The 257023-nt window shown below is 46.4% G+C and overlaps 4 protein-coding genes across 5 annotated transcripts; 2 read left to right on the forward strand and 2 right to left on the reverse strand.

Moving 5' to 3' along the window:
* Positions 1-34937: 34937 nt before the first annotated feature.
* On the forward strand, positions 34938-46894 carry TLR5 (toll like receptor 5; the record flags this gene model as incomplete). Its single annotated transcript, XM_081114352.1, is given in 6 exon segments — positions 34938-34966; positions 35312-37739; positions 37743-38504; positions 42731-42966; positions 43095-43454; positions 45424-46894. Coding segments are annotated over 3 exon segments (2619 nt in total). The 3' UTR covers positions 37905-38504; positions 42731-42966; positions 43095-43454; positions 45424-46894.
* A 22672-nt stretch (positions 46895-69566) lies between these two features.
* Positions 69567-187991, reverse strand: DISP1 (dispatched RND transporter family member 1). Its single transcript, XM_081114370.1, has 10 exons — positions 187884-187991; positions 155569-155633; positions 154071-154133; positions 111454-111979; positions 94811-94840; positions 88200-88323; positions 87231-87358; positions 86795-86892; positions 83773-83870; positions 69567-75446 (listed from the first exon to the last, which is right to left on the reverse strand). The coding sequence occupies exons 3-10, from the start codon at positions 154114-154116 to the stop codon at positions 71859-71861; spliced, it is 4638 nt and encodes a 1545-aa protein (XP_080970496.1). The 5' UTR covers positions 154117-154133; positions 155569-155633; positions 187884-187991; the 3' UTR covers positions 69567-71858.
* Positions 187992-208195: 20204 nt separating this feature from the next.
* On the reverse strand, positions 208196-226467 carry BROX (BRO1 domain and CAAX motif containing). 2 transcript variants are annotated; one of them, XM_081114593.1, is made up of 12 exons: positions 226357-226467; positions 224386-224492; positions 223949-224045; positions 220380-220475; positions 219091-219163; positions 217807-217912; positions 216647-216736; positions 215060-215145; positions 213901-213982; positions 213464-213614; positions 211853-212012; positions 208196-210408 (listed from the first exon to the last, which is right to left on the reverse strand). In XM_081114593.1, the coding sequence occupies exons 1-12, from the start codon at positions 226455-226457 to the stop codon at positions 210325-210327; spliced, it is 1233 nt and encodes a 410-aa protein (XP_080970719.1). In that variant the 5' UTR covers positions 226458-226467; the 3' UTR covers positions 208196-210324. The 2 variants fall into 2 exon arrangements, with proteins under 2 accessions (XP_080970719.1, XP_080970720.1); XM_081114594.1 differs by lacking the exon at positions 220380-220475.
* A 3863-nt stretch (positions 226468-230330) lies between these two features.
* AIDA (axin interactor, dorsalization associated) lies at positions 230331-255140 on the forward strand. Its single transcript, XM_081114530.1, has 10 exons — positions 230331-230525; positions 237230-237299; positions 242209-242262; positions 242707-242761; positions 246990-247053; positions 247212-247318; positions 248171-248293; positions 250537-250659; positions 252833-252950; positions 253078-255140. The coding sequence occupies exons 1-10, from the start codon at positions 230416-230418 to the stop codon at positions 253172-253174; spliced, it is 921 nt and encodes a 306-aa protein (XP_080970656.1). The 5' UTR covers positions 230331-230415; the 3' UTR covers positions 253175-255140.
* Positions 255141-257023: the final 1883 nt, after the last annotated feature.

The raw sequence follows: 257023 nt of genomic DNA on the forward strand, positions 1-257023 counted from the left end.
AGGTACGTGCCCTTGACCGGAATCGAACCCGGGACCCTTCAGTCCGCAGGCCGACGCTCTATCCACGGAGCCACACCGGCCAGGGCTGATTCCATGTGTTTAAATTGAAGGCTGCGGTTTGCTGGCGTGGGACCTTCAGAGCCATTCCAACCTGATTACAGTCGTCTCCGCAGCTGGCTCCCCGCAGCCTGCCGCCCGTTCCTGCGGAAGGATGGTTCATGGGCCACACCTGCTGGTCCGATGCTCCCTCCCCCCACGCCGCGTGCTGCTGGGCAGCACCCCACTCCCCCCGAGTCTGGCCCGGGCCCCTGTGTATTCCCCGCAGAGGCAGCGAAATCGCTGGGGAGAGCCTGGGCTTTGCAATGGGCGACACCTGGCTTCAAGCCTGCCTGGACCACTCACTGGTGTGTCTTAGATGAGTAATTGCCCTCCGTGGGCCTCCGTCTCCTGCAGAAACTGGAGCGAAGCCCCCTCTGTCCTCCTCCCGGGCTGTGGTGAGGATGACAGCCACGTGGGTCAGCGCACACAGCAGGCACTTGGTAAGTGGCCGCTGGTCTCCTGGGGGCCAGTGCGAGGGAGGCTGTGGGTGGCTGATGGACTTGGATGTGCGTCCCCAGGCACTTTGACCTGCCTTGGCCCCTGCCCCCCCTCCCCCCAGGTTGTGGGCAGGCTTGCGTGGGGCTGCCCCAAGGAGATGGACTACAGTGCGCTCTGCCTGGTCCCCTCCGCCCCCTTCCCAGGAGCCCTGTCCTGGCTTCTGCAGGCCAAGCTGTCCGGGCTAGAGGGACAGTGTCCCCCTCTGCTCTGGCCTCTGCCCTGCTCCCGGCACAGCCTCTGGGAATGCCACAGCGGCTCGGCTCAGGGAGGGCAGCCCACCTCAGAGCGTCCCAGGGACCCCGAAGGACTCAGGTCACCCCACGGGCGGCCCTGGAGAGGAGCACTAACCCGCTTCCCTCGTTTTATTGCCTATTTTAGATTTAAGGCATGAAAGTTAATGCCCGTGTGTTTCCGAGGCGATAAAGAGGACGGTCGGCGGTCAAGGTGCCTGGTCTGGCAGAACGGGCCCGGGAGAGCCACCGCTGCTCAGGGAGGTGGATGGGGTGTGTGCAGCGCTGCGCACGGCGGCATCAAATCATTAAATCATAAAACTTAACGCAGGGCCTGGGGCGTGGAGGCTGTTATGTGTAACGGCCGCTGTTATGTGTAACGGCCTGGCAGGCAGCATACCTGCCTCCACACTGGGCAGAACCAGGCCCTGGGGACCCCGAGGCTGTGGGAGTGGCCCCAATACCAATCCACCTGCTGCTCAGCAGCTGCGGAGCTGCGTCTGGGCTCAGGGCCCTCAGGGGATCAAGCAACTCAGCAGCCTCTGCCTCCCCAGCCTGGCTGGGCCGGGGATCGAGCCGCCCCGGGAGCCAGCCAGGCTGGATGGGGGGCCTGGCAGCCTGAGTGCCAGCCAGCAGCGGCTGCTTCCGCCCCGTGTGGGGCCCCCCTGCCGCTTGCAGAACCGGCCTTACAGCTACCGGCCTGGGACACTCCCAGCTTCCAGGCCCCCTCGAAATGTGGAAATGTGGCTGCCTTTCCTGCCCCTTTCAGCTTGCTCCCAGGCCTGACTGTTGTCTGTGTGAAAGCGATTGGGCCCCATCACTTGAAGTGCATGGATGTCTGCCCAGGGACTGGACACAGCCGAAGGGACACAAACCACCAGGCAGTGGTGGCGGGGGGGGGGGGGGGCGGGGTGCAGGTGACAATGAAGCACAGAAATAGGGGGTGCTCTTCTCCTGTTTTGGGGTCACAGTATCTCATTAGGGAGGGCTTGGCCCAGTCAAAATTCTTTTCTTGTTAAACACATCCTTAGACATCTTCGTTTGTTGCTACTATGAATGGGCTGTTTTTTTCCATTTCCCTTCCCAAAACATTTATTGCCATCATAAATCAAAACTTTATTTATCCACCTATCTTACTAAATTCGCTTACTAATTTTAATATTGTTTTATGAAAATCAACTAGGTTTTCTAGGTGCACGCTCGATAATCTGTAAATAAAGATATTTTCCTTTCTTTCTGGTACTTACTCCGCTCAATTCCTTCTCCTGGCTCACGCTCTTAGTTAAAGCTGCAAAGTCATGTGATCGACGGTGAAGACAGCAGCGCTCTGTCTTGCCCCTGATTTAATAGAAACGACTTCGGCATTTTCCCGCTTAGTAAAATGTTTGATCTTGGTCCTTAGTAAATAGTCTTTATCCTGCTTAAGTCATTTCTGTCCACACTCGACAGGTTCTTAGAGGAAACTGGTAATGTGTACCTTTCAGATACATGATAGAACGACCTAATAGCTATGAAACTGGCTACATAAATGGCGAAGCATAAATCCTACTTCTATTTTCTCTGCAACAGTACGAAGCTCATAAATTCTTTGTGGTTAGAAAATTTAAAACAATAGGAAACTCGGGGTCATTTCGGAATCGCCTAACTCCGCCACCTCACGGAGAGAACCCCACAACCAGGCTGTGCAGTCCACGTTTTATTTTATTTATTATTGTTGTTTAAGATCTCTTGTTTTTATCCTATCTCGGTTATTCACACTGTATTCCATTTCTAGAGCTGCGGTAACAAGTTACCACAAACTGGGTGGTTTAAAGCAACAGAAATGGACTCTCCGGCAGTTCTGGGGTCCAAAGTCAAGGTGGCCTCCCCAAGCATTTTATTTTATTTACTAGAGGCCCGGTGCACGAATTCATGCACGGGTGGGGTCCCTCGGCCTGGGTGGCAATCGGGCCAATCGGGGCGTCTTGCCTAGTCTTGACAGGGGCCGGCCGGCTTGGGGGAGGGACTGGGGGAGGTTGGCTGGCCACAGGAGGTTGGCTGTGGGAGCACACTGACCACCAGGCCTGCTGTGTTGAGCATCTGCCCCCTGGTGGTCAGTGCCCATCATAACTACCAGCCGGTCATCCAGTCATAATGGTTGCTTAGGCTTTTATATATATATGTATAGATATATAGATTTTATTTTTAAAATATGTTTTTAAAAATTTCTTATTCCTCTACCTCTCTCCTGCCTGCTGTCAGGAGTGACAGCTCTTGCCTCTCCACCCACCCACTCACCCAGCTCCCTAACAAACATTCACTCAGCAAACATGTGCTGGACTTCGCTCTGGACACAGAAGGCAGAACAGGGTGGGCCCACCCCCACCCCCACCCCCACCCCCACCCCCACCCTCTCTCTACAGCAGCGGTTCTCAACCTGTGGGTCGCGACCCCTTTGGCAGTCGAACGACCCTTTCACAGGGGTCACCTAAGACCATCCTGCATATCAGATATTTACATGACGATTCAAAACAGGAGCAACATGACAGTGATGAAGTAGCAACGAAAATAATGTTATGGTTGGGTCACCACATGAGGAACTGTATTTAAAGGGCCAGAAGGTTGAGAACCACTGGCCTAGAGGAATGTCCCAGACTCAGAACCAGGATGTACAAACCTGGGGGAAGGACCCAGAGGGAATTTACCTGCTGCCTTTGAACTCTTTGCCAGCTACTACGCTTGAGGTGGAGCTTAGGTCACGGGTTCGAGACTTGCCCGCATCCTTCTCTGGACTTGCTCTCACCTACTCGGTCCCGCTCTGAGGGATGCTCTCAGGTGCGGTCCCTCCACGGACCTACCTGGTGCTTAACGGCTCAGCATCTGAGTCTGTGGTGCCTGCTGCGTTTCTGAAGGGGAAACCACAGCTCACAGGCTTTCTGTTTCCGTCCGCCAGGAGACAAATCCACGCAGACGCTGCCTCGCGCGCGCTCACGGGGAAAGCCGCATTGGTATGCGCCCTGCGACGCCCAGGCCGGCTCTGAGCCGTGATTTGCATTTCTCCTTGCAGAGCTATTATCTGAGGAGGTTGCAGCTCGCTGTCTGTGGCGGGTTCGCGCTTGGCATTATATCAGCGGACGCCGGCAGGACCTGTACAGTTCAGGGAGATTTCAAGGAGTCGGCAGGATGGCTTTCCGTAATTCCGTGACACTGGCTCCTGCAGAAAGGATGACTGAACTGAACAGCAAGCCTTTCTCCAGGACGAGAACCCCAGGAGAGAGGACGAAAACCCTCAGCCCTGGGCTTTGGAGAAAATTAGCATCTGTAGGAGGGACAGGGGAGGACAGTGCCCGTCAAAGGTTATCTGCAAGTTGGTGAGACTCTTCCCCCGGTTCCAGGAGGGGGACATGTAAATATTTCACCAAGCGATGGGAGGCAGTGAGCAAGAGGACGGGACCAGTTCTGGCCTGACAGTCACCCAGAGAAAGAGACGGGCTCGGTCTGAGTCGTGATAAAAGCGTCCAGGCCCGTGTGGCTTCCCCACGTGGCTGCGGTGGCCACTGGTTTGGTTTATGAACTTAACTCAGCTGATGCCACCTGTCAAGGTGACCCTGAGAGCTCTCGGAGAAACGCAGGCTGTGGAGTTCTCTTTGCTTCATCCCTCTGTGCTGTCCCGGCTTAGCCACCAAGGATTTGAGGAGAACTGGGGGCTGTGTGGGCGAGGGTGTGTGTATCTGGTAACGGATGTTCTTGGGCCGAATGTGCCCAGAAGATGCCAATCTGCACACGGACTTGCTCCCCCACAGACACCTTGTTCTCTATGTCTCCCTTTGCCCTATGGCGAGTCTTATATCGCCAACCAGACTGTACGTTCCTTAGAGACCGGACAGCATCTCAGACTTTCAACAGTGTCTAGTTCCTGGCTCCGTGCCGGTTCCATAAATGCTACATAAACTTGAGGATGGCTTGTAGTAAGTATTAGTCTGCGTGGGCTGCTATAACAAAATCCCAAACGCTCTTCCTCTTCTTCTAAAGCCACAAACCGGTTGTGAGGACCCTCCCGCCCCCCAGCCTTGTGACCTCATCTACTCTTCATCATCTCCTGAAGGCCCCATCTCCCAACAACATCACATTGAGGGGCCGGACTTCAATGTGGAGTTTGGGGGTGACACATGAAGTCCATAGCATTATAGTTATTGCTCTGGTCAGCTGCAGACCAGGGAGGCTGAGGGGGGAGGGAAGGGGAGAGGCCTGTGAAGGTCTAACTGAGATGCTTCGACACAGAAGGGGACTTTGAAGGAGGTGGACATCGAAGAAACAGCCACAGAGCAGAGCGAGAGAAGGAAATGCTTGAAAGGAAAGGCATCCATCCCCAATAGAGTGCTCTACCCAGAACATTCCGTAAGTTGTCTCCCTGCCTCAGGGACACACTCTGGGGGAGCAGATTTGCAGCACATCTTCTGGGCGTCCTGAGGCCGATCAGTGAGGGGCGACGGGCTCCACAGAGAGGCCTGTCCGTCTCCCCACGCATCTGGCTTAGTCGTTCCTGATGCCCCTTCTTTGGGACCAGCACGCCCCATCATGCTTCCACTCCACTCCTGGCGGGGTGGGGGTGGGGGTGGGAGGGCGAGTGAGGGGGGCGCAGGATGTGACATTTTAAAGGTCTCTCCACTCGGAGTAGTTGATGTTACCCCTTGAGCATGAGGGTAGAGGTGGCCTGGCCAGGAGATTGTGGGAGCGTGTAAATCTCTCTGTAGGAGAGAAAAACCAGTGTGATTCAGTTTAAACAGGGAAGGAGGACAGAAATAGACATGGATTTCATGGGCTTCTCTCTCTCTTCTTCTCTGTCTCTCTGTCACACACCCACTCACGCCCTCTCACACACTCACACACACTCTCACATACACACACACATGCACACATAAGCATACACACATGCTTGGTCCAACACTCTCACAGACACACACACTTACATGCACACACATGCTCTCACACACACACACACACACTGACACACTCTTACACACTCACATACACACACACTCACATGCACTCACACACACACACGCACTTAGACTAGCTCACACACATTCACACACACTCACACACACATACACATACACACTCACACACACACTCTCACATATATACACACACTCACACACACACACACTCAGACACGCACACCCCAGGGCATCTTGCTCCTCTCGGGGCCCCCCTGCTTCCCCGTGTTATCCTCCACCCACCTCTCCAGCTAATCCCCCTCGGGCACCCCCTCCCCTCACTGGCGCTTTAGCTCCTCGGGGCCCTGCCCGCTCTGCGTTTAATTTCCCAGCCTGTCACGGTGCACGATTTCCAGGCGGAGGGAGCACAGAGTTCTTTAGAGGCTCCCGCCACCCTCCTCTCCAGCCCTCCCGGGGCTGCCAGGCTCCCGGGGACCCGCCATGCACACCGCACAGGGAGGGTGGCGTCCTTCCTGGCCCGCGGGCCGCGATGCCGCACCTGCTCTAGGTGACACAGGAAGGGCAGGTTCTCCGAGGGGTGACCGTGACCGGGGAGCAGCAAGGGCGGGCTGTTCTGTCCTATTGTTTGTAGGAGTCATTTCTATGCGTGGCCATTTGGAAAAGAATACCGGTTCGAGCAGGACTTGGCCGGCGCCCTGCCCGATGTCTGCGTTCCCGTTTTATTCTCGGGTTTCCTTGCGAGCCTTCAGGACGCAGTGGCCTGAGCACCGCTCTCCTCTCTCCCACCTCCCGATTTCTTGTTCTCGGACCCTCAGAACACAAGACGGGAGGTTGCGGAGTCGCGTGGCGTTCAAGTCCAGCCCTGTGTCCTGCCGGCCAGCTGTTTCCCCCTCCGCCCGCTCCGTTGCACAGCAGGCTCAGGGCGGTCCCTGCCTCCGGTGGCCGCCTGGGTCCGTACAGCTCAGCCGGGGCCCTGAGTGCTGGCCGTGGGCAGTAGTGTATCTTGGAAAGCAAGGTTCCGATGGCAGGACGAGGCCTCCTAGCATCATGGGGCGCCCAGGACCCCACTCCTTCAACAGGGGAATGGATACCTGTGGCCAACACGGACCCTAATGCTCGAGGCCTGGCCTTTGTGATTCGAGGGCTGAATGGTGGGGGGAGGTGGGCAGGGGGTGTTAGGTGGGGGAATAAAGTTGCTGCTTAATGGCCAGTATTTTTAGGAAATAGAATAGAACAGAATGGAATAGAATAGGATAGAATAGAATGGAGCAGAATAGGACATTTCAGAGTGCACTGCACATAATAAGAGGAGATACTGTTCCGTGTAACTTGTGTTGAGTGTGTGTGTGTGTGTGTATTGTTCATGCGTGCATGTGTGTGCATGCATTTACACGTATGTGTGTGCGCTGAATACTGATGTGAAATGCATTTTCTGGCTGGGTTACTGTCAGGGAAAGTTTGAGGAGCACTCCATCGGGGGTTGAAATGTGTACTGATCGCTGACTATGTCAGAGCAAATACACTTTTTTGCAACCACCCCCATGACCCCACACCGGGGAGCAGCAGATCCCCCTCCATCGCTTCCGTCCGGGGCAACGATATAAAACAAATTCCGAAAAATCTGCTTTCATGACGCGGCAACTCCTCCCAGCGCTGAACCCGAAACCCCCGTGGCTCCTAACCGGCCGCCTCTCCAGCGAATCTTCTGCAACTGCTCCTGCCAGACCGTCCCCCTGGGGCTCCTTCCACCTGCCCAGGAGGCGAGCGCCCGCTTCTCTGTGCCCCAGGCCCTGCCCACATGTCACTTCCCTCCAAGGCTGTCCTCACTCGCAGACCACGGTGATGCCACCTTCCGGGGACGTCCCCACGGGGATCCCCGGTCACATGCTGTCCGGGGCCAGTTGCTGAATTGCTGCCTTAGAAACCACACTTCCCCCAACCCTCCCCCCCTCTAGACAACACCCCCCTCCCTCAGCACAGAGCTTTGGCGACTCACGTTGTGTCATGTGTATCAGTAGCGTGCTCCTTTCTCTAACCGCTGAGTTCTAGTCCACGGTGCCTGCCACTGTCTGTTTATCCACCTGTAATGAGTTTGCCAAATTGCAAAGTCTGCGGGAACGACCCTGCCCCCCACCCCCCACCCCAGGGCTGCCCTCGCTTCAGATAAGCTGGCGACACATTCGGGAGCCTCCACCACCAGCCTTGGGTGCAGTGATTTGCTAGAACAGCCCACAGACCTCGGGGAAGGGCTGTAGTTAGAACTGCATTTGATTATAACAGAAAGATACACAGTAGAGCCATTCAAAGGTCCTGCCACATAGGGGGGATCTGGGAGGGTTTCAGATATGAAGTTTGCATGTCCTCGGGGAGGTGGTACCCTCCTGGTACTGGTGTGTGTGTGTGTGTGTGTGTGTGTGAGAGAGAGAGAGAGAGAGAGAGAGAGAGAGAGAGAGAGAGAATATGCATGGAGTATTGCCAACCCAGGAACTCACTCAGACTGTAGAGTCCAGCGTTTTTATTGGGGCTTGATCATATACTGAACCCTGGATGACCTCCAGGCTCTAGCCCTTCCCTGAGGCTGGTGCCTCTCAGAGACCAAATGTAAATCACATTGTCAGACTGTTGGGTGGCCAAGCCCCCAAGCAAACAAAGACAAGCCTACAAGCCTGGCCAGCGTGGCTCAGTGGTTGAGCATCGAACTATAAACCAGGAAGTCACGGTTCAATTTCTGGTCAGGGCACGTGCCCGGGTTGCAGGTTCGATCCCAGGTAGGAGCACGTAGGAGGCAACCGACCAATGATTCTCTCATCATCTCTCGCTCCCTCTCTTTGTTATGGGGGGGGGGGGGTATATATCTTTTCGAACCATGTTTTCATTTTCTTCAGATAAATACCAGAAGTGGAATTGCTGGCTCAGATGGTAGCTCTGTTTTTAACTTCTTGAGGGACTTTCATGCTGTGACCCATCGTGGCTGCACCAATTCACATTGGCCCCAAGAGTTCACATCCTCGTGGCTGCACCAATTCACATTGGCCCCAAGAGTTCACATCCTCGCCGACACTTGTTATTTGTTGATTCTTCGATAACAGCCGTTCTGCCAGGTGTGCGGCGAGATTGCCTTGTGCTTCTTATTTGCGTTTCCTTGATCATGACCGATGTTGAGCACCGTTTCGTACGTGTGTTACAGGCCATTCATTATCTTAATATTGACAACCGTCTGATAAGGTACGTATTATTCTTTCTGTTTACAGATAAGACACCGAGCTTTGGAGAGATTGACAACTCAGCCCAGGCAACCAAGCACCTGTACATTGCACACCACTGTCTTGAGCTGCCCCGCCAGCATGGTGCTTGGCTCATAAAAGCATAAAAAATATTTATTGGCCAAAATGAATGAATGTCCCTGTTCCAATATACACTCTGATTATCTTTGCTTGGACAATAGCAGTAGCCTCCTAACTGGGCTTGTTTCCTTTTTTTAAAAAAAAAAAATATCTTATGGATTTCAGAGAGGAAGGGAGAGGGAGAGAGAGAGAGAAACATCAATGAGGAGAGAGAATCATGGATGAGCTGCCTCCTGCACGCCCCACACTGGGGATCGAGCCCGCAACCCGGGCATGTGCCCTGACCGGGAGTCGAACCGTGACCTCTTGAATAATAGATCGATGCTCAACCACTGAGCCATGCTATCCTTTACCCCCTTCAGTCTATACACGCCTGTTAGGGTTATACGTCTAATACACAGATACAAAGGTGAGATGTCACTCCATTTGCTTACCACCATCCACTGGGTCCCCAACCCCCATGGGCAGCCAGAGCAAAGTGTATGTGGATGGTCCCCTGAGGTCTGGCCCCCCCACCCTGGCGTACAACCCACATTCCATTTACACCAAACCAGCGGAAGATCCCCCCATGAGCTCCCTTCCTTCTCCCCTCAGTTCTTCTGCCAGGAATGTCCTTCCTCTGTCCCTGGAGCTGATAAAGTGACCATTATCTTTTCACCTGACTCTTGGGCGTCATCAAGTCCCGGATACAAGGGCTTCCGGGCAGCGGGACGTACGCGTGTTCTTGGAGCCCTTGTTGCATTATAACCATTTGTTTACATGCCCGCCTTCCCCTGCGGGCAGTGATCCTGGCGGACGAATTGTATCCAGATCTGTCACTTGAGCAAGAACACAGGGTCTCGGGGTGAAGCTTAACTGTGCGGTTGTTGAACGCATGGTTCGTTTTTAAAAGTCCCTGTTAAACCCCGGGATCTGTACTTCCCTGAATCTTGTTTTGGTCGTTTGCCCTTTTAAAGGAACACAGTCACTAATGATGATGCTACAAGTTTATGTTGAATTGTCATTTTTTCCTTTGAAATGAAGGCTGCTAACATCACTCATTCATTCAATCAGTCCCCAACCAATATTTATTGGGGGACACTGTTCAGATACTAGATTAGAAGTGGTGTACGGACCGGACACAACATCACTTCTCGTGAAACCGAAGTCTGGACTCTGGACTCTATCCTCAGCGGGTAGGGGAGCCCCTGACACAAACAGGGCAGTGACACAAACCCCTAAACCGACCCTGCCTGGGGACGCCTGGTCGTGCCCCAAGGCTGTGTGCGCTGCTTCGGGTTTTAATGGACAAAATGCAAGATACAGCCCCTGGGCCCTGCCCGGCAAAGACGGCGTCCGCAGCCCCCCCTGCCACACCGGAGAGAGGCAACGGAAGCTCCTTTTAAGGGCCGCAGGTCGGGGACGCCCTAAGCCATCCTGGCCATTCAGGTTGAAACTGGCATGTCCCCAGTGACCTCATCTGTTGACAGCCAGGGCCAGGTCGACAGGACCTGTGGGCCCGTCCAGGTCTGACATGAGTCTCTGGAGCCAAGTGGCTGGAACCCGTAACCACAGGCAGATGCAGCCCTGGGAGAGGGGGTGGGAAGTCCCTGGGAGCCCAGGACAGCCCCTGGCAGGTCCCTCCCTTGCCTGCAGGTTCCCAGGGCTCTGGCTTAGAGATACTCAAGCCCCCGCTGGTCTCGCAGGGCCCACCGGCTCGGGTAGGGTAATAGGTGCCATGGACCAAGTTACCCTCGTGTACGCTCTGGGTCCCACTGACAAAAGGGGGGACCCCCGGTCTGCCCCCAACAAAGTGCAGTTTAGGGTCAGGTTCTGGCTGCAGAGGCTTCCAGGTCTCAGCGCCCCTTGGGTGCTGGGTGCCCTTAGCAACCCTTGCCCTTTGCAACCCTTCTCCTCCACCCCGCACAGTGGGTTTGGCATTGAGCGGGAGGCGGCGTCATCCCTGGGCATGGGGTCCTTGGAGACCTACTTGAGGCAATGGTCACTCGCACTGCAAGCGGCCAGCGAGGCGGGGGGGCCCAGAACACGAGAGGTGGGGAGCCCAGGAGACCCTAGGATGAGATCTGTGCGCTGTAACCAAGTGCCAGGCTTTGCTTAACGTCTCTTTCCCACCTGGCCTGGTCCTACCGCCAGCATCGCTGCCCGTAGGGTGAGTGTGAGGGCAGCCTGTTCTGTGATGACACCTCTCAGAGGCAGGTTCCTGGGGGTGGGGAGTGTTCCCCATTTGCACCCCTACTCCAGGCCCCTTCTTTCCCCCCCTCCACCCCCACCCAGTATTACTCAAGGCAGCGCCATGTCTTTGGGTTTCAGCCAAGGAGCCACTACACGGCTTCCTCACGGTCGCCTCTCTGACCCTTTGTCTGCTGCATCCCTGGGAGCCAGGTTGCTGTCCTGTGACACGTCCCCTTTCCTGCAAACCCCCTGCAAACCCCATGGGCGGGCGACTTGGGGCAAAGGAGAAAAGAGAAGGCGGGGCAGAAGGAACAGCCTGTCTCCTCCTGGGTTCTCCCGCCAATCTCCGGGTTTCTTCCTCAAATATCCCAGGCGCTGGCCGGAACCGGACACTCAGGTCTCCAAATGCCGCTCGTTGGTGCAGCTGAAGGAGCGCCGCCCCGGACACGGGGCCAAGTCCCTCCTCTGCCAGCTTCTGGCTGCGCCTCGGGACAGGTACTCCGGGTCCTGGGCCCGGGCACCCTCTGCAAGGGGGGAGGGGTTGGGGGGGTTAGGGGGGAGGAAGGGCAGGGGCGATCTGGCCTGGACACCTCCGTGTGCCCCTCTCGTGGCCGTGCCCCCCGCACCCGCCCCCAGCCTCCTGCCCCCGAAACCCAGAGGGACCCTTGGCCCCGCAGCCGCAGGGCCTCCGGGGCGCGTCCCAGGCGCCCCGAGTGGGAGCAGGGGGTCGCCCCAGGTCCCCCAGAGCGGGAACCGGCTACCTGGACGGCGGGGCGGGGAGGGGCGGGGCGAGGGGCGGGGCCTGGCCGGGTGGGCGGGGCTGGCGGCTATTTCCCCGCGGGGACCGACTGCGCCGCGGGCACCACGGGGACCGGCGAGCGGAGGCTGGGGCTGCGGCGGGGAGACCTCCCGGAGGTGAGCGCCCCGCAGCGCAGGCGGACGGGCGGGGCCTGGAGTCGGGGGGGGCCGGGCTGCCTGGGTCAGGTGTCCCTTTCCTTCTTGGGGCGTCTTGGGCTCTTTCAAGCCCCCAGCCCCGCATGGGGCGTCCCATGTCTGGACTGCGCTCTGCCCCGCCCCCGGGGGCCCCTTGGCAGTGTTGGGGGCCCCTAGGAGGTGTTGGGGAGTTTCTTGGCGGTGTTGGGGGCCCCTAGGCGGTGTTGGGGAGTTTCTTGGCAGTGTTGGGGGCCCCTAGGCGGTGTTGGGGAGTTTCTTGGCGGTGTTGGGGGCCCCTTGGCAGCGTTGGGGGACTCTAGGAGATGTTGGGGAGTTTATTGGCGGTGTTGGGGGCCCCTAGGCGGTTTTGGGGGTCCCTAGGCAGTGTTGGGGAGTCCCTTGGTGGGGAGGGGAAAGCGGGAAGAATGTGGAGACCTTCTTTCTGCCCCAGCGGCCGGACACCAGACAGCTCAGCTGTGGAAATCGCTCGCTTTCCCACCTGGGAACCTCCCATCAGACTTTCTCCTCTTCACCTGGGAGGGGCAGGTGGGTTCACTCTCTTCCCTGGGAGTGGGCGACAGGGCCCCAGCTGGGCCAGGGGAACCCCAAAGACCCCCAAAGTGCGGGGCTGTTCAGCGAAGGCCTTGGACCCCCCCACCCCTGGCACAGGTAGAGCAGCGGCAGAGGTTCCAGGTCACGGGTCCTCAAACTTTTTAAACAGGGGGCCAGTTCACTGTCCCTCAGACCGTTGGAGGGCCGGACTAGAGTTTAAAAAAAACCTATGAACAAATTCCTATGCACACTGCACATACCTTATTTTGAAGTAAAAAAACAAAACGGGAACAAATACAATATTTGTATTTGCATGTGGCCCGCGGGCCGTAGTTTGAGGACCCTGCTCCAGGTAAACAGGGTTGGCCTCTGTCCTTAAAAAAATAAAAAATCCGTGGCAGGACCCAGGGACGTCACTTTCAAAGGGCGAGGGTGGGCTTGGCTGGTGGTCTTGGGGTGAGGGCCAGTCCCACGAGGCTGCTGAGGCCACGGGGGAACGTGGATAGGGGGCTCTCTCCTTGTGAGGGGAGTAGCAGTCCCCTAAGGTGGGGACACCCATTTCCAGCACGTGACCCCCACAGCGGCTCCAGCCCAGTGTCGTCAGGCAGACGCCGTGGCTGAGCCGTGACCCGGTCAGGGCCATGCCCTGTTGGACGCTGAGTGCCTCTGGGCCGCCTTCCTCTCGCTCGGGGCCTGGGAGAGGGCATTCGTGGTGACCTGGGGTTGTTTGGGTCAGCTGCCTGGGAGCCGCCGGGCCCTAGCCAGTCCTGTGGCCTGATCACTTATCCCTACATGTCCTCGGCCAGCCCGAGCCCTGGGAGGGGGCCCACGGTCTCTTGGTCTCTCTGACTGCGTCTGCCTCACCCTTGTGCACAGAACCCAGGGGCCCGAAGCCACCCAGGGTCCGAGGAAGCCAAACCCTGGGTGGTGGGGGTTGTGGGGTTGTGGGGAGGGCCCAGGCCGAGGTCACAACCAGGCGCATTTGAACAATCAGTGTGGCCAGTCCGGGCACTGGGCCTGCCTGGCACCCCCATCCTGAGCGATGTCACGGGGTCATCCCCTCGGGCGGGCGTGACCGCTCTGAGCAAAGCAGCGGCTTTGAGGTTGCAGAGCTGCCAGGCTTTGTTTGTTTCGGAGGAACTTGGGTCCAGCTTCCAGAGCTGCCTCGCTGACTCTGCGCAGGGAAGTTGTGTCGAAATCAAAACCGGCCTGTTTGTGTGTCTCTGCCTGCTGCGGACTCCGCGAGCAAGAAACCCCGGGGTGCGTGTGAACTGAATCCCGGTGTGTCTGTTTCGTGTTAGTTTTTGTGGAAAAGAATGCAGAGGGCAGATCCACATCTGGGGTCAGGCCTCAAACTTCTGGGGTCCCCGCGCTGGGTATGCAGCCCCCACAGAGCCTAGGCCGGGTGTGCTCGGCTGCAGGGGACCAGCTCCAGTGGGAGGCACTGTCCCTGCCCTCCAGAAACTTCCAGGTTTAGGCGGGGAGACAGACCCGGCGCCGGTGAAACCGGTGAGCGCCATGAAGTGGGGAAGTCTGTGGTATCACCTGCTGTGAGAAGCAGACAGCTGGCCGGGCTGGAGAGAGGGCCCAGAGCTGCTAGCCTAAGAGGCGTTTAACACCACAGGCAGGCTGTAACCGGTTTGGCTCAGTGGATAGAGCGTCGGCCTGCAGACTGAAGGGTCCCGGGTTCGATTCTGGAAGTGGTTCTCAACCGGTAGGTTGCGACCCCTTTGGCAGTCAAACGACCCTTTCCCAGGGGTCGCCTAAGACCATCCTGCAGATCAGATATTTACATGACAATTCATCACAGTAGCAACATGACAGTGATGAAGGAGCAACGAAAATAATTTTATGGTTGGGTCACCACATGAGGAGCTGTATTTAAAGGGCCAGAAGGTTGAGAACCACTGGATTCCAGTCAAGGGCATGTACATTGGTTGCGGGCACATCCCTAATAGGAAGTGTGCAGGAGGCGGCTGATCGATGTTTCTCTCTCATCGATGTTTCGAACTCTCTACCTCTCTCCCTTCCTCTCTGTAAAAAATCAATAATATATAAATATACAAAAAAACCATAGGCAGGGACAGGGTCCGGCCCCGGAAGGAAGCCTGGGGCTCATAGGAAGCTCTGCTCCCAAAAAGCAGGGGACTCGCCACCTTCCAGAGACAGCCCCGCCTTCCTGCCTCCCCTCCTGCTCTGTCTCCTGTCACTCATGTCCCCTGCCACCCTGGCAGGTCTTTTTTTTTTTTTTTTTTTTTTATATATATATTTTATTGATTTTTCACAGAGAGGAAGGGAGAGAAATAGAGAGAGTTAGAAACATCGATGAGAGAGAAACATCGATCAGCTGCCTCCTGCACATCCCCCACCGGGGATGTGCCCGCAACCCAGGTACATGCCCCTGACCGGAATCGAACCCGGGACCTCTCAGTCCGCAGGCTGACGCTCTATCCACTGAGCCAAACCGGCCTCGGCCCTGGCAGGTCTTTTTTGCACGCCTCTCTGCACACCCTCTCCCGTGCTGGGATGCTGTTGGGGAACCCTCTACCTTTGTTATTGTTGTTCATCCTCACCTGAGGATACTTTTCCCGTTGACTGATGGAAGGGAGGGCTGGAGACAGAGAGAGAAACATCAATGTGGACACATCGATTGGTTGCCTCCCTCACCCTCTCCTACCGAGCCTGCAACCGAGGTACATGCCCTTGACTAGAATCGAACCTGGGACCCTTTATCCGAGGCTCGCCTAGGGCTCCTCTACCTTTAAATTTTTTTTTCTTACTAATTGAATTGATTGGGGTGACATTGGTCCATAGGAACATAGGCGTCAGGTGTGGGTTTCTGTGCTACAAGATCTGTATATTGCACCACGTGCCCACCACCCAAAGGCAAACCTTCTCCTGTCGCCATAGCTTAGGACCCCCTTCTCCCCACACCCCCTTCCCTGTGACAACCACCACACTGCTGTTTGTGTTCACAAGTTTCAGTTGTATATCCCATGTATGAGTGAAACCATAAGGTTCTTAGGTATTTCTTACTTATTTCATTTTGCATAATGGCGCTATTTCATCCTTTCTCATGGCCGAATAGTGTTCCACTGTGATATGCACCACACCTTCCGTATCCCGTCCTCTATGGAGGGGCACTTAGGCTGTTTCCATGTCTTGGTCACCGTGAATAATGCTGCAGTGAACCTAGGGGCGCATATGTCTTTGTGAACAATACATGATTTCGAGTTTTTCGGGTATCTACCCAGGAGTGGGGTTGTTGGGTCGTATGGTAGCTCTGTTTTTAATTTTGCGAGGAATCGCCAGCCTGCTTTGCATAGTGGTTGTACCGTCTGCATTCCCACCGGCAGGGAGTGAGGGTTCCTTTTTCCCACAGCCTCTCCAACACTTGTTGTTGCTTGTCTTGTGGATAATGGCCGCTCTAACAGGTGTGAGGTGGTATCTCATTGTGGTTTTAATTTGCATTTCCCTGATTGCCAGTGGGGTTGAATATCTTTCCATATATCTATTGGCTGTTCCTATGTCTTCTTGGGAGAGGTGCATTTTCAGGTCCTCTCCCATTTTTTGATTGGATTGTTTGGCGTTGAGTTTTATTAGTTTTTTTAAATATATTTTGGAAATGAAACGTTTATCGGAGCTACTGTTTGCAAATATCATCTCCCATCTGGTTGGCTGCCTGTTTTGTTGTCCTTTTCTTTTGCTGTGCAGAAACTTTTTAGTTTGATATAGTCCCATTCATTTATTTTTGCCTTTTTAAAAAGTATATTTTTATTGATTTCAGAGAGGAAGGGAGAGGGATAGGTAGATAGAAACATCAATGATGAGAGAGAATCATTGATCAGCTGCCTCTTGCATGCTCCCTCCTGGGGATCGAGCCCACAACCTGTGCATGTACCCTTGATGGAATCGAACCCGGGACCCTTCAGTCCACAGGCCAAGGCTCTATCCACTGAGCCAAACCAGCCAGGGCTAATTTTGCCTTTATTTCCCTTGCCTTTGGGGTCAAGTTCATAAAATGTTCTCTACGACCCAGGTCCAAATGTTTGGCACCTATATTTTCTTCTATGTAACTTATTGTTTTGGGTCTTATGTCTAGGCCTTTGACCCATTTTGAATTAATTTTTGTACATGGGGACAAACTACACTGACCGGCCAGATTATTATGACCGGTCAGACTATTATGACCACCCATCAGTACTTCGTTGGGCCACCTTTTGCCTTCAATAAGAAGAATCGCCGCAGTATTGAAGGCAACAGGTGGCCCAACGAAGTACTGATGGGGTGATCATAATAGTCTGGCCCATCATAATAATCTGGCCGGTCAGTGTATAATCCAGCTTCTTTCCTTTGCATGTGGCTTTTAGTTTTCCCAGCACCGTTTATTGAAGAGACTATCTTTACTCGAGTGTGCATTTCTGGCTCCTTTGTAGAAAATTATCTGTCCATATATGTGTGGTTTTATAGCTCGATCTATTCTGTTCCATTGATCTGTGTATCTGTTTCTCTGCCAATACCATGCTGTTTTGATTATCGTAGCTCTGTAGTATAATTTGAAGTCAGGTAGCGTGATACCTCCAGCTTCATTCTTTTTTCTCAGAATTGCTTTGGCTATTCGGGGTCTTTTGTGGTCCCATACAAATCTGATGAATTCTCTTTCTTTAAAAAGTGGCATTGGGGATTGCATTAAATCTGTATATTGCTTTGGGTAATATGGCCATTTTATGTTGATTCTTCCAATCCATGAACACGTTATATTTTTCCATTTTGTTGTGTCTTTTTCAATCTCTTTTAATAATGCTTTGTAATTTTCAGTATATAGGTCTTTCACATTCTTTGTTAGGTTTTTTCCTAGTTATTTTATTCTTTTGGTTGCTATTGCAAAAGGAATTGTTCTTTCCATTTCTTTTTCTGAAGTTTTGTTGTTAGTATACAGGATGGTGATGGATTTTTGCATATTGATTTTGTATCCTGCAACTTAACTGTATTTGTTTATTGTTTCTAATAGATGGGTTTTGTTTTATAGAGTCTTTAGGGTTTTCTATGTACAGAATCATGTTGTCTGCAAAAAATGACAGTTTGACTTCTCCTTTCCTATTTGGATGCCTTTTATTTCTTTCTCTTGCCTTGTTGCTCTGGCTAGGACTTCCAGCACTATGTTGAATAAGAGTGGTGAGAGTGGACCTAACGGTTTGGCTTAATAGATAGAGTGTCGGCCTACGGACTGAAAGGTCCCAGGTTCGATTCCCGTCAAGGGCATGTACCTTGGGGATGTGGTGGGCACATCCCCAGTAGGGAGTGTGCAGGAGGCAGCTGATCTCTCTCATCGATGTTTCTAACTCTTTATCCCTCTCCCTTCCTCTCTGTAAAAAAAAATCAATAAAAAATATTTTTTTAAAAAAGGAGTGGTGAGAGTGGACATCCTTGTCTTGTGCCTGATCTTAGGGGAAAAGCTTTCAGTTTTTCGCCATTGAGTATGGTATCAGCTAAGGGTTTATCATATATGGCCTTTATTATCTTGAGGTACTTTTTTTTCTTCGTCATTTTTGTAAAATTACAAAGCATAATTAAGATCCCCTGGTGTGGGGATTTTTGTGTGTGGTTGCTATTTTATTGAGTGTTTTAATCATAAATGGATGCTGTATCTTATCAAATGCTTTTTCTAGGTATAAGATAAACATGATTATATTTAAGATCATATGTGTTTATCCTTTCTTCTGTTAATGTGGTGTATTACGTTGATTGATTTGCGAATGTGGCAACCCTGGAGTGAATCCCATTTGATCGTGATGTATTATTTTTTGGATATGCTGTTGTACTCTAGCTGCTAGTATTTTGTTTAGGATTTTTGCATATGTATTCATCAGGGATACTGGTCTGCAGTTTTCTTTCTTGTGTTAACTTTGCCAGGTTTTGGTATCAGGGTTATATTGGCCTCGTAGAATGTGTTAGAAAGTATTGCCTCTTCTTTGATTTTTTGGGAGAGTTTGAAAAGGATAGGTTTCAATTCTTCTTTGAACGTTTGGTAGAATTCACTGGGGTGAAGCCATCTAGTTCTGAACTTTTGTTTTTGGGGAGATTTTTGATGATTGTTTCAGTTTCCTCACAGCTGATCGGTCTATTTAGATGTTCCAATTCTTCATGATTTAGTCTTATGAAGATAACCTATTTCTGGGAACTGAGCCATTTCTTCTAGGTCCGTGGTCGGCAAACTGCGGCTCATGAGCCACATGCGGCTCTTTGGCCCCTGGAGTGTGGCTCTTCCACAAAATAACAACTTCTGTGCATGGGCCACGAAGTTTCAATCGCACTGTACGTGCGCGCCCGCACTTGGTATTTTGTGGTATTTTGTGGTATTTTGTGGAAGAGCCACACTCAAGGGGCCAAAGAGCCGCATGTGGCTCGAGAGCCACAGTTTGCCGACCACTGGTCTAGGTGATTGAAGATGGTGGCATATAGTCTTTCATAATATGCTAGTACGATCCTTTGTAGATCTGTGATGTCTGAGGTGACGTCTCCTCTCATTTCTGATTTTGTTTACATGGGTCTGTTCCCTTTTTTCTTAGTGAGTCTAGCCAGGGGTTTGTCCATTTTATTAATCTTTTCAAAGAACCAGCTCTTTGTTTTATTGATTTTTTTTTTTGGTATAGTTTTTTTTCTTCTCTCTTTCATTTAATTCTGCTCTGTTCATTATTTCCTTTCTCCTGCTGACTTTGGGTTTTTCTTTTTCTAGTACTTTAAGATGTGCTGTTAGGTTGTTTACCTGGGGTTTCTCTTATTTCTTGAGATAGGCCTGTCATGACATACACGTCCCTCGTATTACTGCTTTCGCTGCATCCCAGAGGTTTTGCTATGTTGTATTAACATTCTCGTTTGTCTCCATATATCTTTTGACCTCATTTTTTATTTCTTCTTTGAAACAGTCATTTTTTTAGTACCATGTGGTTTAATCTCCTCGTTTTGTGGGTTTCTTTATTTCCTTTTCTAACTTCAAGGCAGCGTGATCAGAAATATGCTTGGTATCATGTCAATCGTTTTGAATTTGTTGATACTCGTTTGTGACCCAACATATGGTCTGTCCTTGAGAATGTCCCATGTGCGCTGGAGGAAAATGTATAATCTGATGTTCTGGGATGAAATATTCTGTAAATGTCAATTTTGTCCATTTGGTCTAGTGTTTCATTTAAGCCGATATTTCTTGATTGATTTTCTGTTTGGTTGATCTGTCTAGAGCTGTCAATGGAGCATTAAGGTCTCCAGCTATGATTGTGTTTTGATCTGTTTCTCCCTTTAGTTCTGTGAGTAGTTGTTTTATATATTTCGGTGCTCCCTGATGGGGGACAAATATATTAAGAAGGGTTATGTTTTCTTGATGTCGTTCCCTTTATCATTATGAAATGTCCATCTTTGTCTCTTGTTATCTTTGTTGCCATGAAATCTATTTTGTCAGCTATAAGTATGGCTACTCCTGCTTTTCTGTGGATGTTATTTGCTTGGAGAATCGTTTTCCACCCTTTTACTTTGAATCGACCTTTATCTTTGCGGCTTAGACATGTCTCTTGTAGGCAGCATATGGCTGGGTTTTTGTTTGTTTGTTTTTTAATTGATTTCAGAGAGGAAGGGAGAGGGAGAGAGAGATAGATACATCAGTGATGAGAGAGAATCATGGATCAGCTGCCTCCTGCACGCCCCACACTGGGGATCAAGCCCGCAACCCGGGCATGTGCCCTGACCGAGAATCAAACCCTGACCTCCTGGCTCAGAGGTCAATGGTCAATCACTGAGCCACACCAGCCGGGCTGGTTTTGTTTTCTGATCTACTCTGTTGCTCTGGGCCCATTTGCTGGCGAATTCAGATCATTTACCCTTGGGTAATTATTGGTGTATGAGGATTTCCTACAGCCGTTTTGTCTGTTGCTTTCTGGTAGCTCTGTGCCTCCACTGGCTCTTTTCCTTTAAGCTTCTGTCTGCTGGTTTTTTTTGTTCAGTGGTATTCCATACTTCCTTCCTCTGTGCCCTCTTTTTTTAAGCTATGTGCCCTGGTGTGGGGATTTTTGTGTGTGGTTGCCATGAGGCTTATAAAAATGAAGTTGCAGCCCTAACCGGTTTGGCTCAGTGGATAGAGCGTCGGCCTGCAGACTGAAGGGTCCCAGGTTCGATTCCGGTCAAGGGCATGTACCTTGGCTGCGGGCACATCCCCAGTAGGAGATGTGCAGGAGGCAGCTGATCGATGTTTCTCTCTCATCGATGTTTCTAACTCTCTAACCCTCTCCCTTCCTCTCTGTAAAAAAAATCAATGAAATATATTTAAAAAATGAAGTTGCATATACACCATAGTTTTTCCCCTTTTGAGTGCATCCGATCTTCATCTCCCTTTGCCAGTTCAGACCTTCGCCCCTTCCCTTTGTATGTTTTTTTTTAATTTTTTTTAATTTTTATTTTTTATGGCTTAAAGTATTACAAAGGGTATTACATATGTCTCCTTTTTCCCCCTGCCCTTGACAGTCCCCTGGCCTCCCCTACCCCCCAGTGTCTTATGTCCATTGGTTATGCTTATATGCATGCATACAAGTCCTTTGGTTGATCTCTTACCCCCCTCCCTCCTGCCCCCCAACCCTCCCCGGCCTTCCCGCTGCAGTTTGACAATCTGTTTGAGGCAGCTCTGCCTCTGTATCTATTATTGTTCCTAAGTTTATAATGGTCTCTATTATCCATGAATGAGTGAGATCATGTGGTATTTTTCCTTCATTGACTGGCTTATTTCACTTAGCATAATGCTCTCCAGTTCCATCCATGCCGTTGCAAATGGTAGGAGTTCCTTCTTTTTTACAGCAGCATAGTATTCCATCGTGTAGATGTACCACAGTTTTCTAATCCATTCATCTACTGATGGGCACTTAGGCTGTTTCCAGATCTTAGCTATGGTCCCTTGTATGTTTTTGTTGCTGCAAATTCTCCTCACCTACTTGGCGCCGCGGGCATGGGTGACGTGTTGTTCTTGGGAATGTAAGATTAGACAGTTGGGTCGAGCTAAACCCCGAGGCCTTGAGGAGTCTGAGTCTAACGCAGTGGCAGTACTCAGACCCTTAGCGGCCCCCACTGCCCTCAGGACGGGACCCAGGGTACCCTCTCCGGCCTCAGCTCCCACCCGCTCCCGCCTTGACCTCACACTCCTGCCTTCTGAGCCATTGAGCCTCAGCTCCTCCTCTCCCCTGGCCATGCCGTGGCGCAGCCCCTGCCAGGCGTGCCCGCTGCCAGCTCTAGTTTATTCCTGATGCTCCGGGCTCGGTGTCTGCCCCGGGTGCGGAGGTGCCCTGGGCTGGCTGTGTGTCCACGTCTGCTCCACAGCCTGGTGCACGTCCTCCAGCAGCGTCACACACCCCCACCCCCCACCCGTGGGTGCCTCCCTGCTCAGGACTGAGCTCTCCGAAGGCGGTGCTTGGCTGTTTCCTTACAAAGCCCCTTGGCTAACATCTCCCTGAGAGAGTCCCCAGTATACACATATCCGACGGACGCTGCAGCCAGGGTAAGGAAAACGGGAAAGGAAAGACAGCTCTGGAGGCGTTCGGAACGGAGACACACAGGACTTGGCCGTTAGTTGCAGAAGGAGAGGCAAGAAGAAGGGAGGCGGGTGGAGGTGACCTGGGTCCCTGGCGAGGGAGGGTCCGCTCCCGCCTGGCGTGCAAAACTTTTCTGTTTTTTCAGAAGATTTCCCAAATTCAAAATATTATTAAGTCACGATGGGGCTCATTGAATCTGAAGTTATAAAGGGACACCCAGATAAGGGTGCCCTTTAACCGGCCGAAATACCCACATACTTTGAGTACCCGTGAGGTCAGGGCTCGAAGGAGATTTGGGGAGCAGAGCAGGGAGGTCCCACTTGTGAAAGCAAGCGTGTCCACTGAGGGAAGAAGCATAAGCCAAGATCAAGGTCCTGGGGAGAACAGACAAGCTATGGGGGAGGGGTGGGAGCGGGAGAAGGAAAGGAACTGGTGGAAAACACAGCCAGAAAGCTAGGAAGAAAATCAGGGACCCCAGGGGAAGAGAGATTCCGAGAAGAACTGGGCGGCCAGCCCTGGCCGGGTGGCTCGGTTGGTGGGAGCATCACCCTGTGCACCAAAATGGTTTAGGGTTTTTTTGTTTGTTTGTTTTGTTTTTTAAATATATTTTATTGATTTTTTTTTACAGAGAGGAAGGGAGAGGGATAGAGAGTTAGAAAGATCGATGAGAGAGAAACATTGATCAGCTGCCTCCTGCACGGCCCCTACTGGAAATGTGCCCGCAACCAAGGTACATGCCCTTGACCTGAATCGAACCTGGGACCCCTCAGTCCGCAGGCCGACGCTCTATCCACTGAGCCAAACCGGTCAGGGCAAGGTTTAGGGTTTGATCCCTGCTCGGCACGTATGGAAAGCAACCGATCGGTGTTTCTCTCTCACATTGATGCTTCTCTCTTTCCTCCCTTCCTCCCTCTCTAAACAATCAATAAAAACATATCCTTGGATGAGATTTTTTTAAAAATATATATAGAGAGTGAAAGCTGTCCGTGCTAAAAAGAGAAGGGGAGGTGCAGACAAGAATAGACTAGAAGGAGGCGACCTTCAAGAGGGTCGCTCCCCTGGGAAAGCAGATATCACGGGGTCAGAAAGAGGCTAGTGAATGGACAGGGGGAACCTCGGGTGGAATCTTTCAGCGTCAGGTCCGAGGAATGTGGCCACGAAAGAAAGGATAGCCTGTCTCAGCAGGAAGTGGGAGTGATCGTGGACGTGTCAAGGGAAGACCACAGAGATCTGCCCACGTGGAAGGGAGAGAAGGAGCCCATGGGTGCTGAGGAACTTGGATGAGTCCCCCTCTCTCCACATTTGACTGTGTTTCATGTCAACTTCCCTCCCCTCGCTCCCCTCCCCCGCAAATGTCCCAGAGGACTTTGACTTTGGGTAACCGCCAACATCATGGAGTTGCTAAATGCAACGCTAGGATGTCGCAATGCCGAGAGGATTGGCTCTCAGCTCTCTGGCCCGAGCTTGACTCAGACACCCGCAAACTTGACTTTTCCTTCCCACGGCGGCTGGCCAGGCCTTTCCTCCTTTGCTGCGCACAGGTTAATACCAGCAAACACGCCAGTAGCATTGACTCTGAGCCAGTCGCTGTTCTGAATGCCTGTGAGTGAGTGTTGTTCTTAGTCTCATTTATTCAGATGACAAAAGGCAAGTTCCAGGTAGATGAATGGGCCTGTTCCTGTCGCTACCGCAAGATTCACAGTCCCGGCCCTGCTTACAGCATGGCTTGTCCAAGGCCACCAAGCCAGTGATCTCTCTGGACCCAGTTCCACTGGGGGCTAGACTGGCTCTCACGGTCAGTAAGCAATCAAATAGTCAACAAGTAACCTGCTACGTGCAAAGAAAGCATTGCAAGGGACCCCAAAAATATGAGCTGTGTGTCTCAACTCATTCAATCTTCAGAACCCCTCCGTTTTGCAGACAGGGAAACCAGGGCAGCATTTGAGCTCAAACTGCCGTAATCAAGGCAGGAATTAGCCCTTTCAGCCCTTGAGTGGTCTGAGCTCCTCCTCACCCTGGTCAGAGACATAACTGGTTCTGGAGACACATGCTCCCCAACTTAGGATTTTTTTAAAATATATATTTTATTGATTTTTTTACAGAAGCAAGGGAGACGGATAGAGAGTTAGAAACATCGATGAGAGAGAAACATCGATCAGCTGCCTCCTGCACACCCCCCACTGGGGATGTGCCCACAACCAAGGTACATGCCCTTGACTGGAATGGAACCTGGGCCCCTTCAGTCCGCAGGCCGACGCTCTATCCACTGAGCCAAACCGGTCAGGGCCTGAGTTGGGATTTCTTGACTTTACGCTGGTGCAGACAGCTGTTCTGTCTTTCACTTCCGGTACAGTGGTCAATGAATGACAACAGGCAGTCAGGACTTTATTACAACAGGGGCTTTGTGTTAGGTGGTGTTGCCCAACTGTGGGCTGCTTAAGTGTTCTGAGCACCGTTCAGGTGGGCGGGGCTGAGCGATGGTGTTTGCTAGGTTGGGTGCATTAAATGCATGTTCGGCTTACGGTGGGCTTGTTGATGGGTTTGTTGTAGGCGGCGGGAAGGGCACCAGTGGTCTGACCGGTGGGGCAGCAACCTCCTCAATACTTGGGTTCTGGGTAGGACAGAACTCAGAGCGAGACCCAACCTATAAGAGAACATTTATTGGGTAAAAATTGCAGAGGTAGAGAAAGGAATTCCTAAAAGCAGTGGGCTTAGGAAACAAGCTATATAGAGGTAAAGGCAGGCCCTTGGAGCTTTGGGAGTGAGGAAGCCAATGGTAAGTGCCTGGGGGGGCAGAAAGGGGGGCGGGAGGAGGGAAAGGCATGGGTGTGCTCCCTGGAGGGAGAGGCACTGGGTCCTCTGTCCTAAGGGTGTTTTTTTTTTTTAATTATATATATTGATTTCAGAGAGGAAGGGAGAGGGAGATAGAAACATTAATGATGAAAGAGAATCATTGACCGGCTGCATGCTCCACACTGGGAATTGAGCCCGCAACCCAAGCATGTGCCCTTGACTGGAATCAAACCCAGGACCCTTCAGTCCACAGGCCAACACCCTATCCACTGAGCCACACCAGCTAGGGCTGCCCTGGCGTTTTAAGGGCAGAGATTTTAGGGGAGGTCCCAGGAAAGCGCTTAGTAGAACAGTCAGCGGCTTTCCAGGTGTGTCCATCAAGGCTGTGGTCTCCTCTGATTGGCCGGCACCAGGGGGTGGTCGTTACTCCCTGCAGCTGCTCCTGACGTCAGGTCAGCCGGGGCTGGTTTTGTTGCTTCTCTGGGCCTGGAGCTGAACCACAACTGAGGCCCACACGTTACCCAACGTGCAAATGAAAGGGTAGAGCTATGCATCTCCAACCAGCTCAGGTGTGCAAGAAATCCCACCTCTCCCTTTCTTGTCTCGCTATCAACATTAGTTTGAAGCCTCTGGCAGGACTAGAAACCACTGCGGTACCACCCTTTGGTGTCCCTTGTGGGTGTTATGCATTGTCAGGACCTGGGGCAGAGCAGGGGGGGGGGGGGGAGGGGGCGGGGTAGATGTTGCTCACCAGGCTGGTCTGCGCGTTGCCAGTCAGCACACCCTTGCCCCACTCCCTGCCCCTCCTGCTTCCTCACGCAGCCAAACTCTGAGGTCGTGCCAAAGTCCTATCCTCCTGGGGCCCATAGCCCTGCTTTCACTTCCTGTTTCTTCGAGCCTCTGGGCTGTCCCTCCACCCCTCCCTTCCTCCCTGCATCTCCTGGAAAGCTCTGAGTCCTTGATCTAAGCCCAAGTTGTGAAAGGCAAAGCCAGGAGAGCCCACAAACTCATTCTGGGTGTAGTCCTGCCTCGTACCTGGCCGGGGGCAGTACATGGGGAGAAGGGAAACGGGGGAGGAAGATTTCTACCCACAAAGTATTATTTGCCCCCAAAGCAATCCCCTCTGAGAGTAAATCCTTGGGGGGGTTGTGAGGGGGAGGTGGGCGTAGAGGTAGATGTGCTACCTAAGGCCCGGGTATAGATGGATCCGTTTTATTGATTCGTTTTATTGGTACATTCATCGTATGACTTCGCACTAGATATTTTCACCATCTTCTCTGACAGACTTGCACATTTGCCAAGAGGGAGGGTGACGAGTGTGCTCCTAGGACAGCGGTTCTCAACCTGTGGGTCGCAACCCCTTTGGCGGTCGACTGACCCTTTCACAGGGGTCGCCTAAGACCATCCTGCATATCAGATATTTTCATGATGATTCATCACAGTAGCAACATGACAGCTATGAGGTAGCAACGAAAATAATGTTATGGTTGGGGGTCACAACATGAGCAACTGTATTTAAAGGGCCAGAAGGTTGAGAACCACTGTCCCAGGAGGAGTGTGCCCGGGTCTGACTGCCGTCACACGCTCAGCAAGTCTCATTAGACTTTACAGGTCCACCCGGCTCACCCGTGCCATTGCACACACGCAGACACAGGACAAGGGACCAGCCTTGTCAGGGCACCCAGATGATGGCGGAGGGGCTGGGGCCCAGGTTTCCCCCTCCCAGCCCAGTGTTTTTTCTTTTTTTAAAATATATTTTTATTGATTTCAGAGAGGAAGGGAGAGAGAGAGGGAGAGAGAAAGGGAGAGAGAGGGAGAGAGAGAGGGAGAGAGAGAGGGGGGAGGAAGAGAAACATCAATGTTGAGAGAGAATCATTGATCGGCTGCCTCCTGCATGTCTCCTACTAGGGATCGAGCCTGTAACCCGGGCATGTGCCCTGACCGGGAATTGAACCCTGACCTCCTGGTTCATAGGTCGATGCTCTACCACTGAGCCACGCCGGCCAGGCCCAACCCAATGCGTTTGCCAGGATCCCAGGCATCCTGGCAGTTATACCCACAGAAAGTCAGAGCCAAGTCTCTGGCTGACTCCACCCCCCTCAGAATGGGGCTCAGCCACCCGGGCAGCCTGCCCAGGGCAGATTCCACGCTCCAGTAACCTCCCTGGGGGCCCGGAACCTGGGCACAGGGCAGGACTGGTGCTTCCAGCAGGGGTGTGGCCCCAGCCCTCCCTGGCCTTGCGCATGGCGCAGCCAATGGGATCATCTTTCCTCCTCTGCACCCAGCAGGCACGGAGACCCTGGGCCATTCCTGCTGGCCTGTGCCCTCTCTGCCTCCTCCGCCCCCACCAGCCTGTGTCTCCACAGCTGCAGAGCAGGCTTGATTTTATACCCTCCCCCTCCCCACCCAGGTTCCTCTTGGTGCCTTCAGGCTCCAGATCCCTGCCAGGAAGGTTCTCAAGTGTTTGCTAATCTCTTCTCCCATTTCCATCCTCTCTGTATGACAGATCACAGTTTAATAAGGTTTTTCTTCCCAGTCCCTCCACCCACCCAACTGCCTCCACTTTGCGTCACAATCCAAATGATTCCTGCTGCTCTTAGCAGACTGTCCCTGTCGTTACTTTCAGGGATGCAATCTGGGACCCCCAGCTCCTGGCTGCTCTTCTCCGACCCTGCAGCTGCCCATCTTTCCTGGCAATTTGCTTTGCCCGTCCACGTGCCAGCGTTCACCGAGTTGCATTCGGGAAGGCTAGCAGAGCAAGAGGTGTTAATTCTCTAATTGTGAATATTGGTGCCTGAACCCAAAGACAGGTCGAGATGTGCAATTCCTTGGTGAGCTATTTTTCACCAAGGACTTTAAAAAATATATTTTTTTCAAATACATTTTTATTGATTTCAGAGAGGAACAGAGAGGGGGAGAGAGTTAGAAACATCAATGATGAGAGAGAATCATTGATGGGCTGCCTCCTGCACACCCCCCATTGGGGATCAAGCCCGCAACCTGGGCATGTGCCCTGACCGGGAATCGAACTGTGACCTCCTGGTTCGTAGGTCGATGCTCAACCACTGAGCCACGCCGGCCGGGCCCCGGGATTTTAAGTATGGCGTGCTAGTTGTGTGTTTTCAGTCCTCGCCCGGATGGAGTTCTGTCTTTGCATCAGGTGCTTTGAAACCGCATGCTCACAAAGCGTTCATTTGGGTTTTCAGCGGCCTGTCTTGAGACCATCATTGTCTCTGGCTGCTGTTCTTGGTGCGTGTGGTTCTGGGGGACACCCTCCTGCAGGTACTGGAGACCATCGGGGTTGCTTGCACAGAATTTCCCAGGGGTGCCGACCAGAGGAGCACCAGCTGCCCGCCGTGTGCCAAGCAATTCCATGTCCGTCCCTCGAGGTTCCCCTTCAGTGGTTTCTAAAAGGTAGACGTTCCGGGTGAGGTGCCATTGCCTAGATCCGTGGTCGGCAAACTGCGGCTCGCGAGCCACATGCGGCTCTTTGGCCCCTGGAGTGTGGCTCTTCCTAAGCCTTAGGAGGACCCTAATTAAGTTAATAACAGTGTACCTACCTATATAGTTTAAGTTTAAAAAATTTGGCTCTCAAAAGAAATTTCAATTGTCGTACTGTTGGTATTTGGCTCTGTTGACTAATGAGTTTGCCGACCACTGGCCTAGATGTCTGTCTACTTAACACATGGACGGATCATGAGAATTCTCGTGTTTTCTGTTCTAAGGCTTGTTCATGAGACTTCTTTAAAAAGCTACTAGCTTGTAAGAACATGTGGTAACTAACTTCAAAATGCCATGGGTATTTAATTTTAAAGCGTGCCTTCAACATTTATGTAAAACGTTTTTTGTCCTCATTCCATAGAAACTTACCTGCCCCCGGGTAAAGCTGGCACTGGAACTACTGGTCCGCAATGCATTAAGCGAGCAAGACGTAACGGAGGCTTATGTGTCAGTGACCGAGTGTCTGGCTCGGGCACCGAGTGTCCTCAGATGCCCCCGGTGATGCTTCCTGGGGGCAGTAAGAACAGTTACGGTTGTTCAGGTGAGTAGACGGTGCTGGCAGAGGGCACGCACACGCTCAAGGTCACGCGTCTGTTACCTTGTGGAGCCGGAGTCTGAAGCCAGCTACAAACTCAGTTGTCATTTTGATCCTTTAAAAATATCAAAATTGTGCAACAGACAGAGCCCAGGGTGCACGGGGCGGGGGTGGCTACATCCTAAGGCACATGCCCAGGAAGAGACAAGGATGCCCTGGTTTGAAATTCCGGGGTGATGCTCTCTCCCGGGCTCCTGAGGAGTGGGCGGCCTGCCGGGTGCACGCCACAGGGCAGCAAGCAGGACCAACTTCCGCTTAGAGCAGCTTTTTAAAAATATATGTATTTTTATTAATTTCAGAGAGGAAGGGAGAGGGAGAAAGATAGAAACATCACCCTAGCTGGTTTGGCTCAGTGGATAGAGTGTCAGCCTGCTGACTGAAGGGTCCCAGGTTTGATTCCGGTCAAGGGCACATGCCCGGGTTTCGGGCTTGATCCCCAGGAGGGGGTGTGCAGGAGGCAGCCAATCAATGATTCTCTCATTATTGATGTTTCTCTCTCTCTCTCGCTCTTCCTCTCCCTTCCTCTCTGAAATCAACAAAAATATATTTTAAAAGATATATATATATATATGATGAGAGAGAATCATTGATCGGCTACCTCCTGCACACCCCACACTGGGGGATCAAGCCCAGATACCCAGGCATGTGCCCTTGACCAGAATCGAACAGGGGAACCTTCATTCCGCAAGCTGATGCTCTATCCACTGAGCCAAACCAGCTAGGGCTGAGAGCAGCTCTTGACCTCCATTCCCTGAAGCTCAGACTCTTCCTGCGGGCTCCTCCCCTCCTTTGGTACGCCCCCTGCTGGTCTTCAGGAGAAGCGCCTGTCCTGGAATGAGAGAAATCGCACCCAAGCGCTGAATTGGGGGTGACTGTCTTGGTAAAGGCCCACTTCTCAGAAGTGATCGTTGCGCAGCTTGGGCGTGCTGCACCCCAGGAGAACGGGGCACCCCGAGTAGTGAGCAGGGCCTGCCAAGAACAGTCCCTAAGTCCTTACCATCAAAGTGTAGTCAGGGAGCCAGCGGCCTCAGTACCACCTGGAGGCTCGTTCGAGATGCACAATTCAGCGCTCTCTCCAGGTACATCGGACGCAGAGCACCTCTGAGGCTCTGGATCTGGTTCACGCTGGATTCGATTTCTCTGAAAGATCAAAGGTGACAACTGAGTGTGCAGGTGGATGCAAGTGCTGGCTCCACAGTTTAATAGGTGCATGGCCCTACGCAAATGCTTGGCCTCTCTGAGCACCAGTGGAATTTTCTGTAAAATAATGAAAGCACTAGACGCCTATTCAACGTTTAGGATCCTTCTGGCCCTAAATCTGAGACCTCGTAATTTCCCAGTGACCCCAAACCCAGCCATAATTTACTCGGCCATACCGCTTAGAGCAGCGGTTCTCAACCTTCTGGCCCTTTAAATACAGTTCCTCATGCTGTGACCCAACCATAACATTATTTTCGTGGCTACTTCATCACTGTCATGTTGCTCCTGTGATGAATCGTCATGTCAATATCTGATCTGCAGGATGGTCTTAGGCGACCCCTGTGAAAGGGTCGTTCGACCGCCAAAGGGGTCGCGACCCACAGGTTGAGAACCGCTGGCTTAGAGAATGTCCCCCTCTCATGGCGATCTTAGCTGGTTTTCCCTAGAAATCTGCACGTTCCCTGCTCACCGGAGACCATGGATCACCCTCGCCCTTGTGCTTGCGTTCCCAGAAACCACATGTCCACAGAGGTGGTCACGAACCGGACGTCTAGGCCCAAGGAGACACTTCCTCACCACCACGGTGGTGTGACAAACGGGTTGCATTGCCAACATGTAGGGCCTCCCTCGCTGGGGCCACGGGGGAGAGAGCTGCCCCTCAGACCCGCTGGCTTAGATGCCCACTTTCTGAGGCAGAGCTGGACCTGGGGTCCCTTCAGCTCCGAGGTGCCACCTGCCCCGCTTGGCAAAATGGCCTTGATCTTTGCCCCTTAAAGTTCCGCTCCGTAAGAGACACACCTAAGGTTTTGAATTCTTCTGCACAGAAAACTGTGTGGCATAGGAAAACACCTACGTCTTGTTTTCTGTTTCATCCTCTTAATTGGATTTCCTGTTTCTCCCTACGCAATCAAAAGGCCCGTGTCCCAGTTCCCGGAAAAACACTGGCCACCATCGCCACTGTACAGAGTTGCTACCGTCTCAGGATCGGGAGTCCTTAAGCCACCAGGGACCGAGGATGGAGGAGACCCTATCCGCAGCGCCTGGTGTCAGGACTGGGAGGTAAGTACCCCTGAAGAAAATACATCTAATTCAAAGCATTAGTGGGGAGAGAAGCACAGCTTCCCGTTATAAAACAGGTCACGGGGATGTCAAGTGCAGCATAGAGAATATAGTCAATAAAACTATAATAGCTGTGTACAGTGACAGATGGCTACGAGGTTGATTATGGTGATTGTGGTGATCAGGTGGTAGGTAAGTAAATGTTGAGTCACTGTGTTGTACACCTGAAACTAAGATATGTCACCTATAGTTAAAAATGATATATTAAAAAAAAATTTTTTTTTATTGATTTTACAGAGAGGAAGAGAGAGAGAGATAGTTAGAAACATCAATGAGAAACATCGATCAGCTGCCTCCTGCACACCCCCTACTGGGGATGTGCCCACAACCAAGGTACATGCCCTTGACCGGAATCGAACCTGGGACCTTTCAGTCCGCAGGCTGACGCTCTATCCACTGAGCCAAACCGGTTACGGCTAAAAATAAAAGTTAAACGCCCAGCTGGCGTGGCTCAGTGGTTGAATGTCAACCAATGAACGAGGAGGTCACGGTTCGATTCCCAGTCAGGGCACAGGCCCGGGTTGCAGGCTCGATCCCCAGTGTAGGGTGTGCAAGAGGCAGCTGATCCATGATTCTCTCTCATCAAGGGTGTTTCTATCTCTCTCCCCCTCTGTTCCTCCGTGAAATCAATAAAATATAAAGATAAGTAGAATGATAACGGAAACGATTAATGGGAAAAATAGGAGTGGGGTGCTTAAGTTGTGTGACCTTCAGGGTCCTTGTCCTCAAGAAATTTACCGTCTGGGGCAGGGGGTGAGGCCTCATATAGTGAAAATGCTATCCTGGGGCTGTAAACTGAATATCAAGGGAGAGAGACCAAGCGTGCTGTGGGCATGAGAACTATTCCATGGTGGAGCTGGCCCCGGGGAAGGTCAGTTGGCATCGGAGAGCAGATGAGACAGATAGAAACGCTGGAGTCTCAGCCTGCGCAGAGACATGGGATGGAGGCCAGGTTCCAGGAAAGCCAGCTCTTCCTTCCCAGGGCAAGGCTGCGGGCACAGCCAGGAAGGCGGGTTGGCCGGACGTTGGCCGCCACCTCCCAGGAGCCGAGATCCCTCTACAGCCTCGCGGCCCAGCTGCCAAGGCCGGTCCTCCCGGGGAGCCAGGGCTGGTATTCTTTGTTAAGGATCAGAAGTGTTGAATTAGCACAGGAGCAGCCCTGGCCCTGGCCAGAGGGACTGGCAGGCTCACCGTGGTGCCCAACAGCAGAGGTGCCCGGTTCCTGTGGAGACACCGCGGCCCATAACTCACCCAAGCTCCACGCGTGGCGACGCTGTCCAGGCAGTTAAGTCCGGAAAGGGAACGGCACTGCTCATGGCTGGGATTAGCGCTAAATGAATGCGATTCATTTCAGCTCCGATGAAAGCAATGCTGACCCCTCTCCCCCTGGTCTCGTTATCTTGATGGGCAGCGTGGGCAGGAGTATGGAGGCTGCATTGACGGCTGCTCTATATATTTTTAGTGATTTCAGAGAGGAAGGGAGAGGGAGAGAAAGACAAACATCCATGATGAGAGAGAATCATGGATCGGCTGCCTCTTGCACAACCCACATTTGGGATCGAGCCCGCAGCCCAGGATGTGCCCCGACCGGGAACCGAACCGTGTCCTCCTGGTTCATAGATCGACGTTCAGTCACTGAGCCACACCGGCCTGGGTAAAAGGCACCATTTTACGTGTACAGTTTAGCGGCGTTACGTACTCCTTTCTGCCTGATACCATCACCTCCTCCCTCCACTCTGCACTGTAGACCCCTAATGCCCACTTCCGCAGCGGCCTGCAGGGATTTTCAAGGTAAAGGGATGTTTTCTGCAGTGTTTATGTACTTTTTAAAAATTATTATTGTTTAAAGCAGCGGTCACCAACCTTTCAGACCTCACGGACCACCAGTTGCCGACGGACCACCAGTTGGCAACCGCTGGCGTAAAGTAGTACATGAGTCTCCTTTCCCCCCATCAACCCCTCCCCGGCCACTCCCACCCCCAGGACAAGCCCCCACCGCCCCAGTGTCTGTGTCCATTGGTCATGCTAATATGTATGCATACAAGCCCTTTGGTTGATCTCTTACACCTTCTCCCTCCCCCCTACCCCCCACCCCCCGCCTTCCCTCTGAGGTTTGACAGTCCATTTGGTGTTTCTCTGTCTCTGGATCTGTTTTTGTTCATCAGTTTATGTTGATAATTATATCCCACAAGATCATGTGGTATTTATCTTTCTTTGGCTTATTTCGTTTAGCATAATGCTCTCCAGGCCCATCCATGCTGTTGCAAATGGTAAAAGTTCCTTTTTTTTTTTTTTTTTTTTTACAGCAGCGTAGTATTCCATTGTGTAGATGTGCCATAGTTTTCTAATCCACTCATCTGCTGATGGGCACTTAGGCTGTATCCAGATCTTAGCTATGGTGAATTGTGCTGCTATGAACATAGGGGTGCACATATCCTTTCTGATGGGTGTTTCTGATTTCTTGAGAAATAGTCCTAGAAGTGGGATCACTGGGTCCAATGGAAGTTCCATTTTTAACTTTTTGAGGAAACTCCATACTGTTCTCCACAGTGGCTGCATCAGTCTGCATTCCCACCAGCAGTGCACGAGGGTTCCTTTTTCTCTGCATCCTCGCCTGTACTTGCTGTTGTTGATTTATTGGCGATTGTTTATGTGCTCTTAACCATGGGACATGTATAAGAGGTGCTGCCGCTGTCATCAGCTTGCTTTATGGGCCACTGGTGACCTTTTTGAGTGTTGTCTCTAGCTGCTTACCCCCCAGGAGCCTGGGGACTTATTGTAAGTTCGCATCGCATGGTGATAATTTAGGAAGGAATCCGTATGTCACCTGATGGCAGAACTAACAGCATCGGTAACTGTTCATGCTGCTTCATCGTCGTCGTTTAAATACATGGTTTGGGGCCCTGGCCGGTTTGGCTCAGCAGATAGGGCTCTCTCTCATCTCTTGTTACCACAAATTCAAGGTCAAGCCACCGAGTTGAGCGTCTGCACTTGGGGGCCAGCGCGGAGCCATCTGTAAATAAGGTAGTGAAACCAGAACGCGTTATGTTATTCTCAGCCGGCGTGCTCGCTCCCGGGCGTCTGTAGGGATTTTCCTGGCTGGTTACCCGAGATGAGGATCCATTCTGACGCTTGGGTTTCAAACAGTAGCTGCAAAACTGCCAGCGACTTGGGGGCCAACTTAGTTTCTTTCCCGCAAATAGTATCAGAACATGTGTATCTGACAGTCACTTAAAACCCTCCCTTGGGAAATCAACGTTTCTGTTCTCTTCCCTTCTAGAACGGAGGCCAGCAAACGATGGCACGTGGACTGCAGAGCCTAAACAAAGAGTTTCCCAAGCCCTGTTGCAGAGTATAAAACACGGCGGTGGTTCCGTATCAACGAAGCGTTAATCGACATGAGGTTGGAAGGGGCCGGCTTCAGGAGGTCAGTGAACCCCCTGGCACTGGGTACAAAACTTGATCGGTGATGCAAAGGTGCCTTTTTGGAAGGCGAGGAATCGGAGCCGTCATCAGCCGCTCGCGGGGGTCCATGACCTCAAAGCAGGGAAGCCGCCGGGGGGTGTAGGAAACGCAATACGAGAGATAGACAGACGGCGAGAACAGTGCTATACGCACCTGAAAATACCATCCACCGCCGCGTCCAGGGAGCCAGAGGGTCAAAGGGTCTAAGAGCAGCAGGCGCATGACATTAGGGCTCAACTTCTAAAGACCCGTGTGCAATGCCTCGAGCTTAGAGAGCTGTGTTTCCATTCTCCCTTCCTCTCCATAGGATCATGGGAAGCCACCTTGACCTTCTCTTGGGAGTGGTGCTCCTGGCCAGCCCTGCGCTTGGGATGTCTCCCTGCTCCTCGGACGGCCGCATCGCCTTGTATCGTTTCTGTAACCTCACCCGGGTCCCCCAGATCCCCAGCACCACTCGGCGCCTCCTGCTAAGCTTCAACTATATCCAGACCGTCACAGCCGAGTCCTTCCCCTTCCTGGAGCGGCTGGAGCTGCTGGAGCTTGGGACTCAGTTTACCTCCTTCACCGTTGACCAAGAAGCCTTCAGGAACCTGCCCAATCTCAGGATCTTGGACTTGGGCAGAAGTACGATAGGCTTCTTGCATCCGGATGCCTTTCAAGGGCTGCCCCGTCTGTTTGAACTCCGGCTCTTCTACTGTGGTCTTTCCGATGCTGTGTTAAAAGATGGTTATTTCAGAAACTTGCCGTCTTTGAATCGCCTGGACCTGTCCAAGAATGAGATCCATAGCCTCTCCCTTCACCCTTCGTTCCAGGAATTAAATTCCTTGAAGTCCATTGACTTCTCCCTCAACGACATACCCATCGTATGTGAGCCTGACCTCCAGCCCCTCCAAGGGAAAGAATTCTCCTTTGTAGGGCTTGCTGCCAATAACCTGTACTTCAGGGTCTCCGTGGACTGGGGGAAGTGCGGGAACCCGTTCAGAAACATGGTCCTAGACACCCTAGATGTTTCTAAGAATGGCTGGACCGTGGACATCATCAGAAACTTCACCAGCGCCATCAACGGCACCCAGATCCTCTCTTTGGTTCTTGCCCGTCACGTTATGGGTCCTGGGTTTGGCTTCCAAAACATCAAAGATCCTGACCGGCACACCTTCGCGGGCCTGGCCCGAAGTTCACTGAGACGCCTGGACCTTTCCCACGGCTCCATCTTCTCCCTGGGTTTCCGCCTCTTTGAGGCCCTCCAGGAGTTGAGGGTCCTGAACGTTTCCCACAACAAGATAAACACGATTGCACAGGAGGCGTTTTATGGGCTCGACAACCTCCAAGTTCTCAATATGTCCTTTAACCTTCTGGGGGAACTGTACAATCCCAACTTCTATGGGCTACCTAACGTCGCCTATATCGATCTGCAAAAGAATCACATTGGGATCATTCAGGACGAGACGTTCCGATCCCTGCAGAGACTGCAGACCCTGGACCTGCGTGATAACGCGCTGAAAACGATTCACTTCATCCCAAGCATCCCTACCCTCTTCTTGGGTGGCAACAAACTGGCGACGTTGCCAAACACCAGATTCACAGCCAACTTCGTCCAGTTGTCAGAGAACAGGCTGGAAAGGGTGGATGAGCTCTACTCCCTTTTCCAGATCCCTCACCTCCAGGTTCTCCTTTTAAATCAAAACCGCCTTTCCTTGTGTGCCTCATCACCGTCCCCTGGCCTTTCCGGGAACCTCAGCTTAGAGCAGCTTTTCCTCGGAGAAAACATGCTACAGCTCGCCTGGGAGACCGGGTCCTGCTGGGACATCTTCAAGGGCCTGGCCCGCCTCCGAGTCCTCTACTTGAACAACAACTACCTGAATTTCCTCCCGCCAGGCGTGTTGAGCCACCTGGTTGCCTTAAGGGTCCTCAGCCTCAATGGCAACAGGCTGACCGCTCTCTCTCCTGGTGACTTGCCCCCTCGCTTAGAGGTGCTGGACGTGTCCAGGAACCAGCTCCTCTCTCCCGACCCCGAGGTCTTCGCATCCCTCAGTGTCCTGGACGTCACTCACAACAAGTTCATCTGTGAGTGTGAACTTGGCCCTTTCATCAGGTGGCTCAATGACACCAACGTCACCCTACTTGGGGCTCCTGCAGACATGTCCTGCTCGTACCCCAGCCCCCTGCTCGGCATGTCCCTCGACTCCCTGACCACGGAGGGTTGCGACGAAGAGGAGAGACTCACGGCCCTCAAGTTCGCCCTTTTCGTCTTGTTCACCGTCACGGTGACGCTGTTGCTCATGGCCGTCCTCATCGTCACCAAGTTCCGGGGGGCTTGCTTCCTCTGTTACCAGACGGTCCGGGGACTTGTGTTCGAGGACCACGCCAAGACCCGAGAGCCCGACACGTACAAGTATGACGCCTACCTGTGCTTCAGCAGCAAAGACTTCGAATGGGTCCAGAACGCGTTGCTGGCACAGCTGGACGCTCAGTACCGCGCCCAGAACGGGCTCCGCCTGTGCTTCGAAGAACGAGACTTCATGCCAGGGGAGGACGTCATCGCCAACATCCACGACGCCGTGTGGAGCAGCAGGAAGGTCGTCTGTCTTGTGAGCAGACACTTCCTGACAGACGGGTGGTGCCTGGAGGCCTTCAGCTGCGCCCAGAGCAGGAGCCTGGCGGACCTCGACGGCGCGCTCATCGTGGTGGTGGTCGGGTCCCTGTCCCAGTACCAGCTCATGAAGCACGAGTCCCTGTGAGCGTTTGTCCAGACGCAGCCGTACCTGAGGTGGCCCGAGGACCTCCAGGACGTTGGCTGGTTTCTGAACAAACTCTCCCAGCACATACTCCAAAAGGAGAAGAAGAGAGACGGCGGCAGAGACGGCGACATTCCGCTGCAGACGATAGCCACCCTCTCCTAGGCCCAGGACCCTTCGACTGCCCTCGCAGATCGCCCTTCACCTTGTATTTGCACTGCGTCTCCATGGGGGGTCCTTTTTGAGGTTCCTTTTCCCGACTCTGAAAAAAAATAAATAAAGCTCTTGATTTTCATAGCAACACGAACTGCGAATGGAAAGGAGCAGATCTAGAAGCTTCCAGCTGCCCCCAGAGGTCCCCGTGCTCCACCGATGTCCTGTCGGACTCAGTAATACCGTTCTCTCCTGTTGCGTCAACCGCAAGGTATTTCCTAGTCGCGGGAAGGACGCCTTGAGGGAAGTGACAGCTGACGGACGCCCTTCCTCCAGCGTTCAGTTCCAGGAGGGGCCGGCCAAGGGTTCGGGGCCCTCTGAGCCCTGCGGGACAACGCGAAGTAGAAAAGAAACAGAAGCAGAGGCGCGTTTCCTGCTTCCACCGTGCGAACAGTGCCCTTGCTGGGTCAGAGTCACGCTCAGCCTCGGGGAGAAGTGGCCCCAAAGAAGCTGGGATGAGAATAGCTAGAGCTCTTGTGGCCACAGCTCTCTTCCTGTCCTTACCTTCAGCTCCTCCGGGCAGAACGCGGGCCTTGAACTTCCTGTTGGCAGGTAAGCTTTATTCCCCGATTTGGCGCCGGCCTATCTGAGCTCGATATATATATAATGTATCGGCCATTCAAGCTCTGGCAGAAGGAACTTAGCCTTTGGTCACGGATCCTGGCTTGAGTTCTGATGCTGCTGGGCATTCGCCCTGTGACCTTGAGCATGTCCCACGCCCTTGAGGGGCCTCGGTTTCACCTGTCGCATGATCGTGTCTACCTCATCGAGTTGCCAGGACACTAAATGAGCTGAGGAAGTTGGGCTTCTCAGATCCAGTTGCCCCAGTGGCCACAACAAGAGGGTGCAAACCAGGGGTCCTCAAACTTTTTAAACAGGGGGGGCCAGTTCACTGTCCCTCAGACCGTTGGAGGGCCGGACTATCGTTTAAAAAAAAAAACTATGAACAAATTCCTATGCACACTGCACATATCTTATTTTGAAGTAAAAAAACAAAACGGGAACAAATACAATATTTGTGTTTGCATGTGGCCCGCGGGCCGTAGTTTGAGGACCCCTGGTGCAGACACTGAGGGCCTCTTAGATGGAATCAGAATGTGTTTGAAGTTGTTTTTTTGTCATACAAGTTTTATTTGTCATGTTTGTGTTAATGTAGAAATGTTTTTCTGAAAGTATTAAGAAAAATCGGAAGCAAGGCAGGTTCGCCGACAGCACCCGTGGCTTCCCAGTCCGGCAGGGCCCCAGCTCAGCTGCTGCTGTCTGAGGAGCACACAGCGGCCGGGGACTCGGCACGCCAGGACGCCGCTCCCCCGTCCTCACTGCGCCCCGAATCCTGACCCTCCAACACAGACTCTCACACACACAGAGACACACACACAGACTAGCTGTTCTCTTCCTGGTTTCTCTGGGCCACTCCGACCCAGGAAACTGAGCTTGCCATGCACTTGATGTTCTTATATTTGAACAATGACTCTGCCCATTAGCGCTGTTCATCATCGCAGCACATACACACACCCTATTCTACTATTCTACCCTTCCTTCTGGAATGTTCTCCCATCTCTGCACACACAGCACACACACACCCATCTCTGCACATCGCAGCACACACAAACCCGCTATTCTAACCTTCCTTCTGGAATGTTCTCCCATCTCTGCACACACAGCACACACACACCCATCTCTGCACATCGCAGCACACACACACCCTATTCTATTCTACCCTTCCCTTCTGGAATGTTCTCCCATCTCCGCACTCACAGCACACACACACCCATCTCTGCACATCGCAGCACACACAAACCCGCTATTCTACCCTTCCTTCTGGAATGTTCTCCCACCTCTGCACATCACAGCACACACACACCCTATTCTACTATTCTACCCTTCCCTTCTGGAATGTTCTCCCATCTCCGCACAACAGCACACACACACCCTATTCTACCCTTCCTTCTGGAATGTCCTCCCATCTCTGCACACACACACCCTATTCTATTCTACCCTTCCCTTCTGGAATGTCCTCCCATCTCCGCACAACAGCACACACACACCCTATTCTACCCTTCCTTCTGGAATGTCCTCCCATCTCTGCACATCCATCCTACCTGTTCTGCAAAACCCAGCCCTCCAAACCTCCTGGGGTGCCTCCAACCCAAAGGCCTCTCTTCCTTCTGTGCAAACGCTTAGCGCCCTAGCCGTCCCTTTCTTCTGTGTCCCCTCCCCAGCAGTTGTGATGCTTTCTGAGGCCACTTCCCAAGTCCCACTTCACAGGAGTCGCTGCATACAGGGCCACAGCGAAGGTGAGCCGTGCCGCGTGGAGACGTGGGTGCCAGCTGGCCAGCGGAGATGCTACTTGCTAAGCCCGTGGTCAGCAAACCGTGGCTCACCAGCCACATGCGGCTCTTGGGCCCCTGGAGTGTGGCTCTTCCACAAAATACCATGTGCGGGCGCACACAGACGGTGCGATTGAAATTTCGTGGCCCATGCGCAGAAGTTGGTATTTTGTGGAAGAGCCAGTATTTTGTGGAAGAGCCACACTCAAGGGGCCAAAGAGCCGCGTGTAGCTCGCGAGCCGCAGTTTGCCGACTACTGTGCTAAGCAACTGCTCCTGAATTCCACTTACCAACACTTCCAAGTGGGTGAGTTGATAAACCCCACAGAGTGCGGTCCTTTGGCGTCGCTGCTAAATAGGAGGAACTACCGCAGTTCAGCCCACGAGGGGCGAGCGCTGGCTGTGTTTGAAATGGAGACGATTCTGGAAAATCTAGGATGTTGTTTGGCTGCTGTAAACTTCAGAGAGAATCCCGCTCATCACCCCCCAAATACAGCTGACTCTGACCATTTCTTGTCGACCATTTGAACCTGCAGGGACTGGTATTCCAGACGGGCCGGAGAGAATGGAAAGTAAACGTGGTTGGACGTTGGAAATTATGAAATAACTCTTTGGAGGAAGGAGAAGACGAAGCCCAGGTGTTAGGTAGATAAATGCTCACCTGCCGCAAGACAAAATCAATTTATTTTTTAAAATACATTTTTATTGATTTCAGAGAGGAAGGGAGAGGGAAAGAGATAGAAACATCAATAATGAGAGAGAATCATTGATTGGCTGCCTCCTGCACGCCTCCTACTGGGTATCGAGCCCACAACCCAGGCACGTGCCCTTGACCAGAATCGAACCTGGGACCCCTCAGTCCACAGGCCAACGCTCTATCCACTGACCCAAACCAGCTAGGGCCGTGGTCGGCAAACTGCGGCTCGCGAGCCACATGCGTCTCTTTGGCCCCTTGAGTGTGGCTCTTCCTAAGCCTTAGGAGTACCCTAATTAAGTTAATAATAATGTACCTACCTAGATAGTTTCAGTTTAAAAAATTTGGCTCTCAAAAGAAATTTCAATCGTTGTACTGTTGATATTTGGCTCTGTTGACTGATGAGTTTGCCGACCACTGAGCTTGGACAAGACAAAATCAATTTAAAATGCCTAGAATGTTAAGTCAAGAAAGAGCATTCTGAGTGTACATTGAGAAATATGAAATGCCAGAAGAAATAACCACATAAACTAATTGCCAAAGGGAGTTCTGCTCAATCCATCCATTGGAAACACCTAGAAAAGCTGCAGAAACGATTCTTTAAATCGGTTTAAAGGCATTGGGGAAAAATAAATAAAAGCATTGGCGAGCTACAAAGCAGGAAAGAGGGCCGAGATCCAAGAGAAGAAGAAAATCAAGAGCGATGACCACATTTACAGCGAGCCCGTCTACAAAGGCCATCCAGGAATTGAACAGGCAAACCACAGCCCGTGAGAATTACACGTATATCCGAAAAGAACTCTCATCACCAGAGCATGAAAGGACTACACATCGATAAAAGGATAACGTAAAAGGAAAAAAACAACAAGGGTCTTAAGAATTTCCCATAAAGGATAGTCGATGTCCAAAAGCAAATGAAAAATAAAATATTCAACCTCCGTTAGTCATCGGGGACATGCAGATCAAAGCCACACTGTGACTCCACCACACGCCCAGCAGCATGGCTCACATGAAAACGACCGGCAGGCTCCAGGATTAACCAGGGTGTGAGCGGTTAACACTCAGCTACGTTATTGGTGAGAGTGTAAATTGGTGTCACTTGCAAAAAACAATCTCTCGTTATCTGCTAAAGTTGAGGCCACACGTGCCCTTCGACACTGCACTTCGGCCCATAGGTATACACACATCAGAAACCCATGTACATGTGGTAGATCAATTCATCCAGAGCTTATAGGACACCCTCCCCCCAGATACCTTATCTTCATTAGGAACGGCCTCTGGTCTAAATGTGCTCGTTTCTCAGCCGCAGCAGCCGTGCTTGGGGGTGTGGGGGCCTAGAAAGATCGAAGAGAGCTGGGGTGGGGAGTATAAGCTTTCATTATGAATCAGTGATATGGCTTAATGCTTAATGTTTAACTCTCTACATGCATTTCATTCATGCTTTAATCATGACAAAAATAATCAATCATGGCAAAAATAATCCATGCATGCATACGTAAAAGGGAGCTAACTTCGGCCCTTGGCAGAAATAGGATTCGCCCCAATTTGAAAATTAAACCACCGACAAAGAAAAACGACATCATTTCCACAGGTGGACGATATACCGTACATAATGTTTGGCTCGATTTTCTTTTCCTTAAGATTAAAGGGACTTTGCATCTGTTTGACCTAGCAGTTAAATATTTTATTCCTCCACGGCCACAGACCTTCCATTTAAGCCAGCCTTTTAAGAAACCAAACGTTTTTCTTTTACAGACAATCCCCTGGAAGGGACGTGCTCGGGGTCCTCTCGGGCGCCCAGCCCCGGCGAGCGGCACAAGGCGGCTTTATTCCTGCATCTCGGGGGCCTGAGCCAACAGCCTGGGAGGCTTGTTTTGATTCCTAGCTCGGACGCTACCTCCGTGAGGCCTTGCTTTTCTGTCTCCCCTCGCCGCAGTGTGATAAAAGCAATGACATCACGTCTCCTCGGGGCCGGCCCCTCCAGGAAGCAGGTGCGTGGGCAGAGCGGTGGCCGTGGCATTGCTGGGCTGTGCTGGGCTGACCTGGGTTTGCCGCTCCCATAGCCCTCGGGGCCTAACACCTGAGGCCGCTTTCATGGTTTCTCCTTCCCCCTCTGCAGCTGTTACCGGACCAGCCTGCGGGCCGTGCCAAGCCCTAAGGGGTTTGCAGAATTAAGTCACCGGTGTTGCCGTGTGCTGGTCCGCGTGGAACAAGGGGACCTTTTTGGAGAGGGACCAGGACTCACCAGGGGCCCTTCCGTGGAGGCCTTCGGCTTAGCTGTGGAGCAAAGGAGGGAACGCTGGGATCGAATCACCGGCTGGTGGAGGTGCCCCCCCTCGCCTGGCCCAGGCTGGCGTCCCCCGATGAGCAGGGGCAGGAGCTCCCCGGCCCGCACCCTCCTCGGGGCGGAGACATGCTGGCCCCGAAGAGCAAGCTGTCGCCGGCCAGCTGGGTGCTGCCGACCTGCTTGGAGGCCCAGGTACGGGGCGTTTGGTTGCTGGTGGGGATTTCTGCCCAGAATGAAAAGGCGTGGGAAACCGCAACATCGTTCTAACTAACACAAGGGACATGCACTGCAGGACCTGGTGGGGCCCCGGGTTGGGGGGTGGGGGTGACTGCTTGCTCACAGCAGCCTTCTGGGGTCCCAGGGCTCCCGGGTCTGCCTTCGGCTCCTCCAGCCCCCATGCTGGGAACCTGACCTCCTTGGAGGGCTAGGCACCGCTTCTGGGAACCCGAACAGGGAACCCCTGAGCTGTCTTTTGGGGGTTTTTGTTGTTTTTTAAACATCCGATAAAATGGGCAGCTCCCGAGGGCACTTCAATGCATTTTGACATTTGTCTCCACGCGTGTAATCACCACCTCAATCGAGATAGAGTATTTCTGTTGCTCTGGAAAGTTTGGTCTTGCCCCTTTCCTAACAATACCCACCGTAGGCGACGCCGGCTCAGATAACTGCTGCCCCGACTTCCGTCGACATAAACTAATTCTGCCTGTTGTAGAACGTCACGTGAACAGAATCATTCCGTCTTGTGCATCTGGCTTCCTTTACTGCTCATTCTCTGAGGTTCTCCCAGAGGACGCATCGATCGGCGTGTGTTCCTTGTCGTGGCATTGCACGGTTTTTACCGCAGTTTCTTTATCCGGTTGAGGTTTGCTGCTTCCAGCCCTTTGGGTGGCTGCCAGCTACTAGCGACTACAGACAAAGCGACAGGGTTCTTGTGGACATGTGTCCATTCATCTTGGGTAAATATCTAAGAGTAGAATTGCCAGGTCCTAGGGTTAAGTATACACCGAGCGGCCAGATGATTATGACCACCCCATCAGCACGATGAAGTGAATTAGTTACGCAAATAATAATAATAAAACCTTGAGAGTAGTTGCTTAGGAAGTTTTCAATATTCAGTATTTTTGGACGTGTCAGTGAAGTACTGATGGGGTGGTCGTCATCAGTCTGGCCACTCCGTGTATGTCTTACATCGAGAGAAACGTCCCAGCAGTTGTCACATTTCACGCGCCTGACTAGGTAAGAGGTCCCAGCTGCTCCACACCCTCGCCGGCACTTGGCATTGTCCGCCTTCTGCACGGTAGCCTGTGGAGTGGTTGGGAAGTGGTATCTCCTAGTGGTTTCCACATGCATTTTCCGAGTGGCCGTGTGGAGCGCCATTCCCCGTGCTCGTTATCCATGCACACGTGTTCTTTTGTGCAGCCTTCATTCCAATCCTCTGCCCATCTTAACACACTGCGCACCGGTAGTGTCATGGCTGGCTTTACCCAGTGGCCAGATAAGTTTCTATTGAACGAGAACAAAAAACGTTTTCCGGCCGAAACCGGTTTGGCTCAGTGGATGGAGCGTCGGGCTGCGGACTGAAGGGTCCCAGGTTCGATTCCGGTCAAGGGCATGTACCTGGGTTGCGGGCACATCCCCAGTGGGAGATGTGCAGGAGGCAGCTGATCGATGATTCTCTCTCATCGATGTTTCTAGCTCTCTATCTCTCTCCCTTCCTCTCTGTAGAAAATCAATAAAATATATTAAAAACAAAAAACAAAAAAACAAAAAACAACAACAACAACAAAAAAAAAAACGTTTTCCGAAGTCTCATACTTTAAAAAGATATTCGCTGGTAAGAACATGTAATAAATAACTTCAAAATGCAGTGGGTGTTTAATTTTAAGGCGTGCCTTCAGCATTTACGTAAAACACTGTGTAATACGAAAACAGGGGAATGCTCCTGGTCTGACGCAGTGTGTTAAGTGGCTTATCTTTTTATCATTAATTGGTAGGCATGAGGAACTGTATTTAAAGGGCCAGAAGGTTGAGAACCACTGCCCTAACAGAACAATATCCTAGGTAGAAGTCTTTGTCAGACGTAGGGAATACTCCTATTTTCTCTCAGCCTCTAGCTCGCCTGTCCGTGATATTTTTTTAAAAATATGTCTTTATTTTTTAGAGAGAAACATCCATCACCTGCCTCCTGCACACCCCCACCCGGTGACGGAGCCTGCAGTAGGGGCAGGTGCCCTGTCAGCCCTCAGAGTCACCCCTGCCAGCACCCTGACCTTGGACGCCAGCCTCCGGACTGTGAGACCTCACGTTCCTGCCCCACGAGGAGCCCTGGCGCCCATGCTGCCGGGGCGTCGGCTCACCTGCTCCTTGGAGGGGCCTGGCCGGTGTCCCTGCTGGAGACGCAGCGAAGCCAAGGCCGGGACGCGGGGAGGCGCTGATAAGGAGCTCAGGCTCAGAGGGGACCTAGACTGCAATGCCCACCCCCGTCGTTCCAGCGCTTAAGGCAGAGGCGTCCAGGTTCCTGGCCCTCAGGCCCGGCTTTTAGTCTGAATATTTCCCGGCCCAGGTGCCGCCTCAGTGGTACCCGGGGCACCCTCTGCGCCCGCGGCTCCCAGCTCTGTGTTTGCCTCTGAGTTTGTTCCTCCCTCTCCCATAAAACGTGGACTCCACAGTCTCCCTGACTTGAACATGCGAAGGGTTTTGGAGACATTGTGACCCCCAAAGACAGCGGTTCTCAACCTGTGGGTCGCGACCCCTTTGGCGGTCGAACGACCCTTTCCCAGGGGTCGCCTAAGACCATCCTGCAGATCAGATATTTACATGAAGATTCATCACAGGAGCCACATGACAGTGATGAAGTAGCCACGAAAATAATGTTATGGTTGGGGGTCACAACATGAGGAACTGTATTTAAAGGGCCCGAAGGTTGAGAACCACTGCCCTAAGAGAACAAGTGTTCTGACAAGCGGGGTGGGGAGGGTGGGCGGTGGTGTCTCTGGTCACGGGGTCCCCACTGGGGTCCCCAGCAAGGCGACCCCAATGGGAGCTCAGGCTTTCAGGGGAGTTTTTCCCCGTCTACTGATGGGGATGAAAAGCAGATCCCCGGCATCTTGTAAAGAACTGGGGCGTTTCCTCTGGGGTACGTATGCTAGAGGACCCCACCCCTCTCTAGAGGACCCCCCCCCGCCCCCCCAGATGGGAGCTGGCCGGTCCTCTGGCTCACCCTCCTGTGGCCTTTCTCCCGGTCGCCCCCAGGTGGCGCTGCAGGACCACAGCCCCGGGCCGGGCTGTCCTCAGCACCAGGCTCCCCCCTTGCCCGAGCCGCCTTCCTGGCTCTCCACTCACTACCTTCTGCAGCTTCCAAGTCATCCATCAGGCGTCCAGGGGTCCCTTCCACCGGACGTGGGAAGCGGCAGGGGGCCGAGAGCCTGGCTGTGCAATCCACAGGGCCAGCGCCCAGCCGATCAGCCGGCCCTCCTCCTGCCCCAGTGCCCAGGGGACCGCCCTCCCTGCACCCCTTCTGCCTCCAGACACCCTAGACCAGTGATGGCGAACCTATGACACGCGTGTCAGAGGTGACACGCGAACTCATTGTTTTGGTTGATTTTTCTTTGTTCAATGGCATTTAAATATATAAAATAAATATCAAAAAGATAAGTCTTTGTTTTACTAGGGTGGCAAAGATAAAAAAATTTCTCTATGTGACACGGCACCAGAGTGAAGTTAGGGTTTTTCAAAATGCTGACACGCCGAGCCCAAAAGGTTCGCCATCCCTGTGCGTACAGCATCACAGCCACATGCAGACACGGGCCTCATGGGGATGGGGGGGGGGGGGGTGGCGGGGACACCTTCGTGTGCCTCACGCGCAGAAACGAGGAAAAGTAAACACAAGACCATCTTCAGAGATGGAGCCGGCCAGCCACGCTGTGAGGGCTCCGCGCCCCACACCAGATCGCTCCTTGGAGGCAACTGTCCCCCCATCGCAATAAAGTAGAAACACCCAGAGCCGCCTGGACCCCATGGCTGCGCAGTGCTGGGGGTCAGGGTGGGCAGGCAGGCGTCGGGGTCAGGCCAGGGGTTGGCTGGGGTGGGTGGAGCCCCGGCCTCCCCAAGGCCTCAGAGATACTGCTCCTCTCCCCCTGGGCCTCTGGGCGCTTTACCGCAGCAGTTGCATCCTGGGGGCCTCGGGAGGGGGCGTCGGGGGGTGTGGGGCTGTGTGTGTCCCGTCTCGGAGCAGCCACAGCCATGGCCTCACCTCTCCCAGGCGTCTCAGGTCTCACCCCCCACCCCTTGCCCCCTCATGAAGGGCAGAGTGAGTGGCCCAGGGGTGTTCATGGGGCAAAGTTGAATCTGCCTGGACCCCTTCCCCAAAGCCCCAGGATCAGGGGTCCCTTGAACCAGAGCCAGACCCTGCATTTTGGGGATACCAGGTGGCCACTTGGGGCTGGGTTAGCTGTCCAGTGGCACCTCGGGCCAGGACGTGTTGGTCCCCCTCTCCTGCCCCCCCGTGTGCCGGCCTGCGTGGAGCTTAACAGGACAAGGACGTGTTCGTTCGTGCTCTCGGAACCTCCCGGGGATGCTCTCCCACGCGGTGGCTCCGTAAGGGCGCAGTTCAGTGACATAAACTGAACTAGAGCTTCGGGGTGTCGGGGTGATGGGGAAGGGCCTTCACCTTCCCTGGAAGCCCGGACGTGGGCTCCAGGCCAGAGGTCTCCTCCACACCCGGTCCCTCTGCCCACACTGTGCCCCGCGGGGGCTGCACAAGGCACAAGAGCCCACAGAAGCCACGGGGGCACCAGGACACCGGTCTCCAGCCGCCCTCTGATGCTGCCCGCGGAGGCCCAGGGCCCCTGCCCACGGGGGGGGGGGGGGGTGCTGCGGGGAGGAACAGACTGGAACGGCGCCGTCTGGGGGCCGCCGTGGCGTCCGGGCCTGGGCCCGCTGCGGTTTCCTTCCTCTCCCAGCGGCTACTATCGGTCCTTCCCACTCATCCCCGGACCCAAACGAACCTTTGGAAACCCCGGGGGCGCGGGGGGGAGAGGGGCTCCCCGAGCCAACTGCTTCTGAACGCCCGTCTCCAAGCAGGAAGGCTGCTCTTTCCTGTTTAGACATCGTGTCTGGCAAGAGGAAGTCGAGAGCAAAGCAACAATAACGATGACAGAAACGCATGATGGCGAACGTTGCTCGTATCCAAGATGGCTTTTGTGGGAGGCCTGCCGGGCCGAGGGACAGTGTGACTGTGGGCTGCTGTGGTCGGACGACGGGCTGTGGGGGGCGGGGATGGGGCTGCTTAGGGGCGCCCCTGGATGCACGAGGGGCCCTCCAGGATGAGGGAGAATGGAGAGCTTTGCCGTCGGCCCAGGTTCCAATCCCACCCCTGCTCGTGCCAACTGCTGGACTCGACGAGCCACTCAGCTCCCCTCCTTGCAGCTTCCTGAGCTCTGAGACCAGACAGTAGCTGCCCCCGATGTGCACGCACGGCCCGCACCTGGGACGTCTGGGGACCGCCGTGAAGAACACCCAGGCCGAGGGTGCGAGCTCTCGCTCACCTTGCCAGGAGAACGGCGGGTCCGAAAGGGGCCCGGGGCTTGGTTCCGGCGGGAGGAGAGACCCCATCGGGGCAGCGGGTCCCAGGCCTGACTCAGTTGTCCTTGGGAGCCGATGGGCTGCTCTGGGCGAGCCCCTCGTGCCCTCAGTCCCTGCCAACGGGGTAACCTCTGCCCAGTGCACCTCCTGTCCTCACCCCCCCCCCCGGGTGCTCAGTGCAGCTCGCTCCACATGCCCTAAGCGGCCTGCTAGGCAACGCGCCTGGACATACAGAGGGAAGCAGGAAAGGATCATGGGAATGGTTCCCGGACCCCATGGGAGGAGCAATCTCCCGGCTCTTAGCTCCTGAGCGTGGGCCTCTCCACGGAGTTCAAGTCCATAGGGTGCTGACGGGAAGGCCTCTGCAAGGCCAGAAGGCGCCCCCTGCCTGTGAGGATCGCACGCGGGGCGGGTGGGGGGTGGGGGTTGGTTTGATGCTTCGTCTAGACCGGTGGTTCTCAACCTGTGGGTCGCGAGCCCTTTGGCGGTCGAACGACCCTCTCACAGGGGTCGCCTAAGACCTTCCTGCAGATCAGATATTTCCGTGACGATTCATCACAGTAGCAACATGACAGTGATGAAGTAGCAACGAGAATAATGTTATGGTTGGGTCACCACATGAGGAGCTGTATTTAAAGGGCCAGAAGGTTGAGAACCACTGGTCTCGATGCTTTGGGGGCTGCTTCAACGCCAACCTTGTTTACGGGGAGAACTGACAGAGCAGGAAACCGAGGCACAGAAGAGCATGCGGCCAGGCCAGGTAAATAATGTGCCAGATCGGAGCGTGTGGATCGGCCCCGCTGACTCGCGTCCCCTCCTGGGCTCTGCTGGCCCGGCTGCCTGTCCCGATGTGACTGTGTCTGATCGTCCCATGGGACCAGGAAGACACGGGAACCAAGGGTAGCGCCCACTGAGCCCAGCCACGCTGGAGCCAGAAATAAACATGTGTAAAGGCTGATGGCTGAGCTCTGAGCTTGTAACACCCGGCGATGAGCTAAGAGCCTGTGAGAGCAGCTGAGCATGAGTTCAGAGGCCTGAACCCCCCAGGCGCGCGCTTCCCCGGTGCCGGCCACGGGGGACACGGAGCCCCCCGCCTGGCCCGTGTCCACCCACACGCTGCCCCCGTGGTGCATCGGTCCCGGCCCTGCTCCGCCCGGGGCCACGCTGTCATTCACTGCGTCCCGGGACCACAGCAAACGATCTCTTTCTAAAGAAAGAAGTGACCACGGAGACGGGGTGTGGGCACTGGCTGCTCCGTGGCTGAGGTCACCGGGCACTGCCCTCCCCTGGCTCCTGGTCCCCTCCACTCCGGGGGCTCCTCTCCACCGGCCCCCCTTCACCTCCCCCCCCCCCCAGATCCAGCAGACTGACAGCTCCTTTCAGCGCACAGCACACAGCAGCCTCTCTTAAGCCAGGAAGTTTGCTCTCTGTCCGCTTCTATTTTGGGAGTTTGGACTCAGCCCTGGAATTTTGCGGGCCTGGGAGGAACTGGCCAGCCTCAGCTCTTTGCTTTGCACTGGCTCCCTCTCCACAGCACCCTGCTCCCCAGGACAGAGCCCCTGATGTGCACCCCTTCTCCGCCCCCACCCAAGGCGGCTGCGAGAGAGCCCAGCGCCTGGTCCCCAGGTTGGCAGCCAGAGAGGTGAGGGAGATGAGATGTGGGAGCCGAGGCCATGGCATGACCAGGGCACACCGGCCCCCACCAGAGGCCCCGGTGCAGGGAGAGGCTAACCCCTTGGCGATTTTCTGGAGCCAAAGTGTATGGTCTGTGATGGCTAACCTAGAATATCTGAGAAGGTTCCCTTAAGAGACATTAGGGCAAAATAGATGAGTAGCCCTTCGAAAGCGGGGCTCCTGGCAGCCGAAATAAACCCACCGTGACGATCTGGGTGTGACCAGGCTCCCCGGCCAGCCTGGGGTTTGTGTTGATACTGGGAACTGGGTTTTATTCGCTGTGTTATGGCCGGCATGAGGGCGGGAGAGGAGGGGGAAGGAAGCCAGCTCAGAGCTGTATGTCCAAGGACACAGTGGACAAAGAGAAAGAGCGGACGGTTCTGTGCCAACCACCCCCCTAGCTTCAGCAGGGACGATGGGGCTCCCAGGGGAGAAAAGTCTCGCTTCCACTGACCGAAAACTCACCCTCTCACCTCAGGGCTTTAGCTCCTGCAGCAGCCGAGACTTCGGCTAGACAGTAGGAAGAACTTCCCGTCACTCCCCGAACCACGGCTGTCTGGGTGACACCCATTCACCACGGCCAGGCCCCGCCAACAACGCCCAAGCCGTCTAATGGCAGACCCCTCGTGACAGGGGAGCCACGAGTCAGACTTACAGGAATCGAGTCTTTCCAACAATCCCGGGTCCAGAAGGACCTGTTCCCTGCTTGGCAAGACGCACAGAATTTCAGACCTTGGAGCCGGGCTGCTCACCCTCAGCCCTGTTGGCGCTTGGGGTCAGACACTTCTTTGGCAGGGGGCAGAGGGGGGGCATCCTGTGCCCCATGGACCACCTGGGAATCTGCCAAGCGTAATTCATAATCAAGAGCTTTTTCAAAGTCTTTTGGCTCTGGCCCGACACCATTAAACATTCAAGTACACGTCTCCCGGCTCTGCCTCTGAGCTTAAGGGCCGCCTTCTCATTGCCACGGACCTCCCCAAGCAGCCTCGCTGCAGGGAGGGAACCCAGCAGACCCCTCAGGGGTGCAGGGTTTTATTCTGGTCTATACATCAGCCTCTGTGAGTCTGGCTAATGGGAGTCTGCCTCCCGGGCCAGACCCGTTCTTGGTGTGCGGACAGCCAGGTGTCTGGGCAGATGAGGCCCAGAGCCAGACCGTGGGATTGTCAGAATCGCGGAGAGGAGGCCCCTGTGGGTCTTTCCCACGTTCATCCCTTCTTGTCGCCCTGTAGCTCCACGAGCTGACCCCGCAGCGTCGCGATGGTGAGGAACCGCGGCCGAGCGAGCACAGACCCCAATGGGGTGTCCGCACTGATGTGCGCACTGACCCGGCACTCACACGCCGACGGATGGGACCGGCCTGGGTAGTGTCTGGACGCTGCCCTGCAGGGGCTCCATGGGCGATTTTTTTTCTCATGAGCAAAGCATGGAGAAGTGCCTGGCTTAGAGATTTTTTTTAAAAAAGCCCTGAAAGTTTATGAAAAGGAGCACATGCTCCCAATGGCTTGGAAACAGTGAGAACAAGACTATTGCGTGAAGCAGTCTGCCTGTTTGTACTCAATAAAAGTGCCTTTAATTCAATTACTTCCAATTCTCTGTCTATTCACTCGACAAAAAGAGAGGTTTGCAATAATGAACTTGAAAAAATTTCAGCCAACGCCTGAACCAAAAAAAATGGTACATCTGGGGGCGGGGGGCGATCAGGGAGTCCGCGATGGCCGTGCTCAGAGTTGGTTCGTCCACACTCAGTGCCCCGAAATCCAGTGATGCTACTGCAGGGACAGCAGCGGCACAAGTTTCTGCGTGTGCCTCTGCGTCGGCTCACTAGCTGCCTGAGGTCGACTTAAGCCTCTGCCTGGACCTTCGTCGGGATCTCTAGGTATAAATGATTTTTAAAAAAATCATCATAAAGGAAAATTCTGTTTCTTACACAAAATCTCCAGTGCTGCTTCTTACACGTAGTACTGTCCCCTTCTCCTTCCCCTGGGAACCCCGTCTTTCCACGGACTCCTCTGAGCCCAGGTCACACGCACACCCACCCCCCCGACCGGTCGCTCAGTTTGTTAGAGCATCATCCTGACGCCCAGCCAGGGCACAAAAAAAATAAATAAATAGCCTCCCAGCCCGGCCGGACTGACTCAGTGGTTGAGTGTTGACCTATGAACCAGGAGGTCACCGGTTCGATTCCCCGGTCAGGGCACAGGCCCCGGTTCCAGGCTCGATCCCCTGTGTGGGGGGCGTGCAGGAGGCAGCCGATCCATGATTCTCTCATCGTGGATGTTTCTATCTCTCGCCCTCTGCCTTCCTCTCTGAAATCAATAAAAATATATTAAAATTTAAAAAGTAATAATGGCCCTAACCGATTTGGCTCAGTGGATAGAGTGTCGGCCTGTGGACTGAAGGGTACCAGGTTCGATTCCGGTCAAGGGCATGTACCTTGGTTGCGGGCACATCCCCAGTAGGGGGTGTGCAGGAGGCAGCTGATCGATGTTTCTCTCTCATCGATGTTTCTAACTATCTCTCTCCCTTCCTCTCTGTAAAAAAAATCAATAAAATATATTTAAAAAAATAAAAAATAAAAAAATAAAAAGTAATAATGCATCCCACTTGTACAAAAAGTTCTATAAATGAAACCGCATTATTTCTGTAAGCCGCGTGTGACCACGGTGTGCACCTCTGAGAAGGTAGGGTTGGTGGAGGTTCGCTTCCTACATCATGTTTGCACGTTTCCAAACAAGAACTTAAGTGAAAATAATTGATAAAGAATATCAGTGACCCTGGGCTGGATCTGGCATCAGCCAAGTATCTGGCAGTCCCTGTCCTTCGTCCCCACCCCTTTGAGTCACACTGGGGCCTAGATCGGGTCCCCCAAATACCCCATAGTATCAACTGTCTTCCCTTCCCTTCTTTGCTGGGAGACATGCTCCCCAGGTACATCCAGGATGACACGGCCACCTCCCCCAGCACCTAACAGCAGATTCAGTTGCTCTCTCAGGACAAAGAGGCCAGGACTGTGTGGGGTCTCGTGCCGGTACTTTCCCTGGCACAGGGGAAGCGCTGTCATTGTCAAAGCCCTTCCTTACCACTATTATTGCAAAAAAGACAAGGACCCTCGCTGTCACCACTTCTGCTTAACGTCGTACTGTGAGGCGAGAGGGGCGGGAAGACTCGGATCTCTAGGAATAAGCCTACGAAAGGGTGTGCAAGACCAGGTGGATATACACCAGTTCCTTTGTCCATCCATCCATCCACCCATCAGCTTACGTTGCCTCCATGCCTGGGCTATTAGAAATAATGCCGTCATGAACGTGGGAGTGGAGCTTTTAAATTTTTTTTCCAAGACACCCCTTTCACGTCCTTCAGATCTAACCCCAGAAGTAGCACTTGCCTGATCGTTCTATGTTTAATTTTTTGTTATGTTTTGGAGAGAGAGAGGGGAAGGAGAGAGAGCTAGAAACATCCATGATGAGAGAGAATCATGGATCGGCTGCCTCTTGCACGCCCCCCCCCCGCCCCCCCAGGGATCAAGCCTGCAACCTGGACATGAGCCCTTGACCGGAATCGAACCCAGGCCCCTTCAGTCTGCAGGCCGACGCTCTATCCACTGAGCCAGACCGGCCAGGGCGGCCCTTTCGGTTCTGACATTTCAAGTTCATGACACACTGACATATTTGAAGCCATGCAGGAGGCTCAGCCTGAGCCAGCTCATGCTACACCCCTCGCCTTCCCCTGCGGGATCCGCCAGGCGAGGACGGCCTCTGATCCTCAGAGCCTCAGCCACAGCCTCAAAGCCCACACCCAGCAGCGGTCCCCGCTGGTGAACCTGGAGCAGGGAACACACCGTGTCTGTGACAGCGCCGACGTGAGGCGGGCAGGGTGAGGCCTGCGCTCTGGGGAAAGCCAGGGGCACGAGGCCGCGGAGAGGGGAGCAGGCCACGTGCGGGGCGCGCAGGAAACACCCGGGGCGCGTGTGCCGGGGCCGCCGGGCCGGGGAGAAACGTGAGCAGCAGCCACACAGGGACTTTATTGGGTGTTGGGCTCAGCGACTGTTTTTGTTTGGGTTCTAGTCATAAATGAACCCCACTCATCAGGGGAAAATACTTCCATTTTAGCAGATGGAGTAAACCACCTCTCAGTGTAATTTTTTTAAAATACATTTTTATTGATTTCAGAGAGGAAGGGAGAGGGAGAGAGAGATAGAAACATCCATGATGAGAGAGAATCATGGATCGGCTGCCTCCTGCACGCCCCACACTGGGGATCAAGCCCACAACCCGGGCCTGTGCCCTTGACCGGGAATCGAACCCTGACCTCCTGGCTCCTAGGTCGACGCTCAACCACTGAGCCATCCAGATCGGGCTTCTTTTTATTTTTTTAAAAATTGATATTGAGAGAAAGAGGGAGAGAAACATCGCTGTGTTGTCCCAATTATTCATGCATTCACTGGTTGGTTCTTGTATGTGCCCTGACTGGGGATGGATCCCACAACCTTGGGGTTATGGGATTGTGCTCTAACCATCTAGCCACCCGGCCAGGACTCCTCTCGGTTTCCAAGCTCTAACCGAGCTGTCCTCCCTCAGGCCCTGCTGCACCCACCCACCCGCCCTGTCTCTCTCTGGGAGACGCCGGGGCAGGGAGACAGGGTCCCCTCTCGGGACAGCGGGGAGGCCCGGGCAGGAAGCTCAACTCTGTTTTGACGTGGCTGTCCTCGCCCAGCCCTGGTCCCGGCCCAGATCCTCAAAAATAGATCTGCCGGGCCCCGGGGAAGGAAAGGGACCGCCGATTCAAAGGCGCGTAAACAGGTTTAAAGGGGAGTGGGAGGGGGGAGCGAGGGCGGGGACCCTCCCTTCCTCTGTCCCTCCTGTCACAAGGCCCAGCCGCCGGTGACACAGGATGGTCCTGAGCCAGGGTGAGAGGGGAAAGTTGAAGTTCTAGGAGTGACATGGGTCCTCACCAGGTGGCTCTGTCCTGTGCCTTCACTGGGAGCCTCTGCAGGGACATCGGCCACCGCCCACATCACAACCACTTTCTCTCTGTGACAAATGAGGCCCAGGCCCCACCACCTTGGAAAGTGGGGGTTCCCGCCCGAGCCGGTTTGGCTCAGTGGATAGAGCATTGGCCTGTGGGCTGAGGGGTCCTGGGTTCGATTTCTGGTCAGGGTTTGATGCCCGGGTTGCGGGCTCGATCCCCAGTGTGGGGCGTGCAGGAGGCAGCCGATCCATGATTCTCTCTCATCATGGATGTTTCTCTCTCTCTCCCTCTCCCTTCCTCTTTGAAATCAATTAAAATATTTTTTTTAAAGAAAGAAAACGGGGGTTCTGCTCTGACAGCCGCACTTCAGAGGCCCCTCCCTGGCCACGTCCTTCCCACAGGGAGGACCAACAGCATGTTCCTGCCTGGAGAGGGGACCTGCCTTATTGGATCTACAGCAAGCATGTCAAACTCGCAGCCCATGCGGCCCACAACGAATATATTTGCGGCCCAGTCAATATAACGGTGTGCAAGAAACGTCTCAATAAAAATTTTGTAACTAGCCCTGACCAGTTTGGCTCAGTGGATAGAGCATCGGCCTGCGGACTGAAGGGTCCCAGGTTCGATTCCGGTCAAGGGCATGTACCTTGGTTGCGGGCGCATCCCCAGTGGGGGGTGAGCAGGAGGCAGCTGATCGATGTTTCTCCCATTGATGTTTCTAACTCTCTATCCCTCTCCCTTTCCCATCCTCTAAAAAAAAAAAAAAATCAATAAAATATATTTTTAAAAAATTTTGTCACTTAATTTTTACAATATTCTGTTATACATCATTATTAATAATGAACTACAACGTTCGCTACTGACTGATACTATCATCGTGTAGCATTCACTTCCCTTACGGGCCTTACGCGCAGGCGCACCATTTCTCTCCACTAACACTGGCAGCGAGTATTTTAGCAGCTGATGGCCACGTAATTAGTCTTGGGCTGACTTGTTTTGGTGGGAAATATTTTGCTTTCTTTCGGAGAACAGGAAAAATAGGTTTATTTGCGTAACGCTTATTCATTTGTGCAGTTATACAGTGTCTGGTAAATTCATGTTCAAGAAAAAATATTAATTTTTATTAAAAGTTCTATTATTTTATGTTAATGATGACTCATTTATTTCAGCCCTTTGTACTCTGCGTGTCTCTATCGAAATAAACCTGCATTTCTATGAAAATGGAAGCTTTTGGGGGTTTTTTGCGGCCCACAGACACTTACACCTTGTTTATTTGGCCCATGTCGGCCTATGAGTTTGACATGCTTGCTCTACATCTTGCTCAGCGGGCGCAGGACCCCAAGTTCCCTTCCCAAGGGGCCCTGTTCTGCACGGAACGCTCCCCCAGGCCCGCCTCTCCCAAGGGGTGGCCGAGAAGCAGGTGTTGGTGGGAGACAACGCTGAGACCCAAGCCCTGCCAGTCAGCGTGGGGGCCCCTGGTCTTGGTGAGCAGGACAAGTCCTATGTCCACTGTGGCCTGGGGCCTCCTTCCACTGGGAGAGCCCTCCACATGCTCTGAATTCCTGCCTGGACACCAGGCACAAAGCCCGCCTTGGGGCAGAATTAACCCCTGACCTTCTCACGCTTGACCCAGGCCAGGACGGCTCCTGTCAAAACACACCAGAACAACCACAGCCTCTGGGCACTGGTGAAGGGTGCGGGCGGGTGCGGGCGTGGGGGGGGACAGACAGGTGAGCCTCTGCTCCCCCCTCCACCCTTCCCGCCCAGGCAGGAGACAAGAGTGTGAGGGGGACCAACCCTCAGGGTCCCTGGGCCCCCCCCCCTGACTTCACGAAGAGGTGTCTCAGGAAAATGGGTACAATTTTTCAAAAGTCTCTCGTTCTGTCTTTCCACGGGGAGACATTTGAGTGGCATTTGGACCTTCTCGGGGTCACCCCTGTGGACCTAGAACAGTGATGACGAACCTTTTGAGCTTGGCCTGTCTCAGCATTTTGAAAAACCCTAACTTGATTAGGTTTAGGTTGATGGCTAAGGATATGGGTAGGTTTAGGTCTAGGTTTAGGATTAGATTTACAGTTAGGAATATGGCTATCATTATGGTTTGGCTAGTGTTAGGGTTAGAGCTAGAACTAGGATTAGGATTAGGTTTTAGGCTTGGAGCTAGGACTACGTTTAGGGTTGGGTTACAGCTAGGGTTAAAATTAGAGTTAAGGCTAGGGCTATGACTATGGTTAGGTTTACAGTTAGTTTTAGAACTAGGTCTAGAGCTATATTTAGTTTTAGGACGGGGGCTAGGGTTAGGGGTAAGTTTATTGCTAGGGATAGGTTTAAATCTGGGGCTTTGGCTAAATTTAGGTTTATCCTTTAGATTAGGGTTAGGTTTAGGGCTAGGGCTATGACTAGGTTAGGGTTAAAGTTAGGATTAAAGGTTAGGGTTACAATTAGGGTTAGGTTAATGTTACAGTTAGCTTTAGAGCTACCTACAACACAGAGGCATAGCCAAAATGAGAAGACATAAAACATGTCCAAAATAAAAGAACAGGCTAAAACTCCAGAAAATAACTGAACAAAATAGAGGCAGACAGAGAGTTCAAAACACTGTTTATAGGATGCTCAAGAAATGTAGTGAGAATTTCAACAAAGAGATAGTAAGCGTAAACAGTACATGGAAACTATGTTTAAAGGCCAGTCAGAAACTAAGAATATAATAACTGAAATAAAGAATATATTAGATTAAATCAACAACAGATTAGACGAAGCAGAGGATTGAACCCACTATTTGGAAGACAAGGTAGAAGAAAATTCTCAATCGGAACAGCAAAAAGAAAAAGAAATGAGCCCAGCCAGTGTGGCTCAGTGGTTGAGTGTCAACCTATAAACCAGGAGGTCAGGGTAGAATTCCCAGTCAGGGCACAAGCCCAAGTTGTGGGCTTGATTCCACCACGGGGCGCGCAGGAGGCAGCCAATCAATGATTCTCATCATTGATGCTTTTATGTCTCTCTCCCTCTCCTTTGCCCTCTGAAATCAATAAAAATATATCTTTAAAAAAGAAAATGGAAAAGTAATGAAAATAGGTTAAAGGGCCTCTGGTATAACATCAAGTGCAACACCATTTGCATCATCGGGGTTCCAGAAGAAGAGAGCAAGATATTGAGAACCTATTTGAGCAAATAATGACTAAAAGCTTCTCTAAGCTTCTCTAACCTGTTGAAGAAAATAGAACTACAAGTCCAGCAAACACAGAGTCCAAGTCAAGATGAGCCCAAAGAGGCTGACCCCAAGACACAATTAAAACGGCAAAGGTTAAGGACAAAGAGAGAATTTTAAAAGTAGCAGGAGAAAGAGTTACCTACAAGAGAGCTCCCACAAGACTGTCACCTGATGTCTCAACAGAAACTATTCAGGTTTGTAAAGGAGAGTATTGGAGCAATTACATCTTTGTCGGCAAAGGTTAAATAAACTGTAGAACATGAAAAAAAAAGAAAAACCCTAACTTAACTCTGGTGCCGTGTCACATATAGAAATTTTTTGATCTTTGCCACCATAGTAAAACAAAGACATATTTTTGATATTTATTTTAATATATTTAAATGCCATTGAACAAAGAAAAATCAACCAAAAAAAATGAGTTCGCGTGTCACCTCTGACACGCGTGTCATAGGTTCACCATCACTGGCCTAGAAACAGGGCCGAGACCCCACCCCAGCCAGAGTCCACGCACTCACCCACCCCACTCACCCACCTGTGCTGTGCTGGGGATGCCTAAGGGCGGCTGCAGGGTCTGCCCAGGCCCCACCTGCAGGCCAGGGTCAGGGTCAGGGTCAAGGTCAGGGCCAGGCTGAGGGAGAGGGAGAGGGCCCGGGTTAGGGTCAGGGTCCAGGTTAGGGAGTGATGCCCTCTTTAATTCCACACCTTTGCTCTCACTCGCCTCCCCCTAATCTCAGGCCTGAGGACAGAACATGAGGGGCCTGGGGCACCTCCCCTGGGCCCTGCGAGGCCCCTGCTGGGATCAGGCTCAGCCCCTCTGGGACCCCTGTCCGGTGGGATCCCCTGTCAAGTGTCCCACCACCCTCTCGGCGTCAGATCTCATCCGCTGTCCACCTGCGCGGTGTTTACTGAGCAACCTGGACGTCACAGCTTTCTACCGACACCACCCCCTCCTCCACACCCCCCGCCCCCCACCCCAGGCCTCAGTGCCACCCCCGGGGCCTCTGCCAATGGCCACGGGCACCCACGAGCTCTGGCCGTACAAAGGCCGCCTGTAAGTGTCACGGGCAATGCTCGGCCACGCCCCACAACGATGGCCTTGACACGGTGGCTGCCACCCTTTCCCGAGGCTGGAAATAGCCGGGCCTGGCCACAGAAATCCCACCGCAGATCCCACAGCGGCCACAGGAGCCGGGCGGGGCGGCTGCCCAGAGGCCTCCACGTTGTGTTTGAGGAGAGAAACACCCAGTCGCAAAGCCAGGGAGCAAACCCTGCAATTGCTCCTGAAAGCACGCGCACAGGCCGTTTCCCTTCCCCGGGGGGGGGGGGGGGGGGGGGGGCTCTGGGAAGATCCGGGCGCTGAGGCTGCGAGCGGGGCCGGAGGGGGTCCCTCCCTGGGGTCCCCACGGCCCCTCGGGGTGTGGCCTGTCTCAGACGGGAGGGAGTCCCCGGCCGGCAGTGATGAGATGTGGACACAGCGCAGCCCTCCGTCACCCCAGTGCCTCTCTGCCCCGGAATCGCTCCTCTGGGCAGCACGTGCGAGGGAGCACAGGTCCTGTCCCTCCTCTGTGGGCGGCCCCGGTGCCCTGGGCTCACCCCGAGCCGGGAGCCCCTTCCCCACCCTCTGTTCTGGAAGGGGCCTCTCTCAGGGCCCCGCCTCGCCCTGCCTGCCCTGGGGCCTCAGCCCAGCCCCCTTCGCCTGTGGGAGAGACACAGGAGAAGGGCTGTCCCCCATGAGGGAACTGGGACCAGGCTGGACACGGGGAGCCAGGACTCACCCCCTCCTCCCTTGCCCCTCTCTCCCTTGCCGGCTCTATTTCTCTTTCCCAGCCTCTCCCAGAGCTCATGTCCCCCTGGACAGCAGCCTGCTTGGGCCTGGCCAGGAGGCCAGGGGGCCAGGGGGCGTGCAGGACTCCCAGCTACATTTGAATGTCAGACACTAGTAAACAACATATTTTTGTTGGTACAAGTGTGGCCCATGTTTTATTTGCTAAGTGCGGCAACCCTACCCACCCCTGAGGGCGGGGGAGGCTGCCAGGGGGAGTGCAGGCCCCCGCCCGTGCCCTCTCGGCCAAGCTTGGGGGGCCGGGCAGGGGCAGCGGGCCGAGTTCGTCCTCCAAGGGCCCTGCCAAGGTGGCTCATGGGAATTCCCGGGCTTTTTCAGCCCAGGTGAGCGTGGGAAATGGGAGGCGAGGGGAGGGGAGAGGGGATGGGAGGAGGGACCATTGTGTGCTTCCACGAGGGAGAGAGCGAGTGGGGACCAGCTGGAGTGAGAACCCAGGTCCAAGCCCAGCTCCACCCTCCCCGTCTGTCTGTACCGGCGTCACTTAGCCTCCCCGAGTCCCCACTTCCTTATCGAATAATCAGAGGAACGTGTCCAAAGCCCAGGTCGCAGTGACACGGCCAACAGTGCCCACCTGGTCATGGCCGGCTCCTGACCAGCTGCCCTGCGATGTACAAGCGTCTGAACGCCCAGCACGTGCCCCCTCTAGGGCCCTGCTGTCTGATGGGGACGAGACAGCACGCAGGGCCCCGAGCAGAGGCCCTGGGGACGATGGCCAGGCGTGGGAGCCACCCAAGCCACGGCCACTGCCCTGGGGAGCTAGCAGGTGTGGGGAGCGCCCAGCCACGCCATCCTGCCCTCAGTGTAACAGGAGCCTCCCACCTGCAGGCAGTGGGGAGAGGAGACAGGATCTCAGTCGTTTCCCCTGACCCCCAAGTGGTGTCCTGTCTGGTCACTGGAGACTCCCAGAACCGTAGGAGCCCCTGTCCGGCCCGGGAGCCAGCCCGGCACTGGGTCCGAGCCTGCGTGGGCCACAGCCATCCCACCTGTGCCTCCTCCAGCCCAGAGGTGCCAGGGGAGGCAACTCCATCGTCCAGGGCAGGGGTGGGGAACCTTCTCTCTGCCAGGGGCCATTTGGGTGTTTATAACATCATTCAAGGGTCATACAAAAGGATCAACTTGCAAACGAGCCTGCTGTGTTTGCTCAGACATTTAATAATTCACCCCTAAGGCTTTGGCAGGGCCAGGCCAGAGGATTTCTGGGGCCTCGTGTGGCCCGAGGGCCGGATGTTCCCCACCCCTGCTCCAGGGCCTTGGGGCGGAGGCGAACACCTATGGAGTGTCCCTGGGGGACCCTGCCTCCACGCTGGTGTGGGGTCTGACCATCAAGGGCTTGGTCAGGCCTGGCTCCCCAGCCTGCCTCCCGAGGGGGGTCAGCGAGGAGGTTGCAGGCGCCCTTGGACGTGTCCCCCAGGCCCAGCGTGGATTCAGCAACGTGCAGAGAAGGGGTTGCAGGTGGCCCCGTGATCAAGGGGTTCCATTCATCTTTCATTCGAGCACAGCGCCCCTCGCTCACAGCCCTGCCTGCTGGCTCCTGGGCAGACACGGCTATCATTTCCCGATGCAGCATCTGATGCAGTGGTTCTCAACCTTCTGGGCCTTTCAATATAGCTCCTCATGTGGTGACCCAACCATAACATTATTTTCGTTGCTACTTCATCACTGTCATGTTGCTACTGTGATGAATCGTCATGTAAATATCTGATCTGCAGGATGGTCTTAGGCGACCCCTGAGAAAGGGTCGTTCGACCGCCAAAGGGGTTGCGACCCACAGGTTGAGAACCACTGATCTAATGTGAAGGTACTCGAGCGTCCTCCCTCAGGACGCTTAACGGGGATGTTCTTCTGAACCACGGCAGGGCCTTCCCCGCCATCGGCACGCAGCTCCCCAGAGGGAGCGAGGAGGACCAGCACCGGGTGCCATGAACTTGGGTCCCAGAGACCAGTGGGCCCGGACGTGTTCAGCCCGGGACTCTCCCTGGGCGGCCCAGGCCCCTGCTCGGGAGTCACAGGCTGGCGGACACGCAAAGAGCTGCTGGTGGGGGACGTGGCTTGGGTCTCGGGGCGCCTTGCTGGACCTGAAACACGTGTCTGTGTGTATGTCCCTGCTCCCCGACCGGGCAAAGCTCCCAGCACCCCTCCCTCCCCTAACCCTCCTTCCTCCCAGCTCCCCAGGCCACATGGATGACCTTGACTTTCACTTTCCACAATAGAAGAGAGCATTTCCTTCCAGGAAGGGAGGGCACCTGGGATGTGAGGTTTAAAAATACAACCTCCATTCGCAACAGCATGGACGGACCTGGAGAGCATTGTGCTCAGCGGAGTGAGCCAGTCGGAGAAAGATAAATGTCACATGATCTCACTCATTTGTGGGATATAATGATCAACATAAACTGATGAACAAAAACAAATCCAGAGACAGAGAAGCATCGATCAGACCATCAAACCTCAGAGGGAAGGCAGGGGAGGGTGGGGTAAGGGGGAGAGATCAACCAAAGGACTTGCATGCATGCATATAAGCCTAAGCAATGGACACAGACACGGGGGGGGGGGGGGTGAGGGCATGAGTGGGGGGTTTGGGGGGGGCAATGGGGGGATAAGGACACATATATAATACCTTAATCAATAAAGAAAAAAATATTTAAAAAAAGAGACACTACCTACCTATCTGGGTGCTTTTAGAAAACCCATTGGTTTTTAAGATTAAAGTATATAAATAATAAAAAATAAAAATACAAGCTCCCTCCTGTCCCCATAGAGGAAAGAAGTGGTCAGACTCTGGGGTCACTTGGATGTTGCCAACAGCTGTCCAATGAGCCCTGGAGCCACCCGGGTGGGGTCGGCTGTGCGCTGAGCCCCTGTCTCAGGCTGGGGGGTTGGGGGGGCGGGGACCATGCCCATAACCCCAGGCCGCACCTGCGCCAGCACCTGCGCTGACTAAGGAGCCATCCACGGACAATATGGTCGCCCAGGATCTGACCCTGGGTGCTCGGTCTGGGCCCTTCTCTGTGGCTCTTGCCAAGCAGACAGAATAGCTTGGAGTGGAAGGAGACTCGACCAGCTCTGCCCAGAGCAAGGAGCCTGGCCAGCCACCCCAGGACCCAGGCAGCCCAGCCAGGCCTCGAGGCGCTCCCCACTGGCACCTTCTCTCTAGTCCCCATGCCCCAGTCCCGGAGCCTGGAGGAGGCCGCGACCGTCTTCTCCTCCCCTGGCCCCGGCTCCCCACACCCCTAACCCAGCTCGGCCCTCAGCCCTGGGGCTGCTGACACCTTCGGGCCCAGCAGCGCACAAGCGAGGGTTTGGTTGCCGACCACGTGCGTGAAGGGATGACGCTGTGAGCATCAGTGAATGAACGTCAAGTGCGCAAACACGGGGTCCTTCCCGTGCCCCCACCTCAGACAGACACAAGCACCCAAATTCAGGCGGAGGCCAGCCCAGGGAGAAAGACCTGGAAGGCCAAGGCCGGCCACAGCTGCCCCCCCTCTCCTCCTGCTAATCCTCCATCACAACAGAGTGAAACCTGAGTGAGTGTGAGCGCTGGTTTCCAGCTGTTTCTCATGTCAAACCCCCTCCCTCCCCCACCCCCCCATCCTTGAGAAACTGCTGCCCGGGGATGGCCCAACCCCTGCAAAACAAGGGGGCACCCCAGGCTCAGGGTGCACTCGTGGGAATCGGGCCTAGTCTCTAGCTCGGCAGCCGAGAGGCTCTGGGTCATTGCCCCTGGCTGCCTCTCTCCCCATCGCCCCTGGGGGGCCCCCTCCCTGCCCTCGTGGTCTCCCGGGGGCCCTGGGATGCAGACCAGGCCAGCTCTGGGCCTGGGCAGTGGCCTCGCGTCTCTCTTCTCGGGGTCCTGGGAGCCGAGGGGAACACGGGCCTCACAGATTTGGCCTCAACCTCGGTACTAACTTGCAGGGGGCGCCTGGGTCCCACCAGGCCTGCAGGCCACCCCTTCCCCAGGAATCCCTGGTTTCCCTGGGCCCCCTGACCCCAGCCCCGCGCCCAGGAGTCAGGGGAGCTCCGAGAGATGGGGCTCCTGCCACCTCCCACCCCTGGCTCCTTCCCCACAGCAGGGAACAGTGTGGTTGGCCCCGGAGTACCCCGATATCCAGTTTCCAGGAAAGGCGGACTGCATTATGTGAGCCTGAAACACGCCAGGGTAAGAGGATCCGAGAAAACGGAGAGCCTGTCATTCCTCGAGAAGAGCTTGGCGGACAAACCAGTGGCCTCCGGCGGTGTCCCCGGGGAGGGGCGGTGCTGGGCTAAACAGGCACCCCCACCTCAAAGCGATTCTCTCTCAGGGAACCAGAGGGGGGACCCAGAGAGGGGATGGGTGGTCGCCGGACTTTCCGAGTTCCGTTCCCATCGCCTGGGCCCACACGACCCCTGGAACAGCTTCAGCGACCCAGTGGCCCTTCTGAGGCCCCGACTTTACCGAGATCGCCTCGCCTAACGCTGGGCCCACCCGGCCCCCTTGATCCACCATGACGGGGCGCCGGCTCCCAACCTCCCGGAAGAGGAGGCCGGAGCCAGGACCTTTCCCAGCCCGAGACTCAGTTCACCTGCTGAGCCAGCACTTTCTCTTGAAAACCTCAGCAGTTCAGAACTCAGTGACGTTGGGGGACAAGCCGAGGGAGTGTTTACTGCGGGGTCACGGGGGCTGCTGGGGGGCGGGTCTGCGATCCCAGCGGAGACAGGAGGGGAGGCAGTTAATTTGCAGGCCCCGGGGCCTCACACGGACTAGCTCACGGCCCGGAGCGAGGGGCTGAGGGCGGCAGACAGGAGCTGGCCCTGCTGGACCCCACTGTGTGCCACCGATCCTCACCCACAGGGAGCACAGGCCATCCATCCAGTGGCCACTGTGTCCGCTCAGGCCCTGTCCTCCAGGTCCCTGCTGCCTTGGGGCAGGCGTAGCTCCTGAATGACCAGGGTGCACAGCCTGAGCCGCCTCCTAGGCAAGGCCCCAGGGCCCTGTGTCCGGCGTGAGGGGTGCTGCCTTCGCCCCCCAGCCCAGCCAGAGATGCAAAGGGACCAGCCTCAGGTCCCCTGGAGCGGGCGGGGCTGGGTTTGAGTCTCTCCCAGGGCTCCCAGGACCTTCAGTTCGCTCTGCTCCGACTCGCCCAGCCTGGCCTGGAGGGGCATCCGGGCGCCCACCCCCGGCCTGGCGTGTCCTGGCCGTCGGGTCACAGGACAAAGCCCGCTGCCCACCCTTCCGTGTGGGTCTGGAATAGATGCTAAGCCGGACCATCTCCCCGATCAATGTCAGGATGTCCCTTCCTCCCAGTTATACAGAAAGACCTCACTCGGGGATTTCCAGCGCCCGACAACCTCCTGTTTACGCCCGCCACCTGCCCCGGCCGACGAGGGGGGCGTCCGTCCTCCCCCCGCACCCAGCCGGCTTCCTGCCGACCCCGGCAGCCACGTCCAGGCTGGGCTTTTGCCCAGGGGGTGACGGTGGACGCCACGGGCTTTCAACCTGGGACCTAGCGGGGCGGAGGGATCCCAGGAGAAAGGCCAGAGGGAAGGGTGGCGAGAAGGCCGGGCCGGCCCGCGGTGGGCAGCCCCTTGCCCCGGGGAAGCCTCTCAAACCTCACAGACGGCCACACCGCTGTCCACAGAAGGCAGCCCCTCTCCCGTCCGTGGGCCCCAGCCTCTGCGTTTGATGGGAACCCAAACAAGAAACTGACCGACCTGCTGGCCACCCAGCCAGGTGCCCCAGGCAGACCTGCCGGCCAGGTGCTGGCTCACGGCTCCCCCCCCCCCCCACTGGACACCCCACCGACCCCAGCAGGGCACTGCAGAGGTTGCCACCAACAGCCAGCCTCCTGCACCAGCACACGCCGGCCCCCACCACAAACTCATGTCACCGAGCCAGGCCGCACGCCCCCGTGGGCCTCAAAGACCTACCTCACCCTCTTGCTCTGACCTTGTCCCCCGGCGCCCCGCCTGCTCATTCGGGTTCCCACCGGACGGCCAAACGCTCCCACTCGGCGTTCCGTCCTCGGCGTCTCCGTCTCTGGTTTTGCTTCAACAAACCTTTGCTCGAAAGACAAACGCCGCCTCCAAATATAACGGGTCCCGAGCATCATTAAGCCACACACTGGCCTCACCTGGGAGCAGGGGCCCAGCCTCCAGGCAGGCGGGCCGGCAGGTGTGAACCTATTCACTCAGGTTTTTTTCCCCTTAAGATCCGACTCCCGTGGCCTCTCCTGGGCGAGTCAGACCTCCAAACCCCCCACCCCCCACCCCCCATCACTAAGGGGGACGAAGAGCCCAGGACCAGCCCAACAGGCTGTGAACTCCAGCTGAACCCGGGTCTCAATGATGTGATTCCCCAGCGCCTGTAGCCATGAGGCCTGATGACTGCTTCCTGATTCTTCTCCGCCTCAGTGTGCACATCCATAAACTAGGGATGATATTGCTGACTTCTTCCCTAAGGTTGTTAAGGGATCCCCGGGCTCATAAATGAAAAGGGGCTAATTACGTAGACCACAGTAAACACTCGGGGTGCCTCCTGCCTTCCCTGCTTCTGCTTCCCATGCGTCTCGTAGACACCTCGATGACAGCACACACCTCAATCACAGGCCGCACTTCGCTTCCAGCATGGGGGCTGACCCGTGTCACTTAATGATTTTCTTATTTTAATGTTTAAAGCAAATAAAGTCACATTGAATAAAAAGCACACAAGTAATGGGAAATGACTCCTTCATTCGTCATTAGGATCTACACCTGGACGGCAGGGAAATCAAGGGAAATTCAGCCCTGGTCTGCAGAGGAGCCTCTGCTAAAAGTTTTTTGTGTTTTTTTTTTAAATATATTTTATTGATTTTTTACAGAGAGGAAGGGAGAGGGATAGAGAGTTAGAAACATCAATGAGAGAGAAACATCAATCAGCTGCCTCCTGCACACCCCCTATTGGGGATGTGCCTGCAACCAAGGTACATGCCCTTGACCGGGATCTAACCTGGGACCCTTCAGTCTGCAGGCCAACGCTCTATCCACTGAGCCACGCTGGCCGGGCAAGCCTCTGCTAAAAGTTTTGTGCGACTCGTTCTAAACATTTTCTTGGCAACACTTTCCCCCACTTCCTTCTGCGCCCTGGGTATCTTTCCACTCAGCTAAGAAACACCTGCATCGCTTTTTATGGGCGATGCGAAGCATTCCGTAGTTTTATTTAACCGGGAATCTATTGGTGGACATTACATTTGTTTTAAATTCTCATCACGAACACCCCCGCCCCCCCACATATATTTGGCACACGCGTGCTGTCGTCGCCAGAGGAAAGAGCCTTAAAAATGGAACTCCTGTGTCACACACTACAAACATTCACAATGGTTGTCGGGAGCTGACGTTCCAGAATATTGTGTTGATTTTCACTCATCCAAACCGCCTCCTTCCCCCACGTTGGGCATCATCCATCTTTAAGATTCTGGCCAATCCGAAGGCTTAAGTAAGTCATCTAGCCAGCAGATGGCCCATCTGTAAGCTTCCGCCGGTGAAGTGCCGGTTTCCATCCGCACTTCCTTTTCTTTCAGTCCTGGATGAGGGAGCTATTGATCCTTTGTTACAGGTGTTGTGAACGTATTTTTTCTTGCAGGCAGCATTTTATTTATTTTATTTTTAGAGAGAGAAGAAGGAAGAGAGAGAGAGAGGGAGAGAAATATCAATGAGAGAAACATCCAACGGCTGCCTCCTGCACGCCCCCTACTGGGGATCGAGCCCACAACCCGGGCATGTGCCCTTGACTGGAATCGAACCCGGGACCCTTCAGTCCACAGGCCGACACTCTATCCACTGAGCCAAACCGGCTAGGGCTCAGGGTTCTTTTCAGGTCCTTTTCAGAATAGGGTGAAAATTCAAGTTGGGATCTTACTCAATGACCCAAGATTGTTTAGCATCCACCTCTTCCCACCTGACCTATCCCACTGATCACACACACACTATTCAGAAAACGGAAGGTGAAGAGATCAGACTGTAGGAAAGGACAGACACTGGTGAACTTCAACCTGAGGGTATCGCCAGAGATTTGCTGGTTTCCCAAAGCCACCTCTCAGATCTCTGCATGGAAAGAAAACTTGCTGGAGGGAGGGTAAGCCTGCGGCTTTACTGCACATCCCGCCCTTCCAGGCTACGTCGAATGTCGCTGGCCAGCGGCCAGCGTGCTGAGGACTGGAAATGTCCCTGCAGACCAGGGAGCTTCCGCGGCCGAACAATGGCCCTCATGGGAGTGAAGAGCAACCAACAAAGATCACAGCTACGTCTGTTTAGAAATAGATGCTATTTTATTATTCCCAGCTAGTTCCTAAACATCTGGTAGAGATTTGCTTCGAGAGAGTCAGTCCCTACTGGATCGTTCTTTATCAGTGAGATTTGTTAAGGGTCATATGATGCTGCCAAAAATACTGCACTAACACAGTGTTGTAAACTCTGGAGGTTTGATCTCTTAGGCAGGCAAATAGCCTCTTTGTAATCTCGTTTGGGTTATTGATTTACTTAGCAAATCCTTTCTCCTTTAAATAGTGGAAATCGGAAGTCCAGATCGCTGACCAGAAAGGTCCAATTAGTGGATTGAGGTTGAGCAAAATTTCCCGATAGTCACTTTGTCTCAAGTTAAAACCAGCTCCTTTATAAGAATCTTACTAGTTAAAACAACAAACCTCGTACTGAAAATAACCTGCCCTTCATTTGTTAGGAAGATGTAGTTACAGGACAGAAAGTTATGTGAAAAAACATGATTATAAATGTCGAGGTTTGGCTATTCCGGTTGGTTTGAGTATATGAACTGTAACTCGACTCGCTGTGACAGTCAGGGTCGGGGATATCACAGAGTCATGAATAATAAGCAGCAAGTCAAGAAATGGATCGCATTTTAGGGGCCCGGGGAGGACGGGGGAGGTGCTGACTGGTGTTTCAAATGTTGGCTTAAACCCCCTCAGAGGAAGATGTATGCTCTATAGAGATGCTCTTAACAACCTGGCCATTGACTTATCTTCTTTTTAAAAAATATATTTTTTTTGTTGATTTTCAGAGAGGAAGGAAGAGGGAGAGAGAAACATCAATGATGAGAGGGAATCATTGATCGGCTGCCTCCTGCACGCCCCACACGGGGGATGGAGCCCGCAACCCAGGCCTGTGCCCTGACCGGGAATTGAGCTGGGACCTCCCGGTTCATAGATCGATGCTCAACCACTGAGCCATGCCGGCCGGGGTGACTTATCTTCTTATTCAAGATTAAAATTCTACGGGCCTCAAGGTGGCCTAAAAGACACTCTTGAAGCATGTCCGTTCTAGGAGGGCCCCTTTTTTGAACGGACTGCTGAAAGCAGAACATCACTGCTTTCCCCCTCTCCCCTCCCTGCAATTAGAACAGCGCTCACACCCCACTCCCAGGAAGGCCTGCCGAGTTAGCAAGCTGTGACCTAGCTGACCGGCGTGTGGTCACGTTCATGCTGCAACCGACGGCTCAGGGAAGTCCATGGAAACGGTGTTGATCTGGTTACTTGGCGAGTTGTTCTTGGGTGTGCACACTGGTTTCTGAAGCTCATGAGAAGAGACACACACAAAATACACACACACACACAAATCCAAAATCAGGGCAGTTAAAACACTGTCAACAACAAAAGGTACAAGATTCTACTAGTCAACTATGAATATTCATGCCTTATCTCTTTTTCTATCTATTTAGTGAAAAGATATAAAACCTCTGAGTGTATAAAAATCAAACATGAATGAAAGTGGCCGTTTTAACAACAAAAAACCCCATCATGGATTACATAGATTAGTGTAGCAACTGGAGATAAACTAAAAGCCAGTGAGCATTTTGGAAAAATCCTCTGTGCTGCGAAGAATATTTGAACATGATAGTTACCTTTGCATTAAAAAAAACAAAAAACGTACCTCATAATTTCAACAAATTTCTACTCTCGTGGCTATGTCTGAATCCAATGAGAAGCAATCTCAATTGGGTCTTTGAGTTTTTTTAACCCAGGCTTCATTTTTTTTTTCCTTCTCACATGACCCGTCTCTTTTAAGAGAAAAGACAGCTGCTTTCAAAGTCATTGTTTCCTCATGTTTCCTCCAGGAACGCTCCTAACGGCTGGTGGAAAGGCAGTTTCCATGTGAACCAACGTGAATCAGGAACATTTAATGGTCCGTGAGACCCCATTTGTAAAACTACTCTTCCTATTACCCGTGACGCAAAGTTTCAAAAGTGAGGATGATTGAGGCTGGGGCATCTATTCTTGCAATGACATTTAATATCAGAGCAGCTCAGCATAACTATAAAGAATATTGTCTTAGGGGGGGTGTGCATTTCACAGCAATTACCTGCAAGAGGAAGCCGCGAAGCTTCTTTCAAACAATACAGCTCTTCTCTGTGACACTCTGGGCCCACCCTACTTCCCAGTCAGCCGGGGCTTAGAAGGTGACCTTGCAGGAAAGTCAGGAACCGACTGTGGTCACGGGGACCCCAACCTCAAAGGCATGTCCTCGGAACAGCCTGTAACTCCTTCACTAAACAAATACCCTCCCAGTTACAAATATTTCAGTGAAAGGGCCCTTCTCTCTTATCACTTAATCTATTATCTGCTTTGCAATTCTCTAGGACAATACAGAGTTAGAAATAGTGATACTGTGCTGCCCAGGGATAAGGAATTAATGTCACTGAAGTATTCAAGCAAACGCTGGAAAGCCACCTAGAACTGTGGTTTGGTGGCGGTGGCTTGGAGTCAGGACACCCACCAGGAGATCCCTTCCAAATCTCTTTTGAAAGCCCTAAGAGGCAGCTCTAATTTGGAAAACTATTCCTAGAAAATAACAAATGTAACTGATAGGGGGGAACGTGGTATTTAGAAATATCTCCACCAGTTGTCTTCAGAGGGGGCAGGCTGCCGAGGGATCCACTTCCTGAATTCCGGCGAAAGGAGCTCTACCAAAACCCACATTCGTGGTGTGCAATCACAGGTCCTAACTACTGACAACCACGGCACCAGAAGCAGCTAGAAGCAGCTAGAAGCAGCTATCAGGCAAACGGGGTTTCCGGGGGGACGGAAACTTCTAGGTAACACACTCCGCCCTCTGACTCGCTGCTAGGAGAGACCATTATTTTTCGAACTGGATGTAGATGTAAGACAACTGACCACCACTTCTTAGATACGTGTCCGACCGTTCACACGGAATACCAAAGTCTCCCGTGACTTTTAACAAGTGAAACCTTCTCCTTCCTGCACATCTGGGCTCCTTTTCTAACCTTCTGGGTTTCATTTCCCCTTCAAAGGAACAATCGAGGCGCCGGTTCGGACTTTAGAATTTAATACTGCATTTATTAAAGTGTTTTTATTAACAGACTTTCACCAGAAAGTTCCGCGTGTGCTAAGACAGCAGGCACGGCGGCCTCGAAGGCGGGCATCCGGCAGTGGGCACCGCACCGCGCCCGCGCCATCCGGCCGCAGCCCTGGGGGCGGTTCGGGCAGGACCCGCACCCAGCCTCCCCCACGAAATGGTTCAATAGAAATGTTGGTTCGTTCGGATGCAAACGTTCTGAGCTCACGGGGACGTCGGTCTGTGACGAGCAGGGCTCAGCCCCCCATTCCGCCGTGTCGGGCTGCCCCGGGGACCCGGAGTCCGTGTCCTCAGCCCCTGCCCCGCTGGCCACGGTCCCCGTGTCTCTGTGCGGCCCGGGTCCCCTTCGGCTGTCCTCAGGATCACCTGCTCTTTGCGAGGACCCCGCGCTCCTGCAGACAAGTGCTGACGGCTCCTCGAGGCCCTGCAGGCTGTGTCCGTTGCCCCTGCCCGCTGGGTCCGGGGCCTGCAGGTGCTGCCCTGGGGGGAGGCAGCAGCTCCGCGGCAGAGGGCTCTGCGCTGCGGGGGGGTGCGCTCTGCCCTGCAGGCAGGGGCAGTGGTGGACGTGCGGGACGGGGGGCACGCAGCCCTCAGGGGCTCGGTGCGCCACGGGCAGAGGTGCCACGCCGTTCTGCACGTGCACGAAGCCGCCGGCAGCGCGGGCACACTGGTGGCACAAGCAGTCGCCCATCTGTTGGCAGGAGTGGGGGCCGTATTGCAGGTGTCTGTAGGCAGCTGGGCAGCCGCATCTCTGGCTCAGAGAGAGGAAGTGGCGCACGGCGCGCTGGTCCAGCGCCGGCTGCAACAAGGCAGAGCTCGGCTCGCCCCTGGCGCTCTGGCCCAGCTCCCCGTTGTAAGCCGCGGGCACGGGCATCCCCGCACTCTTGGCCGGGCCGCTGAGACACTCGGAGCAGACGTGGGTCTCTTCGTAGGCGGCCTTCTCAGAGGCGGGGCGGCTGGGGGACGCCAGAGGCTCCAATTCGTAGAACTCATGCTCTGCGTCCGATTTCTGGCCCCGGGGACCCGCGTGATAAGCATTCACGCTGTGCGTTTTGCTCGGTCCCTTGTCCCGAGGACTCGCGGGCGAGGGGTGGGAGAAGGCGCTGCACTGGAGCTTCCTGGGCAGAGGGATCTGCCCGCAGGCGCCCTGCGGCCCGAGGCACCGGCACAGGCACTGGAAGAAGAAGGTGGCGAAGGCCCAGCTGATGCACATGATGAGCATCATGAAGGTGCCCAGCTGGGTGTAGGCCAGGACGGTGGACGGCATCATCATGGCCCCGGCCACGAAGGTGGTCAGGGCGGCCATGGCGATGGCGGAGCCCATGCGGCTCAGGGAGAAGACCACCTTCCCCTCCCGGTCGGCGTCCGGGGCCAGGCGGTACGCCACCCCATAGTGGACGGCGAAGTCCACCGACAGGCCCACCGCCACCGAGATGGTGACAGACTCCAACACGTTCAGCTCCCAGCCCAGCAGGACGAGAGAGCCGACCGTCACAAATATGGTCCCCGCGATGGACACGATGGCGTAGAGGCTGATGATGACGTTCCAGGTGGTGAGCAGCATCACGCTGAAGGCCACGGCCACGGAGAGCCCCATGGCGACCAGGGTGCCGTCCGAGAGGCTGTCCTGCAGGTCGTAGAACTCCAGGTTGCTGACGAACCAGCCGTTGCCCAGGCCCTCGGGGGCCGAGCTCAGCTCGCGGGAGATCCACGCGTCCACCTCCCTGTAGAACTGGTGCATCTTCTCGTAGGCCAGCGTGAAGAGGTAGGTGCTCGGGAACTCCAAGACCACGGCCCGGATGGTGTCGTTGATGTCGAAGCGGGGCCCCGGGGTCTTGCTGTCCAGGTGGTACCCCGTGCTGCGCTCCAGCTCCATGATGGCCCTCTTGATGCACAGCTCGAAGACCTCCTGCTTGTAGGGGAAGCTCCAGCGGCTGCAGCAGGGGTACAGGGCCGGCTCGTCGCAGTCCTGGTTCTCCATCCAGCGCTTGAAGGTCTCGATGAAGCAGCTGGTGAAGTCCTGCTCGTCCGTCTGGTAGAAGAAGGTCTGGTTTCGCAGCTTCTGGCAGAAGTGCAGAATCCAGACCTGGGACGCAGGGCTGGCGATGTTGAAGCTGCTGTCCAAGGTCAGCTTGCCTTTGCTCTTGGGGTTCAGCGGGTTGCCGTTGTCCTCGGGGGACACCCCCCAGATCACCGTGATGGGCATGTGCAGCTCCTCGCCGTGGTGGACGCGCTCGAACATGAAGAGCTTCTTGTACTCGGCGTCGTAGCGCTCGAAGGGGTGAGACGACCGGAACACCTGGAACTCGGACAGCTCCAAGGAGGGCAGCTTCATCTTGGGGTTCACGCACACGATGTAGGCGCCCCCCACGGTCAGGGCGAGGAACCAGAAGAGCCAGAGGTAGCGGAACTTAATGACGATGCAGGGCAACACCTTCTCGAAGAAAATGCGCGAGGCCTCGGAGACGGCAAACAGGGCCTTGTGGCCCGCCCGGCACGCGGCCGCCCAGCAGCTCTTGTGGGGGTACACCTGCGGCTGGGGCTTTCGGAAGCAGGTGAATATGTTGAGCAGGTACCGCTCGTGCAGCACGACCACGGCGGGCAGCCACGTGACCATGAGCAGGTAGTTGACCAGGATGGCGGTGCCCGCGTACACCCCGAAGCAGCGGATGGCCGTGATGTTGCTCACGTAGTTGGCGTAGAAGGCGGCGGCCGTGGTGAAGCTGGTGACGAACATGGACAGGGCGGCGTGCTGCAGGGTGACGCCCACCGTCTCCGCGGTGTCGGCCTGGGGCTTGTCGAACTTGGTGTAGTTCCAGACGTCGCACAGGACGAAGGCGTCGTCGGCCCCAATCCCTACCAGGATGATGAGCGCCGTGAGGTTCATGAAGGGGAAGAACTCGAAGTTGAACACGACACGGTAGAGGAAGTAGGAGACGATCAGGGAGCTGATGATGGCGAACATGGTCATGAGCGTGATGAACACGGACCGGGTGTAGACGCACATGACGAGCAGGACGATGACGATGGCGATGGCGGGGTACACCGTGTCCATCAGCAGGTAGTCCTGGAACAGGCTGTGCTTGATCCCAAACTCGATGCCGGTGACGGTGGTGACGCCGTCGGACGCGTTCCAGCGCTCGAAGTTGTCCAGGTAGATGCCCATCATGCTCTCCCCCTTCTCGGTGGGCGAGAAGAGCATGCTGTACTTGAGGGCGGGCGCGGGGTGGTCGGCCGCCCGCGGGGCCAGGAAGTCCTTGTCCACCAGGTAGTGCAGGATCTGGTAGACGGCGTTGTACTTGGTGCACTTGCGGGGCACGTGGGCGCACTTGAGCTGGTCCTTCCTCCGGGCCGCGGCGTCCCAGCAGTCGGGCTCCAGCGTGCCGTTCTGGTAGTGCTTGGCGCAGGCGCGCAGCAGCTTCAGCGTGTGGGTCACGTCCCGCTCCACGATCTTCTGACAGGACGACCGGTTGTTCAGGATGGCGATGTAGTTGCCCAGCGTCCAGCTGGGGCAGCAGGAGGCGGCCGTGGTCCTCTGGCAGAGGTCGCTGAACTGGGGGTGCGCCCTGATCTGCAGAGACAGACACACGGAGGACGGGCGTTTACAACAGAGTCGCTCACCGGGGCGGCGTGGCTCAGTGGGTGAGCATCAACCTAGGAACCAGGAGGTCACGGTTCGATTCCCGGTCGGGGCACATGCCCGGGTTGCGGGCACAAACCCCAGTGGGGGGCGTGCAGGAGGCAGCCGATCCATGATGCTCTCTCATCGTTGATGTTTCTATCTCTCTCGCTCCCTCTCCCTTCCTCTCTGAAATCAATACAAATATTTTTAAAAACCAAACAATAGAAAAACAAAGTAAGAGCTCAGTGAGGGTCTTCCTCATCCTGGGCACTTTGACCTCTCTCTCATCGATGTCTCTCTCTCTCTCTCCCTCTCCCTTCCTCTCTGAAATCAATAAAAACCTATTTAAAATAAATAAATTAATAAAGCGGTTGCTCAGAGGTCTGGGTTAAGGTGGCCTCGAGGGCCAGGGAGTTACAGAAGGTAAATAGCCATCCTCGGTGTGTGAATGCCCAGTGTGAGTTCCCCTCAGAGCCTGCTGTGGCAAAGTCCTCGCTAGGCTACTTTACTCTGAACAACGAAGTACTGCGTGGAGATGACAGGCAAGTGCGAAACAACTTCAGCTAGTGCTGGTGTGGTTTCAAAGAGGGGAGGGAATTAACACCTCTTCCGTAAACAGGCCTTTTCAAAGTCCCTCTGAAAAGCAATAACGTGGACAGGCTGTGAGGCTTGGGTATGCATACCTACCGGATCAGTTAAGAGGACAAGGGGCCAACTGATTCATGAAACCAATCTGTGGCTTTGCCCAAAATTTCTGGTTATCAGTATGAACCGTTGGGTGATGAAGGTATATTGGTTCAATCAACCCAGTTGGAAGCATCATGACATCTCCTAGAAAACTGTCAGCGAATCAGAAAGCAACTGGCTGGTGTGGCTCAGTGGGTTGGGCCTCACCCTGTGCACCTAAAGGTTGCTGGTTCAACTCCAGGTCGGGACACATTCCCCAAGCTGGTAGGGAGCTGGTAGGGGGCATGCAGGAGGCAGCCAATCATGGTTTGTGCTCACATCGATGTTTCTCTCCCTCTCCCTTCCTCTCTAACAATCAATAAAAAACCTCTTTAAAACAATTTTTTTAAAAAGTGACTGTTGCGATCAGAAGCGCTGATGACAGATGCATGAAAGCCCTGGAATAAAACTGTTTCCTGAAATATGTACATTCACAGGGGTGGGCAAAAGTAGGTTTATAGTTGTACAAAGAAATAATACAATAATCATAGAGGAATAGAAACTCCGTGTTACGCGTACTCACAACTGTGAACCTGCTTGTGCCCACCCTGGGATATATCTGATTGTAAATGAATATGTACAATTAATACCATAAATAAGGAGTTTAATGATTTCCTCCGCATCCTTTAAAGTTTGCTCAAGGTGGCCGAACCCCTTGGGGAGAACTTCCTCTCTCGACAAACAGGGCTCTGCTGCCTGGTACTAGCAGGTGTGACGACCCGGGTTCAGGGGGACAGTACTTCCCATGGGCCGCTCTTCCCAGAGAAGGCTTTTCTGCTGACGGCTGTTCTTGTTACAGAAAATGGGTAAGCTGTCCCAATGCCAATCCTGGCCTTGCTGATTCATGCGGAAGCCAGTGCCAGTCCACAGCCTTCGGAACAGCCCCTCCTGGGAGCCCGTGCAGACTCCTCTCGGAAGCACCAGAGCTAGAAACGACCCACTTCTCACGGGCCCTCATCTCACTTGCCAGAGGCTGTTCAGGGAGGAAACTCCGAAGTTCAAGAAGGGTGTGTGAGTGCCCGGCTGGTGTGGCTCAGTGATTAAGCGTCGACCTAGGAACCAGGAGGTCACGGTTTGGTTCCTGGTCGGGGCACACGCCCAGGTTACGGGCTCCATCCCCAGTAGGAGGCGTGCAGGAGGCAGCTGATCCATGATTCTCTCATCATTGATGTTTCTCTCTCTCCCACTGCCTTCCTCTCTGAAATCAATAAAAACATATTTTTAAAAAAGAGGGGTGTGAATATTTTTGACTAAACCCACCTTGATCTTTATTAAAGTGGGCTTTATCAATCAAGCACGAAATACCTGCTCCAAGTGGAGGACACGTTGGCACAATCACCTCTTTGGAACTGAGACCTACCGAAGAACCTAAGAGTCACTCAGAGCCTAAGCCCTGGCCGTCAAGATACGCAGCTAAGCTCTTTCGGAGTCAAAAGTTTTATGTGGATTTTTGACAGCACAGGGGGGTGGCCCCGCAAACCGCCATGCCGTTCAAGGTCAACACTATGTCACTGGGACTCAGGTAAAATAAACTGGCCATGCACTGGGAACTGCTGAAGCTGGGAGACTTCCACCTGAGGAATTACTCTGTTAGTCTACTTCTGCATCGGTTTGAAAATTTCCATAATAAAAACTGCTGTTTTTAAAGATACTGTGTCTTCAGTTAAAAAAAAAAAAGTCAAAAAGGCTATCATTCAAGTGTACTGAATCAATGTTTATTGTAACAAAGCCCTCATTTTCAAGTTCACTTCCAAAGAGCGATAGTTACTTGACATTTCACAAAATAGGGTAATTCCCTATTTAGCTGCTACCTGGTGAAGACAGCCACATAGACTGTCAGGGGGGGCAGATGCCTAGCGGACACCAGGGAACTCTGGGAGAGCACCCTCCGGTCTTCATGGTAGATACCAGTTCCCTCCCTGCAGAGAGAGAACCCACAGGCCCCTGCACTCAGCCTGGGGAGCGGAGAGGCAAAGCAACCCCAATGCCTGACCGTTTTCAGGTGGAGGAAAACGAACCGCACCCATTACGAAATCCAGGATCTGCTAGAAGGAACCTGTTTGCAGCGGATGAAGTGACCGGACGGAAAGATAAAGGAAGCAGGTTGCCAGTGGGAACTGGGAAAGCAAGCACAGAATCCTGTCCTTGAATAACCGTCACAAATACCAGCAGGGTTTTTGTTTTCCACGAGGATGTCTGATCAAAGATGAGAAAGTTGGACCAGACGAACACCACTGGGATGGCCACTATCAAAAATAAACGCCAGCAGCCTCCGGGGCGGCGATCCCGACTCCAAGGCGGGGCTGGCGGATGGACCACCTCGGAAAGCGGTTCCGAGGGGCGTGCAGGGTAAGAAGAAAGGACAGAACTGAGACATCGTGACGGTTCACTTACCCGGGGTTGGAAGCTAGTGCCTGAGGCCCTGAGTCTAAAGGAATGCAGGACAAGGAACTGCCTAGACCAGCGATGGCGAACCTATGGCACGCGTGTCAGAGGTGACACGCGAACTCATTTTTTTTTGGTTGATTTTTCTTTGTTCAATGGCATTTAAATATAGAAAATAAATATCAAAAATATAAGTCTTTGTTTTACTATGGTTGCAAAGATCAAAAAATTTCTATATGTAACACGGCACCAGAGTTAAGTTAGGGTTTTTCAAAATGCTGACACGCCGAGCTCAAAAGGTTCGCCATCACTGGCGTAGGCGGTCTGGAGTGAGGCCGTATGGTCCCATCTGTCCCTCCGTTCAAAAGGAAAAAATGTTACTGACGCCCATACCAGATGAATACGGCACAGCGGGCCTTGCCCTCAAGTCGCTCGCTCGCGACGGGGAAATGAGACCAGAAAACCAGTGATTCTAACTCATGTGGAAGGACCAGCGTGTTATGCGGGAGGGTCTGCGTGAACCTGCAGGGGGGATGCCAAGAGGAGTCCGTGTGGTGGACAGCGGCCCTCACTTGGTGGTGAGACTCAGCCAGCTGACACTCGGTTATATGTTACCCGGTGGGGCTTGGCAAGCAGCTATGTCTTTATGCAGAAGACATATATTTCTGCCGTATTTTGGGGAAAAGCGTTCATAGGGATGATTTCAAAATCTTTGACATTTATAAACATAGGGACAGAGTGAGTGAGGGTGGCTTCTTGTAACTCTCATGAGCAGCGCAACTCTTAACTGGAGGCATTGGCAAATCGGCTGCTGCGGAAAGCCACGCTGCTTACGTGGCTGTCCCGTGTCCCTGCACATTTCCTGGTTAGACGGCAGCAGGGGTGGGGTTGGCTTAAACAGGGGGTAAAGGAAGAAGAGAGAAAAAGGAGGCAGTCGAGCTTTAAATCATCCCTTAGCTTTTAAAACTAGCGGCCGAGCTGGAGCTATTTTAAGAGGCTGAGGGAAGCAGCTAAAGGGAAGCAAGTCACCCCCTGATCCCAGGTTCTAGTAACGCTGGCCTCGCCTCCCCCACGTGGCCACGGGCCTTGTGAGTGGAAAACTGAAGGGACCTGAGAGAAGAGAAAAGGCGAGGGCTCCAGGCTTCCGTTGAACAAGCACTGGGGAGGGTTTAGCTGTCCATGAGAGCTGCCCCAGAACACGGGGCCTTAGGCACCGAATTTCAAATCCCTGTTATCAGCCGATCGCTCAGAGTCCTGCCTCCGACGATGCGCAGAGACTAAGAACAGGGCTCAGGGATTCCAGCAGAGACAGCTAGAGGAGCACAGTCCTGGGCACGAGTGGCCAACTGCCGGTGGGGCCCGAGGTCAAAGGGCAGAAAAGGAACGGAGAAGACGGGGCGACAACTGGGGCTCCTGCGAAAGGCTAAGGAACAGACTGCCAGGAGGGAGCCGACAGCTTGGGAGCGGAAGCTCTTCGGGGGGGAGGGCAAGGCTGCCTGGACTCGCGTGTCTGGGGCTTGTCGTGGGAACGGACGCTGGGGGTGAACTCAGTGTGCTGTCAGCACAGGCAGGCGACAGCGGAAGCATCCGGTCCCCCTGGATGTTACACTGAGGACCAGACGTGTTCTAGGGCCGACCTACCGACAGGGAAGCTCTTCTGCTCTGTGTCATTGGGTACGTGTCCCATTCAACGTGATGTTGTTAATAATCAAGTGCGGCCCTAGCCGGTTTGGCTCAGTGGATAGAGCGTCGGCCTGCGGACTGAAGGGTCCCGGGTTCGATTCCGGTCAAGGGCATGTACCTTGGTTGCGGGCACGTCCCCAGCAGGGGGTGTGCAGGAGGCAGCTGATCGATGTTTCTAACTCTCTATCCCTCTCCCTTCCTCTCTCTAAAAAACCAATAAAATATATTAAAAAAATAATCAAGTACGGAAGTACCATACTAGCGTTTGGGGGGAGAGGGTGGCGGGAGACGGCCAAGTAGCCTCGGGACACAGTTTGCTCCAACCACGGCAACAAATAAAAGCCCGAAAAGGGTCCAGAGCTGAGGGACTAAAAGAGGCTCAGCAACAACCTGAAATAACTGAAATCTGGCCTGCTAACCAAGATGCACTGAATATCTCATCCCGACGGGAAAGGTTTACTGTTCTGGGTTCACGGCAGAGTTAGAGGTGAGAATACAAAGGCACTAGCAATTGGTAAAAACAGCATTTCATTTAACAAGTGAAAACGACAGCCATGCCCTCGGGGGCAGAATTTGGGGACCCCGTGATCTAGCTGTCCACGTGCTGGTGTGGGTCTGTGACTGGCTGGGCCCCTCACTGAGCTGCGTGTCTGGGGTGTGTTCCGCACACTTCACACGTGGACCACAATGCTTAGGGTGTCCTTGCTACGGCTTACAAACTTGACCGCGTAGCTACCCAATCCTTATTCCGAGCCCAGGGGAGAAAAACACTCAAAGAAGCAGAGTGCACCCATGCCTTTATGGTCTGCATTCTGCTAATGTATTAAAACCACCAGCAGGCCACATATTTAGATGTCCTTGCATTAATCTCTTGTAGAAATGCTTCTGCTATGAGGTTTTCCTGCTACCAACCTGCCTGAGACAGGGCCTACCATCAGCTAAGGGTCCATCCTGTATCTCTGTGAGCAGGCTGAGGACCATGAACACATCCTGCTTTTTGATGAAGGCTGTGAGGAGCGAGGGCGGTCCTCGCCTGCCTTACTATTAGGGGAAACTGGTGTCCTCGAGAAACAAACTGGTTACCCTATTCTATGGCTTTGGCCCCTGACTGTGAGTTGCTTTTTGCGGTGGCTGTCAGGGAGGGTACAGACAGGTTTGCTGCTCCCGATCAGCCAGTGTATAGGATCACGGGGTATGTGTTCTTACATGTTAAATCTCACCCTTAGCTTCATGATTTTCCTCCCATTACTTCCCCTTCGTGTCATTCATTCAACTTTTTTATTGTGTCCGTTCTGTATGCCTTTCGGGAAGCCACCTATTGATGCTGATTTTATCCATCTGCCCTGGATGGATATGGGTTATACATGAAACAGTGTATTGCTCCCACTTGTGAAAGCTATGTGCCTCAGCGCTGCTTTCTGGCTTTTGAGTCTTTGAAGGCATCACAGAATAAACCGCTAGCTCTAAAAATGACTTATTCCAGGCCATGGTAACTCTGAGGTTTGAGTGGGAAATGGCGTCTATAGTAAAACTGAACACAAATGGTGTATTTCTTGCATTTTGGGAGCATGAGGCACAGGCTGAAGTGAGACTTGGCTCAAATCCTGCATTTGCCACTTCCCTCCTGTGTGAACTTTCCTCATCTATAAATTGGACAGTAAGCCCAGTCTGTGTGGCTCAGTGGTTAAGCACTGACCCATGAACCAGGAGGTCATGTTCATGGGCCGATGCTTAGGTTGTGGACTTGATCTCCAGTAAGGGGTGTGCAGGAGGCAGCCGATTGATGTTTCTCATCATTGATGTTTCTCTCTCTCCCTTCCTCTCTCTGAAACCAATAAAACATATTTAAAAAATAAATAAAATGGGCAATAATAGTACTTAATTCATAACACTATGGTGACGATGAATAATAATTCAACGAATAATGAAATAATTCGTTAGGTGTTTGGGACAGGCCCTGGCAGACATCAGCAGCGCTCAATAAACATCAGCTATTAATCAACAGCATGAATTCAGTCACTACAGCGTCTTCAGGGGGGGAAGGTCTAAAGATCAAGTGTGAAAGTGGGGTAACGAGAACTAGGAGGTATAGAAGGGAAGGAGCCGTTCTCATCCAAGGTGTGAACATCCAGTAACCAGCCCGGCTTACACCGCGTTACAAGTCCCACGGTCACAGGCCTAGTGAGTAGGTACAGGGCGGGGCATAGTCTGCTCATTGCAGATACTCCACCATCTCCTCCTCCAGGCCTCACTGTCCACAGACGAAGGCGGAGCCTGTGATGAGGAGAAACACCTTCACAGCTTCCGAATAACGACCTGATCGTGTGGGAGAGAGAAAACGCGGCCGATGAAAACTGACCTGGGAAGAAGCCGCTGTCGTTTACTGATGGTCTGTGCCTCTGGCCTGTTTGGAGTTGGACAGAGACAAGATGGCACTCGCAGCAAATCCTGATGGCTCACCCCACGGGAAGTTACTTCCAAAAGGTATAAACGCCTCTCAGGATGAAGAGAGTCAGGAGATCTGGGGCCAACTAGCGAACCTGAGAACTTAGTTCTCGGCTCAATGGGACTGCTGGTCTGGGTGGCCTCAGCGTCCTGCCTCATGCTCCATTAAGGAACGCTGTTGCCAGAACAGGCGATTGCGCCGATGGTCAGACTAGCACTAGCTCTTAGCATTGCACGTGCTTCCATCTCCAGCTGTACCTTAGGGTGGCGCTAAGAATGCAATGAGTTCCTTTCCGCTGGTCACTGTGCTTGGACAGGCCCAGGAGTGACATCAGACAGCAGTTTCTACCTGGAGAAACTGCCTCTGAACTCGGGGAATTGACAGCTCTCCCAGAGGCGGCCTTGGCATGCTCTGGCCTGAAGCTTTTGGGCTCCAGGACAGGAAATGCTGTCTCCCGGCATCCTCTGCCTTCTCCAGAGCAAGGTGTGTGGAGGAGAGGGCAACCCGGCCTGCAGTGCTCCGGCCATGTGCACAGATACCGATTCATATCCTTTGATGTCCCTTTCCCCAGCCTGTGCCCTAAACCTTCCTTTGAGGTCACAGGGAAATGGCACAAGGACTGTTAGGAAGGCAGGCATTTGGCTGCATAATTAGGTGCTGACAGTTGCCTCAGGGGGAAGCGTGGTGAACAATGAAAGCAGATTAGGAGAGGAAATATGACAAAAGAAGGAAAAAGAGTCTTAACTATGATCCTGAAAGGAGAGCTGCTGTGAAAGAATACAAGAGACTGTCACGGACAAAGAACAGGAGAGCGAAAGAAACAAGTCCTTTATTCGGGAAGACAGTGTGGAGGGTGGGGACGGGGACACTTTGATCCTGGGATCTAAGAGGCTGCCAAGCGGCCTGCCGCTGTTTACTCCTCACAGGTGAGCCCCGCAAGGACTCCCATCGGATCAGACGGGGCTCAGCAGTAAGCCGAGTTTCAAAAGCATCGCCTCATTGGTGCCAAACCTACTTCAGTTTCCCTTTACATACCCTTGAATTATCTACATTGCACATCGATTTAATTGCTGGTAAATTCCATAACGTCTCTCCTCCGGCTGAAGCAAACACTACCCTGGAATAGCGGTCGCCTGTGAATATGAAAAAAGAAAAGAAACAGGGTTATAAATTATTCATGGATTCCCTAAGACGTGGCATTTAGAAGCGATTCAAACTGGGAAGCCACATGGACAATTCATTACCGGCAGGGGAGCCCTTCCTTCGACAAATTCCAGGAGAAAATGTTAAAAACAAACAAAAAAAAAGCAACGCCCTAACACTGTCTTTGCTCAAGGCCTTTGTCTACTCTCTGCACCTGAAAAACCACAGGACTCACATGACAAATGAAGTGCAGGTCAGACTCCAATGAGGAAGAGCAATCCACAGAATGTCCAGCGGGCAGTTAATCGATTGCCTCCCTCTTCATTTCCCAACATGTCACCACGATGGCACGTCATCAGAGAATGACGCACGGGGACTGCCGAGGATGGATGTAAGGATGCTCTCTTTCTCTGGCAGCTAACTAGAGAGGAGGCATGACAGGTGATCCATTTAAAATCACTAAAAACAGTCCACTAAGTACAGACTGCTGGCCAGGATCACAGACCCCTCCACGTCCTGGCTGAGTTCGCCAGAGTAGAAAAGCTGTGTGGAAAATCATCCTCATGTAAAACGTGTTTCTGAGTGAGGGAGGCTGTGCAATGTTCTGGAAAGGGCATGCTCTTTGGCGTTAGCCCTGGGTGTGACCAGGTCTTGGCGATTCCTAGTTGGCGATCTTGGGCAACTAACTGCTTCTCTGCACCTCAGCTCCTCACTGGTTAGATGGAGACAGCAACACCATCTCCAACCGCCGTGGGGACTAAATGAGACGGAAAAGGGGTGCTCAGTAGGTCCTCTCTCTGCCTCCCCGGCTGTGACCAAAAATCTGAACCAAGGAAAACGGAGCAGATGAGTTTCCCGTGAGCTAAGATGCCTCAATGTGCTAACAAAGAAACTCAGCCTGCCAATGAATGAATAAAGCTTTCATTACGTAAACTTTGTTCACGATTCTGAAGTTTTCTTTGGTAAACGCCTGTCTTCATCGAACGGCTGTTATCGTATGTTGATTGGTTTTACAGATCAAAATAAGCTCTGTGGAACATTTCATTCGAGCAGTCAGAAATGACTTTATCAGGGAGGGACCTACTGCTCATGGGACAAATGTTTAGTGCTGACTACAGAAATATAAAGGAGACTGCATCTTGTGAATTTGCTAATGTGCTTCCTGGTTAAGAGAGATGCTGGTTAAGCAATATCTAGCAACACTTCGAGGGAGACAAGTTAGCTGAACATGCAACTAACCAGAAACCAACTTTTCCAATAAGAGACAGAAAAAAACCTTGCATTGCTTCCTGGGATTGGTATAAAATGCTCCCTAATCTCCTACTTTCTATCTCGCTATGACTATGAAGTGAAAGTGTCCAAAATAAAGACCCGGGGGCTGGGCAAGATCTAGAAACATCTGAGAACCAATCAGGTCCTCTGTGATCTGATCTACAGGAAGCTACACATTTTAGAGAGATTTTCAACAACAACCAAAAAAGCTAGACTCAAAAAGAGCTTAATGTTAATGTTCACTCCACAGTTCCTCACTCCTCATCTAGGCTGACCGGCGACTTACACACTTACATGCACTTCCTCTAGCCCAGCAGTCGCCAACCGGTGGTCCGTGAGGCCCGAAAGGTTGGCGACCGCTGCTCTGGCCTGTACTCATCCCTCCGTGGCAACTGCAGAGGAGTTAGGCCAACTCCAGGCAACAGCAGATTTTCAGTGAATTTGCTGCCGACATAAATCTGGCTTCCTGGCCTCAGGGAAGTTCTTACAACATCTGGGCTTTCATTTCTGCAAGGGCATGTTCTGCTGCAAAGTAGCAATTGCTTTCTTCCCAGAGGCGCTCTCCAGCTCCCCATGCGCATCGCTTCTCGCTGTCTCCCGCCCCGCCAGCGTCACTCACTCACATCATGACCCAGGTCCCTGTGACATTCAAGCTTTGGGCTTCTGGGCTTGACTTTGCTCATCTCTCTGTCTCTAATGCCTAAGGACAAGGCAGGCACACAGAAGACTTTTTTTTTTTTTTAATATATTTTATTGATTTTTTTACAGAGAGGAAGGAAGAGGGATAGAGAGTTAGAAACATCAATCAGCTGCCTCCTGCACACGCCTCACTGGGGATGTGCCCGCAACCAAGGTATATGCCCCTGACCGGAATTGAACCTGGGACCCTTGAGTCCGCAGGCTGATGTTCTATCCACTGAGCCAAACCGGTTAGGGCCACAGAAGACTTTTTGAAGGAATCAAAATTTTAAAACTACATTTTTGGTCAAACAGTAGATTATTTCAGGGTTCAATCCCAAAATGTGCACTATTTTTTAAATAGTATGAGGAATTTTAGAAAGTGACTTGAGCCCTAGCCAGTTTGGCTCTGTGGTGGGAGCATGGGCCCGAGGACTGAAGGGTCTCGGGTTCGATTCTGGTCAAGGGCATGTACGTTGGTTGCAGGCTCAATCCCTGGCCCTGGTTGGGGCTCGTGCAGGAAGCAATCAATCAACCAATTGATGTGTCTCTCTTACATTGATGTTTCTCTCTTTCTTTCTCCCACTCCCTTCCACACACTCTGGGGGAAAAAGAAAAAAAAATCAATGGAAAAAATAACCTTGGGTGAGGATTAACAAAACAAAACAAAATGAAACAAAACAAAAAAAAGGTGACTTGAAATTTGGGGCCAGCACAAGAATTATATCCTCTTTAAAATCAAGTATAACTCCATCATCTCTTCCTTGTTCATTTTCCTTATAGGCAAACAAATTCAGAGCAGTGGCTGACTGACCTGGAGATGTACAATGACAAGTTAATGAAGCTAGAATCCCTTTAAGACCAGCCACACTGCTATCAGTCCCGATCTTAGATCTTAATCACGTTAGTCTCAAGAGGGCCAGGAAGCTGCTGAGAGGTATGATCATCTACAAACACCACTCACTTGGAACATCGCAGAAAAAGCTGTCTTTGTGGAAGTTCCAGTCAACTTCTCTCTTTTCTCTTTCATAATGGTCATCCGACCATCTGTCATCGCGATGGCTGAAACAGAGCAAGTTGATCTTCAATAAAGTGCGAGCTATTTCAAGGCCCATAGACGTGCCTGTAACAGGACATCCTCAAAGTCATGGCCTACTTAGCACTGGAAATTAAGTTGGAAGGATTAATATAAGCAACCAACATTAATTTTCTCACTTCTGAAAGGAAAAAAGCCCCCAAATGCTCACTTTTTCATCCCAATACAACAAAATCTTACTAGACAATGGCAATTTAAACAAGATTTTGAGCCACACATTTTACCTTTTATCTTTTTGCTCAGGCAATGTTTAAAAGTGGAATTTGCTAAGCAATGTTTTGTCTGAACGTTAATAAATGATTACCTTTTGGCTTGCTCATCTGCATATTTAAAGGGATAATTGGCTAATGTTGCTTTGTATCCCGTGTTTTTCACCATGTTATTCCACGTGACCAGTCTCTGGCCTATTGTAGTCCCTCTTGGTTCAAAACCCTAAGGCAAAAAGTTACAAATTCCTGTTAGTGTCCTTCATTTCAGGCTCAGGGTAGTTCAGCAGTTTGGGAAAGCAATGTCAAGGTGATGAATAGCTTTCAACCGAAAATACACATACAGAGGTTCCTTACTCCAGAGGTGACCAGCATTAAAACAAGGTGACTTAACCTGATAATGACCACCTATTTACTGTGGCAAAACATTCTGACTCTTTGGTGTGCCACATGTCTCAGGAAAGGGGAAAAAAAACTTATCTAAAGCTTCTTTCAAATTCATACCCAAGCTTTTTGTAAATGCCTACTTTTAGGTTATAACGTATTATGGTCAAATTAAATTACATTGTGCATGTGACAGTGTTTCACAAAGAGGGTATCATTCAACTTGCTCATACTTTCCTCATTATTCCACCCCAAAGCAGATTTTACTTAGAAACAGTCCCTACTATCGCTTAGCAATGCCGAAATTCCTGTAGCTTCTCTTGGGGGTGAGGGAGAGGCGGGGAGGGCGGGAGAAGACAGTTTAAAAACTTCATGAAATTTTTTGTAGTCAGCAGATTCTCCAATTTCTTGCTCTTTAGATTAAACATGGGGACCAAGAAGCACAATGTCCAGATTCTTCATGGCGAGCATGTTTCTTAACCTTTACGGATCTGAGGACAGAGAAGCTACACCTCTAATTTGCTGAAAGAGACCTGTATACCTATCAATGGCTTGAGAAGGTTTTTTTAAAAAATGGGATCCTATCTAACATAATGCAATTGGTATTAACATACTTTTTTTTTTAGATGGTTTTGGGCTAAAGAAAATAGATAAACAAACGCTCCTGGCCCAACCCTCCTTACCAGCAATGGGTCAGAGAAGTCGGGAAGCTCCGGCACCAATACTCCGACCAAGGCACAGACCACGATGAGCACAGTGCACATGCCCAGGACCACCACGGGCCAGTCGGCAAGCAGGGCCGCGTAACTACAGAGGCAGAGAGAAAGCGCCGAGAAGGCCTCTTAGAAGCAATGGAGAGTTTTTGCTATCTCCGACCCAGTGCAGGTACGTATCAATAATAGCTCCCATGAGTTACAAGTATTTCTATGTAATTGTCGGAGATTACTAGATCACTGTCCTCTCATTTCTGCGATGACGTAGCAGCGGTCCTCATGCCACAGGCTGAGAGTCAGAACACTGTCTATTTCTGACAAATAACATGTTCTATAGACAGCTGTGCCTGGGGAAGAGAGGATCTGAAATTTACACTTCCTCAGTGGAAAGAAGATGTATCCTAGCAGAGGATCCAAACTCCTCGCCTCTCTCCCAGAACTCTGGTTGTCTGGTTATTCCCTTTCTCCAGACTTTTACTCTGGGAGTTCTGGAAAAAGAATTCAGCCCATAAACAGATTCCTAGAGTGTATATCTTAAAAACAGCTGAACCAAACCAAAGAATCCCCTACACCTGTAACTTTCCTTCCAGCTAAAACTATAATGAACATGTCCATTGGTCTGTGAGCTCCATGAGGCAGAGATTTTTGCTTTATGTATTTATTTAGTGCAGGATCAGAGCCTAGAACAGTACCTTTTCAAAGGTGCTCAATAACTACCTATTGATTAGATGAACAAACCCCCATGTACCTCCCTCCCTTCACCGTCCAACCACTACCGCCTGGCTTTAGTCTCCTACCACGCCTCGGAAACTGCTCTGCGACCAAATGCCACCATCAAGCCATCTCTCCAGACACCCTTCCACGCCCTCCTTCTCCACCTCTGACCCAAAGGCCTACTTCTGTGCCCCTCCCACCATACCTGGACCTCACGCCTTATTGCCTTGACGCTTCCAGGTCTTGATAGGAACCAAGCGCTCAGTAGAACCTAACTACACTGAACTTTTGCTAAAATGCAGCATCTGTCGTGCCAACTCCAAGTGTCTTGAAGTTTCATTACAGAAAAAAAGACACGTTTAACTTGGGGACAATGACTCTCAAATTCTCGTCCATGCTAGCTCCCTGGGCTGCTGTGATGGCCATTTCTGGCTCGTCTGAAACTGGCTTACTCATGTATTTGTGAATGACTTCTTCAGCGTCATGCTAGATGCTAGCTGTGTAAATAAAGCTGGGGCTGTAAATACCATTCTGAAATAAAGCTGCTATGTGTCTCTAAGCTCTAAGAATAGATTGTTGATGTTTACATTCTACTCTCGCAGCTTCACAGATCTGGCTTTGTGGGGATATTTGCTTCCAACTAAATTTTAATAAGGAAATTAAAATATAACAATCATGCTTTAAGGAGCACTTGCAGAGGCTGTTTTTTAAAATCATATTTTTATGGATTTCACAGAGGAAGGGAGAGGGAGAGGGAGAGAGAAACATCAGTGATGAGAATCATTGATCGGCTGCCTCCTGCACGCCCTCCCCCCACTTCCCCCCAACGGGGATCGAGCCCACAACCTGGACATGTGCCCTGACTGGGAATCCAATGGTGTCCTCCTGGTTCACAGGTCGACGTTCAATCACTGAGCCAATGGGCGCCAAAGGGCGTAGAGGCATTTTTCATTGTTATTCTTTTAAAAGTAATCTTAGGAAAATAAAGCATGCTAGCCTGCACTTTCAAGGAGTTCCTTTATATAGATTATCATCTCATTTAATTCTCACAACAACTTATGAGATGAAACCAAGGAACAGCGGCTATAAAATAAATCAGTCACGGACTGTAACGCACAGCACGGGGACTATAGTTAATCATACTGTGTTGTGTATTTGCCAAAATAAAAGTCCTCATCACAAGAAAGAAATCTGTGCTGTGACTGATTTAACTAAATTCACTGTAGTAATCCTTTTGCAATATATAGAATATTGAATCATTAAGTTGTACGCCTAAAAGTAATATAATATTACCCCAATTATATCTCAATATAAAGTTCCAAAGCTTGGAAGTCAGGTACTCTAGTTCTAGAATCTGGCCTCTTAACCACTATGATATCATCTCTTGCTTCAAACACAAGAGAAACAAAAGACATCTGGAAGAAGTCAGCTTCTTCCCAAATTCCCATTTTAACATTAAATGCCTAAGCCACACGAACAGCTAATTTCTCGACGCAAAACCACCTAGATCCACAGGACTTCAAGTCTGACGAGTACTCACTCATCAAGGGGAAACGCTGCTAGATAAGATGGAAAACCTTTTAAGGATAATTCTGAATGACACGAAAAGCTATAAACCACAACAGGCTGATGGTGGCGGTTCGAACGTAACAGAACACACCCAGCGCTTCTATCCTTCACACTTTATTTCCTCCCCCGCCAAATGCAAACTACGGTGCAAGGCAGGGCGCTGAAGCAGTCAAGTCCTCGGTCAAGAGCGCACTTGAGACTTTCTCTTCACTGCTTCAGGCCGAACAGAGGCCTCTACGTGCCAGACCTTTAAAAGATCAGCCCTGCGAAGTGAAAATGCCGCGGGCTTCCACAATGACTCCCGGGACCCTGTTTTAAATGGATCCATTTTCTTTCAAATGAACCAGAAGTTACTCATTTTTACCTACAAGCACGTTATCAATAGAGGGCAGTGGGCCTCCAACGGCTTCGCTTTCATACTGTGGTTTAATGCACCCCCATAATGGCTTTTTGTCTGGTGTTCTCGAAAACTCTGCACGCACATGCGCAGCCACCTTAAAAGACCCGCTGCAAGTGCTGCTTCCCCTCCCTTGACAGCATTTGGTTTTGATTTGGCCGCGCCGCTACCCATGACACACATGTGCTGCCTTTTACATACATGTCCCCGCCTTTCACCTGACTCCACCACCACCCCCCTCACCAGATGTTTCAGGCGCCACCCTTGCCGGGGACAGCTGTTCACACAGAGAGAGGCAGCCGGCATCCGGAGCCACAGCAGCGGGAATGCCTCCTAAGGACCATGGTGCTGCTGGGGGGGTTGTGCGCCTCCCGCTCCCCAGGCCCTGGGCACCACGAGGGGACATGAGTGTCGAGCACAATGTGAAAGGCAGACAGGGGTATGATATTAAGATGGAAACCGAGTGAAGCAGGAAGGTGGGGACATAAAGGAAATTAAAGGGCCTGTGAAATCTCACGGCTGTGCACTCTCGCTAATTCCACTCCTGGCAAGTCCCGGTTCGAGGTATATATTCTAACGAAGTTTAAAGAATAAAGCACTTGAACATTATTTTCTTTGGAAAGGGGACCACATGTACAATGGAAGAATTTTCAGCCCTAACCGGTCTGGCTCAGTGGCTAGAGAGTCGGCCTGCGGACTGAAGGGTCCCGGGTTCGATTCCGGTCAAGGGCATGTACCTTGGTTGCGGGCACATCCCCAGTGGGGGGTGTGCAGGAGGCAGCTGGTCAATGTTTCTCTCTCATCAGTGTTTCTAACTCTCTATCCCTCTCCCTTCCTCTCTGTAAAAAATCAATAAAATATATATATATATATTTTTTTTTTTTTAAAAAGAATTTTCAAAAAAGACCAATCCTGCCCGGCCGGTGTGGCTCAGTGGTTGAGCACTGACCCAGGAACCAAAAGATCGCTGGTTCGATTCCCAGTCAGGGCACATGCCCAGATTGCAGGCTCGATCCCCAGAAGGCAGCCGATCCATGATTCTCTCTCATCATTGATATTTCTATCTCTCTCCCCCTCCCTCCCTCTCTCTGAAATCAATAAAAAGTATTTTAAAAAAGGGACCACTCCTTTCACTGTTGTATGTTCTGCACATCTACATATCCCACAGTGCTTGTCTTTCACCTGCCCGCTGATTGTGGACCTCCTTAGACTGAAGATGCAGCCCTCCTCCGTAACACGTGGCTGCAGCAGGCAGTCCCCGCCAGTGAACGGCCAGGTGACAGTTGTCCCTGATGAGGGCCCACAGCCCCACCCAGAGCGAGGCCAGGCCGTGCACAGCCCTTCAGGCCTCTCCTCCTTCCACAGGGTGAGGGAACGGAAGGAGCTGAGTGAACATGTGCTCGTGGTGAGCTGTGGATCTGAGTGGGTGGCACGGGCCTGGCATCCCGGTCCCCTGTTACTGCCACGCTGGCGTTTTCGCGAGCACCCAATGGGAGGTCCCTCAGATATACTCATAGATTCGCAGCCACCTTATCATTGGGTTACTCTGCAACCACATCAGAAATAACAGTGAAAATAAATAAACTAAGCCCCTGGCGGGTGGGGCTCAGTTGGTTTTAGTTGAAGCATCGTCCCATACACCTAAAGGTTGCGGGTTCGATCCCCACTGGAGGAGGGGGGACGCGTGTGGGAGGCAACAGATCTCTCTCTCTCTCTCTCTCTCTCTCTCTCTCTCTCTCTCTAAATCAATGAACATATCCTCGGGTGAGGATAAAAAAGAAAATAAATGAATAAATAAAGTGTCTTATAGGGCAAACTTATTGTTCAAGTGACATCATAGGGGACCTCTTGAAAATGGGCCTTTATTACAGCAAGACCCTCCCAGCACATTTTCCCTTAGCTCACAAAGATGTCCCCCCCCCCCCAAATGCCTTTCTGGAAACACTTTGCTTTCTCCCTTCCCCTTCCGAGCAGCCGGCCACGCTGCAGAGTGGTAAGTGCCTTGGACCTGAGGCCCCCTCTTCCTGACCAACCACCCAGTCCCGAACCCTCTTCTAGCCTGGACCTCGCGCTCATGGCTCTCCTGAAACTGCCCTGATGAATCAACTAGCTGGCCTTGGTTTCCCTGTGTCCTGGCCTCGGCCATATTTAACCCTCTAGCTACCCCTCTCTTCCTAAAAACGGCATCTTCGGTTTCTCCCTTTCTACTTCCCTCAGTAACTCCTTATTCCTCTGGTCCTCTAAAGATGAGCACTTCAAAATGTTAGTAATCACAGGTTTCCCATTTTAAAGGGATCCATTTTCTTTCTAATAAACCAGAAGTTATGCGTTTTTACCTACAAATCCAGTGGCATCAACTAGCAATTTAGTGGGAGGAATGAGGGAAACTCGAGAAATGTCACGAAAGAAAACAGGATAAAGAAGTCTTTCTTGTGAAGCGATTACATACTAACGCACAGGCATTCTGGGAATATAAAACTGGCAGACGTGGGTCTTGCCCTCACCGAACTTAGCACCTAATACAGAAAATCAGGTGCACGAACACCCACAAAACCAGGAAAGCAGAGAGGGGTTTTCGAAGGGAGGGGCGAAATGCATGTGACTCCTCCCAGCGAGGGCGGGGCCAGGACAGGCTTTTTCAAAGAAGTTGCATTTATATTTGCAAACACTGAAAAGAAATGAGGATTTGAAAAAATACCAATCTAACAGAAAAAAATATGGACACATTTTTCCCAAATGTAAAATGTTAGTCACTTGAGAAGGCTCTAGTATTTCTAAAAAAAAAAAAAAAAGAAAAGAAAAAGAAAAAGAAAATTCACCTTCTTAATATGCCATCTTTACTGATATAACCTCTTCCCTTTATTTTTTTTCACCAAAAATGGATAAACAGAATGCAGTATATGCATACAATGGAATAGCATTCGGCTTTTTAAAAGGAGGGGAATTCTGACACGTGCTACATGGATGGACCCTGAGGACAGTATGCGGAGTGGAATCAGCCTGTGATGAAATCACACAAAACACTGCCTGGTCCCACTGAGATGAGGTAATAGAGGCGTGTAATTCATGGAGACAGAAAGAAGAGCTGGGGTTGCCAGGGGCTGGAGGGTGGAGTTACAGCTTTGCGAGATGAAAAAAGTTCTGGAGATGGGTGGTGGCGATGGCCGCATAATAACATGAATGTACTTAATGCCACAGCACCGAACACTTAAAAATGGTTAAAATAGTAACGTTTATGCTGTGCCTATTTTACCAACATTTTAAAAAATAAGTATTTTTTAAATGGAAGGGGAATTTGCTCATATTAAAATTTGTGTAGTCATTTATGTCGACAGGTAACTCTTCCACGGCAGGCTCCAGAGCTATCGCATCTGAGCATTTTTAGCAAGTGATTTTCAAAGATGGCTTTGCGTTTCTTACGATGTAATCATATTACACCTGGAACCATAATGTTCAAGGACATCTGATAAGACAAGACCATTTGTTCAGAAACTCGTATCCATTTAAAATTTTGCTCTTCCCCTGGAAAGGTAAAACTTTGACATTTTCACGCAAAAGAGTCTTCTCCACCTTAATAGGGCAACGGAATTTTTAGGGAGAAACACAACCAATGTTTTTGGAAAAAAATGCCATGAATTCCAGCCATAGGAGTTGGCACAATATTATGTGTCTCTCTTCTCAATGAGAGGCCAATCAATCCATTACAGAAAGGACAGCAAAATCATTAGGCCAATGTGAGCGATGAAACACAAACAGGGTAAGGCCGGAAAGCCACCTGGAGATGAAAACCACAAACTATGAACGAGGAAGGTGGAAACATCAGCAAAACGTGGAGAAAATGCGAGGAGGGGAAAGCATGCAGGCAAGATTGTTATTTAATAAAATGATCAGATTACTGTACCTTTTTGGTAACTTGAAAGGTCTGGATGGTCTGGAAAAAAAAAAAAAAAGCAAAAGAAAAACCATCAGAAATAAAGCACCAGGACATAAAGGCTTAACGTCTATAGTCAGCATTTCACTTCTCTCGCCTTTTGGAAGAATCCTGGGAGGGCAAGAGATTTGCTATCTGTAGGTCAAAAGTGCTCTCAGAACCACCGGGACAGGCTATAAAAAGATCTGCATCTGCAAAGGAATATTTTATGATACACATTCTGGGTTGTAACAAATGTAAATATTCTATTTCTCCCTACGTCGCGCTGCTATCTTGTTGTTGCTTTTTTTTCCCTGAGAAAGTCATGGATCTGTAACTAGTTTACTCTTCAGAGACAGAAACTATGGATTCATCGCATTCTTTCTGCTTGAGTAACGACCTCATTTTATGTTCAACTTGAGACCCTAAGTGGAGACTGTCGACATCGATTGAGGAAGGAAAATTGAGGTTCCCACAAAGATCCCTCCTGGGAAAACACTGGATCCCTTTGAAGTGTTTGTACTAATGGACGCGACAAGCAGATGTTGGAAACACCCAAACCACAACTACAGGTGAGACACGAGAGCCCTTTGATTGGCCCTGTGTTATCTTTCATTCTCCCCTTTCAACCTCCGCAGAAAACATCTGAGAAAGCAGCAGGCAGGAGCCCACCGCACACTTTCACCCCTCAAGGGGAGCCTTCCTCCGTCTGTGAAATCTTTCCATTTGCAGCGTTTAATACCTGTCTAATAAAAGCTGCAGGTGATTTCCCACACTGACTTCGGGCTTACGCAGACAATAAAAGCTCATAAAAACAGACAAATAAGTCTAACTTCTGTTATAGAGAGAAACAATGTTTTCCCAGGGTTCTTTCACCTTTTAATACCATCCAGTCAAAACACACACCAGAAAGCAAACAGTAAAAACCTCGGGTGGGCACGTCGGCCTGCACTTCAGTTAGGTCTTCAGGGATGACACTGGCAGGTCCAGGACCCTCCCCAACACGCGGGGCGCAGATGAGCCGGCTGTGCCCCATCCCCGGAGGCCTAGGCGGAGTGTCATCCTCTCTCTCCCACTCAAGAAAGTGTTTCTGCGTGAGAGTGCGTGACAGTGACATTGTTACAGGGCTAAGCTCAACTCTGCCTAAGAAGGTAAGTCAACGAAGCACTTACGAACCCGGGACTCGTGATGAGGAACCACTGGCCTCTGGCACTGCCCGGCTGAGAACTGTCACAGCAGCTCAGGACCCTGGCTTTACTACTCTGATGACCAGTGAGCTGGGGTATGTCAAGGGAACAGCTAATGAGCCTGTCAAGTTCTCAGAAAAAGGGAACTTGACATGATGAGGGGCACTGGGGCAGATAGAGGCAAGGGAAATTTTTTAAAGGTAATAACCAGAAGTAAGTTGTATGGGAGGGAAAACGTTAACAAGAAACAGAAAAGAAAATTAAAAAGCTACCAATGGTCTGCTTCCCTCACCGTTTCTCTCTCTTTTAATAATTTTTGAGGAGAGCGTGGGAGACTGAAGGGCGAGGGAAATGGAATGCTGAAACATGAAGACATGTCCCTCGTCTAGAGAACTCTACTGTAGACAGAGCTGCGGGATTAATATCACAACTTGAGGAGGGACAGTATCAGCTTGCACCAATTCCAGCTGGCTCTGCCCAGCACGCGGGAGAATCAAAGCTCTGGAAAAAACAGCTTTGTATGGTTCTGAACCAGTAACCAAACTTAGGTAAACAAGCGCTCCAGGTAGCATGCCTTAGTCGAAACACTCCCATGGGATTGGGCCCTGTTGCCTTTTCATGCACATCCTGCAAGTGATAACTCGGGTTCAGTGCTGACACGGTAGGAAGAAAGCGTTTGGAAATAAAGAACCCACACTTGAGTGAGCATTCTTGACAAGATTTCCAACAAAACCACCACCATTCTTCACCGTGAAGGGTTTGCATGAGTGACCACTGGCACCCTTGGGTTCAGCCTCGAGGATGACACGGGAGCCCTGGGACATGCTCAGCCTGGCCGCTAATCCATCTTTCATGCACCAGGTCTACATGCTTCTGGTCTTGTCCAGTGACCTGAAGAACAACAATAACCACAACCACTTGTGCGATGCGTTTCCTGAATGCCAAGGGATGTTTACTCAAAGTATTGGTCATGGTGACGTCTGAAACTGTTGATATGAACAGCGTCCCAACGACTACACAAAATATAAAATAACCTAGGAGGCAGGAGGAAAAGGTTGGGAGTGGAGGACTAATGTTTACAGATCATCCAATAAATACCAAGCACTTTTTACTAGTAAATCATAGAAAAGAAATTTAGCAAATCTTTTAAAAATTCGAAAGCGAAGATGGCAAATCGATAGCCCTGTCTGACATGGGAGAAGAAATCAAGAGTAAGTTTTTGTATCTTTAAATTCTTCGTGAGACTATCTTCATTAATTATTTGTATAATTAAGAAGTGAAAAGAATTGTTATAAAGGGAAATTGCATATGTGCGTACTCATTTATGTATATGTGGCTGAAATATTTTATTTGAAAGTGTCTCTCACTGATAATGATTTGGGGAGAATGGGGCACCCTGGCTAACTAAAATAGACTGAAAAAGAGTAACACTACACACGGATCATAAGCTTTCAAAGAACTTAAAAAATACCTTTAATACAAAATCTACAGTTCATTCTGTCAACTGATTTACTGCACAGTTGAAGTGACACCAAGTGATGTGATCATCATTGGAATCACCTGGGGAGCTTATTAAAGCAGGGGTTTCCAGGCTCCTCCCCAGGGTCTGGCTCAGTGGGGCTTGGAGTAGAGCTACATGGTCAGAGCTTGAACCACTGCCTGGGACGATCTGCCAGGAAAATGTGACATCCAGGCAAGAAACAACTGGAGAGTAATACAAGGACCATCAGAACTTAAAGGTGTAGGACAAACATTCAGTGAATGGGGCACAGGGAGGTGATACTGGAACAGAGTGGTCCAAAGAGTAGCCCTGAACTTGACGTAAGAAGTAGAATTTGAGCTAGGTCTTAAAGGACAGGTGGGCTTCAGATGGATAAACAGGAGGCAGAGAGAAAGGAAATAAATATTTGTGCCAAACTTCTGCTAAACAGCACTGCAGGGCAGTGTAGCTACGTCACCAGGCCTTCCTGAGAGGGAAGAGGGAGGAGGGAGGCTTGTTGGAGTAGCAGTTGGAGGGGAGGCGTGGGGCGGGGGGAGCAGGAGACTAGAATGGGTAATAGAAATAGGAAGCTGCTACAGTCTCTTGATGAAAACACTGTTTAGGATGAATGACCTGGTGGCAATGGGCAGGATGAACTAGAAAGGGAGACAGACAGACACGGAGACGAGGCTGGGAGCTGCTGCAGTGGCCCAGGTCTACAGTGCCGAGAGAGAAAAGTGGAAAAGGCTAAGTCTACCTTCAATGACTCAGAAAGCTTCTGAGAATCTTATGAACATGTGAATCAAAACTATGAGTATCAACGCTCAGAACTATGCATGGTGTTACAAGAAAAATATCCTGATGAAATTTTGGATAAACCAAGATTTATATATCTACGTATATTATAACAATTTCCACACTCACTATTGTTTAATATTTACCTATAATGAGGTACCTTAAGTACAATTAGAAATGCTAAAAGCGACATTTAATGCCTATTTATATAATGAATTAAAAATAGTGGCAGTGCCTACGGAAGTGAAGTTCATGACAATTTGGATTACAACACAAGGAGGTTGTCCAAACGATTGGTTTTTAAGTACATTTTGGGGGCTTATTCAACAAATATATTTCATTTATTTTATTAAAATAAGGAAGATACACACATTTCTCCACTTTCAAAGTTTTACGGATCTTATCTATAAAATAGTAAAATGTTTTGCATTTTCATTACCAACTGTACAAAGTATATACATAAGAGTTTATATATTAATTATAACCTCTGAAGATATATTTGCATTTCTGAAAATACGTTTAAGTTATCTATTTTATTAAGACAAGGCCTCCATCAATTAGACCAGAGATTAAAAGTATAAACCATCGTAATTTATAAACTTGCCAATTATCTTCTCCTCTAACATTTGCCAGTTCTCAATTTTTAGTATAACATGTCTCTATTTTGTTCAATGTAAGAGCCATTATTTGAGCTCAAAATTACATGGAAAGATTACTAATCTTTCTTCAATTCCTTTCCCACATATTTTGGATTATTTTGCCCCTTCAAAATTACTCGCCATTGTACAATTCAAGTTTGGAAGGTTAAAAGTCACACCTGCTATTAAAAAAAAAAACACCCACATTGGGGGGAGTTAAAAAAATAATAAAAATCCACTGTATCAAAATGAATTCCAACAGTGAAACCAATACTCTGCAGCTGCTGTGATATCTTCATTTTACTAGCCAGGAGGACAGACTATTCCCTCCCTGTCTACAGAAATTCTTTAGTTATGCTTTTAAGAACAACAATAACTAGTGAATTGATTTTTCTTCCTTACCTACATTTTCTCATAGTCCTCCGTTAGCATAAAAATTAAATGTAGGTATTCCAAACAAACGCCAAAAGCTTTCATAAGTAAAGATCAAAGCAAAACTCGAACCCAGATTTTATAAAAATAATACTGATAGAAAAGGATTTTCTCAGCCAAAAGTCTGAGGTTAAAAAAGAGAATCTGAGACTGAGGACAACTGAGATTTTCTGAAGAAAAATGAGGAACCCCCCCCCTCCCTCCAGGGTGGGACCACATGTTCTCAGGCTGTAGTGGGGCCCCTGTGACACTCTACTTCCGGAACAGCTTGGCTAAAACCTTAAATTCAGTGTATTCATTTCACAACAGTGTAGATTCTGTTTGCAACCCCCAAAACTATGACATATGCCAATGATGCCCAAATGCCACTCCAAAGTTTAGGAACTTATTCTAAGGAGAATGTATTAAAGAGACCACAGGAAGAGAAGACCTGTTATTAAATGGGGGTTCATCCTCATCTGTAAAATAAAGAGAGTTGGATTAAATTATTTCTAAGGTCTTCTCCTGCTGTGAAATTCGACTGTCTTCTCCTATGAAATTTCAGATCATAATTATTTTAACACACTGCTCGGCAAAAGTGAAGAAGCCAGGTTCTCCCATCAAATTTCTATATTGAAATATTCCATGTGAACAATCAATAAAAATAGTCCTTCTGTAAGGGAGGTAAGAACTAGTGTCTTAAAATGCTCTGAAAAGTAATGCTGGCTCTTTACGTGAATAGCTAGAGACGTGTTTGACATGGCCAGACAAATGGCTTAATGAAAAAGTGCTGGTGGGAGGAGAGGGCCGAGTTCCTGTCTGTTAGCTGAGATGCACAGGAGGCTGACGGACGGGATGCCGGGATGCTGGGAACACCTCTGTACCAGCAGGTGACAAAGGAGGAGGAAGCGCCGTAGGCAGCGGGGCCAGGTCATCAAAGACGCTCGTGGTAAGAAGTGGTCAGGACTCGTCTATTGCACCAGCCCAAAGGGTTTCACCAGAAGAGCAACGGGAGAGCGTGCTCAAGGGAAAGGAGTTGTTTTTAAATTTCCAGAGCCTCTTTCCCGAGTTTCCCATCCACTATCTAAGAAAGGCAGAATAACATCTTTATTTAAATATATATATATATATATATATATATATATATGCTTTTTATTGACTTTAGAGAGAGAGAAAGAGTGAGAGAGAGAGAGAAACATCAATGTGAGAGAGAAAGATCAATTGGTTGCCTCGTGCATGCCCCCTTACCAGGGATCGAGCCCCAAACCTGGGCATGTGCCTGACCTGGGAATCGAACTGGCGACCTTTTGGTGCCCAGAATGACACTCAACCAGCTGAGCCACACCAGCCAGGGCTCTTCTTATTGTTTTACTTATTTATTTAAGATCTTTGATCAACTTTTTTGCTTAATGTTTTCCCATTCTCAAAAATGAATTTTAATTTTTAAAGGAGGAGCCAAGCTTTAATGAGATCAATTTTGTTTTAATGTTGGTTTTGTTTTCTGATTAAAACACACATTCATTTTTTTAGTCTGAAAATGCAGAAAATTATAAAGAGAAAAAAAAATCACCCTAACTCTTGCTACACAGATCTAACCTCTCTTTGATCTAATTCCTTTCAGTATTTTACCCCTTGTGCCTAAATATACACATTAAAGATGCACAATTAGGGCCATAGTCTCAAGTGTTATCCATCTGGATAATGAGCTTTCTGCCATGTAATTAAAATCTGAAAACATGATTTTTATTAGCTGTATAACGTCCCATTCTTTTACCATTACTTACAGCACATAACTAGTCACACTCACACATTTCTTCATGTCTCTTTTGCTTATGTACGTCTATGTTTCCTGTTTATTTAAAAGAGGTCTGTATGAGAGCTCAGACATCACAATGGTGGCCAGTATTTTTGCCCTGGTTTGTGGCATGTTTTTCGCCATGACTTTTTGGACGTGCATTTTAAGTTCTGTTAGTAATTCCTATGACTTCTTTTACAAGCAAAGAGCCATCCTTGATCCAGACGCCAGTCTGCCCTGTTTCACTTACTGGGCCTTTGAGAGGCGCCAGGTATCATCTTCTGTAAAGCCCCGTTTTATGGAGAAAAGCAGAATCCAAAAACCCATTTTCATAAAACCCGTGGCATCTGATATTGTGACAATGGTGCGCTGATTGTGGCGCCCTGTGCAGCCAAGACACTGAATTTGCACGGTCTGGCCGAGCCCCCACGCTGTGGTGTGGTGCCGTCTAGCAAGAGCTGCTCCCTTGAGCTCAGTGATGGTTGGGACAAGTGCGGGCTCTGACTGGTCCTTCTGGGACTGCCACAGTGGGAACCTAATCTCTCGGGTAGCTGGGGCCCGTCTGGTTAGCCAGCCTGGGGAAACTGGGAGGAATGGAATAGGAGACCCGCTTTCTGCGGTCCTGCTTCCTGGCAAGGGCTGCCTGGGACACCCTGCTTGTCGGAAGTCACAGTGTTGGCCCGGCCCCATTGGAGAGTGGAGCCCGCGGAGCCGCCCAGGGGCTCACTGACTCAGGTTTCATCTGTCCTCGCGGACCCTCTGATCCAGTTCTTCTCACAGAATCACACTGCTTTGGTCATTTTGGCTTCAGGATGGGCAAGTCCCACGCCGGAGTATGGAGGACATCCTAATTCCCTTTAGAAAACTGGTGGGTAATTTAGAGCATTATTCTTGCATCTGCTACTTGAAGACAATTCCGGTTAATGAAAGATCAGATGAGATTATTAATGGGCCCCAACCAAATATGAGAACTTTAGTTACCCGAGGACACGCACCTGCTAAATTGTAATCTAGAACAGTGGTTCTCAACCTTCCTAATGCAGCGACCCGTTAACACAGTTCCTCATGTTGTGGTGACCCCCAATTTCATTGTTACAAATTGAACATCATGAAAGCATAGTGATTCATCACAAACACAATATGTAATTATATATGTGTTTTCCGATGGTCTTAGGCAACCCCTGTGAAAGGGTCATTCGATCCCCAAAGGGGTCGCAACCCACAGGTTGAGAACCGCTGATCTAGAACAAAAATCCTGAAAGGAAATTTCACAAGCCTTTCTGCTCATTCAGAACAACCTCCTAACAGAGCAACAGTGGGAACCCCCAGGGGAGTGGGGTTACAGCAAGACCCCGCGTGCTCACCGTGTACACAGACTATGTGCAAAGTAAACTCACATTCAATCCTAAGTCAACTGAGCACAGTCCCTTTTCCCAGAACCTGGCTTCCGCCGCGGTATTTGGGAGGGAAAGGCTCTCATATGTAGAATCCAAGGGCTCTTTCTTGTCAAAAACGTTCAGAACACGTTTCTGTTCCTTCTTCCTGGCCCCGAATCTGGCTCTTCCATATGGAAAACTTAAATCTTTTCATCATCTTGGCTCACTTGTGCGAGAACATCTTTGGCAGAGGGACGAAGATGCGTTACCGTCTTCCCTAAGGAAGGCTGCCTCGGGACAGCCCTGCACTTCCCCAGCGTCTTTAAATCACCCCTTTGTCATCTCTTGTCCCTCCTGGAAGTTCCAATGCCCCTCCCCCTTGTTGAGTAGCGAGCAGTAAAGCACCAAAACAGGAAGGCGACAGGCGGACAGGGACACAGGGAGAAGGCGAATAATCCAGGATGTGCACAATGGACCAGGTCACAAATGCTCTCCTTTTTAGATCCCGAGAGAAATGCAACCTAACTCTGCTCTCTTCAAATCAAGAAAAACATATGTAAATAAACTCTCTATATAAACCCCGGGTCGGTGGCAGCTCAGAGTGGAGTTGGCTTTACGGAGAAACTCCCCAGGAGGAGGCGAGCCTGCTAGCCCTTCACTTGGATCTACTGCAAAGCCCTCCTAAGCATTCAGTGGCTATTGATCAGCTCAGAAAACACCCCTCCAACTCAGCTGTTAAATAATTTGCAATATCCCTCTAGAGACACTAAGAATATCGCCGAGACGTGATAAAAGACTGCAGTGAAAATGACAAAAATGTGCATTTTGCACGTATTTATAAAGCCCCAAGCCAACTTAACCAAACTCGCTGGCAAAAGAAAGATACCAGGATTCCAAAGAATGCTTTGTGTGCAAGGTACGTGAGTCTGTCCGGCCCACTCAGACTCAAAACCCCTTAAAGCTGGAACAAATCAAATGCTCATGGAACAAACAGCTTGAGTTCCAATATAAGTTAAAAGACTTTTTTCTATTCTTAGCAGAGCTTGGGCCTAAGAAGCAAAGCAAGCAAAAAATAAATAAATAAATAAATAAATAAATAAATAAGAGAAAATGATGCTATTTCCCCCCCAGTTATTTCGGGAAACAAGAAAGGAATTGTGTCAGACAAAACTGGATGAGCATGGGGGAGGGGCGTCACTTCCTCTTCTATTATTAATTATTTCTCTTGGAAACGAGGAGAGTTCCGAGGTCTGGCAGATCACTAGTTAAAGGGCAGCTATTCTGCGCCCCCGGAGAGGTGAGGGAAGCGGGGCATGGGAAATTCCTTTTCAAACACATTTTGTCTCCACCACTTACAAGGGGGAGGGGGAGGGGCAGCCCCAAAGGTCAACAGACCGCATGGCTCAGGCCCTGCGCGAGGCACACCCTCAAAGAGGAGGCTAAGTGTGCCCTTTTTATTTATTTATTTTTTTAAAGAAACCGTTCAAAGCAATTGGAATTCTGCAAAGGACAACTGGCTAATTCAAAATATTTTTGAAATGGCTGCAAAGTAGCCTGGGTTAAAAGAAAACCTTCTTCGCCAGCCAGGAGGTGAAGGCTGCATGGTTTGGGTGGAGGTTTTAGAGCAAGCAGCTCCCCCCCCACCCCACCCCCGTCCCCCAGTCTCTCGCCCCCACCTCCCCACCCCCACCCCCACCCCCACCCCCGCACCCCGTGCCACATTTTAAACGTACACGCGATTATAAAGTGCTTGGCCTTAAGCTCGAGCTGCTCCCTGCTGGACTGCTGCTGTGAGCCCTGTACAAAACATGCTAAACACGCACACAGGTTAGACTTCTCTTAATAAGATGCGAATAATCGCTAATAAGAGATCCAAGAAAAGCTCATAAGCCAGAAAAATCTTATTAAACTTAACTAACTTAAGAACATGGGATGCTGGAACAAGGTCCAAATTTCTCAAGCCAAAATCCCAGGCACTAGAATTTGAAGCTTTGGGAGAAGGAAGTTGGGTAAGAGGGGGGGGGGGGGGGGGGGGGAGAAAATCCCTAGAATTTGAAGCTTAATGTAGGGTTTAATTCTGCGTTAGAGGGGAACATTATAACAAGCAAATAATACACTTAAATAAATCTCCCCAGGGCTAGCTTTACAATGAAACAGCTTCAGTTTCTGCTGGCCAAGATGGTAGGCCGATCAATGCTGAGAGCGGAAAAACCAAGTCCCAGACGCATGCCTGAGAAGCCAAGACCCAGAATAGTTAGTGTCAGCCAGGACCAAAATAATGATCTGAGTCCAACTGTCAATTAAATAGCAGTGAGAACGAAGACACGGTCATCGAAGAGATTTCTGTTTAAACGCCTAGACTGCAGGAGGAAAGGCATTACAGGAATCTTACTCACTGAGCTCTGACTTGTTCCTAAGCAGGGCTGCAAGATTCCTCCCCCTGAACACCCTTCTTCCCCAGACACAGGCCATGCCAGGACCCTCGATGCCAGGTCTAGGAGTCCGGGGAAACCATGGGAGACTTCTGAGCAGGGACAGGAGCGACATAATGGAAGCAGTGTTTAAGGAAGGGGCGGTGGGCTGGCCCAAGGGACCACAGCCGCACAAAGGTCTGGAGGAATGAATGCGGTAAGTGTCCCCCATGCTGCTTAGACTGGACGCACCAAGTAGCGCTCGGAAGCAGTAAATGGCTCCCATGCCCGTAGAAAGCATCTGCTGGGATCGCAAGCCATTTGGTAACTCCGCATCCTGCAGGAGTCCAATGGGGGTAAAGCAAACCGATTTAACCAAACCAACGGCTCGGCAAAGTCACACGGAGGGAGGCATCACGCCTGCTCCTGGCCCTCTCGTCCTATTCCACCTTCTACATGCATAAACACACATGCACGGAGGCAGGCCCAGACTCTTATTCGGGGATCCGTTTCATCCACCCGTTTGATACCTTGCTGATTGCTTACACCAGATTTGCAAATACCCTGGAGGTGCCCGCGCTGAGCAAACAGAAAGGGTACTGGGCGCTGACTCTCCCGGGCATCTCCCGGCCCCTCCCAGGATCCCTCAAAGCGGCTCCGGCATCAAATCAGAAAGCAGCTTAGGGACCGGGGGAGTGGACCAGGCCTCTACCTTCCTTCTTTCCTCTTAGTAAGGCTATAATTTTTAAAAAGCTAGGAACCAAGTTATTTGGGGAGATGGGGGGGGGGGGGAGTTAAAGGACAGGATGGACTATCCCCAAAAGGAACTCAAACAGCTGTAATAAGACAGCTTCCAGAAGGACTCAAAGCCTGATGAACCTCCTCCTGTTCGGCAAACATCTCACGGCGTTGGGCCAACGGGATCTGATTTTCGGCATTAAATTAGAACAGCCTCAAATCAAGCTCTGCCGAAGAAGGATCTGACTGGGACTCAAATATTTCCTCCGTTCATTCAATAATGGCTTGCTGAATGCTCACTAGATACCCGGCTCCTTGCTAGGCCCTGGAGCTATGCATTCGTATGAAGAAATTGGCTCAACAAGCATAGGGAAATAGCAAGGAACCAAAGGTGGTAGAAGTATGTAATTCCTGCATTTAGAGTACTTAGATGCTTAATAGATGCTTAATAAATACACAAGTAAATGAAAACTCAGCATTTGGAACCCACTGTTTCTAGCACTCTAGGGAGCAGTCTTCCTTGACTATCGCGTATGGATTTCAAAGGGTTAATGCGGTGATGGCGAACCTATGACACGCGTGTCAGAGGTGGCACGCGAACTCATTTTTTTGGTTGATTTTTGTTAAATGGCATTTAAGTATATAAAATAAATATCAAAAATATAAGTCTTTGTTTTACTATGGTTGCAAAGATCGAAAAATTTCTATATGTGACACGGCACCAGAGTTCAGTTAGGGTTTTTCAAAATGCTGACACGCCGAGCTCGAAAGGTTCGCCATGACTGGGCCAATGGGATTAACCCAAGGGGCACCGCGCCCGTGAGGCCTCCGCTGGTCCCTCCTCCAGACACAGGAGACCGCCTGCCGGGCTGCCTCCACTTGCTCCCCCTCTCATGGCCTCCAGGCCTCCGGTCCCCTTACTTTGGGCAGCTGGGCTCCTGTTATTTTTTTAAAGCGCCCCCCCCCCCCGCCCACATCTCCCCTGATGCTTCCTCTAAGCTCTCCTATGTCCCCCTTTCCTTTCTGGGACTCCCCGAGCCTCTACACTTTGATTTTGGTCCTCAGAGAGTGTGGTTATTTCTGCCTTGATCATCTCTTTCCTAGACTATAAGCTGCCTAATGGCAATGACTAATCTAACTTTGTGAGGGTTTAAGCTTCGTAAATTAAAAAAAAATTGTTTCCTGATATATATATATATATATATATATATACACATTTTGGGTAATCACTCATTCAACAAATATTTGGTTCCAAATATGCCCCAGGCAGTCAGCTGTATTTCAAATTCCCAAACGCCAAGCAATTGGTTGATTATCTGGTTTGTCTATTTAAAATAAGAGCCCGGCCAGAGTGACTCGTTGGTTGAGCCAGGACCTATGAGCCAGGAGGTCCCAGTCAGACTCCCAGTCAGGGCGCATGCCCCAGATACAGGCTTGGTGACAGTGGGGGGCGGTCAGGAGACAGCTGATTGATGATTCTCATCATTGATGTTTCTCTCTCTCTCTCCCTCTCCCTTCCTCTCTGAAATGAATAAAAATGTATTTTTAAAAAGATGTAATTCTGTAGAGTCAATTTTCCTGAAAAGAACACAAAATAGTACAGCAATCAAAATTCTCCTATAAATATGAAGTTCTATAAATTCTTTTAAATTACACTTAACAATCCACTGAAGTTTGAGGAGAAGATATCACAGATAATTGCCTTTTTCCTGGAATTAGAGCTGTAGCTGATCCATAACAATGACATTTACCTTTTATTGTTTGCCAAATAGTTTACGTTTTTTAAACTTTAGTTTTAACCACAACGAAAAAAGGAAAATTTGAATCATTTCTTTTTTGTTCTTCCCTCTCAGTACCTGCTAAGCAATAATATGGAAAGGGGGTAAAGAACATATTACTTCACGGCAAAATGTTATATTAATTAATTTTATAAAATAAGAAGGGCATTGTCTCTTGACATTGATGGTTAAAATACAAGATGACTAAAGCTTGTATTCTGAAATGTATTGCAGGCCGTGCAAAGCATTCCACGAGGCACTGCACACTCTAAAACCTGCTCATTTATAACATAAAAAAGCCTCTAAAAGAAGTGCTGCTAATAAAACAGGCCTTCGCTCAATCCGGCTGCCAAACTCACTTACTTTGGCAAGCGAGCTTGGAACATTTAAAATTTTACAAACATTATCCTGTTTTAAAAAGTTAATTTGGACTACTTTAAGGAAAGTAAAAATAAACCCTGGTTGCAGTGAAATCAAGGTTTAATCTGACCAGACTTCTAAAATTAACTATCTAATCAGATTATATAATTAGGAGAAGGTATAGGGGCCCTGAGCCTCGGGGCTGGAGAGGCCCACTGGTTCCCAACAGCCCCCTTTCCTCTCTGGAGGCAGATCTGCGACCTCCACTTGCTCTTTCCTGGAGGCTGATGGGGCGAATGTGCGATTGATAAATAAGAATGAAAAGCCATACTTAGCTACATCAGGATTCAGGAATGGCTTGGTTTCCAAAACAATGTTAACAGAATCAGCACCGGCAGTAAAGAACAACACCAATGAAAAAGAGAAGAAAATGAACGGAACAAAGAGGAGAAGGGAATGACTATTCGGTTCTAGGCACTGTGCCATGTGCAAAACGGCCACAGTTCTCCATCTTTGCAGAGAGACGCTAACGCTCAGGGCTGAAATAACCACCCAAGGCCACAAAGCTAGCAAACGGCAGAACCAGGATTCCAACGCACCTGCCATAGTCCTAGACAGGTTACAACGAATATCAATAAACAAAGACCAATGACTTTTTAGCTACTAGCAACCTTTCAGGGCTGAGAGAGGAAAGGAGGGGGAAATGAACTTATAAAGCTGGCTCTCTTTTTGTATTAATAGAAGAACCAGCTATGCCCCTGACAAAGCCCTGATATTTACCTTTGCTGCTCCAGGGAACAAAGCCGCTACTCAGTCAATATTTGCTGATCAAGGAAGGCAAGCTACCTGTGGATGGCTCACGCACAATCCAAGTGTCTTACCCTGTCCACATCCCTGCCACGTCTTTGAAGATGGGGACCATGGGCTCAGTTTTTAACCTGTCCCCCGCACTTAACACTTAGCAAGTTCTCATGAAATACTTGCTAAATAAGTGAGGAACTAACCTTGAATGTCGCCACTCATGGCTCCAACATCTTAGAAAAGCCATAGGGTTGAGTCTGGTGATGTGGGCAAATCGGAGACTCTGGGGTCTGTGTCCAGGCCCAGGTTCACGCTACAATGCTGCTGAAGTGTTCAAAGTGATTGTGGGTTCCAATTCCCTAGCTAACTGCAATGACACAGTCACCAGGGCGCAGGAGAGGGGGAGGCTGGCTCACCGAAGGCCAGGGGTAGCAAAGGAAGGCACTTCGGAAAATGATGCTCAACGTTATAACTACCCCTGGACCTTATGGTACAGCACATACAAAAACACAAGGCTTCCAGTGGTAGGTTCTATCTCTTTTAACACAAGACAAGAATCCTTACTTCTAAAGAGTTCCCTCCACAGAAAGTAACTAGTGTCCTAAGGGGAAACAAAAAGAAAACCTCTGAAAAGAGTCAGAAATTGGAAAATTAATAAAGAGCCAAAGGAGAAAGAAAATATAGGTTACAAAAAATGACACAGTCACAATATATGGGGGGGGGGATGATGTTTATCTAACCTTTAAGGGGCTGAGCTAATGCTGGGGGGTGCTGGGCCCCTCTGTGCCAAGCCTTCTTAACTCTGCATAGCTGTAACTCCTCCAGGGTGCCACGGGGAACACTCAAACTGACCATCTGTCTACGAAACCACCTTCAGGGAAATAAAAAGGCATTTGGCAGGTGCCCAAAACCATCACAGGTTGCCTGCCATGGTCATGCGTCTGTGGCATTGCCAAGTATCATTTACGAAGTCCTCTGGTACCACTGAGCTCATTTCTCTGCGACACCAAATTAAAAGGTAAGTGTAGTTTGGATTAGAAATTTTGTATGCTATTTTTGGATGCAGAACTCCTTAGTAATTGTCATAAACCATTGCCCCTTTCCATTTAATACGGCAATAAGAAGATCCCCAATGAATACTTTGCTTCAACCAGCACACATGGAACGTGACTGGCTCCTGCGAGACATTTTCCAGATCTCGCAGGACAAAGCGCAGGCCAGAAGCCTGGAGGCTCGGAGACAGCCCGACTGTTCAGGATGGAACACCTATCGTCGCTCGGGACCAGCCAGATGACCCTTGACCCGCCACCCATTCTCCTTACTTTCCTTCAGCCTGGCTTTATTCTTGCATACCTTCCCCCACTCCCAGGCTCTGCCTCCTCCAGTCCTTTCTCACGTCCTGGTCGCCCTTCGAGGGTCACTCGAGTTCTCTCTTCTCCATCAGACTGTCCCTGACCTCACTCCACAGGGATCCTTCCCACCTCTGAACTCCTAGGGTCTCTATTGTTTCCGGTGCAAAAAAACCTTCCTTTTATACGTATGTTTTTTGTAACTCTCCAGGTGATTCTCATGACCAACTGGATGTAGGACCTGTAAATCCCTCCAGCCTGAAATGATTTCTAAACCCTGGTTCAAGTCACATCATCTCTCACCTGAATTACTGCAACAAGCCTCCTCCTGGTCCTCCTCTCTCCAGGGGTCCTGACCCAGCCCAGCCTGCTCTCTACAATGCAGACAGACCAGGGGCCTCTCTCACATGCAAATCTGACAGGACTTCTTTTTGCTTAAAAATCTGTAATGTCACAGCCATTAAGATGGCTGTAATTTTTTTTAAAAAACCACACAAAAGAACAAGTGTGAGCAAGGATGTGCACTACTGGTGGGAATGGAAAACGCCACAGCAGCTGTGGAAACGGTTTGCTGGCTCCCCAAAAAATGAAACAGAATGACCATAGGGTCCGGTCATTGTGTTTCTGGGTGTAGACCCGAAAGAAGTGAAAGCAGGAACGCAAACAGATATTTGTTTACCCAGGTTCACAGCTGTGTGAGTCACCACAGCCAAAGGGTGAGGCAGCCCAACTGTCCACGGGCAGATGACTGGATAAACGCACTGTGGCCTATCCAGGCCTACAAATGGGGTATTATTCAGCCTTAGAAGGGGAGGGAATTCTGCCATACTACTCTAAGGCTTGCATGAACATGAATGAACCTTGCTAAGTGAAATCAGCCATTCACAAAAGGACACAAGTACGCTATGATTCCAATTCTCTGAGGTCCCTAGAGCAGCCAAATTCCTGGTGGCAGACAGGAGAATGGTGGTTGGCAGGAGCTGGGGGTGAGGCTAACGGGGAGTGATTGGACTTAATGGGTATGGAGTTACAGTTTGGGAAGACAAGGAATCTTCTGGAGATGGACGGTGGTGACGACTGCATGGCCATCTGGATGTACTTAATGCTACTGAACTGCACACTTAAAGATGGTGAAATGATCACTTTTGTTATATATTTTTCCACAATAAAAACACACACACAGAAACCATGCACACACACATAATACCTCCCACTGGCACAGGATCTAGTCTAGTGATCTCCTGAACGTGACTGACAGTGCCTGTAGGACTTGGTCCCAGCGTCCCTCTCCTCTCCAACCACACGCCCTTCCTCCAGGGCCCAGCCAGGCTGAGCCATGCTGGAGCAGGCGCACACTGCTCCATAAATCTTTTTTGTTGTTGTTAATTTACTGGTTTTGAGAGCGATCTGTTGTTCCACTTATTTATGCACTCTTGGCTGTATGTGCCCTGACCGTACAATATAATCAGTCGCATTATGAAAGCTGACGGCTAGCCGAACGTTGGGACCACTCACCTGATGTTGGCTACGTGCTGTGGCACAGGCTGGTGCTGAAAATGGTCGGGCCAGGGGTGATGCAGGCAGAAGGATGGAGAGGGCTGGAGGCAGCACGCGGTCTGGTAAACAGGGGCATGGTGTGGACACAGCGGTGCCGAGTACTCTGAGTGGGGCTGCAGGCAACACGAGGCCAAAGCAGACGGGGACGCCGAGCCGGCCTCGGGGTGGCACTCCTGGTGACTGCTATGGCTAGTCAATGGGTGATGGTATGCGCAAGGGTGGCAGCACGGCGGCAACAGCTGCGTCGTTCTTTGGTTGTCTAAAGGCAGGAAGGATGATTTGACTGTGCCATTCACTTGCAGGCATCCGTTTGGACTCACTTTTGCTCTTGGTGCTTCTTTGGGTGGGAGCTGCTGGGCTGCAAGGTCTCCGTCCGAGGGGGACGGGGGGCCCGGGGGGGCTGCGCTGGCTGCGAGGCTGCCATTGCTCAGAACCACACAATCGCTGTTTCCATTGCTCATAGCCATGCTCCAATCTCTTGACCCTAAGGAAGACAATGACATAAAACCACCCAGTTATCACGAGGCAGGCGAATCTGTGGAAAGTCAGGAAAGATACTTAAAAACAGCTCTTTGAAAACAAGGGTTCTGGCTCTGATTGGTCTACTTGACCTTACATGAAAGCCAACAAGAGGAAAAGAATGGTTTGGCTCGCTAGCCCTTCTGGAACAGCACTCTTCTATGCAGACAAGACAGCTTCAGGAGCGCCCCCTCTCCAGCCTCCCCCACCTCTGCGGACCACAGGTGCCCCGACCAACCACCTCTTTCCCGTCTGCGGACACGGTGTTTCCACCCCCCGTGAAAACTACTCAACATGGGCACTTCCGAGCAGAACATGCCCGAACAATGCAAGAGTTTCCACCTGCATCCTCATGCCCAGAGATACCCATTATGCTAGGAGACAAATTTAGCATTACTGATTTATTTACCTTTTAGATAAAACTCCTCAAACACACACAGACAGACACAGACACACACACACACACACATACATACATTCCATTACATAAGTATCAGAGCTAAGAGAGATGGAATTTAATCAACTGTTTTAATAAAAAGACAAAGCATTTATAAATATCAAAACATACATTAAATCAAGGAGCTGTTGCCTCTCTTATCACTTTGTAAGGGGTCTGCCAATCCCACTGTCTTTATGATGGCTACTGAGAGGGCTTTTGCATTGTTGCAGTAAATACCGTTGCTCTCTCTTTCACTGAGTCACTCCTGGGTATACATATATACTATAAAATATAGTTTTATATGTTTTATAAAATATTCAGATAGCATACCCAACACCAAGCAATGGCAGTGAAATGTATTCTCTTATCCAGCTAGGAGGAAGGCAGGTAGGGAGTGGAAGAGCCCCAACTGACCCAGGAGGCACCAACTCTAATCCTCCACCACTTCTCAGCGTGCTGTCTCAGCAAGATCTGCTCACTTAAGCTTCTGTTTACTGAAGGGCAGATCCTCCCTTTTGTTGTTAACAAAAGGAAAACGCTGTGTGCAAATGCTCTGAAAACAACAGAATATAAAGGCCATCTAAAAAAGCACTTTAAAAAAAAAGTTAATCGAAATGTAAGATGCTTATTTGTTCGCTTAAGTGAAAGGCAGTCTAGATAATGTAAGAAGCCAACGCTGGATGAGATAAATGCAGTCATTTCCCAGAAGTAGAAGCTCTCACTCTACAAATACTGAGGGCACATTCGTTTTCTCGCCTCCACCCATGACTCACACTCCGGAGCCATCCCTCCTGACCTCGGCCACGCTATGCCAGCTGATGGGATCTACTGGGCTGAATGGGAAAATCAATGACTCCCTTTCCCCTTTCCATCAGGAGGACGGAAGGAAGGCTTTTCTGGTTTGATGGTTTGGTTCTACCTTCCCAGGTTGGTTAACATCTCAGAGTCTATTTTTTTTTTAAATGTTTAATTCAATCAATCCTATTAACTCTAATCACAGCTGTTGGGTGAGTTGTGCTAGTAAAAGTATCCTATATAATAAAAGCCTAATATGCTAAGTGTCTGGTGGTCCAGTCGTCTGTTGGACCAATCAAAGCATAATATGCTAATGACATGCTAAGGCCACTCAACCGCTCGCTATTACCACCAGTGGGCAGACGCTCTGACCAGAAGGTTAGCTTGCTGCTGGTGTCCAGCCAATCGGGACTGAGTGAGACAGGCCAGACACGCCCTGGAGCCCTCCCGTGTCCCCCCCTGGCCCTGACTGTACACCAGTGGGGTCTCGCCTGAGCCCCCTCACAATCCGGGACCCCTCGGGGGATGTTGGAGAGCTGGTTTCGGCCCGATCTCGCAGGCCAGGCCGAGGGACCCCACTGGTGCATGGATTCGTGCACTGGCCTCTAGTCTAACAATAAAATCCTCAGTTTTCAAGTGAGACTGGGTTTAACACAGAGGCCATCAATCTTTCTCCAACACCCTCCCAAGAGCCCTAACATCCCCTCTAAGCTCCTGTCAATTCCATGTTTCCCTATCTTCTAACCAAATCTGCTTTTCCTCAGGAAAAAGTAATTTTTTGCCAGGCCAGCGTGGCTCAGTGGTTGAGCACTGACCTATGAACCAGGAGGTCATGGTTCAATTCCCAGTCAGAGCCCATGCCCAAGTTATGGGCTCGATGCCCAGTGTAGGGTGTGCAGGTGGCAGCCGATCAATGATTCTCCTTCATCATTGATGTTTCTACCCCCCTCCCTTCATCTCTGAAATTAATACAAATATTTTTTAAATAATTATAATAGTTTTTCTTTTTCTTTGTAACCAGAATTACAACTATCATTCCCTCTTTTTTTAAAAAATTACAAATGCATCATTTTGTAGTTACACAAGAGTTAAACAGATTTTTGCAGCCAGCCAAGGGACTCAATCACCATTTATAACATTTTCCCCCCAATGTGGTAAAATGCAGTTCGAATGCCAAATCACTGACTTACAAATGAATTTCTGGAACAAAACCTGTTTCGTAACTTGGAGACCTCTTGCAATGAATTAGGAGCTAGTGGATAGTAAAGAATAATTTGAACTCTGGCTTGTAGTTGAAGTAAGTCACATGAGCTTCCTATGATTGTGTCTTTAATCATAAAATGAGAAAAATCATATTGACTTTATAAGTTATGAATTAGAAGTAAGAAAATAATAAAAAGCAAAACCAGAAGAAAGATTGTCCTAAGAGATGTCTATGGATCAAGTTCAGTAGATGCACTTGTGTAGGATTTGGGGGCCAGGAGAACAGCAAAGCTTCCAACTGAACTCAAGAGCTGACCCATGGCCAAAAGAGCTTCTCTCTTTAGAACCGAGACAAATGAGAAAAAGATTTGATTTGAGCCTAAGATAGAACAGAAAAGGGGATGAGAGAGAGGGCAAGTCAACACCATAAAAAAGGAGCTACTGTGAATGTAATGAATGCTCTGTGATTAGAAATGCAATGATCATGGATTCATGGTGGGAATTTAAACTCAGTTTTAGATCAAATATAAATGAACAATTTTAAAAGACAGCTATGTTGAAATCACCCGTTTTCCCCGGGGCCATAATACACAGGGCTGCCAGAAAACAGCTCTTCTGGAGGTGTGATGGGGCCCATGGCCAGAGACTTTAGTGAGTTTCCTGTTCATGCGCTTAATATGCCAACGGCAATACAGTCACAGCCACTAATCGCATCTCCCCGTTTCACCTCTTCTACTAGCATTTTAATGTTCTGGGTGCTTCCACCGTGTGGGGGCTACAAGGCCTTTGGCCAAGAACCATCTTTTGATTGTATTTTAAGATTTAAGTGTTTTGCCTTTGAGCCTCAGTTCTTCAAATGTATGAATCAGGCTAGTAATCAATGTCCATGTCATAGGATCATTATGAGAATACAAAAATGTTTTGAAAACTATAAAGGGCAATGTCTTTATAATGGAAGAATTATCATTATTGCTTCATTGAGTGAGAATATAAAAAAAATACAAAATGCTGCTCCCTAGTCTGAAAGCCAGAGCTGTGTTTTAAGATGGCAGCCGAGACATCTGTATCTTGGAAGAAACAGCCTGGCCGGGTCTGCGTTTGAAAGTTGAGAGCCTGGGTCAAGTTACTCACACTCTTAGGGTCTCTAAGTCTTGCTCATTCTTAGAGTTAAATTTGTTTGAAATGCAAATTGGTTCAACCCTCTAAGAGAGCAATTAATCAAAATTTAAAATACCCTCATCTCTGACCAACGATTCTACTAGGCATTTATCCTTTGGACAAATTTGAACAATGTGTAAAGATGATGTATGGATAAAGTTATTGACTGCACCACTGTTTGTACCAGTGAAAACAGGAAACGAACTAAATCAATACGAGAATTAAACTCTGCCATGTCCATATGTTGGGTGCGCTGTACAACGGGAACACAAATGAGTTGGCTCAGGGTTACCACTGTGGAAAGAAGTCCAAAGCCGATCTTCATGTGTAAATAAGCCCTAGCTGCAGAACAGCCTACATGGTATGAATCCAGGTTGTTCAAAATGTGAGGGAGACACAAATACATGGTTAGAACACACAGATAATTCCTAGAAGGACTTAAGAAAATGCTACCATTATTTCGCGACAGAAGGTTGGACTGGGCCATTTGGGAAGGTGGAGAAGTTTCACATTTTACTTTCCATACCACTTGCAACTTTTACTACAAATGTATCTTCTATATAGGATTTTAACAAAACAACGCATAAAGTTTCTAGCACAGTGACTAATAATGAACAAAAGGTAATTAATATCAACATGCAAAAGCAAACTTATTTTACCTTAAAGGATAACCAGATACCTATTCACTGGATGCATCTAAAAATGTTTATCTGCTGCTATATATGTGCTCATTTACAATGACACCCTACACAATATATCAAATGGAGAAAGCAGGGAATGAAAATGGAGCTAGGGAATAAGAACAGATGAATACAAACTATTCAGAAAAATAAATATTCAAACATATATGTAAATATATGTTCCAAAAATATATCTTATCTTACAGCTTCCAAATTTTCGGAAACATAATTATTACTTGTTGGACTAAAACTATCGAAGCCAAGAGCACTCTGACTAGTTCCATAGGCATTAAGCAGACACGACAGAGGAGACACACGCCACATTTCAGTCATGCTAGAATGTAGAGAGAAAAGTCATCAGAGTTCACGTGAGGAGAAGGGTCGAGCGATTCTATCCTACTCTGGTCTGGGACTCAGGAAACTCAGCACCCATAAGGCATAAGGAAATCACCTTGCTTCGAAGACAAGTTGTATCTCACTGAAAATGCTACCATATAATCCTAATAGGATCTGTTTGAATTATGGACATTTTATTTGTCAACATATTACATGCCAAGACGCGCTAATGATGCCCTATTTACCCAAAGGATGCAAACTGTTGAGGTGGTTCAACATCTAAAAAGAGTGTTATGAAAAGCGCATGGTAACTACTTGGAACTGGAAGTCAGAACTGCTGGCATGGCCAGCAAACTGTCAAGTTGGAATATAAATGTATTGTTGAAGAGGATACACAGACCTGCCCCAATTACCACGGGAACCACTTAGCAAAGCCATCACCATCCTTCACAAACAGCTCCTCCGGCCTGCAGGCACATCACCTTCACCCCACAACAGCCACACCAGCACCACGCTTTGGTATTTCCAAACACTTTCCCACGCATGAGCTCTCTTGAGTTGCTCCTCCTAATAGTCCTCAGAAGAGCAGGTGTGGCAGGCATTGCCACTCCATTTTACAAAAGAAAACCTGAGGCACAGTCGGCCTTAAGTGGTCCCCTCAAAGCCCGATGGCCAAGGTTTGGAGGGCTTTCGGCTAAACTACATTCATAAGCTCAGGTGATGTGTTCCAGGTAACCCTTTGCTTCATGAGGTTCCATAACGCCAAACTTAACCAGAAATGGCAAGACTGGGTCACCAACAAGGCCCCACGGTGTAGCCAATCATCTTTTTCAGGAGAGTGATGCTCCTATAGCATAGTTTCACTAGATAAAATACACAACACAGCCCGGCCGGTGTGGCTCAGTGGTAGAGCATCAACCCATGAACTAGGCGGTCACGGTTCGATTCCCGGTCAGGGCACATGCCCGGGTTGTGGGCTCGATCCCCAATAGGGGGCACACAGGAGGCAACCAAGCGATGATTCTCTCTCATCATTGATGTTTCTATCTCTCCCTCTTCCTTCCTCTCTGAAATCAGTAAAAATATATTTTAAAAAATACACAACACTAGCCCAGTGCTTCTCGGGCATTAAGGACCACTTGGGGGTGATGCTACCGTGCAGATTCTGATAGAGCCCCCGTGGAGTGGGGCAGCAAGCTGCCAACAGCATGGCCACCTGCTGGTCCCGGATCGCATTTTGTGCAGCAAGGCCCGGCCACAAACTAGGCGGGGCGCCTACAAGAGAATGAGGCCGAAGCTATGACAAAAGGACGCACAATTAAAGCAGATGGATAGAACAAGTAGGGACAGGACAACACTCAACGGAGAAAGAGAGGCCCATTTTTTCTGATTAAAACAGAGAAAAGCAACAAATTTTAACAACAGTGGTTCTAACTGACAACCAAGTTTAATTCTGGCTTATTTTCTGACCCCAACTGTTGTGTGCATAGAAAAACAACCAGTGAAATCTTTAACCTCTTCAGAGCAACACATACATGGACTAAAGCACCTGCCCAGGTAACTGGGTGAGCTTGGCTTTTCCTCTCCAGCGGTCCTCCATATCAATAGATGGGTGTAGAGAGACCGCTGGGGTCTTTCCACACTGGGGATAAAGGAGTCTGGGGGTACCATACCCATTACTTACCAATCCTGTTTTAATATAAAACAGCTCCTCTTAAAACCGCTTGATGCTTAGCCCCAAATGATGGTCTCATTTCTGATCACTGGTACTAAACTGACTTATTCATACTTTGTGCTGTGGCCAGAGAAGAAATAGCTTCTCTAAAAGCACCAGAGAAACTGACAAAGAACTGGGTTTTAGGCATCTGCTGCCGTGGGCTATTCAAGACGGGCAGGATAAGGGCATCAACTAGGTTTGTCTCCCAGAATATTTTTTCCCTCAAAGGACTATTAAAAATGTGTGTGTGTGTTTTAACAACTCACTGTGTGAAATACTTTCTTTGCAACACCTCCATGAAGATATTATTAAACCATTACAGAGGAAACTGAGGGTCAAAAATATTAAAGTATAACCCCTCCAAATCACATGATTAAAATTCAATCTCAGACGAGTATGTCTCGAAAAGCAAGGCTTTTCCACTACCTCAGGATGCTCCTAGGGCAGTGCCAAGTTCAGCTAGCTTTTATAGGCCCACTAGAGGCTACTGATATAAAGTTCGGTCTGAAGGTCCACATGAAAAATATTTCCCAAGATAGTTTTAAAAGGCACAATCCTGCACTTAAGAAACATATTTCAGTGAATTAAGTATCATGTTATGAAGACCTGAAAAGCAAGGTCATGGACTGGCCTTGATGGTCATGCAGCATTTTAAAAAATATATTTTTATTGATTTTAGAGAGAGAGGAAGGGAGAGGGGTAGACAGACAGAAACACCGATCAACTGACTCCTGCACACCCCCTACTGAGGATCGAGCCCACAACCCAGGCCATGTGCCCTGACCAGGAATCAAACCAGCAACCTCTTGGTTCATGGGTCAATGTTCAGCCCATGAGCAACACCGGCCAGGCGGTCATGCAGCATTTAGACTATTTCAAAGTAATGTCCTTGTGACCTGACAGCAAATCTGAATCTTTAATAAAGCATCGGCACTTTTAAGGAACTATAAAGAGTGGTCTTAAATAAGGAAATATAATCTCCACCCCTGCTGAGACAAATTAAATTTTCTTATATTTCTTCGAGTTCATGAACTTTCTTTTCTACCATTAAACTCTCCTTCAGTAAGAACGCTTCTAAATATCTTCACTTAATCACCTATAAACATTTTATATGTTGCAAAGAACTATACAAAAATAAAGATAGTTATTATCATTATTAATGCATATCTTAAATATACATTTCATAAGAACTGTATACCCTAAGAAATGTATACCCTAAATATACATTTCATAAGAACTTTCTAGATATTAGTTTGCTTTCCATCACACCATGAAAAAGCAAAAAATCCAAAAGTAAAGATTACTATTCTTTCACAATGAAAATGTACTACTTTCCTAGTAAATTATATTATTAAGAAGGTAGATAAAACTTATGATAACTAATACCAATGTTGAAAATGGAAACCTACCTAACACTTTTATATAACCTCTTTTAATATGATATATATATATATATATATATATATATATATATATATATATCGATTTCAGAGAGGAAGGGAGAGGAAGAGAGAGAAAAATCAGTGATGGGAGAGAATCATTGATTGGCTGCTTCCTGCACGCCCTAGATCAGTGATGGCGAACCTATGACACGCGCGTCAGAGGTGACACGCAAACTCTTTTTTTTGGTTGATTTTTCTTTGTTAAATGGCATTTGAACATATAAAATAAATATCAAAAATATAAGTCTTTGTTTTACTATGGTTGCAAAGATCAAAAAATTTCTATATGTGACACGGCACCAGAGTTAAGTTAGGGTTTTTCAAAATGCTGACACGCTGAGCTCAAAAGGTTCGCCATCACTGCCCTAGATTGAGCCCGTAACCCCGGGCATGTGCCCCTGCCCAGAATCGAACCTGGGACCCTTTGGTCTGCAGGCTGACACTCTATCCACTGAGCCAAACCAGCTAGGGCCATATGAGATATATATTGATAAAGGCACCGATAAACTGTAAATGTTATACGTTTCATTATTACAAAAAAAGTTCATAATATTTACAAAGAGCTTTATGATACAGGGAAACAATTAAAATTGCCAGGCAAAGTCCTCTACCCTTCATATTTGCAACAACAAAAATCAAATGACCTTAGGAAGATATCACAGTGTATGCGCCATGGCACATCTGAAGACCCTGAATTTAGGAAGCATGTCATTGCTGGATATGAGTTAGGCTGTCAAGGCAGAGCCATTATACCTGCAGGGTGAGCAATAGGAATGTCAGGGCTGTGGAAACACGAATCTTATTTCTCTCATTTATTTTATGTCCAATGTGCCTTTGGTAACAGATTGATGTGGGAAGAGAAATGTGGGTATAAAATAAAGTTTATCTTTTACAATCTGGGGTAAATGATAGTCAACAACATCCTCTTTTTAGCATAAAGCTATCTTCCTACATATATATTTCAAGAGAGAGATATTTCCGAAGTTCATCCATAAAACTTATCAGTCCACAGAATCTTCACCACTTCTTCCCACACTTACAAGTGCTATATTCATAAGCATCAATGCTCTTGATCGAGAGAGAGAGGTTTCTTATATCTTTTGAGTTCCTATTTCAGATGAATTTAAATTCCCCTTAAAATATTCTATTCCAGGCCTAGCCAGTTTGGCTCAGTGGATAGAGCGTCAGACTGCGGACCAAAGGGTCCCGGGTTTGAGTCCGACAAGGGCATGTACCTAGGTTGCAGGCTCCTCCCCGGCCCGGGCCCTGGTCAGGGCTCGTACAGGAGGCAACTAATCAATGTGTTTTTCTCACATCGATATTTCTCTCTGTCTCTCCCTCTCTCTTCCACTCTCCCTAAAATACCAACGGAAAAATATCCTCGGATGAGGATTTTAAAAAAACTTGTATTTCACTAGTTTTATTAAGTTGCACTAATTTCTATTGAATCTTAAGTCTGGAGACTTATGTTCATTTGTATAATAAAGAATATACAAAACAAAACTAGAGAAGTTTTCTATAATCAGAAATATCTATCAATAGATAGATATTTGAAATATCTTTCAAATTCTAGAAAGTCCTCTGAGAGGTTGTCAACTAACCCAAGAACCAGCCAAGACATTCACTGAGAGTCTGCTGCAAATCTTGAAGGAAATGCAATAAATATCATAAATATCCACAAGTAACAAATCTATTACAGCAGCCTCAGCCCTTTCTGCACATTACAGTCACTCCAGTGATAAACAAATAAAAAATTATAGACACAGGCCCTGAGGTTATGATTTAATCCATACTGTAATGTGGTATGGCCATTAGTATTCTTTTAAAATATATTTTTATTCAAAGGCCGAAACTCTGTCCACTTAGTCAAACCAGCTAGGGCAGCATTCGTATTTTTAAAAATACTCCCCAGATGATTCTACTGTGCAGCAAGGGGTGAGAACCAATGACTTACAGTTTATAAAAGTAATGCTAATCCTATATAATAAAAGCCTAAAATGCTAAGTGTCCGGTCATCTGTTCAACCAATCAAAGCATAATATGCTAATGATATGCTAAGGCTGCTCAACTGCTTGCTATAACGTGGACTGACCACCAGGGGGCAGACGCTCCGACTGATAGGTTAGCTTGCTGCTGGGGTCTGGCATATTGGGACTGAGCGAGATGGGCCGGACATGCCCTGGAGCCTTCCTGCAGTCCCTCCCCAGCTGGCCAACCTCCCGTTTCCCTCCAGCCCCAATCGTGCACCAGTGGGGTCCCTCAGCCTGGCCTGTGCCCTCTCGCAATCCAGGCTGAGGGGTCTCCCCTCCCCAGTGCATGAATTTCGTGCACCAGGCCTCTAGTCAATTTATAAGAGCAAGCAAATGCCACTCAAAATAGTCAACATTCAAAACATATTGCTTGAAATGAAGAATGTGGCTGTATAATTTTAAAATACTGGACTGAGTACTTCATGTTAGGTATGCTCTGTAGTATTTGCTTATCTTAACTTTTTGTTGGTTATAATGAAAAGGGGTTTCATCTATAGTACTTTTGAAGTATAAGCATGGGGACAAGGGTGAAGAGAAACCTTTATTAAGACATTACTTTGAGAGAGAACAGGGCAGAATGAATGTGGAACAATGTTGTACAGACATAAACGAGTGGTCACATGACCTCAATCATTTAGAGATCATCTGAATAAAGTTCAGGATATAGCCAATTTGCCTCATGAGTTCATTTAACCCTCAAGGAAAACTATACCCCAACCCCTGCCAATCTCCAAAACACGAAGCCCAAGCCCCTCTATTATAAAGGCACGTTTCCTGAAGTTTTATACAAAAAGAATAAACCAGTCATGAAGGAAAGGGGAAGATTTTGACTGCATTTTAAGCATCTTAAATGTTCCAATTCTCGGATCAGACCGCCTCCAGACCCCAGGCCTGCTCCCTGCCCCACCTCCCCGCCAAATGAGAATTACAAGATGCCTTGGTAATAAACAGGTCCCTCAAGATGGGAGAGGCCTATCGCGAGGCCATAATATTTCATCTCAAACTATTTGGCTCCACTAACATCGCAAAACAGGCAAGTTTATAAGTGAGCAATGTTCCTGTACCCCGCCCCCCGGCCTGCTCAGAAACAGGCTCAGATTACTGAGCATCATCAATGCTGCCAAAGGGATCACACGCGTCTGAAGTCACCACGCACGTCTAGGACTTCACACATCTCGAAACCTCAGACTTAGCAGCTCAAAGGAAAAATCCATCGCAGAGATCAATCCAATTAAGAAACGTCTATCCCCAGACGCTGTGAGGCAGAAGAAGGGGAGAGCTCTTACGGCATCTCCCATAAAGTCAGAAACGGGGACCAATCACAATAAAGGCCTTGGAAGTTGTCTGACTTGGATGGCAAGGTGCAGGTTTTAATGCTACACTTGGAATCATCTCAGCTTTTCCCACAAATGCTAAGTCTCTGGTGCCACGAGGCCCCACTCCCTGCTGCTTGGGGAAGTTTGAGAAGCAGCAAATGAGATTCCTAGAGCAGCTCCCAGATGGGTTCTCCCCGCAGGAACCGCCCCCCCTTCCCACCCCCCCCCCCCCCGACATCCAAGGGGTCCCTCCGCCCACTGAGCGACCTGGGAAATGGCTCTCAGAGTTTTTGCATGAAACACATTTTTACTTAAAGGGCTCTGAGATGTTAAGCGTAGGAAAACATCTTTTCTTACTTGAACTGGGTCAGGAAATTAATTTAGTAATAAGAGCCTGGATACACCTTTCAGAGGCCTTTTTCTATTCTTTACTTAAATTACCCTATAAATGCTGATGATTTCTGCTATTTGCTTTCTTGTGTGTATCAGATGAACTGAAATGATATTTACTGTTCCTGTGGGACTCCTGCTTGCACACAGAGGTAATTAAATCATATTGTTCGGTTACCTAGGCGGGTTCCTTATTTATAGGCATGTGAGCACCTGTAGTGTTCCCCCTGAATACTTCCCTTACAATCTCATATGTGGGCCTGTCATAAGCGAGCCTGTTTAATACAGATTAAAATGATGAAAGAACAGAAGACAGAGAGAATAAAGGCACCCTCTTCCCCAAGGCTCCCTTTTCTAGTTTGCTATAGTTGCTTTGTTTTATATTTTTTTCCGACAGGCTGGCAGGCTAAGCAGTTCATTTGTCTACTTCCTGTGTTAGGATGTGATCAATAAATTACAATTTTTAAAAAACTGGGAAATGTTCAGAGTCAGCGTGCGAAGGCTGTGCGTCGCCCACAGGAGTGGTAAGAGAGGAGCTGTGAGTGAGAGAGCGCTCTGGTCCAGCCCCAGGAGCTCAGCAGTTACAACGAAAGGTGAGGGACCGGTGCCCAGCAAACACTGAAAAGCAGGTTCCCCACCGCTTGCCAAGGGCTGATTATTGGTTCAGTATAAATGACAAAGCCACTGGGATTACATGACAATGTTGGCGGAATCAATTTTATAAGGCATATGAGTCATTTCCCAGCCTGAGGCAGGGGTGACATGCATTTTCTTTTCTTTTCTCTTTTTTTAATTGAATTTATTGGGGTGACATTGGTTACAACCTTGTAACACATCATCTGCACGCCGCATCATGCGCTCACCACCCAAAGTCAAGTCTCCTTCCCTTTATCCCCGCTCTGCCCTCTACCACCTCCCCAAACACCCTCTCCCTCTGGCAAGCACCATACTGTTATCTGCATCTTTTATTTTTTCTTAATCCCTTCACCTTTTTCACCACTAACATGTATTTTCTCAACTGCTTTGCAGGGCCATCATTCCAGATTCTTAAATATTACCTTTCTTTCTTTTTTTGCCTAATCAATACAACTAGCTCATGCTCACGGTTCTATAATTCAGGTCTGAGATGTAAGCTAGATGGAGCATGGGAAGCATTAAAAATACTCTGCCTTATTTTTGCCTACTCCAAGCTACAAATGGAGCACAGTCCAATGAAATACTCCGATATACAAGGTTTTGGCAGTGAAAGCATTCTCAGATAGTTTTTTGTAGAAATGCAATATTGTAAAATAAATAAAATATTGCAAAAAGACTACTTATTTTAACATTTTAAAAAGTAGAAATGTGTCACCAGACATTAAAGCCATGGGAAATAGTGACCCTACTGTCTACAGTGAGACACTGGTTTAGAGTTTATTGACAGAGTTTGGGGACTTCCCAGCCATCAAAGGGACCTGGGGTTTCATTAAATTATAAAGACGATCATCTATAATAACCCTCTGGTGGTTAAAAAGTACATATTTCACTTTTCCTCCAACAGGAATACCTGTCAAATAATATTTTAGCAAACTGTGAAGTACGTTGTCTATTTATTTCTTGCATTTTCACTGAAGTCATTATGATCAGTCCATAATTTGCATGAAATCTGTTTTATGAAATTTTTATCTAATTTTCTCAGATGTACATTTTGCTATGTACACAAATATTTCACAGGTTAAACTAGTTTGAATTTTTCTACCAGTCACATATAAGCCATCCATTCTCATTTTAAACAAAAGTAAATATGATAAATATATTCTGACTTCTGCTTTAAGTAGTAAATCCAATTATAATGTAGTTACCGTTATTACAATTAAAATGCATATAGTTCATCATACGGCATTTAATGGACTCAAATACAACTGGAGGATGTATACCAAGTTGTGCCTTCGAAATGAACACTGATAAGAATTAAACTTGCCTGGAAGTTCACTCCCTAAGTGGCTCTTCACGAGACTTCTATTTTTATAGGTGGGAAGATGCTGATGTTTTCTTACTTTCTTACAACATCTGATTCACAAAAGCGATTAAAGTCATTCCTATAATTCTGCGTCTAGTTTGCTACTAATGGGTAAAGAGTAGCACATCTTTTTTAAATTCTCTGATTTAGATAGTGGTTAAAGGAAAACCTCAAAGCAGGAAACAATGGTTGACGCTGCTTTAAATCTGCGGTTTCCTTCCAACTTCATAAAGAAAGCACATTTTAATAAACTTTCCTAAGAAACGGCTTGCCTCACCTTCTAATGCAAGACGACAATTTAAATAAATATCGGATTTCAATGCATGGAGAAGCCCTTCCAAGTTTACTCCGAAAAGAAATTGCAAGTTGGAATTTTAAATTCAGCTCTTAGAAGCACAGGACAAAGTCCAGTTTTTCAAGTCCAGTCTCCCCAGATAACAAATGGGCAGGAGGCAAAGCATTACCTTGATGTTGAAAGAAGAAAGTTCCAGCTCCTTTGGGTCAGCAAAGGATCGCAGCAGCAAGAGCCCCAACCGCTGCAGGGACACAGGGACGCAGCCCAGCAGAAAGCGAGCAGAGCTGGGCAGGAGTGAGCAGCTGCAGCCGCAGCCGAGCGCAGGGCAGACGGAATGACAAGAAGGTGCCGCTCGCTTTGAATGAGGCGTGTTAGGGGCTGGGACTCGCAGTGTTTGCTCCCCTATAGGGCAGGAGTTTCCCTCCTACTTAACCCCTAGGGGCAAGGTCTTAATAACGGTAACAGCTGGCACACAGAGGGGCTTGATCTGAGCACAAGGTCACAAGCCAGGATATGAAGGTGACATGTAATTTCTAGCCTTTTCCTGCTTCTACGGAGAAACTGCTCGAAGGGCTGTTTTTAGTTATGCGTTCCTTTGATCTCTTGGATTTAAAGTTACTTAGTAGATTAAAGCCATGCTAGCTGATATTATTTGCTTGCTTAGACTGACTTAAGTGTCGCAGATTCAGTTTTCTGACACGCGGGGCTACTACATTTAAACTAACACAAATAAACACCCATCCGTGTTTATTTCCGAGTTCCGGGGATTTTTGTTCCTTCACAAATGGCTTTTGAGACCCTGCTTTTTAGGGCAGAGAAAGTTCCTCGTTTTTAAAAGAGGAAGAGTCTTCTTTATCAAAGAAGAAAATACTGTTTAAAAGTTGTAAGTGCTTCTCTTCAGTGTTCCCAAACAAAACCAGCACTTTGTTAAATGAAACTGACACGGCCTTAACATGCGGGCCCTGCTGATGCCACAGCCACAACATAAAAACCTGGTAAATACCTGCAAACAACCACTTTAGATTGACAAATGACGCCCACTGGCAAATAAGTGATCATTTACTGAAATCATGAAATCGAATTCTCCATGACTTCTTTACTGAAAACGTGGAAACAATTCTTTTAACAGGCTGTACTGATTAATTATATGAAGACAGCACTTTCAAAATTAAAGAAAATAACGCCAAAGCACAAGCGACCAAACAAAAAAATAGGTAAAATTGGACTTCATCAAAATAAAAAACTTGCATGCATCAAAAAAGACAACCCATAGAATGGGAAAAAAATATTTGCAGATCATACATCTAAGAGGCTAGTATCCATAATACGCATAAAAACTTACAATTCAACAATAAAAAGACAAATAATCCAATCTAAAAGAAACCAAAGTATTAAAATAGGCATTTTTCTGAAGAAATGATACAAATGGCTAATATGCACATGGAAAGATGCTCAACATCACTAGTCACTACGGAAATGCACAGTAAAACCACAGCGAGACACCACTCCACATCCACTCAGATAGCTATAACCGGAAGAAGGAAGGAAAAACGTGTGTTGGCAAGAATATGGAGAAAGTGAGACCCGGATGGGAATGTAAAATGAGGCAGCCACTATGGAAAACAGTCTAGCAATTCCTCAGAAAATTAACAGTTACCATATGACTCAGCAATTTCACCCGGAGGTACAGCTGATTGTCATTATTTGAGGATTCTGTATTTACAAACTTGCTAAAATTTATTTGTGACCCCAAAGTACCCCCTCGGAGCGTTCGCAGGCGTCAGGCATGCACGTGCAGAGGTGGGAAATGTGAGCCCAGGTGAGGAGGAACAGGTGGCTGCGCTCTTGGTTCAGCTCTCAGACTGTAAACACGTGTTCTTTCCACAGTCTATGTAGTGCCCCTTTGTTCACATCTTTGTGATTTTTCCTGGTAATTTCACTGTTTAAAATGGCCCCCAAATGTAATGTGCAGTGCTGTCTAGAGTTCCTAAGCTCAAAAAGACTGTGATGTGTGTTAAAGAGAAACACACACAAGACAAGTATTGATTGGTTGTCAAAAATGTCACTCTAGCCTGGCTGGTGTAGCTCAGTGGTTGAGTGTAGACCTGTAGACCAGGAGGTTGCAGTTCGATTCCAGACAGGACACATGCCTACATTTCAGGCTCGATCCCTAGTAGGGGGCGTGCAGGAGGCAGCCAACCAATGATTCTCATCATTGCTGTTTCTAAATCTCTCCCTCTCCTTTCCTCTCTGAAATCAATAAAAATATATTTTATTTAAAATGTAACCAGAAACTCAAAGTAACCTAGTCCTGTATTTCCCTGCGAAGTGATCACTCAGTAGGCACCAATTCAGCATGGACAGTCTTTCTGAAATACAACTAGAACAAACAAAGAGAATCAACTGTATACCCCCAAGAGAACTGGAAACATATTCACAAAAAATGTGTACACAAATGTTCATAGCAGCATTATTCATAACAGCCAAGGAACAACTCAAATGCCCATCAGCAGAAGACTGGATCAACCCAATGTATCCATCAACGGGACACTATTCAGACATAAGAAAAAGAATCACCGATACACGCTACCACATGAATGAACCTTGAAAATACGCTAAATGAAATCCAGGCACAACAGGTCACATATTGTATGATTCCATTTACACGAAATATCCAGAACAGTCAAATCCATAGAAACAATAGGTAGATTCGTGGGTACCTGGGACTGGGGGGAAGATAGAAGATAGGAAGTGACTGCTCATAGGTATGCAGTTTCTTTTTGGGTGATAAAAATGTTTTGGGATTAGACCAGCCGTGGGCAAACTACGGCCCGCGGGCTGAATCCGGCCCGTTTGAAATGAATAAAACTAAAAAAAAAAAAAGGACCGTACCCTTTTATGTAATGATGTTTACTTTGAATTTATATTAGTTCACACAAACACTCCATCCATGCTTTTGTTCCAGCCCTCTGGTCCAGTTTAAGAACCCATTGTGGCCCTCAAGTCAAAAAGTTTGCCCACCCCTGGATTAGACAGTGGTGACAGTTGTAAATACATTAAAACCCACTGAATTGTACGCTTTAAAACGGTGACTTTTAAGTATGTGGATACACCTTTTCTCAATAAAAAGAAGGTATACATTTCTAACTATTAGGCCAGGGGTGGGGAACGTCCGGCCCGCGGGCTGTGCAAGGCCTGAGAAGTCATCTGGTCCGGCCCTGCCAAGGCAACCACAGGCGGGACTCAAAATTCAATAAATCTAGGAGCTTTTTTCATAGCAACACAAATTTATAGGACGTGAATTATATAAAGCGAATGATGTTATAAATACCCAAAAGGCCCTTGGCAGAACAAAGGTTCCCCACCCCGCATGAGACCAATAGTTCTAATGGGCATTCGCAAACCTGAGTGTGCGTCAGAACCTCCTCGAAGACCTGCTAGCGGGCAGACTGCTGAGTCCCCTCCCCAGCGATCCTGACTCTGAGGACTGGGGTGGGACTGGGAGTGTGCTTTTCTGGAAGTTCCCAGGTGATATTGCTGCGGCTCTGAGACCACATGCTGGGAGTGAAAGACCACGTATGAGCTCACAGTGGGTAGAGAGAGCCAGTCCTGCAGAGGGAAACGACAGGAAGAGGGAGGGAGGGAAAAGGAGGAGCACTTAGGCAAGTAAATATATTAAAAGACCCAGTCCCTGCGATCTTAGGGTATGCTGATGTCATGCCTTATGTATGCCAACTGCTATAATGCCTAAAAATCCCCAAGAAGGAATTCGAGAATTCAAATGGAAGCGGAGGTGTTTACTGTTCTTTGATGGTTTGGTTTAGTTTATTAAAGAGGCTGACACTGTTTCATTGTGCTTGTCCTTGCAAGAAAGGCAAACACAGGCTCTGGGTGGTTGATCCCATAAACAACTTCAAGAAGCCCCTTAATGAGTTCAGGTGTCACAGGAACCAAAGACCTGAAATCTCCCAACTCATAAACCTGCAAATTCTACGTTACACTACTAGGCAGGTTAGACTTAACCACTGTATTTAAAACTGTTGGCTTCGGCTCTGGCTACATAGCTCAGTTAGTTAGAGCATCATCCCAATATGCCAAGGTTGTGGGTTCGATCCCCATACGAACAACAAATCCATGGTGTTCTCTCTCTCTCTCTCTCTCTCTCTCTCTCTCCCCCTTCCTTTCTCTAAAATCCATAAATAAAAATTTTAAAATCTTGCTGTGTTCGTGTAAAAATAGACAATTTAAGTACATTTTAAGTATTGTCACGTGGAATACATTATTATTTTATAAATAATAGTGTTATTTCCAATTGCTTCAGTTATTTCTCAATATATTAAAGTGAAAAGGAAAATGCTAGTAACTTTACCAAAGTTCCAATGTTCTCTGAAACCAATATCCCTGTTTTTCTTAAATCACTTATTTAGGATTCTTTCTGTCTTCAATATTAGAGAGAGAATATGGGAGAGGGGAGGAGAGACAAGAGCTAGCAGGTACTTTTTAGAAACTGGGGGGAAAAACACACAACCACCTGCTGATTAACAAACTCTTTCACATCTGAACTCAGGCCAAAACGTAATCCTAGATTTTGTTATATTTATTGACATTTAGAAATCCCACCTAGTAATCGTTGTGTGTGTGTGTGTGTGTGTGTGTGTGTGTATTAAAGGTCCTGTCATAAATGAGTAAACTGTGGGCTAAGCTAGACAGCAGAGTCCCTTAAAAATCAGTCAGATTTTCTTCCAGTTTGGTCAAGCCACAGCTTAGCCATCTGAAAGGACAAGTTCAGAACCAGTAGTTTGTTGTTTGGGAAAGTTTTGCAGATGACACTCTACATTGTACTGCAGTGTTTCTGGAATACCGATGGCAGGGTATGGGGTCTTCGATTTCAGAAGTGAGAGGGGCCCTGACCAGTTTGGCTCAGTGGATGGAGCGTCGGCCTGCGGACTGAAGGGTCCCGGGTTCGATTCCGGTCAGGGGCATGTACCTGGGTTGCGGGCACATCCCCACTGGGGGGTTGTGCAGGAGGCAGCTGATCGATGTTTCTCTCCCATCGATGTTTCAAACTCTCTATCCCTCTCCCTTCCTCTCTGTAAAAAATCAGTAAAATATATTTAAAAAAAAGAAAAAAGAAAAAAAGAAGTGAGAGGGGCCACTGACAGGGAGCTGAGGAAGAGGGGAACACACATGGCAGGCAAATCCTTGCTGGGCAAGTCACAAACAATCGGACACAGGAGGTAGCCACTAACCCAGCGGTTCTCAACCTGTGGGTCGCAACCCCTTTGGCGGTCGAACAACCCTTTCACAGGGGTCGCCTAAGACCATCCTGCATATCAGATATTTACATGACGATTCATAACAGTAGCAACCTTACAGTGATGAAGTAGCAACGAAAATAATGTTATGGTTGGGGGTCACAACATGAGGAACTGTATTTAAAGGGCCAGAAGGTTGAGAACCACCAGCCCCTGCGTGAAGCCTTCTTATTTACCATGCTTACTTTAAATTAGGCTTAGGTGGCATCCTAAGAACTTCTTCTTAAAGCAGGTTTCTCTGCCTGAATCTTTTGGGCAGGAGAGAGGGGGAGGGTCAAAGGGTCCCTCTAAGTCTTCTCAATAAATAGCTTAAATCAATATCCCAAAAAGGCAGCTCAGGTGGGCAAAACTTCGTCCCTTAAATTCTCTAAGGACATTTCAGTATGTGTCCTGCCAGCAGCTCCAACTCAATAATCTAAAATGTAAATTACCTTATCATCCTCAAATAGCATCTTGATTTTTCTTTCTTTTAGTTGTCCCTTGAGCCCCAAATTTTCACTTAGTTATTTACCGATCTGTGCGGCATCGGGATCTAGGATGAGAGTCATCTTTGATCTTTATGCCACCACCTACCCTTGTTTGTTTGCTTTCAAGAGCAGCCATTGGCACATATGCCCACCCATTCCTTCCCATTCCCACTCCCACTTTCTATAGGGTGTCCCAAAATTCACGCAAGAAGTAATTTTGATAGAAAACACAGGCTTATAATTAAAAATTGTAAATTTGTTATTGATTCGTAAAGTATACAGTATAGGGTTATGTATGGAATAGCACATCGGGTAAATGGCCTCCATGGCTGTGCTGGCACATAGGCAAAGCTGTGGTCTCCATTGGTCTTCATTGTCCCTGCTCCTGGGCCATAATTGGTACTTGGTAATGCTTATCAAATGGAAGGGATTGAAATCAAAGGGCAACAGATATTAGAATCTGATTCAATAAACCAAGTAAAATTAGGCTTTTATTTTTTTGTCATTGTTGTTGTTAATGCTCACGCAAAATTCAAATCTTGCGTGAATTTTGGGACACCCTGTATATAGGTCCTACTGCCCCTCGGATCACTGCCACAGTCTAATGATGTGACTCACCTGTGCTCTCCTACATTTCAACCTAAGCAACACAGCGCTTCCGGATTCATCATCGTCACAGCGGCCCCCCAAGCTGCTCCCAACGCTAACCACTGAGCCGCGGTGGCTGGGCTCTATTATTTTCATACCCTCAGGAAGATCTAGTGCCTGCCAGTACTTGACAAATGTTAAAAGATGATGTTTTATAGTTTGTTACTGTTGCATATGTCCTTTATTAAGCAGAATATATGTCGTTTTGGAATGCAGTTAGCAAAATAAAATTCAGTACACAAATCCTATTTTCCTGATGATGTATATGGGGGGACCCAAGGACCACGGTTGTGGGGAAGAAACAGCGGCCAAGCTTCCATATAATTTAAGTCTGACTGCCACGTTGCACTATTCTCTGCTTTTCAATCCTGAATATTCAACTGCTGCTGAATAATAAGAGATGTCAGTCACTGGCCTTTCTTTAAACCAGTAGAAGTCACGCAAGAAGCCAATACGCAAGCTTATTCTTGGGCAGTTCTGAAAATTTCTTTTTGTTTGGCTTCCAAGGTAGGATTGTCCTTGGCATTAGCAGAAACATTTTTCAAGAATGAAAACAAATAAAAGAGGCCTCCCCCACGGTGAGCCATTAAATTTAATGGACTTTCTGTTTAATTGCCAATTGATTTTATTGTAGCAATTATGATTTCTGTGATAAAGTGTCTCAGAAATAGGTGAATCTAGGAAACTTAATTTTTATTCATTACATCCTGTGCTTAATTTGATGAAAAACTATCCATACAGTTAACCCTTAACCAGCGTGAGAGGGTTAAAGGTGCTGACCTGGTGCAGTGGAAAACCCACATATAACTTTTGAGTCCCCAAAAAGTTAACTACTAATAACCTGTTGACCAGAAAGAAGCCTTACCAATAACATAAAGTTCATTAATATGTATTTTATCTATTATCTGTATTACATACTGTATTCTTACAATAAAGTATTTTTTAAATCATAAAAAAGAGAAAATACATACAATATCCACATATAAGTAGACCCGTACAGTTCAAACCTGTGCTGTTCAAGGACCAACTGTAATCCAGAAAGCATTTTGATCATCCAGACTGAAATTCACTTATTGATCTATACATACCAAAAATTTGAATGAAGATCAAAAGCTCAGGTATATATGTTAAAGCAAAAGGTACAGAGATTAGTAACTTTCAGACAAAAGGCAGTCTTCTTTTTTTCTGTGAAGAAAAAAGAATCTTACTGGGAAATATCAAAAGCAGCCAAAAATGTCAGCCCTCCTTAACTGAACTGAAAAATTACTATGAAAAAAAACTTTTAAAATGTGAAAATAACTCCAGCAGGTTAGTTTATGATGGGTCTCACGCTGGAATTCTGGTGAACATTTTGTCTTGACATGAGCAGTGTAAACAGCTTGCTGCCCAAGTCTGTCTCCCACATGAAGTATAAAGAATGTGCTGTGTGTTGGAGGAGAGAGGAGGCTCAGATTTGATCATTTTCTATCAAAAACAACTGGATCATTTCAGCCATAACAAAATAACGAGACTGTGGATCGTCTAAGAATATAATCTGGTGCTGCACAAAGATTTAAAAGCAAAACATAATACACCCATGGGCTCTGGAGAATGTCCCACATATTTTTGGTTTGCAATCTAGGATTTCAAAATAAGATGTTTTACTTTCACAACAGATACGCCTGGCAGGAGCTCCACGGCCAGAATGAAGACCGCTGCGTCTTAACAGTCACTTAATTAGAACATTATCTTAACACCTTCAGTTGCACTGGTGCCAGACCTTAAACGAATCTAAATGAATGTGTTATGCCTATGTTCAGAGGGATTATGACCAATAAATCGAAATTTTCTGTAAGTCAGACTTCTAATATTTATGGCGAAAGTTACCCTTACTTTCCTTATGTCATGAAATAAAAATACCTGCAAGTTAATTTTCCAAGTCAGATTTCACATGTCACCTGCACATGAACACCCGTCACCAGAGTTAAATGCTTAATTATATAATTCTGTGACATATCACATCCTCTCGCATCAGCTGAGGCCATATGGGAGAAAGCAAGTGAACACTCTTAACCCTATTTTATTTATTTGTATTTCTTATAATATGTAGTCCTATTATTGTTGGCAAGAAAGAACCTTAAATTACCCAAACTCTAAGAGAAGGCGTTATTAGGGCTAGGTATTTCACAAATGTAGCGGGAGTTGATTTATATGTTGAAAACACACTTATGCATTATTCAGAAGTTTCCAGCAGTCCAAAATTACGCAACTCGTGCTATGTCTGGCTTCAGAACTTTTTTATATAAAATAAAATTCTGTGGGATGGCTGCTAAAAGGTAAGAAATAATGTAATAACAAATAGGAACAGAGAATATTTGTTATCAAAATTTAAGAATGCAAGATACATACTAGAATATTTTATTTAGGCCTCTCAAAAATCTTTTAAAATATCTCAACATAGCAGTGTTGTTAGACTTAAACCATAGGCATGACGGAAAGAATACATTTATAAATGAGGGACATTAGAAGTTAGGATTAGGTCATGGAAGGTAAAAGTTTTCTTAATATCTTTAAAGACAGCATGTCACAAAGCTCAGCAAATGCCACTTCAAAAACATGAAAACAAGGGTCATCGCAATGACTGATACGCTCCACACTCAGGCTTTGCAACAACAGGCATCTCGGGCACACTCACTGCGAAGCCCAGCGCTGAAAGCCCAGCAAGTGTTCCAGTTGGTCACTGCCACCCTGAGTGGCAGGCCTTTCTGGGCTGTCAGCCAGAATGGACCTCCTGGGTGTGGACTGGTAAACGCTCCAGCTCCGGTGGTGGGAACTGACATGACGAGGCAGCTGCCCCGAGACCCATACCAAGACCCACGTGTGTGCTATGATGTGTCTACTAGACGTTGGCCTCCTCAAAGGACCCCGAATGCTATTCCCGGGGCCAGGGGAAACCTGCCCCAGTCTCTGAGGTATCCTTAACCGTCAACATCTTTAGAGAAGAAAAATCCACAACTTGCCTTGTTAACCTGTTCCCAGGAACTCAAATGACTTAAGATCGCAAAACCTCTGACAAAAATGCAAGGGGAAATATTTGAACTGAATTTAACATTTCTATTCCTTTATAACAAAAAACTGTGTAACGAAAATGACCGTGACTAATATGTAACAAGCACTGGAACACGCACTGCTTTGGCACAGGAACGCCACAGGAGATGGGCAATCGGTTACGCTGATGACAAAGCAATAGTAAAATATGCTCCCACAATTATTTACGAAGAGTTCCACGTTATGTTAACAGCAAGATATCACCAAGATGACCTCTGCCTTCAAAAGAAACCAAAAAGAGCTGTGTGTCACCATGCTACTAGCAATGTCCAGTCTTTAGACACTGCACAGTTCTGTCACTGAAAATTCCTGCTACTACCGGGGAAGAAAAGGTGACAAGAGTGTTGGAGCCCTAGCTGGTGTGGCTCAGTGGATAGAGCGTCGGCCTGTGGACTGAAGGTCCCGGGTTCGATTCCAGTCAAGGGCACATGCCTGGGTTTTGGCTCCATTCCCAGTGTGGGGCATGCAGGAGGCAGCCAATCCATGATTCTCTCTCATCATTGATGTTTCTATCTCTCCCTCTCCCTTCCTCTCTGAAATCAATAAAACTATATTAAAAAAAAAAAAAGAGTGTTGGAGCCCAGCAGGTGTGGCTCAGTGGTTGAGTGTCGACCTATGAACCTGGAGGTCACGGTTTGATTCCTGGTCAGGACACATGATCGGGTTGCGGCTCAGTCCCTAGTAGGGAGCATGCAAGAAGTAGCCGATCAGTGATTTTCTCTCATCTTCGATATTTCTCTCTCTCTCTCTCCCTCTCCCTTCTTCTCTGAAATCAGTAAAAATTTATTTTTTAAAAAGAGTACTGGAGAAATGAAACTGGTAAGCTCTTTGTTCTCTTCCTAAGTTAAAGCATCTGCCTTGCTTAGTCACCCAACGGTCTCTGCTTTCCTGGACATCTCAGTCAACCACCAGGAATCCTGTGGACTCTACTTCGCATCCTCAAGTCTCATTCCCTCGCACAGTGAGGGCACCGTGGGCACAGCCTCAGTCACAGCAAAGGAGCGGCAGGCACTCCCTGCGCCAGCCCTCTGGGAGATGAGGCAATGCAGCACTCACTCCTTCCCCTGCCAAGTGGAACGCCTTAGTAACAACACGCGTCCACACCCTCCTGGCTTTGCACGGAGTCAAACCGGCCTCAGGGATCCAGCTCAGAACCCCTGTACAGAAACAAGCAGAACTGTCACAAATCTCTAACATAACCCCTGATCTTGCATAAAGCTCAGATGTACCTTTTACTTAGATCAAAGCATACCTTTTGGAAATAACTGCTTTTGCTCATCTGTGATTCTATTTACAACAACGGTTACTGTCAATAGTGACACACTGACGACTGGTACCAAAGGCAGTGGCCAGGGCAACCAGAGCTGAGCTCGGGTTTTATGAAGCCAGGATATGCGAAAGATGCTCAGTATTTGCTGCCATGATCTTAACTTCCCTACAGTCTTTGACACTGTCGAAGCCTAAAGTTCACAAGATCTCTCAGCATATCTACTGTCGGAGACAGTCTTTACAGTCTTATTCTGACAGTGATAAATAACTCTGTGTCCTTCTCAAAGGGCAAGTGAAAAAAAGGGGAAGGGGCAGGAGAGAAGACAGAAAAAGGAGTTAAGATCCTGGTGTCCACGTTGTGTTGTTTCTGAGGGCAAAGCCACTGAGCTGGTCAAAAAACACACCTTGAATCCAAATTAATAATCACGTACAGACCTCACCAGGCCACAAGAGGGATTTTTTTCTGATTCCTAACTTCAAAGCATAAAACTAATATATCCCATTGGTATAATATATGTTGAAAGGCAATTAAATCTGTGTACAGCGATACCCTGGACTCTGGGTTCCGGTCCTATGCTTGGAAAGTTCAACTGTGGCGTTGCACAAGTTCCTTTTAAAAATGTAAATCCTGGTCCCTTTGATCAAGACTGACTTCAAATAGAGCGAGGAATTTTATAACAGCCACGGATTTTAATGATTTCCTTCGGATCACCTGGCGTCAGGGGACGCCTGTCCTGGCTGGGGGAGAGAAACATGTAATCGTATTATTTATATAAACAGAACTTACCTATTTTTTAAGAATGTTTTTAAAGAAATGACAAATTTGGGAACAAGTTATCCTCAGTTGGCCCTGGAGTGTTGAATTATACAGAAAATTTTATGAGAGTTATCCCAAAGATAAATGCCAGTAAGAAGGTCCTATTTTATTTTTCACCAATTCTTTTACTGAATGTTTAATGCTAATATCTTATGATTTTTTTAAAGACTAAAGGTTAAATAGTTTTTACAGGGAAAGAGGAAAAGGAAGCTACAAGGGCAACATCTTATTGCTAAGCAAATAAAAGAATATAATTTGAGTAATGTAATATTTTATGAACCAAATTCTTTTTTCAAATAAAGTAACTTGGAAGTTCATATTTTAGATAATATGGATCTAACAGTAACATCCCCACTCTATATTTACACACACAAACTAATATTTTGATATCTGAAAGCTAATTATTTTATCCACAAAAAATAAACTTAGTCCATTAACTTATTTGCTTAATTCTTAATATTTTATATGATGACTCCAACATAATTTTATATTTATTTCATAGGCAAACCTTTTATAAGAATACAAGTGACTACCAAGAACCAAGGAGATAGGGTGAGGGCGATACTTTTCACAAAAATCAAAATAAATCTTTTTTCCAATCACTATTTTTTAGTTGCAAGTTTTTTAAGGACTTTTTTTTCAAGCATTCCTGCTGTAAAAATACACTCACTCAGGTTGAGCACCCTGCAGATTGTCTCATATCTCAAGCCACATCTCTGCATATGGCGGCCCTGCTCCATCGTGGTCCCCGCTACCTCATCTGTCAGTGCTCAGACATGAAAGCACGTGCCTATCACTCTGCTATTTTTCTAGCTCACATTCTTTAGTGAAACCTAAAGTAACCAAATAAGTTCAACAAAAGTTTACCGAGGCTTATGGATATGGTGTGATTGGCTTTTATTTTTCTGCCGTCTAAGAAGCCCCGAGAATACATTCCAGTTAAAAGGAGCAATTTGATTAATCATGAATCAACCCCCCCTATAATTAACTTTAAGAAATCCCTTGTAGAAAAAAAAGTCTGACATATGAGGAAACGAAGGCAAACAGGGATGAAAGAGGAGAGAATGAGAAAAAGGAAGTAACAGGCCAATGGTAAAGGGAATGTGGAGAATGGAAAACAGGCCCAGTATCAACATGATAAATTTAAGACAAACGCATCACACAATGGGGGGAAAAAGCAAGGCAGAAACTAAAGTAATCTGAGGGGAAAATCGGAAACAGAAGGGAGAGGACAGAAATCTAGCACTGAAAATGAGGTAAGGCAGAGGAAAATTTAGGCGGTGTATGCCCTGATCTAACAGAGTAGTAATCTTGGTTTCTAAAACAACTTATTGGGAGAAAAACCACAAATGGAGACAACTGCAACCTACAGAGTAATTACAAAAGTAGGATTAAGCTCTCCTGGGCACCGCCATTCTTGAGATTCCACCTTGGTTTTTATTATAACCCGTAACATCCATCAGAATTCTAGACACAGGAACTTGCTTAGAGCACATCAACATAAATAACGCTTAGGAATATCCAAGTGCCTTTGATTTAATTTTCTGTCCACCACACCTCTTTGCTTTATAATTTTATCTTCTAGGAGGACAAACACACCAAGTGTAAAATTTATTGTTCTGGCTGGAGCGAGTTGTGTGCCCACTATAACAATACATTAACACTGTGCTTTGTAAATCGGAAGTCTCCGGTTAGTTCTGGGTGAGCTGCGAAGTGTCCCTCCCTCTGCAAAGCTGACAGCCTGAGGTCATGTCACCAAACCACAGACCTCTCTACTGCTGTCCATTCAGTGAGTCGTCCTTTCTGCAGAGCTGTCCTAACTCATCAAATCCTGACACCATCCATTTACAGCTGAACGTGACTTCAGTGGGCATCTCTCCGACAGAGCCCCTTCTCTTCCAGGTATTACCTGGCGAGCCTGCTGACATCAGAGTCCCTGGGAGGCCCATTCAAACAGGGTGCAGGGTCTCTCCCCGTCCCTCACCCCTCAGCAGGAGGTTCTGATGCAGTAGTTCTGGAGTAGAGACCCGGTGTTTGCATCCCTGAACAAGCTCCCAGCTGACGCAGAAGCCGGGAGAACCACTTTGAGAACCACTGCTCTAGCGTCTTCCCCCTTTTACTATATCCTACAGAGCTAACTGAACTAGTCCCCCACAGACCAGAAAGTCATGGACTAACCCAGGGATCGCATACTAAAGCTAGGACGCCTCGGTTTAGTATGTAAGGCCCTCTTGTTAGATTCCTCACTGATCCCCACTCATCTCGTGGCCAAACTAACAAACCCTCTCACAGTGCTCTTGCCACCTCAGCTGTCCCTCCCTGCTAAAAGGCTCTCCTCCTCATCTGCCAATAAATGGTGGCTATTTTATCAATCCTTTGTATGCATCCAATAATTCAACACATGTTTAGGAAGTACCTGTAATATGTTAGTCACCGTGTGTAGTGCCATGAAAAGAACTGAGGGTGAAACCTTCCATAATTAACCTCAAATCAACTCGAAACACCCACGCTTCTGTATTCACCTTAGAAATTAAATTCAACAGGCAAACAACTGGCCCAGCGCTCTCGGAACTGGTTTTCCCAGGAGTAGAAATGGAGATAGAGTGAGTCTCTATATTCTCTTTCTTGGCCCTCTTACATAACTTAGTATCCATTTCAAAGAGCTCTAGAAAGAGTTAAAGGGCATAATAAAGATACCACTACATTTATGTTGAATAGATTTACAATAACTTCCTCTCATGTAGCAGGTTTTAAAAAGGAATTGCTGCCCTGGCTGGGTGGCTTAGCTGGTTGGAACACCGTCCCATACATCAAAAGGTGGCAGGTTTGATTCCAGGTCAGGCACATACCTACACCCAGTCAATCCCCAGTCGGGGTGAGTACGGGAGGCAACTAGTCGATGTTTCTCTCTCTCTCTCTCTCTCTCTCTCTCTCTCTCTCTCTCTCTGTCTCTTTTTGTCACTCTCTCTCTTTCTCCCTTCCTTCCTCTCTCTCAAAAATCAATAAAAACATATCCTTGAGTAAAGATTTAAAAAAAAGTACTGGCTAATAATTACAGGTAGATGGTTGGTGTTCTCTCCAGGTAGATGGAAACTAAAATATTTGAGGGCGGGAAACAAGCCTTCCAGCTTGGCATTCTGGAGTTTAACAGAACCCAATAGGTGCTCAAAAGTTACACAAAAGGATGAAGCCACTCACTGCCTGTTACATTTTCAGATAATATATTTGTACAGATAACACTACAGCAATACATGCATAGTGATAACATTCTATTCACTCTTTTGAATAAAATATCTTTCTTAATCCTCAAAGTCCTATGAGTACATTTTAAAATGTGCTTTTACTCATGCTTAGCTAATTTTTAAATATTTATTCATATTCTAGTACAAATCTGAATGAAGTCATGTAAGTTATCCAAAACTAATAACCCCGTGGAATAAATGGAATTATTAATGATAAAGGAAGCTTTCACACAGACCCAATTAAGTAATTTTATAATTTTATTAAAGCATGACAGAAGAGTCCATGTAAGTGCAATAAAGTTTAATGGAAACTCAGTCTGGGACTAAGAGTAGGCATTATATGCAATGGAAAGCATAAATTATAAATAAGAAATAATCTCACAAGTCTCTGTTTCCTCAGAAATTAGCCAACATATACTTATGATCAAATTTATGTGTTCAGCGTTTACAGATAGCTATGGCAATGCTATATATTGTTTACACAGTCTGCATTTGAAAAATGAAGTTATTCTTTAATTAGTCATTTCTAAGCCAAAGTGAATGGTTGTTTGAAAATGAGGCTCATTACATGATTCTGTAAATGTACTCTGTAATAACTAACATCAGCACACAGCTGTGCAAACATATTTACCATGACCTAGTCTCCCAGCACAGGTGTGTATTCTCCGTCCCGAGCATTACTAATATGTATCTCAGACTGGCTTGATTTAGCATTAACACTGAAGGGAAGAAATAGTTCTTAAATTATTTAACTACTTGTAAAATAAAATGTTAACCCAACAGAACACTTAATATGTCATAATCCATCTTATTTTCTGCATGTTATGCTCCAACTTGTTCCAAAAAAAAAAAAAAAAGGTTTATGGTAGCTTCTTAATTCCTTTTTTATTTTAAGATATATTAATAATAAAACATTAATCCAGAAAGCAAATAAAATCAGTCTCAAAATAAATTATCCGACTTGCATTTACCAGCAAACATCACTTGCAGCCATGACTACTATATTTTATGTTTTTCTAGTAACATAGTAAAATATAGCTTAGGAAAGCAAAATATTCCAATAGTATAATCAAGTGATTAGGAATCACTTTATTAGGCAAAGCAAAAGTCCCTGAATAAGCTAAAGATAAATTATTCTTTCTAAATTTAATAAAAGGTGTATTAAGAGAAAAGGTTTCAGCAATGATGCTTTAGCCTCTTTTGAACATCAAGAATAGTAATATGTTAAATGACACTGCAAAAGTCTACAACTATGTTAGTAAATAATTAGCATCTACAGTACAGTTCAGAACAAATGGCTTCGTACTGACTTATGACCTAACAGATTTCTTAAGAACAGAGGCTTAGGGAGCTCACACAAATATGTTTTCTGCCTAACAAATAACTCAGATTCAATCTTGGAGATTACTTTTTAGTTTTGAAAGAATAAAATAGATTTAAAACCTCACACTGGCATGAAATCAAATACCCTCTATGTTTCAAGTGATTTCTGCAGATGTCTAACCCTTTACATAAAGGACATGAAACTGTTTTTCAGCTGCTGTCAACACCTATTAGCCTCATTCTTCCTGATTAGGGAAAGGAAAAAGCAGGCTACTGTTCTTTCTTTTCTAGAAAAGGGATCTGAGCTGCAGGAGTACACAGCACATATACTAGGTTTTATTTGATCTAAATACAAACACTGAAGCAGATAAGGATAATAAAAAATGTATGGAAGCACAAAATCAATGTTTATTCACTCAACTGTCTCTTTCTAAGGGGCCGCCCAAACAAGGCATTAACAGGCAGGGATCCCCTCCCTAGCTTCTGAGCAAACATCTCTGGGAATGTGTTTGGTATCTGATAAGTCAAAGATTTAGAGGAATATTGTTCAGTAAAATTGGAAGATAAGGTCAAGTATCTCTGGTATCAGGACTTTGACTGCAATGTCATGTTAGAGGGATACATGCCTAGACTCTGAATGTCACCAGAAAGCTTGAAGGAATTAAGACTTTGGAGGTAGATACAATCCCCTTGGGGAAAAGCCTGGTACCTTGCTTATTTACATGGTTCAGGGCAGTCCTTCCAGGTAAAGAATGAAGGTTGCTTTCCTGGGAAATGGCAGAGGAAGAATCAAGACATTTGGGGGAACCTCAAGAACTTGAAGAATCCAAAACCTGTAGGTATTGCACGCAAAGTCTGATGGCAACTGTGCGGCTTGACTTCCTCACCTTGAGAGGCTAACGAAAGCTCAGGCTGGAGGTTCCTTATGCGATTCCGGCAAGGCAGATGTAAGAGAGCCTCTAGGACCCGTTAGGACTCTTGTTAAGTTTATGCAAAAATCAGGCTAAACCAGCCGTGGGCAAACTACGGCCCGCGGGCCGAATCCGGCCCGCTTGAAATGAATAAAACTAAAAAAAAAAAGACCGTACCCTTTTATGTCATGATGTTTACTTTGAATTTATATTAGTTCACACAAACACTCCATCCATGCTTTGTTCCGGCCCTCCGGTCCAGTTTAAGAACCCATTGTGGCCCTCGAGTCAAAAAGTTCGCCCACCCCTGGGCTAAACTGAAACTGGACTTAGTGCAGTAAACACATTGGTCTTATTTTGGCTCTTTGATGAAAATGAGGGTACTAGTAAATTCAGGGGGGAAACTGAGTTTCAAAAGAATCTAAAAGACACAGTTGGGGACATTAGACTGCAGACCAGTTAACTGTCTTCATACTTTCATTTTCTGCCTGTCAACTGAACTGGGGCCTGAATTTCTCATCACCAGAGATGTTACTTGTTGGTCAGGGCAAACAACATTCAAAATCTGGGCCAGCCAGACTGGGGGCGGGGGGGAACCCTAGTATCCTTACCTGGATACTGCCTTTCATTGGACCATTCGTCATGGTTCTTATTGTTCTAATTTTTGCCCCAATAACATTAACATTTATAACACAATTTGTCTTCGCCAGGTTACAAGTCCGACTTGTACTCCAGGAAGACAGCCGCTTACCGATTCTAAACCCCATCACAGCCTCCTTCCATGCCCGGCCTCACCATCCCTCTGAAAGACAGCAAGGATCACTTGGCTCTGAAGGAAAATGCCCTCTTCAGCAGGAAGCAGCTATAGAAGAGACCCTACACCCCTTTCCCTTAAAGAATTCAGAGCCAAGAACCTTCCGGGGGGATGATATAGGAGGCAGTTAGACAGACGTGAGCAGAGTAGGAACGGTAAGTCAGGTATGGAAGGTCACCAGGGCAGAAAGCCCGGGGGCCTAGCAATGGGAAACCCTTGGAGGGTAAGTATTTGGGGGTGAGCCCTGGTCGCCAGGGTGAGCTTCCCCTCCCCTAGCATATCGCTGGTCATGAGGTTCAGACCTTTCCCTGGCCTTCCCTCCCCTGGTATGATGCCAGTCATGTGGTAGACCCCTTCAGAAGAAAAAGGGGGGCTGGAGAATGGCCTCATAAGATTCTCATACAAGCCCTGCATGACCACTCCCTTAAGCATTAAACCTCAGAGAGAACACCTAGGCCTCAGCTGTATTTCAGCTCCAGGACCAGAAGAGCAGCAAGGCCAGGCAGGGTGATGCCATGGCTGACATCAGGACCAACTGCGATGAAGAATGACCCCCAGCCCTGGCACTGACCAATCAGTAGAGACCGCGAACACGAAAGGACATACCAGGAAAGCTGATGAATATGCTATTGAGATCCTCCCTTGAGACCTCCCCTAAAATTCCTGCCTTTGAAAACCCATAAGGCAAGGGACCTAGAGCAAGCCCCTCCGCTCTCTCTCTCTCTCTCTCTCTCTCTCTCTCTCTCTCTCTCTCTCTCCAGTGCCTTTCCCCACCCCCTCATTTCCCCAGGCTCACTCTCTCTAGAGCAGTGGTTCTCAACCTTCTGGCCCTTTAAATACAGTTCCTCATGCTGTGACCCAACCATAAAATTATTTTCGTTGCTACTTCATAACTGTCATGTTGCTACTGTTATGAATCATCATGTAAATATCTGATATGCAGGATGGTCTTAGGCGACCCCTGTGAAAGGGTCGTTCGACCACCAAAGGGGTCGCGACCCACAGGTTGAGAACCGCTGCTCAAGAGCATGCCTGTGCCTTTCCCCTTCTCCTTCCCTCTTTCCCCTTTCTCCCCCCCCCAACCCCCCCCACCCCACCCCCAGCACATTTTCTTTGCCTTTCTCCTAAGCACCTAAGACATCTGGCACTGGCTTAAACTTTTATGATACATCAGCTAGTGCAGACTTTTCCCACTCAAACCAATGTTGTATTTCTTCCATGTACTCTAAGCTAGAATCCCTCGGAAAGTGACCAGAACCTTACAAATAGGAGGATTTAATCAGAAAGCTTATGTTTTGTCTCAAAGAATGTGGCCAGTGAAAAATCAGATGGCAACAATTCACCTGTAGGACACCAAGACACAAAGCAGAAGGGAAAAAGACAGGAAAAATGCACGACTAACTGGGAAGATTTAAGACGTACGTGGAAGAAGATAGATTCTTCTGATTCAGATTAGATATGGAGTATTTTTTTAAAGTAAATCCAAAGTGAACACACTCACGTTTTTAAGGCATGTGTAGGTTAACTAAGACACCACATAATTTAGCCTCTGAAAATACAGAAAAGTAAATATAATAAAACTGGTACGTATTTTTAAATTATAAAACGCTCAAAGAAAAGTGAAAGCTGTAGATGTTAAGGACTGTTTCCCTGAGGGAGTGGGGCCTACCTCATTATTTCTGGACTTAACCCGACTATTAAGTGCAAAATTAAATTATTCATGACAGGTTCACTGAACTGCCTCCTAATAAAGCACCCTAGGAATATAGAACAGCTCCCCATAAATTTATGTGGCAAATGCCTTTTAAAAAATATACAAAACGAGATGCTAACAATATCTTAATTATATTTTTAAAATGTCATCACGATCTTATTTTTAAACTTTAAGTATAATTTACACGCAATAAATTGTACAGATTTTAAGCATATAGTTCAATGAGTTTTGGCAAATGAATGGATAAATCCCAATCAAGATAGAGAATTCTTCCATCAGTACAGAAGGTTTTCTTGTACCCTTGGTAGCCAATCTCCCCAATGAACTCCAATCCAGGTAATCGCTGATTTAATTTCTGTATTTACAGATTACTTAAGTCTCTTCTAGAACTTTGTAAATAGAACCATATAATATGTACTCTTTTGTGCAACTCCCTTTTAGTCACCAGATGTGTGTGAGAGTCATCACAATTGCATGTACCAGTCCTCCATTCATTTTTATTGATGAGGAGTACGTATTGCATTGAATGTTCACACCACGATTTATCCATTCCCACTGGATAGACATTTAGGTTGCTTTCTGTTTTTGACTATTATGCATAAAGCTGATATAAACATTCATGAATAAGTCTTTTGTTTCTATAGGGGCATATGTTTAAACTTCTCTGGGGGTAAATATGTAGGTATGGAGCTGCTGGGTCGTAAGGTACGTGTATGTTTCCTACGAAGCACCCTGCTTTGCTAGTGGTGGTGCCATTTCCCACTCTCATTAGCAATGTTTCACTTGTTCTTCTTCTTGTTATTCTCGGCCTCTTTGATGTGAGCCGTTCTGGTGGTTCTAAGTGGCATGTCACTAGAGGCTTTCAGTAACTGAAGTGTCTTTTCAAGTCTTTGCCCATATTTTAAAAAATGGTTTCTCTTTAACATTGTGCTGTAAAAATTCTTTAAACATTCTAGATATAAACCCTTTGTCAGACATTGTGTTACACATATTTTGTCCTGTTTTGTGCCTTGCTTTTTCATTTTTAAATGGTATCTTTTGAAGAAGAAAAATTTATTATCTTGAAGTCCAATTTATCAAACACTGTTTTATCTTATGAATAGTGGGGTTTTTTGTCCTAAGAAATTGCTACGGTCTGAATGTGTGTGTCCCCCCAAAATTTATTTTGGATCCTAATGTCCAATCTGGTAACAGTAGGAGGTGGGGCCATTAGGAGCTGGGAAATCTGTGGGTGGAGCCTGATGAGTAGGATTAGTGCCCTTCTAAAAGCGGCCTCAAGGAGGTCCCTAGCCGCTTCCGCCACGTGCGGATACAATGAGGTGTGTACCACCTCACCCAACACCCAACGCTGTGGGCACCCCGACCTCGGCCTTCCGACCTCGCGAACTGTGAGAAATAAAACCAGCTGTTCCTAAGCGCCCCATCGGTGGCATTTTGTCACAGCGGCTAAACACACTACGGCGGAAATCTCTGCCTATACTAAGGCCACAAGGCCCTTCTACGTTTTCTTCTCAAAGTTTTGGTTTCAGGTTTTACAATATTAGGTCTGTTTTTAGATCATTTGTGCATTTGCTGTATATAAATATATTTTATTATTATTATTACTTTGAATCTATTTTTATTGATTTCAAAGAGGATGGGAGAAAAGAGAGAAACGTCAATGATGAGAGAGAGAGTCATTGGCCAGTTGCTTCCTGCACGCCCCACAGTGGGGATCAAGCCTGCAACCTGGGCATGATGTGCCCTGACTGGGAATTGAACCATGACCTCTTGGTTCATGGGTCGACGCTCAACCACTGAGCCACACCAGCCTGGCAATAAAAAATATATTTTAAAAAATTATTTGTCTGCTTACCCTGATTTTGGTTTCACTATTAAAGTCAATATTGCTTGGTTAATTCTGATTACACAGATCAGTTTCGGATTTCATGTGGGAGTATTCCACAGCCACATTCACACCTTCACTTTGCATTTCTTCTATTGAAGTGTACAAATAAGTGTAGCCTGTGGCAAATGTCAAGCACTGGAAACCATGAGTGAAGAGTATTAGGCCGTATTCGAATAATGTAATGTTTGGATCTCCTAGTAAGGTTAATAGCATAACACAGAATCCATTTCCAAATCCCCAATTTAAGAATTTATTTTGCTGTCAAAACTTGTTATTTCTTGCAACACCACTTATTGGACTCATACCAAGTATACTACGTGAATAAACTTATTAATACTTTTTTTTCAAGGCTGAATAAGTATTAGCAGTAGACAGGGACAGGGAATTCACACTAACATATGGCAACAGCCACAAACAAGACTGGCTGCAAAGCCTTCCCTCCTACATGCTCCTATCTAGGTTCCAGAAAGATCCAGCTTAACCTGTGACTCCGTGTCAACGTTTCCTGCTTTTGCTTTGGACTTGGTATCAACGGATTCCTGTGACTCAGCGATCTCTGCTTTGATCGCTAAACTTGACTTCTCACAGAATTAAAACGCTTCCCCTGTTTATCATTTGGAATCTGAAAAAAGGGAGCAAATCCCACATGGAAACACTTCTCTTGGGTCTGTTTATCTCCCTACCAGATCCCCTCTGCCACTCGCATTGAGTTTTCTGCCAACAAAAGAACTCAAAAGACACAGCTCTCAGCTCTGACTGATCTGAAATGATGTCAAGGAAGATACAGAACTTTTCATTACTTTCTTCGTTAAGGTTTCTACTCTGAAACAACACAATGGAATAGGCTTAAAAATGTTTCTTTCAAGATTGTCTAACATGAAAATGGTCTTCCTTGGAATGTCCTATATTGCTGAAGTGATAGTAGCATCGTTAAGAAACTCTTAAAAATCACTTTCATCCATTACCCATGTTTTTAACATACTATTTTCCTTTTTCTGTTTCTTGTAGCCTTTGCCCCAAAACATATGAATTTCACAGAATTATAATATGTGGATATGACTATGAAAAAAGCAGTCACATGGGGAAAATGATAAACCAATGAACAGCTTACATTTGGAAGTAACAGTGTCACAAACGAGACAGTATCCCAAGTGCTACTGTTGGCATTGTCTCCCCTAATCAGAAAATCTCTTGAAAGAGTTCCTTTAGGAACTGCTGAAAAGCTCTTATTTGGGGAAAACAGATTCCCTATCATCAATCAGTTCAACAGACAAGACGTATGAGGTAACTGGATATCCAACCAAACCCTGGCTTTCAAGGGATTAAACATCAATTTATTTAATACTCGCTTACTTAGATTTTAAGGGTATTTTCTTTCCTCATTCTTAACCTCAAATACTTGACTTCAGAAAGGATCCCAACACACTTTCCCAAAATATATCGCAATCATAAATACAAAATTCATGCTACTCAAAGTATAAAATATATTTTTTAAATTAGAATCTCAGGAAAAAAGTATTTATTTTCAATGTTTCAAGTTAAAAACAAGTAAACAACTAAGTATACTAAGAAATCTCTTAAAAGTCTTTCAAGAAGGAAAAACAATAGAAAACTGAACATTATCAGTTACTCAAGATAAGGTTGTTACAAAAATAACAAGAAAAAAGACGTTAAAGTTTTCATAGTTCTGGTAGAAGTTAACACGGTGGATGTTTAGGAAGATTTAGTTACCCTCTCCCAGTCTGTGAGAAAATAAGGGTTATTCCAACACTTTCTGGTCTGTCTGTTATCTTCAATGTGCAGCTGAATTTATTCAGTTATCAGAATATCTTCTGATAAAAACACCGAAAAACTCAAAGTTTAAAAGACTCCCTCATTGTGTTGGACATTCTAATTTTATCATTTTTATACTGCCCCACCCGCCGCATTCTCTTGCTCTAGCTAACAAATTTACCAAAAGTAGAACTTTTTAACTCTTTTCATGTAATAAAATACCTCTGAAACTTTACTTTTAAAAATGCTTTACTTCTTAAGATTTATTTGTCCTACCCATGCAATAGCTGGAACGCTTTACTTTTTAGTTTGTTCAATACATATTTGTATATATGATATGCTTGTAGGGTTTTACTCCATCTCATTCATGTCCATGGAGTAGCCAGCCTGTATTTCCCATGGGAATATGGGTGGCTAGTCTATCTAAAATCAAAAATTACTAGAGGGCCTTTCTCCCCATTGCCCACCCATCACTTGGGGGTGAATGCGGGACCTTAAATAGGGCCATGTTGGGACTATTTGGGGTAACTCTATAAAGCTAAACCATCTCCCAGAAACGGTCTTAAATGAAGCAACTGGTATGAAACGCGAACTTGCTCCTAACATTCAGGCAGATCCACTTTGCAAAAGGGGGAAGTCCTTCAGGGATCTGTAGCCAAGGGCCCAGAGCGTCCCAATCGGAACCCATGATTAGTGACTCAGATCAGGGACTGAAACGACCCTGATGGCGGGTCAGCAGTGTCAGGCCTGTTATTCTGACCTCTAACCCCATTCCAACCTGCCATTTAGGACAGAGCTCTCTTTCTATTCTTAAAGATATCATTATTTTGAACATAAAAATATAAAAAACAAGACTAATGCGATATTTATAGATACTAAAGCAAAGAAAACCATCAACAAAATGAAGAGGCAACCTACTATTTACAAATCATATATCTGATAAGGAGCTAATAGCCAAAGTATACGAAGAACTCATACAACTCAACAGCAAAAAAATAAACAATCTGATTAAAAATGGGCAGATCATCTGATTTTTCCAAACAGGTACATGAAAAGACGTTCAACATCACTAATTATCAGGGAAATGCAAATCAAAACCACAATGAGATATCACCTCACACCTGTTAAATGGCTATTATCAAAAAGACTAGAAATACCAAGTACTAGCAAAGATGTGGAGAAAAGGGAGCCCCTGTGCACAGTTGGTGGGAATGTAAATCAGTGCAACCACTATGGAAAATGTTATGGAGGTTCCTAAAATAATAAATGAACTAGCACACGGTCCAGCAATTGCACTTCTGGGTACTGACCCAAAGAAAATGAAAATACTAACTAAAAGAGACATATGTACCCCATGTTCACTGCAGCATTATTTATAGTAAATATGGAAACAATCTAAATGTCCATCAATGGATGAGTGGATAAAAACACTGTGGTAAGTATGTATACACACACTCATACAATGGAATATTATTCAGCCATAAAAAAAGAATAAACTCTTTCCATTTGTGACAACATGGATGGAACTTGAAGGCCTCACACTAAGTGAAATAAGTTAGACAAATACAAATACCATATGATCTCTGTTGTATGTGAACTTAAAAATCTAAATAAATAATCCACGCATAAATAAGATACAGAGGACAGGTTCGTGGTTGCCAGAGGTAGGGGGGGTACAGTGGGAGAACTTTTTTTTTGTTTAAATAAATTGAATAAATAAATAGATAGATGAATAAAACAAGATTAAATTTCAAAAAGACAAGATGGCATTTATAAATGATTACCTAGTTCAGGCAACTATCACGCTTGAAACTGACAAGTGTTTTGGCTATGAACTGAAGAGCAGTGGGAGCAGAAGACACCTGGACAAGTTTCTCTGAATGGCAGCTGCCTGGGAAATGTCCAGATGCTGGGAGCAGCCAGCCCCTAGGATGACAAGAGCCAGGAAGAGAAGGGCTTGCAGTTCAGGTATTCAAACAAATATTTCAACAACGCGCCTGTCTTAACAAGCAACCCTCCAAGGTGCACGTGGGAAACCCGCTCCAGCTTTCGGCTCCCGGTTCCCATTGACCTGGCATCAGGAGAAACCTGATAAGGTGCTATCGCAGAAACCGATCCTTCGGCTTCTGTGGCTGTTTTCCCCACTCCAAACCCTTTAGAGGTGGCTTTTAAAAACATCTCAACCGCACACTTTGTTTATGGACTGTTGTGCATTTAGCGATAAACTGGCTCTTCCCAGAAATGTCTGCAGTTAAGCAGCCGCTGCCCCAAGAATTCAGAGACGCACTCCATCGACCTGCAAATACCCATAAGGAATCGTTTTGAACAACTAATCCTCCGCCTTTAGGTAAACCAGATTAACTCCAACTGATCTCTCTGGAAGCTCTCCGTAGAGACGTGATGTTTCCAATCACTCGTAGCTATTTCCAAGTCCCTTTTGGCAAAGCGTTTTTCTTTCTAGGCTTTCTAGGTCAAATGATTGGCCCCGTGTAAGCAAAGATTGCCTTGAGTCCCTGCTTCAAAGGCAGCGCAACCTAAGATGGTCTCTCAGAGCCGTCCTGACATCAAAGTGCAGGCCAGCTTCCTCTGCCTTTGGGATTGACAGGGTTAGTCTGTGTGAGGAAGGAACTTCAAAGAGCTGGCCCCCAGCCAGCCACAGTGGGGCTGGTTGTCTCCCGCACTAAGTTAATCCTCCTTAAGGAAGAAATGCAGGTATCAGCCACCAGAGCCATCTAAACGTCTTCAGACAGCCACTGGAGCCGGCTTTGTCTGAAAACACGTTTGGAGGCTCTGTGGCCTTTTCCAATGTAATTTTTAGGCGCACAGTAGGTGCTCAATAAACATTTTTGAATGCACGCATACCTGGAACTAACAGCAGGCCATCAGGTGTGGTAGCTGCTCCTGTGTGTTATCTGATAAACCTCCGAATATGGCTCTGCTTTCTGTCTCCTGTCCCCCCGGCACTCACTATCCTGGTTCCCCACGCCTAGCTCTCTGCCCTCAGCTTCGGAAAAACAGAGGAGGGACAGAGAAGGAATGTGCGTATCAGCAATGTGATCTGAGCTGGAGACAGACACTGAGAGGTCTTTCTCCGCAAGCCCTTCCTCCCACAGCTATGAACGTCGCCCTCAATTATTTTTTTCAGAACAAAGTCTTCTTCTCTGTGCCAACGGCAGCAGAATCACCACCTTTTTCTCCCACCCCTCATGAGCAAAGTAACCCATACCCCCAGTTTGGAATGTAAATCATAGAAATGTATTTCTATACCAAGAAATTAGGCAAATTCAAACACACACATATTAGAAATTTTAAAAGGACTGATGAAGTAAATAATATATTAAAGTTTCCATTTATTAATAGTTCAAAAATTATTTCATTAAAACTATTTGATTATTAATATGTTAACAGTGAGAATAGTGTTGTTATACGTGTGTGTGCTTTTCAATCTTCATTTAACCCCGTGTGGTGAAGTGATTTGCGAGTCTGGTTCTAACTTCGGTTTCTTCAGGTACTTGGTTTAGTGCAGTGATGGCGAACCTATGACACGCATGTCAGAGGTGACACGCGAACTCATTTTTTTGGTTGATTTTTCTTTGTTAAATGGCATTTAAATATATAAAATAAATATCAAAAATATAAGTCTTTGTTTTACTATGGTTGCAAAGATCAAAAAATTTCTATATGTGACACGGCACCAGAGTTAAGTTAGGGTTTTTCAAAATGCTGACACGCCGAGCTCCAAAGGTTCGCCATCGCTGGTTTAGTGGGAGAAGAACCCTCACAGATAACACGTGGCTCCAAGTGAAAGGAGACTCTTTAGCTGCCTCCTCAGGACACTGTCTTTCGGTTCTACCCATCAGTTGTTAGAGGTTTGTCTTCTGTGCTGAGTGTTAATTTAAAATGTTCAAATGTGCCCAGCCAGTGTGGCTCAGTGGGTGAGCATCAACCCATGTGCTGGGAGGCTGCCAGTTCCTTGCCTGGTCAGGGGAACATGCCTGGGTCACAGGCTCCATCCCTGGCAGGGGGCGTGCGGGAGGCAGCCGATCAATGTTGATGTTTCTCTCTCATCGATGTTTCTATCTCTGTCTCCCTCTCCCTTCCTCTCTAAAATCAATGAAAACATTTTTTGTTAAATGTCCAAATGCTATGAAGGGGTGACATTGGCAGCTAATACCTCGAAGTACCATATACACATAGAGTGAAAACAGTCCCTCACAGCAGACTCACATCTGATACGTTGAAGAACTGGGATTCAAAGCCAGAAAGCGTGCTTTCCGTCAGTGCAATAAGCCCTTACTACTCAACCAGCTACAGCCCTGGGAGCTTGTTAGAAATGTGAGTTCCCAGGCCCCGCCCCGCACTATTGACTGAGTCTGCGTTTTAACGAGATCCCCAGATGATGTGTAGACATTCTACACAGATATAATAAAACCATTTCAATGTCTCATTCCTGAGAACACGGAACGCCTATCAGCAGGCACTCACGCCTGAGAATTCAACTTCACGTGGTTTGATATCCATTTTTAAAAGCCTGAAATGACACATTTGAGAGAGGCAGAGACACATAACTATCTATTTATCTGTATTTTTTACTTTGATAGGTCACATGATACGTGCACAGTCTGCATTAGTGAGGCTTTCTAGGGAAAAGCTTCCAGAAAATCATGACTATCTGAACCTCTTATATTGCACGTCAATGTAAGAAATAGTCACTGCATTTTCTGCAAAACCGCTGTAAGCCCCCTAAAATGTGAGCTACTCGAAGGCATGAACCATGTTAGGACAAAGTGCAGTGCCTCAGAACAGAGTAGCAACACAATATTTGCTAAAAGGGTACGTGAAAGAATTGAAACAGCGATCATCTGGGGCCCCCCTTCGGGCTGGCACTATGATGCACACCGCATATATATTCTACACCCTCACAGCAATCCTTCGGAGTAGGAGTCGGAGGCTGAGGGAGGGCAAGTAACTTACCCAACATCACATACCTGGGAGGAAACTGGAGTTACATTCAGGTCTCACTTCAAAGCCCATGAGCTAGACCAGTGGTTCTGAAAACAGGTGAACATCAGAATCACGTGGAGAACTTTTAACCATTTCCCCCACTTCTCTGTGTCCCTTTTTGTCCTGCTCTGACTCTTAGAATCATGTTCCACACACTCTCACAATAACAAATAAATAAGACCCCAAACTGAAATAAACACAGCAACAGATGATCCTGACTGTATCGTCAATCACCTAAGTATGTTGGATGGGGAGAGAACTGACCCTAATAAACATGGACAACACTGTTTTGAGTGAATACTGTTAGACTAAAGAAAGACCTGTACACAGATATTATATTGGAGTTAGTACATTTATTTGTCACGGGGGGACCGGCTAGTGAAACGACTTTGTGTCAAGGTTTCTTTCTCAACCTTGGCACTCCTGGCATTTTGGACTATGTCCCTCTTTCTTCTGGAGGCTGTCCTGTGCACTGTAGGACTTTGAGGACAACCAAAAACATCTCCAGCCAATGCCAGAAACGTCCCCTGGGAGACAAAACTGCCCCCAGTTAGAACCACTGCTTTATCTGTCTACTAGGTTTGAACGAGTTAAGTAAACGTATTAGAGATAATGCGAGCCAGGTTCTTTTCTCTCATGCTGGGGGAAAGTTACAAACAAGAAAAGGAGAGATGTTAGAAAGAACCCTGTGCTGTTGGGTTTGAGTAATGAGTATCCATGGACCTGCTTTCCAGCTTAGAAAAATCTTTAAATTTTGCCTTTTTAAAAAAATCAAGTATTACAAGGCAAGCGGGGGCCCCTTGACGCCACAAGCCAAGAGGAACATTCTGGATCCTATTCCCTCCCCGCCTCCAAGGAGGTCCCCGCTGCCCTGAATTGGGGGCTCGCACTCCCATGCGTGTCTTACACTATTACTACATGTGTGTGGGGACTGCTAGAAAAATCTGCCCATTCTGAATAAAGGAAAAATACTGCATGCTCAAAAAGAGAAAAAATTGTTCCCTGTCAGATGCCCTTCCAAGGATTTTTTAAAAATATTTCTTTATTGATTTCAGAGAAGGAGAGAGAGAATCATTGACTGGCTGCCTCCTGCACACCCCGCACTGGGGATCGAGCCCACAACCCAGGCCTGTGCCCTTGGCCGGAATCGAACCCAGGGCCCCTCAGTCCGCAGGCTGACGCTCTATCCACTGAGCCAAGCCGGCTAGGGCTCTCCCAAGGATTTTAACTGAACAATACCTTTTCGTTGTCATGACAACCCTAAGAGGTAGGTATGTTACCCCATTTTGCTATCTGCTACATCAAGTTTCCCTTAGGAACTTCCTTTTCAGAATTTGCCTGGATGTTTTCACATATTTTTCCCTTCCGGGCAAACTTTAGAAGCACATACATATCTTAAAGTACAACAGCGATATCCAACACTTTTCATTTGAATTCCTTATAGCAGGCATCTAGTTAGTGTTTTCTGATGCTATTTCCTACCTAAAATATTCTGCTCCTCGAAGAGGTCAAGAGATGCTCCCGTCATTTCCATTCTTTCTAGGCTCCTAGCATGTAGAAAAGGAAAGAAAAAAGCCAAAATAGTTAGAATAATTCATGGTACATTTTATAGCTGGAATAACTCATAGTACATTTTATAGTTAACACAGAGGCAAAAAGAAAACAAAAAACATACAACTGTAAATAAACCTTAATTGGGGATAATATTAAAAGTTTAAATTTAAGGCCCTCCATGAATGTAAGGCCCAAGCTAAAGGATCCACAGTCCCATCCCATTACCAGCCCCCAATGCTCTCTCACTGTCTATTTTCACTTTACCCTCTCCAAAAACTAGGAAACTACTGACTTCCTTTGACCTGATAATCATCTCATTTTCATTTAGAGCTACAGTAATAGTATCAGAATTCTTCATGCAGGCTTAACCTTAATAGTTTCATTTGAAAAGCTACTATGCATATTCAGTTGTAAGTTACATCTCTCAGAATATAGAAAAGATCAAGGAGAAGATAGGATCCCTCTATTTTTCTTTATAGTTGTTTCATCATGTATAATTAATCTTGTTCTCTTATAGCCTGAATCAACTAATCCTTAAAACTATCATGAGCTATTAGACCAAATGGTCATGGTTTTTACAAGCTTTGCTAGCTCCTCAGAGAGAAAGAATTACCCTGTTAAAACGTAGTGCTTGGAGGGAGGCAACCAATAGATGTGTCTCTTTCACATTGATGTTCCTCTCTCTCTCTTCCCCACCCACTCCACCCTCCTCCCTTCCACTCTATCTAAAAGCAATGGAAAAATATCCTCAGGTGAGGATTAATAAAAAAAAAAAATGTAGTGCTTGAATCAGACCTTGATTATAATCTCATGGTCTTTAAAAGATATTAATTTGGTGCGACTTTAATGAAAAAAATAAAAGCTTGCTACAAGAGCAACTGGTTATATATAACACACAAACCTTAACTAAGAAAAGGATTAGTATTTTGTTTTCTCAATCCCAAATACACTCAAATTGTTACTGACATTTTTCTGACGTTTTCAACTGACTAATTTTTATATTTTATGTGAAGAGCTGCTTTGTTAGTGCTATGTGAAGCCTATGATTAAGAAACTCCCAGTAAATATTTACATTCAAAAGTATTTTTTCTTTTATTAGTACCTGTGATTTAAAACAAACAAACCACCTCTTAGGGCCTGAGGCTCCTCTAATGTTGGAAAATTACAAGGGCATTTACACTTATTTGGAATTACTGAAGGCTCAGAGCCTTAGAAAACTTACGAAAATTCACAAAATGCAGAGAATTAATTTTGTTCCCTTTTAAAAAGAAGACTGTAATTACACCAAGCAATTCATTTCTTGGCAAAAGAAGGTTGAGTCTTAATTAAATAAAGGGCGCTTTGAGAATTTATTAGCCTTGGTTTCACATGGAAACAATATGCATCTTTCATTGGTGAATATACTAGTTTAATCAATTTATTGCTAAATATAAAAGATTTCTGAAATAAACTAAGATGAAAAATGTTTAACATTATGTGAATCAAGAATATGAGCATTAGAAAAGTTGGATCTTAAGGAAAGCATATCTAAAAATTATCTTTGAGATGTAACTTTTTGTATAGATGTTGCTACTGAAGAATGTGAAGGTATTAGAAATACTAGAGTTGAGCCAATCAGTAGCCAGATAATCTGTATTTTTCTTCTACGAAAAAAAATCTATTACCTGACTTCACTGTTTTAAGTTTCTTAAAAAAGAATCCTAAATACACAAAGCTACGGATTGATTTCAATTTCTATTTATCAGATTTCTTTACTATCAAAAGTGATAGATGCTTCCTCTAACAAATTGAATAATATAATGAGCCCTAACCGGTTTGGCTCAGTGGATAGAGCATCGGCCTATGGACTCAAGGGTCCCAGGTTCAATTCTGGTCAAGGGCATGTACTTTGGTTGCAGGCACATCCCCAGTGGGGAGTGTGCAGGAGGCAGCTAATCAGTGTTTCTCTCTCATCGATGTTTCTAACTCTCTATCCCTCTCCCTTCCTCTCTGTAAAAAAAATCAGTAAAATATATTTTTCTAAAAAATAAGAAGAATATAATGATAAAGAGTTAATAATCCTTCTCAATCCCACTCCATGAGATAATTAAAGCTAACGGCCTAGTTATCCCTCCATGATGCTCATTCAACTACATATAAACATGTCACATATGAATATACAGGAAGGACTACTACATCTCCTGTGGGTTATGTTCCTGGGATGTCTGTACTCCTCAAAGAAAATACTGAATTATCATAAAACACAACAAAAATTCAAACAGGAACAAACACAGAACTTCAGCTAAAAGTACAGAGACCTTTTTAGAAATTTGGCAAGTATACCTGCCTTTACTAGTTAATACCGTGTGTGTGTGAGAAAAATCAGTAACATAGGCTGATGCTGGAGCAATAAAACAAAATTGGCATCAGGGAATCTGATATAACAACACTACTACTCCCTAAGTATTTTTTAAGTAACAATTTGGGGATTTTAGCTTTATATGTCTATACTTAAAAGATATGAAGCCATAAAACTTCGCTTTCAATCATTTAATCGTGGAAAAAAAGATGATGCATGTAAAGTGATACTTTTTTTGGTCTTTTTCTTTAAATAGAAAAGGCTTTCAAGACTGAAGTGCTTTAAATGTCGTGATTTTTCTATTCGTTGTGGGAGATGCAGACTCCTGGCACTGCCCCTTTAAGCGTGGGGGAACATTTTTCAATCGATGTTCCCATAACGGGCTAAAGAAGCTATGCTGCAGGAAAACTTCTTTCAAACAAAAGTTAATCCCAAGCCAATTTTGTGGAAAAGTCTTCCTGAACTGAAGGCTTTGTTCTATGTTTAGTAAAATACCTTGTTTCTTGGAATGCTGTATGAGAAGTTACAATGCATATGCTATATGGAACATTCTTTAGGTCAACAGAAAAAGCAACTAGTTTTTAAGCAAGTTTCTAAGAATAAACTAAGAGTTTATGAGCAAGAAGCTGTTCGTTTTAATTACATCAGAGAGAAAAATAGACCACGTTTCCTGGGGTTTAAGGCGGGGGTGGAGGGGGCCCATTTCAAGAAGTAACATGTGAATGGCTGCCCTGAATTGTCAATCTCTAACATTTGAGGGCATAGGTGAATGAAACCCCACTGCTTTCCTCCAGATTCCTCACCAAGTTAATCATATGATTTGGCCATGAGTCTTAAGGTTATCAGAAATTTCCAGTCCCTGGCTCATAAGTTATCTTCAAGCATCCTTGCTTAGAAGAGCTTAATAATAAGCAGCAGGGAAGTGGAAATTCTTTCTGCCTTGACAGCAGGGGGGAGAGGAAGAGAATTCAGATGAAGAACATATTTCACATCGCCAGGGCTGACAAATGTGAAAAATGTGCCAGACAGACTCTGCTGGCTGCAAGTTTTATAATTAGAAATACTGAAACCTGTTCAATGGCGCTGCCCACTTCCAGGGGTTTCTTTTGAGCAAAACAAAGGAACTATTTTTCTTATTTATGTTGCAAGTTTATTTACTAATTTTTCTTATTGCAAAAAAGACTTCATATTCATTGAATAATTTATCTGGTTTCATGATTTAAATGGTAAAAAAAAAAAATGCACACACCAGAGTACTCATATGGAGTCATGTTTCATCTGGTTCAAAAGTATAAAATGAAGATGTTGGAGAGAACCATTTGTTTGCCAAAGTTTTATTCAACATCTAAGTCAGGCTGGGCATTGGTTACAGCAGTGCGGCCATTTACAGAGATAACTCCATGCTGTCTTATTTACGCTTTCATTTAAATCAGGGGTGGGAACGTCTGGCCCACGGGGCCATATAGGGCCCGTGAAATCATTTGGTCTGGCCCTGCCAAGGCATTAGGGGTGGGTTCATTAAAAGTTTGACCAAATCGCCTTAAACGGTTTGGTTCAGTGGATAGAGCGTCAGCCTGCAGACTGAAGGGTCCCAGGTTCGATTCCGGTCAAGGGCATGTACCTTGGTTGTGGGCAAATCCCCAGTGGGGAGTGTGCAGGAGGCAGCTGATCGATTGTTTATCTCTCATCGATGTTTCTAACTCTCTATCCCTCTCCCTTCCTCTCTGTAAAAAATCAATAAAATATTTTTTTTTTAAAAAAACTTTGACCAAATACAGCAGGCTAATTTTTAAGTTAATCATTTTGTATGGCTCACAAATGAAGTTATAAATATCCAAATGGCCCTTGGCAGAAAAAAAGGTTCCCCACCCCTGATTTCAATCCTTAAAACATATATTTATCACATATTGCCAGGGCCTGGACAAGATGCTAGGGATATAAAACAGTATCATGAAGCCAAGTTTTTCACTGTTGGAGAAGGAAGTCATCAACATGGAGGACTGGGATAAATCCTGGGGTGCTGGATTTGAAATGGAATAATGACTATGAACTCTTAAATTAGATATAGAACTTTAATTTAGACATAGACGTACACACACGCACACACACTTCCTAGCTCAGTCTGAGAGATCGAAGACCTGAGAGCATCTAGAACCAATGGTACAGTAGAGCGATGAGCACACCCAGATCTTTATTTTAAATACCATTCACCAGGAAAGGGAGTCAGGGCCCCTTAAAAAAGGCTGAGCCCAGGGCTGGGGCAAGGAAGGACTTAGGGCATCTTGTTACACCAGAAAGTAAGAAATTCCCCAAGAATGATGAAAACATATCACAAGGACAGGGGAGCAGTTGGTAGGGGCGCCACAGGACAGATCTAGAATCATTCAAGAATCAAAACAATTAACGACAGAATGGAATTTAACTCCTTGAATAAAGTAAGAATCTATGAGTTCAAACTAATGCAAATGAAAAATAAAGACAAGGGGGAAAGGAAGCGCTTCCTTAGAGCATAAAGCCAATGACTGAATGTGGAAGAACGAACGAGGGTGCGGTGAAAGTTTAATGAGAAACAAGACATTTTCAGTTCCAAAGTGTCTCCCCACAAATTACACATCAATTGCAAAGGAGAAGCGGTAATTGGACAGTGGAGAAACCTGGTGGATATAATGCAACCAAGTGAAAACTCAGTAATATTTGCACGCTGATGCCCTGTGCCTGCTGATATGATCTACTGAGAAGGCACAAGCTCCCTTCCATGGCTTTCCTTCCAATGACAACCTGGTAATTAGACAAACCCAAAGTGAGGGCTCCTCTACAAAATAACTGCCTCTACCCTTCAAAATATGTCCAGGTCAAGAAAGAAAAAGAAAGGCTAACGAACTATTCCAAACGAAAGGGGGCCAATTAGACATGAAAATCAAGTGGAATGTGTCCTCCCGGATTGGATACTGGGCTGAGAAAAAAATAGCTACAAAAGATATTATTGAGACAATGGACAAATTTGCATATGGACTAGAAAATGGTATTATATCAAGGTGAAATTTCCAGATTTTGATAAGTGTACTGTATTTTATTATAAGAGAATGCTCTTCTTAGGAAATATGTACTGAAGAGGGTAAGGGTAAATGAACACAATGTTAGCAACTAACTCTCACGTGGTTCAGAAAACCATTATGCATACATTTAAAACTGAGTGCGCAATCGGTAAATCTCAGTAAACAGTATAACTATATGGCATTTCCTTGTACCAATTTTATAATTCTTCTTGAAGTTTGAATTTATATCAATATTAAAAGTGATAAAAAGCCCTACTCGGTTTGGCTCAGTGGATAGAGCATCAGCCTGTGGACTCAAGGGTCCCAGGTTCAATTCCGGTCAAGGGCATGTACCTTGGTTGCATGCACATCCCCTGTGGGGGGTGTGCAGGAGGCAGCTGATCGATGTTTCTCTCTCATCGATGTTTCTAACTCTCTATCCCTCTCCCTTCCTCTCTGTAAAATGTCAATAAAATATATTTTTTTAAAAAGTGTAAACAAAACATTCTAGTTCTTTCATTCATAAATGTAGCCATTCAGTTAACAGTTAAGATTCTACTATTCGTCAGACAGTGGGCACAGACGAGCAGAACACAGATACCCACCCTTGAGGACATCCCAGTCTTGTTCTATGATTTCTATAACAAGAATTATCCTGAACATAAACACATACTGTCCACCCACTTCAACATTCTGACCCAAAATGGCAAATGGCATCGATGGGTATCTTGTGGCAGGAAATGGCTGCTCTCCATGACACCAACTTTAAAAACTTAGGGGCAAATCCCTCATGCATCCTTACTTGTCCTTAACACCCTATTACACGCCTGTCCTCCGCTGCAGTATGTCTATCACCAAGCTGGTGTCTATGCCGGCCCTGAAACAAAGCCGGGCTGTGTGGGTGTGGAGAGGCCGCCGTCTCCACTTGCTGGAATGTCAGGCCCACGATCACCGGCTTCTCATGGGAAAAAGGCAAACCCTGCCTTCAGGTCCCGACCAAGAAAATTAAAAACAGTGAGCAGCCGTACCTGGATTAGTCATGAGTGACAGCCACGCAGCCTGCAACTATTAGTTGCATCTGGGCCGGAAGGAATCTCGGTGGAGGGATTTAGGCTGCAGCGCTGCTATTTGCTGGGAATTTGGAAAATTAAACACGGATCCCCTGGAAGTAGAATGCGCCCGTGCAGATCACAGGACCTGCAGGCAGTTGCAGCCCAAGGTCTAATGTGAGATCTAATAAAAGACGCTGTGAATAAAGAATAAAGTCTTCAATGCTCCCATTTGAACTCGATAAAACATCAGTGACATCCACGGGGCTCAACATATTCACATCTTGGAGCTGCCAAGCTAAATAATTTAATATCTTTTTGAACAGAAAAGTCTTTCCCCCCCAGGACATATTTTTCAAAATATTAAATGTCCTGTTGGTTTAGACCTCTTGCAAGCAGCTGCATTCCTTTTTGGAAACTGGAGAATGATGGGCTGCCTCTTCTATAATTGGAGAAAAATTCCAGCCACATTAGGTATTGAGCCTTCAAATCGCATACCTCCGGAGCTTAAAAACTGGGGTCCCCTTAACCGTATGCAAAACTTGAAACAGTCAAAACTCTTCCAAGGGTAGAAATAGAAGGGAGGAAGCATTTCTCGCGGCAAAATTAAGCCAGCGATCCCTTTGCATTTCGTTTCTTTAAGCACGGAAAACACCGAGCAGGCGAATGAGGTTAACTGGGAAAGGCAGAGCGCCCTGGCATAATGAATGAAGACTTAGGCCCTGACTTAAGAAGCATGGTGCCGTGGCTCTATCTGCTGGTGCACAGTAACGATTTCCATGTGCTAACCCTGTAAAGGTTAAGACTCATTATTAGCTAAAATATGCTGCTTTCTAAACAGTTCAGTGTGTCGGTTACTTCCCCGTATAGCCTTCTTAATGAGCAGAATGCACTTTTCCATTGGGTTAGAAGATTTAGGAACGTAACTTTCAGGGCTTTTGAATATTAACTCATTGCTTAAATCTGCCATTGCTAACAGGTCTTCTGCAATTCCTTGCCCTTGAGAAAAACATAAATACACATACACACACACACAGAAAAACATAAATACACATACACACACACACAGAAAAACATAAATACACATACACACACACACAGAAAAACATAAATACACATACACACACACACAGAAAAACATAAATACACATACACACACACACAGAAAAACATAAATACACATACACACACACACAGAAAAACATAAATACACATACACACACACAGAAAAACATAAATACACATACACACACACACAGAAAAACATAAATACACATACACACACACAGAAAAACATAAATACACATACACACACACACAGAAAAACATAAATACACATACACACACACACAGAAAAACATAAATACACATACACACACACAGAAAAACATAAATACACATACACACACACACAGAAAAACATAAATACACATACACACACACACAGAAAAACATAAATACACATACACACACACACAGAAAAACATAAATACACATACACACACACAGAAAAACATAAATACACATACACACACAAAAACATAAATACACATACACACATACACAGAAAAACATAAATACATACACACACACACAGAAAAACATAAATACACATACACACACACACACAGAAAAACATAAATACACATACACACACACAGAAAAACATAAATACACATACACACACACAGAAAAACATAAATACACATACACACACAGAAAAACATAAATACACATACACACACACAGAAAAACATAAATACACATACACACACAGAAAAACATAAATACACATACACACATACACAGAAAAACATAAATACATACACACACACACAGAAAAACATAAATACACATACACACACACACATACACACACACAGAAAAACATAAATACACATACACACACACAGAAAAACATAAATACACATACACACACACAGAAAAACATAAATACACATACACACACACACACACACACACACACACATAAATACGCTGAGGGACTCATGTCCTGTTTCTTTTCCCCACTTCCCTGTCTACGAGGAGAGGGCACAGGAGGGATGGGAGGAGGAAGGAATAGGGGAGCCGGTGATGAGGCTCCTTGTCATACAAGGAAACCCTCCCGACTGGTACACTAACCCCCTTGCTCAGGAAGGTCCTCTGGCACAGAAGCAAGAATTGGTTCACTGTTTTCAAGTTGTTGTTGTTTTGCTTTGTCTCTAGTAGTAGCTCCCTAGTTATAAAGGACAGGGGTGGGCAGCGACCCCTCTCTTCTTAGGAAAGTCTTTTTTTTTTAATGTATGTTTTTGATTATAGAGAGAAAGGGAGAGATAGAAACATCGATGAGAGAGAAACATCGATTGGCAGCCTCCTGCACGCCCCCTACTGGGGATTGAGTCTGCAACCAGAGCTTATACCCTGGCCAGGAATGGAACCTGCAGCCTCTTGGTGCAGGGGACAACACTCAAACCAACTGAGCCACCCTGGCCGGTATGGATGGCATTCTAAAGAAAACGCACCCTTCCTCGGGCCCTATCCGTTTCTTCACTGCACTTACCACTATCTGTATAGAAACACACACACTATACGTATGCATACATATGTGTATGTATATATACATATGTGTGTAGATGTATTTATGTGTGTGTGTAGATGTATTTATGTTTTTCTCAAGGGCAAGGACCTCAAGTGTCATGTTCACCATTGTACACCCAGAGCACATGCTAGGTACTCAGTTTATTTTTGATAAATATGTATATGGTGCCCTAACCGGTTTGGCTCAGTGAATAGAGCATCAGCCTGTGGAATGAAGGGTCTCAGGTTCGATTCTGGTCAAGGGCATGTACCTTGGTTGCGGGCACATTCCCAGTGGGGAGTGTGCAGGAGACAGCTGAATCGATGTTTCTAACTCTTTATCCCTCTCCCTTCCTCTCTGCAAAAAAAATCAATAAAATATATTTAAATATATATATATATATATATATATATATATATATATATGTATATGTATGTATATGTATGTATGTATATATATATTGCTGTGTTGGCTAAGCTCCACACACTAAGTAAGCAGGATTGACTACCCGTATTTTTTTATGTATGTGGGGGCGGTGAGGAGGTAAGGGGTCTGTTTGGTAATTGGGTCTGATTACTCCCCAGTGGAATCCACACCCTGGAAAATGGGCGTTTAATTTTTATGCCCAGAGTTATCAGGACAGAGATGAAAACAGCGCTCTTTTCAAAGGGATGTTTTTCTCCTCTAGACTCTTGCACATGGTAGGACGTGTGAAGAATGTGCTTCTTGGGTATCTTCTTTTCCTAGAGGAGTTTGAAATTTTTCAGGCTGTCAGGATGACTCATGTGAATGATGATTTTTAGTTAAGAAAACAACTTGGGCTCTTCGGCCAACTCGAAAAAAACTCCCCAAAGTCCACGTTACTGTTTTGTTATCGTTGACATGCCTGCCTTCAAAGGCTTCAGAGAAACCCCAAAAGCCGTCAATCTGGAATTTTCGCTAATGAATTTATAACTCATTCCAAACCCATTGGTTTCTCACTAGACAACTGATTTCTAAAATATTGGATGCTTTGTTTCCAAGTTGGCTGGGCTGTATCATACAGAAATGGAAAAGAAATTACAATGAGAAATATCTACTTTGGTTGAAATGGAGCTGGCCATATGGAATGCATAATGTTGTTTCTCTAAAACCAGTAACATTTTGCAAAACAACGCTGTTCCACAAATAGTGAAGCACAACACAATACGGCAATAGCTGATGAATTAATTACCTGGGAATTCAATGCCTTTATAACAAATACTATGGTACAAATCTCCCATGCTCTCCGAGTCTAGATAGCAGAGTGGTGAGATCTTCCCAAGTCTAAAGAGGTCCCCTCATACCAACGAGGCAACTGGTGAAGAGACCCAACAAGTCATCTGGGAGGGAGGGTAGTGACAGCCCATCGATCAATCGTTCTTAACCTTGGAGAAAGCGTGAAATCCTCCGAAACCAGGGGAAGAACTATGGAACCTTCCCCTCATCCCATTCTGTGTTCAGTGTCAGGGTTTTTTTTTGTTTGTTTGTTTGTTTTTAAATATATTTTATTGATTTTTTACAGAGAGGAAGGGAGAGAGATAGAGAGTTAGAAACATCAATGAGAGAGAAACATCGATCAGCTGCCTCCTGCACATCTCCCACTGGGGATGTGCCCGCAACCCTGGTACATGCCCTTGACCGGAATCGAACCCGGGACCTTTCAGTCCGCAGGCCAACGCTCTATCCACTGAGCCAAACCGGTTTCGGCATCAGGGGTTTTTTAGGTCTCTGAAGGGCATTCAAAGGTCTCAGGTGAAGAGGCACCGAGGCAGAGATGCAAGCCTATGAAGGGAAAGGAAAGGATGGCCACGGAGCCTGCCAAACAAAACAACAGCAATTGGGAAATACTTAAAGCTAATAAGCACTTGGGGGAAAAGAGAGTTAAAAGACAGAAAGGGTGGGAAGATTAGAAAACTAAAGAGAAAAGGGAAAATAAAAGCAAGCAGAGGAGTAAAGGAAGAGGGAGGGAACGCACACGAGGGGCGAAGGGCTGCTCTCACTGACCTTGGCCGCCCGCGTTTACTCAGTGCTGCTGGTGTGCTCATGATATGCTCAGCATTTTTCATGTAATTAAAGCTGACACATCTCCAGTGTGTAAGACCTATCTTATATGTTCCACAGCTCAAGAAACCGGCACAGAAAGACTGGGTCTGCTGTTCAGTAGGCTAGCCAGTGACGGGGCTGGGATTTAAACAGAGACCTGCAAAAAAAGTAAATAAATAAAAATAAACAGAGACCTGCTGTTTGATCCCAACGCCAGCCCCGGAGTCCTTACAGCCATGCCCCTCTACCGCCTGTCTTCCTGACTCTGAGACGCAGCTCTAGACCAAAAAAGAGTACATATCTGTACTCTTCCTGAAGACAATTTTCTAATAATTGGTAATTGGTAATTTCTAATAATTGGAAAAGTGATGCTGCATAGAATACATTATCTGTCTTAACAGACACTGAACCAGAATCTAGATTATTCTCCTCAAGATCTGAAAGGCTCATGATTTTATTTTCCAGTTTTGTTGAGACGGAACTGACATATAACATTGTGTGTCATGATTTTCATTCCAACGGAAATGGTACTTTTATGTATGTTTTTAATTTCTGGAAATTCCATTCAAAAGATTTCATATGCTTTAAAATAAAAACAAAAATGTACTAGAAATATGGCCTGTATGCCTGGCCGGTGTGGCTCAGTGGTTGAGCATTGACTCATGAACCAGGAGGTCACGTTTTGATTCCTGGTCAGGGCACATGCCTGGGTTGCAGGCTCAATCCCCAGTTGGGGGCATGCAGGAGGCAGCTGATCAATGACTGTCTCTCATCATTGATGCTTCTATCTCCCTCTCCCTATCACTTCCTCTCTGAAATCAAGAAAAACATGTATTAAAAATTAAGTTAAAATTATAAAAAAAGAAAAGAAGTATGACCTGTAACAGTCCACTGGCTTTCACCCTGATCACGCACCGAGGTCTCTGAATTGCGTGGCTTCCCTGCATGGTATGTGTTTGTCGGACTGGCCGCCAGCTGTCTCACTTTTCTTGTTTGTAACAATACTGTTTTGTTAAAGCTGCCTTCCCCAATCACGGATACTTTTTCAGCAACATTGATCTTGAAAGGTTTATGCTCCACAGATTTGATCTATTGCATCCCTGCATGGTTTTGATTTAGAGAGCCTTCTTGGTATGAATACTAGGTTTACAAGTAACTTCATTCTTCTCAGAATTCCAGTAATTGGTGTTTTTCACATGGTTACCAAGCGAAAAATAGAACGCATGCTTCAAAGCCGGCTGCCCCCTGACAATGTGTTTCTCTTTTATACGTGAGTGGTGGAAATCATCATGTCACAGGTGTGGAACGTATAGAGAACAGATGCCAGGGTTTTAAACTGCACTGATTTACCTTATGAAAATACAAATTAATTACATGATTTGAGTCACAGAACTAGAAGAGGCAGTGAGAGAAAACAATATTAGCACGAGGTCCGAAACTACCACCGTTTCGTTAATATGTAGCGTGTATGCAGTGCCTCTTCAGGATTCAACGTGGAATACAGAGTTAACATCTTGCAAAGCAGAAAACATACAAAAGAAGCATTCCAAAAATGTGGCCTTTTGCCTTCTTTGTGATGGGTATCACATAAGAATTTGAGGGTAGGAGGTGGGGGGACAAATAAGTACTTTGAAATATAGTTCCCAGGAAGTTAGCATAAAAATCCTATTTAAGTATTCTCATCATCCCATCCATATGTTTAGGAAAATGTCTCAGTGAATGTGTGCTGTTCTGATATAAATATTTCCACAGCAGCAGAAAACAACTAAAAACATTGGTGTATATAAACATATGTATTTTTCACACTGTTTATATTTTATTTCTTTATATGTCTGTTTCCCCATTTAGATATGAGCTGTTCAGGTGCTCAAGGTAGAAGTTGTGTTCTGCTCTATGCTCAGCGACTGGCACACTGCAGTGCTCAATAAATACTTGTTAAATGAAAAAAAATACTTGTTAAATGAAATAAGACATAATCTCTGCCTATAAAGAGGCTGTAATCTTGAACGCCTACAATTCTAAATAACTGTCATCTAATCTTGGTTGCATTTCTTCACATAATTTATCTATACATAAAGAATATCAGCTCTTGCCATTCTATAAGCACAGTATAAAAATTAGGAGGTCTAGCCCCAGCTGGTTTGGCTCAGTGGATAGAGTGTCAGCCTGCTGAAGGGTCCCGGGTTAGGTTCTGGTCAGGGGCACATGCCCAGGTTCCGGGCTCAATCTCCAGTAGGGGGCGTGCAGGAAGCAGCTGATCAGTGATTCGCTCTCATCACTGATGTTTCTCTCTCTCTCTCCCTCTCCCTTCCTCCCTGAAATCAATAAAAATATATTTTACAAAATAAAATAAATAAGGATAATACAATCTTACTTGCATGAAAAGTATGATGTGAGATGTCTGCATATCTAGACAAAGAATGAAAGAATATCCTTCTAAGTGGTTATGCTGTGATGGAAATAGGAGGGAAGTACAGTGGAAACCATTTTGGTGGCATCATTTATTTCTTTTTACAAGATAATTCTTTTATATAGCAGATATATCGTAGCTTTATTACAAAACTATAATATTGTTAAGCTATAAAAAAAATACCGGAATGGAGACTATATAACAACATAGAAAATTGGTTACAGTGGGTTGATAAAAAGAAGTGTTTTCACTAAGAATCTGGCTATGCCCCAACATGTGTGCATAGGGACAAGGACTAAATGCCCTGCTGTCACATGAGTCAAGAGTGTGAGAACAGCCGAAACCGGTTTGGCTCAGTGGATAGAGCGTCGGCCTGCGGACCGAAAGGTCCCGGGTTCGATTCCGGTCAAGGGCATGTACCTGGGTTTCAGGCACATCCCCAGTAGGAGATGTGGAGGAGGCAGCTGATCGATGTTTCTCTCTCATTGATGTTTCTAACTATCTATCTCTCTCCCTTCCTCTCTGTAAAAAAATCAATAAAAATATATTTAAAAAAAAAAAAAAGTGTGAGAACAGAGCTCTTCTCCATTCATCATAAATCTTTTCCTTTTCCTTGTCCTATATTCCAGTCCTGGCCACAGACCATACTATTTCCCGGAACCATAAGCCTTAGCCTCATCTTTGCTTGCCATCCAATTCATGCTCGCTCCCCATCCAATTTATTCTGTCTCTAAAATGCCATCAAATCTCTCCTCTTCCCTGCTCTCCTAGTTCGGGTTATTATCAACTCACACCATGTTTTTACTTTTGGTTGCAATCTTTACACTGTCACTAAATGTTTGTCCACGTACAAACATTTTCAATGGGTTTCTACTGACCACACACACACACACACACACACACACACACCATACTCAATATGCACAAAAAATAACTCAACATGGATTACAGACATAAAAGTAAAAGCTAAAAATTATAAAATTTCTAAAACAAAAACAAAAACAAAAAAACTAGGATGAAATCTTTAAGACCTTAACTAGGCTGGGCAAAGATTTCTTAGACAAGGTACAAAAAGCATGAACCAGGTAAGAATAACTGATAAACTAAACATCAAAATGAAAATGTATGCCCTCCCAAAACACCACCAAGAAAATGAAAAGGCAAGCCATACACTGGAGAAAATATTCAAAATACACAGAGCCACCAAAGGACTTCTATCCAGAACATATAAAGAACTCTTGAAATTCAATAACAACAAGACAACCCAATTAAAAAATGGGGAAAAGATTTGAATACTGAGTTTGAATTTTTGTCATCTGGCTATTCCTTCTTTATATTCAAAACAACTCTTTCATGGTCTACAATTAAAATTAAGCAACTGCTGTACACACTGGGGAGTTATTCTAAACTCTGTTTCATAATACCTTAAACTACTCACTTAGAAATACAATTATCGATACAAAACCCATTGTAATTGTTTCATTCTGTTGCTCTGCGTCATGGCACGGTGCCACATAATGTAGTTCTCTGCATTCTGAAAAACTCGATGTCTTACTTAGAAACAGCTTTGAAAATTGGCTCATGGCCTACTTGCAACTGATACCGTAGCTTAAATACCTTTCCAGCAAAGTTACACTAACTTCAAAATATTCTGGGATCAGCCATTAAAATGTTTTTGTTTCGGTTACAACACTAATGAGCACCAAATGTTAGAATTTGTTTTAACGACCTAATACATGAAGGATTTTCTTAAAAGGAGAGGCTGGCTCAGTCATCCATTATAGAGCGAAAGGTAGATTAGCTGGTACCGATATAGATAATACTTGAAAGATTTAATGTACTTAAGTGTAGAATCCAGCATTAAAAAAGTTAAATTCAGAAAGCCTGCTCAATTAGCCATCTTACTCTTTCTCTATAAAAACACCAAACTCCTGGCTTCTAAGCGACACTTGAAACCCTCCTCCCCTTCATTCCGTGCAGAAGCCCTTAGCCCTCACCTTGACTTCCCCACTCCTGTAAAATGGGTGGTAACACTATTCTTGGCTGTATTTCCTTCTGCTGGGAACGAACATAAAGTATCAAAGGAAGCAACAGCAGTTAGAGGAAATCTCAACATACCAGGCCTCCTAATCCCGGTAAGGACCACTGATATGAGATCTGGGGAAACAAACGTGTGCATGCTATTTTAAATATGCAAACACAGAGCAGCGAATGGGCTATTCGGGCTATATTCCGAGATGAGTGTTTAGCCTGTGAAAAGGTAGCACTTTAAGGACAACTGCAGTTCCCAGGGTGTCTTTCCCAGTCCCAACACCACACCCCAAGGAGGGTGCATCTGCCATTGTCTTCGGAGGCAGCCATGATGGTGACACCATTTATCTGCTTTTGCTGCTGCTTTTGCTGCAGACTCTTCTGTGGGGCAGCACCCACGTTCAGACCTCCCCGACATCTATCCATCTCGGTTGCCACAACCACCACTAATCATCTCATCTTTCCTTCCCAGCATGGTTTCGTTTTTCTCTTCTTTTTTGGTTGCTCTTGTGATTTGACACTTCTTGGCCTTTGTGGTGTGTGTGTGTGTGTGTGTGTGTGTGTGTGTGTGTGTGTGTCATCTTCTTCATCCATTCATCCATCAGTGAACATTGAGGTTGTTTCCATATCTTGGCTATTGTAAATAATGCCACAGTAAACATGGGGGTGCATATGTCTTTTTGATTTATGTCTTTGTTTTCAGATAAATACCCAGAAGTGGAATTACTAGATCCTATCGTAGTCCTAGTTGTAATTTTTTGAAGCACCTCCATACTGTTTTCCATGGTGGCTGAACCAATTTCCATTCCCACCAACACTGCACAAGTGTTCCATTTCCTCCACACCTCGTCCACATTTGCTATTTCTTGTCTTTTTGATAACAGCCCTCCTAACAGATATGAAGTGCTACATCATTTAGCTTTGGATTTGCGCTTCCCTGATGATTAATGACATGAAGCATCTTCGTGCGTACCAGTTGGCCATCTGTAAGTCATCTTTGGAAAAATGTATTCAGATCCCCTGCCCCTTTTTTCATCAAATTGTTTTTTGCTATTGGCTTGTATGAGTTCTTTATGTCTATTTTTATATCAACTCCTTATCAGGTATATGATTTGCAAATATTTTCTCCCAGGCAGTAGACAACCCACATCTCTTTACAGCAGAGTTTTGTTTAGGCCACTGGGTAGACTGCAACAAACTGTAATAGCTGCAATAAACAAATACAAAAGTATCAGGGTGTCAATAAGATGGACGTTTATTTCTCTCTCTCAGAACAGTTCGCAGGTGGGGGAGTGATCTAGGGTGGGCAGAGAGCTCTACTCCAAGGAGCCCAGAAGAGCTGGTTGGTGCGTCATCTCCATCCCTTAGCGTCCTCTCTGGGCCCAGAGCTGCTGCTTTCATTCTTGTCACTGCCCAGCCAAAGAGGAAAAGGAAACAGGGACTTCCAGGGCAAGTGACTTGGTCTGTAAGGAGATGACCCCGGAAGGTGCCCACATCTCTTCCTTTTACATCCCAGGGTCCCACACTGAGTCACGGAGCTCCATTTAGTGTGTGTAGCTGGGAGACACATTGTAGTTGGGTGGCCGTGGGTTAGCTCACACTGGGGAGGGACTAGGAGTTCTATTTCTCAAAAGAAGAAAAAAAGACCAGTTACTGGGATACAGTTAGCAGATTTGTCTGTATTATCAAAGACGGTAAGGAAGGGAATGGGAAGGTGGAGAGGGATGAGGACTCCAGTACAGAGAGAATATGATATAATTAGTATGTCCTATAGCCTAAATTACTCCAATTTAGTTCACGAAGACTATTAATTTTCTTGTCAAGGATACAGATATAACCCAAGTAAAATTTAAAAATAAGTGACCCTTTCCAAATGTGAAATTACAATTTTGCTTCTGACAACTGATAAATGTCTTTTGAGTTACTGCATATAATTCAACAGAATATGGTATCTGCTCCCTCAGGAATCTATGAAGGAACATAATATGTATTTAGTCTATAAACGAATATTGAAACTCACAAGACTGGCTCTATTTGGAATGCTCATATATCTATAAAACTTACTGCCAATGATAAACAAATACTTACACATGAAACCAAGATAAAAAATTAATGCCCATCATTAATTGAATCCCTACTATGTGCCTGCCACTGTACTAGGTACCTTACATATATTATTTTTCATTCCAACAACTCTGCAAGATACTATTTCATTTTATAGCTAATAAAAAAAGAACATTCAAAAGAGGTTGAGTAACTTGCCCAATATCACTCAGCTCATGTGTAATAGAGCCAAGAGTCAAATACTTCGCTTTCAAAAAAATTAACTTTAGCATATATTTCTCTTACTAGTTGAGTGCTGACCTATGAACCCAGAGGTCACAGTTTGATTTCCTGTGAGGGCACATGCCTGGGTTGTGGGCTTGATCCCCCAGTATGGGTATACAGGAGGCAGCCGATCAATGATTCTCTCTCCTCATTAATGTTTCTCTCTCTCTCCCCCCTCCCTTTCTCTCTGAAACCAATAAAAATATTTTTTTGAAAAAGAGGACATTGTCTTAAAATACATAAAATCTTAACTATCTTCCATTAGTATATGAATGCTGATTTGCATATTTAAAATATCAACAGGGTAGCATTTGAAACTGTGCAGCCTGGGCGCTACAGGTGTGTAAGCTTAAAGTACACTATCTGGCTGGGACAGAGTGTCAAAGGTAAAGCCTCATGTGCCCCATTATCTTTCCCTGGACCCAGACCAAATTCCTTTTCTGGATTCTCCATTCAATTGCTAAGCCTGGATTCCTGTGTCTGTCCACAGAGTCTCGCCAAACATCTTTCTTTTCAGTATTGTGTCCTCCAGATCCCCATCTATCATGTTGATTTTAATCAGAGGCAGACAGGGAACTCGAGAGAACCCTGCTGTTGCCTCTCCTGCCTCTTTACTGTTCGGGATTAGCCCACAGGGGTAGCTTATCTGTCCAGCTACAGAACAGGGCGCTATGCTTTCCTAAACCATGTATTCTGAGATGGGGAAGGGACAATCACACATCTGAGAAAAGCTGGTGAATAGACCACAAATGCTGCAAAGTTCTTAAACTTAGAAATAAAGAAAATGTGTAAGCACAGTTCTATAAAGATGTTGGGTACACAGTAGGGCAGCAAACAGGGTTCTGCCCTCACACAGCCCTCAAATCTGACCCTTAGCACATGGGTACTTGGGACACGCTTGCCTGTCTTCAAAGGCAGAGTTCACCCCTTACATTTGGCATTAAATAGCTCTTTAGGATGCTATAAAATGCTCTATTATTCAAGTCTCATTGCAACAACCAACGATAGGAAGAACTATCCCTCCCTTGATATTAAAGAGAAATCAGATTAAGAAAAACTATATTTCATGCTCAGAGTGACACAAATAATCGAGGAGGAGCCAGGCTTCCAGCCCAGGTCTTCTGGCTCCGATTCTGCTACACTAAGGGGTCTCGGAGGAACAATGAGTCTGGTTTCTGTCAAGTGAATTTAGAGCTCAATTCCTAACATCTGAAACGCACGCTTCGGAACCCATACATCACACTGAAGTTTCACGCAGTCGTGGCAAAGCAGCGGTCAGCAACTAAAGGGACATAAATTCTAAGGAACAATGCGCAAAGCAGGCCTGGGCCTGCCCTGGTCCCTTGTCCTCAGGCCAAACCCACTTCCCACTCTCCGACACGAGTCTCGCCACACAGTTTGAATATGGAACTAAACTGTCCATATTTGGTCTCTAAAATCAGAGACCCAAAGGCAATTCAGGGTAAAAAGGCAGCGAGTACTGGAGGGTACCTGTGGGACATCCAATGTTAAACACCATCAACCCAAGACCAAGGAATGACCTTGAACAAAAAGGCGGACATCTGGAGGGACCCACTCAATAGCCCCACGTCTGCCACACTGAGATGACGTCCTGTGAGGCTGTCCTAGAGGCTTCACCTCCCCTGCCCTACCACTCCGTTCAGTCTATTCTCAGACACAGGGGTCTACCCCAGCTGGGTGTGTTGTAGGCAGGCAGAGGATGCGATGGCTGCCTGTTCACAATCTTTCCAAACTCCCTTTTCTGAGTAAGAAAACAACAGCAATGACCGAAGGAATAACCATCATTCATCTCATCTCTGTGAAAATCATTCCCCACCCCGTGTGGTACAGGTGGGGCGGTCACACACAGAACCCTGAACAGCCTCGCCCGCAGGAGGGGGGCAAGACTGTCCTGGTTAACTGTGATTTCTTTGGAGTGCTTTTGGATTTTATTTTTAACTTACTTAAATTTACACTTAAAAACTTAACTCTAACTCATTTTTATTTTCATTTTAAATCTAACTGAAAATTAACAGTAGCCAAAAGAAATAAAAACAAATATATCTAAAACAACCCTTCATTTAAAAGATTCTCAACTGAAAAAACTACTAAGTGAAATACTAAAATTTTTGTTAGTAATAATAGTTTTCTACATATTTTCTGATCAGGAACCAGAAAATGAATGTTCTTATTAAGACCTTAAACATTAGAAAATTTGATAAGAATCAATGACTTGGTGATCTGACAAATCTGTCATCACCAATCGCGCTAGCCCTGCCAGAGGGTGAGAGTGTGCACAAGCTCAGTGAGCCATCAAGTAGTTGATCAGGACTCCAGCCGGAAGTTTAGAGGCTCTAGGGCAGTGGTTCTCAACCTTCTGGCCCTTTAAATACAGTTCCTCATGTTGTGACCCAACCATAAAATTATTTTCGTTCCTACTTCATAACTGTCACATTGCTACTGTTATGAATCGTCATGTAAACATCTGATATGTAGAATGGTCTTAGGCGACCCCCGTGAAAGGGTCGTTCGACCGCCAAAGGGGTCACGACCCACAGGTTGAGAACCGCTGCTCTAGGGCCTTGCCCTTACCCACTAGACTCTTCTGCCTCGTTGGCACTTGGCACACAATTAATATTCAGTTGGTTAACAAATGAATGAATCTCACTGTTTCACAAGATGTAGAGCAGGGGTCCTCAAACTTTTTAAACAGGGGGACAGTTCACTGTCCCTCAGACCATTGGAGGGCCGGACTATAGTTTAAAAAAAAAACTATGAACAAATTCCTATGCACACAGCGGCGGCAAAAACCCCCGGCGGGCCGGATAAATGTTTTCGGCGGGCCGCATGTGGCCCGCGGGCCGTAGTTTGAGGACCCCTGATGTAGAGTCTCCTCGGATGGCACGCAAGTCCTCCAAGTCCCAGTCCCGATCTGGCTTCCCTACTCCCTCACCTGTGCCACCTGCTACAGCCAAACTGGTCCCTCCAGCACACCCTGCGATGCCCACCTCACTCAGGCTCCCTCTGCTGGGTGTTTCCTCCTCTACGCTATGTCTCCTTATCGTCGAGTCCCAGCCCAGCTCAGGATGTCCACAAAGTTTTCTCTACTCTCTTTGTCCTGTGATAATATCTCTCTCATCTGAACTACTACAACACTATGTTCAGCAATTATAGGATTGTAGGGTCTTTAAGGATAAGAGATAAGAACTTACAGGTGTTTATAAATTCTCCAGCATCAAACAGAGTTCTACATACGTCATGGACATTTAGAATGTATTTGTTAAAGTGATTTAAGATACCTTTATTATCCAAAGATAAACTTATTGCCTGGCCAGTGTTGCTCAGTGGTGGAGCACTGATCCATAAACTCGAGGTTCTGGCTCAATTCCTGGTCAGGGCACATGCACACACTACAGGCTCCTTCCATGCAGGAGGCAGCCAATCAATGTTTATCTCTCTCTATCCCTCTCCCTTCCTCTCTCTCTAAAATCAATTTTTTTAAAAGATTTAAAAAATAAATAAACTACTTATTGCCTCTGAAATAATCTCCCCATTTTTGACATCATTACCTAACTTAAAATCGTAATTCCATGTGTATGTGTGCACACAAAAGCCAAACCGAGCGGTACTTAACCTGGAGGAGTAGCCCTACCCAGATAATAATGCTGACATTCTCCATGATGAAACATCCCAGTTTTTAAGAAAATCATCGGAGAAGCACCTCACATTAGCAGTGGTTCTCAACCTTCTGGCCCTTTAAATACAGTTCCTCATGTTGTGACCCCCAACCATAAAATTATTTTCATTTCTACTTCATAACTGTAATGTTGCTACTGTTATGAATAGTAATGTAAATATCTGATATGCAGGATGGTCTTAGGCGACCCCTGTGAAAGGGTCGTTCGACCGCCAAAGGGGTCGCGACCCACAGGTTGAGAACCGCTGCAATTGGAAGTCAGCATATTAAAGGTTCTATACAACTAAGATGTACACACATCCTGCAAAAGAAAGATAGGACCCAGGAATAATTTCAATAGTAACATTATGTTGAAAACAACGCAGGCATCTAAATCCCAGAGACCCATCAGTCATAGGTGCCACTTAACCACCTTTGCAGGCTCTTTGAAAACGTAGATACTGTTCTTTAGGGATTAGGCTCCTTCCCCACTAGCCCTACGACCAAAGCAGTGAGCAGATCTAAATAAAACAGAGGTTACAATATCACCTACGGTCATTTCCGAAAGACAGAGACCAAGTACCCAGCACACTATTTGACTTTTTCCAATGCAATGGCCCATGAGCCTTAGCACAAAGCCAACTGTGCCGATGGAAGGCACCGTGTGGAGAGGACCAACCAAATGTGCTGCAGAAAGCTCTGCACGAAATCTGATTTAAAGGGGCCAAAGGGAGGAAGAAAGGAAGGGAGGGGGGAGGGAAGCTCCAATGAGCATACACACATTGCACAATCTTCTTTTCATGGCAGTGACCCCAAAAATAAAAAATAAAATCTGCTTGCAAAGAGTCCTTTGAAACAGCTGCTTGGTTTCATGGTCAAGTTTTGTGGTTTGTAAGACTTGAAGCTATTCAGGTCGGTGATAAACACCGACTCACATGACCCACTTGAGGAAAAGGCTGGGCAATCTGTCTGGAGTTTACATTGGCCGTGCACATGAATGTACTTAGTCATTGCTCAACATCACCGCTCACAAAGCCAGTGACTGTTTCCCCTCAAATGCTCATCTCCTCCATTAGAGCTCATTGACAACCACTGCCAAGAACCACGACATTAAGGCCGCCGGCTACAGACTGAATAACTTGATAAAGCATTAACCTCAACACATTACAAAACAGATGGGTGAAGCGCCTTTTCAATTAAAATATTATTTTTAACAGTGTTTATCTAGTGAGCAAAGGAAATCACATCATATGTAGATAATCATATTACAAGATTACATCAAAGAAAAAATATAGAAAACATGCCTTCAAGTTAATTTTCTATTCTAGATGCCCTCCTAATATATACTTTAAACAAGAAGAATAAGTAAAATACAGTACACATATTATTTTTATCATGCATGATTTTTCACTTAAAAATGCATCAAAAGACACATGAGGAAAACTCATATCAAAACGCTTTTTGAGCCTAATTTTTTTATCCTCACCTGAGGATATTTTTTCCATTGATTTTTAGAGAGAGTGAAAGGGAGAGGGAGAGACTGAGAGAAAGAAGCATTGATGTGAGAGAGACACATCAACTGATTGCTTCCCGCACCCACCCTGACCAGGCCAGGGATCCAGCCTGCAACCAAGGTATGTGCCCTGCAACCGAACACAGGACCCTTCGGTCCACAAGCCAACACTCTATCCACTGTGCCTAACTGGCTAAGGCAGAAAACAGATTCTTGTTCGACTTATGAAAATAGCTATATTGCCATGAAGCTAAAATTACTCAATAAGATTTTCTGAATTCTGGAGGGATCACGTAGGGAGAAAATTGTTTCATCTTTGTTCACAAAGGTACACTTTACCAAACTGCTGGAAATTATAGATAGCTTAAGAGAAAAGAGAAAAACAAAATATTAAAGAACCAACAACGTTTCAAACAAAAAGTCATTAAAAATTACAATCATCCTCATCAGTTCATGTAATTAATTCTTGTTCTGTTTGATCTTGGGTGAGCAGTTCTATGAATCTATCAACTTCTTCATTAGTTTAGAAAATTACTCAGTCCATTGGCACGGTCTCAAGTGATGGCTTCACTGAACATTCTCGCCTCAAGCTGATTGTAAACACTTTTGGAAAAGGATTAGGAGTGAAAAACAACTGTCTGTGAATGACAAAAGACTTTTAAATGGCTATGGTTAGAGATCCCATAAGAGGTCATTATAACGTAATGGACAGGAAAATTTGCTTATTTCAGTTACATACGATATCTTAACATAACTGGAATAGGGCTGATAACATGATGCTGAACATATCATGAGTGTCAAGGCTATTGACAAATTTGCATGAACTTCTACTCGTAACAGTGTTTATGTTTCTATAACCTATATCCTTACAAATATAGCCTAAAGAAGGTTTACCATCACTTTTTTTTTTAATCCTCAGCCGAGGATATATTTTCCCATTGCTTTTAAAGATGAGGAAATATCAGTTTCCTCGTCTTAATAAAAAAGAGATGGTGAGCCCAGGATCTTCACATGCAAGCCAGGATCTTAGCACAGCGCCTGGCACACGATCTGCAAAATACCATTTCCTTCCGCTTCTTTTCATGACAGTGAAGTGTTCGCTGAGCAGCAGGCATTGCTTTAGATTGCTGAATTAGACTATTTCAATCAGGACTACCACAACTATTACATAGAATTCAACCATCCTCGTCTCCTTGGCTTTCTATATATCCCTCCCTTATTCAGGACTAAAAAGCTTCCGTGTGAAATTGTATTACGTGTAGTACCTAAAGCTCATTACTATTTCAAAAGTGTGCCTATGTGTGCTTAGGTTTTCAGATTAAATTCAATCTAAAGTCAAGGCCCCTTCCACAGCAAAATGTAGAGGTTAACACTTCATGTAAGATAAAGAAAATCCAACTGTGCCTTGGTTGGTGTGGCTGTGTCATCCCGGGCACCAAGAGGTCACTAATTCAATTCCAGGTCAGGGCACATGCCTGGGTTAAGGCTTGATCCCCAGTAGGGGGCAGGTAGGAAGCAATCATTCAATGTCTCTCTCTCTCTCTCTCTCTCTCTCTCTCTCTCTCTCTCTCTCTCCCCCCTCTCTCTCTGTCCCCCCTCTCTCTCCCTCCCTCTCTCTCTAAAATCAATAAAAGCATATTTAAAAACAAAAGAAAACTCGGTTGCTGCTTTATTAGATAGCTGCCTATCCCTCCAACCCCAAACTTTCTGGGAGAAAAAGAAAAAGACTATGAATTATGTCACCTCAAAGATGTGCAACTCACTTCAGTTAATTCAAACCTGTGAAAATTAGGAACGAGTGTGTAATCCCAAAGTACAAATCAAATCAAATCATGCTGTGTGAAGGTTATGTCATGGGTTTAGGAATTGTGCTCCCAAACCTAAAGTGTTCAGTTAAAGTTTAGAAAGTCAAGCATTTCCAAATAATACTATTCCAAGGTTAGCGCTAAGGAGGAAAAAGGTAAGAAACTTTGAATTCAACAACCCACATATGGATGATCCATACCCTCCCCCCACCCTTTGCTTTCAGAATGTCTCCATCTGCATATTTTATCAAATAAAAATTAATTTCCATATGTGTCTAAAATAGAGTTCAAATTATACTATAACCCAACGGAAAGACTGCTTTGACTGCTCATTTCTACGAGAACAAAGCTCTGACCACGCCAACCTGCAAGCACAGATGCCAAAGCGTCAGCCAACTGACCCCATCCTCTCACCTGGGACAAAAACCTAGACGCTGAGAATGTTTTGCAAGAAACCAATGGGCAACCACTGAACCGAAAGATGAAGTTTTATTAGAAGAGAAATGGAAACTCGGCCTGTGTACACAGCCCCTAATGGGAAACGACAGGGGGAACTTTATGAGTGGAAACCTTACACAGAGCTGCCTTATGTCTGAAGCAGAGGCATCAGCTTGACGTACAGCAGAGCAGGCAAGGGCCCTGGCCCTCAAGTCAGGTCGCCTGGATGCAAATCCCAGCTCCAATTACTATTCATTTGGCCAAGTTATTTAGCCTCCATCTACCTCAGTTTCTATGTCTGTGAAGTTGGCGTAATAATGGCCCTTAATAGGATTACAGTGAGGATTAAATTAGATAGAACAGACGTGAAGCACTTAGCGCAGTAACTGGCACACAGTAAGTATTTAATACGTGCCAGCCAGCATGGAATTATTATCCCCTTTCTAAAATTGTTTTATAACACCACAGTAGCAGAAGTGTCAAAAAGCATCTTGGCCCTGGTCTGGCTCAGGGGATAGAGCATCAGCCGGTGGCCTGAAGGGTCCTGGGTTCGATTCCGGTCAAGAGCACGTACCTCGGTTGCAGGCTTGATCCCTGGTATTGGTTAGGGCACGGGTGGGAGCAACCAATCAGTGTGTCTCTCTCACATCGATGTTTATCTCTCTGTCTCTCCCATCCCACCCCCCTTATACTCTCTCTAAAAATCAATGAAAAAATATCCTCCGGTGAGGATTAACAACAACGAATAACAAAAAAGCGCCTTGCACTGAGGTTAAATTATATTTTAGTGCCTCACTCCCTGATGGGAGTACATAACCCTAATGCCCATCAACAGTCAGCAAATACAATAACCTGATCCCATACCAAACAAACACAAATTTAAAAATCCTTGAAAAGTACTAATCTGCTCACTGGAGCCCAGAGTTCTAATTACTAATAATTAGGTTACAGTATTAAGGGACTGATTAAATTTTTTCTATAATATACTGCTGCTGACGTGATCTTGCGGGGTAGCCGTAATGAAACCATACTAAAGTAAAAATGCATCAAGACCCATCACCTATGGGGGAGGCACAGCAATTCCACAGCCCCTCCCACAGCAGGCAAGGAGGCCACAAGAGCCACGGCCTATTCCAACCAGCTCAATGAATGAAAGGATCTACTGCAGATCATTCCAAAAGTTTGGTTTGCATTTGGCCTTGACAGCCCGAGAAAACCTGAGTGTCTCAGGGAAAGTAACACCTCTATCTGAAACCCACAAGTTGGGGATGAAAAGGAAAGAAAGTCTCTAAGTGCTTGAATTCCACCACCCCCACCCCCAGGGAGAAAGTATTTCAGACGGAACTGTTAACTGGCAGCTGCCCCCGTCAGTATCACCTAAACAGGTTTCCAGAGCAGGAATCTAATAACCACTTATTTGGCAGCCACTAATTTACTCTTCATTTCAAAGCGGCCTTTTTATCTAGGTGTAAAAGAATGAAACGGCCTAAAAAAATTTTTTTTTGCAGCAGATGGAAATGCATTCATCATTACTCTCCATTATACTTTTCAGCCGGCAATAACTGTGGTTGTAAAGAAAAGAGAGAGTTTGGGTGCTTTTAATCAAAGCTTGGATTCTAGCCCTGCCCTGCAGCAGCCTGTAATATGAGGAAAGTTCCTGCTTCGAATTCCAAAAGAAATGAATTTTTATGTGAGTAGCCCCCTCTGTCCGCCGCCACCTCTCTGTTATTGCTGTGATCCACGCAGCAAATGTCACAGCATCGACTACTTTCGATGCGACGTTAATTCTGGTACCTTGGAAAAACATTCACTGATACACTGATCGCATTTCATAGAAGTTTAAAGTGCAACAAATGGACCATAAAACACTTCTAGAACAACTGCATGCGGTGGGCATCATTGTGCTTATTTTGCAGGTAAGGAAGTAAACTCAGATCATGCCAAAAACCTGGCAACCTTCTAAAGGCTCCATTTACCTCCCACACCAGCGATGGCGAACCTTTTGAGCTCAGCGTGTCAGCATTTTGAAAAACCCTAACTTCACTCTGGTGCCGTGTCACATATAGACATTTTTTGATCTTTGCAACCATAGTAAAACAGAGATTTATATTTTTGATATTTATTTTATATATTTAAATTTAAATGCCATTTAACAAAGAAAAACCAACCAAAAAAATGAGTTCGCGTGTCACCTCTGACACGTGTCATAGGCTCGCCATCACTGCCCTACACTGTTTTCTCAGTGCCCCACAGAATCCTCGGGTCCCCTCTAGGTTTCCCGAATCGGGCCTGTGCTTACTGGGAGGACTTGGCTTCCGACACAGCAGGTTCCCTTCTTCTCAACTCCTCCAGCAAGCAAGCTCTCTCGGTCCCCTGTCTCGGTCCATGCATTCTCTCTACTTACGTTCCTTTGGAATATCCCCTGTGAATCATCCCATGGCTCGCTTGTACTGACATGTAAGATCTCTTCAAGCCCCCCGGGTACCACATGTCACATGTGCCCTCAATAGGATATGCTGTCCACTTGGAAATACCTATGGCATACCCACTTCTCTCTGCCCACCCCCACCCCCCGCCCTATCACCAAATGGCCTGAATACCCCTCCATTCTCTTAACTATCAATTCATACTCAATCCCTTCAGTAGAAACTCAAAATGACCCTCTCTCCAGAAAGCCTGCCATTGACTCACTTCACGTAACTGTAGTCCCTCTTGTAGCAGAAGGCCCGCTGGCTCGGAATCCAGATCTGGCTTCCACTCCTGGTCCTTCCGCTCGCTGGCATTACCCGAGCCAATCACTCCACCCTCTGGGACCAGTTTCTCCACCATAAACGATGGGCATGAGTAAACTAACCCCCAGCTCCAAGAATGTTTTATGCAAAAAGATTAGCAAGAGCATTAATTTATAAGAACAAAAATCATTATACCATTTTAAAATGACCTAGGGCATCTGAAGTTAAAAAAATAATGTATGACAGATAAAAAAGAAGCTAACTTTTAAGCTTCAGAGGGTGACAAGGTTCATTAAATTGTCCATTTTCTACTCTTTGATACGTGAATGAAAAACCCAGGTAATCCCTTAAAGATGATGAATACACATACTCGCCTATTTGCTAATCTCTACGCAATATTTTATATAGACGGTTATTTAATATACCAAATGTGTTTTAAATACTAACTGTGGATAGTCTTACGCGTTGACTTGGCTAGGTTATAATACCCAGTTATTTAATCAAACATTAATCTAGGGGTTGCAGTAAAGGTATTTTGTGGTTAATGTACAGTAAGTTGACTTTAAGTAAAGATTACCCTTGAATGTGTGTGTGTGTGGGAGGGGGAGGCTCATTTAATGAGTTGTAGACCAAAAGCACAAAATCCAAGATTTCCCAAAGAAGGAATTCTACCTCAAGACCGCAGCAAAACCCTTACCTGACCTTCCAGCCTACTGGCCTGCCCTGCAAATGATGGGCTTGCCAATCCCCACGATTTCATGAGCCAATTTCTTAAAATCACACTGTGGTTCCATTCAAAAAGTACTACTGCCCTGGCTGGTGTGGCTCAGTTGGTTGAGCATCATCCTGTGTACCAAAAACGTTGTCAGTTCGACTCCTGGTCAGGGCACATGTCCGGGTTACAGCTCGATCCCCTGTGGGGGGCATGCAGGAGGCAGCCTATTGATGTTTTGCTCTCACATCGATGTTTCTCTCTCTCCCTCTCCCTCTAAAAATCAATTAAAAATCTTTTTTTAGCCAAGACCGGTTTAGCTCAGTGGATAGAGCGTCGGCCTGCGGACTGAAGGGTCCTGGGTTCGATTCCGGTCAAGGGCATGTACCTTGGTTGCGGGCACATCCCTGGCGGGGGGTGTGCTGGAGGCAGCTGGTCGATGTTTCTCTCTCATTGATGTTTCTAACTCTCTGTCCCTCTCCCTTCCTCTCTGTAAAAAATCAATAAAAATATATTTTTTTAAAAAATCTTTTTTTAAAAAGTATTAGTGATCCCAGGTAACTGTAAACTTTTTGTGTAAAGGGCTGGTCGTATCTCGGCTTTGTGGGCAAGGGACTGCTGTGCTGGACGGCACAGTTCTAGACTATCAGAGCTGAAAGGGGCCCTGGGGGCCATGAGTGAGCCATGCTTAGCCTAGGAAAAGACTTCCCACAGCTAGGAATTAAGCAGCAGCTGCAGAGAGGAATACTACTGCCATGGCAATGGGGGAAATCAGCACACTGGTAGAATCCAGTCCTTTTCACAGGCAGTTGCTGAGACTCAGGGGCCAAACACCTCATCCAATCACATGGCCCATTAGCAGCACAGCTGCTTCTAGAACCCAGGTATCCCAGCACTCCGTGTAGGGCTCCTTCTATTCCTCTACCAGGATGGTGCTAACGGAATGAAAACCCAGTGCCTGCAGGTCTAACTTCCCATTCATTAGCCAAGAAACACAGCATTCATCTCACCAACTAACAGACGCTTTCTTCTCAGCTAGACTTCGCTACTGGCAATTTTAACTTTAAAAAGATGGAGATGAAGAACTAAGATCTGAACCAAGGCTGTAAAACTGCGTCTATTAGTTTGGGTTTTAAAGGTCTGACATTGGCTAAAAATGGAAATAATCTCTGCATACAATCTATGTCTGTCTATATATAATCTATACATAATTATACATCTATATAATAATAACAATGGACTAAGGCCATTGGCAAGCCTAGTTTCCAAGAACATTAATGATCGTTTTCCCTCTAGAGGTCTTTTTTTTTTTTTTTTTTTTTACTTTTTTATAGTTCTTGGCAGTTTTTAAAAGTCCTTAGAGTATGGATGAGAGTTCATATACAGTTCAAAGGCTAAACTCCAAAGCAAAATCATAAACTTAAGAAATGGCGGGTCCCAGATACTTTCTTTCAAGCAAGTTTTCAACTATTCCACACGTGAGTGTGACATTTCATTGTGAGGGCTAGGAGGGAGGCAGGTATGTTAGAACGTAAGTCCAATGATTTGTGTTTTTCTGTCCTTCAGAGACATGCATGCAAAAGTGAGTGGTAGGGAGTGGAAAACCCACTACAAACATGGGGAAAGCCTGTAGGTAATTCTTGGGTCTCCCAGGGAGTGAGCGCACCAGGGCCAGAGAACCATCACTGATCACCCTTTTCTGCAGAAAACTCTGTATAGAAGGATCTGGAGATGATCTGCCGGTAAGCCCTACAAGGAGCATTAAGCCCGACAAAAAGCATTAGCAACTTAGCTACAATCAATCCAAAGGCAGCCCTGACTCAACACAAGCTTTAAGAATTTATAAGAAACTCAAGCACAGATATTTTTCTCAAGAGTTTATAAGCTACAGCTAATAATACTGTACACATCTGAAATCTGGAAGAAAGTAGATCCTAAGTGTTCTCACCACACAAAAAAAGAAATAAAATGGTAACAACATGAGGTTATGATCTGTTGATTAGCTTGACAGTGGTCATCATTTCAAAATTTATATGTATATCAAATCATCACATTCTATACCTTAAATATATACAATTATTATTTGTCAATTATACCTCCAAAAGCTGGGGGAAAAGAATGTATAAGCTAGCAAGACACCATGGCACCAATAAACAGAAAATATTCTAGTTGATGTGAATCAGTGCAAGTCAGAGGACCAAATCAGATCTAAAAATTAGCTGTACTAATACAGTAATTTTAAAAATAATCAAGTTTAACACTTGAAATATGAAACTCTGGGAAGAAGCCAAACAATCACCTGGTATCACTCTCCACCAATGACAACGCTACGGCTCTCCCTGGCTCTCTTGCTCAGTTTGTGGCAAACAATTCACTTACCATCTACTTGAAGCTGAGAGAGCCTTGTCATCACAGTGAAGTAAGACACTGTATGATGTAGATTAGGAAATGCGTATTAATTGCAGCCAATAAAACATAAATATAATGTAGACGATAATTATAATTATCTCCGGTAATGATTAAAAAAAACAAGCCCATTAAGGAAAACTAAACGTGTCCACGTGTATATAACAACAAATCTTGGGCTACCAATATACCTTTTTTAAATACTGCCCCGTGGCAAAGAGATTTATTTCCTTGTAGCAGAAATCAAAAGCAACAGTAAGTTCTTAGTAGTTTAGTAATTGCACCCTAATCTAAAACTAAACCCAACAGGACAACTTTTAGTATTCTGTGTGAGAGAGTCAGGCAGAAAAATAATGAATTGTTAACTGCGAACGGTTTGACAGCTGGGTTTCCCATGCAATTATCGCCCCAATTCTACATGCACTTAAAAGTTCATTTCCACAACAAAGGAGGCAAGACAGCCCACACGCTCTGCAGGGCAGACAAGACTCCAAAGGAGAGCTCCGGTGGGCTTGCCGGGATGAAAGGACTTGCAAGAGCTGTATCTGTCTGACAAAGACACGCAGCTTCAGTTGGCACCTGAATGAAGGAGGGTGCCAGCTTCCCGAGGAATGCAAACTGTACACACACACACACACACACACACACACACACACACACACACACAGCATGCACTGAAAATGCAGCGATGCGAGCTCAGCCGCCGAGACTCGGAGGTGCCCGGCCGGCCGTCTTTCCGACCCGTTAGGTCGGCCGCCCTCCCGTGCGCGCCCCGCGCAAGGCGGACCCGCCTCTCCATCCCGCGCCTGCGAGCCCACCTGGGCCACCGCGCGCCGCCCTCGCGGTCACCGAGTCCGGGACACTCCCCCACGCGGGACGCTGTCCCCCCAGCCGCATCCCCGCCCGGTCACCGCACTCCCGCCCCCCGCATCCCCGCCCGGTCCCCTACCCCTCCGCGCTCCCCGCCCCCGGCCTCCCCGCCCAGGCTCCCGGCGCCTCCCTCCCCAGCCCCTGCCCGCTACCCCGCGGGCTCCCCCGTTCCTGTCCCCCGTCACGGTCCCCTCCCTCAAACCCGGAGGCCGGAGGCTCCCTCCCCCGCGCGGGGACCCCCGACGCCGCCGTCCCTACCCGGTCTCCCCTCCGCGGCACGCGGCGGCTGCGGGGCGGGAAGCGTCCACGGAGGACGCAGCGCCGGGCGCTCCGGCTCCGACCCGGACCGAGCCCGGCTTCCGCCTCGCGCCGGAAGGCTTGGCGAAGGGGACCGGAAGTCCCGCCCTCCCGTGGCTCGGGGCAGCACCTATGTGCGTATTCCGTGCGCTCCTCTCTTCCCAGGGATGGGTCTGCCCTGTGCAATCACTGGACCAGGCGTCTGCCCTGCTCGCGCCCTGTGGAGAGCAGGATGGCTAAGACACTGGCCCTGCCCTCCAATCTAGGAGGAAGCTGACTATTTTTTAAAATATATATATATTGATTTCAGAGAGGAAGGGAGAGAGAGAGAAACATCAATGATGAGAATCATTGATTGCCTGCCTCCTGCACGCCCCACATCGGGGATCGAACCCTGACCTGGAGTCCTACTGTGATCTCCTGGTGCATAGGTCTATGCTCAACCACTGAGCCACGCTGGCCGGGCTGGAAGCTGACATTTAAACAGAGGTTAATCACACCACTACGGAGTGCAAGTGTGATACAGACATCACAATACAAGGTGGTCTTGCTTCATTCCTTAATTCAAGTTTTTGTCACCTACTTATATTATCACTCATCTAACAACCAAAACAGAGGAGAGCCCCTATGTTATGGAGTGAGGGAGGTGCTCAGGGCAGTGAACTAGGCACAGAATAAGTCCCAACAGTGGCCTGTTCCTCAGGAAGCTTGGTGTAGTACACGGACAGATGCATGGATGAACAAACGGGGGCAATGGAAACATCAAGCATTAAAGGAACTATAGTAGTGCTATAGGAAACAGTGGGGTGTAGGGAACTGGGCAGAGAAAGACCCTCAAGGGATACCCTCTTCAGTGGAAACCAACACAATGAATGAGTTAAAGGTCACACAAGGTGGGAAGGGGCATGTAGAGGAGAAGGCTGCCAGAGAGCGCGAGCTTGGCTGGATCAGGGAGCTGGAGGGACATACACAGTTCATTTAGCAAGGCCTGAGGTCATAGAGGCAAGAGCAAGCACAGCGAGAGGAGGCAGGGCCAGATCAGGAAGACTGTTGAGCATTAGATCAAGGAATTTGGACTCCAGACTCCATGCAACAGGAAAGAGGAGGGGTGTTCTCTAGGGGAACAGTGAGTTATGGGTTGACGAGGGTGACTGACCTAGTCGTTAAAGAAAAATAAGAACTGGAAAGATCATGGATAGAACATTTTACCCTTGAGGGTGAATTCTCAAACCGCCATACCCATGTATATGCAAAAGCAATGGATACCTACTACAACCCTATAAAAGCAGGACCCACCAAGGCGCAGACCCCTCAAGTTGCCAATTGGGCAAATCACCCCCAGTCCCCTGAGATGCCAGCTGAAGCCCCAGAGAACCATGAAATGGGCCAAGTTCATTGTCAACTACAGTAATGAATACTGTTAGCGTTATTGCTAGTTCCTTGCTTGTTACTAGTGTTTAATAAATACCTTCTTGCACACCTAGCCCCCTTTTTTCCTTTTTAAAAAAGAAAAACATCATCAGCAGTTCTAGCTGAAACAATCTCTCTCCCATTTGCATGACAAATGCTTTAGTCATTTGTGGCCAAATAAACTAGTCTATAGTTGGATAAATCACAACAGCATGTTCCCTGGAATATTAAGAGTTTGCTGGAAAATTACATCAAAGATTGTGAATTGAGTGACAATTAAGATCAACTAGTTGAGAAGTAATAATTCCCACCTCTGCTGAAGAGTCCTAATGGCCAGGAATCTTCTATGAAGCCCTCAATCTTCTGTGATTCCAAAATTCCCTTTAGACTAAAGTGAAAAATCACTCTGATTACATTTAGGGTGGTGTTTCCTTCCTAACAGGAGGGCTTCCCAAGAAATGTTTCAATGTAACTGAAGTATCTAAAAACAAAACTTTTGCTATGTTGATCTATTTTTTATTGTAGCCAGATATATAAAACATAAAATCGACCATTTTAGACATGTCTCAGTAAGTGCCTTTGGTGGCATGAAGTGTATTCATAACGTTGGGAACTTTTTCACCCTCCAAACTGAAACTCCACCCCCATTAAACAATAACTTCCTATTTCCCCCTTCCCTAAGTCTAATGTTATAGGTTTGTATATCCCATAAAAACATTGTCAACCCAGATTCAAACCCTCTGGAAGTAAACATATGTATAAATAGAACTAAAATGGGACCTTATTCACCTCTTTTCTCCCGTGTAACGCAGATGGTAACATGGTTTCCACAGGAACACATTGTTTCACAATCAAATATTTCGACTTGAGGCCTCTTTAAGGCCTACCCCAATGGACATTCCGTATGTAAACGAGAAACACAGCAGGGAAACTTGGCATGAGACTCACTAACTGGAAGTTTGGGTGCGTGAGTGCCCAAGGACTTGTACACAAGTTAATAACATAAAACTCCAGTCCTTGTCTTTCTGCAAAAACAATGAGCATTCCATGTGTCTGACGGACGCAAAAGCCTCGTTTTGTTGGCGTCTCAGCAAAATCAAACTAAGCAGAATTGCTCCTGCCCCAGCTTCACCTGCTAAATTCCAACCTGACTAGTAAAACAAGCGTTTTCCGTTCAATAAAAATTTCGCTCCATGTTTTGACAACTGAAATAGACAGGCAGCTCTACTCCTAACTTGAAAATCTCATCGTTAGGGGAGTAAGAGAATGAATTTGCAGCTCTGAGTCTCAAGGACACAAACTTCTGTCCTAAGAAGACATGAACTACAGGCTGGGAAGGTTGAGGCCAAACCTAATATACAAATATACAATTATAAAAACAATGTATATCTTAGAGAGGAATATGCCTTTTCTACATAAGATCCTGGTTAGTTGGTAAGAAGTCACTTTTTTATAGCATTCCCTTAAAAATTTTTAAAATCAAACAGTACAATGCAGGTTGGTTATAACTGCCTTGAATAGACATGACAGGATCATAGAGAGTTATTTCTGATTACTCTGTATTTTTTGTCTTGAGATGGGCCTTCTCCACCTTTCAAATGCCCAAGGCCCATAAAGATAGCCTGCACATAGAACTGCCAGACAAAATACAGGATGCCCAGTTAAATTTGAATTTTCAGGTTATGTTTTAGTATGAATATGTCCCAAACAATGCAAGTACATATATGTTTCAGATATTAAAATCATTCATTCATGATGTGAAATGTCATTTTTTTTAAGTTAACAAAAACAATGAACTGTCTTGGCCAAATCCGCCTGAAACAGACACGATTGGGTTCCCTAGCTAACTTGGTTTTTACCTTCCTTTTCCTGTTTACTCATAGACTTAAGAAAAAGATAAACTTTCTTGCTTTTTTTTTGTTTAAGATACCAAAGCGATTTCAATGGCGAAGGTTGATAACAACCCTTCCTACACCTTAGAAAGCAACCCTTTCTCTAAAAAGCTGGATTCCCCCTCTGGATTCTCCCAGAATTCCAGGCACCCACAGGCCCTTCAAGACACTGAGAGCCATCTGCTCTGGGCTTTCGAAAGAGTTCACCCCACAGTGGCTTAAATCAATGTATCACGGCCAATAATAACTTTTTCTTAAAAATATAATATCTGCCCTAGCTGGTTTGGCTCAGTGGATGGAGCGTCGGCCTGCAGACTGAAGGGTCCCCAGGTTTGATTCCGGTCAAGGGCACATGCCTGGGTTGCGGGCTCCATCCCCAGTGGGGGGGGGGGGGCGTGCAGGAGGCAGCCATCAATGATTCTCTCTCATCATTGATGTTCCCATCTCTCTATCCCTCTCCCTTCCTCTCTGAAATCAATAAAAATATATTTAAAAATATATATAACATCTATGAAAATAAAATACAAAATTAGCTTAACAAGGGATATCTTGAAACAGGATCTACAGAGAGAAAGATTCAGACCTTTCTTATTTTAGCTAGAGGAATGCCAACCCAACTTTTTCTAAGGCTCCATTTTTCTATTATCAAAACATACTTTGAATTAGTCCTTTCTTTTGAAAAATTTAATGCATAGTTTCTACTTCCTTCTCCATGCCCACACCTTTACCGTATCATTCTTCTTTAAAAAAAAAAAAAAGATGAGGAAGAAGGAAACATGATGGAGAATAAGAAAATCAAATCGTATTTGTTAAATATCCCTGGTGCTGCCACCAGTTATGAGGAGTTTCAGAGTGCAGTCATGTAATGACCCAGGTCGTTGAAGTATGATCGAGTTACACTCATTCTCATGTAGAACAGACCTTGAAAAGAACTTAATGGTGCCATTATAATTACTGCGGATTAAAATTACTGTGGGATGATGATTGTCCATTAAGTTGACAATGACAGTTTAAGTGCATGAGCACGCTATGGAGATATTTTTACACTTACATATTGAAACGGAAGTATAAGGACTATAGTACTTTAAAAGGCACTTTTAAAGCCTTCCTGATAATATCTATTATAATCTGCCCAACCACTATTTCAATTGCTTTGAATCTAAAAATCCCTGAGTGAAAGGAGAGTAGGTGGAGAGACCAATAAGTAGAAAGTAAAGATCCAACTTTTTTTTTTTAAATGGTATTTTTTATATTCAACACTTCTGAGCGTGCGTACATCCTTACCGGAGATCATGAAGGGACCGGAACATGACAGCGTATCTGTGGTCTCCGTACACGGCCAGACTGAGGACCGGGGGGGCAGCCAGCTGTGGGCCATACCTCTGGAACCACATGAAGGGCTGGAGTCCTGTCCATCCCATCAGCCTCACAGAGCATCTCAGGGAGAATGAGGGTGTGGGCGGATGCCTTAGGGAGCAAGGACCCCAGGGCTGCTCCAGATCCCCTATAAAGGAGGGATACCCTGACAGTGATCTGGTTACAATGGGGCGAGGAACTTTTCCTGAAACTGCTTCCAAAGCAAACCTGTAGTTTTTCTTAAACTATAAAAAGTGCTGGCCCAGCCCTGGCCGGTGTGGCTCGGTTGGTTGGATGTCCCGTGCACCAAAAAGTTGCAGGTTTTATTCCGGGTCAGGGCACATGCCTGGGTTGTGGGTTCAGTCCCTGGTTGGGGCACATGCAGGAGGCAGCCATTCGATGTTTCGCTCTCACAATGTCTCTCTCTCTCTCTCTCTCTCTCTCCCCCCCCCCTTCCTCTCTCTGTAAAAATCAATAAAAAAAAAATAATATATACTATTGGCCTTGCCTCTCAACAGCATTAAAAAATAAGTGCTGGCCCTAGTGTCCATATTTGGGGTGGCTTGAGGAAGGCTGATGGAGCTATCTAATGTGGGGGTGCCCCCTAAGTCCCTCTCTGGAGCTTCTACTACACATGCTTTCCTGCTTCTCCCACCCTCCCATTCTTCTCTCAGAAATAAACTTCCTAGACACCCCCAGCACCCCGCTTCCTGGAACCAGGCGATGATTCCTCTCCATCTTCATTGCCCGACCTTCTCTGCCGCCTGCACTTCCATGAGCCTCATTTCACTGCCAATGCCACCTCTGCCGGCAGTCCCGGCTCTCCACGTCTCGAGTAGTTACCTTCGTGGAGGCTCATTTGTCATTCTTTCCTCGGGGCACCTAAAGACTCTTCAATTAAGACCGTTTAATGAGTACAATTTATCTCAGAGAGGTTTTTGTTACTGCCCTCTATCATAATAAAAGTGGCTCACATGTATTGATTAGTTTCAATTCACCCACTGTTCCAAGGGCTTTGCACGTGTCTACTCGTTTCATCCTCACAATAACTAGAAACTGGTTTTGCCTGGTCTTGAACTTTGTAATAATGCACAGTATGTATTCTTTTGAGCAACTCAGCAGGCGAATTCCATGGATGCTAGCTATCTCAGGAGATCTTCAATGTGGGAAGAAATGTTAGGGTTGCCGAAGGAGGAACACACAGGACTGAAAGTAGTAAAGAATTATAAATGTACTAGAGGCCCGGTGCACGAGATTCGTGCACTCACGGGGGTCCCTCAGCCTGGCCTGCGCCCTCTCGCAGTCCGGGAGCCCTCAGGGGATGTCCGACTGCCGTGGAGGCAGGAGAGGCTCCTGCCACTGCCACTGCACTAGCAGCCATGAGCCCAGCTGCATTGAGCATCTGCCTCCTGGTGGTCAGTGCGTGTCATAGTGACTGGTCGTTCTGCTGTTCGGTCAATTTGCATATTAGCCTTTTATTACATAGGATTAGGTCATCTGGAAAACGAGGTGAGCCGAGCCCCAAAATAGCGTCAGCACCCGGAGACGGGGAGACAGAGATTTTAAAGGCCTCTAGGCAGGCTTTTTCAGTGGGGAATTCTCTGGACTGGTCCGGATCCTGGGCAAGGCCGGAGGGGAAAGTTAATGGTCTTAGCAAATGGAATGTGGTCTAAGCGAAAGGGAATGACGGTTGCAAAATGACCTAAAGGTCAGTTTCCCAGGGGAGACGGTATGGATTTGATTATTTGATTAGACCTAACAGGAATCAGAAAAGACAGGTGAGTTTGTTTCGCTCATTTCCCAACAGGAAGTTGGTAGTGTGGGTCTGTTGTCCAAGAAAGCGCGATAGAGTAAGCTGGGTAATTGGTGACGCTGTTTTATTCGCTCTGTATCTGCAGCTCCTAACCCAATGCCTGGCCCGGATATGATGCTCAGTAAGTATGTGTTGAATGAAGGATATATAGAGATTGAGGAGTGATCTGCCTTGCAGGCATTGCAGTGAGAAAGATGACGGTTAAAATCAAGGACATGACCCCAACTGGTTTGGCTCAGTGGATAGACCGTTGGCCTGTGGACTGAAGGGTCCCAGGTTCAATTCTGGTCAGGGGCACATGCCCGGGTTGTGGGCTCGATCCCCAGTGGGGGGCGTGTAGTAGGAGGCAGCTGATCAGTGATTCTCTCTCATCATTGATGTTTCTATCTCTCTCTCTCCCTCTCCCTTGCTCTCTGAAATCAATAAAAATATCTTTTTAAAAAATCAAGGATATGAAAGGAGAAAAAAGAAATGTAGACTCTAAAGACATTTTTGTCTCCCTTACTTGACCTTGAATTATCTCACTGTAAATTATGGGAAATTCAATGGGTAATTCTTAAAATCAGATAGAGAAAAAAACAATCTCCGTACCTCTGCAAAAAAAAATTTAAAAGCATTCCAGCCCTGACTGGTTTGGCTCAGTGGATAGAGCATCGGCCTGCTGACTGAAGGGTCCTAGGTTCGATTCCGGTCAAGGGCATGTACCTGGGTTGCGGGCACATCCCCAGTGGGGGGGGGGGGGGGGTGCAGGAGGCAGCTGATCGATGTTTCTCTCTCATTGAATTTTCTAGCTCTCTATCCCTCTCCCTTCCTCTCTGTAAAAAATCAATAAAATATATTTAAAAAAAAAAAAAGCATTCCAGAGCCAGGGGAAAGGTTAGTCAGTACAATGTTATCTTAACAAATAGCTACACCTAGTGACCAGTTCCAAAAACAACACGGGAGTTTTCAGTGAGTCCTCACAGCGGTCAGACGTGAGGAAGGGAAGCTGTAGAAACAGGCCAGTTCTGCTGGTGGGAGTGACGACAATAACTCATATTTTTATGGTACCTAATAACGTACAGAACACCCTCCTATACCTGACCTCCTCTGGTAACTGAGATCAATATTGTTGTATAGCTTGAGGCTCGGTAGGGAGGAGGATCTGGGCTGCTGGCGTGGATGGATACCCTTTGCTCCGGGTCGCAGAAATGGTACCTGCAGTCCAGTGGCTCTCTTCCTCCCGCCTCCTTCAGGCTCCACCGAATCCCTCCCTGTGACCTTCCTCCTCCTCCCTGCGGGCAGAGTTGCTGTATCTGTGTGTTCAGGCTGTGCCCTCTACACGCATCGGGCCACGGGGCAAACGGAAGTAGAAGTGCAGCCTCCACCCGCCAGGCCACGCTCCGTGGGTGGCCCCCTCCCACCGGCTGTCTTCTCCTCCTTCACACAAAGGCCCTGAAGGTGGGGAGGCCCTCCCTGCCACCCCTGCATCTTACGAAGTTTGAGCCCTTAGCAGTTCCTGAAGGTCAGGCATGGCCCAGCACCTCAGAATCTCTAGGGTCCCTTGCATCTAGAGAGCCTTGGACCTTTGGTGAAAACCTCGGGGTGCAGAGATAGGGGACCTGTGTTTTTAGCAAGCCCCCTGGGGCGGTTCTGATGCACGATCCGGTCTGGAATGCGCTGTCAGCCATTTCTCACCCCGTTTTCTTGGATGACTATCCGGCCTTCCGTGCCCGTGAGACTTGCTTCCCTATCTGGAGCATGCCCCCCTGAGGATGCGGATTCCATCATGTAACACTCCTTACCCACTGAGCCCCTAGCATGAAACAGGGGTTCCTAGCGAAGGAATGCAGGGGCTGCAGGGGGTCCAATTCCCCAACAAGGAGCGGCCCCTCAACATGCAATCAATCCCCGTACTAAAGGCCGCTTGAGCGCTCGCTATGGGCTGGCCCTCTGCCCACAGTGAGGGGTGGGCCATAGAGATAAACAGACAATTACAGTCGAGTGTGTCGGTGCAGGAAGGAGAAGTTAGGGCCGCCGGGAGACAGAGGAGGAGCAGACTGGGAGGCCAGGGGTGCTCAGAGGAGACTGGGGGTGTAACGGGAGAAGTCATATTCTGGGCGCAAGAACCATGTGCATAATAAACCTAGAGGTCAGAGGGAACTTCATTTGTTAGAGAGGCTGGGGAGTAGGTTGGGAGGAGGAGCGGAGGGAGATGAGGTTGGAGAGATAAACGGAAGCCAGTTCATGAAGGGCCTTGAATGCCATAGCAGGGCATCCTTGGCCTTGGTTTAGCTATAAACAAACCCCTAAACATGTCAGATCTTTAATAGAGGGGCTTGTTTCGAAAGAAAAATCCCACACCTCAAGGCTCCTGCTCATCCCTGAGGGTTAAAGGAGGGGCACTGTCCCAGAAGAAGGCCCCTCTCCAGCGTGTCCCTCACTTCCTCCCAGGGAATTGGGGTGTCAAATAGCAACATATCATCCCGGCTGTGGGGTTTGATCCCTCCCGTGGGGTGAGGAGGATACAGAGAACTTCAGTGAAATGCTTTTTCTGGGAATTGGAGGTGCTGAGGAATAGAATCTTGGCACAGGATCAAGAATACCAGATGTGGGGACAACTGGGAAAAATCTAGATTGGGCTCTGTGTTAGGGAGATGTTACTGTTAAATGTGTTAAATATTACAATTAGGTAGGAGAATATCCTTATTCTTAGGAGACAGCGGCTGAAGGATTTAAGTGTAAATTGCCATGATGTCTACAACTTAATTAGTAGATAAGGAGATATAGATATCTTTTTATATCTATATCTATACCTATCTATCTACACATAGATAGATAGATAGATAGATAGATAGATAGATAGATGAGAAAAAGCAATCACATGGCAAAATGTTAACAGTCGGTGAACCAAGATAGATGAAGGCTATATACATGCTTATTGTACTATTCTTTCCGTTTCGCTGTAGGTTTGATCTATTTCTAAATTAAAAGCTGGGACAAGAGAGAAAGACCACCAGGTACCTGGCACAAGTCAGTTCTCAAAACTCAGGTTCCCATTTCTCTGGGATGAGGCTCTATGGGGCCTTCCACACGCTACACTGATGGGTCCTCCCTTCAGCATCTTCGAGCTCCCCGAGTGCATAGATCTTGAAACCCTGTTTTGAAGTTACGAAAGCATCATCCTTCAAAATCCAAAGGCACGTGCCAAGAGACGAAGGAACTGTTTTTTGCGCACTCTGCAGGATTCTGCGGCTTCCCTGTGTTGGAGCATGATTTATAGAAACAACCTAGCCAGCCGTCCATTTGACAACACACACAGGAATGACTTCATTCTTGAGGGTTTACCTTCCTTGGGATTTTGACTCTGAACTTCCATCCAAAACACTGAATTCTCATGTCAGGCACTCGTGACGGATGCTGCCTTAAATAATTCACAGCACAACTCCATCATCTGCTACCAGGACAGTCCTCACTCCCGAGACGTAGGAAATATGTTTTCGGGCCATTGCATGGGGGCCCAAGAAATGGAGCGAGGGTGTCTTTTGCGAGAAGAGGAAGAGCGTGATTTATAGCTGGTGATGTAACAAATGGCATGGGGATGGGTGGGATTAGGGAAGGAAAGCTATCTGCTGGAACACGTTTTCTCGGAGCTTTAAAAGCTGCCACATGATATACACCGTTCAGGGAAGTGATTACCCGGGAAAACCCTGTCTCATCACAAACCTCTCAGTCTACACATCCTCTGCCATCTATTTGCTTTATGAGCACGTTTGACAATGTCCCTGAAGAAACACGGCAGATGATCCCATCTTTTAGCAAGATTTTATCCCCCATAATTCACTCCTGCTGTGTCCATGGGATGGAAACCACTGTACATTTCAGTGCCCTGACAGAGGTCAGTGTTCCTCAAACTTTTTTAACCTTGACCCAGAGAAAGAAAGGCATTTCCCATGGAGATCCAGCGTATGCACTTCGCTAGATAACTGTGTCTTGTGTATTCTTCAGCAGGGAGGTGGGACAGAGCACTGAAAATCAGAGTTGGCATCACCTGCACGCTGGTTGAATGAAAGTTCATATTTGGAATGGCAGAGCTGTGAGTCATGGAAGGTGCTGAGACCATAGAGTCCCACCTCCTGGTTCTCCAAAGATACCAGGAGGGCTCGGCTGGCGTGGCTCAGTGGTTGAGCATCGACTTATGAACCAGGAGGTCACGGTTTGATTCCTGGTCAGGGCACATGCCTGGGTTGCTGACTTGATCCCCAGTGGGGGGTGTGCAGGAGGCAGCCGATCCATGATTCTCTCTCATCATTGATGTTTCTATTTCTCTCTCCCTTTCCCTTCCTCTCTGAAATCAATGAAAATATATTGACAACAAAGCACACACACACACACACACACACACACCAAAACAAAACACAAAAAGATCAGGAGGATCCAGAGGGCAGGAAGTATTTTTTTAAAATATATTTTATTGATTTTTTACAGAGAGGAGGGGAGAGGGATAGAGAGTTAGAAACATCGATGGGAGAGAAACATCGATCAGCTGCCTCCCGCACACCCCGCACTGGGGATGTGCCCGCAACCCAGGTACATGCCCTTGACCGGGATCGAACCTGGGACCCTTCAGTCCGCAGGCCGATGCTCCATCCACTGAGCCAAACCGGCCAGGGCAGGAAGTATCTTTTGAATCTTTGTGTCCCCACGACCCAGCAGGCTGCCTGGCAGTAGTTGTCCCTCAGCTAACATTCAGTGGAAGGCGAGAAGGGAGGGGGATGGGAGAGAGCTGGGTGGGAGGAAGCAGGAAAATAAGGCTTAGAACTGTAAAATGATTTTGCCAAAACTGACCTCACAACCCTTCTCCTCTTTCCCAGTCCAGCTCTGTCTCCACCGGATTGTTCGCATTTTTAACATCCCTGATGGTGTCCAAAATGCCATTTTCCTGACACCGGTGGCAATTCCACTCTGAAAGCAGTCGCTTCTCTTCGCTGCAGCTGTTGCTTCCATGTACCTGAATGCCAGCGCTCCAGCTGTCTTGGCGGAGAGGCCTAGTTTGCAAGAAAACAAGACAAAATCCTTTGCTGCCTTAATTCTGGTGGGAATTTAATTTAATTAGCATCTGATTTACACAGTGCACTCCTGACAGCTGTGTTTGTGGAGCATCATGGAAGCAAGAAATTACCACCCATTGAAACCGGCATCAAAGCCGGTTTATCTTCCTGCTCCATCTCCCCAGCCCCCAGCTTTGGGGACTTCTGCGTGCGGATTGCACGCTGCACGGGGGTTTCAGTAAATAATGCTCCGGCAAGTGCACCCGGACTTGTGGAGGGTTTAGTGCAGGCTTGTTCCAGAGCCTTCCTAAGATGAATCTGAAAATGAGGCTTTGGAGGTGTGATCAAAGGGCAGGTGTTTTTTTTAATGGGTTTCAAGGAACATGAAGGATCTCAGATGACAGGATCTTACCACCTGGGCCAAAGGAGCCGTCCCAGCAGCAACCGCGTTTGGGGCCTGCATAGCGCTCTCTGCTCAGGCAGGGAGGCGGTTGGGGTGGGGGGGAGTCTGTGATGGACTGTCCATTGGCGCCTCTCCGTGAGCACCCAGAGCTGTATTGGGGGGACCAAGGGACTGGTTGTAGGATCTTACCCATGTTTTATATGCTCCAGTGTCTGAACAGAATTGTTCAATGAGTGAACAAATGAATGGGTTCACACTGAGCTTTTAAGCCTAGTCCAGTCATTCACTATTGCTACTGTCCAACCAATCCATTATCTGAGGAATGACCGGCATGAATTTAAAAATCACTATAATACTGGCAGGGGGCATATGTGAAAAGGGAGGTTCTAGCCAAGTTCAGAGAAGAGAGATGGCCATTTAAATGAGAATGCGGGGGGGGGGGGGGAGGGGGGCAGCGTCAGTTTCAAAGGAGGTGGGGAGAGCTGGGCCTTGAATGATACAAATGTTTTATTGGAGATACATGTTTCAATAACAAGAGAGAAGAGGCAGGAAACCTAAAGAGAAAAGATTATATTCCCAGAGATGAAAAAAGCATGAGACAAGGTGTTTTTAAGGAGTGGGGAGCTTGGCTCATAGAGATAAGAAAGGTAGAATAAGGTAGGGCTAGACCATGGATGACCTTGAAGAATTTCGAATTTTATTCCGTCACCATGTGGGAGCTTTGAAGATTTTTTGAGAAGGGAGGTGACCTGATGAGAGGCACAGTTTAAAAGAAACACCTCTGGCACCGAGGTCAAGAGGAGACAGGGGCCCAGGACAGACAAGGTCAAGAACAGACAAGCAGAGAGAGGGGGCCTTTTCATGCCCTCACGAGAGACTTTGAGTGTTTCCACCAGAAAAGCAATCATCAAGAAATAGGTCCACGCCCTCGCTGATTTGGCTCAGTGGCTAGAGCCTCGGACTGAAGGGTCCTAAGTTCGATTCCGGTCAAGGGCACGTATCTCGGTTGCAGGTTCGATCCCTGGCCCGTGTGGGAGGCAACCAAGCAATGTTTCTCTCTCTTTGTCTCTGCCCCTCCCTTCCACTCTCTCTAAAAGTCAATGAGAGCCCTAACCGGTTTGGCTCAGTGGATAGAGCGTCGGCCTGTGGACTGAAAGGTCCCAGGTTCGGTTCCGGTCAAGGGCATGTACCTTGGTTGCGGGCACATCCCCCGTGGGAGGTGTGCAGGAGGCAGCTGTTCGATGTTTCTCTCTCATCGGTGTTTCTAGTTCTCTATCCCTCTCCCTTCCTCTCTGTAAAAAAAATCAATAAAATATATATTTTTAAAAAGAACTCCTATTTTTAAAAAATCAATGGGAAAATATCCTCGGGTGAGGATTAACAAAAAATAAAAAAAGAAAGAAAGAAATAGGTCCTCCAGGAAAGCCTGGAGGCAGGGTTACTGGCCTGGAAATGGGTTTCAGAGATAACAGAAAGGATGCATTGTGCGGATTTGGCAATGGATAGATTGACAGCTGGGAGTCACGGTTGCCCCGGAAGTCCTGCCACTTTCCATCTTGGCTGACAGCAGGCATGGCGGTGCCATTAAGAAGAGAGAGAAAGAGCCTAAAGAAGATGAGGGTAAAAAAAACAACAAAAAAACGTTTCCCACTTTCCTGTGTCATTTACATGTGACACGTGCCCATTTCCTTAGTGCCATGCCCGCCCGACAGAATGAGAATATTAGAATTAGAAGACACTTGAAGATCATCTGGTTCAGTGTTTCTCGAAGGGAGCTCCTTGGATTAGCTGCTTTCTGGAATGCTCCGTGCACAAGCCATTTTATAAGCAAATGCGTTGGAAAATCCTGAATACATTAGATCTGCCTTTTGGAGCTTAACAATTACATTAGCATATTAAACACCTGGGAGAGTCCCGCAGCCAGGAAACCATTCTCCTTTTGTATAAACTGAATTCCTCCAAGAAATTAAATTTCTCAGGCCTTTTTGAAATATGAAAGTGAATGCTATTCAGAACAGACCTGGGGAAAAGCTCCTTTAGTCCAAACTCCTCGTTCCATAGATGAGAAAGCGAAGCCCGGGGAATAGTGAACGACTTTCCCAAAGTCACAGAACTCGCCGATGGCCGAGCCAGGGCTAGAATCCCATGCTCACAGCTCCCTGTTCAGTGCTCTTCCTGCTTCCGCAGGATCTGAAGGCGGTTTGTGTATCCTTCCTCAACGAGAATCAGCCGGAGGGTGGAAGACTCCATTTGTCCTGCATATTAAGTCCTCACTCAACATCACGGATAGGTTCTTGGAATCTGCAATGTTAACATATTGAGGACCAGTAGTGTTATTGCTGGCTTTACCCAGTGGCCAGGTAAGTTTCTATTGAACAAGAACAAAAAACGTTTTACATAAACGTTAAAGGCACGCTTTACAATGAAATACCCATTGCATTTTGAAGTTGCTTATTACATATTCTTACCAGCTAATATATGTTTAAGTATGAGACTTTGTAAAACACTGTGCAATGTGAAGCGAGAATTCTCGCCATCCGTCCGCAATGTGCTAAGAGAAAGAAGCATACGAAAGCCAATGTGATCACGGGCGGACTGATATAAGCAAGGGTGATGTTCCTACAGGGTATTTCTGGTCACAAAAACATCACCAAGTTCCAAAATAAAACCCAAAACACTCCCCTTATGAAGCATTGGGATAGCAGCTGTACATACATTTCAGAAAGATGCATAAAAACAGGATCATTGCCCTGACTGGTTTGGCTCAGTGGATAGAGCGTCGGCCTGCGGACTGAAGGGTCCCAGGTTTGATTCCAGTCAAGGGCATGTACCTTGGTTGCAGGCACATCCCCAGTGGGGGGTGTGCAGGAGGCAGCTGATGGATGTTTCTCTCTCATCGATGTTTCTAACTCTCTATCCCTCTCCCTTCCTCTCTGTAAAAAATCAATAAAATATATTTAAAAACAACAACAAAAAAACAGGATCATCCTTTTCCAACCTGCTTACCAGTCTCTCATGGCCAGAGCCTCTCCCGGCTATGACTACTGCCCACCCACATTAAATTCAGAATGACAGCGCCAGATTCCTGCCCCCTTGTCCCCAACATACATGGGACCATGCAAGGACGATTTTCTCTCAAGAGCTTTTCCCATCTTGCCCTCTTTTGCCTGAAAATCCAACCACTGTGCTTGCTAGCTCTTGGCAAACACGCGTGAGGTGCCTGAGAATAAGAATGGTGAAAGATGTGGGTCGTTCCATTTTGCTGTAGGTGTAAAACATGATTATATCTTATGGCTGCAGGCAGAGCCATTTGGCAGAAGGTGGAAACTTCTACAGGAGTAACTGAAGGGCCTCTTCACCCACAAGCCTGCGGAGATGAAAAGATCCAACAACTCCTGGCAGGCTGCTCATTCAGGGAGAGACATGCAAATGATTTATAAATGGAGGGAGAGGGTGGGTGCCTGTATGCGGCTGCCAAAGAGCTTCTCTCATCCCTTCAGACTTTGTGAATTTCCACTGTAAACATTTAAGGTGTAGGTGACTCCATCATCAGAAAGAAAAATAATAAAACTAACTTCAATTTACCTACAGTCCACACAATGAGAGGTGGCGATAACCTAGAACATCAAGGGCCAGAAAATCATTTAAATTTGAGTTTCTTGATTCAAGGCTTCTGGCTACATAATGTGCCTAGTGGGGGATCTTTGGGGCTTGGCAAAGAGTTTGGGGTGTAACTATTGCTGGGAGAGGAAGTTAGTTGCCCCTTTCCCAACGTATCATTGGATCTTAGAAGCTTCCAGATAGGGTTGGGCAATACTTTTTCTCCACATGTTGGTTAGTATCCGTAACTAGACAAAAGGCAGCGATGCCTCCTGGAAGGAAAAAGGACTAGGACCAGACCAAGGCGAGGTGGCCTGAGAGAACAATAAAGGGGACCCACCGTGAAAGGGGGGGGCCATGGGCTGGCGACAAGAACGATACCACTGTCTGGGTTGCTGCTGGGGAGTGTTGGTTCTGGTTATGAGCATGGCTAATGATAGAATCCCTTCCTCCTGAGTCAATTTGATATTATGGTTGTGCTTTGGAAAATTGGCTATGGATCTGTGAGTGAGAGAGTTATAACCCCAAAGAGCTGGGTTTCCTGGAAACCTAATTTTGTTTGGAGGGGATGCTGGTGTTTCCTGGTGCACTGGAGACCCACCGGGGTGAGTCAGCCAGTGGAAAATACGGGACGAGGCAGCGGTGGCCAACGGAACAGACACGTTCATTTTGTAGGTGGTTGCTGGGTTCGGCCCCAACACACCACAGTAAGGTAGGAGGCCCGGTGATATGGCTCCGTGAGTTCAGTCTTGCCTTGAGAAGTCAGGCAAAATTCCGACCTGCTGAGGGCAGTATGCTTCTTGGATGAGTAAATGAGTCCTTATGAGTCTTGAGGAATAAAAACATACGTTTGTCATCCGCTGCGGAGTCAAACATCACGCCAATATCTAGCGGATGGATATGCCCGGGTTGCAGGTTCGATCCCCGGTAGGGGGTATGCAGGAGGCAGCTGATCGATGTTTCTTTCTCATTGATGTTTCTAACTATCCCTCTCTCTTCCTCTCTGTAAAAAAAATCAGTAAAATATATTTAAAAAATAAATAGATAAATAAATTTTTGATTGTAGAGAGAAAGAAAGGGAAAAGAATAGGGAAATAGAAACATCATTAGGAAGGCTGCTTCCTGCACACCCCCTACTGGGGATGTGCCTGCAACCAAGGTACATGCTCTTGACCGGAATATCGAACCCTGGACCCTTCAGTCTGCAGGCCGACGCTCTATCCACTGAGCCAAACCGGTTAGGGCAATAAAAATATTATTTAAAATAATTAAACACACACACACACACACACACACACATCCAAGGCCAGGCCACATCTCAGACCACATCAATCACAATCTCTAGGGATGAGGCCAGGGCATTGGCTATTTTTGAAGCTGCCCAGAGAGTTCCAGCGTGCAAGCAAGTGTGTGGACTAGTGTCCTAAGGAAAGTGGAAGAAGGTGTAACTTCTAAATGGAAATAGATTTGTGATACATGACTTACTTTTTTTTTCAAGAGGGTTTTGTGTTTGTTTTTTTGCTTTTCTGAGCCTGCCTCCCCCACCTTTCCCCAAGCGAAAAATCTTAAATATCTAGTTTATGAAAAAGGCCTAACAGTCTCATGGCCTTACTCCTCGCAAAACCAGCTCCCAACACACACATTTCCAAACGGAATGAAGCACTCTGTACCCCAGACACCTGGCTCACCCCCATTATCTTACAGACGAATGTCTGCTATTGGGTCTCTGGAGAAAATAGCAGTTTCTGTTCTAAGTGATAATAGTATACATTAAGGAGACATATGCATCTTTTAATTCAGTGACTCTCTTTACTACAGGCAGGAGTAGAGGAGAGCAGGACAGCACCTGCAGCTGATTTAGTGGGTGTTTCCTGCCACCTAGTGGACATTTTAGGATGTGCTTTGCGAAAGTCACCTTGGCAATCAGTGCCTGTGACATAGAGTGGGCTCAGTACTGCCGTGTGGAATCTATTTCTTTTTATTTAACAAAACCTTGGGAACACGGCCAACTTCACATCAACTGCCTGGCTATGGATGCTTTGAAGCGATCTTTCAAAGAACCAAACAGTCTCTGCCACAACTCTTATGAGCGCCTCTCTTCTTGTTTCTTAAATCCCCCAAATGTCATTTATCAGCAGCAGTTCCTGAGTATACACTGTAATTACTGGACAATAGCATCTCCCTGGCCTTTCCATACTAGCCTGCCTCAGGGCTCAGTGATTGTAGCTCTTCTGGGTTTTGTTTTTTTTATCCACTGCCTTGATAATCTTGTTTCTGGCTGTAAATGCCATCTACACACATTTATATCGGACATTTGTATTTCCAGGTCAGTTTCCCCCTGCATCTCAGAGTCATAGATTCTACTGTCTACTCAGCACCTCTTCTTGGGTGTCTAATCGACAGCGTCAATCCTAACCTGTCTTTAAGTCTTTGCACAGCTCTCACAGCCTCCTCCTTCCCACTCTCCCTCCCCCTATACCACCCGCCCCCCGCCAACTCACATGTGCTCCTCTGGCTGCCCCCTTATTTCACTAAACAGCAACTCCATTCTTCCAGGTGCTTGGACCAAAAACACTGGAGTCGTTCCCGATTCTTCTCATCACGCCTCACATTACCTCCACCAGGGAACGCTCTTGGATGTTTTTGGAATCCTCACAGCACCACTCCACGGCCACCCACCTGGTCTCAGCCATCACCTCTCACCTGGATGTTGGCGGCGGCCTCCTAAGTGTCCCCCCTACAGCCTACACTCCAGAAGCACCCAGAGTTGTTAAATCTTCGGCCAGATCATGTCACTCCTCTGCGTAAAATGCCTTACCCAGAGTGGAAGCCTGCGTCCCAGCAATGGCCCACAGGCTGCGGATCTGGCCCCTTACACTTCGCTGACCTCAACTTGTACACCTCCCCCCTCACTCCTCACTCCGGCCACAGGCTCTTCCCCAGCAGGACCGCTGTACTAGTCCTTCTCTCAGACTTTGTTCACCCACTTCCTCCAGGTCTGATTTGAGCTCCTTTTTGAAGGAAACTTCCATTCCCTTGACCACCACCACCACCATCACCACCACCACCACCACCACCACCACCACCACCACCATCACCACGACCACCACGACCACCACGACCACCATCACCACCACCACCACGACCACCACTACCACCACCACCACGACCACCACCACCACCACCATCACCACGACCACCACGACCACCATCACCACCACCACCACCATCACCACCATCACCACCACCATCACCACCACCACCACCACCTCCACCACCACCACCACCACCATCACCACCACCACCACCACCTCCACCATCACCACCATCACCACCATCACCACCACCATCACCACCACCACCACCACCTCCACCATCACCACCACCATCACCACCACCACCACCTCCACCATCACCACCACCACCACCACCTCCACCATCACCACCATCACCACCATCACCACCACCACCACCACGACCACCACCACCACCACCACGACCACCACCACCACCACCACCATCACCACCACCACCATCACCACGACCACCACCACGACCACCATCACCACCACCACCACCACCACGACCACCACCACCATCACCACCATCACCACCACCACCACCACCACCACGACCACCATCACCACCACCACCACCGAACACCTGACCTCCTAGGCTTGCTCTCTCCTTGGCACTTACCCTCATGGAACACACTTACCTTGCTTGTCTCCTCTCCCCTCCCCCATGTTCCGGGCGGAGTGGGAGGGTTTTCCCTGTGCGCTCCTGGCTGTATCGCCTCCCCTACAATACCTGACACGCAGCTGGAACTCCGTACTTTAGTAAATGAAGTTAGTTCACCTTAATGAGTGGGGGGAGGTGCCATAGAATAGATTAGAAAAATGAGAACAGACTTGTCATTTTATCTCCCCATGTTAAATGGCCACCCTTTAAGATACTTCTCATCACACTAATTTACACACCAATCACTGCACTTTAACTCCTCCACTGAAACACGGCATTGTAATCTGCGGCGACAAAATGACGTCCTACTTCATCTTGGCATTTAACTTCTGGAAGGTTATACCTAAAATTTCCTAGAGTTCTTTCCGCTTCCATTAATCACAAAATGTTTCCAGTGAACCAGGTTAAATGCAGCCAAGAGCTGACGTAAGACCTCCTCAGCACTGCTCACCTGGCCACTGCAGGTCGCTGCTCCCAGCTCCCACCCTCGCACCCCCTTAGGGCCTCAAGCCCCCCGGTGACAGCAGTGATGGGCCACCAAGCCCACAGAGCAGTCCTCGCTGACAATGACACTGCAGTGTACTTGTATGCACAAATTAAACAAGTTAAGAAATGTGGTGTTTTCTAAAGTTTGGAGAATAAGGAACTGTTTCTGAATACAGTTTTACTTCTGAGTATATTTATATAACATTGAAAATGCCACCTCAAGTTTCCAAAGTACAAAGTGTTCTGCGGAGCAGTGTTCAGCGATGATGAGCTCGCTAGCTAGCCTACCGCAGTACGCAGACTGTATCACAGGGACAAACACTACAGTAAGGCCCATCGAAATGGTGCTTTGAGATGAAGGGGTGGTAAATACCAATAAACAGAAACTGAATAGCTCAGGTAGCATAAAACAATGGACACACGTGGCTCTGTCACTTCCCAATGTCACTGTGAAAAATTATGGTATTGCACCGTGTTAACTGTCACTGGCTTAATAAATGTAAGAATATTTATAGAAGAGCAAATAAAGATGTCAATGAAACTGTAAGTAAAATTACTTTTATTTCCATAAATAAAAAGATAATTCATTATACAAACAGCACTTTCAGCAGAATGTTAGCTGTCATTATCCGCTTAAGTGAAGTATGGAGTGTCTGCAACAGTTAATGCAAATAAGTTCCCTCTCTAGAACCTTCATGCAACTTCTTTACATTCCTCAACTTCCCCAAGTTCCCAACACTATTTCAAACAACATGATAAAGGGGATATTTCAGCCACAAAGTGTCGCCTTTGCAGGGTCAACAGGACGTTTACCTGCTTAGGTCAAAGTTGCCAGTGAGGGACTAAACTGCATATCACAGAAGCTCTGAGTGTACTACATGCTTTCATTCCGTGTGTGGTAGTATGATGCACACAATGTGAACGTGAGAACTAGTAGCTTGGTTAATAAGCATGGCACCTACGATAAGCTGACCCTCCGGGCCCAGCTATAAGCTGCATCAAAGACAGCTCAGCTCTGTCAGCTACTGGTGTACAGCGAACAGGCGAAATGACTTTGTAATCTCAATGCGGCGAATTTAATTAAAATAGTTTCTATAGACAGCAAACTACAATGTGATGTCTGTTCAGTTATTACTCTACTTATTCTGCAAACGGCAGCTTCAAAAAACGTTTTACAGCAAGGAGCATTTCCATATGTTACTTCTGGTAGCATTCCATATATTTTTTTATACATACTGATCCTATGTAGCTGGTTTCAAGAGTGTAAATTATGATTTTAGTAATCACTTACTTGAGCACAATATTGATTCAAACAGGCATAATCTATCTTCATAATGAAATGTTTATTCCTATTTCAACACTCTATGCAGAGTTTACCTATTTTCAGAGTTGCAGTGTAGATTCAAGGGTTTATCTATGGAAGTGCTTGGTGCAGGGCCCAGCATGTAGTAAGCTCCAACATATACTGCTGTTATTATTAAGTGAGCCAGCCCATTTATAATAGGAAAATTAGCTAATGCCCCCAGAGAATAATCAAAAGATAAACCTACAGGTGTATGCATCCACTATATCCCAAGTCTATGTACATATGAAACGGTTTCAAATACTACAAACTATTGTTAAGAGCATACTGAATCTGTTGTTCTGTTCAGTTTTTGCTCTGGCCTCTGGCATAAAGCAACACATATCCTGTGTATCTGAAAATCACATAATAGCAAGGTACACTACCCAGGTAACCAAAGCATTTTACTCTAACTTCTCTAACAAAGAAGTGGAGTGACCAGTGTAATTCGGGACAACCCTCCCCTTAGGTTCAACGTTTCTCTCGACACCATGCAACATCTGATTTCTTCAAAAACCTTTTCGTTCTGGCTCCCCTCACACAGAAACATATGAGCTATTGCCAAGTTCTGCCCTGGAAGAGAAAAACCCCTTAGAAAGGAACTCGTCAAAACTGCTGGAAGTTTACAGATACAGACGAGGTGCAGGGCCGCCAGAGCAGAAGTCCGTAAGTGATCTCAACATCCTGCAAACACTGATTTTTAGTAAATTATAGATTCGATCTCAATATCCTGCAAACACTGATTTTTAGTAAATTATAGATTCGATCGTCAGGGGTTAGGTATAAACATTTTCTAACCTTTAAGTCTAAGTGACTTTTTTCCCAGCGGAAAAGGTAACTAACTCAGAACCTAAATCTGTGCTACAATGAACAGAATGGTGAAGGGAAAACTGTCTGTGAAAACAGACGCCTGTCATTCTGCTGGTATCAATTAAAAGGCAGGAAAGTAAGTTTTTTGTAAAGAGAGAAAACATACCCATGACCACGTGATCCTGGCCTATACGATATTAACCTGTCATTTATTATTACCCAGAGTGTGGGGGAAAAACAAAAAAAAAAACAAAAAACAAAAAGACCCAACCCTTAAATACACTCTTCAGAGGCAGAATCAAGCTTCCCCATGTTGTCCTGGTTAAGAAGAAATGTGGAAACAAATCATGAAGCCTCGGTATATTAAAAATCTAACAACTACACTGAAGGCCGATTCCCTCTGAATGGACTACATTATTCTACAGGCTTCGGAGAGATCATTTCAAGAAATGTGGACGGAAGTCCATGGCTTATCTCGTCCACTAGGCGAGCGGCTCCCATGCTCCGGGGGCGATGCATTTAGGAGACGGAGCACCCCGTGTCCTTCTGAGGTTTGATGTCTGGTTCTTTCACGGGCCTCACGTCTTCCGGTTTGGGTTTGGTCTAGGGACAAAGAACAATACGACGTAAGAACAGAAGCGAAGATTCGGAAAACGAACAGCAGACCTTTTCCACTTCCAACTTTTAAAAGACGCGGCATTAAATTCTCCAACAGCGCAGGAGCGAAGCTGTTCCGGTAGCTACATATCAGTTCGACTGAAGACATGATGGGAAAGCACATCAGTGGGGATGGAAACCGACGGGCAAAGGGCAGGCTCCTGCTCCTCCTACGCTGTCTGAGGAGGAGACCGAGGATCAAGATGCAGGAGGAGCCTCTGTTTGGAAATCACTCGTGACAGTGACAGGCACTATTCTGGAGGCGGGACGGGATACGAAGACAGTTCTTTTAAGGCACAATAGCTTTAGCACGAGTGGGGAATTATTTAAAAACCACCCATTTCGCCCTAACTGGTTTGGCTCAGTGGATAGAGCGTCGGCCTGCGGACTGAAGGGTCCCGGGTTCGATTCCGGTCAAGGGCATGTACCTTGGTTGCGGGCACATCCCCTGTAGGGAGTGTGCAGGAGGCAGCTGATCGATGTTTCTCTCTCATCGATGTTTCTAACTCTCTATCCCTCTCCCTTCCTCTCTGTAAAAAATCAATAAAATATATTTAAAAAAAACACAAACAAACAAACAAAAAAACCCACCCATTTCAAGGGAGAATTAATTCCCATTCTTTTTTTTCACAGAGCCCTCTCCCTTTTGGAAGTCAAACCTCAACACTTCTACTTCATCTACCCTTCGGCTGAGTACAGCGGGGACTTAGATAGACGTGAATACAAGCAGTCTTATTTGACCGGTGGGTGACTCCACGCAATGTTGAAATCAGGTCAAGTTTTCAGTTACCCTGCCTGACACTACACAGAAACAGAGAGCGTCGCTAGAGCAATAGACACGGGCGAGCCATCCTCCTCAGAGGTGCTCTCCCACTCTCTTCCCACAGGAGGCTCGGACAAATAGGAAAGAAGGCAAGACAGTGTGTTGAAAACAAGGCCAGTCGATTTGGTGGAAAATCAGGAGACAATGAAGGCCTCGAGGTCTGTCTCTGAGAGAGTCCTAGAACACATTTCACCAAGCACTGCAGTTAGTTAATTTCACATTTGGACAAATATATATCTACTTGTGCAGAGAACAATATCAAAATGCTAACCCTGAATTCTTTTTAAACGTTTGTGAATGAGCCCTGGCCGGTTTGGTTTAGTGGTTAGAGCATCGGCCCGTGGACCAAAGGGTGTCGGGTTTGATTCCTGGTCAAGGGCACATATAACTCAATTACAGGTCCCGCAGCCCTGGCAGGGGTGCATGCAAGAGGCAACCCATTGATGTTATCTGTCTCACATCGATGTTTTTTCTCTCTCCCCCCTCCTCCCTCCCTCCCCCTCTCTAAAAATCCTCGGGTGGGGATTACAAAACATCTGTGAGGGAACGGAAAACCCAGTCTCTTACACTGTCGTCCTTGGGCCTTTTGGTGAGGTCAAATGCAGCCAGCGTGTCTGGGGTCCAGTGCGCACTTGTAGGAGGAAATTCAAAAGGCACAGGCTCCACCAGGCCGTAATTTGCTTTGAGTTCCAGCTGTGGGGCTTCTGTTGGAATTTTTTGAAAGTAACTGCAAAAAGCCATTGACACAGCGATTTATTCATTCATTCATTCATTCATTCATTCATTCATTCATTAACTATTTGAGTACCTATTATGTTCAGGGCCCTGTGCAACCTGCCTCATGTAGCTTATAGATGGGTAGGTGAGACAGTCAAGAAAACTTGTCGACGACGACACAGTGTGACTGAAGCTATGACGACAGAGTGCCATGGGAACACAAGAGAGGGCAATTAACCCAGGTCGGGTTTGGGGTTGCTTTCCGAGGGGAGTGATAAGGTGACACGAGGCGTGTTCAAGGGAGTGAAGGCGCTCAGATGACCAGGTGCAGGAACAGGGGAGGGATGGAAGGAGACCAAAGCAGGGACAACTTGGGGTTAACTTCGCAGCCTGCTGTTGAAAAGCTGGTTTGCTCCTAATATATTTGCTATTGGACCTTTATTTTGAATGCTGAAAAGAAACCCGATAGAAATGAACATCACAAAAAAATGTACAAAACCCACGTGAAAGACCGAGGGCCAAAAAGAGAGATCTCGCTAAGTGAGGAGATGTCACTATTTCTGAATGGAAAGGCACCAAAGTGATGAGGACTGTGGCTTTATCTTCTTTGCACTTCACTCTAGGTTTTCCACATTGAGCACATTATTTCCCTATTTCCAATTAACTCATAATTTTTAAAAAGTATGGGAACTTTAAATATCTTTAAAACGTTGTATCTACCAACCTACAGTTCAAACAATGCTGATTTAATAACAAAACTGAGGCAGTAGTATAGGTGGCTAAAACCAGAGTGAGATGAATATGCGAAGGGAGCTGTGAGGATATATATAACTCATGGAGAGAGAATGGCAGCGAAACAGAAAATCAGGACCGTATACGGGGCTATTACGTTAACTGAAAATTCATGTTTACATTTTGAAATCTGCTTTTATACATTGTCATTAGAAGCAGAATAAGCGTTAAGACAACACAAGTAAACTTTAGTACCAATTTAAAGAGAAGATTAAAGTTAATCTTAATTGCAAACTGACATAAAATCTTTGGAAACAGCCGAAACCGGTTTGGCTCAGTGGATAGAGCGTCGGCCTGCGAACTGAAAGGTCCCAGGTTCGATTCCGGTCAAGGGCATGTACCTGGCTTGCGGGCACATCCCCAGTGGGAAATGTGCAGGAGGCAGCTGATCGATGTTTCTCTCTCATCGATGTTTCTAACTCTCTATCTCTCTCCCTTCCTCTCTGTAAAAAATCAATAAAATATATTAAAAAAAAAAATCTTTGGAAACAGATCAATGCATACAGTTCACCCTCCTCATCTGCGGATCCCCAACTATGGGTGGAAGTTACAGATATTTACCAAAAAAACCTGCCTGTGAGTGGATCCAAGCTGTTCACACCTGTGCTGTCCAAGCGTCAACGGCCTACTAGCATTAATATTACTAAGAGACTGCTAAGCTGTACTCACATAAACCCATTTTCTCTCTGACATTTCTCTAGGGTGTTCTTCACAAGGTTGCCAAGTTTCCTGAAGAACAAGTGTTCTGAAGGCTTGACTGTTGGTCCAGGTCCTTTGGTTTCTCCGTATTCTTTGCATAACGCTTCTGCCTTTGCAAAGGCTTGTGTGAAAGGGATAGAAAGTCATTTGATGTGAAATCACTACTGATTATTCACACTAAAAGCGCCTGACATCAGAGAAGGCGGGCAATGCTGCAGCAACACCAGCATCAGTGCAAGGGGAAGCTGGGTCCTCTCTAGAGAGTCCAGGTTTCTGAAACGTTTTTCCTTTTCTCCCATTCCCATCCCCGTTCATGAACTTAGCCAGTCTCTTTTAACTGCCCCTCCCCTTTAGGATAAAACATGTGTTTTTAAGAAGGGAGTTAACAATCTGGTGGGAATACTCACATTTTTCTGCTTCTTGGAGAGACCTGATCGCCTCACCACATTTATCACTAGCCAACAAAGTCTGTCCGTGGTAACAGTAAGCCTGATAAAAGACACAAATGTTCATTCATTTTCTCCACAAATGATGCTTCCCACTGCCGTTGTCTTATACGTGCATCAGATAATCATTGCCTTTGTCCACTGTTTGAAGTTTCAATGCAACCCCTTATATTTATTTACTTGAATAAGCGTTCCCCCATCTCTGTTAGTATCAAAAGTGGAATTACATCAAACCTTTGGGCCAAACTAGTCTTTTAACCATGGGCTGAGAGCAAAAAGCATTTGCTGAAACCTGTTTCTAAAACTAGGGCATTGTGGGTAAAGGAGGGACAGCACTGTGCTAACGGAGAGGGAGTGGGAGGGAGGACTTAAATTAGGACCAAACCGGTCTGAAGCATGAAGTCGGATATGCTCACTCTTAAATGTCTACATCAGCATGAGGATAGCACATACATGGCTTATGCAGCATGCTTGAAAACAGGTGATAAGGCATAAGAAATGAAAATATCTACCTAGATCTGAAAAAGGGTTGTTTTTCTTTAATCTGTTCTTTGATTTCAGAGAGAGGTAGGGAGAGAAACATCGATCTGTTGCATCCCGCCCCAATTGGGGATCGAACCTGCAACCTAGGTATGTGCCCTGACCGGGAATCTAACCCGCCACCTTTCAGTGTATGGGATGACGCCCCATCAACTGAGTCTCAATGGCCAGGGCAATGTTTGGTGAGTACAAGAGACAAAAAGGTCACTTCCCAACGAGTGCTTATTAACAGTTCTTCACCAGCGAAGGTGAAATATGCACGGTATGTCTTAAGATTAGAATTAGTAAGTATCTTTCTACAGGTGAAATGAGAGAATTCTTAAGTATGCAGAAGCATCCAGCTTAAAAGTGGGTTTACGTGGAACAGCAACTCCACTGCCAGAACCCAGTTCCGAGTTCTCCATCATCTCTCTCCACCCACCTTAGTTCACCTTGGTGGTTGCACCCACTGTGGGTGACCATCTACTGAGAACGTCCATTGTTTGTAAAACGCTAATGAAGGGTCGGGAGAGATGGCACACCTGGCACTCCAGGGGCGGGGAAGACCGTAGTTTATTGTTTCCGGGTTACACATACTTACATAAGCCGTGTAGAAGCACATTTTCAAGAGAAGGTATTTTCTCCATTTAGCAGAGTATGCAGGCTCCAAACTGGATAAAGTATGATCTAAAGTTACATTTTAAAAAGCAAAATATCATTTCACCCTGATTCACTAGACGACTTTTAGTTCAAGTGTTCAGATGCTAAAAGCAGAATGACATTCAAGTCTAAAATTCAAGCATTTACACATTTTTAAAAACCTCGCTTTATTTCAAGTGATTTATTTTTCCCAATAACTACATAATAAGATTGGTTAAGTACCAGGGTCCTTCTTTGATTTGATGGTTAATGTAATTTAGGTTTAACATAATGATAAAAATAGATCTAACTAAGAACTTCAAGGTAAGTATGATTTATACTATTACATTATCTATTTTTTAAAAGCTATATAGCAATGCAGAGTAGTCTATAGTCACCCAAGTCAGAAGCATGAAGGACACACTCATCACAGCCCCATCCCTGAATCTCATCTGAAATACACACATTCACACATCCTGCCACGTGTCTCCCAAATCTATTTCTTCTTCCCCATTTCCTACTTTGCTATCATTGTTAAAGTGTTCATCATTTTCTCTTACATTAGAACCATTCCCCCTAAGCACACCCATTTCTCATCTTACAACCATAGGGACCTTTTAAAAACTCAAATGCAATCAAGTCAAGTTTACGTTATATCACTTAATGGACCCCAAACATCTACTGAATAAAGGCCAAACGTCTCAGGTAGGCTTGCAAACCAATTCATGACTTCACCCACACACTTTCCTAACCTCTCCGCCCAACACTCATCCTGTGTTTTAGCAAGAGCATCTGTCCAAAGCTCCCAAAGGAGCTAAGTTCCCTTGTATCTCTATAAACTACAGAATGTTCTCCTCTTCCCATTGCTAAAGATTCCTAGCACACTTAGAATTTCTATTTATACTTCAAAGTAAGGCTAACACACCACCGTCCTCTCGCAGGCCCAGGTCCTTCAGGCTTCTGTTTCACCGCTGTACCATCTTACTTCATGCCACAAAATGTGTCTGTCCCCTTCCCTAGACTGTGAATCTGTTCTAGTGATCTTTGTGTACCCAGTAACTAAAATAGTACCCATCCCATACACAGGAACAAGCATGTGTTTCCTAAGTAAGTAATGAAAAGAAAAATAGGCTAATGAGACAACCAGAGTTCTAGTCCCAGCTTCTCAACTGCTAGCAGTTAAATGATGGGTCAGTTATGTTAATTCTCTGGATTTTAGTTTCTTGTCTCACTATAGTAGCTATAAGGTTGTAATAAAGACCAAAAAATTTTCAAAAGCAAAACAGCTATATAATTATTAGACATAATTGGTTAAAAAGTATAGTACCATCCTTTCCATTAGAAGCTATGGAGCAATATTAACTGTGAACAGCTCTAATTCTTTTATTTTCTTTTAAACAAAATTCATAAAAATAACGCAGATATTATTGCAGTTTTGCAAATAGTGAAAAGTCTGAGAATCTTTCTGATTTGCTTGTTCCCTATCTGGCCCACAGGTTAATCTGAACATCTAAAGGCTGAAAGTGTAACAACGGGATTATGAACGTACCAGCTTTCTGATAGAAATTGGCTGTTTCATAGGCCAGCGCGGCGATTAGTCCTGGAGCATGCTTCAGCTCAATGGCTCGAGCAATTGTCACTGTGACCGAAACACAATCAAATGAATCTAAGTTCAATTATAAAGGCAAAAGACAGTCCAACAACCTATGTGGGGTTTTAGTTGTTTCTTCAAAGTTTTAATATGAAAAGTAAGCTACAGAAAATGCAAATACAAAATGAGCTTGCTGGTTCTGATGCCATTTTTTATTTTAATTTTTTAATGTTTTTATTGATTTGAGAGAGAGGATGAGAGAGGAAGAAAGGGACAGAAACAAGGATGAGACAAAATCGTCAACTGACTGCCTCCTCCATGCCCCACTGAGCTCGCAACCTTGACCTCCTGGCTCATGGGATGACTGACGCTCAACCGCTCAACCACTGAGCCACACCGGCGGAGCCCATTTCTTATTTAAATAAATCACGATAGCCAATGACCAGCGAGCCATGGGAAATGACTTCTGTAAAACAGCATGATGCAAGAAGAAACAAACACCTTCCAGGCTCTGGAATCAGAAGTAAAGCAAAACAAAAGCCTACAAAGCTTACTGTTCTCACCTAAGTCTTCCTTTATTTCCTGCCATTGAAAGGAGGTAATTTCAAGGCAAGCCAAATATTGGAAGAAGGACTGCGCAAGGTCGAGGGGGACAAGATGAGTTACGGAATTAACTTTATCCTGTCAGAAACAACGTGAAATCCAATCCTTTTAAAAAGAGACATGACATTGTGAGGCCTTTTTCTGCTAACTAAAAATGAAGGCAAATGCTAAAGGAAAATTATTCCTCACTGTAAATTTCTCAAAACCCAAGACTGGATTCCAGCTAATTCTAATTTGAAAAAGAATTGGGGGGTGGAAGTGGGGGGAGAGGAGAGAACCCTGGCTGGGTAGTTCAGTTGGTTAGAGCTTCATCCTGATATGCCAAGGTTGTGGGTTCGATCTCCGGTCTGGGTACATACAAGAAACAACCAATAAATGCATAAATAAGTGGGACAAAAAATTCAATGTTTGCTTCTCTCTCACTTCCTCTCTCTTAAAAAAATTAATTAAAAAAATAATGTTTGTAAATGCCGATACAGACTTTCTTTTAACAACACCTTACAATCTTAAGATACCTTCTTGAGCCTCGGCCTGACACTGAACAATGTAAGCGTCGAGGAGCCGTGCTTCCAGATCTCTCCCCTTCTCTGCAGGCGTGAGAAGCCTTGGGATGTGACTTTCCTGAAAGAGAAAGAAAAAAAAGCCAAATTTCTTTTAACCCAGTTGTGAGAGATGAAGAAAGTGGAAGCTGATGGGGATTTATCAGAAATATAGGGTGCTATCAAAAAATGTGTAAAAAAAAAAGAAAAACACTAAACTTATAGAGAATAAAAGCTCCTGTATACTAAAACTTTCAAAGCTTTTTATAAGCTTTTGTAAAAATAAGAAATTCAAGAACAAAATCTGGATCGTAATGGATTGGTTAGATGTGCAAATCGTATTTTCACCTTAGAAAATGTTTAACTGAAACAGTAGCCTTTTGAACGGCAGTCGGCATTGCTCTCTCATATATTAACACTTGGATATAAAGACGACTTCAATTCTACAGCTCCCTCAGGGTAACAGCTTTGTAATCACTGTAAAAGCATCTTATCTTATCCTAAGAAAACCAAACACTGGTCTCCAGGAAATAGTGGTTTAGTGAGAATGAGGTGCCGGTGATTCTGGTTGGAAATATATTAATCTTTCTCCTAATCTCCACCTATCTTCAGGCGATTCAGTATAAAGAGTGTGTGCTGATCGCTGCTGCAGTGTTCTCACTGAGACCGAGAAACAGCAGCCCAGCTGTGCGGAGTCTGACTGCTTCTGGCCACTGCTGCAGACAGCAATAAGAACCAGTCAGCACCAGCAATTTCAGGCCTTTGTCTTATGCCTTTTCAGAAGAGACGGAAAAATATGCAGTGAATCACGACGTGAGTTTTCTCCTTGTAAAATTCACTGGTGATTTTCTGAAATGGAGACGCTATTCTATAACTGGCCCCACTCATCAACACGGTACTTAACATAATGAAACCAGAACACACACTAGTACTTTTTACATAATGAATAATGCCCTCATCCTCCACCCCAAAGAAGTAAAGAAAAATTACTCAAGCCTGGCTGGTGTCGCTTAGCAGCTGAGCATCCAACTATGAACCAGGAGGTCAATGTTTGATTCCCGGTCAGGGCACATGCCTGGGTTGTGGGCTCGACTCCCAGTGCAGGGCGTGAAGGAGGCAGCTGATCAATGATTCTCTCTCATCACTGATGTTTCCATCTCTCTTTCCCTCTCCCTTCCTCTCTGAAATCAATAAAAATATTTTTTAAAATTTTTTTTTCAAGAATTAAAGCATTAGAAATATATCTTATTATTTTTTTACCTTTAAATGTTTAAAAATCCCAGCTGCAATTTTCAGGCTTCGATGGACCTCTTTTGCTTCCTCTTCTGTAATGCTTAAAGACAGTGGTTACATTACTTACAGGATCAAAGCCATTTCTGGTATTAAAACCAACAACTAACACATTATGTATCATAAAGCCAAATTAGTCATTTGTGCTTCTCACCACTAGCTTTCTCCCTTTTAGAAAATCTAACTTGACATTTAACAAATGCACATGAAAAAGACCCAAAGAGAAGAAACTACAAATGGAAAGAGAGATGCTGTCTAGTGGTCCGAACAGAGGCTTCTTGTTTTCCCTTCCAGATGATCTTCTGTGCGCAAACGGCATCAAACGTCAGACACTTAGTGCACGCACACACTTGAAAAACACATAAATGCACAACAGTCACTACTCTGCTCCTGTTAAACCCCTTAAATTACGTTAGAGGTCTTTTTACATCAGCCTACACAATTCAACTTCATTTTTTAAAAATTGAATTTATTGGGGTGACACTGGTTAATAAAGTGATATAGGTTTCAGATGTACAGTTCTATAAGACATCATCTGGATACTGAATTGTGTGTTCACCACTCCAAGCCAAGTCCCCATCCATCAACTTCATTCTTAAATGGCTGCATATTAGTCCCGTGTTCAGATGCACCTGAGTTGGTAGTGGATTTCGTATTGTTAATATCTACTTTTACGATTATAAAAATTGTATCTCATTTTATTTCACAGTTCTTTAATCCTTCAGAACATCTTTTGCATCCTTTTTATTTATGTTTCTGTGAATTATTTATGACCTTTGATTACTTTCATTAGATGTGTTGGTCTTTTCCTTGTTGACTTGTAAGAATATACATTATAAAAATAATTTGTAATACTACAGGTATGATAAGCCTTGGGATGTATGCATTGCACTTTTTTTTGACCCATCTGTCATCTTATAAAAATAATTTGTATAATGCATTGCACTTTTTTTGACCCATCTGTCATTTTAAAAATTCTGTTTATAATACTTTTACATACTCAAATATTCAATCTTTTCCTTTTCTTGGTTTAGGGTTTTATTTAAAAAGACCTTCCCCATGACAAGATTATTCATTTTTTCCCCTCCTTTTGACACTGGGCTCCATAATTCTGATGCTTAATATGCTAACATTTTGAGGCAAACTTTCATTTACCAAAGTGGTACTTTTTATCAATAGGCTAGATTTTTTTTAATAACAAAGCTTCATATACTGGAAAAATAAGACATATGCATATAAACCATCCCCTTTTAACTTACTTTTCTTTTCCAGCCAGTCTCGAGGCATATTTGGTGTACCATAAAGCTACATTAAATCCCATGGAAATTAATTCAAAAACAGCATCCTGCTGGGCACTAGAATCATAAACATGATCATTAAGTGTTGTCAATTATTAAGACATCTCTACATGAGACCTACTGGTACATCCAACTCAAAATTATAGATAACGCTATACTAACTGAAAAATGAAGAAAACAGTCCTTGTGTTTAACACAGATGGAGAGATAAGACACACACGCAATTAACAATGAAGGACGAAACACACTGCCCAGTATGTACTCCATAACAGTCAGCCAAGGTTTTCGAATGTATTGATGACAGAGGTAAGCATGAGACTAGCAGTTGTTCCCAAAGGTGACTGTACATAAAGTAGCTTTAAAAACACAGATTTCTGGCCCTGACCGGTGTGGCTCAGTGGACGGAGCGTCGGCCTGTGGGCTCAAGGGTCCCGGGTTCGATTCCGGTCAAGGGCGTGTACCTTGGTTGCGGGCAGTGGGGAGTGTGCAGGAGGCAGCTGATCGATGTTTCTAACTCTCTATCCCTCTCCCTTCCTCTCTGTAAAAAATCAATAAAATATATTTTTAAAAAAATAAATAAATAAAAATAAAAACACAGATTTCTGGGACTCAATCCCAGAGAATCAGAAAGTCTGGGAGGGGCCCAGGATCTGCATTTTTAGCAAGTACCCAATTGCTTCTGGAGCTGGTGGCTCTTATACCACATTTTAAGGAAATGGAATTCAGAGGAGAGATGGTTTCAGGCTAAATAATTAAAGATGCTTAATGTAGCTATAGAATCTCAAGTGTGCCCTGAAAGATGGCTGCAAGGAAGCAGCGGCCGTCCCAGGTGAGGGCACGATGCTGCTAATGCACAAGGTCTGGCGATGTTCCTGACTGCAGAGACCCCGCTAGCTTGACTGGAACAGATGGTTCCTAAAAACAAATCGAGGAACAGAGGCAAGAAGCCAAGCTGGAAAGAAAGTGAAGAGGATGTTGAGCTAAGCCAATCAGCGTACGACAAAGAAAACGGTCTTAAACTCAAGTACATTTTATATGTTGTTTCCTTCAGGTTATATTACTAAATATGACACAAAGATGACAAAAGCTTATTAAGCAAATAAGATAATACTAATTTTTAATCATTAGGCTTCTGCCAAGACCCTGACAATTCCTTATACATGATCTATGTCAAATGAGGAAGAAAACAATGCCCTTATTTTACATACACAGTACTACGATAAAGAAAAATTACCCAAAGGGAAGAAACTAAAATCACGATTCTATTTTGTTGCCTCCATCTTAAAAGAAATGGAGACATAGAAACTTTTTAGATTAAAAAAAAGGAGATTTGTTATAAGACATATGGTAACTCAAAATAACTTATAAACTACCCTGTTTCATGTTATACAAAAATATTTTATGAACAAACTACCTGAAAAAATTTAATGCATAGTTTCATGGCTTATTCTTTTCAGCACTGAGATCTTTCAAATGGATTACCTCTGGTGATCTAGTAGGCATGTCTAATTTATAACTTTACTTTTAAGTAATAAAATAGCTTTGCTAACTTATAGTCACAGGAATAACTCCCACTATTCCTTCATTTATTTCAATCTGCCTCGCTCCCAAATATTCCACTTTTATTGAACCACATCTAAGTAGTGCTCAGAGTATACAGTTGAGGAAACATTTTTCATTCTATACTCGTAAGTGTATTTTCTATTGCGTATCAGTAGCAGTCAAGGATAAAGTTACTTAAATACCTCGGATGTACTGAATATTCAGTAGTATTATTTAAGGCCTCTATCACATTATTCTGCACTGCCTCATAAAACTATGCAGGAAATGCTGTTACGGGAATCAACATTTGGCATGGTGGGGAAAAGTGCCAAATATATGTGATGCAAAACAGTCTTAGAAGCTGCCAAAGTTTTCTAATGTAATAGATAGCGGTTTGATTCTCTCTCTCTCTAAAAAAAAGATATTTTTAAATAAAAATATTCCTTAATTTTAGATAAAATACAAAGGAGTCACAGAAAGAAAAACAAAAAATGAGGGCTTGGGAATCCTCAGGACCCCAGAATATCAAAACGTGGAAAGGATGCAGAGTCCCCAACTTCCTACCCAATTTATGATTTCTACAAACAACATTCCCAAGGAAGGAAGGAAACTCACATGCACTGAATGCCTGTTATGTGCCCGGCGTTACATTAGCCTCTTAAGATAAGTGTTCCTATTCTGCTCCTCACAAAGGCCTGTACCTGCAACCCCAACACGCAGCGGAAGAGGCGGATGCTCACACACGTACAAGCCCTGAGATCGCACCTCGTTCTGTGTGAATCCAAGGCCCACACTCCTGCCTCTAATGCGTGTCTGTCTGGCCTTTCAGCCGTCTCCATTTCCTTCCCTCCTGATTTTAGAAAACAGTAATTCTAGCAAGTTGATATAAAGATACACAACCACTTAAATAGCTCAGTGGTGTAAAAAAAAAAAAGTTAAATAAAAATGTAGCACCATTATGATCTGCTTCCTGTTATAATTAGATCTCTTCTAATTAGTCTCAAATAAGTGGTAAGAAAGTTCTGAGGGGGAGTTTTTAAAATGAGCAGAAACAGTTTAGAGAGATTAGGAAGCAAATAAATACTGTGAGTCAAAAGAGTATGGAACTGGGGTGGGATTGGGGAGGAAGAAAGAAAGACAACGACCGAAGACATCTGAATTATTCATCAGAAAGGAAAAGGAGGGGAAAAACCAAATTCTCTTCTGCCTGAATGTAGGCAAAGACCGAAAGATAGCTTTGGGTTCCAAATTCCCGAACACTCTGTGTGTGTCAAGGCTGGCCCAGCTGGCGTGGCTCAGTGGTTGAGCATCGGCCTATGAACCAGGAGTCACAGTTTGCTTCCCAGTCAGGCCACATGCCCAAGTTAGGAGATCGATTCCAGTAGGGGGCGTGCAGGAGGCAGCCGATCAATGATTCTCTCTCATCATTGATCTTTCTATCTCTCTTTCTCTTGCCCTTCCTCTCTGAAGTCAATAAAAAAAATAATAATTTTAAAAGTCAAGACTATTAAAGTCTAGTTAACATTTATACTGATTATCTGAAAAACAAATTTGGCCCAGGAGAAATATTATATATATATTTTTAATATATTTTATTGATTTTTTACAGAGAGGAAGGGAGAGGGATAGAGTTAGAAACATCGATGAGAGAGAAACATCGATCAGCCGCCTCCTGCACACCCCACACTGGGGATGTGCCTGCAACCAATGTACATGCCCTTAACCGGAATCGAACCCAGGACCCTTGAGTTTCCGCAGGCTGACTGACGCTCTATCCACTGAGCCAAACCGGTCAGGGCAGAAATATTATATTTTTACTTAACAGCATGTATTAGGAGTTTAGGTGAAATTTTAAAAATTAATTTCCTGAAAAGAGAAAATACTGACTGGATCTATACTTTATTTCTTCAAATACAGGGGCTATGAGTTAAGTACTGGCTAAATAGTTTTAAAAATGGCTTCAATTTAGTACTGTTAGCACTGCCTACCTTGGAACCTGTCCTTGTAATGTATCGGTCCACTTGAAATTTTGAATATATCGTAACTTACTTTCTTGGCTAGATTCATCCAATGAATTTATGAAACCTATAAACGGTACAAAACATTTCAGTTTTAGAAAGCAACATCAAGTATTAAATTTAGAAAATTTTTCAGATAATGACTTTTCCAGGTATCTGAATGAAACTCTTAACCTCTCCCTCCCTTGCTGTATCTCACACCTTCTCTAAATAACGCATTATGAAATATGAACACATTTAATTTTCAAAATGTGAGAAAGACCACATACCACTCTTACATTCTCACATTTCTGAACCTCAAGCATACAAAACTGAGACTATACTCCGATTTGAAAAGTCTAAGAATTAAATGTGAACTTGTGCATAGCTGCCTTTTACAAACTCCCAAGTTTGTATAAATAACTAACCTTGTAAAAGGGAAAAATACGCATCGGCCGCAGTCTTCATCATTTCTGGGTTACAGCTCAAATCCGTGAACAATTCAAGCAGCCGTGCCCGGGATGACCTCAAGTCACTTCCATGAGACAGAGACAGTCAAGTTAGTAAACGGTATTACAACCAGTCTGCGTCAAAGTGGCTGAAAACGTCAATTGTAGCTTTTAAAACACCACAACTCATACACACACACACACACATACCTCCTCTAAGGTATTGCTAAGTACACAGAAATGAATTTAATTAGGGCTAACACTGGAGGTAACTGAAACTTCTAGTAACAATTGTTTTAGAAGTTGTACTAAAATAAACTCGGTCTAATTTAAAGGGACAAATCATGGGCATAACATGTAATAAAATATATACAGCAAGTTTTAATTTAAAAAACTAAATAAACACAATCACTTAAGTAAGATGGAAGGACTTAAGAACGAGTAAACCGAACTGCCCAGTTCACAATAAAATTTTGAAAAATGGAAACTGAATGTTTGTGCATGATTTTAGTATCTTCTTGAAATTTCAAAATTTGGTATTATGTCGAAATATACTTTATCAAGTAGAAACCCATATTTTAAAAATGAAATTGCATTCTGTAATTCAACATACACCTAAAGAATATGTAAAAACGCGTGGTCATTAGTCATTTTAAAACGTCTCCCTTCCCTTTTACATCTTTACAGCAATAAATGTTGTAGATTCACTGTTTCCTTCTTGAAATTCTTTTCTCCCTTGACTCCAATAACTCTAAATTTTGAAGGGTCTCCTCTTATCTTTAAAGGTTCCTTCTTCATTTTTTCTATACCCCCTTCTCATTCCCACTCCAAAAGTGTTCAGTCTCTAGCTTCCCTCCTTTTCTCCCTTCTGAGGTCTCATCTACTCGTGCAACTTTCTATCCAACCCTAGAGCTACATCATCAGCTCCAACTTGGTCCTGTTCCAGCTCCACATCTAACTTCAGAAGGCAACTTGCTTAGTGAGGGTTCCAGAACTCACATTACCCTGACAATGTCTGGAGACACTGTGTGCAAATGGCTAAAGACTACATTTAAACTGTAAGCACCAAGAGAGTTTTCCCACCTTTTGCTCCAATTACTTCTTCCCACAAAAAGCCAGCATCTCCCTTGATTTCCCTTTACTGGTACCATCAATGCCTTGATCACCTTGGTTCTCTATCTCATATACAATGAATGCTTTCAACTTCCCACAGCAAATCTGGCCAGCTGACCCTCCTTGGAAATAGCTCTTGCATCTCTTTTTGTTCCAGTCAAACTACTCTAGAACTAAGGTTTTCCTGATAGAAATGACTTCTCTTTTTCTTTCTTACTATCTACATTAGGAATCAGCCTTCTTTTCCTATAAAGGGCCTGGAAGTAAATACTTTAAGGTTTCTGGGTCATCTAAGCCTCTGTAGGAAATGCTGTTGTAGAGAGAAGGCAAAGGCAACCATAGACAATATGGAAACAAATGGGGGTGCAGGGGTTGTGCTCCAATAAAACTTTATTTATAAAAACAAGCAGTGGGCCAAATCTGCTGAACATGGGTTTGCTAACCTGGTCTAAGCTATACAATTTATTCAAATGCCATTCTCCTATATGAACACTCTGACGGCTATTCAGGTCATAGGGTCAGAACTCAATGATTTTAATATCCAGCCAATTAACAATACTCATATACGACTTTGTAGCGTCTCTTATACCACTATAATAACTCTTTTATTGTGATTGCTTTAGCCTCTCTGGGATTCACTGATTTAAAACTAAGGACTCTGGCCTGACAAAGTTTAAGTAATCTATGATTTAACTCTTCATGTCACTTATAAGTTTGTAAGGAGTCCAAGTTTAGGGACAGTGTGTTACATACTTTTGGACTGACTATGAGACCTAAACAAGTACCTGGTACCCAAGGGTGATTCAACCAATATCTGTTGAGATTGATGAAACTTACCTGCAAATCTTTGAAGCAGCAGGACTAGTGACTACGCCATAATAGTTAAAAGAAACAGGAGCTGTGGCTTTTAATGGATTCCTATGAAACCAATGTGTCATTTTCTCCAGATGTTTCCTATTTTTAAAAAAATGCATACAAAGTTAAAAAATGCATACAAGTTAAACAATGCAAATAGCATAAAAATAATTATTTTTAAAATAAACTTTTGCTATAGGGTATGTATATACACTTTTATATAAAACGTATGTAAAATATACATAGATAAGCAAAATGGTTCACTGCTATAAGTCAACCTTGTTTTGTCTATGTTTAGAGCAGGCCTATTAAAAAATAGCATTTGTGCCGAACCGGTTTGGCTCAGTGGATAGAGTGCCGGCCTGCGGACTGAAGGGTCCCGGGTTCGATTCCGGTCAAGGGCATGTACCTTGGTTGCGGGCACATCCCCAGTGGGGGCGTGCAGGAGGCAGCTGATCAATCTTTCTCATTGATGTTTCTAGTTCTCTACCCCTCTCCCTTCTTCTCTGTGGAAAATCAATAAAATGTATTTAAAAAAATATATAGCTTTTGTATTATGCTAAGTGAAATAAGCCAATGTGAGAAAGACAAATTCATACGATCCCACTTATTTGTGGAATCTAATGAACAAAATGAATTGACCAGCAAAATAAGACCCGAAGCATGGAGGCATGGAACAGACTGACATACCTCAATGTGGGGTTAGGGGGATGAGAAGAGATAAACCAAAGAACTTATATACTTACTAGAGGCCCAGTACACGTGCACCAGTGGGGTCCCTCGGCCTGGCCTGCACCCTCTCGCAATCCAGGACCCCTTGGGGGATGTCAGACTGCCGGTTTCAGCCCGATCCCCGCAGGCCAGGCCAAGGGAATCCACCGGTGCATGAATCCGTGCACCGGGCCTCTAGTATGCATATAAGATCTTTGGTTACTCTCTTCCCTCCCTCTTCCCTCCCACCTTCCCTCTGAGATTCATCAGTCTGTTCCATGATTCCATGCCTGTGCATTGAGCGTCTGCCCCCTGGTGGTCAGTGTGCACCATAGCTACCAGTTGAACATTTGAATGGTCACTTAGGCTTTTATATATAAGAAGCTATGCATAACCCATGGACACAGACAATAGGGTAGTGAAGGGCTCAGAGGAGGGGGATAATGAGGGAGAAAATGGGAAATATCTGTGATACTATCAACCATAACAAATATATTTTAAAAAGGTAGCATTTGGACATTTGCCCACAATAAATGCAATGTTAACCTGAAGCAGTAACCTTTAAACCTTAATATACATTAAAAATCACCTGGGGGTGGGCTCATTAAAATGCATGTTCTAAATCAACATCTGGGGTAGGACCTGGGATGCTGCGGCTGCTCGTCCCTACACTACACTTTTGAGTAGCAAAGTACTAGACTTTGGTTGGACAGCCACAAGTGAGAAGGACAGAGAACCAGATGAATGTAATTGCCAAAACAGGCAACTTAGACTGCTAAGGTTACTTGAGAGAAATAGGTTTTATTTTATTTTATTTTTAATCCTCACCCCGAGAGACCAGGATCAAACCCAGGGCCTTTCTGTCCACAGGCCCACGCTCTATCCACTGAGCCAAACTGGCTAGGGAGAAATAGGTCTTAAATTAACTATACTTCCCCCATGATACTGCTGGCATCAACTGACAGGTTATATAGCATGTGTTCTATAATAAATATACTTTCAACACAACAGCAAATAAGAATCAGTATTTTCGTGATAAAAAAAAAATGATACGTGGTCAATAATTTGGAAAATGATGGAAGTAAAACGGCAACTACAAAAAATTTAAATTCCAAAAAAAAAAAAGGTGTATGTCACTTGCCTCTAAGTCCTTGAAGGGAGGCAGTGCAGATTTTACAGGAAAGCCTAGCTGAAGACTTATACGTGGCAATTAGATTCCAGGAAGTAGCAGACAAGAAATTCTGATAAGGTTTAATAAATTTGAAGGTAGTATACAATGTTGTCGATCAGTTTTTCTTAATGGGAAAAATACCCTGGGCTGCACAGGGTGTGAAATGCCTACTTTTAACACCTCCCTTATCTCTTTCATTATTCACCACCAAACCGGTTTTGGAGAGCACCACGAGTTTAATGAAGAGAAAATGCATTGTGTTCTCAAGAAGAAACTGGGCGAGTTCACTTCTGACTCAAGGCATTTAATAAGTCCTGATGATATATACATACACACACACACACACACACACACACACACACACACACATATACTAGAGGCCGGATGCATGAAATTCAGCCCCAGGTGGTCCAGAAGTTCATTCCGCTGTTCGGTCTAACTAGCATATTAGCTCATTATTATATAGATATGTGTATATCTATCTACCTAGATAGATCTATCTATATGAATCTATAAGAATAAAAGCATAATATGCTAATCAGACCAGACGTCCTTCCAGAAGACCTTCCGGACAAAAGCAGGGCCAGGAAGGAAGACCATGCTGGCAGCCAGGGGAAGGAAGGCCTACTCTTGCACGAACTTCGGGCACCGGGCCTCCAGTGTATATATAATCTAGCCGCCATCCATGTCCGCCTCCTCTACAACCTAAGTAAATACAGCATCTACGTGCATGTAAGTCAGCCTCCTAGCAATAACGGCAGGCAACCCCTTTGGTTTTGTGGCAGCAAATTTCCTCCACACTCTGTTCATCCCACTTCCTGGATGAACACCTCTGGGGGTTATCTCTGCACTGTATTCCCGGCGACAGCCATCGGAGACCCTGCACCCCCCGCACCCCGGTTTCCAGGGACTTGGAGGGTGGGGTCCAGGGACGCCACGCCCACCGCAGGTGCAAGGGACCTGCAGAGCCACCGACACAACAGCGGGATCGAGGCCGCCACCTAACACGCTCCCACAGTTAAGACTGACAGGGGTCCCCCACTCCGGATCCCGGGGTCCCCCCAGGAGCCTACCTGAGCGGCGCCCCGGGGCCGGAGCGTCCGCTTCCTGTTTACCACCAGCCTCTTCCCACCCCGAGCGCCCGGCCCGCCCGGCCCAGCCCGGCCACCCGCGCAGGCGTCACCCCCGGGCGCCCCGCTTCCCGACAAGCATTTCTGCGGAAAGCCGACACTCCCCGCCCGGGGGGCCGGGCCGACGACCGCCGAACGAGCCCCTGTTTAGCTGAAAGCCCCCCAGTACCAGCGGGGAGGCGGGCAAGGGGGTCCCGCGACTCTGACTGTTCATACTGTTGATTCTCGGAGCGCAAAATACATGTTCTGTCTTTCTTTGGTTTCGGGATTCCAACAGGAGACTTTGGGGGACCCTTCTCCGGGGGTCTACGAGGACTGTGCAAAAGGGGGTGACCCCACAGTCGGGGGCTCCGGGGACGCGACCAGGGCAGGATATTCCGGGGATGCGCCCGTACTCTGGACACACTCACCGGCTTCCTCGGAACCCAGACGGCGGTCCTCGTCCGGGAAGAAAGGCAGCGTCCGAGCGGCCGGCGACGGAGGGAGGGAGGAACGCGCAGAGCCTGGCCCCTCGGAGCCGGCGCGACAGCAACCGCGCATGCGCCGGCCGCGCCCACGTGACCCGGCGGCCATGACAGCTACCGAGGCAGCCGCGCGGGCCGCTGGGGGCGGGGGCCGCCGCGTAGTCGCGGCCCCTCCGGACGCTCCTTCCCCGGGCCCTTTCCTAGCTGCTCCGCCCTAGCCTTTCCTCCCGGAGCTGCAGCCCCGTCTCCGGGGAGAAGCGTAGCGGAGGCCGGGCCGCGGAGCCGCCATAGCGCCGGCGGCCGCTGGGGGGAGCGGGGCGGCCTCAACCTAACGCGGGGCGGGGCGGGGCCTCGGGGGCGGGGCCTTGGGGGCGGCCGCGGCCGAGCCGCCAAGTTTGGCTGTGGCGGCAAATGGGCTTGGGCGGCTCCTGGGCGGGCGGCGGCGGCGGCGGCCGGAGCGGTTCCTCCCGGCCCTGTTGATGTCGGGGCCCGGCCCGGGGAGGATGGCGCCCTAGAGCCCGGCCTCGGCGGGGCAGGGGCGGGCGGGGACGGGCGGGGACCGGCCATGTCGGAGGTGACCCGGAGCCTGCTGCAGCGCTGGGGCGCCAGTTTCAGGAGAGGCGCCGACTTCGACTCGTGGGGCCAGCTGGTGGAGGCGATCGACGAGTATCAGATGTGAGTGCCGAGCGGCGCGCGGGCGGGCGGCCTCCCCGGGTCCTGTCGGTCCCTCCCATCCCTGCCTCGGCGGCCGAGGCTTCCCAGGGTGGGGCCCCGCGGGCACTGGGTCTCGATCGCCCGGCCCCCGGGCGGCTGCTGCCCTGGGGACACCACGATCCGCGGGCTCCCTGGGCTTCCTCGCCCTTCTCCCTGCCCCCGCCTCCCCCGGGCCAGCCCCCATTCAACAGGTTGCCCCGGTCTCCGGGGCCGCCGGCCCCATCGGGCTGCCTCCTTAGTTCCTCCCCCCCCCCCCTTCTCCCGGGTCCCCCGCTTGCAGTTTCCTTTCCTCCTTCCCCCCCTCCCCGCCTCTCGCAGGTTGCCGCCCCTCAATTTCTCTGTTAGAATCTCCGGGGGGTGGAGGGGGTGGAGGGGGGAAACTTGGGTGCTCTCCACCCCTGTTGCAGGCATGAGTGGCTCTGTGCACGGTGCCATCCTCCCCCCGCCCCCCCATCCCCGGGTGCAGGACTGGAGGGGACTAACTGGTGGCGATGGAGAGGAGAGGTGGGGGGGGCGCCCCCGGGAAAGCGGCGAGGCCAGAGGTGCCTCCCCGGCCCAAACCAGGGTGGTCCCCCCTCGCGCGCCCCTTCTCCGCCCATCGTTCTGCAGAGCCCTGTTTTCCGCGTCCACCTCGGTTCCGTTTCGGTTTCTGGGACTGTTATGTGCTCAGCAGCGTGTGGGTCCCACCCACCCACCCCCTCGCTCGGGTGTTTTGGGTGGAGCCCGCGCAGGATGTGAACAGAAAAGAGAGCAAAAATGTGAATTAATAGACCACGCACGGGAGCCGCCGCTCCCTCCCGGGCCCCTCCTCCTTTTCCTGTGTGTAATGTGTAGCCCCCGGGTGCGTGTGTGGACCCGTTTCTTTGATTTCTTTCCCTTTCTAGTTTCTCCTCTTCCCCCCCCCCCAAAAAAAGTAAGAGTTTTTTATTTTTTTTATTACAAGATTTACGTACATATAAAACTTTGATTAGATTCTTGCACATTTCCCTGGAAATAACTGGCTGCTAAAATGCCATTGCAAACGGTTGCCATTAATTTACTTCTTGGGTTAAAGCAAGTTATTGTTTTGAGGCTGCAGGGAATATGGAAAACCATGTGTGTGTAAAATCCCCCCATCCCCACCCCCAGTCTTCTGGGAAGGATATAGGGCTGGTACTTGGAGGAGCTAAATTCTTGTCCTTTCTCTACAATAGTTATTTGTGTGTGTGTGTGTGTTTTTTTTAAATATATTTTATTGATTTTTTACAGAGAGGAAGGGAGAGAGATAGAGAGTTAGAAACATTGATGGGAGAGAAACATCAATCAGCTGCCTCCTGCACGTCTCCCACTGGGGATGTGCCCGCAACCCAGGTACATGCCCTTGACCGGAGTCGAACCTGGGACCCCTCAGTCTGCAGGCCGACGCTCTATCCACTGAGCCAAACCGGTTTCGGCGTTATTTGTGTTTTTATATGACCATGCAGTGGAACGTGTCCATGTTCTCCTACCCCAGTGGTCGACAAACTCACTAGTCAACAGAGCCAAATAGCAACAGTACAATGATTGAAATTTCTTTTGAGAGCCACATTTTTTAAACTTAAACTATATATAGGTAGGTACATTGTTATTAACTTAATTAGGGTCCTCCTAAGGCTTAGGAAGAGCCACACTCAAGGGGCCAAAGAGCCGCATGTGGCTCCCGAGCCGTGGTTCGCCGACCACTGTCCTACCCCATCTCACTGACTTTGAATTGCCTGTAGTTGCAAAAGACAGAGAAACAGCCCTGCTCTGGGCGGTTCTGCCGTGCATATCGTTTGATTTGCACTTTCACTTGATAGCACTTGCTCTTGCAAATAAATACTCGGTGAGCGTATTATTCTCATTTTACATAAAGAGGAAACAGAAGCTGGGGTTAAGCAGGCTACCCAGGGCCACAATGCTGTACCGCTGAAATCTGAGGTTTTGCAAAAATTCCCAATCCTGTCTGCTCGGCTCCATAGTATTTAAGACACTTTGTCTAAGATGTGTCGTGTGTGTAACTTGGGAAATGAGATTTTCTTCATTACCAAAGAACGTGCCCTTCCATACTCTCGCCTGTTAGGCAGTGAGCACCTATGTGGGTCCTCAGGCTGGGTGTTCGCCAGGATTGCAGACCCTGCAGTGGAAAGCTGCCTCTCGCTGTGATGTGGCGGGACCCTGCAGCTGTTGGCATTTAGCAGCGGGGCTCACAGTGCAGAGTGGAGAGTACCGTGTCCAATTGAACTTACAAAGGAAAGTTGGGTATGCAAGCTGTTAGCTAGCCCTGAGGAACAGGCACAGACAAAGCCGTTGTTGGACCTCCATACCAGCTTTTTAACTTTGTCATTCAGAGTAGTTCTCAGGTTTTAAAAACTGCCAGTGTGATGATTGGCTTAAATTTTATAGATGTGTAAAAACGAGGCTATATATAAAATGAGGTTGAAATGGTCAAAGCAGTGCAATTTACAATAGCTGAGATCTGGAAACAGCCCAAGTGCTCATCAGGAGACGAGTGGATAGAAAAGCTGCGGGACATTGACCCCCCCCCATGGAATATTATGCAGCCGTGAAAAAGAAGGATCTCTTACCCTTTGAGACAGCATGGAGGGACCTGGAGAGCATCATGCTAAGTGACATACGCCAGTCAGAGAAAAACATGTATCCCATGATTGCACTCATATGAACAAAATAGATCCAGAGACAGAAGCATGGACCAAACTCTGGAATCTCAGAGGAAAGGCGGGGGAGGGTGGATGGGTGGGTGGGAAGAGATCAACCAAAGAACTTGTATGCATATATGCATAACCCATGGACACAGACCGTAGGGTGGTAAAGGCCTAGGGTGGGGCAGACTAGAAGGGGTCAATGGGAAGGAAAGGAGGTATATGGAATACTGTCAACAATAAAGATTTTAAAAAGTCAATCAGGAAAAAAAAAAAAGGTTGAATTTAAAATTCATATATTCAAAAAGGAAGGCACATTGTCTTTTTTATTGTAATTATCTGTGAGGAAAGGCTGCAGAAAAGACCATTTGGGGACTACTAAATGATGTAAAAAAGAATTGACAGGTTGTAGTCACTGACCGGATATTGAGAGTGAAGAAGGAGGGAGGGTCTAGGATAATTGGCATTTCTCACGGGGTAGGCAGCAATGTCTTTATTTTTTTTTATATTTTTAATATATTTTTATTGATTTCAGAGAGGGAGAGGGAGAGAAAGAGAGAAACATCAATGCTGAGAGAGAATCATTGATTGGCTGCTTCCTGCACACCCTCCACTGGGGATCGAGCCCACAACCCAGGCATATGCCCTTGACCGGAATCGAACCCGGGACCCCACAGTGTGCAGGTCGATGCTCCATCCACTGAGCCAAACCGGCCAAGGCGGCAGCAATGTCTTTAAGGTCATACTCCATACAGTAGCGCCTTTATGGGAGGGGGGTGCTCGGGGAAAGGATGTCATGTTTAGCATTAACATAATGTGAGATACTGTAGCGTAAACAATTTCATCACTAAGCAATTGAGAGCTAGGGGAATAAAGACCAGTATGATTTGATTTCCACCATCAAATTGACTAATTGGAGGATTTCAGAGTGAATTGGGTATTGCAATTACAGAAGCATGAAAAGAAAGTGCTACCACATTGCTCACTGTTTCCTGAAGATTCTGGTTCACGGCTTTTGTAAAAACACTTTTTCTGTCCACCCCGACCTCCTCTACTCAGTCTTGCACATTCTACCCCGCCAATCCTACTTAAATGTTTCCTTTGTAATTAGCACCATCTAAAATACATGATACTTTTCTATATTGGTTTGATGTAATCTCTCTCCCCACTTGAATGTAAGCTCTTTGAGGGCAGGGTATCCAAGCTATACTTAGTGTCCAGAGTAGTGCTAGGCTATCACAAATAATTGCTTAGATATTAGATAATTACCGCAGTCTGTTGAATGCATGGATTCAGTAGTATGCTGTGGGAACATTAGAGAGTTGATGCCAAAATACTGTTGGAAGATTTAAACAAATTATATGGCAAATCCTAACTTAGGGTAGAGTGGTATAGAGTCTCTTGCTCAGAATCAGATATCTCACAAACCAAATCTGAGGTCTTAGCCTAGCACGCGGATGCTCAGTAAATATTTGTTAAAGTGAATGGGTCAGTTTGGAGACTGAATAATACCTGTTGTTAATCACCTTTACTATTTCTTACATCAGTGTTACTCAGGTGTGGTCTACAGATTGGTGCTGGTCTGCAATGAGATAAATAAGGGAATTGAGATTTGAGATTTAGAAACTGTAGCAATTTAACATCTGCACGATCATTTTTATTTTATAGAAGTACTAGAGGCTCAGTGCACGAAATTCGTGCACTGGTAGGGTCCCTCGCCGCTGCCGGCTGCTGGCTGGGGCCTCCCTCCCTTCCCCCGGCCGGCCCTGCCCCCTGGTTGAACTCCCGGTCGAGGGGACACTTTGCATACTACGCTTTTATTGCATAGGATTGGCCTGGAACAGATTTGGGGAGAAGAACTGGTCCTTCACTCTAGACAGTTTGAGAAGCACTGATTTCTGTCACAGACTGCTGTCAGTCAACTACTTGTTTATGTGTTTAAAGTTTAATTAAAACTCCCCTTTGAGAATAGTCCTGATTTATCTGTAGGAAGCATTGAAAGGTGAGTTTATTCTCTAGAGAAGAATATTTGATAGATGTCTCACCTCTACTAACAGAACGGCAACTCTTGCACCTTGCTTGTCTGATATCCAAAAGCATGTGGGTTTTCCCTCAAGGGACACAATCATGTCTCACTTTGCCTTCAAATGGTACAATCATTTATGGATTTAGACAATATATTTGCCTCGGTTTTTAAAAAGTTTAGAATAACTATTGAGGTTTAATTTATATACCACGAGTTCACTCATTTTACATAAGCAATGAAATGAATTTTTAATAAATTTACCAAGGTGGGTAACCACCACTACAATAAAGTTTATAACATCGTCATCACTCCGAAAAGACCCCTTGTGCCCATTTGCAGTCACTTTATATTCCTACTCAAACCCCAGGCAACTGCTCATCTATATTCTGTCTCTAAAGATTTGTCTTATCTGGACATTTCATGTAAATTGAGTCATATAATATGTGATCTCTGTGACTTCTTTGATTTAGCATAATGTTTTTGAGGTTCATCCATGTTGTAGCATGTATCACTACTTCATTCTTCTTAATGCCAAATAATATTCCATTGAATGGATATACTCTTTTTGGTTTACCCCATTCATCGATGGGTGGACATTTGGGGTATTTCCACTTTGGGGATGTTATGCATAATACTGATGCTGTAAGCATTCGTGTACAGGTTTTTTGTGTGAATATATGTTTTCAGTCTTTGGGAATATACCCAAGATTTTGAAATTGCTGGGTTATATGTAACTCTGTGCTTAACTTTTTGAGGAATTACCAAAGTGATTTCTACAGTGACTGTACCATCCTACCAGCAATATATGAGGGTTCTAATTTCCCCACATCCTTGCCTACACTGTTATTTTTTTCTCTCTTTAAAAATGATACCCATCCTAGTGGGTGTGGCATGGTATCTCATTATGGTTTTGATTTGTATTTCCCTAGTGACTAATGGTAAGATAGATATTCATGTACTTATTGGTCATTTTTGTATCTTCTTTGGAGAAAAGTCTGTTCAAATTCTTTGTCCAATTTTTAAGTTGAGTTATTTGTCTTTTTATTCTTTGGTTGTTAAAAGTCAATCCTGTGTTTTTGCTGCCTCAGAAATTGCTTTGGATCTTCACTGTTGAGCTGTACTGGTAGCACAGCTCCCTCCTTGAAAATTCACCCAAGCCCTAGCTGCTATTTTTAATTTTGATGATAAATGGGCAGACAATGATTTTCATGGCTGACTGGTGGAGTTTTCTTTATTTTCCATGAAAAATGTTTTCAAAAGTATAATTTGGTTGCGCATTACCACTTTGGCATGGCTGTAATGTGGACTCATCTTACCAGCAAATTAACAATAGACTGGTGAAGCGTCTCTGGTTGGTACTGTTAATGGTGCTCACTGGAAGTTTTAAGCAGAATCTGGACAACTGCTAATTGGCTTGTTACAGCAGAAATGTATGCGTCTAAAGAAAGTTGGGTTAGATGCCACTTGAGATTCTTTCCAGCTCTAAGATTCTGTTTTTACTGTCTAAAGCTCAAATTTGTCCCAGTGAAATGCTCTGAAAAGTATCTTGTTTTCATTGTCATTGTATAAAGAGTTTGATTCTAAAGATAATGTAGATTTATACTTTGAAACCAGAACATAGATTATTGCACTTCACTGTCTGTTTTTTAAAATATTGAAATTGTGCCCTGGCCAGTGTGGCTTCATTGGTTCGGCAGCATTCCATGCACCAAATGGTTGCTGGTTCAATTCCTGGTTAGGGCACATGCCCCTGGTGCAGGCTGGAGCCCCAGTAGGGGGCATGCAGGAGGTAGCCAATTGATGTTTCACTCTCACATAAAGGTTTCTCTCTCTCCCCTTCCCTTCCCCTCTCTCTAAAAATGTATAAATAAAATAAAATATTTTTAAGAATAAAAGATTGAAGTTGCTTCACGTTGTTGCACTTGAGATACTTTGCTTTCCTTCAATTCTAAAGAATATATATGTTTTTCTTCTTACAGATTAGCAAGACATCTACAAAAAGAGGCCCAAGCTCAACACAATAATTCTGAATTCACAGAAGAACAAAAGGTATCATAAGATAATTGCCAGATATGTCAAATTCCAAATGAACAGGGTTCCGTCTTTTTTTCTTAAGTATATTTTATTGATTTTTTACAGAGAGGAGGGAGAAGGATAGAGTTAGAAACATCGATGAGAGAGAAACATTGATCAGCTGCCTCCTGCACACCCCCTACTGGGGATATGCCTGCAACCAAGGTATATGCCCTTGGCCGGAATCAAACCCCGGGACCCTTCAGTCCTCAGGCTGACGCTGTATCCATGAGCCAAACTGGTTAGGGCAGGGTTCCGTCTTTTGATTCCATTAAGCAAAAACAAAACTGTTATACAAAGAACGATACTGATTATGCTTTGCTGAACATTGTGATCACATAGAGATACCACGTGATTTGCCACTTAGTGAATTTCTTACTTCATGAATTTCTTGACTTAGCCATTTAGACTTTGTTTATCTTAGTGGAGATCATCTACACATTGGTTGGGAGGGAAGTCCATAAACTGGAGTTCGATGATGAGTAATTGTATCTTATTTTTAACTCTGAGCTTTCTTAACTTCTCTACCTCCTTTCAAAACAAAACAGACACTCCCCCCAAAAAGTCACCACTGAAAAAAATTAGTTCAGTAGTTTTGGATAAGATTCTGTCGGCAAAATAAATGCAGAAGATTGCAAAATGTTTCATTGGTGCTCTTTCTCCTTGAATTAAAATTTTAATGTGTCATGTTAATTCCTTGTACTGGTAGAGATGATGAAAAATAGGATGCTTTAAGAAGCTTTACTTTAAAGAATGAGATGAAATGGGAAGAAACAATTCCCATTTTTCCCCATCAGAGTATCTAATGTAAAATCAGATTTTAATCTCATAGATAAAGGAAAAAGAGTTGTGTCAGTTTTTCCTTCATCTCAAGTTCCATCAGTGGATGAAATGTCGGCCTGAGGAATGAAGGGTCCCGGGTTCGATTTCGGTCAAGGGCATGTACCTTGGTTGCGGGCGCGTTTCGGTGGGGGGTGTGCAGGAGGCAGCTGATCGATGTTTCTCTCTCCTCGATGTTTCTCACTCTCTATCCCTCTCCCTTCCTCTCTGTAAAAAAAATCAATAAAATATATTAAAAACAAACAAACAAAAAAACATCGGTCCCCTGTCTCCTGTGCACTCCCTACTGTGGATCAGGCCCAAAACCCAGACATGTGCCCTGACTGGGAATTGAACTGACAACCTTTTGGTGCACAGGAAGCTTTCAAAAATATTTAATGAATAAATGCTTCATTATTAATCTTATATTATTGATATTTATTCATATATGATTATTATTTCAAGGTAAGAGAAATCCTAATCCTAAATCTCTAAATTTTTGAGAGCATAACTTATATACATCTCCACAATATTTATTTTAAAGGACTCTAAAACAGAACTACTGATCCCTCAAAACTTTACTAATTGGTGATAAAATATTCATAGGGATTTTCTAATAATATCCACAAAGACTTCTGGTGGAAAGTAAGAAAATTTGTGATTCTTATTTGATCCTCCCTCGTGATTAGTTGACTTGGCTTTCTAGTCCCAATAGTTTTGTCATAATAACAACTGGGTTTAATAGCCAAAGAATAGCCGCCAAAAGCTTTCATTCCATTAAGTTCCCTACTTTGGTGTCGTAGATTTTCTCATGTAAGTTTCTGGGCAGAATAGAACATCATGTCTCATGATGCTTAGAAAGTCTTTTCCTGTTTTGAATCAAATTTGGTGATAATGAGAATTCTAGCACTAATGCTTGTATTATATTTTATAGGCATCCCCTTTCTACTGCCTCGCCCTTCTCTTCCTCCCTTCCCAGCCTCCCCCTAGCTAGAGAGTAGATGACTAGCTGTTTAAGCCTAAAAAATTAAATCTGGATTGAGACTATACTACTTCAACTATGTGTATTTTTAAAACTTATTTCAATTGACTACATTTTAGCAAAATTAATGTAGCTCTTTAATTGTCTAATTTTTATTCCATCTTTTTCTTTGTAACTGCTCTTTTTGGAGTTGTCAATTTCCCTAGCAACAATAAACTAAAATAGCCAATATTCTGAAAATGAGGACATTACCATTTCTGTATCATATCAGCCATGAACAATTAATTTGAATGAAGGCTGATAATTTAAATGTTTCTGAATTTAAACTTCACTTACCCTCAATGTACATTAGTTACTAGTCAGTACTTACTCTGGTACAAGTGGTCTGTGCTTGTCAGTCATTTTTGTGTCCATTTGTTTCTAAGAAAGGTGAAACAATTACAGTAGCAAGCACTTGATTTTGACACCAATAAATCCAGCATGTTTTAAAAGTCATTGTTACATCTGAAAATGATAGTGTTTCACTCGTTTTTTAATACTGATGTTGGGTGTGGTCCCTTAAAATAGTTATGAATAATGCCTATTGGTATTTTGCCATAGTTCAGTAGATTCCGGCTGAAAAGCTGTTGCTTCTGCTTAACTTGAAGAAATGTTCATTTTAAAATAGGTTTATTAGTGGACTCATAGTTGTTAAACTACATTTTACTTTAAAAGTTAAAAGTATCAAATCAAATGGATTTTAGAGTAAAGAAGGAAAAGGAGTTAAGTAATATTTTTAAGACTTGCTCATTGATATATCTCACTTAATACAGCAAAACCCTTTTTAAAAGAACATTTTTGAAAGAACAAAAAGTATGGCCAAATGGTATTAAAATAAATGTATTGCTTTTTTATATTTTGTATAGAAAAAATTTGATGTGCAGGGCAGCTTACTTCACCCCTGTTTAATTTTCACATCTATGAAATGACTGTCTCTAACTGGTAGAATTATAGTGAGGATTAAATGAATTGAAGCTTATAAATCACTTAGGAGAGCTTGTCAGTAAGTGCTCTATAATTGTTAGCCATTACTGCTCCTATATTATTACATTTATGTTTAACATTATTTATTAGTTTTGTCAGAGTTGAGTGGTATAGTTGAATAACAATGATTAGATTTTATTTAGAAAAGATTCACTGATTTCTATGCAAAAGCTATTTGAGCCCTAACCGGTTTGGCTCAGTGGATAGAGCATCAGCCTGCAGACTGAAGGGTCCCAGGTTTGATTCCGGTCAAGGGCATGTACCTTGGTTGTGGGCATATCCCCAGTAGGGGGTGTGCAGGAGGCTGCTGATCGATGTTTCTCTCTCATCCATGTTTCTAACTCTCTATCCCTCTCCCTTCCTCTCTGTAAAAATCAATAAAATATATTTTAAAAATGTCTTTATATAAAAAATAGCTATTTGAGATGTTATATAAATCTGTCTTGAATCCTTTTGTGCTTAACATATTTAAATGGAATCTTTAAATGTAAATTTTCAGAATGAAATTGGGTGTTTTCTAAACTCTTACGTTGGGATTAAAAGGAATGTTTAGATTGTGGAGGTAATTAAATATGGTTACTTGTGCATTAGCCAAGAGTCACATCTTGCTCGGTAGTGGTTTATTTTGTGAGTTGCTGTGCCAGCTTTTATTATTGACATAATAATTGCAATAATGCACACTAGCCTAAGCACCGAGGCCAGGATGATACTTGTCACTCCTCTTTGCTCCTCATTATCTTGCAGAGAAAGCTGACAAAAGAAAACCGCCAAATTCAACAAACATTTATACATTTAGGAAAACATGTCATTTGTTTGCAGAATAGTTCATTGTGAAGGCACTGTAAATATTGTACAAAGGTACTTCAATTTTATGGTCTGGATTGATTTCTAATAAAAACTTAAGAAATGTCTTTTTTGGGAGGACTTGAAAGTATAGATGGGCATAATTTGGCTGCCTGCTCTTACAGATATTTCTTCTATGGGTGTCCTCCTTTTCATAGCCGCCCTAGTCATTCATGTTCTTGTTCATTACCATTTACTTGGATACTTGAAATAACCCGACTGATCTTACCTTCAGTTTTTTACCTTTTCTACTTCATCCTATGGATTCTGTTGTCACAGCAATCTTCTTAAAGGGCAAATCTGATTGTCATTCTGTGTTCAAAAACCTTCAGTGTAATTTACTGCTAAAGTAATGACAGATTCCTCAGCTAGTCATTGAAGGTCCCCTTCAGAATGACGCCCCCATCCCCAACACACACACACACACACACACACACACACACACACACACCCCATACTTCAATTCAGTTGGGGACAAATGAATCATGACAATCTTCTAAGCTTTTTAGTTTTAAAAATCTTCCCAGTCACTGGAGCATGTGGTCTTGTTCCATTTCTTCAGAACATACAGTGGCTTACTCTGCTGAATCTTACAGAATCATGTGTCTCTTCTTTAGATTACAGTGATTTTGTACATGTCTTATCTTATACCATAGAAGCTGAGCTTATTAAGGTCAAAGACTATGTCCTGTCGCTTAATATCCATTTTATAGCTCATATTATTTATATAAAACAGACCTGACTGTGAAACTTGCCACCCTTCATCACAGTTATTAATTTTGCTTACTAGTGCCTATGTATTTAATTATGTAAAGTCATGATTGGACTTAGTAAAAATTAAATTATATCATGCTAACTTTCAGATACTTTTACTTTTAAATCTTTTAATGAATTTCAGGCTTTATGGAAAAAAAGAGAAGGCAGAGTTTGGAGGGAACAGGTTGGAGGTCCTTTTCATTGCCCTTTAAATCATGTCATAAAGCTGTCGTCAAAGTAAACTTAATTTAACATTGGTGGTGGCACATTAGGTCTCCCTCATCCCAGCCCTTTGCTGCCTGTTTCTCTTCTTTAAAATCTGCAAGATGCTAAAAGAAAGAGAATTTAACTTATTTTTAGAAATTATACATCCTTTATCAATAAAATTTAACTGGTGATTTTGACAACTACTAGTTAATGGTTATAATATTTGGTATTTATAGCTTTTTCTTTTTTCTACAGAAAACCATAGGCAAAATTGCAACATGCTTGGAATTACGAAGTGCAGCTTTACAGGTAAATAGGTTTTTGCCCCTCTTTCTGATATATGGAAACCACCAACTGTTAGGTCTGCAAAGTTAAGGAAAAGAAATTATTATGAACTATTCTAATGAAACATTAGGCATGCCTACTAAGAGCAATATTGTCTCAGGAGGGTTTTACAGCAATAGGAATTCATGAGTTAAGCTCATATGAAAATATTTAGTTAATTTTTTTATAAACTAGAACTAAAAGATATAACTTTAATTTTTTTCTTCTGTTATTATTCGTCTGAATGTTCCCAAAATACAACAACAAACAAAAATCCGCTTCAGACTTGTCATTTTCTACTTTGAAAGCAAGAAATAGATTCATTTATTTTGGCTACTTTTGGACTATTTAGTTCTTGCCACTTAAAAGACATCGGGTATAATGAAATCTTTATAATAAAAAGATGTAATATGCATATTTTGAATTCAGTCCACACAGTCCCAAGAAGAATTTAAACTGGAGGACCTGAAGAAGCTAGAACCAAGTAAGTTTTTCAGTGATACTTGTTTCAAAAGTATTCATTAGATATAAAGATTATTTAACACAGCCCTGACCGGTTTGGCTCAGTGGCTAGAGCGTCGGCCTGTGCACTGGAGAGTCCCGGGTTCGATTCCGGTCAGGGGCGTGTGCCTTGGTTGCGGGCACATCCCCAGTGCGGGGTGTGCGGGAGGTGGCTGATCGATGTTTCTCTCTCATCCATGTTTCTAACTCTCTGTCCCTCTCCCTTCCTCTCTGTAAAAGATCAATAAAATATATTTTTTAAAAAAGATTATTTAGCATAAATGCTTATTTGATTTATTTCTGTTAATATCTTGTCCTGTGTGATTTTTTAATGCTTTTATAATTCTTATTGTATTTATAGTAATTTTTATTTGGTTTACCTTCATTTAGAACAGTGATGGCGAACCTTTTGAGCTCAGCGTGTCAGCATTTTGAAAAACCCTAACTTAACTCTGGTGCCGTGTCACATATAGAAATTTTTTGATCTTTGCAGCCATAGTAAAACAAAGACTTATATTTTTGATATTTATTTTATATACTTAAATGCCATTTAACAAAGAAAAATCAACCAAAAAAATGAGTTCCCGTGTCACCTCTGACACACGTGTCATAGGTTCACCATCACTGATTTAGAAGATGAAAAATTTGATTCTAGGTTGTACTTGCCTCACCTATATGTTTTAGCCTTTATTTTGTTTTAATCACTGTAACAAGACTACAGTTACTTTGGTAAGCGTTTGTAGTCATGCCTACTGGAGAATTTAAAATTATAGTCATTGATGTCCATTTATTCCATGACATCCAAAGCTACAGTCCAGCTGTTTGAGCTGCTCTACAAAACATTTTTTTTTTATTGTCCTCATTTTCTTTCCCTTCTTGAAAGCTCTTTTGAAGTAAACAATTTCTTCAAATGTTTTGGTGGTTAGGATGCTGCTAAATAAAGCTTTTTTTGCTGGTTCAAATGAATGGTCTCTTAGAGAAAATGTTTGCAGTCTAGGCAAAGGCACAAGTATTGAATACCACCATAGTCAATATTAGGGTGCTTTCATCACCCCAGAAAAAAATTTTGTACCCAGTAGCATCCACCCATTTCGCCCAACTCCCCAATTCCCAGCCACTAGTTTAATTTCTGTCTCTAGATTTGCCTGTGTGGATATTGCTTATAGATGGAATCATATAATATACGGTCTTCAGTGACTGGCTATATATACCATTGTTTTAAGAAAAGCACATTGGTAGCTTTACTGGTTACTTAATGGTTATATAATGTTTCTAAAGAAAATTATAATCAGTTTTTCAATGATAAGCATAATTAGGACTTTGGCTCCTTAGTCACTATTTTCCATTATGTTTTTGTTTGATGTGTGTTTTTTCCCCCAGTTTGTTTCCAAATAAAACTTTAAAATCAAATAGATATGTAGGATGACTGTAAACTGTTTATCCTTAGGTCTTTATTATCTCTCCCTCTAAACATGTCCAGTTATTTCTCCTGTTGCCCAAGAGGATCTTTCATGGGTGACCATGGTTACCAATGTTTAGAGTAGCAGCTACCTAATAGCACTCAGGTAAATCCACTCAGTTGCAGTTTGCTAACTGACACGTGCCCATGACCTTACAGCTCATAAATGCCAGAACTGGGGTTTTTTGGTTTTGTTTAATCTTTATTTTTGAAAGTATTACAGATGTCTCCTTTGGTTTTGTTTTTACCCATTGACCCCCTCCACCCCACACCCACCCCTCCCAAGCCTTCACCACACTATTCCAGAACTTGTGTTGATCAGGGTTCTAAGTGGCTCCAGAGCCTGTGTGTCCTTCACTGCACTCTATATTAATACCTGTAACGTTAGAATATCGACATCAATCCTAACTATCTCCAGTTCAAGCTCCTGAGAGCTTATTGACACACATATTAGCAGATTGGACTAAAATCTGCAGTAGTCTTCTATTTCTTGTACTTTTGTTTGCTTTTTTAAAAAAAATATATTTTAGTGATTTTTTTACAGAGAGGAAGAGAGAGAGAGAGAGTTAGAAACATTGATCAGCTGCCTCCTGCACACCTCCCACTGGGGATGTGCCCGCAACTAAGGTACATGCCCTTGACCGGAATCGAACCTGGGACCCTTCAGTCCGCAGTCCGGCGCTCTATCCACTGAGCCAAACTGGTTAGGGCTGCTTTTTTCTTCTTTTTTTTTAAGATTAGGGGTAGGAATGGAAAGGAAAGATAGCATTATTGGGATTCATTCTGTTATATTTTGAATTTATATAGTTCTTTTCTTGTGGACTTCTCCCTCCCCCCTTGGTACTTACTAGCTTTTTAGATGACTTTAATTTGCTCTTGCCTCCTGAAGGCACATCAGTGTACATATTGTATCTCAGCAGGATATGCTCTGTAATTCTGATTTGATTAAAGCTAGGCACTTGTGAGTTAATTGTTGTATCAGAATCATTTCCTACAAGTTGGTGTTTGATACATTTTAAGTTAAGTGTACTTAGTCCAACTAGCCTCTGCCTCTTCTAAGACTGTAGGCAAAGGAAAATTAATGAATGACTATACTTTTCAATATGTGGACTTGGTTGCTTTATTTTGCTAATGTATTTTTCCTTGAGGTTTTTAAATCTCTTCATAATCCTGTCTGAAATATACTAAAACTAAGATCTTGAAGGTACTAGTCATTTAATTTCCTTATGTTAATCCTCAATAATATCAACATATCACATTTCAAATCTCTGCCACTTCCCCCTTAGCCAGTTCAGCTGTACAGTCCGTTCCATTCCTTGAACAAGTCAGACTCGTTCCTGCCTCGGAGCCTTTGCTGTTGCTCTCGCCTCTTCTCTAATACTTGGAAAACCCTTGTCCCAGAGCTACTTAGAGACGGTTCCCCTCATTCCAGGTCACAGCTCACACATCTTCTAACAAGTCAGTTGGGAAAGGCCTACCTTGCCACCTCAGCTGAAGTTCTCTCCTCCTCCACTTGTACAGGCTTCCTGTTGGCGGCCTTTATCACGCTAAGCGCAATCTTATGCTACCTTGTTAAGTTGTTGGCTCACCTATTGTCTGCTTGTCCTCACTGTGGCCTCTGATCCATATGTGAGGGCAAGAAACCTCTGTCTTGATCACTGCCATATCTCACACATCATGGGACATTGTGGACATTCAAGGCACATTTGTTGAGAAGAGGAGAGTGAGAGGAAGGATAAGGGTGAGAGCTGGAGGGGGGGAGAGAGAGAATGAGAATGAATGAGAATCTAGACACAAGTCTCAGATTTCTCTCTCACTGAAGGACTTAATAGGGGTGCTTAATAGGTCTGGTAAACACATCTCACTCCTGTTGAAGTCATATAATTGCAGTCTGTGCACTGGGATTTCCTCCTTTGAGATGACAATACGCCATACCTGTGTTAGCTTTAAGCTGCAGGACTCCAAAGTTAGGCTGAATAAGATGAATGTAAAGTCCTGGGAACTTCTTGGATTGCCCAGTTAATGCCGTTACTTCACCTTCATATAATTGCAGGTAATTACTGGAAACCCATAAGGCTAGATATGAAGCACATACTTATAGCACCTCTCCAACGTAGGCAGAAGAGTAGAACTCCTCTCTGTAAGTTTACATGCCAGAATGTACTCACTGAGCACAGCCATAGTCCAGGAGGTGGTGCCATAGCGTGTGGTTTCAGACTTCCCTTGAGGATAAGACTTTCTTTATGTTCGTGTGCACGTATGTTATGTATATGTATGTATGTAATAACCTTTATCATAAATGATAATGTTTATGTGTATGTGTATAATACACTTTACCAGTTTCATGTAGTTGAGGGGAAATCTAATCAGGACATAGAATAAGACATGTTCATGTACCTCTGATTGGTCATCTTTGATGTCAGTCTTTGAATGTCGTGCTCCAGGAAGGAGGCATTCCTTGTCTGTCCCCATGTCTCACCTGGGGCTTTGCGCACAGAACTATTTGGGGGTTTGTTTTCCATGAGGGCTTGGAGGCGCTGGAACTTAGAGAGCTTTGAAATTATCAGTGGCTGGAGCATCCTACGGAGATTTTCATTTGCTAAGGCCTCTAAGTCCATGGACAAATACACGATAAGATTGGCCATTTGCAAAAATTATTACTATGCAGAGAAAATTGATTAAAAACAGTCATTTGTGGTAAAATTTTAAATTTGATTCATAGAATTCATGTTCCTTTCTCTTTTTATTCTAGTCCTAAAGAATATTCTTACCTATAACAAAGAATTCCCATTTGACGTTCAGCCTGTCCCCTTAAGGTAAAGTAAATACGCACCCATATTCGTTTTCTTATTTTACACCTATTTGTGTCAACATTGTTTATATCAGCATCTTACGTGGGAAGTGAGCAGCTGGGAGGCTTCCCTAGAATACTTGGTTTTGTAGCTCATTATATTTTCTGTCCTTTTGCATGTAGAAGAATTTTAGCACCTGGTGAGGAAGAGAACTTGGAATTTGAAGAAGATGAAGAAGAGGGTGGTGCTGGAGCAGGGTCTCCTGATTCCTTTCCTGCTAGAGTTCCCGGTGGGTATCTTTGTTTTAAAATAGTCATAACTTAATCCCAGGCCAGGGCGATTGGAACTGATTTTGGTTCTTGCTAGTGGGGAGGAAGACATCTCCAGAGCCCGTGTCAGTCTGAAGCAAACATTTATGGCCATGTTATTGGCAGGAGCTATTTTAGAAGTGTGGTCTGAAAGTATCTTACTGTATCGGGGTCCCACCCTCAGGTTTGGTCATTCGCTAGGAGGACTCAGCATACAGTTGTACTCACAGCTATAATGTATTGCAGTGAGAAAAGTACAAGAACAGAACCAGCAAAGGGAAAAGGTATGCGAGCAAGTAGGGAAGCCAGGCGCGAGCTTCCGGGAGTCCTCCCTGTAGAGTTGAGTTGTGATTAATTCCCCCAGACACAAATGGGGGCAGCACAGGGAGATGTGCTCTGTCGGCCAGCACAGTGGGGACTCAGTGCCCAAGCTGGTACTGGGGCCGATCCCTTAGCCACCCTCTGCCGAGCACTGGCCGAAGTCCCTCCTCCCGGAGGAAAGCAGGTACTCAGCACAGACCGCCTTGTTTGCCCAGACAGCTTAGGCACAGTGGCTGTTCCTATCAGGGGCTGTGGGAACCCTCCCCGAATCCAGGTTCCCAGACACGTGCCCAGGGCTGACCTTGCAAGCAGGCCTTTCCCAGAGTAACAGCCTCGGCCCAGCTCTGTTCACTCTTTCCTGTGCACCGTCGTGGTACTTGTTTAATCAGTCACACTGTGGTCATTACGCCTGGAGCTGGGGGGTGGGGGTGGGTAGGAAAGCCAATCACGTAAAATGTTGACTCTGAAATTACCCGTGGAGCTCATTTCTATTGCTGTTTCTCTGTTACCAGGTACTTTATTACCGAGGTTGCCGTCAGAACCAGGAATGACATTACTAACGATCCGAATTGAGAAGATCGGTCTGAAAGATGCCGGGCAGTGCATTGACCCCTATATCACAGTCAGTGTGAAGGGTAAATAACTGCCTCCCTGTTTTCCCTCTGGTGACTTTTATAAAATGTTGTTTCTCATTGGGATAAATGGGGCGGCGGGACTCCCGTGTCTGTGACAGCTCAGTTCACATTCATTCTACAGTGAGGCAAGATCCCCGAGAAGAGGGCACCATTCCTTCTCCGAACATTTCTGAGAGATTTACTAAAAGCGTTTTCCTATTATAACTTATACTCATGTTTGCTTTCGAGGATTTTTTTTCTATGTCTTTTATTCTTAAAATTCCATCAAGGTTGCTGCCTAGACATATGCACTGTCTTCACGGCAAAGACATCCTTCAGGAAACAGGTTTAAAAAATGTCTCCCACCTCCCAAGGGTGTGTGGTTCCCGTTGCACAGCCGTGCTCTCCGGTCCCCTGGTGCCTCCACGCGAGGCCCCTTCGTTCTGTCCAGGAGAGCCGTGCCCAGGTGGGCGAGAGTCAGGGCGTCGATGAATCATCCGTGGAGAAGGGAAACAGGACATATCCGTAAACATCCACACCCAGAACGCAGTCCTGGGGGACGCTAAAAAGTGGCGTGTTTCTTGTCCTGAACCATGTTACCAAGGTTATTAACCCTTTGAGTGCCAAACAATATCCTAGGAACGATGCTAAAATTGCCAAGGCGTTTTTGCTGATTTACAGCAGTTTAGGAAAAAAATTATGAATCGCAAGTAAATGAAGTTACATAATTCAAAAACTTAAGGAAACCTTTACTACATTGACATATTTACCAATGTCATCATCACTAATAAAAGCAGACTTAGAACTGGATGCCATTTCAAAGCTGTGATAGCGTTCCCGGCACTTTTGGCGAAAGACAGGAGGAGCGGGACTCCGCTCCCCGACACTCTAGGGGTTAAACATGGTTAGTCTTAGAATTTGTTTTTTAACTATCCAGTGATTGACGCCTTGAAAACAACTTTTTCTGTCTTTGGCTTAAGAGGGGAACCACAGCGGTTGATTTCTTTTGTTGCATTGCCACGCATTTTATACAGAACTTTATTGTAAAGCACTCTGGGGCCTTTTAAAAATAATGACTGAGTGATTGAGAATGAAGTTGTCATACAATTATTCAGAAATGACAACACAGTTAATCCCACCCACAGTTAATCTGCAGTTTGAGGCAAATCAATGAAACAGATCTGGACTGCAATGAATTGGAGGGAGCTTTCACCAATGACAGAGATAAATTCAGACGCATGTGGGTTCATTAGTACCAAATAAAAGAAAAAGGAACTCGGCCACGGAGGAAAATTGTGACGTGGAGAAACCACGACCCACAGCACTAGTGCGGTGCTGCCTTATCTCCTGATGTGCAGTTATCAAGTCCAAGGTCGCCTGGAAAGCATTTGTGCCCGGCACTGTTCATAGGCCCTTAGCAAAGCTGCAGTCTCATTTGGGAATATACACGGTAAAACACACAATGTCATGATACCGTGATAGCTATTATGCATACACCTTGGGCTGAAATATGTTTTTGTGTAAATATCTTTAGGAACTGAAATAATTAAATGTGCTAAATCGTTTTAAGTCCCTTAAGATGGGTCTGTGGAGTAACACACCGAGGAGTCCTTACGCGAGTCCCCATTGAATTTGATTAAACTGGAAGATTCCCGGCTCCAGGAAATGAAAACCATGCTCCACACAGAGTGCACCATCTGGCTGTTGTAAATCAGGTTATGTTACCGCAAATGGAACCAGAATGTGTGTTATATACATGCAAAAGCACTCACGTATGGAGAGGTTTCATTGGCAGCTTTCATGCCCGATCGGTCCTCCGACTTGAATAGAACACGGGAATTCTGATAGAGGTCAGTTCACAGGCCCTCCCATGCCATGCAGTTGGTCAGGTGGGAGGTAGGGATATTATTCACATTCCAAAGTGTCATTGCACACAGGACTATAATGGCCTCTTCCCTGGGGAAGACACAATGCTCCTTCACCTCTGAACTATAGGATCACATTGTGTGCTCTCCAGGCTTCCTCAGGTACCCAGTCATGGCAAGGCTTCCTCTGCTGGTCCCTGAGGTCCCCCCCTCGCTCCTCAGCTCCCTCCACATACCTCTGGAGACCACAAGTCTTCCTTCAGGTGGCCGCCCACACCAGGTGGGAGCTCCCGTTAGCTGGGGGTCTGCCGGCCTCTAGGAAACAGAATCCCGGGGGTTCCTGTGTGTTTGAGTCTGTGCATTTGAAGGCTGCTGAGCAGAAACTCTTTTCCTCTCTAGATCTGAACGGGATAGATTTAACTCCTGTGCAAGATACTCCTGTGGCTTCACGAAAAGAAGATACATACGTTCACTTTAATGTGGACATTGAGCTCCAGAAGCATGTTGAAAAATTAACCAAAGGTGTGTAATCGTCAGTAACTGACCCCCTGTGCTCACAGTTCTCCTCTTGTTCATGTGTGTGGGCCTGGCGGACCCAGCAGCATTGGAAAAAGGAAATGTCACATCGTGTTTATGGAATTGAATGAGATACGTATTGATATTTAAATGTGGGAATCGGGAGTTGTGTTATCTAGTTGTATAATAAATAACACATAATAAAGCAGTCTTCCATAGTAAAATCTTATCATCTTTAACAACAGAATAGAATGAAAGCTTTCTTATATGAAGGGCTGAGGAAGCAGGGCTCCCTAAGGATTAAGGCTCACTTTTTCCAGCGCAATCTACTGGGCAGACAGACCCTGTCGTTTGCGTTAGTTGGCAGGAGGATGGGAAAGGACATACGCAAATGATTAAAAAGGTGAAGTCACATTTCCAAGTTGCACGGTTCTTGGGGTGAAACGTTTCTCTTGCCTTTCTCCACGGGATGCCAGTGTTCTCTGAACAGAAGACTTCGGAGTCCCTTTACCACCGGAGATGCAGTTGTGGTGTTTGCAGTGTTCAAACCCCGTGGGAGGATCGCACAAGATACACATGTGCCTCTTAAACAGTTGCTACGTCCTCTAAAACAGTGGTCACCAACCTTTCCGACCTCACGGACCACCAGTGGTCCACGGTTGGCGACCGCTGCTCTAAAAGACTTGATCTTTTCCTTCTCAAATCGGTGCTGCTGTTCCTGTGTCCTAAAGGACGGTCCTGCCCGGCTGGTGTGGCTCAGTGGTGGGTTGTCGACCTATGAACCCCAGGAGGTTGCAGTTCGATTCCCAGTCAGGGCATGTCCTGGTTGTGGGCTCCATCCCCAGTGTGGGGCGATCTCCAGTGTGGGGTGTGCAGGAGGCAGCTGACCAATGATTCGCTCTCATCATTGATGATTTTGTCTCCCTTCCTCGCCCTTCCTCTCTGAAATCAATAAAAGTACTTTAAAAAATAAAAGACTTGTCCTGCAGCGCTCCTGGTAGAGGGTGATTCTCTGAGTGTGAGCAGCTTCCTGGTGAGATGCAAATGCTTGGGCCCGCCAGAGTTTGAGAATCGCTGTGTTAGCAGCATAAGTAGGTAGGACGTGCTTAAGAAATAATGTCCAAGAAATGTCAGTGTGAAGTGTGCCTTCTGCAGGAAAATACAACAAAACTTTGTTTTCCATTTTACTCCATTGCTCTGAGAAATGTTTCTGATGTGGGGTGAGGGGGCGTGTTTCACGGGCTATTAGATTACAGTGGGGCCTTGACTTACGAGTGTCCCGACTAACGAGTTCTTCAAGATACGAGCCGTCTCTCAGCCGATTTTTTGCTTTGAGTTGCGAGCTAAAATTCGGGTGACGAGCCAGCTTCAGATACGCCACGGCTAGCTGGCGCAGCGAACGTCACAGTGAACGCCACCACATCAGCCCAGCATCACGCGTCTCACTCGTTCACTTTAAGATTTGACATACGAGTAATTTGAGTTACGAGCTCCGTCACGGAACGAATTAAACTCGTAAGTCAAGGCCCCACTGTATGTTTGTTTTATTGAGCCGTGTTCTTGACGACTTGACTCGCAGGGTATTAAAAATAGGACTGTATTCAGAAGTTGACTCCATTTTTCCCAGCTTTGAATTCCTTATGTACAGTGACTCTAGTTTGAACTGATATGAATACTAATGAATATGCTGTACCTTCTTCACGTTTACACGCATGTCAGCCCATCTTCCTAGGCCAGTGATGACGAACCTATGACACGCGTGTCAGAGGTGACACGCGAACTCATTTTTTTGGTTGGTTTTTCTTTGTTAAATGGCATTTAAATATATAAAATAAATATCAAAAATATAAGTCTTTGTTTTACTATGGTTGCAAATATCAAAACATTTCTATATGTGACACGGCACCAGAGTTCAGTTAGGGTTTTTCAAAATGCTGACACGCCGAGCTCAAAAGGTTCGCCATCACTGTCCTAGGCTATTCTCATTTCACGGGCCGTTCTTCGATCAGTCTGGCTCAGAAATTTTGCTAGAGTTTGGAGTGACAGCCACAGACATACCATCAGATCGTATAGCAAAGGTTACTTTATAAAATTATGCCAGTTGCTTATTCATATGCGTCTGGTGATTAAGAAAATGTATTGACAAGAATGGTGCTTTCATGCTTTTTCCATCCCTTAGGTGCAGCTATCTTCTTTGAATTCAAACACTACAAGCCTAAAAAAAGGTTTACCAGTACCAAGTGTTTCGCCTTCATGGAGATGGATGAGATTAAACCTGGGCCCATGGTAATAGAACTGTAAGTGATGCGCGTATGGAGTCAGTACTTAATGGAATGGTGACTAGTATTTCTTCTTAGTATGTGACCTTGAAATAGATCGATTATCAAAGTATTTTAAACAGTGGTTTTTCTATTGTGGTTACAGATACAAGAAACCCACTGATTTTAAAAGAAAGAAATTGCAATTATTGACCAAGAAACCACTTTATCTTCATCTACATCAAACTTTGCACAAGGAATGACCCTGCCATGAGTAACCTGGAACTTCGGTGAATTTTACCACTCACTAGAACCATCGTAGCTCTGTAGCATCCTCTCCCTTCAGCAGGCAGGAAGCAGGCCGTGCCAGGCCAGCGGGCCAGAGGGAGCCCCCTGCAAAGCTGCAGCACAGAACCCATGTCCAGCACGTCACTGACATGTAAGACTCCTTTGGATACAGGCTTATTGTAGGTTTTGAAACATGTTTTTACTTTTTTATTGACTGTGCAGATAATATTCTCCTTTCTAATTGACCACTACTGCCCTGCTTCCTGGAACAACACTGTTGTGGGTAGGATGTGCTCATCTTCAAACTTACTACAGCAATAAGAATGTACTAGAGTTTACACGTCTACTCCCTTCTGCTCCACTACGCTCTTTTGGTTTTTTGAATTAATGTCAGACTTTGGGCCGATGTGGGTAGGATAGTGTGGAACTGCTTTGGAGAGTTTGGACCAGTTATGCTGTCCCGGAAGTGAATTTCTAGGCCGCTCCTGGAAGGTGGCCTGAGTTCACCTGATCTCACCCTTCCCCTGCGTAGAGTGTGCCTTGGCCAGATCAGTACCCGTATGGGAGTGTTCCCAGGTTGTAGCTGTGATTTTCCCAGAGGACAAGATTGTTTCTGAAAGTGAGCATATTTTTAGTCGTGTTGATTTGCTCTTCTTCTACATCACATGGTTATTCTTTCTGATAGTGATTCTAGGGTTAGGGCGGAACCATCTCAGAATAATTACCAATTTTTAGGTGGGTTAATAATGTCTTCTAAATCATGTAATCTAAACATAATTTGAGTCAGATGCTAACGAGATACTGCAGGAATAACTGCTGGTTTTCTGACAACTGATTGTGAAACCTGCATACCTCTTACAGCGACAAGTATGCGAAATTTAGAGATACTCTATTTTTTTTATTTTTTATTTTTTACATAGGTAGATAGGATTGCCATTTATTTCCTGTTTAGATATATCACCATTCATCCATATGGGAATATGCAGGTCATTAGCTTGTTATAATTTGACTATTTACATTATTTTTGACTTAATGGGGCATAAATCAAACTTTCATAGTATACACGAGGCGCCTGTTTGATACACATTAAATCGGGGTGGGCTTTCTGTAGAGCCCACATAGTTCATGTCACTACTTTCCATGACCAGTGCTGGCGCGAGGGGAATGTGGTGCAGTACTTGGCCTGTTAAACTAGTGTAATAACCTGTCACACTGTTCAGTGTGTTTGCTTTTTAAAATAAGTAACCACAATGAAGTTGTCCCAGCCCTTGCACTTCAAGAGATTTAATCTTTCAGTTGTGTGTTGGGTCAATTCTGTTTACTGAGATGGATGTTGGAAACTTTAGGAGCCTGAAAGAATTCTCAGCCAGATTTAGTCTGGTTTCTCATCTTGATTAGATTAATTTCAAAACGGTTCCGTCCACAGTAGCTGGAGGGGATGAGGAATTGCCTTAAATAACTTCGTTGTTCACTCAACTCTTAGACTGTGAGTTGTCAGCCCCCCAGACTGTAAGCTCCTCAAGGGGCAAGAACCACACTTCCTCCACGTCATGTAAACTGAGGTAGGGACAGCGCTCTGTACCCTGCTGGACTCAGGACCTTTTGTTTGATGTTGCTGACAAGACCTAAAAAATCCTCTTTCAAAAAACCTACTATTAAAATGTAGCAAAACCGACATATTGTTCTTTCTCTTTTCTCATAGACCGTAAGACATGTATATCAAAGTGTTAATTTATATGAAGCATCTGCTACTGTTCACGAAGTATGTTTTATATGAACTACACATGCCTTTCATCAGTATTAAAGAAGCTTAAATTGAACACTGTGTGAGTAGCTTAGCTTTAATTCAGAACTGAATGAAATAACAAAGCAAGTGATTGTCCTGAAGCAGTAGACACAGAATACTCCACAACCCACAGTAAATTATTTAAATTTACTTTCAAATGAGAAAAAAAAAAAAATCAGCCATTGAACAATAACCACAACTGTAGAAATGCTTTCTGGCTGAAACATTGCTGCTTCATAAATGAGATGATTTATAAACCACGCCCAGACACACCATGACTGGAGATGGCTTCTGCACTAGATGTGACTTTCGAGATGGCGAGTGTGGCGTAACTGAGGGATGGTCCCCTGCCCTTTCTGGATATTGGCAGCTTGCCTGGCTCCACTGCCAAAGTGATGCCACCAGAGGGCTGAGAGGCGGCATTCTGGCGGGGGCAGAGGTGCTCAGGTCGGTGACGCGGGAATTCTCTACAGCTTACTGACTTCCCAGGAAGATGAGGTAAATACCCCAAAAAGCTTGAGGGGCACAAAGATTCCAGCTTTGATTGATTTTAAAATAGGTTTAATTTACTTTTCCTACTTGATTGTCTTCCTAGCTGGTATAATCTACATTTAAATGCTATTTAAAAATAGAAATTATATTAACTTCATCATTATTTTATGTCCTAAAAGAGATTGAACTATTCCACTTGTGATTTACTCTTACTTTACATGGTTAAAAAAATAACTTCTGCTGTTAACTATGGAGTTCTTCTCAGATTTCTTTATTCTTGATATTAAGAGGGAGGACCTATTGATGGAATTCTTTTGCTGAAGATATGTTGCTTATGGATTTTGAAAGGGTTATCTTCTTTCAAAGGTCCTTATCTTTCTAAAGTGGTGTATGTGGTAGTGATTTAGTATGAAGGAAGATTTGGTTTCACAGTGAGGCTTTTGCTTTCTGTAATCGGGTGTTCTTAGTGGAGTAAATGTCATGACAGTGACAGGCCCTGGTGTAATATTATGTCATAGACCTTCAGAGAACGGGAGAGTATAGTCAAAAAGTTAACGGGGATATCAGCTTTTTATCATTTTGATTTAATCTAAATCTTAAACTTCTTAAAATATACTATTAAGTTATTATAATTTAAAGGGTCTGAAGAGTTGGTTCTTAAGAAACATTGTTTTAAAACCATGGTGTAGCCCTGGCCGGTGTGGCTCCGTTGGTTGGAGCATCATCCCGTACACTGAAAGGTGCAGGTTTGATTCCTGGTCAGGCCACATACACAGGTTGTGGGTTCAATCCCTGGTCGGAGTATGAACAGGAGGCAACTGATCGATGTTTCTCACATCGACGTTTCTCTCTCTCTCTCTCTCTCTCTCTCTCTCTCTCTCTCTCCCCCTTTCTCTAAAATTTCAATAAAAAATTAAAATTTAAAGTAAATAAATCCATGGTGTAGTAAGAGTACTTTTTAAGTATGGTGTAACCCCAAATTCTTAGCTATACTGATTTTTAAATATAAATGCCAACATTCAAATATTAACTGTGGAGAAGAATCAGTCAACAAAAAGAATTGAGGTCAGCCCATGGTTGCTGACCTAGGGCATGTTACAAGCCTTCAAATTTTAAATCATTCTTTCTCAGAGTATTCGACTCTTCTGATGGTTTTTGCCATATTCATTGAAAATCATAGGCAAGGTATGGGAGAAATAATAGACTACTTTTTTGTTGTTTTTTTTTACAGAGAGGAAGGGGGAGAGAGAGTTAGAAACATCGATGAGAGAGAAACATCGATCAGCTGCCTCCAGCACATCTCCCACTGGGGATGTGCCCGCAACCCAGGTACATGCCCTTGACCGGAATCGGACCCGGGACCCTTGAGTCCACAGGCTGACGCTCTATCCACTGAGCCAAACCGGTTTTGGCAATAGACTACTTTTTTTAATAAAAGAAATTTCCTTTTATGGTCACAAGACATGGCTTTCACTTTTCTGTTGTGCACCCTTTAAAAAAAAAATCTATTTTTATTTATTTCAGAGAAGGGAGAGAGAGAGAGAAA

This window comes from Myotis nattereri (assembly GCF_964212035.1).
Source record: "Myotis nattereri genome assembly, chromosome: 20".
Taxonomy (NCBI): Eukaryota; Metazoa; Chordata; class Mammalia; order Chiroptera; family Vespertilionidae; genus Myotis; species Myotis nattereri.

Bases quoted from the DNA above. Each gene is read 5' to 3' on its own strand.
- DISP1 (XM_081114370.1), bottom strand. From the start codon at position 154,116: ATGGGCTTTGAAGTGAGACCTGAATGTAACTCCAGTTTCCTCCCAG. The intron at 111,980-154,070 runs GTATGTGATGTT...TGTCTTCCTTAG, and splicing joins TAACTCCAGTTTCCTCCCAG to GGTCAAGAGATTGGAGCATG. The intron at 83,871-86,794 runs GTGAGTGGTGTT...TCATATTCACAG, and splicing joins CTTTTTCTGCGATGTTCCAA to GCGACCGCTATTCCAGGGTA.
- BROX (XM_081114593.1), bottom strand. From the start codon at position 226,457: ATGACACATTGGTTTCATAGGAATCCATTAAAAGCCACAGCTCCTGTT. The intron at 213,983-215,059 runs GTAAGTATGTGT...GTCTTTTATCAG, and splicing joins TGTGCTTCTACACGGCTTAT to GCTTACTGTTACCACGGACA. The intron at 210,409-211,852 runs GTAAGAGACTGG...CTTTGTCCCTAG, and splicing joins AAAGGCCCAAGGACGACAGT to ACCAAACCCAAACCGGAAGA.
- AIDA (XM_081114530.1), top strand. From the start codon at position 230,416: ATGTCGGAGGTGACCCGGAGCCTGCTGCAGCGCTGGGGCGCCAGTTTC. The intron at 237,300-242,208 runs GTATCATAAGAT...TTTTTTCTACAG, and splicing joins AATTCACAGAAGAACAAAAG to AAAACCATAGGCAAAATTGC. The intron at 242,762-246,989 runs GTAAGTTTTTCA...TTTTTATTCTAG, and splicing joins CCTGAAGAAGCTAGAACCAA to TCCTAAAGAATATTCTTACC.